This window comes from Saccopteryx leptura, chromosome 5, assembly GCF_036850995.1.
Source record: "Saccopteryx leptura isolate mSacLep1 chromosome 5, mSacLep1_pri_phased_curated, whole genome shotgun sequence".
NCBI lineage: Eukaryota > Metazoa > Chordata > Mammalia > Chiroptera > Emballonuridae > Saccopteryx > Saccopteryx leptura.
In genome coordinates, this window is record NC_089507.1 from 210,695,607 (window position 1) to 210,955,735 (window position 260,129).

Below are 260,129 nucleotides of genomic sequence, written 5' to 3' on the forward strand. Positions count from 1 at the left end.
GAGGGACTCCCGAGAAAGAGACAAAACTGCTAGGGTGGGGGAGGGGCAGGCACACCCATCATCTGGCTTTGATGCACTCACACGGAAGTCAGGGGCAAGCCGTAGGGGGGCAGAACGGGGCAGAAGGGGAACATGGAGAGGTAGGAGGCAGAAGGACACACAGCATTTGCCCAGGCCGGGCACAGGGGAGGAGCTCAGTACATCGACAGCCCACAGTACCGTTAGGAGACCAGGAATTTTAATTTTTTTTAACTTTTCCATTGATTTTGAGAGAGAGAGAAAGGGAGAGAGAGCGGGGGAAAGGGGAGAGAAGCATCAACTTGTTGTTGCACTTAGTTGTTGCATGTAGTTGTGCACTCATTGGTTGCTCCTCGTATGCGCCCCGACCGGGGATCAAGCTCATGACCTCAGTGAGCCGGGATGACGTCCTGTATCCACTGAGCCATCCAGCCAGGGCCTTCATTTGTATTTTTAATCAAAAGAAAAATAAATTTCTAGCTAAAAGAAAATGTTTTAATACATAATATTAAATATACCAATATTGTCATAAAATATGATTTTTAATATTGTTTCTGGAGGAAGGGGCCCACAAAAGTCATAACGGAGAAAGACCAGGAAGTGGAGGGAAAGGGAGGTTAAAGGCAGGGAAAAGAGAGAAACAAGAACATCATCAGGACCAAGAGCCAGAGCCAGAGCCACCCAGAGGAAAAGAGGACGGGAGAGGGTGGGAGAGGGTGGGAGAGGGCGGGAGAGGCGGAGAGAAGTACAGAGCGAGCCAGCAGAGAGAAGGGGGGGACGCAGGACCTCTTCCGGGGGCCTCAGGAACCTGGTGGCCCCTGCCGGGGCAGCGCTGCTCAGAGCCTTGTCCCCACAGAGGCTGGGGCACGTCCTGGGCTGGCTTGCACGTGTCCCCGCGCCCCAGGGCACACTGGGCCCTGCCGGGAGCCGCCTGCTTGGCGTGTGCACTCCAAACCCACACAGGTCCGCGTGGACACACACAGTCCCACACTTGTCCACAGAACCCAGTTATACACATCGGTGCCCACAGCCCAGGAGCCCGCAGGTTCTCGCTGGGAGGACCTGGCTTTGTGTCCATACAAGACACACAAATCCATGCACACACAGCTGCCAAAAACTGCCCTATTCACTTCACACCCCATTAATACCCACGTACATACACATCCCAGAAAACCACAGGCTAGCACACTACCTGGACACATGTGTATATAGACACACAGAGCCATGGGCAAGCAGCCCCGCCACGGACCCACATGAACACAAAGGCACACACATCACAGGACACACACACACACACACACACCCATGAGCAAACAGAAGACCTTTGCCACAGACTCACATCCCTGTCCCTTGGGAGTTCCTACTCACACTCCCAAGTGACAAGCACACCCATAAGTTCACGGGCTTGTGAAAGTAATGCTGAACAGAATAACATCCCAACTCTGAAATTTGTTTTTAATTAAAGTGTTATTACGACCAGAGGTGACTCACGGATAGGCGTGCGATCTGATGTAAAATAAATCTCATCATATATAGACTGTCGCAAATGACCTTCCCAGGTTGTGTCCGTCTGTAGCAGGAGAGAGGGAGGAGAGGAAGTCTCCGGCTCTTTCTCCCGAGCGCCCAGGGCTTTGGGTGATCCTGCCCCTCCCACCCAGCCTAGCACCCCCGGGGAAATACACAGCACACACACAGCCACAACTGCACGCAGGCCTGACCACCCCACCAGGCCCCAGGGTGTCAGCCGCCACCATCCACCCAGGGCCCGAGAGTTCCGAACGGCCCATCCTGGGGAGTCCTGGGTTCTCGCTCGTGCACCTCGGACATAAGCAAGGCGCCTGACAAACCTGCTCACACCCCAGGCAGGCACAGGTGTGCACATGCGGTCACGTGCCCAAGCAGCTGTCTCCAATCTCATCATTGTCACGCCCAGGCCTGCAGCCCTCCGGGCACCAGTGCTGCCCGCACCCAGGCCCCTCGGACCACAGTCTGTCCTCACCTCCCGCCCCATCGCTCTCCAGCACACAGTAGATGCTCAATAAACCACTGGCTGAACTCTGAGGTCTGTTTGTGTTTAATCAGACAATATGCAAAGTATTTACAACCAATTCTGGATCCCCTCCCTCCCTCCCTCCCCAAGCCGGGGCCATGGAATGTGGGACCCCCCGGGCCCTGCCCAGAGCCGGGGTTCACCCTAGGCCTCTGCATAGTCATCTGAAATCTACAAAACACTGTTTGTTTGCTTTAAAAAAAAAAAAAGAACAGTATTAGGACACCTTCTACCAAGGGCCGTGGGCAATTGGAAGGGGACTTCAGAGCCGCTGTTGAAAGCGAGCCCAGAGTTGACCGGGACAGACAGGAGAGGACGTGAGTAATAAACGTGTATGAAAGGAAACGTTGAAATTTCCTGGGCAGGCACCACTCGGCCTCCTCCCCTGCTGGCTCAAGGGTCCCTGGCAGCAGGAATGTTATTGCTATGAGGGGCGCTGGGGGGGGGGAAATGTACAGTGTGTCTGGGGCACACAGCAAGGGGCATTTTTACATGTTAAATATGGACACACATGGAGGAACACACACGAGCACATACACATACATACAGACACACAGGCCCTTGGCAAGGTGCCCACAAACTGTCAGCCGCCCCTTTAAGAGGAGCACGCCCAGGCCCAGGGAGAAGCCACCACACACCCTCAGACCGAACAGCAGACCGCTAGGGCCAAAACTCCTGACGCCCGCCCCGGGCTGTGCTCACCACGGGACGTTAGCCCACGGCGTCTGGACAGGAGTGGAGCAATCGCAGAGGCTATGGCCGCCTATGCAGGCAGACGCTACAGCCCAGAGAAGCAGCAAGGTCCACCCACGGTCACACAGCCAGTCCTGGTGCAAGGTGGCGGACATCCTCACCCTCTTTTACCCCAGCCTAGGCACCCCCTCCCCTACTCATGAGTTCAGGGGTGCTGACCTGGGGAAGAGAACAGGGGCCAACCGTTGAAATGACACAGGACAAGCTGAACAGATGACTTGGGACTCCTTCCTAAGGCCAGGGCCAGATTTTCCCAACCACTTGGATCTATTTCTGCTTGATTGCCTCCAGAGCTTGGGAGTTCACTCCCTTTCATGTGTGGTTAGCCCTGAAGGTCAAAATCCACTCATTCTGATTGCAACTTCTTTCCTACACCTGCCCCTTCACCCCTCGTTCCTAGCTCCACCCCACTTTCCCCTCCACTCTCTCTAACTCATCCTCAGGCCCCTCGCCCCCTGGGCTGCCAGTCGGTCCATGCTGCCACCAAGGACACTCTTGTTGGTTCCTGAGGAAGACAGAGGGAGCACCGGGTTCTGATCCCACCTCAACCCTGAACTGCTCTGTGGCCTTGGTAAGTCACAACCTCTCTCCAGACTCAGTTTCCCCATGGTAACAAGGGAAAGGGAATTGATGATCTCTAAGGGTCCCTTGGGTCTAAGAAGGGCGGGGTTTGATGGGGTGCCATCCCATCCACCATCATCAAGTCAGTCTCGGGCACAGGCTGCCCTGCCTGGGAGCCACAGCAGACAGGGCTGGCCCCCGTGGCCTCCACCAACAGGTGTTTCAGAAATGGATGGCAGGCTGACAGCCCAGGACCTGTCGCTTTTCTTTGGAAAGGCTCTTTGGCCTGCTCTGCAGATAAGACCCGGGTGGTGTGGAAGTAGGAGGGAGCCAATGTGTCAAGTAGGGCAAGGGTGGGAAAAGGGAGCCATCAGCCCCAGCCCTTCTTCCCTGGTCCTCCTGCTGCGACGCACAGGGCTCCAGGAGGGCTTCAAGGAGGAGGCGTGAGGCTGGAGCAGGAGCCAGGACGCAGTCACTGTGCCAGCCTTGGAACCTGCCCTCCGGGCAGTCCCAGGCCCCGAGCCCTTCCGTGCCACAAAAGACGGAGAGGCCTCATCACTGGCAACTCAGCCCTACAGAGAGGATCAACGGCAGGCGGGCGGGCGGGCGAGCAGAGGGAGGCGAGACCCACATCGGGGGCCACCTAGCCCCAGATCCAAGCCGAGAGGCCAGCCTGGCCCTGCAGCCTGCCCCCTATAGGTTCTCGCCCGGCTGGTACTGGGGCTCCGTGGACGTGAAATAGTCCTCCAGGAAGGCCTGCAGGTACTCGAAGGTGGGCCGCTCCTCCGGCTCCTTCCGCCAGCACTGGCACATGAGCTCGTGCAGGGACTCGGGACACTCGGGTGGGCAGGGCATGCGGTAGCCCCGCTCCACCTGGTCCAGCACCTCACGGTTTACCATCCCTGTGGGCAGAGGGAGGAGGGAGGAGGCTGGGAGAAGCTGATGGGACAGCAGAGGGGGCCTCCCGCCAGGACAGGGCATGTGTAACTGTGGGTCAGTCCCTCCCAAGACTGGAAACTGTGACCAGAGACAGAGCCTCAGATCATACGTTCCAACTTCTTTGTTATACAGATAGGGAAACTGAGGCCTGGGAGGAGGCCTGGCTTGTCCAAGGTCACCAGGGCAGAGGGGTTCAGGGACCAAAGATGGGCCTGGTGCAGAGCTCTCTTACCAGGGTAGGGCACCCGTCCCTTTGTCGTGAGTTCCGTCAACAGGATCCCAAAGGACCACACGTCTGACTTGATGGTGAACCGGCCATAGAGGGCGGCCTCTGGAGCTGTCCACTTGATGGGGAACTTGGCACCTACAGGAGCAAGAAAGGTCAGACGGGTGCCCATCTGTCAGAGGGAGCACCGGGTTCTGATGCCCAAGGCACACGGTACCCGCCAACACCGGCTCCCCACCTTGCCGGGCTGTGTACTCATTGTCCTCGATGAGCCGAGCCAGGCCGAAGTCGGCCACTTTGCACACCAGGTTCTCCCCGACCAGGATGTTGGCCGCCCGGAGGTCCCGGTGGACGTAGTTCATCCGCTCCACATACGCCATGCCAGAGGCGATCTGCAGGCAAAACCCAGGAGCCTGGCTGAGGAACCGCCCCATACACACCCTTCCCAGGTCACAGGGCACGTGCCCGGGGCTGGGGTCATCCCCGGGATGGGGAGCCGACCAAACACACTGCCCTTCCCAGTTCTCCGGGCAAGTGAACACAGGTGACACTAAATGCTGTCGGCACAAAAAGCAGGAGCAGCGCTCCGCAGCAGGAGGGAATGGAGCACAAAGGTCAAAGGGAAGGCACAAGACAAGATGCAGCCCGGGGGAGTGGGGTGACCACGAAAAAGAGGCCTCAGCTACCCCGGAGACACAGATGAGTGCGAGGTCCTGTCTGCTGTCCCAAGTCCCTTTTCTGAGCCTTGGTTTTCTCATCCATCAAATGGAATAATAGCCAGCCCTACCACCCCTGATTGTGATAAAGCATTAAGTGAAAAAATGGCTGTTGAGCAAACAAGTACTAATACATGTTTGTTGAGTGAATGAATGACCTTCACAGAGAAGAAAACTAAGGCCTGAAGTCCCATAGCAAGTCAGTGACTCCTGTTGCCCAGGGAAGGACTCTTGCCTCTGCCCAGAACCACCACTCACAGCACTGTAAGTGGTCCCTGTAATATATGGGGCGAGATCAGTGAGAGTGTGAAGGCAATCAAAGCAAGCTTCCTGGAGGGGACACTCACGAGGCCAGAACCGGCTGAGCCTGGTGGGTCTGAGTGCTCAAAGCCAAGGATGTAAGAGGGGCTGACTCACCTGAGCAGCCATGTCCACCAGCTGAGGCAGCCGCAGGTACTTGCCCGTCTCCCCCTTGAGAAAGTCCAGCAAACTCCCTGGGCAGAGAGAAAGCAGAGCTAGCCCCCCGCCCCAACCTCCCTGAGCCAGGAAGCAGTGATTCCCGGGTCCTATCCAAATGGGCGGGCTGGCCTCGCTCAAACCAGCACCGCAGCCTTTAGGTAAACCCATCTCTGAACAGAGTCTCACTCGGCATTTGTCAGTCAAAGGCAAGCAAGATGGGAAACAACCAAATGTTCACCTCCAGGTGAACAGAAACTACAGTCCATCCATCGATGGAATACTACGCAGCAATCAAAAAGGAACAGGCTACTGATAACACAGGGAAGAACCTCCAGTGTAAAAGATTATATACCTGAAGCTCTAGAATGAACCTAGGACGACAGAAAGCAAGTCAGTGGTTGTCTGAGTTTGGGGCTGGAAGGTACTATCTGGAGCTAGAGATCTTCTACATCCCGACTGTGAACACTCATGAACCAGTGAAAATGGGCGTATTTCCTAACATGTAAATTATGCCTCCAAAAAGTAAAACTTTAAAAAGTAATTCATTAATTTTAAAATTAAGTCAAGGTCAATCAAGCCAGGGACTCGATATAGCTCAGCTTGGATGGCAGTGGTGGTGGTGGTGGCGGGGGGGTTTCTCTTTCTTCCCCCAAATGGCAAGTGGCTTTGTAAAACGGGAGGAGACAAGATGCATTGTGGGAAATAGTTAAAAACAAAATGAAACGAGAAAGACAACCTTGGTTTTAACTTTCCATGTCCACAAGATGTTGGCTCTGTCCCGCTCCACCTTTAAAGAGGTTCCCTCTTGGTGTGGTGGGACAGTACACCACTCTTGGTGTACTGTCTTTGGTCCCTGGGCCTCACCCTTGCTCATGTACTCTGTGACGATGTAGATGGGCTCCTCGGACACCACTGCGTACAGCTGCACCAACTTCTCGTGCCTCAGTTTCTTCATGACCTGGGCCTCCTGCAGGAAGGCCTCCGGAGACATCGTGCCTGGCTTCAGGGTTTTGATGGCCACCCTGGTGGTGCCGTTCCAGGTCCCTGTGCGGAGAGGGATACAGGTGTGGCCTCAGTGGAAGCCCTCCATTCCCATCCCACAGGGGCCCCGGATCTGCCCGAGTACCCATTTCAGCCCTGGCCGGTCTGAGCCTCAGTGTTCCCATCTGTAAAATGGGCACAAAGACAGGATGCTCCTCCTGGGACTATATATATAACAAGGATTAAATGAGTCTCTGGTATATGCTCAAGAAATACTAGCTGTTGTTAGGGCTGTGATTATTAGGAACAAAAAGCCGGGCATTGGCCTGGGTTGGTGCCTCAGGCACTAGCAAATACATGGGGCCGGAACTGGGGCTTCTCTGATGAGTGGCCCTTCCCTCCCAATCTCTGGGCCTCCATCTGAGGGTGGGGGCTCCAGTCCTCCCAGCACAGCCCACCTGGGGACATGTAGCTGACCCTTCACAAGTCGACCTGGAGCGTCAGGGGAGCAGTGCACACTCCCCCATTGGTTACTGCACACCTGGGCCAGGTCTGAGTCTCCCGGCTCCAGCATGGAGGACACCGTGGGCTTACCCCAGGTTTGCACACATGCTGGGGAGCTGGCTTCTCATCCCCACCCCCTCCCCCTGACTCAGAGCTAGAGCCTCTCCTCTCCTGACAAGGCCTGAACTCCAGCCTCCAGGCCTTCGTCCCTGCGGTGCCACCCCCCCCCCGCCCCCGCCCCCGCCGGGGCCCTCTCTGCTCTCCAACACCCCCTCCTCTGAAGGGAGAGAAGAGGAGACAGCAATGCCCGGTGAATACCACGCTCAGAGGAAAACCTTGGAGAGAGGACACTGTGACCCCTCCGCTGAAGCCACAGGCTCGGGACGGTCATGCCGACCTCCCCCCATCCGCCACGCCTCCTCTGTGTCAGCAGAAACCATCTGTGGATCGATGGGGGTCTGGGTTTTGTCAGGGACGCGTGGTGTTTGCTTTGCAGTTTCCCCAGAGTTAGACGGGAGACTGTTCACGGGCCCAGAACATGCCGGACCTGCACTTCAAGCACTCTCTCTGCAAGCTGTGACCTCCCTTCCCAGGGCTGAGCTAAGGGGGGGGAGGGGGGGACTGGGCCAGCGCTCTCGCACAGCCTCGTGGTGGGTCCTCTTATCACCAGCCCAGGGAGGGGACTCAGCCGGTTCGCACCAGGCAGACTGATAGCTAATTTTTACTGAGTTTGGTGAACCGGTTGTTAAAGTGGCACTTGTCATCAGGGTTCTCTCTAAGGCGGGCGCCTGGGCAGCCGCCCAATGTGAAATCACACATTTACATTCCTTGCTCTTTTTTAACGTTCATCTGCGCAACACCATGTTCTAAGCGCCCGTGGTCGTGTTCATTCCGTCCGTAGGTGAAAAAAAATTGCAAGTGAGGACGCCAATCAAGAAGCAAGATGGAAATATCTTAAATTATAGTTTTATTGGTTTTTTTGGTCAGGTATTATTTAATATTTTTTAATTAATGTTTTAAAACTCTTTCTTCTTATCATCTAGTTTTGTGCACCTCTTTTATTGTTCTCGCTTAATTATTAACTGCATGAAATACTGAACTACCTTTCGGTATATCTTTTCTTTATACTTCAAACGGTCGTTAGGACCGAGAACCGGTTATTAAATTATTTGAATCCCACCACTGCCCCAACCCCATTTTACAGCTGGGGAGACGGAGGCTCAGAGTGAAACCACCTGGCCCAGACCACCCGACGGGGTGGAGAGAGGCGATGCCCACCCCCTCCGCAGCATGTGAGGGGGCTAGACCACCCCCCTCGGTGCCAGCCACCGCTGAGGGAACACTGTACTTAAAATAGGGCGCTCTGCTCAACAGAGGCGAGTGAGACTCTGGGAGGTAAAGGGAAGGGGGTGAAGGGGGTGTTGAGCTGCCAGACGGGATGACATCAGCCTGGTTCTCAGGAGAGGACAGCCAAGTTCCCCCAAGGGGACCGTGTCCTCCTCTGAGGACGTGGGGGCAAGGACTCACCCATCCACACCTCTCCAAAGCAGCCCTGGCCCAGCTTCACCTCCAGCCGCAGGGACTCCCGCGGGATCTCCCAGGCGTCCTTGGCCAGGCCCTGAGTCTGTGGCTTGGACGTGGGGCACACGGTGGTGAGTCGGTGGCACAGGCCGTCCGCGTGTTCTTAAGACAGAGAGTCGGGGAAATGGAGTTCAGGCCTGGCGTCTACCCTGGGACCTCCCTGTCCCACTGTGGGTGTGTACAGTGGGGTTGCACATCGTCTGAACACCGGCTTTGGGAGCACACAGGACACCTTTGAGGCCAAGCACCCACACCTGTGCGTGCACACCCTCACCCCGCACAGGCTCACGCTGCCGCATGCCTCTGCCCACTGGGTCAGCCATCCACGCGTTCATCAGAGTTTAAGGGGTGGCCAGCTAGGTGGCGGGTGCCAGGGACCCAGCAGAGGACGAGTCCAGTGGAACCCTGGCCTCTAGACGCTCAAAGTCCAAGGGGAGCTCAGTTTCCCTTAATCAGCTCCCAGGACCACATGTGTGAGGGCGGAGAGCTGTGCGTGCAACAGCAGGTAGGCTGGATGGAGTCCTGGAAAGCTTCCCAGAGGAAGTGGTACTTGGGCTTGAATCTGCAGGAGGGTGAGCAGTCAACTAGGGAACAGCACTCCAAGCAGAAGGCACAGCGCCTCGGGCCTGTGTAGTGGCCCTCGGGAAGGCACAGCTGCTGGCTGAACAAGCGGAAAGGAGGCTGGGAAGGGCGGCCCCGGGGTCAGAGACCACACTGGGGCCCTGACCCTGAGATTGCAAAACAGCCCCCGGAGGGTTCTGACCAGGGGAGCAGGGGTTAGAATGGGCAGTAGCGGTGGCCGAGGGGACCGAGAGGCAGGGCAGATCCCAGAGGGAGTCAAGAGGCCTGAGTGACAGAGAAGGGTGTGTGGGGCAGGACGTAGCAGGCACGCTCAGAGGAGGCCACACCGGCACACAGCGGCCAGCGCTGCACGCCACAAGCACACAGGCAGCGCCCGAGACCTGCACCCGGGCTCTCTCTCGCAGGCCGCGACTCTCGGGTCCTCCCAAGCAGCCTCCACGTCCAGATGCAGCGGCCACACTGCTGCACACGTGGGCCGCACATGTGAGCACCAGGAGCGCGCTCGCTCCCTTTCTCTCCCCATCTCTCCCCCCTCTCCCCTCTCCTCCTCTCTTCCCCTCCCCCCTCCCCTTCTCCCTCTCTCCCCCTCTGCCACATTCGATCTGGCCGCCCCCCCTCCTCTCCCAGTAACCAGTTCAGACCGGTGCTAGGGCTGCAGAGACAGCCACACCAGTCCGCGCCCCCTCCCTCCCCTGCCCACTCTTCCAGGCAGCCCCCTCCTCGCCAGCCAGCTGCAAAGGAAAAGAAAAAGGAGGGAGAAGCAGTGGGGGGAGGGGGGAGAGGGAGGAAGGGAGAGGGAGAAGGGGAGAGGGAGGAGGAAGAAGGGAGAAGGAGGCGGACAGGAACTGCACATTCTTAGCATAACAGAAGCCCCAGCCCTTGCTGACCCCAAAGCCCCCTCCTCAGGGTCTGCAGCTGAGTCTGAGCGCCCAGCCCAGGCCCAGGGGCCGGACCCCACCCCACCCCCAGCTGCCCAGCCCCCGGGGCCCCAGCTCGGGGGCCCACTCACTGGAGTAGTAGGCGACCAGCTGCTGCAGGCTGCTGAACTGGGTGCGGGAGGTAATGTAGAAGCCGCCGCTGTCCAGCTTGCGGATCTTGTAGTGCTTCACGTTGAGGCCCTTGGTGTTGTCAAAGTCGGACACTGAGAGGCAGTAGGCACCTACAGGGGGGGACGGAGAGCAGCCGTGACCACCACGCCTGCCAGCCCCGCAGGACACAGCACTAAACGCAGTCCTGCGCCTGTCCAACCCAGGAGGGGAGGGGGAGGCCAGGTCAGCAGCCCCCGGCCCAGGCCAGTGCCGGTCTGGACCAGCCTGTCTGTACACCCAGCTCTGGGGCAGCCACTGAGACAGGGTCCAGTCAGCAAAGGGGCACCTGGCTGGGCCGCATCGCCATGCACCGTGGCCCTGGCAAGACCCCTGATGCCGAGTGAGCGTCCCAGCTCTGTGACCTGAACAAGCCGCTTGCTCTCTCTGGGCCTCGGTTTCCACCTCTGCATTCCCAGGACTGGGGAAGAGTCAACAAGACTACATAGAAGAGGGCCTAGCACACAGTAGGTGCTCAGTGAATGTTTGCTGGGAGTGTAGGAATGGCCCTGAGTGGCTGTGTGTCCCCACACGAACTGCTTCCCCTCTCTGGGTCTGTCCTCAAAGGCACTGTCCCCACCATGTCCTGAAGACACCAGGTTCAGACACACAGGCCCTGAGCACACAGAGGCCTGAGCCTGCAGCCAGCGCCCGACCACATGTGCGCACACACAGGCGTGCCCGGGCCCAGTGGCTGCGTGCTCACAAAGGTACACACTCCCCAGGTCCCCAGGCACGAAGACCAACCCACAGCCATGCACTTGCCCGCAGCAACACAAAGACAACTCCATCCCCACGTGCACACGCATGCCCGACCCCACACATGGGGTACACGGCTACAGGACCGCTCGTAAATGCACACGTGTGACATGGATGGTCTGCTTTCCCATCTCCCGCTGAGCCCCGGGCCCACAGGAAGTGGCCCAGCTTCGTTGCCATGGTGATGGGGCTCCTGCAACCCACGTGCAGAGGGGGCGGAGAGAGAGAGGGCAGAGGGCAGTGACGGGGAGATCCACACACATTCTCTCTCTCTCTGGCGGGGGGGCGGGGACAAGAGAACAGGGGCCAGGACTGTTGGGGGAAGGGCAAAGCCAGGCCCCAGCCCCCGGCCCCACCCCAGAGGCGCCCGAAGGAGGGGAAGAGGAGGGTCCTATTGTGTCGGCACCCGCCCTGGGAACGAGCCTTTTGCTGTGTGAACCTCAGTCCTCCTGAGAACCTGTGCCCATTCCTCATCTGAGGACACTGAGGCCAGGCAGGAAGAGTGTCCTCTTTTGCTGTACCTCTGGCCCCGCAAGGTAACTCCCTCCACTACACCTCCCTGCCTTTGATCCCCTTATTTCCTCCGCCTGGAGGGGCTCACCACCTCTCTCCATGCACCGAACTCCTACGCATTCGGCAACGCCCCGCTCAAACAACCCACGAGGAGACTTGGTCCCCACCACCCAGCAGGAGTGCCTGTACCTTTCGTGGTCTCGCTTTCCCGCACGAGGAAGGTCCCCCTCGGGTTCTCCGCATTGAGCAGCAACCGCTCCGACTCCCGTCTGGTGATCTTGCCAAAGTACCACCTGGGGCAGGAGGCAGGGGGATGGCACCGGTGGTCCAGGGTTCCGCCCACCCACAGTGCCTCTGCCTGGGATGTGGCTGAGGCCCTGGGCAGCCAGACCTCCCGCCGCGGCCCCGGAGAGCAGCTCTGAACTGGCAGCGACGGTGAGCAAGCAGGAGGTCGGAGTCTATACTCACTCCTCAGCCTGGATGGAGTCGGAGGGCGCCACGTAGTTGCTGGGGATGTAGCCCGTCTGTCCCGTGCTGAGCGAGTGGGCCAGCCACCAGTCTCCCTCTCTGAGCGGGGGGAGAGGGAGGGAACGAAGGAGGAGGGGTCATCAGCAGCGGGTCCCGATGCCGGGGACCCTCAGGGGGCTGTGCGGCCCAGGAGGCCGCGGGGCCAGGCCACTCACAGCCGGCCAGGCCAAGGCGGCCTGGGACTCTTCCTCTCCCTGGCCCAGCTGCCTCCTGGCCACGGCTGACTCAGACGGGCTTTGTCCGGGACGGTGGCAGGATGGACCCTGGTCAGTCCGAGGCCTGAACTCACAGGGACAGAGTCCTGGGATGGGAAGTCATCTTGCTTCCCTTCCGCCAGACCAAGTCATCTCAAGATGCCTGGAGCTGCCTTGGGAGTGAGGTAGGGAGCTCCTTGCCTCTGGGGAGCAATCAAGGTACAACAGGAAAGAAGGGTCCTGCCCGAGATGGATGTCAATTCAGACCTTCAAAGCCTCCGCAAGCCCTGAGATTTGGAAGCTGAATCCTAAGAGCTGGTGAGACCTGGGTGGAGGCAAGGGGTGGCCCTTTGGGGCTTGGTGACAATCCGGGTGCCAACCCTGCAAAGCAGAGCAATGCTTGCCTTTGTCACAAATCACAGGTCACACCGAAAGGGCTCCTCCGCTAAAAGCTACAGGCCTCCTCGTGCAGCCTGCCTGTCCACAGGGGAAACTGAGACCAGAGAGGGCGGGGGCTTGCCCAAAATCACACAGCGAGTCACGTCAGAGGCGGCTGAGGTGGCGGAGCCCAATGCCCAGGACACTTCTACGTTAACTGCCCCATGAGGAGGAAGGGGAGATGGGGACCCGGACAAGAAGAGCGCCCCGCTCGGTCGAGTCCCCTGGATGGGACCCCCTGGGTCTGGGCGGGAGGGGGAGGGGGCAGAGTACCTGTGCAGCCATCTGAATGTGAACCAGGTCTGGCTGGAGCGGGGGTCCAGAGACAGAGGAGAGAGGAGAAAGCGAGAGCCCAACAGGAAAGAAGAGGCAGAGGGGGTGGTGAGAGGGGGAGGCAGAAAGAGCGCGGGGGGGGAGCAGGACAGCCAGGCAGTGCCGGGGACAGGGGACGGGGGACGGGGGACGGGGCGGGGGGCAGCCCAGAGGCCTCACAGCCAAAGCAACCCAGGGGACGGGGGACGGGGGACGGGGTGGGGGGCAGCCCCAGAGGCCTCACAGCCAAAGCAACCCAGGGGGACAGGGAGCGGGTGCATGAGGAATGTGGGGGGCAATGAGAAGGGCTGCCTGGGAAATGGGGTCCAGCTCTCTCCCTTCCCTACTGTGTAGATGGGAAGACAGCCCAGAGAAGCAAAGGCCTCTGCTCAAGGTCACACAGCCAGGCCCGGGCTCCCGACTGTCAGGTTAGAAGGAATTCTCCCCAACATGGTGCACTGGGACCCGCCAGCCCACTGAGCTCCTCAACCCAAGAACGCCTCTGGACTTCACCGTGACCCTGAGGAGACACGCGGCAAGCAGGGTGCGCTGCCTCCCCCCCCACCCCCTGTCCCCGGGGTCCAGAGCAAGGCCCTTGCCGACAGTCACACAGTCTGGATTTGAACTTGAACTCCTGGCTCCTGGTTCTTCTGAGCTTCCCCTGACTGACATTCTCCCGCCCGTTCTGAAGATGGAGAAGTTGAGACCAGGAGAGCACAGGGCTAGGGGAGCTCTCCAAGGGCCTGCGAGAGCAGAGGAGAGCACCCAGATGGGGGCCTGGCCGCGGGGGGGGGGGGGGGGGGGGGGGGGCAGGAGGCGGGGGGGCTGACCCAGAGCGGGCAGGGGGGCTGACCCAGAGCGGGCAGGGGGAGCGGGCAGGGGGGCTGACCCAGAGCGGGCAGGGTCCCTTCCAGACGGACGGCGGGAGGCAGCGTGACTCGGCTGCGCGGGCTGACCGGCTATGCCATCGCTGCGCATGGCCAGGCAGGGACAGTCCCTGTGGGAGTTTCCGCAGGACAGGGAGGGCCCAGCTCAAGGACAGAAGCCCTTGGACGCCCAGGACCTGCACCCACGTCCTGTTGTGCACCCGCCCGGGTGTCTACTCCCCACCTGTCTATTCCCTTGGTCCCTCCAGGCCGCCCGGAGAGGGAGAAAGGCAGGCCGCAGCCCCCAGACTAGAAAACCGTAGCTCAGAAATGTTGAGGGACCAGCACCCAGGCTGGAGTAACCCAGCACGTTCTCTGCAGAGTTGGGGAAACGCAGGCGCAGAGTGGGGCTGAGACGGGCCCCGAGCTTCAAAGCCAGGACTCGTCACTGGGAACAGCTGAGATCTCCCAGTCCAAAGCCTTCGTTCATCTCACCAATGGGGAAAATAAGGCACAGAGAGGGGCAGTGATTTGCCCAAAGCCATCCAGCAAATCAGTGGCAGAACAAGAGTGAGAGGCACTCAGGGCCCCTGAGTGCCCGCAGCCTGACCCAGCAAAGCCTGCAGGGCACCTGCCGCCGCCCCAGGCCCTCAGAGGCCCAGAGACCCTCCGGGCAGCAGGGGCAGGTGGGGGGGGGGGCAGGGCTGAGGGTCGGGAGCTGGGCCGGGGTCTAGGTCAGAGGCAACAAAACGAGGCAGATAGACAAAAACAGAGTCTGCAAACTGACCAGCCTCTAGGGGCCCCCAGGCCCCAACTCAGAGTGGAAGGCGGTGGAACACGTGTCCAGAGGCTAGCCACGTAGGACCCCGAAAGCCTCTGGCCCCTGAAATCAGCCCACACGTGAGTCTGGGCTCCCAGTCCAGCACGTAGGACCCCGGAAGCCTCTGGCCCCTGAAATCAGCCCACACGTGAGTCTGGGCTCCCAGTCCAGCACGTAGGACGCCGGAAGCCTCTGGCCCCCGAAATCAGCCCACACGTGAGTCTGGGCTCCCAGTCCAGCACGTAGGACCCCGGAAGCCTCTGGCCCCTGAAATCAGCCCACACGTGAGTCTGGGCTCCCAGTCCAGCACGTAGGACCCCGGAAGCCTCTGGCCCCTGAAATCAGCCCACACGTGAGTCTGGGCTCCCAGCCAGTTTGGGAGTTGAAGTCACCAGGGTAGGGAGGGTGCTGCACTGCAATCCCCCCAAGGGAGCCAAGGGGTCCTGGCTCCGTCCCGAGAGGTGGCAGAGCTGGTAGAGCCAGCCCCCCTGGGCACCACCCCCGCTCACCGCCCGCAGGCTGTGGGACCTTGGCTCCGCCTCAGTTTCCTCATCTGTGGGATGGGGATACGCATGCCTCCCTCCAAGGATGTAAAATACCAACACAGAGCCTTGCACACAGTAGGTGCTCAATGTGGGTCAACTGTTAATATTGTGATTTGGCTACAATTGAGTCTGTATCTCAGTGGGGGCCCTCTCCCCACCCTTCAAAACAGTTGTTTTTGTTTTTGTTTTTTCCCAAAACCAATGAAGTTCAGTCCATCTCCAATAGGATTTGCTGCGTGACCTTGGGCAAGTTACCCTACCCTCTCTGGGTCTTACTTTCCTCATCTATAAAGAGGAAATAGTCCTTTTTATTTCCTGTTTCATAGAATCTCTCTTGCAACAGTTTATAAATCAGTCAGTATCAAGTTGGCTTCAGCTTCAGTAAGTTAATTACTGTATTGTCTGAGCCTCCGCTATAAAATGGAGCTATTGAGCCCCCAGCCTCCCAAGTCTGTGGTCTAAGAGACTCAACACGCTGCTGTCGGCTGCCAAGGGCCTGGGGCCACTCCCACCAGAGGCGCCCCCCAGCTTCCCAGACCAGTCCAGTCCGCAGGGGCACCCTCGGAAGTAGCCGTGGGTCCATCTATCACAGGGGTCCCCAAACTACGGCCCGTGGGCCACATGCGGCCCCCTGAGGCCATTTATCCGGCCCCCGCTGCACTTCCTGAAGGGGCACCTCTTTCATTGGTGGTCAATGAAAGGAGCACATTGACCATCTCATTAGCCAAAAGCAGGCCCATAGTTCCCATTGAAATACTGGTCAGTTTCTTGATTTAAATTTACTTGTTTTTTATTTTAAATATTGTATTTGTTCCCGTTTTGTTTTTTTTACTTTAAAATAAGATATGTGCAGTGTGCATAGGGATTTGTTCATAGTTTTTTTTATAGCCTGACCAGGCGGTGGCGCAGTGGGTAAAGCGTCGGACTGGAATGCGGAAGACCCAGGTTCGAGACCCCCGAGGTCACCAGCTTGAGAGCGGGCTCATCTGGTTTGAGCAAAAAGCTCACCAGCTTGAGCCCAAGGTCGCTGGCTCAAGCAAGGGGTGACTCGGTCTGCTGAAGGCCCGCGGTCAAGGCACATATGAGAAAGCAATCAATGAACAATTAAGGTGTTGCAACGCGCAATGAAAAACTAATGATTGATGCTTCTCATCTCTCCGTTCCTGCCTATCAATCCCTCTCTCTGACTCTCTCTCTCTGTTGCTGTAAAAGAAGAAAGGGAATAAGACATTCCCTGCCTGACCCCTCACCTTCCCACCCGTGGCCGGAGGAGGATGCACTGAGCCAGAAATCCCAGAGCCGTGAATTAACATCCCAACTGCTGTCCACCGGCTGTGTGACCTCGGCCTACTGACCTCCCTGCCTGGGCCTCGGGACCCTCGTCATGGACCCGAGTCTCTGCGCTGGCTGAGCCGGTACCCGGGTCGGGATTGTGGCAGCTTTGGAACCTGGGAAGTCATGCTGCTTGGGTGTTCATATACTGGCCAGGGAAGCACTCTGCGTAATGCAGGCAGGCCTGGACAGCTCGGCAGGGTCCCGAGCCCCGAGACCTGGGCACATGGCACACGGCACGTGGGGGAGGGTAGGGGGAGCCCAGGGCAGGCCGAGGAACGGGCGCAGGGAGGGGCCCCTGGCCCCACGGCGGGGAGTCGTACCCGGGGCAAGGTTAGCACCCACTGGAGAGCTCCCCCAAAGAGGCTGCTGGCGTCCGGATGGAGGGAGGGGCAGTTCAGGGAGCGACAGTCAGACTCAGAGGAGCCCCGACTCCCGGAGACTCAGTCACCAGGCCCTGGGCTGGGGGCAGTCAGACCTCGGACCCCAGTGGGCTTCCAGGGCCACAGAACACCCAGGGTTCTAGGACTCAGGGCCGTGTGGCATGAAGATCTGGGAGACCCCGACTCAGCCAGCCCTGGCCAAACCCCAGCGGCAAACGGGCTCTCCTTAAGCTCTGCCCCCCTGGCCCCCGACACCCAGCCCAGCCACAGGTGAGACTCAGCGGTCCCTCACTCACACAGGAGGTGGCGGGGGTTAGGGCAGGGGGATCATACAGGAGTGGGCCCGAGGCAATAATGAAGTGAGGACATGTAGGGTGGTCCCTCGGTAGGATATGAGGCCTGGACACCTCAAATGTGGGTGGTCCACCTTCCAGTAAGCCCCTCGGTCCCTTTATCTCTCCTCCTCCTCTAACCAGCCCGAACTCCGCCGACGCCAGGCTTCTCAGGACAAGGGGCAGCTGGCTGAACACTGTGACGTGAGGGAGGGCTCTAGACTCACCCCCACCCTCCGGTCAGGGCCCCTCACGGCCACTGAGGGCTGGGGCTCCACCACTACCCGCCCTCCCGGCAGCCTCAGGGAACCCTGGGAGGCGGAAAGAAGGAAGGGAGGGGAGGGGAGGGGAGGGGAGGGGAAGGGAGGGGAGGGGAGGGGAGGGGAGGGGAGGGGAAGGGACAGATAAGAGGAGTGAGGGCTGCTCTCGGACTCTGGGTAAGAGGCAGGATCGGATTCCAGAGCCCTTCCTCCCACCACACCTTGGCTCAAGCTGTGACCCCAGCCTGAGACGCCCTTCCCAGGGTTGCTGGTTGAGATCCCCCCAGAACTTCGAAGCCTCCGTCCTGACCCGCTGTTAGGCGGATAAAATGTATTATGCTCACTTTCTTTTAAAGATGACACTGCCCACGTGAGGCCATCGCCCAGGTGATATTAATGTGTGTTGGGGATCATTGTAGCCTGGGGCTTGGTTTTGGGATTAAGCCTTTCCCACCCTTTTTGATGTGGGGTGGTACAATCCAATCATGCCTCAGAGAAGTGACTTTGTATTAGAGACTTCCCTATTTTGTATATTGGATTAAGAGTTTGGATTTCTACACTATAAAATGGGGATGGAGCGGGAGCTTGCGCTCTTGGTTCCTGAGGTTAGCATGAGAGAGCAGAGAGAGTAGAGCCAGCAGCGGAAGGAGGCCACGTGGAGGAGGCCAGGAGAAGCAGCCAAGATGGTGGAGTGCTGAGTGAAAGGCCAGTTTGTGCAGTTTGACGCTGGAGAAGGAAGGAGATGGGGAACTGAGGAGAATAAGGCTGGTGAGCTAGAAACCTTTGATTCTAGGAAACTCGGATAAGTCAGTGGCTTTGTGAGCACTGAATGTGAGGGGGTTTTGGAGCCCAGTGTGTGTTTTTACTTGCCCGCCGGGTGCAAGCTAGAATTAAAGATGACAGCCCACCAGTCTTTGGCTCCATTGTTTCTTTACCGACTGTCCGAATCCAATGTGGACCTGCATGAGCTGGGCTGCTCTGATGGTGGCCCTGGCCTTGGTTACTGGCTTTACACCCGCCCACCCCTGCAAGGCCTGGCTCCTCTGAGCCTCCCGTGAGCCACTCCAACAAGGGCCATGGGTCACTCCCACCCCTCCCAGCTCTGCCACCGCGAGCTGTGTGACCTTGAGCAAGTCATTTCACCTCCCTGGGCCTCAGTTTCCTCATCTGTAAAATGGAGCAGAGAGGAGCCTCCACTTCCGAGGGCTGTGGTGATACAGCAACAAAACAAGGCAGCTCGAAGCGCTCCGCACGACACCTGGCTCACACCCAGAGCCCAGAGAACGGGGCTGTTTTGTTATTGCTCATCCATCTTGCCCACCAGCAGATGAGGGGCAGCCCCAGCGTGCCAAGCAGGAGGTGACGGGGGACCCAGAAATGGGGCAGGACCGAGAGCAGCCCCAGGGTGCTCCCAGCCTGGGAGAGGCAGATGCAAACAGCTGGAACCGTGAGAGAACTGGAGGGGCACTAGGACTCAGACACACAAGGGGACGGAAAGTTGGGAAAGCCGCCTCCCCCAGGGAGAGCCGCTGCCCAAGTTCCGATCCTGGCTTTGCTAGTTGGTAGCTGTGTGACCTTGGGCAAGGGCCTTCGCATCTCTGAGCGTCAGTTTCCTCATCTGCAAGATGGAGACATCCCCTCCCCCATCACTACAGCCCTGGCAGGACTGCCACTGAGCACATTCGAGGACACAGATTCAAAGTGGCCGACCTGGCACCCGCTCCCCTCTCGCCTTGCAGAGCAGGCGGTCTCAGCTGGATCTTGAGGGATGAAGAGGAGTCCGCCAGGCAGAGGTGTGCCAAAGGGCAATGCAGCAGCGGGAACAGCATGCACAAGGGCAGGGAGGCGCGAGCAAGCAGGACATGCTCGGAGAGGGCGGGGATGTCCAACCTCCTCAGCCAGGCCTCTGAGGACACTCACGGGTCAACCCTGCTCTCCCCTCTAGAACCTTTCCACGGCTCCAAAGGCTCCCAGCCCCCCAGCCTGCACCCTCCCACAGCTGCCCCTCCGCGAGGGACCGCCTCCCACCACCTCCACGTGCCACACTCCACTGTTCTTCCTCCCAAGACCTGCCTGCACCTCCTGGTCCCTGCGGTCACCACCTGAGGGAGGCACCCAGCAGGGGCCCAAACGCCTGGGCTGACCCTGGCCCCGCCCACGGCAGGACAAGGCCTCCTCCACCCAGGGGCCCGTGGGCCCAGCACTGGACCATGCCCGCATCCGGGCGGGCTGACGGGTCAGAATAAGGAGCGGGTGAATGAGGAGGGTGGACGGGAAGGGAGACGGGGAGCGGCCGGGGTGGCAGGGGAACCCTCCCCGCTCTCAGTCTGAGGCTAAGGTCAGGACCTGCGCAGACAGGCTAGGAGTGAGGACACAGGCTGGGGAGGGGGAGGGGGGCAGCCCAGGGAGCCAGAGACCACAGGCAGGGACACGGCCACATGCAGACAGCAGCCCCCCCCCCCCAGCAAAGCACCCCGCCCTGCCCGCCCACGGAGTATGTACACACCTGACATCCACCTTCCTCCTAAGGGCCAGCGAGAGAGAAGCAGAGAGAGGGAGAAGCTGAGAGAGGGCTGGAGGAAGCAAGCATGGGCCAGGAACGGGGGGTCCCCAGGCTGCAGGGAGAGGGGACAGCCAGCGCTGCCAAGGGCAGCAATGCAGCAGGTGCGGGCTCGGCCCTGCCCCGTCGGCACTCCTGCGTGAGCAAATACCACCCAGACCCCCCCCCAGGCCCTCCACCGGCCCCCACGCCTGGGCCTACGCCCCCGGGCGGCACAGCGCCCCCAGGGACAGGCGTGCACCTCACTCCCACTGCGCTGTGGGCAGGGACGGAGGAGGAGGGCACAGGAGGAGGACAGAAGGATGCCCACCCATGGCTGGAGCCCCCCGCCCTCGCTGGTTCTTCCCCACTGCTCTCCTCTCCTCCACAGCGGCCCCCGCATCCGGCAGGGACCCCACCCCCAGGCTGGAGTGCCCGGAGGTGAACCAGGGCGCTCTGTCCTCCACACCCTACCCTGCTCTCTCACCCGCATGCCCAGTCCTGACCCTCTCACACTGGGTGCCCAATATGGGTTCCCAGCCCTGTGGATGCAGTCTCCTCCCCTACAGCTGGCCGCTCTGGCTTCACCGGCTGCCCAGGCCCGCCAGCCCCCGGTCACGATGGAGGCCCCTCTGTGGGCACAGCCTCACAGAGCTCTCTATCATCTTGGGTCCTGGGCCCAGGTCCACCCTAACCACACGGCCCTCTGCAGAGTCTAGAGTCTGGGTGTTGACCAGGCACTGACCGCAGGGCTCCGTCCCAGGGGCCCCCCAGAGCCCCGACCACCACCAGTCACCGCCTGATCACAGCCAAGGCTCCGGGACGGTGCCCGGCCCTCAGCCGGCCTTGGTGTGCAACTTGGCCTACTGCCCACCATGCTGTCCTCCAGGTCGGGGGGCTCACAAGTGGCTCTGGCCCAAGACCGGGCCCAAGGGATGGGGTCTCCAGGGACGACAGGGAAGGGGGCACTCACGTGTTGTTGACAATCTGGAGCCGTTCCCCTTTCTTGAAGGACAGGTCAGTCTCTGTTCGTGACTCGTAGTCATAGAGGGCCACAAAGGTGGTCACTCCACCTGCAGAGAGCGGTGGGGTGTATCAGGATGGCAGAAGGGTGGACGAAAGGGCCCTGCACCCTGGCGTTGGGGACCTGGTCTCCTACATGCCATCGGAGCCCCGCCCAGAGGCACGGCCATACTCAGAGGGTGCAGGCCTCCAGGCCTGCCCAACTGTGTCCATGTGTGTTGGCACCCCCATGAGGGCGTGTAGAAAACACGTGCCTCTCTTGATGTCAGAGTGTCCCACGGGCTCTGGGTGACGCTGGGCGCTGGCTCATCTGTGTCTTTCGCATTGAACCAGAAGCCCCTGCTAACAGGCATCTTTGTTTTGACCCAGATCCTGACACACAGCCTCTTCCTAAGCATCCCTTGCCTGGGCTGCTTTACCCCGACGTGCCAGCAGAGGGCGCAGGGGCGCATCTCAGTATCAGGCGGGCCTCTGAAGTGGAGCTGAGTCCTCCTCCCACCCCTCCTGCCACACACCAGACACCTGTCCTGACCCATTTCTGAACCACAGCAAAGAGCAAAGACTCGGACCTGGTGCCCATGCTGCCCTGAGCAGCCCCGTGGCTCTCTGGGCCTCAGTTTCCCCCTACGGTCCTGTCTCTCCCTACCCCTTGATATTCTGTATCTGATGAACTTTGTGCACTTCCCCGCCCATAACCTCCAAGAAACTCCCAAGAGGCCCCAAACCAAGTAACCCACAGACTGTTCCCCTTTAGTGAGCAAAAGCAGCAGCGACCCAGAGAGGGGGTGTTGCTGCTGCCCCAGGCCCACACAGCCCTCCCGGCATGGCAGCCTGGGCCCAGCCAGGAAGGGCAAAGGCATTCTGGAACATCCGCTCCCGGGCCCACTGACCGGCCAGCGGTCCCGCCCTCTGCGGGGAGGTGACTGTGTCCGAGGAGTTGAAACCTCCGAACAGCTTGGGCTCGGCGGCAGCAGGGGAGAAGGCGGTACTGGGGCCACGGTGGCCATCCACAGAGGCCGGCTTGCTGGGGGTCTGTGAAGAGGGGAAGGCGCCCCCACCGCCACCGCCATGGGCATTCTCGGCAGGCTCCAGGCTGCGGCGCCGCTGGCTGGCATCCTTAGGCTTGCTCTTGTTGCTGCCCATGGTCCTGGCTGGAGAAGAGAGAGGAGCCCGGGGTGAAAAGGGGACTCTGGGGGCAGGCAGGGCTGCCGGGGCCCCCTAGACGGCCTCTACCCCAACCCATTCTACAGATGGAGGATCTGAGTCCCGAAGAGGGGGCTGGCCTCTTTGGGTAAGTTAGCCTTTCAGAGTCTCAGTTTCTTCATCTATAAAATGGAAACAATGATGTCACCCATGAAGGGCTTCCCTGGTGCAGGACCAACCACAGAAGAAACCTCATAATCAGAAGCCCCAAGCTCTCCCACATCCCCCTGAGTCACTATCTCTGCCCCTTCTGGGCAGGAACAGTATCCGAGTCATGTCTATGTCCCAGGCACCTTAGCACATAGGACAAGGGCTCATTGGGGGTTTGTTGAATGAATACATGATTGACTGAAATCGTCTAATACTAGAGGGGGAAAGTGCTAACTGTTGCAACCAGGTCAGGAATACAGCAGACAGCTGAAAGAAGAGATGGCTAGGAGCTCACTCTAGCCACAGGGCCTTTGCACATGCCCTCTGCCTGAGTGCTCTTCTCTGATCACTTCACCAGGATAACTCATGCCTCCCTCAGTTCTTAGTTCATAAATCACCTCCTTGGAAAGTGTTCCCCCAAATCTTTTCACTGGATTAAGTCCCTGTGACTTTTGTGCCTCTCCTTGATAAACACATGGCCCTGCTTTCATTTAATTTTTATTTGTGCGATTATATGATTATTGTCATGGGCTTTAGTCTATCTGGTTCACTGGTGTGCCTCCAGTACCTAGCACAGAGTGAGGCATACAGCAGGTGCTCAATAAACAGCTGAGTGAAGGAGATTTCTGAGGGGAAAATCTGGCACGTCTAGAGACTGGGAAACACTGGAAAATCCCCAGAGATGCCCACTGCCCTCCCACTTCCCCATCCTGGCTGGCCCCGGCTCCCACCAAGCCCAGCCAGGGTCTCCCCACCCCTTATGGCCGCCCCTCCCTGCTCCCTCATCATGACGACCCTGATGGGTCAGCACCTCACCTGGTGGAAGGCAGGCGCTGTCCCAGGGGACCTGGGAAGCAGCCTGGGGTCTCAGCAAACACCAGGTGTGGAGTCAGGGGTCGTGGGCTAGAGGCCCTGCTCCACCTCTTCCCGCTGTGTGACCCTAGGCGAGTCGCTTCCCCTCTCTGGGCTTCAGCGTCCTCATCTGCAAAGCAGGGATGAAGCAAACTCTCAGGGCTGTTGGGAGGGTGTGATTAGAAAGAGAAAGCACCATGACTGTGACCTGTGGGTCATGATTTATCAGCCTCTGACTCTGGCAGGCCCGAAGCTAAGAGCTTCCCAGACCTGAAATTTCCTTCCGCCCTCCCAAAGCGTTTTATGAGCGAGAGCCAGGCTGGGCAGGGCGACGCTGGGTAGGACACAGCGGTTAAGGGTGGGCTCGGAAGCCAGGCTCCCCCAGCTCAGATCCTGGCTCTGCCCCTAATCATCTGTGTGACCTCAGACAAGCGGCTTAACTTCCCTCCGCGCCCTGTTTCTTCATCTGGAAATGACTGGGTCATTGTGATAACTGAATGTGGCCAGGCAGAGTGCTGGGGACACAGCAGGTCACCCTGCCACGTCGGCGTTCACTGGGTGGGTCTAGTGTGACTCTGGACACACCGGCCAGGTGGGTTCCCACTGTTCTCCAGCGGGCTGCTGCTGGCCCTGGAATCAGTCCAGAATGTCCTCTGGGAACCCGTGGACGGGGACACGTCCCCTTGACTGGGTGGGGCTGCAGGCAAGACTGCCAGCCCTGAGCGCTGAGCCCGGCTCTGTGACCCCGCGCCCTGTGTGAACCTCAGTCCGTCTCTGCATCCTCTGGGCCTCGGATTGCCCAGCTGCACAGTGAGGATATGGCCTGCATGCTCCCTGGGGTCCATCCAGCTCAGAGAATATGGGGCTCGGGAGGCCCTGGGGAGACCTATTCAAAAGCCCAAAGATCACCAGCTCCCCTCCAGGGACCAATGGGCCTGGGGACAGGAACGGCCAATTTCTATGGCAACCTAATCCACTGAGGTCATAGTGCCCATCAGCACTCATATATAGTTGGTGTCCCGTGGGACCTACTGACCTGGTTACCCACACAACCAGGCTTAATGGAGGCTGAGCCCCCTGTTAGAGCATTCACAGCACCAACTGTGCAGCAGGCCCTCTGTCACTCACTACCGGGGGATGACAGAGAAGAACTGGCCTGGTCCTGCATCCGAGGGCACATGACCTAACAGAGGACTTGTTTGTGCGACTTCAAGAGGAAGTAAAAATACAGTTTTTAAATGAAGAACTTTTTAGGAGCCCAAACTTTCTTTACAATGAACTAAATGATGAGGAGTGAGCCTCCTGTCACTGGAGGTAACCAAGAAAGGAAGACAGGCTAATGTGCTGTGGAATGAGAATAAGAGCCAGAGATGGACACTAAGGCCCTTCAGCACCAATAGGACACATGTGCCCTCTTAAGAAGGGGTGAGGGAGCCCTGGCCGGTTGGCTCAGTGGTAGAGAGTCGGCCTGGCGTGCAGGAGTCCCGGGTTCGATTGCCGGCCAGGGCACACAGGAGAAGCGCCCATCTGCTTCTCCACCCCTCCCCCTCTCCTTCTCTCTGTCTCTCTCTTCCCCTCCCACAGCCAAGGCTCCATTGGAGCAAAGTTGGCCCGGGCGCTGATGGATGGCTCTGTGGCCTCTGCCTCAGGCGCTAGAATGGCTCTGGATGCAATAGAGCGACGCCCCAGATGGCCAGAGCATCGCCCCCTGGTGGGCATGCCGGGTGGATCTAGGTCAGGCGCATGTGGGAGTCTGTCTGACTGCCTGCCCGTTTCCAGCTTCAGAAAAATGCAAAAAAAAAGAAGGGGTGAGGGAAAAACGCCCCTGGCCCCTAAGCTCTTACACTATCCAAGAAGGCCACTCCCCACTGGAGCACTCAGAAAAAGCACGAGGCCTTTCAAAACTGGGCTAAGGTGGCCTGGGGCCCCTGACTGCAATGTTTGCCGGTTTGTGGGATTTGGTTTTTTATGGGGGATTTTGGTCCTTGTGGTTAATTCTAATTATACAAGTAACATGTGTTTGTGGAGAGGCAGGCAGGTCGAGGTTAAGTGCCAGAATCCTGTAGCAGACTACCCGTGTTTGAATCCCAGGCCTACCACCCTGGCGTGGGGACCCTGTGTCTCAGTTTCCTCCTCTGTCAATTAAGAATAACAACAGTACCATGTCCTAGGGCTGCTCCTAGAATCAGCGAGGAGAGTGCGTGGAACACGGCATCGCGTGGATGCAAGACTGTAAACTGGAATCCCTGTAGTGCCCGGACCATAGCTCCCTGTGAGCAGGACCAGGGTGGGTCCATCTCCATAGCCCGGGGACCAGCCTGGCACCTACAAGGTGCTCTGGAGTGGAATCCCTGTAGTGCCCCGGGACCATAGCTCCCTATGAGCAGGACCAGGGTGGGTCCATCTCCATAGCCCAGGGACAGGCCTGGCACCTACAAGGTGCTCTGGAGTGGAATCCCTGTAGTACCCCGGACCATAGCTCCCTGTGAGCAGGACCAGGGTGGGTCCATCTCCATAGCCCAGGGACCAGCCTGGCACCTACAAGGTGCTCTGGAGTGGAATCCCTGTAGTGCCCGGGACCATAGTTCCCTGTGAGCAGGACCAGGGTGGGTCCATCTCCATAGCCCCGGGGACCAGCCTGGCACCTACAAGGTGCTCTGGAGTGGAATCCCTGTAGTGCCCCGGGACCATAGCGCCCTGTGAGCAGGACCAGGGTGGGTCCATCTCCATAGCCCGGGGACCAGCCTGGCACCTACAAGGTGCTCTGGAGTGGAATCCCTGTAGTGCCCCGGACCATAGCTCCCTGTGAGCAGGACCAGGGTGGGTCCATCTCCATAGCCCCGGGGACCAGCCTGGCACCTACAAGGTGCTCTGGAGTGGAATCCCTGTAGTGCCCGGACCATAGCGCCCTGTGAGCAGGACCAGGGTGGGTCCATCTCCATAGCCCCGGGGACGGGCCTGGCACCTACAAGGTGCTCTGGAAATATCTGCAGAATGGACAAAAGACTTAGGAGCACAGACCTATGACTTGTATCCTGCTTTTGTTCCTGCAATGTCATGTGGGAGAGACCAAGTATCCGCTGCGATACTCACACCCTCCCAGGTCCTGGGCCTTGTACTGAGCCCTGTTCTAGGCACCTGGCAAATGCTGATTCATGACAGGGGTCCCCAAACTTTTTACACAGGGGGCCAGTTCACTGTCCCTCAGACCGTTGGAGGGCCGCCACCTACAGTGCTCCTCTCACTGACCACCAATGAAAGAGATGCCCCTTCCGGAAGTGCAGTGGGGACCAGATAAATGGCCTCAGGGGGCCACATGCAGCCCGCGGGCCATAGTTTGGGGACACCTAAAGGTAGCTACTAATAATACTAATAATACTAGCATCAATAATACTGTACCTGTTTTATTGATGAGGAAACTGAGGCACAGAGAGGTTGAGGAACTTGCCTGAGATCACACAGCAAGGGTGAGAATGCAAAGAAGTGGGGGGTAAGGAATCACAATGGGCAGACAGGGATTGGGGGTTGCTCCTGGGGTCCACCACAGGCATTCATGGAACCCATGTCCTGCCCTCCAGACCTCTCTTTCATGGAACAGCCAGATGCCCTTGGCAGACGGGGCCACGAGCAGGTAAGGCAGTCCAGCCGCACTCCCACAGAAAGTTGGACATCTCAGGCTTCTGACGAAGGACAGGCACATTTCAGGCGGGATCTAGTCCCTGCAGGGCTGCCACCACGCTGTGTGACCTCCCAGGCCTCAGTCACCTTTTCCTGAGACAGGACCCTGTCTCCGGGCCCAAACACCAAGTCACCATGAGTCGCCCGTTTGAGAATGGCCAACCCCCCACATCTCTCCCGCCACGTGCACACTCCAAGGCAGAAATAGCTTCTGGGGGCCCCAGGGGAAGTGGCCGGGCCCCCCACACTGGTCTGCCTGAGGTTCCCAGAGGAAGGCGGCCCCTTCCCACCCGGGAGCCACTCCTGACCGCAGGCTCCAGACAGAGGGCCCGAGCTATCACTACCCATGGGGTGCGAGCGTGTGGCCCTATGGCACGCCCTTGCAGGGCCCCCAACACGACACGCTCAGCGGGTCCCGACCTGACCTGGCATCTCTCCCATGGGGTGCGAGCGTGTGGCCCTATGGCACGCCCCCGCAGGGCCCCCAACACGACATGCTCAGCGGGTCCCGACCTGACCTGGCATCTCTCTCTCTAAGGCTGCCCCGACCCCTGTCGCTGTCAGGGCTGGTTTCCCAGCCTCCACCCACCCCACCTGCGGCCCCTCGGGCCAGGCCGTCACGCTGGGCTGGGTGCAGCAGGGCTGGGCCTCCTCCCAGCAGGGGCGACTCTGTAAGCCACACAGACAGCTCCGCAGAGCTGGCGCTGTCACCTCACCCGCAGCCCCGACGGGGCACCGCCCTGACTCTCACCTCCTGCCTTTTCCTTAGGCTGTGGCCCCTGCCAGTGCACGGATGCTCACAACATCCAGAAGAGTCCAGAAAATACTGTTGTTCGGTCATGACATATCCACTCCTTCCTTCCCGACTCTAAGAACATCACCTCCACCTCTTCTAACCGTAGAAGGGAGGCCCAGGAGCTTAGGAGTTGAGAATAAGGATTCCAGTCAGACCTGGGTTCAAATCCCGACTTCCACTAATTATTAGCTAAATCTTCTTGGACAAGCCGCATCACCTCTCGGTTTCCTTATCTCTGGTGGCGCCGCGGATAACGCGTCAACCTGGAACGCTGGGGTCGCGGGTTGGAAACTCCAGGCTTGCTCAGTCAAGGCACATATGAGAAGCAACTACTGTGCATTGATACACCCTGCTCCTCCTCTCCCTCTTTTTTCTAAATCAATATATAGAATCTTTAAAATAAAAGGGAGATAACAAGAAACCTAACATCTGCCCTGGCCAGGTAGCTCAATGTGCCAGGCAGCAGGTTCAATCCCCGGTCAGTGCACGTACAAGAAGAAACTGATGAATAACAACTAAATGAAACGACTAAGTGGAATGAGTGGATGCTTCTCTCTCTCTCTCTCTCTCTCTCTCTCTCTCTCTCTCTCTCTCTCTTTCTCTCAAGTCAATGGGAAAATTTTTTTTCAAAAACCTACAATCTGAGAATTAAGCGAGAGGGTCCACGTGCAGGGCAGAGAGTAAGTGCTCTGTACACGGCACACAGCGCTCTTTCCACCATCACAGGCAGTAAGAGGAGCAACGCAAGAGGAAGCAGGAGGTACGTGGAAGGGCCTTGAACGCCGAGCCCAGAGCTGCGCGCTCTGAGCCGGCAGTTCTCAATTATCCTGACAGTACAGTGACGTAGGGTCGGTAACTGCACCCCTCTGCCGATGGGACTAACGTTTGCAGAAGCCAGAACTCTGCCTGAAGCCACACAGCAAGGGAGTGCATCGAAGCTGGAATGCTACAGGTTCAGGAGAGTGTTGTCAGAATGCACCTTGGAACTTGAGTATGGCATCAGTGTCATGACCCCATGGTCACTGGCTTGAGTAAGGGGTCACTGGCTCAGCTGGAGCCTCCCAGTCAAGGCACATATGAGAAGCAATCAATGAATAACTAAAGTGCCGCAACTATGAGTTGATGCTTCTCATCTTCCTTTCTGTCTCTCTAAAAAAAAAAATGTAAAAAGAAAATATTTGCAAACCACGTATCTGATAAGGAACTTGTCTCCAGAAAATATAAAGAACTCTCACAACTCAACAGCAAAAGACAAATGACCCAATTAAAAAATGAGTGACGGATTTGAATAGACGTTTCTTCAGAGAAGATACTACCAATGGCTAATAACCGCACAAAAAGACGCTCAATGTCATTTGCTTTTAGGGAAATACCAATAAAAACCACAATGAGATGCCGCACACAACGAGAAGACTGCACACCCACTAGGACGGCTACAACTAAGACAGAGAACAACAAGTTGTTGTCAGGGATGTGGAGAAACTGGAAACTTCACACGTTGCTGGTGGAAGGAAAAACGGTATATTCGTTTTAGAAAAGAGTCTGGCATTTCCTCAAAAGGTTAGACACAGAGGCCCCAGCCGGTGGCTCAATGGTAGAACATCAGCCCAGCGTGTGGAAGTCCTGGATTTGATTCCCAGTCAGGGCACACAGGAGAAGAGACCATCTGCTTCTCTACCTCTCTCCTACCCCCTATCTCTCTCTCTTCTCCTCCCACAGCCATGGCTTGAATGGTTCAAGCAAGTTGGTCCCAGGCACTGAGGATGGCTCCATGGCCTCACCTCAGGCACTAAAATAGCTAGGTTGCCAAGCAACAGAACAGTGACCCCCAGATGGGTAGAGCATAGCCTGGTAGGGGGCTTGCCAGGTGGATCCCAGTCAGGGAGTATGTGGGATTCTGTCTTACTGCCTCTCTGCCTCTCATTTAATAATAATTTTTAAAAAATTGTTAGACACAGAGTTATTATGTGAGCCAAACTTCTGCTCCTGAGTATATACCCAAGGGAAAAAAAAATAACATAGCCACATAAAAACTTGTCCACAAATGTTCATAGCACCATTATTCCTAATAACCAAAGAGTAGAAGCAACCTGTATGAATGGATACATAAAATGTGGTATGTCCATATAATAAAATATTACTTGGCAAGAAAAAGGAATGGACTCATCCATAATACACGCCACAACACGAACTACGCTTGAAAGTATGTATCACGCTAAGTGAAAGAAACCAGACGGGGGGGGAAAAAAACCACATCTGGTATGATTTCATTTCTATAAAATGTCCAGAACAGGCAAATCTATAGAAACAGAAAGAAGAATGTTGCCTGGGGCCAGGGAAGAAGCTGTGAGGGGAAGTGGAGAGTGACTAATGGGTACCCAGTTTATTTTGGGGGTAATGATCTAAAATTGATTGTGGTGAGGACTGCAAAGCTCTGTGGAATATACTAAAAACCATTAAAGTGCACACTTTGAATGGGTGAGTTGGATGGTATGTGAATTATTGCTCAGTAAAGCCGTGATGTTAAAAAAAAAAAAACATCTTGGTGGTCAGCACACGATGCAGTGTGCAGGTGATGTGTTACGGAGTTGTACATTTGAAAATCTATACGGTTTTATTAACCAATGTCACCCCAATAAATTCAATTAAAATTTTTTTAACAAATAAAAATTAAAAAATAAATTTTATGGGGAAAAAATACCTTACACCAGAGGCCACTGTTTATGTATTAGATTGGCAAAAGATCTCAAAATTCTATAGCGACCTGTGGTGGCCAGAGGCGAACCAGGCGGGATAATAATCTGGCAATATAGATCAAAGTTACAAGTGCACAGACCTGATGACCCTGCAAGTTGGGATTGATCCTAAAGGTATTCCCACACATGAACGCTAAGCATGTGACTGGCGATATTCATCGCAGAACTGTCTATAATAAGCAAAGACTGGAAACAACCAAAGTATTCCTCGTTAATTAAATAAAGCAGAGTCTCCATTCCCACAGTGAATACTATGTAACCGTGAAAGAGAAAGAAGCCACAGAAAATGATCTCCAGCCCTGGCCAGTTGGCTCAGCGGTAGAGCGTCGGCCTGGCGTGCGGGGGACCCGGGTTCGATTCCAGGCCAGGGCACATAGGAGAAGCGCCCATTTGCTTCTCCACCCGCCCTCCTTCCTCTCTGTCTCTCTCTTCCCCTCCCGCAGCCAAGGCTCCATTGGAGCAAAGATGGCCCGGGCGCTGGGGATGGCTCCTTGGCCTCTGCCCCAGGCGCTAGAGTGGCTCTGGTCGCGGCAGAGCGACCCCCCGGAGGGGCAGAGCATCGCCCCCTGGTGGGCAGAGCGTCGCCCCTGGTGGGCGTGCCAGGTGGATCCCAGTCGGGCGCATGCGGGAGTCTGTCTGACTGTCTCTCCCCGTTTCCAGCTTCAGAAAAATACAAAAAAAAAAAAAGAAAAGAAAGAAAACGATCTCCAAGGTTCAATGTCAAAGATACACAGGTGTAGAACAGGGTATACCATGTGCTACCATTTTTAAATATTTTTCTGACATATATGCTTATGCACATGCCTGGACTTCCCTAGAAGGACACACCACGAGAAATGCTTCTCAGTGCAAGGCAGACCTGCTTTTCCCCGTCTTCTTTTGTACCCTTTGGATTCTTTTTTTGACTATGTTTGTATTAATGATTTTTCTTTCCTTCTTAAGAAAAAATATAAGCTTACCTGGTTTCAAATCCTGGCTCGCTCTCTCATAGCTGGGCAATTACTTCACTCCTCTGAGCCTCTGAGTGCTGCAAAGGGAGGGATAACAATAATATCTACCTTACAAGGTTGTTGCAGAAGATTAAACAAGGCATCGCAAGTACCGGGCTCCCCACCACGTGTGGCTCCTAGGAAGTGTATGTAGTTGGTTACTCATATGGTACTATGTACACCGAGCTGGATTGTAATAGGTGCCACCGGAGAGCCTCAGACCAAGTGTTCAGGGCCCAGCGATCCCCTCTGACTGGGAGAAACCAGGAAAGGCTTCCTGGAAGAGGCAGCATTTGAAAAGGACTTCAAGGACAAGGAGTTCCACACAGAGAGACCCCTGGGGATGGTGCGCCTGGAGAAGGGCCCGGAAGCAGGACCACCCTGGGTGTTCACTCAGTCACTGTGCATGACTGGCTCCTTCCACAAAGCTCAGCTGGCCGCCTCTATGTACTGGCCCTGGAGGGGGAAGGCCAACAAAAGATGAAGTGGCTGGATCAGCCGAGGAAGGAATTACAGACAGGGACTGACGGGGACAATGGGGACCAAGGGCCTGACCCAGGTCCGAGTGCCCACAGAGCAGACCAGAAACAGGAGGCTCAGAGAAGGAGAAGTGCTGCCTGATGTCACTCAGCAGGGTCTCCACTTCCGAGAAGAGCCTGTCTCAGCTCTGCCCTGTGCCCGTCCACAGGCCCAGAGAAGAGAAGGCCCACAGGGCCCTCCTGACGTGCACTCGGCGGAAGGTTCAGCTGCCGTCTGAACTGGGGGCCCATGCACAGGATTGGCAATTGGTTCTCAGATGATGGCAATGCCTAGCTGATGGGTAGAAAGAGACTCCTGTGTGCCAGGCACTGTGCTAAGAAGTGTGTGACACCCATGAGCCCAGGCAAACCCGCTGCAGCCCTGTGTGGACAGCCCCACTTTGCAGGTGAGGAAACTGAGGCACAGAGAGGTCAAGCTGCTTGCTTAAAGTCACACAGCTCATACGAGACAGCATCAGCAGGCAGGCGGATTGTCTGGGCTAGCCTGGCGCCCCGGGGCCCATCCCCCCAGGGAGCCACCAGCAGGGCCTGTATCATGATGGCACCCCCTCTCAGAAGGGCCCAAGATGGGAGCTGTTCTCGGCCAGTCCAGGAATGTCTCCTGATAACAAGGGCCCAACGGGGGTAGGAAGAGTGGGTGGCGGAGGCTGTGGCAGGAATGTGTGGGTGTGGAGGAGGGAGGGGCGGAGTGGGGGGAGACAGACACCGCCCGCTGGCAGCCAACGTCCTGCCTCTGGAGAGAGGGGAGCGAAAAGGCCCCACTGGCACCTGCCCGAGCCAGGTGGAGGGAGCATGGTGGCTGCGGGGCCCCTACTGTGGCCCGTGGGAAAGTCAACCAGAACCTCCTTCAGTACCATGGAGACCCCCCCCTAGTAACCTCCAGGCGGTTGCAGAGGCCAGTGAGCTTCCCCGGGCCAAGCAAGCCCTGAGCACACCGGCCGGCCTTGGTAAACAGGCCCTCGCTGCGGCCGCTAATGTTATCGTTTCCATCATCACTGCTCAGCTCTCCAGTTCTCGCCAGGACCCTGCGACAAGGGGACAATCAGCCCCGCCTTTCAGAGGAGAGGCAGAAAGAGGCTCAGGGAAGTCAGTCCAGGTGCCCAGGTCACCATCCAAGACAGCAAAGGGCCAGCTGGGCATCCTCCCTGCCTGGCCCCAGGCCACAGGTCCCAGCCAGCTGCCGCGGGGTGTCCTTATACCAGGGATTGCACCGGGCCCCCTGGCCAGCCCGTTTAAATGGGAGCCGGGGCAGGGACAGTGGCTGGCCCAAGGCCACACAGCCCAAGAAGGACCACTTATGGAGTGAACGTGTAACCTCCCTAAACTTCGAAGGCTGGGTGCCCCACTGATGCCCCTCCTTCCTCAGCACAGCCCAGCCCTGTGGGGCAGGTGCCGCCAGCACCTGTGCACAGAGGAGGCTAGGGCTGGAGCGGCATGGGAGGGGCACTGCCCAACGGGCCCCGTTCACAGATGGCGGCTGCGTCCCTGTCTTGCCTCCCCTGTGACCTCCCGTCCTAGAAGGGAAGTTCCCCACAGACAGGAATCTTCACCTGATTTCCTTTTGTTCCTTCAGACTCTCAAAAGAGTTATCTGCTCAACTGGGGTGTTTTTCCTATAGGTGGCTTTTTAATATACAAAGGACTCCTGCCTCAAAGTGAGGGGATATGAGTAATGACAATAATAATAATAATGATAATAATAGCTAATATTATTCTTTTACTAGCTAATGTTAACCCTGGAGCAAGCTTTGGCCATGCTCATTCCACATTGAGGACGTGGGGGCTCCAGAAAGCGGCCCCTGTCAGGAAGCAGAGAGCTAGCAGCCAATCCAGATCCATGATGCCAAAGCCCATCCCCTTTCCATTGCACCTGCAAGGAAGCATGGGAAGGGCAGCCCAGGAGGTGGGCACAGCATGTGCAAAGGCCCTGAGGTGGGAAAGTCGGATGTGCAGGGAGGTATCAACTGAGAGATCTGGACTGAGTAGGTCCCAGTCTAACTGGGTCACAGCTGATCTGTGGCACAGGCATAAGGTCTGCCAGAGGACTGTGCAGCCCCAGGTCATGCAGCGAGGTGGAGGCTGGCCCTTGAATGAAGGTGTGGGCACTGAGACTAAAGATAAGATTCTTGGAGCACCAGGCCCAAGATTGCTGAGCCAAAATGGAAGTGGATGAAGAGATGCTGGTCCCAAACCCAGAGATCAAACAGGTCTCAGGGACCCAGCCAGGCACCCCCTGGCCAGACCAGATGAGGGCTGCCCACCACAGGGCTGAGTGGAAGGCCTCCATTAGAATCATTGTGGAACCCTGAGCAAGTCACACCTCCTCTCGGGCCTCAGCACGCACACCTGGACAGAGGCCCAGGCATGCCAAGGACTCCTTCACAGACCCCAGTATCAGGGGGTGAACCCAGGGAACACTGAAGTGACGAGTTTTGTTCTCTCGCAGCCTCTCCAAGGTCATCTCCCCCGCGGCCTCCCAGCTGCCGCACCCCCACTGGCTGCTGGCTGGAGGGCCTTCGGGGGCGGTCACCAGTGGCCCCTGCCCCCAGTGCCCGTTACTTGCTGCCAGCAGCTCTGGCTGCTCCTCTGCTCCGAGAACACACAGCGCCCCTCCTCCCACCCACGCACATACAGGGACACTGGTAGGCAGGCCCCTCCACACGGTCAGCCTGAGCGCACACCCTCCCTCCACACTCAGGGCCCACGGTGGCCTGCCCTGGCTGGGTGAACTTGGGAAGGTCCCTTTATTCATCCAAATGTAATGGCATTTCTGGCAGAGTGTGGAGGGAGAGGGCATCTCTGAGCCTGAGGTTGGGGACAGCAGTCAGCAAGATGTGCCAAAACTCTTAAAGCTCCACCTGCCGCTCACAAGGCGGAGGCCAAGGCCAAGGATGGAGGGGGGCTTGCTGCATGCTCTCCCCTCCTTTTCCTCTGATCCTCCTTTCAACTCATAATTACCCTGGAGCCTCTAGATCAGGGGTCCCCAAACATTTTACACAGGGGGCCAGTTCACTGTCCCTCAGACCGTTGGAGGGCCACCACATACAGTGCTCCTCTCACTGACCACCAGCGAAAGAGGTGCCCCTTCCGGAAGTGCGGCGGGGGCCGGATAAATGGCCTCAGGGGGCCGCATGCGGGCCCGCAGTGCCGTAGTTTGGGGACGCCTGCTCTAGATCTTTACACAGGTTAATCCCTCCCCTGAACCTTTGCTACTCACTTCCCCTGCCCCTGTGCCCCCCACAAAGTCCATGTACCTACTGTTTGACCTTGCCTGTCCCCCCAAACTGAGAAAGATATCCTTCTTTTTCTGGGCTCACATAGTCCCATCACATGGAGACTAAGAGCTGGACTACCAAGGTCCAAATTCCAGTTCTGGCCCTTTCTAACTGTGTGACCTAGAGAAAGTTACTCCACCTCTCTGTGCCTCCATTTCCTCACCTACAAACAGGGGTAAAGCTTGACCTGTGGTGGCGCAGTGGATAGATAGAGCATCGACCTGGAATGCTGAGGGTCACAGTTTCGAAGCCCCGGGCTTGCCCACTTAAGACACATATGAGAAACAACTACTATGAATTGATGCTTCCCACTCCCACCCACCCCCCCATCTAAAATCAGTAAATAAAATCTTTAATAAATAAATATAATAGGGATAAAAACAATAACCTAGCTCCAAGGATTGTTTTGAGGATTCAATGCATTCATATTCATGAAATACTGATTACAGAGCCCAGACCCTAACAAATGTTCCGTAACTGTTTGCCACTGATCCGTAATAGTAGCAACTGTTACTTGTTGAGCACCTACTGCGCGCCAGACCCTGCGCTCAGCGTCTTGCCTGGACTCTCCCCCAGCAGCCTGGGGGGAGGGGCCGGTGTTAACCTCACTGAACGGTAGAGAGGGGAGGGCATCAGCTTCACCTCCAAACACATCTGGGGGAGGAGGGGATTTCTGCTGACGTTAAAGAATTATTGCTCGTTTCTTAAAAGAAATGATGGATTATGGTTCTGAGGCATTTTTTTTTCTTCTTTTTATATACTAGATCCTCAGAATTTATTCTTTTGTTTATTTGGTTTATTTGTTTTGTGGGCTACTTTCTTAACACGAGTCCTTATCTTTTTTTTTTTTTTTTTTTTTTTTTTTTTACAGAGGCAGAGATAGACAGGGAAAGACAGACAGGAACGGAGAGAGATGAGAAGCATCAATCATCAGTTTCTCGTTGCGCGTTGCGACTTCTTAGTTGTTCATTGATTGCTTTCTCACATGTGCCTTGACCGTGGGTCCTTCAGCAGACCGAGTAACCCCCTGCAGGAGCCAGTGACCTTGGGTCCAAGCTGGTGAGCTCTTTGCTCAAGCCAGATGAGCCCGCGCTCAAGCTGGCGACCTCGGGGTCTCGAACCTGGGTCCTTCCGCATCCCAGTCCGACGCTCCATCCACTGCGCCACCACCTGGTCAGGCACGAGTCCTTATCTTTGAGAGATACATACTGAAATATTTGTGCATGAAATAGGACACGTGGGATTTGCTTTAAAATGACAGAGGAAGGGGGACGGGACAGAACAGGTGTGGAGGGGGGCAGGGCAGGCGGGGGTTCAGTGATGGCTTTGTGGTGGTTCATTATACTAATATGCTTCCATAATAAAGAGTTTTAAGAAGAAGATGAAATGAAATAACATAGAAACAATGTTTGTTCCCTTCTCCATCCTACTGACTGCCCCCAGCCTGGGCAAACCACCAGCGCCCCCTCCCCTCGCTGGACGAAGGCAGGAATCCACCTGTCTGCGCCCTCACCACCACAGTCTGTTCCCCACACAGCAGACAGACGCACCGGAAGCACCCCTCCATGGCCCCCGGAGTTAGAAGCCAACATTAGAATGGTTGAGAGGCCCTCCCTAATTGGATCTTTCTGCTCTGTTCTCCCTCCATTCTCTCATTCTCTCCCTCGCTCATTCTGTTCCCCTGGCCTCCTTGCTGTTCCTCCTATACTCCAGCACCCCCCTGCCTTAGGGTCTTGAAACTGGCTGTTCCCTCTACCTGTATTCCCTTCCCCCGGAGGAGCAACAAGACCCCGCCTCCCCTCCGTGGATGGGGGCTCCTGGGAGAGGTCTTTCTTCCAGGGCACCCTATGTAATTACAGTCCCTGCTCCACGCCCCAGGCAGCGTACCACCCCCTTCCTTCCCGGCTTTACGTTTGACCCATGGCACTTGTCACCCTCTTACAGACCATGTGCATACACGTTCCTTATGGGTTGTGTTTCTGTCTCCTCACCTAGAATGTCAGACCTGCAAGAACAGGGATTTTCATGTGATTGGTTCTCTGTTGTAGCTTCAGCTCCTAGCACGTTGTCTGGCACGTAGCAGTTCTCAGTAAACATTTGTGGAAAGGTAGGAAGGAGGGATAAATGAATGGGTCCTACCAGGGGCCCCACAAGATGAAGAGGCCCAGGCCTCAGCCCCGGGTCTGTCCAGCACGACCACAGCCTACGCCCCGACCACTGTGTGTCCTGCCTGCCACTGCCCGGGCCGTCCAGGTGGCAGAGCCGGGCCACCCTGACATCCACAGGGCAGAGCGCCAGCCCTAGACAACCCCAGGCCCCGAGCCCTGCCGGGCAGGCGCTTGGACACGGACCAGGTACCAGGGGATGTTTGCTGAATGAGCAAGGAGTGAGTGACGAGTGCGCCAGAGGCCGTCTGTGGGCCCAGGCAGCCAGAACGTGTCTGGTCCCGCGGGCATGCTGGAGACACGCTAGGGGCTGGCGGGCCTCAAACCAGCTCTGCCAGTGCGGCTGGGGCGGGGCAGGGCTCTGCAGGCTCGAGCGGGCACCGGCAGAGAGACGGAGGGGTGCTCCCGGGGGAACCCGCAGCCTGGGGAGGGCGAAGGCTGAGCAAGTGGGCAGTGGAGCGCCCAGCAATCCCAGTCCTGCAGGGACGGGACTGTTCAAGCCCCTGAACGCTCTTGGGCTTCTTCCTGGGCAGGAAGGGGACCGCTTTCCAGCCCGCAGGCCCTGACCTGCACGGTGCTCGGACCCCTTCCCGCCAGGACCCAGCCACAGTCTGGACGCCTTGGAGGGAAGGGCGAGGGCCGGAAGTGGGGGGCGCTGGGCAGGACAAAGCACCAGGAGGTCTGCTGTGCACCCCGCTCTGGGCCCAGTCACCGCACAGCCCCGAGCCCACGCTGTGCCCTTTTGGACTCAGTTTCCCCATGTGGGAAGCGGTGTTGGGCAGGGCTCCCGGGACCTTCAATCCCAAGGGGTTGAGTTATCCAGCAGACGTCGCTCAGCATCCAGCCCTAACCCGAAGCCCGGGTCTCGGGGTGGACGTGGCCACACTCCCCGCACAAACAGTAACACCTGCTGATCACTGCGCGCTGCTGCGCGCCTGGCATCGGCTCGGTGCTTCACACGCACTGTTTCACCCGGTCCTCCCCGCAGCCCTGTGAGGGAGGGGCCGCCACTCGGTTTTCTCATCCGGGACATGGGTAGCATCCTGCCAGTTGCATCTAAGATGTACCGTTGTTTAATTTTTTTTTTTTAAGACTTTATTTACTCATTTTAGAGAGAGAGAGAAGGAGAGGAGCAGGAAGCATCAACTCCATCTATGCCTTGACCAGGCAAGCCCAGGGTTTCGAACCGGCGACCTCAGCGTTCCAGGTCAATGTTCTATCCGCTGTGCCACCACAAGTCAGGCCTACGATGTACCGTTGTTTAAAACAACGGGACCGGAGGACTTGGTCAAGGCCTTGGGACAAAACGGAGAAGCTGCTGGCCTCTGCGCCTGCAGACGGATTCGGGCGCAGGGGAGCGGACGTGGACGTGAAGCCCGCAGGGGCCGGCGGCAGCCCCTCAGCCTCAGCCCCGCATTCCCCGCAGCCCAAGAGAAGGGTGAGTCCCCTCACCCGCCCTGTGACCCAGTCCCGGGCCCTGTCAGTCTCATCCAAACCCATCCTGAACCCACGCCCTTCCCTCCCACCGTGGCCACCGCTAGTCCCGGCCCAGCCTCCTCCTCCAGGCTGGCCAACTGGGGGCAGAGTCTTTCTGAAATGTCAATGCGAACAGTCACTCCTGCTTAACACGCGCCTCACAGCCACTCCGCTCCAAGACGAGGAACAAAGTCCCCTCTCTCGGGGGCCGCCCCGGCCTCACAGCGGACCCGGCCAGCCTCACCCCTCCACTCGTTCTGCTCCCACGCCCGCGGCTTCCCCTCCTCCCGAGAGGCCAGGGCCCTGCACTTCCTCCCCCTCCAGCACACTTCCCTAGGCACCTGCCCGCCTCGCTCCCTCACTTCCTTCAGGTGCGCCACTAAAATGCCGCCCCGCCTCCGCAGCGGCCTTTCCTGACCACCTGTTTAAACGGCAACACGCCCAGACAGCACCGCTCTCAAAGCCCCATTTGAAAACTTACCCACTCACAGAAGGCCCCTCGGACCTCCCTCCGCCCAAGTGAGAACCTCCAACTTCTCCCTCCTGGTGCGGACCGCAGCTGGGACAGCGTACCTCACTGTGTGGGTATGTGTGTGACGAGGGCAGGGGCCACTTCTGTCGCACTCACGGCTGGAGACTTTGTAGTGGGTGTAATGCTCAAAACAGTTCCCAGTGGGGGTGCGAAGGCACCGTCTGGTCAGAACGGACACTGGCCAAAAGCACAGGGCCTGGCATGGAGTGGGGGCTTGGTATGAACAGATGAACAAACAAATGGATGGAGGGGTGGAGGGGTGGAGGGGTGGACGGGTGGAGGGGTGGAGGGGTGGAGGGATGGAGGGGTGGAGGGGTGGAGGGGTGGAGGGGTGGAGGGGTGGAGGGGTGGAGGGGTGGAGGGATGGAGGGATAGATGGATGGATGGATGGATGGATGGATGGGTAGATGGATGGATGGATGGATGGATGGATGGATGGATGGATGGATGGATGGACGGGTATATAGATGGACGGATGGATGGATGGACAAACAGACAGACGGACGGACAGATAAATGAACAGGGCAGCACACAGCAGGCCTGAGACTTGCCAGAGATGCCCAGGGTCCTGAGAAGGTGGCCAGAGAAAGAGGCGGCTTCCCAAGTTCACCAGCCAGACTCTGACCTAAGCAGCTGCAGCCGCTCCTCCTGCACAACCAACTCTCATTTCCCACCGGCTCAGTCTGAGGAAGCTCCTTCCCGGGGGAACTGGGTGAAGAGGAGGGGCAGGCAGCCCTCTAGTCCCCAAAGAGGGGGGAGCTCCTGGGCTCCATCTGTCCCACCACAAAGCAGCTTTGTCCTCAGCGCTGAGGGCCCTGGGCAGACCGGAAGCCGCCCTCAGTCGCCCCGCAAGTCCCAGAAGCCCCAGTAAGAGGGACCGACAGCTCCAAAGCCTGATTATAGAAGCTGGCACGGTGCTGGGCACTGCTGTCTAAAATCTCATTAATCCTCCCCAGGAGTCCTAGGAGGGAGGCGCTGGGTGGCCCCCACTTCTGCAGATGGGGAAACTGAAGCTCAGAAGGGCAAAGTTACTCGGCCAAGAGCTCCCAGCCAGCAAAGAACAAAGCTAGAACTTCAAGTTCAGGCCCATCTGGCCCCACAGCCTCGGCTGCTGCTCTCAACTCCTACAGTCTGGGCTACGGACCCTCTGGGTTCAAGACGCGCAAGTGGGCAGCCATGCCTACCTAGCCCTTCACCCGAACAGGGAGACCCTTGCCCTGGTGAGGTTACCTAACAAGGAAGGCCGACTGGGCCCTGAACCTAGAGCCCTTGCCCCAAGCCCAGCCCAGCCCATGTCCCAGGCACCTTTGGAATCTGCCAGCCAGGCCCCAACAAGTCCCCATCAGTTCCTGCCAGCCAGAGAAAGGATATGCAAGCAAGCAGGCCAGGGGGAAGAGGCGCCCCCGCCCCACACCCCCGTTCCCCTTCCAGTCCCAGACTTGCCATGGGCCTGGCTGACTGGCACCCACCCTCCCTCCAAGCCCATCTGCTCTCAGTGCAGACACCAGGGCCACTGCACCAAAGCCGCACTGGGCCCAGCGGGGCGACCACCCTGAGCCGGACACTGCCCACGGTGCTGGATAAATCAGTCCCACCCCTGGGCTCTCCTCACGGCCCCAGGACAGCAGGTAGACTCCCTGGGCAGGCATGCGAGGCCCTCCACTGATTGGCACTCACCAACAGTCACCTCTCAGGTCAAATCTCTGTGTTCCTCTGGGCTCCAACAAGAGGAACTGCTCCTGCCCTATCTTCAGGCCCTTGTTCAAGCTCTACCTCCCTGTCAAGAGAATCATCCCATCCTTCCAGGTAAGTCACATGTACCGCTTCCTCCAGGAAGTCTTCCCAGACCAGTCCCTACCTTCTGCCCCAAGTGGGGATTCTTGATCCCCATCTGGAACCCCAGCCTCTGTGGGCTGCCTTCAGTTGACAACAGTAATTGAGCACCTGCGCCCAGTCTGATCCTTCTCTTTGTCTTCTCTTCCCGCCTTCAGTAGGAGACCTCAGCAGGAGGCCTGCCCTGCTCCCAGCAGCCCCAGGCCAAAGGCTGAGCACCCTGGCAGGGGCCTGAGACTCTCCCTGATCAACCTCGTCATCTTCTAACAACAGAACCTGCTGCACCCCACCTCCGCGGGCTCTGCCTGCACACACCAGACGGCTCCCACTCCAGATCTTTGCCCCTGCTGCCCGTTCTCCCTGGCAAGCCCTCGTGCTTCCTTCCTCCTGAGCTCCCGGTCACCCTTCAAGCCTTAGGCCAGAGATCACCTCCCCCGGGGAAGCACTTCTGTCACTGTAATGGACTGCCACAGTTCCTCTGGCATCTACGCCACGGCAGGGCAACAATCAGGGTCTGTGTCTGGCTCCCCCAGCATGCAGGCTGCTCCTAGAGTGTATGTACATTTAGGGGCCCCAGAACCCAGCACAAGGACCAGTCATCACCAGCAGGTAATCGAGAATCCGGCTGCCAACCCCCTGCCCAGAGAACCAAGAGGCAGAGGCCAGGAGTGACTGCCCATGGCAGTAAGGAGCCCTGTTCTATCCGCGCTGCCCACAGACATAAGGTATGGGCGGAGTGGGGGGGGGGGGCCTCTCTGCAAATGGCCAACTGGTAACCAAACCCACGTTGTTTCTAAAACTAGGGCACAGGAGAGAAACGGGAACAGCAGAATTGTCCCCAAATAGAACTGTGGCTCAGCTGGTTCCAGGGCCTTCGGGAACACCTGGCAGGGTGGGGGTGGGGAAGGCAGGTGACCGCTCCCAAGGATGGAAAGGAAATCTGAAGTTTGGAGGGCAGGGAGGTCAGCCTCGCCATTGGCACTAATACCCTGACCACCGCCCTCGGGGCCAGTCCAAATCCCGGAAGGTGGAGGGGCCTCTCCCTCTTCTCCCCACCTGACTCCAGGGTGCTCCCTAAACCGTACACCTCCGAGCCTTTGCTCACGGGGGTCTTCTGCCAGGAATGCTGCCATCCTTGTACCCCTGACCACTGACTCGGCCCTTTCTAGGAGCCAGGCACGGGCAGGTATTGAGCAAAATGAGACTCTCAAATGCTCCAAACATTCCTATGAGGAAAAAACTGCAGCACCCACCTCAGAGATGAGGAAACTGAGGCTCAAAAAGAAGCTACTTGCGCAAGGTACACAGAGAAGAGGCAGGTGGACCAGATGTGTTGGGTCCTGGGTACCAGCAGCCACAGGGCACCCAGAAGGCCTGGTGGGACCTGGTTCAGCCTCCTAACCAGGCCCAGCCTTGGCGAATTGGCATAACTTGGGGAACAAAGTATACAGGTCATGGTCCCGCCCACCCAGGCATAACAAGAGCCCATAGGTCCACCCGACCGCCACCCTAGGGTGGCTACTGAGCGAGGAGCCACATTGGTACAATGTGATGAAACTGTTTCCATCATAATATGCACAGACCCATTACACAGATGAGAAAACTGAGTCCTGGAAGGGGGCAGTATCCCGATCCAGCAAGTAGGATATACCCCCAGGAACCTCTGGCTGTGACATCCTACTGTGGCCTGGTGGACGTTATCACCTTTCTCTGAGTCTCAGTTTTCCTATCTGGAGAATGGGCTTGTCTTTGAGTTCCTCTTCAGGTTGATACAAATTACCATAAAATAACATCTAACAGTTATTGAGAGCTTACTATGTGCTGGTATTGCCAAGAAGGTCTTGCTCAATACCGTACCTTTATCACCTGATTCTTAAAGCAAGGCCCTGGCCGGTTGGCTCAGCGGTAGAGCGTCGGCCTAGCGTGTGGAGGACCTGGGTTCGATTCCCGGCCAGGGCACACAGGAGAAGCGCCCATTTGCTTCTCCACCCCTCCGCCGCACTTTCCTCTCTGTCTCTCTCTTCCCCTCCCGCAGCCGGGGCTCCATTGGAGCGAGGATGGCCCGGGCGCTGGGGATGGCTCTGTGGCCTCTGCCTCAGGCGCTAGAGTGGCTCTGGTCGCAACATGGCGACGCCCAGGATGGGCAGAGCATCGCCCCCTGGTGGGCAGAGCGTCGCCCCTGGTGGGCGTGCCGGGTGGATCCCGGTCGGGCGCATGCGGGAGTCTGTCTGACTGTCTCTCCCTGTTTCCAGCTTAAATTAAAAAAAAATAAAATAAAATAAAATAAAAAATAAAAAAGTAATTCTTAAAGCAAGCCCAGGATGCGGAGACTGCCAGCAGGCCCATTCTCCAGATAGGGAAACTGAGGCACAGAATGGTGAACTGACTCACAAAGCCACACGGCTAGTAAGTGACAGCAGTTAGAAGTAAGGAGAAGACCCTGGGGTGACTTGGGGCAAGTTCCTTTGCTTCTCTGAGCCTCAGTTTCCTCTTTGGTGAAATGGAGGCAGAAGTGCTATCTCGCAGGGATGCAGTGAGGCCCAGACCGGCGTGTTCTCCGGGCCCTGAGCGAGAGCTCAACCACGCGCTAAGGAATGACTGACTAGAGAAGGAATCCGGCTGGTCCGCGTGGCTCGCTCACTGCTCCTTCAGGATCGGGGCTGCATCTGATTCTGCACTCGGAAGCGGTGGGAATGTGGGTACAATCTGTCTCTTGAATTCCTACAAGGAACCCTCCTGGTCCTGCCAGCCTCCCAGGCTGTGTGACCTCAGGAAAGTCAGTTCACCTCTCGGAACTTCCAGAGCCTCCTCCTTTTAACAGTAAGTCAAGGCTTCGTGGGACTCTGAGAGATCCTGCCTGGGGAGCCAGAGGGCTCACGGGGCTGGGGTGGTAGTTTAGTGCCATCTGCCCAAGCACAGAGAGCGCCTGGCATGACCCTGACTTGGGGCCTCAGTTTCCTCATCTGCCAAATGAAGATGATGATGACGGTTCTGGGTCCCTCCCAGCCCTGCTTGGGGATACCCAGAGGTGACTGTGGGAAGTGCTCGGTAAACTGTCAGTGTGGCACCCTTCAGTGTGACGATGCTCACCGTATTCCCATGGAAGCAGAACGAATCCTACGGCTTGCCACCTGAGGCAGAACATGCCAGAGCCAGGAGGGAGGGCGGAGAAGGAGCCGCGGGGTGCCGAGGGGGGCAGTGTGGAGTCAGGCTGGGCAGGGAGGGGGGTCACTAAGAGCCTTCTGGCGGCAGCGGCGGCTGAGCCACTAGACGGGCACTGAGAGGAAGAGCTGTGGGACCCCGGAGCCAAAGGCATGGAGGCTGGACCTCCCGGGGCAAGTGGGAAGACGGCCGGTGGTTCAGAAAGGGGCCCCTGACGGGGAGAGGTGGGGGTGTAGGGCAGAGGGCAGAGCCCTGGCCCAGACCAACAGCACCTTCAGGAGCCCTTGCCATGGAGCCTGGGCCCACCCTGGCCTCTCTCTGAGCCTCGATGGAGCCTGGGCCCACCCTGGCCCCTCTCTGAGCCTCGACGGAGCCTGGGCCCGCCCTGGCCTCTCTCTGAGCCTCGACGGAGCCTGGGCCCGCCCTGGCCCCTCTCTGAGCCTCGACGGTGCCTGGGCCCGCCCTGGCCCCTCTCTGAGCCTCGACGGAGCCTGGGCCCGCCCTGGCCCCTCTCTGAGCCTCGACGGAGCCTGGGCCCACCCTGGCCTCTCTCTGAGCCTCGACGGTGCCTGGGCCCGCCCTGGCCCCTCTCTGAGCCTCGACGGTGCCTGGGCCCGCCCTGGCCCCTCTCTGAGCCTCGACGGAGCCTGGGCCCGCCCTGGCCCCTCTCTGAGCCTCGACGGAGCCTGGGCCCGCCCTGGCCCCTCTCTGAGCCTCGACGGAGCCTGGGCCCGCCCTGGCCCCTCTCTGAGCCTCGACGGAGCCTGGGCCCGCCCTGGCCCCTCTCTGAGCCTCGACGGAGCCTGGGCCCGCCCTGGCCCCTCTCTCAGCCTCGACGGAGCCTGGGCCCGCCCTGGCCCCTCTCTGAGCCTCGACGGAGCCTGGGCCCGCCCTGGCCTCTCTCTGAGCCTCGACGGAGCCTGGGCCCGCCCTGGCCCCTCTCTGAGCCTCGACCCTCTCTCAGCCTCGACGGAGCCTGGGCCCGCCCTGGCCCCTCTCTGAGCCTCGACGGAGCCTGGGCCCGCCCTGGCCCCTCTCTGAGCCTCGACCCTCTCTCAGCCTCGACGGTGCCTGGGCCCGCCCTGGCCCCTCTCTCAGCCTCGACGGTGCCTGGGCCCGCCCTGGCCCCTCTCTCAGCCTCGACGGTGCCTGGGCCCGCCCTGGCCCCTCTCTCAGCCTCGACGGTGCCTGGGCCCGCCCTGGCCCCTCTCTCAGCCTCGACGGTGCCTGGGCCCGCCCTGGCCCCTCTCTGAGCCTCGACGGAGCCTGGGCCCGCCCTGGCCCCTCTCTGAGCCTCGATGGTGCCTGGGCCCACCCTGGCCTCTCTCTGAGCCTCGACGGTGCCTGGGCCCGCCCTGGCCCCTCTCTGAGCCTCGACGGTGCCTGGGCCCGCCCTGGCCCCTCTCTCAGCCTCGACGGAGCCTGGGCCCGCCCTGGCCTCTCTCTCAGCCTCGATGGTGCCTGGGCCCACCCTGGCCTCTCTCTGAGCCTCGACTGCCTCCCACGCCATGTGGACAAAGACACAAAGTACCCAATGCTCAATCAGTGGCCACTTTCAGAGACAAGGATGCATTCGGGGGAGAGGGGAGGGGAGGTACTGAATGCCAGGGATGAGGGCACCAGGAGGCCTTGACAAGTCACAGGTGGGCAAAGGTTGAAGCAGAAGCTGGGCTCAGAGAGGCCAGAGGAAGCTGGTGGCTGCCAATCGATCCAGCCACCAACCTTGTCTGTCTCTAGTTAACCTTCAGCCCTGCCCCACAGGACAAGCCCACCATAGACAGAGGTGTCCACGCTTAGTCCTTTGGATCAACTGGCCTGCACAGGCCCAGGATTCCCACCTTGCTAGGGAATTGCCTTCATAATCACAAGCACTCAGAACTATTAAGCACTTAGTGCGTACAGGCCGGCCCTGTATCAGAGCAGACACACCTTAGCGCATCTGATCCTCACAGCACCTCTGGTACTGGTACCGTCATCCCCATTTCACAGACGGGAAAACAAAGGCTCAGAGCAATCATTTTCCCACAATCATACACAGCCAATAAGTGGCAGGGCCAGAAATTGAGCCCAGATCCCACCGGCTCCAAAGGCCTTGCTATTTCCACCCCCTTTCCACCATACCATCCACTGAGCACCCTGATAAGCCAATCCTGAGACCTAAGGGCTCCCTGCAAGATCAGTGTACCCCAGATCCAAGGGGAGACCCATCAGCCAGAGCTGGAAGCCCAGACAATCAGGACACCTGTCCCCAGCAACACAGCCACCCTTACCTGGGGACAGATTTCAGCCACGCTGGTGCACACTCAGTGGGCATCAGATGCCACAAATCACCCAGAAGCCGCAAGTCTGGGCCCACACTTCGCTGTGCTGGGTGAGCATGGCCCCAGCCCTTGGCCTCTCTGAGCCACCGTTTCCTCTTCTGTGTAATCGGAACAAAAGTTCTGCCCACCCCATGATGGGGCACGGGATAGAACGGGTCACCCTGCTATGACTTGGCTGGGGAGAGCACGATGTGAAGAATAAAAAGTCAAGGCCACAGATTTGGACAATGCAGCCCAGGAGAGAATCAGCCCTTGACAGGGAAGCCAAGTTTCCCGACACCACCGGACCTCAACTTCCATCCTCCGGCACTGGGAGCTTGCGCGGTCAAAGGACCCATTCCCACAGTTTCTCAACAGCCCCGGAATGGGCATCAAAGGAGAGGACTCGGCTGGGCCTACCCCCGGAGAACGCCCCAGCTAGCATCGCCACTGCGGAGTCCCCGCAAGGGAAGAGCCTCCCTGAGCAGAGGAGGAACTGAGGACCGGAGCAGGAAGGGACTTGGCCACGATCACCCAGTTCTCCTTCCCTCTGGCTTCTCACTCTACTCTGGAATTTCTCTGGGTAGTTCCAGGGAGAGGGGAGGGGCTAGGGCCCAAGTTGGAGGAAAGGCACTAGCTCCCCACGGCAAGGAAGGAAAAGATGGCAGACTGGCCTCCAGTGCTGGGATCCTCCCCAGTCACTGACCCCTTGACTCAGCCCCACCCAGGCTGCGCTGTGGAAAGGCGCGGGCAGGCTGGATGGGGAGAGCCCTGAATCAAAAGACAAGAGATGTGCATTTTTCTCCTAGCCTGGATCGTACGTCCTGGGCCTTTCTGGCCTCGTTTCCACAAACTGTGAAGAGAAGGTCAGAACAAATCAGGGATAACAAATTCATGGCACACATAAGATGCTTCCTAATTCTCTGCCCATGGCAGACATTACTAATCTATCACAGCACTCTCTCCTACAAAGCCAAGACTGGGCCTCAGAATGCTTCTCAATATAGCAGGGGTCCCCAAACTACGGGCCTGCAGGCCACATGCGGCCCCCTGAGGCCATTTATCCGGCCCCCGCCGTACTTCCAGAAGGGGCACCTCTTTCACTGGTGGTCAGTGAGAGGAACACATTGACCATCTCATTAGCCAAAAGCAGGCCCATAGTTCCCATTGAAATACTGGTCAGTGTGTTGATTTAAATTTACTTGTTCTTTATTTTAAATATTGTATTTGTCCCGTTTTGTTTTTTTTTACTTTAAAATAAGATATGTGCAGTGTGCATAGGGATTTGTTCATAGTTTTTTTTTATAGTCTGGCCCTCCAATGGTCTGAGGGACAGTGAACTGGCCCCCTGTGTAAAAAGTCTGGGGACCCCTGCAATACAGCATAGCAATCCGAGTCTGGAGAATTTGAGCCCTGGGTCATCCCAAGACTGGATAATATCTGAGCTCCCGTGAGGGAGAGGATGAGAGAAAGAAAGACATAACATTTTATGAGTGAGTATCCAGGAGAATCAAGTCGCTGGGAGAGGTTACCTGATTTAATCTTCACAAGGGAGGGGTGCAGAGGCTGTTTCAGCGAGGCTACGTGACTTGCCTTTGGACATACAGCTGGAACAGGGCCGTGAACACAGGGAAGGCACCTACTACACCACCCTACCCCCAGAACAGTGCTGCAGACCCAGCCATCGGCCACCAGGTGAGCCACTGAGGTACAGCCTCACTCCATTCTCCCCATGGCCCTGCTAGGTGCAAGCCTCGTACCCATTTTACAGGTTCAGAAACTGAGTCCCAGCAAGGGGGTGTCAGCTGCCAGAGGAAAGGGGAGTTGAGTGTGTCTGGTTCTTCCCCACCCCTACGTATCAAGTTAATGCACTAACTACTTTGTTTCAGTCCTCTTGGGACATCGTGGGATCCATGATTCATATTATCCCACTTCACAGATGAGGAAACTGAGGCACCCCAGAGGAAGTGCCTCCCCCAGGGGCCCAAGTGGAAACCAGAACAGTTTACCATGGAGATAAGGAGGTGGGGGCCGCGGAAGGGAAGCAGAGGGCTATGGGGACCCAGCAGGAGATAGCAGCATCAGGGACCACAAAGCAGGCAGGAAATGAGGCTCTAGTCAAAAGGCCCAGAGCAGGGGGGTGGAGCCCTTTGAAGTGGCTCTACAGGGACACGGAGGCGGAGGCGCTGGCAGTGCCCAGCACTGGACTAGTTGCCCAGAGCCCTACAGCCTTGGTTCAGCCCTGTCACTTGGCAACTGGAAGGCCCTACTCAAGTGGCTTCTCCTCTCTGGGTCTTCACATTTACAAGGATAATGGACCAACCTCACTCACGTAAGGCAGGATTTCAAGAAGCTGGGATGAGCTAGACCCAGCTTCTCAGTTCAGCCTCCTAACAAAGACAGGGCAAGGCAGAGCTAATGTCGCCCAGCACGGGGTGGCGCAGGGTGCCAAAGTTCCGCCTAGACCAGCACCTTCAGACTCCGTGAGATCATCCACACAAAGCCTTCATCACACAGCCCTCGCTGAACAGCTCGGTTGGTTAAACCATCATCCCCATGCCAAAGGTTAGGGGTTCGATCCCTGGTCACGGCACATGCAGAAACAGATTATAACTCTCTCTCTCCCTTCCTCTCTCTCTAAAATCAACCAATAAATTGGAGGTGGAGGGGGGGAAGCCTTCCCTACACAGCTGGCGAGGTGAGACCCACTGGGCCAACCAACCCACACAATGTACTGCCACACAAGGCAGGTCCCCTTCCCTAAGTGCCTACAGGTGCCAGCCTCTAGGCATACAACCCTCCTTTATACCTCACCTGTTAGAGATATTTATTATCCCTATTTTCAAGACAAGGAAACTAAGTCTCAGGCAGATACAGTGAATGACCCAAAGACACACAAGTGAAAATGGTCAAAACTTGAACCCAGACCTACCTGACTCCTGAGCCCTTTCCATACCTTTGGTCTCCAGCTGACCCCTCCCTACTCCCACCTCACTCCCAGCCTCCAGGCCCCTGCACTGCACTTCTCCAACTCCTGGCTTTCAACCTCTCCTGCCTTCCTGCTGGTGAACTCCTATTCCACTTTCAAAGCCCAGCCTCAAATGTCTCTTCCTCCTTTTGACACCTGATCTAGACCCCCCACAGAATACTTGGGAGTCCAGCCCACAGATCTAGTTCTTGGCCAGCTCTGTACCCCTGGCCTCCAGCATAGAGCTGTTCACACAGGGGACACCAATCAACGCCCTGTGTGAAATGAAGGCCAAACTCCTCCTCAAGGCCCACGTGGCCCCACATAGGCCAGCCTTGCTGCTAACAACTTGTTTCACTTCTCGCCCAATCCACCTAAGTCCCTCTGCTCCAGACCCACAGGCTTCCCCAGTGTTTCTCCACAACAACACATAGTCCTCTACCCCAGGGCCTTTGCACATGCAGTTCCCTCTGCCTCAGGGCCTTTGCACTTGTAGCTGCTCCTGCCTGGCCCTTCCCCTAGCTCCATGCCTGGCCAAATCTTCTGCACTTCCTTCAAGATTCCTCTGTATCCCACACCTCTTTCTCTGAGCCCTTATCACATCTGTGATTATATATTAATTTATTTGGCAACTTGTTTGCTACTTGCTTCACACTCTAAGACCCAAATTTCTGGCATATCAGGGATCTGTTCACAATTCCTCAGCAAGGACCCACCCCAGCGAACTCTTCCCTACGAGCCCAGGAGCCCTGGGAAGTATGTGAGCAGAAGGGAAGAAAGAGCACCCTGTCCCCTTCTTTGTTCCCCTCAGCACCACTTCCTGGAAGCCTCTGATGCCTCCAGGTGCCTCCCTACAGCTCCCACTGCAAACCCCATCACCATACTGCTCAGCCTGAGCTCAAAGCTCCTAGCACACAGTAGGTGGTCAGTGGTCACGGATGCTGTATCTAGGTGGGTTTGGGAAAACAGAGTTAAGTGAGGACCAGGGGAATTGCAAGGGGTGGGGGTCTATGTTCTATCAGCAGGCCACTGAGCTATCTCTTCCCTGGCTCCCAAGGCTTGAGAGAGCCAGACAATGCCCCACCCCCTAGGTCAAAATCAAGGAAGAAGCAAAAGCAAGAACTGGCTGTGAGCTAGGGACAATTCAGGCTCCAAGGAAGAGGGCCTTCCTGGGGGAGGTTGGCCTTAATCTCAGCCTTAAAGAGCAAGAGCAGATTGGCAGCTCCTAGGGGAGAAAACATCCCTGGTGGGACACCTTCAGGAGCCAAGACCCAGGAGCCACACAGGAGGACCTGGACGGGCAGTCAGCTGAGAGAGGTGACACACTATATATAAATCATTTCCCTGGGTGGAAAGACCACATCACCGAGGCACACCACATCACCAGATCACCAAAAAGGCCTCGTGGCTTCCACGCAAGCACTCATCAGTATAGTCCTGCCGACAATGCAGCGCGCCTGGTGCTGTACTGGGAAACCCCTACTCCGCCAACACTGGACGGGTGCAAGGGCAGCCTGACTGGGGGTTTCTGAGGTCCAAGTTCTAATCCCAGCTTTTACTGCATGACCTTGCCCAAGTCACTTCCCCTTTCTGCACCTCAGTTTCTCCATCAGCAAAATGAGGATAAACAAGAGTCCCTCACTCCAGGGAGGCGCTCACTAGATGTTAGCGGCTATCATTCTCATTGGCCCATTTCAAAACTGAGCCCAGAGGGAGCAGTGAACTGCCTAAGGTCACACAGCTGCTGGGTGGCAGGAACTGTTTCTTTCTCAGGGAGTTAATATGTGGCTTTTCCAGCACCAACCCATCTTCTTCTGGAGATGAGCCCCACCAGGGCCAGCAACCTCTCCCCGCACCGGTTTAGACAATTCATCCAGTTAAGTGTTCAGTTATTAAGCACCTACTACATGCCAAGCTGCTACAGGCAGAAACATATAGATTCTTCCCCTGCGCATTCTCATTCCACGTATGGGGACCCAGAGGACAGTCCTTGGCCCAGGTCACCCAGTGAGATGAGAAGCCTAGGTGTCTTGGCTCCCAAGCCAGGAGGCTGAGAAGAGAGTCAGCAACAGGACCAGCCTGGCCCATTCTTGAAACCAAGTCTGGTCTCCACTCACTGTGGCTGGGCCTGGACTTGCACCCGGACACCCAGGGACCACTGTTCCAATTGTAGAGCGTCCCTGAGGCTCAGAAAGCCTCACCCAGGGCCACACATGCTCTGCCCACACTCAGGTTGGTCTGAAGGTGAGCGCCTTTTGTTCACCCCCATCCTTCCCCCAGCCAGGCCCACCTGCCACTAATAAAATGTCCCCCTCCCCCAGCTCAGAGAGGGAAAGCAGTTGTCTGAGGACACACAGCAGTGACACCTACCCCCCAACCCCAACCCACACAGACAGATGGACCCAGCCTGTAGGTGAAAACCCAAAACTTTTGCCAACTTCTGGGCAGGTAACGCGGCTGGGCCTACCTACCCAGAAGTGAGCCTGGGGTCTGTGAGCAGAAGGGACCAAGCAGTCTGGCCCAGTCCCTTCCATGCAAGTGGCACCAGGCCCTACCCAAAGCCCCAGGAGAGCAGAGGTTCTGGTGCCCAGCCGGGTGTCCCCAGCCCGGTGCCCCCAGGCCTGCCTGTCCCCTCTCCACCACCCCTCCCGGGCAGGGGGCACCAGGCCGGGCTGCCGCGGCCAGAGGTGGCGCCGACTGGCTCAGATTTCGGATTTGGCCTAGACCCGGCCTGAGAGATTGGGCCGGTTCGCTGCTCTCAGGGGGCTCGTAGATGGAGGGTGAACCGGAGGAGGTCCCGCCGGACAGCCGCCCCCACACACACACCGAGCCCCCTCCCCCCACAGCATCACAACAAAAGGCCGCGCTGGGCAAACCCGGTGTGCCCGCCCAGCGCCCCGGGATCTTGGCTCGGCCCGCCGGGGGGTTGGAGGGGTGGACAGAAGCCCCAGCGGCCCGGCGATCCGTCGCCCGGTGGTCCCCAAGCGGAGGCTCCCCAACGCCGGCCGGGACGGGGCCCGCGGCGGGGCGGAGGGACACTCACCTGGACCAGCGGGCAGTGGACGCACCAGCACACGGGCGCACCGGAGGGCGGACCGCCGGACGGCCAGAGAGTCGGGCAGACGGCTGCCAGGCCGCTCCGGCTCCCAGGCCGGAATGGATTCCGGGCCGGAGAGACAGATCGAGAGAGAAAGGGAGGAGGAGGAGGAGGAGGCGGCGGCCCGGGGTTGGGAGGGAAGAGGAGGGAGGGAGTGCGCGAGCAGGGAGGAGGGGCCCGGCACGCCGCTGGGAGGAGGAGGAAGGAGGAAGCGCGCGGGGACAGATTCCCGCCGGTGACTCGGGGAGACCCAGGCGTGGGGCAGGGGGCGGTTTGGGGACCCAGGCACCGCAGGAGCCCCGCCCCTCACCGCGCCCGGTAAGAGCGCCCCACTCTGGGGGACCCCCAAGCGTCCTCGTGCCAAAATGCTCTCCCAAACTCCCCCAGCCTGCCCACCCTATTTACTCCAAATCCACCTATCCTGCGATTATTAGTAATAGTACAAATAATATCAGCACTAATGAAGCGCTCGCTCCTTTCTAGGCGCCATGCTAAATGGCTCTGGTGGACTTTAGGATCTGTTTCTAACAACCACCTGGGCTGGGGGGTAATTATCTCCATTTTACAGATGAGGAAACTGAGGCACAGAGGAGGGCCAAGACTTGCAAGAATCCTGGCCTTGGACTCTGGCCTTGACCTTAGTTTCCCAAAGTGGGGACTGGGGCCTGAGGGACAGTGTGGGGTACAGAAACATTTCTTTTAAGAGAAATGAGCTCATTTTAATGTACTTAAAAAAAAAAAAAGTAACTAAAGCCCTAGCTGGGTAGCTCAAAGCCTTGTCCAAAGTTGCGGGTTCGATCCCCGGTCAGGGCACATAAAAGAATCAACCAACGAATGCATAAATAAGTGGAACAACAAATCAGTATTTATCTCTCTCTCACACAAATTAATAAATAAGCATTTAAAAATAAAGTAACTAAGGCCTGACCAGGCAGTGGCGCAGTGGATACAGCGTCCGACTGGGATGAAGAGGACCCAGGTTCGAGACCCCGAGGTCGCCAGCTTGAGCGCCGGCTCATCTGGTTTGAGCAAAAAGCCCACCAGCTTGAACCCAAGGTCGCTGGCTCCAGCAAAGGGTTATTCGGTCTGCTGAAGGCCCGCGGTCAAGGCACATATGAGAAAGCAATCAATGAACAACTAAGGTGTCGCAAAGTTCAATGAAAAACTAATGATTGATGCTTCTCATCTCTCCGTTCCTGTCTGTCTGTCCCTGTCTATCCCTCTCTCTGACTCTCTCTCTCTGTCTCTGTAAAAAAATTAAAATTAAAAAAAATTAAAAAATAAAAAAAAATAAAGTAACTAAGGCAACCCAACAAAGTCATCAGTTCTGGTTATTATCACTGAGGAAGGGGCTAGAGCAGGTATTTAGTGACAATTACACTTTTAAGCAAAAAAGAGGCAAAATCCACCCGGCACCCAGATGCAGAGAAAGTAGATGTTGGGGAATGCTGCTTCAGCCAGAAAGCCTCCCACCACCATCTGACCCCCCTTACTCCCAACCCCTCCTGGCCCAGGCCGCCCTGTTAGGGGTAAGCACCCCACCTGTCCTGGAATCATGGCACCTGGGGAGGCTGGCCTGGATCCAGCTATAAAGACCACCACCTGTCTCCACTTTGCTTCCCTGAAAGTTCTCCCATTTCTCTGATGGGAAACTTAAGGCCCAGCCAGATGGAGTGGCACCGGGCCTGGACACCCCCTGGGACGAGCTGGGAGGAGAACCCTAGTACAGTATATGGTAGGCAAAGGCCTCAGGGTATAAAAAATAGCATCGAGGAGACCAGGAAGGAGCAAGGCCTTGAGCCAGACTGATCTGGGTTCAAGTCTAGGCTAGCTGCCCACCTGCTGCACCTTGTACAAGTCACAGGAGTGAACACGGTCACAGAGGAATCCTGGGAAGTTTAAAATTGACAAGTATGAAGATGTTTGAGGTTGTACTCAGCGAGTGTTAGCTGTTCTGCTTGGTAAACCAAGGCCTGAGCGGGGCGGGGCTGCTGGGAGTCACATAGCCAATCAGCTGCAGAGCCAGCCCCAGAGGCCCTTCTGGGCTGGTGAAGTGGCTGCACTTGTTTGCAAGCCTGGCTTAAAGATTAGCCTCAGCTTCGGAGGATCCTGGGCGGGCCCCTGCCTGGAGAAGCAGGTTTCTCAACCCTCGCTCACTCCTCAGACATGTCTGAAGGTCTTTACTGGCCACACTGGGCTCGGAATGGGATATTCATCTAGTCCTGTGCTGGGGCTGGCTCTTACCACTTGCAAACGCAAATTGTGTTCATCTTTTTCCAACTCCAACTTCCATGATTGGTAGCTTGATATTAGCCACTGTGGGAATATTTACACCTTGGAAAGTGGCAAACACTGCAAATCAAGGTGGGTTTTTTTTTTCCTTCTGGAGAACTGGTTCTTAAATATTCACCAGTACATCACTAGATTTATCCCAAGGAGTTCAACTAAAAGTCCTGGGCTCCTAGAGAAGGGATGGCAAAGGGCTTAAAAGCAGAGACTTTGAACCCACAGACCTGAGTTCAAGTCCCAGCTCTACCACTTCTTGGATATGTGACCTCGAGCCTGCCATCTCTCTGAGCCTCAGTTTGCCAGCCTGCAAAATGGGCTACACAGGGTGCTTCCCTCAGAAGACTCCCGTGGGGATGCAGTGAGGTGCTGGCAGTTCAGTGTGCGTGAGCCCTATCGTTCCCACCCCTCACTCTCTTGGAGCAGCGGGGCCATCTTTAGGAGTCTTGGCTCTCAAAGCACAGACGCAACCTTCTATCTAGAACCACCGCTGGCTCCGAGGACTTGTCTCAGCTCTCGAAAGGCCCTGCAGGAGGATGTGGCCAGCACAATGGTTTTATTATCGAGCCTTGGAAATATCTACTCTTTACAAGTCCCTCTGGGCCTTTGCCCTGTCAGGAATGCTCACCCCATATCTCTAGCTTCCCAACCCCATCCAACAAGGTCCTAAGTTAAACGCCGCAGCCTCCAGGACCTGCTCCCTGAAAAACCCCTGATGGAGGCACACCCCGTCCATTCAAGGTGTCCTCATCTATTCGGGGTGTGTCTGTCCTCACCCTGAAGGCAGGGACTATGTCCTGGTCCATGCCCAGCACAGAGCAGACACTGCCCAGTTGACTAGGGAAAATACACTGGCTAGGGATCCACATACAAGAGTTCAAAGTCCAATTCTTTCATTCATTAACTGTGTGACTCCACCCTCTCTAAGCCTCAGTTTACTTATCAAGAAAGTGGGACAAACTCACCAACTCCCAGATGCAAGAATTGGTGATCTGGCATGATGGATAAGTGACCGTTTCTGCATTCTTTTGCTTAAAACATTGTTAGTTAAATTAGCAACTCATTGCTTAATATGCACAAATCACTCATCATCATTAATGGACAGCAAACATTTATTGACCACTAACAGTAGACACAGCCCTGGGCCAGGCCTGGAACACCAAGAAGGATAATTTCCTAACCCAAAGCACTCCGCAGAGGGCAGATATTAATGTCAACATCCTTGAAACGGTGAATGCCTGCTGTGCACAGTCGTCTGTCTCTAGAAACCTCTTCCCTCCTTCCCTGACCTGGGTCAGAGCAGTCCCGAGGGCAAGATGGGGTGTGGAGTGAGGCCTGGCCCCGTACAACTGGCAGCAGACCCTTTGGCAAGAGCCTTTCCGGCCCTGGCCAAGTGGTTCAGTGGATAAAATGTCAACCCAGCATGCCAGACTTCGCAGGTTCAACCCCTGATCAGGGCACGTCTGAGAAACAATCAATGAGCGCGCAACTAAAATGGAACAACTAAGTGAAACGGATTGATTCTCTCTCTCTCTCTCTCTCTCTCTCTCTCTGTCTTCCTTGCCCCCTTCTCTCTCCCTTTCTCTTTTTCTGTCTCAAATCAAAGGAAAAAATTAATAAAATAAAAAAAAGACCTTTTCCATGACATGGGTTCAGGAATGCTGCCCACACCTCACCCAGGGCCCTGGTGGCTCTGGCTTGATGGTGGCATTCTGGCTGTGCCCACCTCAAACCCTTGGAGCAGTGACCAGGAGGCCTGACCCATCACAGGCACTCAGTGGCATATTCCAGATCGGCCCTGTCATTCCCCAGATGATTTCCTGTGAGCCCAGAGCCACCCGGCTCCAGGCTAAAGGACAGGGTAGAAGAATATGCAGGCTGTCTAGCTTGAGACTATGGACTGCGCTCGCCACCTCCGTGGCACCGCACTTTACAGTTTACACAGAGCTGTCTGGTTCATCGGTCCATTAGCCTATCGCTCAGGCCTCCCCGACGGGCCCCAGTCCCCGTCCCAACTCCGTCAGGCCTGTCTCCGGGCTGTCGCTCCATCCCAGCAGCTCCTTCCGTCCCTGGGCCTTTGCACTTGCTGGTCCCCCTGCCCAGAACTTGCCCCACTCCACCCGCAGACGTGGACTAAGCCTTCCTCTCCCTTCTTCTGGACCTTCGGTATCTACTCAGCATCGACTGTGTGTGAGGATCTGTGCTAGGTGCAGGGATACAGCAGTGAACCAACCCAGTCTGGTCTCCATCCGGAGCTGCTCACAGCCTGGAGCCACCGGGAAGCATGACCAGCATCCCAGGCAGTGATGGGACAAGCATAGGTGAAGCCCAAGTGACGACATGCAGACGACCGCGCTAACCACGGAGCACAGCCACACATAATCGAAATCCTCACGGCCCCATCAATGGGAAGCTGGAGGCCCCGACACTTCTCCAGATTCTGGAGATGACACAGGGATGTCACATGCAGAAAAGACCTGCCTAAGGGAAGTCAGCCATTCATCACTCCCCTCAGGCCATAGGCCAGGCCCAGAGAGGGACAGACACTCTCCCAAGGTCACCAAGAGAGTCACTGGTAGGCAGAGCGCCGCCCCCTCCAGCCCAAGCCTCCTTCTGCCGGTTCTCAGAATGTCTGTGAGCGGAGATAAAAGCCGCCAGGGCCCTTGATCTCCCTGGCTGGGCAGGAGGGCAGAGGGCAGGGCGGAAATCTGCAGCGGGACTGTGACCCTCGCCGGTCAGAGGGGTTAGGAGCCTGCTGGGACAGCCTGCAACGGGAGAGCTTCAAAGAACAATTGTAAAAATAGCTCATAGCCACGCTGTGGGGCGTTTCCTGGACAGTGCCCCCTGTTCTGGGGGCTCTGTGTGGAGCATCTCATCTGTTCTTCACAGCACTCGATGTCTGAGCCATTGTTATCCCCATTGCACAGACGGGGAAACTGAGGCGAGGCGAGGTGACACGCCACACGGAGGGAGGGCGGACCTCCGAGTCAAACCCAGGCAGAATTCCAGCCCTCCTGAGTCTGAAACCCTGAGTCAGGCTCTGCGGTGCGGTTGCTCTGCCCAACCCTTCCATAAGCCTCGGCTCTCACGTATTTCGTGTCCAAGAGGGAGAGGCGGGACCCACCGAGCCCCAGCCAGTCACTGATCCCCGCCACCCCAGCCTTGACTTCCTCCTCAGGGGGTGTCTCCGTCTCCCACACTTCCAGGCCTGTTGGAAAGAGATGGACATTACATTGTTTTGTGGGAGTATTTCAAAAAGTAGATATTAAAGAAGAAAGGATGCTAACCCTATACTCTGCCCTCAAGAAGGGGAGTTGAACTCCCCACTAGTTAGGCATGGACTGCTCACAGTGACTTCCTTCCTTCCCAGAAGGACAGTGTGTAAAGGAGGGGGTGACTTCGCCAAGTGGAGAGACCTGACCAACACTGCCTCAGCCAGGCGACCAAGGTCAGCGTCAACAGGGGGGAGACACGGTGATCATATGTCCCCTTCGTATGATATAAAGAGAATAGCACTTCACCTCTGTGGTCTTCCTCCCAGGACCCCTTTCCCCAGTGTCATCACGAGAGAAAAACCAACAAATTCCAATAGAGAGACGTTCTGCAAAATAGCTGACAGCTCTTGACAGAGTGGTCAAGGTCGTCAAAAACAAGGCGGGTCTGAGAAACTGTCGCAGCCACGAGGAGCCTAAGGAGACATGATGACTAAATGAAACGTGGCGTCCTGGACAGGATCCTGGCACAGAAGAAGGACATTAGGGAAACACTAAGGACTCTCATTAAAGTATGGAGGTTAGTTAATAATATATTAACTAATCATATATCAACTTGGTTCATTAGTTATAATACAAGATGCTAATAATAGGTGGTGGGGTAGATGCTATGTTGTGTTCTATAACAAAAGACAGAATTTTAGGACAGGCAGGAAGCCACGAGAGCCATCTTCTGAAGCTGGGAAAACTGAGGACCGGAGAATGAAATTGACTTTCCCAAGGTCACACTGCAAGTCTATGGCAGCCGGGACTAGAATGAATGTTCCTCAATGTCACAGGAACTTATTAAATGCCTACTGGACACAAGGCATCGACCCAGGTCACTATCATGGTGAAGAAGAGGTTCAAAGCTTTGTCCAAGGGTCAGTGCTGTCTCTGGGCCAGTTGTCCAAGGACACAGACCCTGTCCTGCCCGTTGGGGGCTTTCAAGCCAGAAGGGAAAACAGATGCTGAAACACCCTGAGCAGGAGGGACAGAGGAGCCATGAGCTTCCATATCCAGAAGACCCAGCCCCACCATCTGCCGCCCATAACTTGTTCAGCCTCACTGTGCTGCTGGGTGAAACGGAGGGGGTGACAGAACTGACTGTTGGGGACACTGAGAGGACCCAGTATGGTGTCGAGGCTGAGACGCAGCCAGAGCCTGGTTCACAGCCAGCGCTCAATAGACAGTATTCTTTTTTTTGTATTTGAAAGTGCAGTGTGAGGGCTGGGGGAGCTCAGAGAGGGAGCGGGAAGTTTTCTCTGGTAGGGGTTTCTCGGGGAGCTTCCCAGACGAGGGACACTTAGGTTGGGTCTTGGTGGCTGGAAAGAAGTTTGCCAAGCAGGCAGGATGTGGACGCTGCAACCCCAGCCTCCAGAGGAGACGTGTCAGGCCACTCTTCCTGGGCTTTCCCATGCAAAGGGACTTCCCGTTCCCTGCCCTTGATGCCTCCTTTCTGGGTACCCTGGTCTTTGGGGTTCATCGTCCCCTAAGTCAAGGGCCAAGGCGGCAGGGGGTGGGCAAGGGTGGGGGCAGGTGGCAGAGCCCAATAACTCCAGGACTCTTCTGGAAATGAAACCAAGCCCTGCCACCCACTCACCGTCTGGTTGAGTGTCACTTAGACAACTTCCTCCTTCTGTTCCTGTTCAGGAATTACCCATGCAGGGCTCTGTGGTGGCTGTGGTCTGTCCCCAAGGCTGGGACTGGAGCTTCCATTGGTCTACCCTGGGCACTCAAAGACTCCCAGACCCACTGCCTGGTCAGTCTTCTGATGGTCCCATTCCCAGCCTCCGACATTCCCTTTCTCTTTTCCTGCCTCCGCACATCTGCCCATGTGGCACCCCCCGCCGTCTCCTCTCTGCTTTTCCAAACTCACTCGCCCTTCTCAGCCCATCTGAGCCCAGCTTAGACCCCTCCCTGCCCATCTGAGCCCAGCTTAGAGCCCTCCCTGCCCATCTGAGCCCAGCTTAGAGCCCTCCCTGCCCATCTGAGCCCAGCTTAGAGCCCTCCCTGCCCATCTGAGCCCAGCTTAGACCCCTCCCTGCCCATCTGAGCCCAGCTTAGACCCCTCCCTGCCCATCTGAGCCCAGCTTAGACCCCTCCCTGCCCATCTGAGCCCAGCTTAGACCCCTCCCAGCCCATCTGAGCCCAGCTTAGACCCCTCCCTGCCCAGGCCTCTTTATCCATTCACGCCTCTTGCATGGCAGGCCCTGTGCCAGGCTTGGAGACAGATGCAGCCGTGACCAAGACTGGCACAGCCCCTGTCCTTTGGAGCTTGGGCCTGTAACCCCTGTGTCCCGTGCATCCTGCATGCTTTGTCTACGGCCCCGCTGGGGGATCGGAAGCCAGGACTCCATCCAGTCTGGGGCAGCCTCTATACCAGCGGTTCTCAACCTGTGGGTCGCAACCCCGGCGGGGGTCGAACGACCAAAACACAGGGATCGCCTTAAGCCATCGGAAAATACGTATTTATTATACAATACATTTTTAAATAAAATATGTATTTCCGATGGCTTTAGGCGACCCCTGTGTTTTGGTCGTTCGACCCCCGCCAGGGTCGCGACCCACAGGTTGAGAACCGCTGCTCTATACGGTGGGGCCTTGGGCAAGTCCCTTCCCGCTCTGGCCAGTGCAGTTTCCACAACCTTCCAAGGACCGGGCAGAAGGGATGATGAGGAGTGCCTCTATCCCATCCTGCCAACCCCAATAGAAAGTTTCCCTCTAAAAGGAACTGGTTACATGCGTGCACGGGGCCCTAATCATCAGAACTTCTGGGTAGAAACAAATATAGGAGTCCAGGAAGGGGACTCACCAGGTGGCCCATCACCTTGGTTAAGAGCAGCTGCGGAGACCTGGCTTTGAATCCTGCCTCCACAGCTCTGTGGCCTCGGGCAAGTCCCCTGACCCCTCTCACCCTGGTCCTCTCATCTGTAAACTAGGGATGACTGCACATTCCTCACATGACTGTTTAGCGATTAGCACGATACACACATGCTGGACATTCAGTAAATGGGTGTTATTGTTGTCATTATTTCTGGTGTAGCCGACGTAAGATTCCATTGGAAAGCGGACAACTATGGCAGCTTTAAAATTAACAATGTAGATCTATACGTGGAGCCATTAAAAGAATTCATGCTATATTAGGTGATTAAGATATCATAGTATTACCAATATAACCCCATTCTGCTAAAAAAAAAAAAAGTGGACATAGGTACCATATTTTTCACTCCACAAGGCACACTTTGTTCCCCCCAAAGTGGAGGGGAAAATACGGTATTTTATTATATATTTTAACACACCATTTGGTTCAGAATATTGTTGTTGTTTTTTTCTTTTTTCTTTTTTGTATTTTTCCAAAGTGAGAATGGGGGGGGGGGGGGAGGCAGTCAGACAGACTCCCATATGCGCCTGTCCAGGATCCACCTGATATGTCCACCAGGGGGTGATGCTCTGCCCATCTGGGGCTCTGCTCCGTAGTGGCCGGAGCCATTCTAGCGCCTGAGGTGGAGGCCATGGAGCCATCCTCGGTGCCCAGGCCAACTTCTCTCCAATGGAGCCTTGGCTGCGGGAAGGGAAGAGAGAGATAGAGAGAAAGGAGAGGGGGAAGGATGGAGAAGCAGATGGGCGCCTCTCCTGTGTGCCCTGGCCAGGAACTGAACCCAGGACTTCCATACGCCGGGCCGACGCTCTACCACTGAGCTAACTGGCCAGGGCTTTTTTTTTTTTTTTCTTATTTTCCTCCTTAAAACCCTAGGTGTGTCTTATGGTCAAGTGCATCTTATGGAGTGAAAAATATGGTAAATAAAAGGGATAAACCTGTGCTGTCCCTAGCAGTTGTCCCAGGGACAGAGACAGAGATCACAGATGACCTTAATCATTTTTTTTTCTTTTGCGCTTATCTGTATTTGTTAAGATTTCTACCATGAGCTCATGTGACTGGGGCAATAGAAAGCAATATAGATTATTTGCGATTCTCATCACAGTGGGTGTTTGTTCCCCGACTGCTCTGGCTGCCCAATACCAGGCCTGGTCACAGGGCTCCCCAGCTGGTGCCTCCTGGGGGCCAAAGTCCTCCAGGACGAGTTGGTCATGCAGCTGACCTCTCCCCACCCACTCTGGGCCGCTCCTCGAGGCACATTGCCTGGGGGCCTACCTGTCATTTTGCTTCTGGTTCCCTCTGAGGAGGAAGAGAGACTCCCAAGCGAAGTCCCCAGTTCTGTCCCATGACGCTGAGCTTCCTGAGATGCTGTGCTTCCTTCCCCTTCCCCCGCGGCCTTGGTCCACCCTCTTTACATCCACAACCACGCCCCCCCCCCAGGCAGGTGATGAGGAGGGGGCACTCATGGGCCCTGGGCAGGGGTTGGGGGCTGAGGACACAGCTCAGTGCCGGACCAGGAGGAGCCCACAGTCTCATGGCTTCAACTAGACCTCATCTAAGGTAGGCTCTCCAAAAGCAGAGCCCGAGATGAGTCCTCATTCGGGAAGGGATCCCACACCTCAGTGAGGGAACACAGGAGGAAACAGGAAGAGATGGCGAAGGAGAGAGGCTAACAGAAGGAGTGTCATCCAGGCCACTGCTGTAGGCAACCTGACAGGCTCCCTATTCCTCGGAGACCTCGAATAAGGCTCAATACACCTCCCGGAAATATCCATCCTAAAGACGGAGGCTGGAGCCCGGGTCCCCCACTTCTGTCCTTGGACATCAGGCTGCCCCCCAGGGTTGTTAACTCCCTCATCCTTCTAACCAAACCTGCTTCCTGACTCCAGAAAAGCCAGAGGGAAAAGGCCTGAGAAGGGACCACCCACCCAGCTTCACCGCCACCCCTAGCCCTGGCCTCTCTCCAGAGCTGCGGCCCACTTGTCCCTCATCCTCCAGATCTTTCCCTGAAACAGCCCCCAGCATCTACCCTGCGACCCAGTATATTCCACTTCTCCTAAGCAGAACACAACTCTGTTCCCTGACACGGCTGCCTCCCAGGTCCCCGGCTTAGAAATACCTGCTCCATCCTCTCAGGCAGCGGTGGGCAACCCCAGCCTCCCCTCCGCCCCCACACCCAAGACCCGTGGCCTCCACCTGCCCAACCACCCCTTCCTGTTGTCCCCTGCCCCACACGCAGGTGGGGCCTGGCTCATCCAGACACCATCCTGGCCTCCTCATGATCTCCTGGCCTCTGGTTTTCCAGCCCTGATTCATCCTATAACAGCCCTCATGTTCCTCTTTCCAGAACACATCCCGGATCTTTCAGTGGCTCCACTGTGGCCTCAGGCCAAAGCTCATGCTGAGGAGGCCACACGGGGCTCCACCAGCCTCTCCTGTCCCCATCCTCCCCTAGAGCTGAGCTGCTGCTCCTCCCCCCCAAGCTACGCTGGGGGTCTCACCTCCAGGCCTTTGCTCCTGCGTCTCCTCCACGTGGGATGTCCTCCCTGCCTCTCCTCCCTAGTGAATCCTATTCATTCTTTGCTCCCTTCCTTCACCCTCCAGCCTCAAAGCCTCCAGGACCCCACCTGCACTCCAGAAGGATTGCTCACTGTAACCCATCCATTCCCGCCACCGGCCAGGGGCTCCAGTGGATAGTCTGGGCCTGGCTCATTCTTGTGCCCCAGCAGTACCCAGACCAGGGTTTGACACTGAACAGGCCCCACACTTGTTGGGACAGGAATCTCAGGCCTGAATTCCCCAGGTTCCCTGAAACAGCTCCAAGCCCCTCCCAGCTCCTGCCCAAGGCTAGCACATGAGCTCAGGCTGCCAGCCCAGGAACTGAGCCAGCCATCCTGCCCCAGGTCACGCCCTGGGTCTGGCCTCACCTCCTCCCCGTGCCCCTGCCAGCTCAGGCAGGCGCTCAGGGGCGTGGGGATGCCCAGAGGAGCCAGGAAGGAGCCTAAAGGAGCCCCGCCTCCATGTGGCCCCGGGGCCTCCGCCTCTCCCACCCAGATGGTTGGATCTGGGGCAGGCCCAGAGTGGGCAGGGAAGCTCCTCCCCACAACCTGAGCTTGAACCAGGCCTCTCGCAGCTTATGATCTATGCTTGACTTCCCACCACAGTGACCTCCCAATAATGAAACATATTTAGTCATCCAAGTGCTCAATTTGCTCCCTGGGTCTTGACCCGGCTCCCCTGCAGCCTTCTCATTCCTGGAGGTGCTGGCATCCGTGTTTCCAGGGCCTTGGGGCAGGGCTATTTGATGCCACTCACCTCGGCAAACACTTGCAGATCACTCTAGGTGTCAACAAGAGAGAACATGCCTGAGAAGTGAACAGCAGGGGAAGGGCCAGTCTGGGCAGCGTGGGCCAGGGCAGGGGGGAGGAGTCATCCATCACCAGCCAGACCCCTCTACCTGCAGGGCACTGGAAACTCAAGGCCCAGAGAGGGTGAGAAACTTCCCCAAGGTACAGAGCCCAGGTCTGGAGGTCTGGTTGAGGCCTTGGGGGTTGATAAAACATTCACTGTCGGGGGAGGGCACGCTGGTTGATAAAATACGCACAGCCCCGGCCACAGTGAAGCTCACAGGCTGGTGTGACAGGCGGTAGGTAAATCAGGGAACACAGCTATTGTTGCAGAAATACAGGTTGTGCTACCTGCTAGGACAGGAGACAGGATGGAGCAGGGAGCAAAGACAGGAGGTCAGGGAGGGCTTCTCAGAGGAGGTGTGTTTTAGCTGACGCTTGAAGGATGGAAGAGTGGCTCTCGGAAGATGGGGAGAGCGTTCAGGCAAAGGTGCCGAGGTGAGAACTGGCTTGCATTGGTCTGGGTGGCACAATGGTGGGGGGATCATGGGAGAAGAAGCTAGAGCCCATGAGAGGACCTGGAGCCGCCAGGGCAGTGGCGAGGGACCTGACCTTTGTTTAAAGGCACTGGGAGGCTCCTGTGGATGTTAGGCAAGGAGGGGTGACGCGATCCAATGTATGGTTTTGAAAGATCCCACTGGCAGCTGAATGGGGGAGGATTAAGAGGGCAGGTGGAGGCAGGGAGGCCAGCAAGGAAGCCGGGAAGCCCTCGGAGGGGTGAACGTGGCTCAGCCCCAGCAGGGGGGTTGGTGAGCCGTGCATGACGCAAGTGCGCTGGGAGGAAGCGCCTCACAGTCCTCGCCTGGATCAGCAGCGTGGGTGGACGGAGAGGGTGGAATCAACATCGATCCGCAGGCTTCTGGTGCGAGCGGATGGAGTTGTCATTTACTGAGATGGGGAAGCCTGAGGAGGAGCATGCTGGGGGCGGGGGAGTCAAGAGTTCAGTTTTGGCCAAATTATGTTGAAGAAATTTATTACGTATCTATGGAGATGCTGGGAAAAAAAAAACTAGTACTATTCATCCAACACTTACTGAACACACTCAGGCACGAAGTGCCTTCTGTATATTAACTCATTTAGTGCCTTCATCAACGTCTTGGAAAAGGAACTATTATTATGCCCATTTCACAGTTAAGAAAACTGAGGCTCATAGTAGGACGTTGTGTACGGGATGAAGAGAAAGCCATGTAGAGCCCCAAGGAGCCCTCACATCTAAAAGTCTACAGGAAGAGGCCTCCGAAGGGGTTTCTTCTAGGTCAGCCTGACGTTGACGTTGCCGGGGGAGAAGACAGCGATGACAGGGTCTGGGGGACTGAGCCAGGGCAGCTGTAGCTGACCCCAGGCAGTGTGGGTGCAGGGGAGGCGGGCATGGGAGTTGGATCACAGGAGGTCCTGGAGGGAATGGGAGAAGAGGAGGTGGAGAGAGCAAGGAGGCCACACGCTGCCCAGGAGCTAAGCCCGGCTGATAAGGGCGGAGAGGCGGGGCAGCTAACAGGGGCTCAGGATCCTGGGGCACCGCCCCGCCCTCTCGGGTCAGGGACTCTAACTCCAGCAGCTTGCTGGAGAGATAGACGCTTCAGAATAATAATTTCCTTTTGTTTGTTTTTTTCTTGTTTGACAAAGACAGAGTCAGAGAGAAGGACAGATAGGGACATAGACAAGAAGGGAGAGAGATGAGAAGCATCAGTTCTTCGTTGCAGCATCTTGGTTGTTCATTGATTGCTCTCATATGTGCCTTGACCAGGGGGGCTACAGCAGAGCGAGTGACCCTTTGCTCAAGCCAGCGACCATGGAGTCATGTCTATGATCCCACACTCAAGCCAGCAACCCCATGCTTAAGCCAGATGAGCCCACGCTCAAGCCAGCCACCTCGGGGTCTCGAACCTGGGTCCTCCGCATCCCAGTCCAACACTGTATCCACTGAGCCACTGCCTGGTCAAGCATTATAATTTCCTTTTTAATGTCGTTCAGCCAACAGCGTGCCTAAGCCCTTTGTTAGCACTGAGAGCCCTCTTGCCTGCAGCAATTCTCCAGTGGACTATGGGCGAGGCACAGGGTCAGGGGAGGGAAGGCTGACTCACTTTCACCTCTCTCAGCTTGAACTGAGGCTTGATCAATGCTGAGAGGGCGGTGGGGCACCCTGATGCTCCCTGAGGACCGTGGGCCTGTCGGAGATGAGCAGGGCCAGGGCCTCAAATGTCTGGGCCCTGAGTGGGCAAAGGAGTTGCCCAAGGTCTCATTGCATTAGGCCATCCCCTTCTTTGATCAGTGCCACAGGATGCTAAGCCTCTGACACTGTCACCTCCTCCAGGAAGCCTTCGGGGACTCTTCTCCAGGCTGAGTTAGAGCCCTGCCTGCATCCCAAAGTCCCTTAGGCATAATCGTCACCAGGCTTGCCAGTCTCTTATAATTGTCTTTGTGTCTACCTGGCCCTACGGGCTGAAGGAAGGGGCCACATCTGATCCACCTTGGTGTCCCCAGTGCCCAGCTCAAAGTCTGGACAGAGCGTGGACATAGGTGTGTTTGTTGATCCAACTTCAACGGAAATAAACAGCTTGGTGCCTGGTGCAGGGCCACAGGCCTTGATGCTTCTCTGGCTTGGAAGACAGAGTACCACACTTCAGACTCGGCATTTCCGCCAGGCAGCCTGACAGATGCAGGGAGCCCCTACATGGTTGAAAACCAGCAGGACACCATTTTTCCTGCCCTCATTTTCCAGAGGAGGAAGCTGAAGCTCGGGGCGGTGAAGGCACAGTCCAGGGGCTCACAATCAGCGGGGATGAATCACCCTCACACGGGCCTTGATCCTGCCACAGCTCGCCTTCCACGAAGGCTAAAGCCTGGGTTTCCGCGTCTGCAAAACCCGGGCTGGACCGGGCAGCCTCTGGAAGCTCAGCTATGGTCCCTTTCTGTGAAGTCATAGGCCCCAGGCCCCGCAGTGGGGGGAGGAGAGATCACTCAAGAGGCTGTTTATCATCTTGTTGACCCCCCCCCCTTAAGCTCTTGGAGCAAAACATTCCCAGAAGCAGGGTGATTCACAGCGCCCTTTGCCAGTTCCAGAGAAAAGGCGGACCGTGAGATACATTCTGCGACTTTTAAAGGGGAGACCAAGAAAATTTAAGACGAAGTTTCCCTTTAGTGGACAGAGGCTGAGGGAGCTGGGACACACATATTTTTTCCTTCCAGAGAGCCAAGCATTTGGGGGAAGGAAAAGATCATGGTTGGAGCCAAATGCTTCCAAAACACTGGGTGGTACCCCTCTAAGAGCATCAGAGAGAACAGTGCTTTTTCAACATAACGGGCTGAGCCTGACAGCCACCCTGCACGTTGCTGACCGATAGGATGCGAGATAAAACCAAACGAGACGGGCCGTTTTCCTTGTTTCTGATATTAACCCACGTCAGAACTCCAACTGGGGGAGTGTGTGTGTGGGGGGGGGAGGTTATGAGCACCTCATGCGAGCTCCTCTCAAATAAAGCACAGGGAAGCTCGCTGAATGTTGGAGGGGTCGGACATCTTGTCAGCCAAAAAGGCATGGGAAAAGGTTAACAGGTGAGTCTGGAGGGGTCCCCGGCAGGTAGCACGGTTTCATTACCAAGAGGCTGAACAGTGAACTTCCAGGATTCACAGGAAACCCACCTAGAATGATACGAAGATCTACAACGATAGATAGAAAACTCAGTCTCTCATTTTGAAGTCGCAAGGTATCCACGCTCTGAGTTTGGGCTCCGGTAATATGAATGTTGTATCAAACTCTTTTAAAAAATTGTACTTTTAGCTCCCAATCCCCAGCTAGGCAGAAGTAGGAGTGAGCTTGACCTCTCTGCCCAAGCGAGAAGGTGTGATGTAATAAGAAAGCTCAAGAGATCTGCGTTCTTGTTCGATTCTGACTTGAGACCGAAGGGGCATTGAGCACGTCTCCAGCCCTCTTAGGACTTGGTTTCCCCGTCTGTAAAAATCGTAGGGAAGAGAACGTGTTGAGGCAGAAGAAGGGGCCCTAGAGGCATGGGCTTTGGAGGTCACACACTGCCTGGGTTCTACTCTCTTTTTTCTACCTGTGTGTCCTGAAGCAAGTTGATTAACCTTTCTGAGTTTTCTCATCTCTAAAGCAGCGACCATAATATCTAACTCGTGGGGTTTGCTGGCAGGTTAAATGACATGATGTGTATGAAGCACATAGCTTACTTACCTGGCCCACAGGAATGTTTCTTTTTTTAATTTTTTTTTATTTATTTATTCATTTTTAGAGAGGAGAGAGAGACAGAGAGGGAGAGAGAGGAGAGAGAGACAGAGAGAGAGAAGGGGGGAGGAGCTGGAAGCATCAACTCCCATATGTGCCTTGACCAGGCAAGCCCAGGGTTTTGAACCGGTGACCTCAGCATTTCCAGGTCGATGCTTTATCCACTACACCACCACAGGTCAGGCTGAATATTTCTTGTTAAGGTGAAATTTACACATAATGAAGTGCTCAGATCTTAAACACTCAGTTTTGATGACTGCACATCAAGAGACAGAACACTGCAATTACCCAGGAAGCTTTCTCATGGCCCTTCCTCGTCAATCCTCCCAGGAACCCCGGTCTGATTTCTATCACCCCAGGTTGTCTATGTTAGAATTCGCTATGAATAGAACTAGACTGTATGCATTGTATCTATTTGTGGGGACGTTTGGCTTCTTTTCCTGAAAATAATAGTCTTGAGATTCATTCATGTTATAGGGTGTATGAGTAGATCATTGCTTTACGGTGTGTAGTATTTCACTGTATGAACGCACACTAGTGTAGCCATTCTGTTGATCAGAGTCTGGGCTACTTCCAGTTTTTGCCCACTGCAATGAAAGCTGCTACGAACACTGTAGAATTTAGTACAAGACTTTCATGGATACATATTTTCATGTCGCTTGGGTAAAGACCCAGGAGTGGAATGCTGGATCACAGGGTAGATCCGTGTTGAACTTTATAAAGAAACTCCCAAATGGACTTCTAAAGCTGGCCGGACCGTTTCACACTTCCCCCAGCAACCCTTGAGCGTTCCAGTCACTCCATACACTCCCCAACATTTGCTGTGGTCAGTCTTTTTGATTTCCGTCACTCTGGATTGCGCTGTGGTTTCAGTCTGCGTTTCCCTGATGACTAATGAGCCCCTTTCATGAGTTTGTTTCAAATTTTGTCTTAAAGGCAGTTCCTCTCCCCTTAGCGGCCACGCAGCTTCCAGCCCCCACGCTGTGAAGGACTGCTGAATAAATGAGAAAGGGAAAAACTGATGGCAAAATCTACTAGAAATCTGAAGAGCTCTCCAACTACAAAAGCAAGCGTGAGCTCAGCCTTGGAACCCTTCCCTGAACTCTGGTTTCCCAGGACTGTGGGGCTAAGGACGTGCTCATCTTACGAGGAAGCCAAGACCGTGGCTGGCTTGGGTTAGAATGTTTTCTTTCTTCCTTTTGAAAGAAAGGCAGAGAGATGAGAAGCATCAGCTCAATAGTTGCAGCACCTTAGTTGTTCACTGATCGCTTCTCATATGCGCTTTGACGCAGGTGGGGGTGGAGGAGGCAGTGACCTCATGCTCAAGCCAGCGACCTTGGACTTCAACCGGCGACCTCTGGACTCAAGCCAGTGACCATGGGATCATATCGATGATCCCAGGCTCAAGCCGGTGACCCTGCACTCAAGGTGGATGAGCCTGTGACTCAATCCTGTGACCTCCAGGTCTCAAACCAGGGACACCTCAGCGTTCTGGGTCAATGCCCTATTCACTGCACCACCACAGTCAGGTCAGAATGGTTGGTTGTTATTATTTTTTTTTTTTAATTTTTCCATTGACTTGATGGAGGGGGTAAAGGAGAGGGAGAGAAAGAGAAGCATCAACTTGCTGTTTCACTTACTTGTTCCATTTAGATGTGCACTCACTGGCTGCTTCTCATATGTGCCTTGATCAGGGATGGAACCCATGATCTTTGGCGCACTGGAGTGACACTCTATCCACTGAGCAAACCAGCCAGGGGGCCCAGAATGTCTTAATGATCATTTTGTTCTGGATTGAGAATAACTGTTTTCATTGCTCCCATTTATAAACTACCTACTATTTGCTCTAGGCACCATACATACACACAGCGTGTCTAGTTTTTACAATAGCCCTGCAAGGTTGTTCTATGATCTCCATTTGGTAGACTTCAAAATTCAGAGATGTGAATTCCTTTGCCTAACACCACACAGCTACATCTCCATGGAATCAAGTTCAAAATCTCTTTTACCATACTGCCTTCTAAACACACACACACACACACACACACACACACACACACACACGATATTCAGCCATAGAAAGAAACAAAATTCTGATTTGATACATGCTACATGGAGGAGCCTCAGAGACATCCTGCTAAGTAAAAGACGCCAGACATAAAAGGTCACATATTGTGTGTGATTCCATTTATTCAAAATATCCAGAATGGGTAAATCTATACCTATAAAGAGATAGTAGATTGGTGGTCGTCAGGAGCTCAGGGCAGAGGGGGATGGGGAGAGACTGCTGAATGGAGTTTCCTTTCGGGGTGACAAAATTCATTTGAAACTAGATAGGGTTGGTGATTTTGGAACATTGTGAATGTACTAAATGCTACCAAATTGTACACTTTAAAATAGTTCGTTTTATGTTTATTCACCTGAATAAGATTTTTTTTTATGAATTTTAGCGAGAGAGGAAGGGAAAGAGACAGGTAACATCGAGCTGCTCCTGATGTGCCCTGACCAGGGCCCGAACCAGCAACCTCTATGCTTCCGGACGACGCTCTAACCAACCTAGCTCTCTGGCCAAGGCATCACGTTTTTTTCTAAAAAGCCTCACCCTATCATTTAACCATTAGCAAGACAGTCCTTTGGGCAGTGATGCCTCCAGAACCTGGGCCCAATCTACCCCACTCCCCAAGAGCCCTCGTTGAGAATTCAGAGCAGGAAGGGGGGGAAACATCAGGATGACTCAGAGAGTGGGCGATGGAACCCGGCTGCCCAGGCCCGTTCCAGCCACCTCCACGTCCTCATCCGGGGAACAGGGCACGGAACGTCTGGGGGCACGGAACGTTTCTTCACTAAGCTGTACTCAGGGCAGGCCACCTTCTCCTAATATCATCCACGCTACAAATACTCGCTGAGCACCTGCTACGTGCCAGGCCTTCTCCTAGGCCTTGGGGGTTCGTCTATAAGGAGGAACAATAAAATCCCTTTCTTCTTAGAGTTCACATTCCCATCGAGGCAGAAGACAACAGAGAAAGTAAAAGACACAGCACATTAGGTGACGGTACGTGCTCAGAAGAAAAATTAATAATAAGGGGTGAGGGATAAGAAGTTTGGGGGCAAGGTTACAATTATAAATTGGGTTTGAGAAGGCATCCCTGTATAATAAGCTGAAGGAAGTAAGCTGTATTCACTTCCTATTGCTGCTGTCACAAGTTACACACACTTCGTGGCGTAAGACAACACAAATGCAGTACAGGACAGTTTGGGGGATCAGGAGTTCCAAAGGTGTCTTGCGGGGCTAAAATCGGGGGGTTGGCAGAGCTGCATCTCTTCTGGGGGCTCCAGGGAAGATCCACCCCCTTGTCCTGTCTTAGCTTCTAGAAGCTGCCCGCATCCCTTGGCTCGTGGCCCCACAGTACTGCAACTTATGCTCTCATCATCCATCTTCTGACTTTCCCGCCTTCCTCTTTTCCTTATATAAGGACCCTTGTGATTTTATTAGGCTCACCAGGATAATCCAGAATAATCTCCCCATCTTGAGAACCTTCATTTAATCATACTTGCAAAGTCCTTTCTCCATGTTAAAGTGACACACAGTCACCAGTCCCGAGGATAAGGATGAAGACATCTTTTGGGGCCGTTCATCTACCACTTGAGACACAGTATCTAGAGAAAGTGCGAACAGCCAGTTCAAAGGCCCTGGCGTGTCTGGGAAGATGGTCGCCAGCAAGGATGCAGCAGAGTGGGCAAGGGGGGTGTGGTCTCTCACAAGGTCAGAAAGGTGACGGTGGAGTGGCCCTGGGAGGCCCTTGTGGGTCCCAGTGAGGACCCTGGCCTTTACCTCGGTGAGACGGGAGCGGGTGGGGGCTGTGATCTCACAGGATTTAACACGACTGCTTTGGCTGTTATGCTGAGGACAGTCTAGCCGTGAGGAGGCTGCTGCAGTATCGGGGTGAGGTGATGGTGGCTGGACCGTGGTGACGGAGGGAAGTGATGACACAGGTCTCACTCTGGACTTTGAAGGTCCAAGTCGCAAGGAGCTATATGAGGGTCAGAAGTGGAGCGTCACAGGAAGAAGGGAGTCAAGGATGACTTCAAGGTTTCCGTCCTGAGCAACTGGAAGAATTAAAATGCTCTTTAAGATGAGGAAGAACACAAAAAGATCAGATCTGGGACAGCTGGTAGGAGATCAGGGACTGGCTTTGAGATGTACACTGTATCCAAATGGAGATGCTGAGTAGGAAGACAGATACAAGCCTGGCTGAGATCCTCAAGTGCCAGGGTCCAGCCCCGGGGGGGATCCAGGGGTCCCACAGGAGGAGACGGCGTCGGCGAAATCGAGTGAGAGAGCCGAATTCTTTTCTTTCTCTTTATTCTCTAGTTTAGCATTTACTGCCAGGCATCTCTACCAAATGCTAGTACAGCTCCTTTTTTATACACACACACCAAGTTACAATTACATGGTATTAATCATTGCTTCTGTTTCACTATGTTTACATGTTTCCAGATAACAGTTAATTTATATCTGTAAACTACAAATCAGGTGGCAAATCATTCAAAGTACAATTAAAAAATAACTTGAATAGCGACAACATCGGTAAAAGCTTTTAAAGGATTAGTACTAACTAATAACTCAACTTTACTGTTGTTGTGAGTCAAGGGGCAGAGAGAGATTAACAGACAAAATCATTAAGGACTAGCAAATGACCACCGCTTGCTCAGGCAAATGGCCTTGAATTTATGCAGTGTCCTGGCTTTTCTCACAAGATAACAAAAGGCTTGCCCATTGAGAAACTGACTTAACATTAAGAGTAACTTTTACTTAAAGATATATAGAGTGCACTCGCAAGATAGCTTAGTAGCAACATAATTTCAGAAGACATTAATTGCTATTGCTTCTATGGATGCCCCCCGCTATACCTCTCATTATCAGAAGAAAGAATTTTTGGGAAAGTTTATAAATCTCATGAGTGTCTTACTGAGAAAGCCCAGCAACTGCCTTCAGTCATAAAACAATTCTCTTAGCAAAACATTCTTTTCTTGCTGACTGCATTCCCATCTCAGGCCATGCAACGGGCCATTCCATAACACCTTACCTAAGATTCTATTGTCTAGTCAAACTTTATTTATTTACTATATTCATACACTAGCTAAGTTCTAGCTATATTCTTTCTAACATGATTAATAAGAAGAAATTCTCCTACAAACTTAACCCTTTATGAGGGATATCATAGCCAGCCTCTTATGTTTATGAGCCCAGTTCAAGGGGCTTACAGGCTTTTCTGTGGAACTTACACCTTCTGTCTCATTTCCAAAGAAATTACTACAAATCTACAGGGAAAGTACGGTACTATTATCCCTGTGCCACAAATAATAGCACACACCCAGAAAAAGGGGGGAATATAAGGCCAGATTAATTCAAAAGATTAAAGGGGGAAGTATCGTGCCTTTCCTTGCGGTGACTTTGTCAACCCGCAGCTGTTGGTCTTTACTGCGGTGACTCTATCTTCTTTTGCTGTGACTTTGTCAACCAGCAGTTGTGGATCTTCTTCTGCTGTGACCTAGTTAGCCAGCATTAGTGGATCGGCTCCCGACACTCAAGGGAGTGCGTGCGGAGATGAGAGGACCACGGCCTGAGACCTGGGCCCCTCCTGTGAGGACAGCCCCGTGGTGGGGAGGCCAGCCAGGGAAGGGCAGCCAAGAGGGCCGAACGTTACAAACTGCCCACAATCAGTATGGAATGAGGGGTGGGTGGGGCAGGGGGGGACACCCCTGCCTTCCTAGGCCTGTTCGCTGGCAAACAGCCTCTATGGGAGGTGACTTAAGGGAGTCGGGCCTACTGGGTGGGAGACCACGCCGGGCCCACTGCAGCAGTGCGGAGACCCTGACAGCATCGAGCCTGTTGACACTCCCTGAGTATTTCTGACATACCAGGAAAGGGCCGTGGATGTGGGCCCAAGTCTGAATTCCAGCCCTCTCAAGCAGTCAGGACTTCGGTCCCTCGGCCACGGAGACCGTGGACGCTCACCCCCTATGCGCCGCCTCCTCCTCCTGACGTTGGGGAAAGTGTCTGGCAAGCCGGAACCCAGCCGGGCCAACCACAGTCACTGTAGAATCAAGGCTTTTTCTTGGAAGTCGACTCAGGGCACGTGGCTGGACCTGTGAGACCCACCCCATGCCACGTGAGGCCTTCCACTTGCTTCTTCTGAAGCCACTCTGAGGACAAGCGGCTTCTCCCTCGGGCACCAGGACTGGGGAGTGAGCGGGGCCTGGTCCCAATGGGAAGTCTAACGCACGCACAGACATCACAGTGTTTCCACTGACCAAGGGCCACACGAAGCAGTTGACTTGGCCCTTCCTGAAACGCTGTCCCAGAATGGCTGCAGAGCCGTTCTGTCCAGAGCCGCCCCCAGCCCTGGCCGCCCTCAGCCCCAGGGGCCGGCCGACTCCTCCCGGGGTGAGCCCTCCCTCCACCCCCAGGGCAGGGCCAGGCTCCCCCGCCCCTCAGCAGCAGACGACACACAGGAGGTTCAGCATGCAGGACAGTTTATTGATGCTGGCTTCTCCAAAAACTTTTCCACACCGGTCAGGGGATGAAAGAATTGGGGGAGGGGGATGAAGGACGTGGGATATTCGTGGGACATTGCATTAGCGACCATGGCGTCTTGACCTACACAAAACAGGTGAGGCCTGGCTCCATTGCACAAGTGGGGGAGACAAAGGTGACTGGTTAGCAGGAGGTGTGCAGGGCACAGGTCATGGGAGAGGGCGGAGCTTGTCGGCTTTAGACAATGGCTCTGAAACGTAGTGTAAATCCACAGGCGAGTGACTGACAGCTGGACACCATGATTAAGGAAGAAAACATAACTGTAATCTGACCCGACTTCTGAACAGACAGAGTTCTAAGAGCCTCTGCTCACAGGGTGTCTCAGTCCCCTTGGCTCTAAACCATCGAAGGAAGCAGAAGGAAGAGGAAGTTGTGGTTTGCCCAGCTGGGACCTGGGACTGTGACAACTGTCCAGATCTCTGAGCCCGGGAAAGGGTGAGGGAACAGGACGCGGAGTCCCCGGAGGGCTGCCCCCAAGACCCTCGCCCCTCCCACCTGGCTCCACAGGTCTCGTCTTCTAACGCTTCTTCTTGGCCTCTTTCTTGGGCCTCTTGTTCGCGGAAGGAGCAGCAGCTTTGGGCTTCCTGGTCACCTCCCCACTTCTGGGTTCCGATGGTTCTGCCTCCTGCGTGGTGACAAAACGAAGAGCCCTGCTTAGGCGAACCAAGCCTGACACCGGCACAATGAGCTCATGCTGAAGGGACTGCGAACTGAAGCACGCCACAGAAACACGAGGGTGGGGCCGTCAGGCCTGGGACCCAGCATGCGCACGCACGCGGGACAGTCCCTACAACAGGGCAGTTCTCAGGCCCCGAGGGAGGACGCAGCCCTCGGACCCTCACAGGCCTGGGTGGACTCTAGGCCCCTCCACATTCCAACCAAGTGACCTCTCAGGCCACTCGTTTCCCTTTGCTGTGTCTTGCTTTACCCGCCTGTGAAATGGAAACAGCAACGCACACCCTGGAGGCCTACCATGAGGAGGCAAAAATGCCCGGGAAGCACTCGGTAAAGGTAGCTGCACCCAGTGCCTGGCTGGCGCCCTGGGCAGGGTCTGGGCAGAATGTGGGTGCAGAGCCAGCTGCAGGGCAGCCTCACTCTGGCTTGCTCCCCTGCTGGCTCTGCACCCCTGCTCCTCCCGCCCAGCGTGCAGAAGGCCAGGGCTGGGGCGTGAAGAGCACCGGCCGGCGGGGGCAGCCACCGCCTGGTTCCCTGGGACCTGGCAGCGGGGCACCACGAGCAGGGCAGAGGGCAGCCTCCGGGCAGGGCCCCGGGCTCTCCTGAGGACCAGAGGGGCTCTGGTTTTCATCTGTTGTGTACATTGTGACTTCTTCCCTATAAGACTTGGTTTAAACAAAGGTTCTGCGGCTTTAAACAAGTTCAAAAGTTCAGAGCCAACCCCGGCCTTCCCGGGGCTGATATAAACAGTGGGCCCTGGGGAAGGGCCTCGGCCTGCTCCGGCCACTCATGCTCATGTTGGAAGAATCTGGAGAGGACTCGGTCCCGTCGAGTGTCCCCTCCTCCCCGGGTGACAGATCGGAGCGCCCCAGCCAGGCACGACGTCAGCAAGGCCCACCTAACCCAGAGACCACCAGCCGCGGCGCCCTGGCCTCATCCGCCCGCAAGTGGACTTCACGGGACCAGCAGAACTGGGCTGTCTTTTCTTATAAGATCTTATTTACTGATTTTGCAGAGGGGGTAGAGGGTGGGATGAGAAGTAGTTGCTTCACTCTAGCTGTTCACTGGCTGCTTCTCGTTGTGTGCCCGGGGTTTCGAACTGGCGACCTCAGTATTCCAGGTCGACACCCTATCCACTTTGCCACCACAGGCCAGGCGTTGGCCTACAGAGTTCTGGGTGTTTTTTTTTTAATTTAAGCCAATTGGGAGATTTCCCATTCAAATCTGAATTCACAGCTTTCTTGAAAACTTGAACTATCGGTGACACCAGCCCTAACCCTGTCCTGGGAGAGACGGGCTGGCAGCAGTGCCCACAGCATCCACGGCCCTGGTGCCCCCGACACTGTGGTGAGAAAATGTTTCTCGGTACTTGTGTTCTTCCATCAAATAACAAAAAAACAAAAAGAAGACGAAGAATATTTGGAGGGGACACATTTTTTCTGGAAGAGAAAAATATTTTCCCGTTTAACTGGCCAACTCCCAGCTTCCAGCCTGCTTTAAGCTCTGTCCGCCCAGCTCACCCAGCGGCCCCCGGCCCAGGCCTCCGCCCCACAGCAGGGGCAGGACCTCGGCCGGCCGGGGAGGCCAGTCCTGGCCCGCAGGCTGGTCCAGAGGTCTGTCAGCTCCCTCTCGTCACCAGTACTGTCTCCTCTCCGCCCGCCAGCTGAGACGCCAGATGGAAGGGCCCAGCCTCCACCCAGGCACCCACGAGTGAGCTTTCCAAGACAACGAGGAGTCCGGTCTCTCCTCTGGCCAAGTCCCCGATAGCAGCCCTGGACTCCCCCAGCCTGTCTGTCCCCCTGTGCTGACACTGTTTATGTAACTAGGCAAAAACGAAGCGCCCACTAGAAAAGCAAACAAACAAGACAACCTCAGAGAAGCCGGTGTGTTAAGTACACAGGCTGCAGAGCGCAGCGGAAAGGCTACTGTCTAAGGCAACCCTGAGGGGAGCGACGCCTTTGGGGACCTGGGCGCTGGGAACCAAACCCAGAGAGCGCCTGACAGTCCTGGAAACCAGTGTGTCCCTGCGTGCCCTGGGCAAACAGGCCCTGAACAGGCCACTGGTTCCTGCACAGGAACTTGCCAGGCCTGTCAGGGTCTCCGGGTGGAACCCACTCGGAGCTCAGAGCTGAGTCTCCCTCCGCCCCACGGTCTGGTCAGTCACCTGGCCCTGTTGGTTCACCCTCCTCTACCCCTCGACTCAGCCCTCTCTTTAGCCTCGAAGTCCCGACTTCACTCCCCGTCTGCTAACCAGCCTCCCTGCTCTCCACGCCATTCCCTGCATACCTGCCAAAGCAGTTTTTCCACAGTGCAGACGCCTCGTCTTAAGCCTTCGTCTCAAGCCTTCCAGTGGCTTCCCATCACCCACACCCCGTGTCCCACACCTGGGACGGCACCTACGGGGCCACTTCCCCAGCCTCGTCTGTGCTCTTCTCCACCCCCCACACTGGGTCAGGTCTCAGGGCTCCCGCTAGCCACCCCGAATGAGAGGAACACCCCCCCTTCCTTGGCCTCCCAGGAAAGCCCTCCTTGTGGTTTGGCCCAGCCCAAGACCATACTCCTACTCACTGCCAGCCCGCCTTCCCTGCTCCTCTGCTCGCGGCCAAGCGTGTCTCCTCCTCCACCCTACCCCCGGGCTCCCGGGAACCTTACAATGCCACTATTAGTTCATCACGGTTACAGGTTCTCCTGCTGAGCTCCCCTGCGAGCCTGGGAGCAGCTTCGGTGGTTGCTGAATGAATGAATGAATGAATGAAGTGAAGAACAGGCAAGATCTCCCATAATCATGGGAACGTCACTCTTGCTTATCATCAAGAAAATATAACTTAAGACAAGGCCGCACTTCTTCCTTGGGGACAGAAGACAGGCAGATTTTAAACCCAATATACATACCATGAAGCATATACGCCTAGACATAGCAGCCAGTAATAATAATAACAGCAGCAGCCGCCGCCACAGCAGCTGCTCATTATTTACAATACGCCAGGCCCTGTGTTCCATGGCCTGGACATATTTTAGCCTCACGAAGTGCCCGAATGAGCCCCACTGTACAGATGAAAGAAGAGACACTCAGAGACTTGGCTATGGTCTCAGCTGGTGAGTGGCAGAGCCAGGATTTGAACCTAAGCCCTTCATGGTTATATACAGCAAAGCCTCTCCCAGGTTTCCAAGGGACCTCGGGGCTATGGAGATGGAGAATCTGAGAACTGAAATCTACTTTGGCTCTGTGTGGTAGCTCCTGGAACCACAGGTGACCACAGAAGGACAAGGACAGCTTGTCTCCATTCTATCTGTCAGTGGGTCACTCAGAGCCCCCTGTCTGTGACTAAAGCCCCTGCAGGAGTCAGGAAGGCTGTGTTAGTGCCCCTCGAGTCATGCTTTATTTTTCACAGATGAAAGCAGTCCTCCGTGGGTGTGTGTACATATCAGTCATCGAGTCATCTGAGCGTGTTAGTGTCCCCGCACCCCGACCTCCCACTCTCTTCCCCATCTCAGTTTCTGGCACTGTCTCCCACGGCTACCCAAGCCCGACAGCTCCGAGTCACTCCTGAGTTCTCGCCGTTCCCTGGTGCCCCACAGCCGACCTGCCCCGGGGCCTGTCCAATCCGCTTCCCAGCGGGCTCTCACTCCCACACGGTCCCCTGGGCACAAACCGCGGTGCCAGGTCAGAGCCCACAGTCTCCCGCTGCCTCTCGTGCTATGAGCCTCCCACAGGTTTTCCTCGCCACCTGCCACACTGCTTTCAGAACCCAAAACTGTTGTCTTAGGAGGCCATGTCTGTTTTCTGCTTTACAGGTGTTGCTGGTTCTCTCTCAATACAGGGCAAACTCCAAGAGAGCTGAAGCGTGGCTTCCGGGGGTGCCGCCCCAGCCTCGACCCTGTCTCGGGGCACACCCCCTCATGCAGCCACTTGTCCCTCTGGGCTCCTGCGCAGCCAGCACCCCGCAGGCACTGTTCCCTTTCCCGCTCGGCACGGGCACTCGGCACCCGCCAGCCATCTATCCACACCCAGGTGTACAGGGTCAGCGCTGGGCACTAGGGCAGTGAAGACGAGCACGCACACTTAGTGATGTGCACCGCGTGGGTGCCTCACAAACGTCAGCCAGTGAGCCTCCCCTCACCCCGACCAGCCGGCCACTGTCAGCTCCCTTTCCCAGGTGAGGAAACAAGGCTCACCGAGACTCAGAGACTGGCCCAATGGGGCACAGCTGCCTTCCCCCCAAGTTGTAGGGAAGCCAAGGCAGCTGTTACACACACGATTAGGCTACTGGGGTCCCAGCCACACAGAGCTGGAGCTCCAAAGCCTTGGCTGGCAAGAATGACTCTGAACAAACGGAAGACTTCCGGTTTCTCTTCAACAGCATGTCGCTGGCACAAGCCGGGCGGAGTGCAGACGCTGACAGTTACAGCCCCACTTGTACATCCGGGAACACTTCTCCTCTGAAGCAAGGTTTAAGTTTCCTCGACAATCTCACTGTCAGGAGTAAAGGGAAACCTCTCCTGCCAGGAGTCCCTGGGCCTGCAGGGACATCCTCTGTGGACTCGGTGCTCATCAATAATGAAGCGGCTCCACAACAGCTATGGGGCCAGAAAATTGCTGCCATTCATCAGGGCCCGATGACCAAGTCTGTGCCACAAAGCATCACAGCCCTTCCAGCGGGAACACATGCGGGATTTCATCATTCCCACCATACAGCACAGTGGCTTCGGCCCTATAAGTCAGGACCACGCGTCATTCCGCACAGCCTGAGCCCATGCGTTCCTCCACGGTGGTCCAGGGAGAGGAGACCACTGTGCTGGCTCAGGTGCCCTTGCCCACCTCGTCTCACTTTGTCCTCCAGAACCCTGTGGGCTGGGCGTGAACGCCCCAGTCACAGTTCCGGGCACAGGCACAGGGAGGGGACGGTGGGCCAGCACCCAGGCCCGGGGGGCTCGTGTGGAAGGTCCTGCTGCCCGCTGTGCACTCCTGCCCGGGGCCTGGGCAGGGTGGGGCCAAGAAGACCTTGCAGAGGTGGAACTGGCACTGGCCACGAGAGGGAGCTGGGAAGGCCATCCATGTGGGCACAACAGGGCAAAAGCAGACCCCGTGTCCAGGATGCGCCCGGCAGCGAGGAGGGCTGTGATTAGTGAGGAGAGTCTCGGGAGCTCACTCCAGACACAATTCAGCAGGACACAGGCCCTTCCCACCAGCTGTCTGTGGCTCCCTGTGTGTCCAGCCGTCTCCCACAAGCTGGTACACACCTCGGGACCATGTTTACACCTTCACCCTGCCTACCACACAGCAATGTCTGAGACGGCTCATTAAGTAAAAAAAATCCCAGCCACCCAATTCAACTGCAAACTCCTCCCATGCTTCAAAATAATACAGGGCAGAACTGCACGGTTGGTTGTGCAAGCCTGTCTCCTGGGATATTGGGAATGGGTATACATTTGCCCAGGTTAATTACTTACTAGGGCAGCCTTTACTGGTAATTGGGGACCTAGTTTAAAATCAAGGCCCTCTATGCAGAATTTTCCAGCAGGGTCCTAAACTTCCAGTCCACTCCCCACTGCGCCGGGGAAGGTGCTATCCAAACACTGGTCCCAGGTGCAAACACCGCGGGGCTTTCTGGTGACTGTGAAACCCATCACACCTGCCATCCATTCTGGTGGGTTCCCCTCCACCGGGTCACAACGCTGGGTCTGCCCAGCACCTCCTTTCCATTGGGCCCTGCCCTTTCCTCAACCATGTGGCTCTGGAAGGACTCTCAGTCGCGGTGGCCACAGGAGTTCCCAGTGAAAGCTGGCCTGGCAGAAATGGTCCCCATTGCCCCTTCCCACCTGTGGGGCGAGGTGCGAGTATGTGAAGCAGACACATTCGGTGACTTTGGAAAGTGGGCATGGGCAGAGGAATGGCTCGTCCTGCTTGCAAATGATGAGCCTTAGGATGCAGACCGGGCTGATGTGGCACCTTGCTGACACGTGGCAAGGTCCTGAGAACAAGCCAACACTAGCAGGACAGCCTCCAGCAACGGACAGACAGAACCCTGAAGGCCTTTGGAGCTTCTGGGGCAAGCTGCACCGTGACATTCCCAGTTCTAGGAGCCAATACAGTTTCTTTCTGGGGAAACTGCTGGAACTACGCTTCTGACCTTTCAACAGAGAGTCCCCATCAATACAAGAGACCATGGTGATCAGAGACAGCAGAGCGCAAGGGAAGGTACCTGGTGGCTGGGGAGATGTGACCTAAACGTATGAAGAGATGAGAACAGTCAGCATTTAAACTACTAGGGGAGTTTATGATTAACTGCCAGATAAACTATTACTATCTGCTGCATGAGTCGCTGAACTCCAAGTCAACACCCGCTCCCTGAGGGCTGAGCGGCTGGGCATTCTGCACAGCACCCAGTCCAGAGGAGGCCTGGCAGCCGCTCGGGCAGGCCCTCGGGGAGGGGGAAGCGACCCCGACCGGTGCCGCCCTGTACCCACTCCCGGAACTCGGGGACCGCGCTCCTGCCTCTTCAGACTATGGCACTCCACTCAGACTCTCCCCAGAAAATATGCCTGAACGTGAAAACCTCACACTTTTGTACATGATTTCAGGGCGCTCGCGGGCTTCTAAAGCCTGTCTAGGGAGCCCCCCTAGGGACTCCTGAGCTCCCTGAGAAGAACTCCGTGCTACTGACCCAGGCTCTGAAGGCCTGAGCACAGCACCGTTGTCACACCGAGTGGCTTCTCTGCAATCCCCATTGTCCTCCTCACCCAGTCTCTGTGGGGACGGGTTCTCCCTGTGCTCTCCTTGAGCTACTGGCCGCTTCTCAGGGAGACCACTGCCTCCTGGTCCTCTGCCTTGCCTGGTCTGCAGAGAAAGCGAGAAAAATGGAGCCCCCACTGTTGTCTGCACAGCACTCCTGCTCCTTTGAGAGCTGACTTCCTCCAACCAGAGAGGTCACTCCACAGGACCCTCGCCTCCCCCACACTGGCCAAAGCTGTCCCTTGCTGGGTCCTTCCCTGGGGATGTCAAAACGGGGACCAAGCAATAAGGCGGCCTCCAGATGCTGCCGCTGAGGGACAGTGGCTCTGGGAGCTGTCGGTGCCCACGTCTCTTCTGGACCACAGCGACTATGCACAGGGAGGCAGGGCCCGGGTCAGAGAAGGCAAAGGCAGGACACAGGCAGGGGAGAGGCAGAGCAGATGCAGAGGGTGAGCAGTGGGGTTCCCCGGGTCCCACCCCTTCCAGAGGCCCAGCACCCCCATCTTTTCAGCAAACCTACACTGCCCGGAAGTTATTTCAGAAGTTCGGGCAATGCCTTAATTCAGGCCCCTCCTGAATTGTAATTTTCCTTGAAAAGCTCAGCCATTCATTCTCAGGGTTTCAAGGAATAATGCTATGTTGATAAAATAATTCCCAGGTCTCTATTACCAACTCCTCACTGGCTCTCCCTCGGCCACTGGGATGTCTCGCTGTTATTTCACACCTAACCCACGTAGAGCTGAGCACCTCCTGTCCTCCCCAAGCTGGTCTGTGCTTCTGGAAACGGTCTGAGGAATCACCTGGGCACTAAGAAAACACTGGCCCAGGGCTTCAGAGAACTGAATCAGGATCTCAATGGGAGCAGCCCAGGCTCAAGCAAATGTTTGTTTTCTCGGGTCTTGGTTTAATGAGGTGTCAGTGAGGAAAAAGAGAAGTCCTCATTTGACTCAGGATTCTAGGGACTTTGGTTTTGATTTTACCAACTGGTTCTTGCTCCTACTAGGGGGTAGGGTGGGAAACATTTGTATGTGTTCCTTTTTTCTTCCCTGATTACCCCCAAAAGAGCTTTCAAATAATCTCCTAAGCACTGAAGTACTGAAGTCATAAACTAGTTGCAAAAAATCAGCTTACTGGAACAACAGGAAAGACATTCTTTTGCTTTTCAAAGGCTTTCCCATCATCTGGAGCCAAAAATATTATCTTCTGACCCAAAAAGCCACTAACAAACCTTGTTTCTTTCTATAGGCCCCGCAGGAGAGATGATCTTGCCCTAGGCGACAAGGCCAGAAGAGCGGGACTGTTCTCTGGGCCCTCCCACCCCACGGGGCCTCTCCCACCTCCAGCCACCCTCCACTCCCAGGTGCCTCCCTGCTGTCCTTGGGCTGCCTGGTGTCCCACAAGCTGTCCCCATTCCCACAGGCTGCCTCCCTTCCTCAGAGCTCTTGAGCCTCAAGTGAAAACCCCCATCATTTCCCTCCCCATCCAAATTCCAAATCCCAGCTGGCCGCTAGGCTCAGCCTGGAAGTAGGCTCTCGGCACTCACCTCCCTTTGCCAGGCTGTGTGCGCACAGGAAGTACTGAGTCTCCTCCGTTCCTGCAGGAGCTGGAGGAGGGAGAGGGCTGCAGGCGTCCCGAGAGCACGCAGAGGAGAGCTGGCACTAGAACCCTGCATGTTTGGGGGGCCCTTCGCTGGTGTAACGCACCAATAAAAAGTTAACTGAACGGAATTCTATTTTCTCCTACTGGTCCACTGAAAAACTGGGGGGGAGGCTAAAACAGTACGCTTCAGTTATGAAGACCATTCACTTGTGTGAGCCTTACTCCCTGAAACTGCAAGATAAATTAAAATAAAAGCTTATGGACTATATTTCTATATTTTAAAAGATGAGGTTGTCCCAAATTAACCTCTAAATGGCAGGCTAGGAGGGGAAGGGGAGGGGGAGGGGAGGAGGAGTGGAGGCAGACAGTGGACCTTCTGTCAACTCCCTGCCTCAAAAGACCTCAAGTCACTGTGCCCCTCAGCACCCCGGGGTCAGCTTGCTGGGCTGGCTCAGGCCTCTGGGAGAGCCTCAAAGGGTTAAGACACAAGGGGGATGAGCAGCAACTCTCCAAAAGGCCACACACCTCTGACTCTACATCTCTGCCTGTCAAACAAGAACACGCGTCACCTCCCTCCCTGGGGACTCAGCGGGCTTCATCGGTGGCCAATGACAATAAGAACGTTTGTTATTTGTAATGCCCAACAGCATATCGTGTCTGAGGACAGAACCCCAGAGCACAGGGATTATGTTTTTAGAATGTGATACAACTGTGGGTGGAAATACTCCACTCATGACCAGGATGAGAAATAGGGATGGACAGAACAACCCAGACACCGCTGGCTTGTCCCGGTCCACCAAGGTTGTCCCCGCCCTCAGTGGCTGCTCCTCCCTGCCTGGTCCCCAAGTACAGGAGCTCCTCAAGGCTCTCCTGGGCCCCCTTCTCATCTCGCCCCAGTTCCCTCCTTATGAGACCACACCCCCTCCCACAGCTTCGGTGACATCTGGTCAGCTCCCAAATGTTGATCAACACTCAGCCCAGGTTATTCTGACACTGACCTACCTGTCCATCTTTTGTTTGTTTGTTTTTTTACAGAGACAGAGAGAGAGTCAGAGAGAGGGATAGATATGGACAGACAGACAGGAACGAAGAGAGATGAGAAGCATCAATCATTAGTTTTTCCTTGCGACACCTTAGTTGTTCATTGATTGCTTTCTCACATGTACCTTGACCGTGGTCCTTCAGCAGACCGAGTAACCCCCTTGCTCGAGCCAGCGACCTTGGGTCCAAGCTGGTGAGCTGTGCTCAAACCAGATGAGCCCGCGCTCAAGCTGGCGACCTCGGGGGTCTCAAACCTGGGTCCTCCGTATCCATGTCCGACGCTCTATCCACTGCGCCACCGCCTGGTCAGGCCCTACCTGTCCATCTTGAAGGCACCTGTTTAAAACTGAACTCAGGCCTGACCTGTGGTGGCGCAGTGGATGGAGCGTCGACCTGGAAATGCTGAGGTCGCCTGTTCAAAGCCCTGGGCTTGCCTGGTCAGGGCGCATGTGGGAGTTGGTGCTTCCAGCTCCTCCCCCGCTTCTCTCTCTCTCTCTCTCTCTCTCTCCCTCTCCTCTCTAAAAGAAATGAATGGATAAATTTAAAAAAAATAAAATAAAAAATAAAAAATAAAACTGAACTCAGCACACTCCTTCCATCTTGAAGGCACCTGTTTAAAACAACTCAGCACACTCCTTCTACACCTGCACCCGGGTCTACTCTTTCGCCAGGTCCCCACTGCATCAAGTAAACCCTCACCTATCTCCCAGCGACACCAGCACGACCTCTGAGACACAGTCACCTCCCAGATATACGGGCCGCTGGAATACGGTGCATGTGGTTCAGTGAGACTGTGTTTAATAGTATGCTACCTGTGCGGATCAGAGAGGGGATATAAGTATAGCTATCACACACATATGCATTTGTGTATGTTTTCAAAAAGAAACAAGGGAAGGATAAATCAAAATAATAAAAATGGTTACCCATAGGAAAGGATGGGGGAGAGGGAACAGGGGGAGGATACTGAGTTTAAAGGAAACTTCTGTGACTACATCTTCTTATACAGTTTTGATTTTGGGAAATGTCATATATAAATGTTTTCTATAATTTTTAAAATCAAAAGAGAAATAAAAAACCTAAAATAAAACAAAATAAGCCTGACCTATGGTGGTGCTGTGGATAAAGCGTCAACCTGGAAACACTGAGGTTGCCGGTTCAAAACCCTGGCTTGCCTGGTCAAGGCACATATGGGAGTTGATGCTTCCTGCTCCTCCCTCTTCTCTCTCTCTCTCTCTCTATCTCCCCCCTCCTCTCTAAAATAAATAAATTAATTAAAAAAACAAACAAATAAAAAAAAAATAAAGCTAATGAACCTAACTGCATGTCACGCTGGGAGTATTCCTACATGAAGACAAGAATTACTAAACATATACAGTACTCTGATAGACAACTCTACTGGACATATCTGGGGGCCCAAAAAGAACCACAAAGAAATCTTAAATTTTATTCTGAGTCTTACTGTGAGTAGTGAAAAACGACATAGTCATTTTAAAACTGCAAGTACATCGCAGGTGTGCAGAAGAGGGTCAACATTACAGAACAAGTGCTGCCCTTGGAAAAGGCGGCCTGTAGGGTGGCCCTGGGCCGGTGTCTGGGGACTCGGGAGCTTCCTACCGTTCCCAGAACTGATCACAGCCGCTCCCTGTGTCTAAACATCTGGGGCCTCGGGAGCTTCCTACCATTCCCAGAACTGATCACAGCCGCTCCCTGTGTCTAAACTGTCTGTGCAAACAATGAAGTGTGGGCTTGCCTTCTGGAAGTCCGGAATTCTGGTCTGTGGGGAGCAGAGGGGACATATGTGACCTGTCCCCAGTAAAAACCCTGGGCAGTGAGTCTCTAATAGCCTGTCTGGTCAATATTTCTCCCTGACAATATTTCACACAACTTGACAGAGCTCTCACTGAGACCATCTGAGCATTTAAAAAAAAGAAGAAAACCTAAAATTAATTAAAACATATTAAATATATAAACATATATGTTCAAAGATACATGAAAACCAGCCTTACCAGGCAGTGGCACAGTGAATAAAGCGTCAGCCTGGAACACAGAGGACCCGGGTGAGAAACATGGAGGTCGCTGGCTTGAGCGCGGGCTCACCAGTTTGAGCACAGGGTTGCTGGCTTGAGCATGGGATCATACACATGACTCCATGGTCACTGGCTTAAGCCCAAGGTCGCTGGCTTGAGCCCAAGGTCACTGACTTGGGCAAGGGGTCACTCGCTCTGCTGCAGCCCCCAGGTCAAGGCATGTGTGAGAAAGCAATCAATGAACAACTAAAGTGCCGCAATAATGAAGAATTGATGCTTCTCATCTCTCTCCTTCCTGTCTGTCCATCCCTATCTGTCCCTCTCTCTGTCTCTCTCTCTGTCTCTCTCACTAAAAAACAACAACATGAAAACCAAACCTTCGCTGGTTAAAATGGGAGGCTGCTTAAGCCCAAACTCACTAGTCTAAAAATTACTAGAGAAAGAACCAAGCATTAATTCTGCCTGTCAGTATGACCAGCATTTCAGAGTGACCACACAGTGAGAAAAAGGTCTTCACTGAAGAATTCCAGCTAATAAAGGGAGAAGGAAACAACGGACCCAAGCAATGGTCATCAGTAGATGCTATAACGACGTGGCTGAAAGACTGAAGGGGATTTTGTGACAGAGGGATCAGCTAACACCATCTGAACCCACTGATCAATCCTAGAATCTCTAACCGTGTAACAACTAGACAGCACCTGCCTGTTGATGCCGTATGACAGGAAGTACGCAGCCCTGGCTGCGAGATGTTCTCTCCAAATCACCTGATACACAGGGAATCAAGCCTCTAGATCAACTTTCCTATCGATAGGAAGCACAGGGAACAGAGAAACACGGCAGATGACACCACAGAGAAGCAGCCAGCCAAATCCTGGGTGTGGACATTGTAGAGGACGGTGACCTTTCGCCAACAAGCGGTGTCACGAGGAAAGTGCGGGTGCTGGCAGTGGCGGATGGAGTGTGCATCTCCGCTCTCCGGGGGAGGAGAAACAGCCCAGCCCCTAGGTCCGCCCCCTTGTCCCACACCCTCAGTGTCCTATGCTTCTCAAGAAACATGTATTTGTTTCACATCTGCCCCTCCCCCAAGGACTAGAAGCTCATTGAGGGCAGGTGCCACATCTTTCAGCGCCGTGTGACATGTAGTAGGTACTAAATAAAAACCTGCCTAATGCACGTGTGGACAAATAAAGAGTTAATCACACGGCTCAATGCCACCAGGCAGGAATCTGGGGACACACTGTATCAAGGAAACCCAACACAGTCCCTGCTGGTCCCTATTGCTGGATCTCTGTTTTTAGTAATCAGACCCGAGCCTGGGGAGCTGAGGCTCACAGGGAAGGACTCACCGCCTCGCGGGACTTGGGGACAGGTATGATGATGGCCAACACGCAGATGAGCTGGAAGATGGCCCCCAGGAAGAGTCCGTACCGGAGCAGGTTCTCCAGGAACGTGGGCTCCGGCACCTCGGGCGGTGAGAAGTCCAGGTCGGACGCCATGGCCTCGGCTGCCCGCTGGCGGAGGTCTCCTCGGACTCACCGCTCTCCAGCGCCCACTTCTAAACGTAAAGCGTAAGTGTCATGTTTCTACAACTAACTTCCAAACGGTCCCGCTGTACGCACGCACACACACACACACACACACACACACACACACACAGAGGCAAGAATATATAAAGCAACTGTGGTGAAATCTTCACAATTCTTGAATCTAACTGGAGGATATATGGATAGTTATTGAACCATTCTTTTAAATTTTTTGGTTGGTTTGAAATTTTTCCAATTATAAGTTAGAAAAATAAGTAAATGCAAACACTTAAACAAAAATCTCAAATTGACATATATTTACTGAAGGCCTGCTACGTTTCAGGTTTCACTTACGTGTTCATTTATCCGTCCAGTCATTCATTTAACAAATACTTAATCGACAAGCACTGAAGAGGGTGCAAAACATCCTGTTCTCTTGAGGCCTACATCTCAGGACAGAGGCAGGAGAGAACGCATGATATGAAACGCCAGCTAGTTACTACTGCTTTGAAAAACACTTAAGAAAGGTGTTATTTTATTTTGTATAGAGTGACAGTAAGTGCTCTCTGAAGGAGAGGGGGAAGCAAGCGACAGAGACAGGAAGTGTGAGAGTGAGCCCTCAGAACAGCTCAGGGAACACAGGGCAGGCAGAGAACAAAGCAGGGGCAGAGACATGAGTCCAAAATGGCCAGAGGCAGGGGCTCAGGAGGGAAGGAGGGAGGGAAGAAGGAGAGAAGGAAGGAGGAGGGAGGGAAGGAGGAGGGAGGAAAGAAGGAAGGGAAGGAGGAAGGAGGGAAGGAGGGAGGGAAAGAGGGAGGGAAGGAGGGAGGGAAGGAGGGAGGGAAGGAAAAGGGAGGAAGGAGGAGGGAGGGAGGAAGGAGGGAGGCAGGGAAAGAGGGAGGAGGGAGGGAGGGAGGAAGGAGAGAAGGAGGGAAGGAGAAAGGAAGGAGGGAAGGAAGAAGGAGGGAAGGTCAGAGAGGAGGGGGAGCTGACCTTGCAGGACCCTCCTGCTTCTGATTTAATTGAGTGAAACGTAAAGCCACAGGAGTTCTGAGCAGAGAAGTAACATGACTTGACTACACTAACGGGGGCGGGAGGGGTCAGAGCAGACACAGAGACCAGTGAGGAGACTATATCCAATAACTCAAATAAGAGATGCTGGGAACACAGGTGACGGGCAGCGGTGGCAGGTCTGGCGTCAGCCCACCTCTGGAGCCTCTCCTTTCACCAGGGCCCCCGTCTCATGATACCGCAGTGGAGCTGAAAGAACTGCCTGTAATCCTCCAAGAGCACTGGCTCTTCCACAGTCCTGGACCTCCACCAAAGCGCCCTACGCTGCCAGGGACGCCCTCTCCCACTCAGTGACTGCTTAGTGATGCCCTCAGTCCACCACCGCGCCTGAGCTCAAGTGCCACCTCCCCAGTATGTCTCTTATTGCCCCCCCCACCCAGGTATGGCTGAACTGCTCCCCTCTACCACGGCACCCACAAGTGGTTCCCTTCTGCCACCTCAACAAAAAAGAGGCAAAATTACTTTGGAACGGGGCCCACCTAACTCCAAAGCCTTTTGTGTTTTCAGAGATCTGTGCCACAATGCAATTTTTTGCTAAATCTGAGCTGTCTAATATGATGGCCAAGAGTCACATGTGGCTACTGAGAGATGACACACATGTAATCCAAGCTGAGAAGGGCTGTTAAATACACATTCCATTCAGAAGACAGTATGAACATGGGAATGTACAATATCTCATTAATAACACATTCTGATTACACGTTGAAATTATATACTGAGTTAAATTAATTACATTATTGGCCCTGGCCGGTTGGCTCAGCGGTAGAGCGTCGGCCTAGCGTGCGGAGGACCCGGGTTCGATTCCCGGCCAGGGCACACAGGAGAAGCGCCCATTTGCTTCTCCACCCCTCCGCCGCGCCTTCCTCTCTGTCTCTCTCTTCCCCTCCCGCAGCCAAGGCTCCATTGGAGCAAAGATGGCCCGGGCGCTGGGGATGGCTGTGGCCTCTGCCCCAGGCGCTAGAGTGGCTCTGGTCGCACATGGCGACGCCCAGGATGGGCAGAGCATCGCCCCCTGGTGGGCAGAGCGTCACCCCATGGTGGGCGTGCCGGGTGGATCCCGGTTGGGCGCATGCGGGAGTCTGTCTGACTGTCTCTCCCTGTTTCCAGCTTCAGAAAAATGCAAAAAAAAAAAAAAAAAATTAATTACATTATTAATTTCACCTGATCTTGAGGGGAAAAAAAGAACCAGATTGAAGGATTCACTTTCTGATTTCAAAACTTATTACAAAGTTGCAATAATCAAAACAGTGTGGAAGGGGCCCAGGGCCGTCAGCCCCATCTACGACACTGTGGATGAGCCTAGGGTATTTCTTCCAAGAAGCAGTAAACTGATCTCATTTGCACAAGGGCCACTTAACTATGTCTTGCCTGAATAGTCAGGTTTTTTATTCTTCCCTCGAAGATCTCTGTTGTGGGTGTTGATAGTCCTATTTTCTGCTGCTTTAATATATAGTGTTTCCTTTATTCCTCCTACCTCAATGCCCCACTCATATCTCAGGCTGGGACCTACTCCTAATTTAGAGCTCTCTTTCTCCCTTCTGCCAACTTCTAGTATGAATCTACCTTTGCCACCCAGCTTAGTGTATCCCAAGGTTCTCTTTACCAAGCCACAGTCGCAGAGCTCCAGGGAAAAGCAACCTGGTCTCATCTCTCCAGGCAGAGGAGAACAGAAGCTCCATCTCCACACATGCTGCAGATGGCTTTTCCAATCTACCTGAATCATTACCAGCTAGAAGCAGCGGTCATTGGGACTTGGACATGAGTAGCAAAGTATAGAATTGTGACAACAATTCCAGTGCCATGCGGACTTTTCCTGGATGTGGACTTTTCCTGGACTCCTCCTCTTTGGGACAGCTCCTAACAGACTGAACTGGGGTTGGGTTGCATTTATCAGGGACTTGGCATGGTGTTGGGGCCAACTTGGACTTGGTGAACTTGTTAAGGACACTACTCTTTTATGGATTCTTGCTGTACTGGCCAAGAGTTTGCTTAAAGGCTTTAATCACTGTAAAAAAAAAAAAATAGAAGACTGAATAAAGAAGATGTGGCACATATACACCATGGTATACTATTCAGCCATAAGAAATGATGACATCGGATCACTTACAACAAAATGGTGGGATCTTGATAACATTATATAGAGTAAAATAAGTAAATCAGAAAAAAACAAGAACTGCAGGATTCCACACATTGGTGGGACATAAAAACGAGACTAAGAGACATGGACAAGAGTGTGGTGGTTACAGGGGGCAGGGGGAGGGAAGGAGGGAGAGGGGGAGGGGGAGGGGCACAAAGAAAACTAGATAGAGGGTGACGGAAGACAATCTGAATTTGGGTGATGGGTATGCAACATAATTGAATGACAAGATAACCTGGACATGTTTTCTTTGAATATATGTACCCTGATTTATTGATGTCACCCCATTAAAACTAATAAAAATTTATTTATTTAAAAAAAACAAAAAAGAACTCTTCAAACACATGCTAGATTGTGATTTATATGAAATACATATTTGGTCATTCAGAGGACCAAATATATTTCTTATATATATTTGTTTTTTGTCCACAATTCCTGGCTCTTTCTGAATCATATCCTTTTACAATAAACCAATAATCTAGAAATTTAAAAAAAAAACAAAGAACAAAACCAGTGTGGTACTGGCGTAAGGATCCAGGCCAATGGCCTAGAACAGCAAGCCCAGAAATACATAAGCCAGTTCATTTCCAAGCAAGGTCACAAGGCTATTCAATGGGGAAGAGCAGTCTTTTCAACAAATGGTGCTGGGAAAACTGGATATCCATATGCAAAAGACTGATGCTGGACTTCTACCTCACCTCATATACAAAAATTAACTCAAAATGGGTCAAAGATCTTAAAGCGGAAAATACAAAACTTATGGAAGAAAACATGGGGGAACTCTTTGTGACATTGGGTTGGGAAATGATTTCTTGGATGTGACACAAAAAGCACAGGCAAGCCCTGGCCGGTTGGCTCAGCGGTAGAGCGTCGGCCTGGCGTGCGGGGGACCCGGGTTCGATTCCCGGCCAGGGCACACAGGAGAAGCGCCCATTTGCTTCTCCATCCCCCTCCCCCTCCTTCCTCTCTGTCTCTCTCTTCCCCTCCCGCAGCCAAAGGTCCATTGGAGCAAAGATGGCCCGGGCGCTGGGGATGGCTCCTTGGCCTCTGCCCCAGGCGCTAGAGTGGCTCTGGTCGAGGCAGAGCGATGCCCCGGAGGGGCAGAACATCGCCCCCTGGTGGGCAGAGCGTTGCCCCTGGTGGGCGTGCCGGGTGGATCCCGGTCGGGCGCATGCGGGAGTCTGTCTGACTGTCTCTCCCCATTTCCAGCTTCAGAAAAATACAAAAAAAAAAAAAAAGCACAGGCAAGAAAAGAGAAAAATAAAGTGAACTTCATAAGAAACACTTTTGTGCATGAGAGGACACTATCAAGAGAATGAAAAGACAAACTGGAAAAGTCTGGCAGTGTCTGAAAAAGTTAAATGCAGAATTACCACGTGATCTACAATTCCGCTCCTAGGTATGTACCCAAGAGAAGTGAAAGCAGGGACTCGGACAGATACCTTCATATCAATGTTCACAGCTGCACTATTCGTAACAGCCAAAAGATGGAAACAGTCAAGAGTCTAGCAACAGATGAATGGATATACAAAATGTGGTAAAATCATACAAAGGAATATTCAGCTATAAAAAGGAACAAAATCCTGATATATGGGTGGACCCTGAAAACATGCTAAGCGTAATAAATCAGACATGAAAGGTCAATATCATTCATTCTGCTTACATGAAGTACCTAAAGGAGGCAAATTCATAGAGATAGAAACTAGAACACAGGTTACCAGGTTAAAGGATGGGAGTGGGGAATTAATGTGTAATGGACACAGAATTTCAGTGTGGCATGATAAAAAAACGTTCTGGAAACAGATGGTGAGGTGGTGGCTATACAACATTCTGAATGCCACTGAATTGTACACTTAAAAATAGTTATAATAGTAAATTTTATGTTATGTATCCTTTATCACAAAAAAAAATAATTTTATGGCCCTGGCCGGTTGGCTCAGCGGTAGAGCGTCGGCGTGGCGTGCGGGGGACCCGGGTTCGATTCCCGGCCAGGGCACACAGGAGAAGCGCCCATTTGCTTCTCCACCCTCCCCCTCCTTCCTCTCTGTCTCTCTCTTCCCCTCCCGCAGCCAAGGCTCCATTGGAGCAAAGATGGCCCGGGCGCTGGGGATGGCTCCTTGGCCTCTGCCCCAGGCGCTAGAGTGGCTCTGGTCGCGGCAGAGCGACGCCCTGGAGGAGCAGAGCATCGCCCCCTGGTGGGCAGAGCGTCTGCCCCTGGTGGGCATGCCAGGTGGATCCCGGTCGGGCGCATGCGGGAGTCTGTCTGACTGTCTTTCCCCGTTTCCAGCTTCAGAAAAATACACACACAAAAAAATAATAATAATTTTATGTTTTACTTTTTAAATGTGGCACTAGAAAATGAAAGTCGCACCCGTGGCTGGCACTGTATTTCGATGGCAGAGCTCTCGCTAGAGACCATCCTAAGACCGTCCTCCACTCTGGCTCCTTTGCAACACTTTCCCAGCATGAAGGAGGAGTGACTAACGATAACAAAAATGACCTTCCAACTAAACAGATTGGGACTTACGCAAACGTATATTGTTTCTTTTTCAACCTGGTCACTTAGGAGGGTCCTGTGCCCCTGCCAACAAGGTGGCTACATCTTCACACAACTTTAGAAACAGCCTTCAAAGCCTGAGGCTCCCCTCCCCCACACACCCCTTTTTTTTTTTTAGTTTCAAAGTCCTCAGAGCTGGCAGACCATCACCCTCCCAGGAAGGATTTGACTTCTGGAAATAACCCAACATCATCTGGATCCAAGCGTGGTGAATCAGGTGGGGCCCGCCAGCTCAGGAATACCATTTTTGGTCAAATACAAGGTATGATGCTAAGACACCAGGCAGACTTCTGGGGGTGGCTCAGAAACTGGCCCTGCAGTGAATTCCGAGGCAGCTGAGAGAACAGCGTCCCTGGAGGGAACCCCAGCCCCAACAGGGCTCCATATCCTACGCCACGTGTGGAACAAGGCGGAAGAAAGCGCTCTCATTTCTTCAGTTGCACCTTATAAATACACATTTTAAAAAATGACTTCAGGGGCTCTCTCTCTCTCTCTCTCTCTCTCTCCCTCCCTCGCCTTCCCCTTCCCCTTCCCCTTCCCCAGGCACATTCTCCTCCCCTCTCTCTCCTAAGCTCCAAAGGCCCTTCTCTTGCCTCTGTAACTTGTTTTCCGAGCTCACATCTCTGGCTCACTTTTTCTACGTCTGTGACTTTCTAAATAAACTTTTTTTGGGGGAAAAAAATGCCTTTCAGCCCCAAACTTTATGCTTAAGGCTGTAACAAGCCTGCTTGGTTTATTGATATTTAGATTTATTAGTGTTACCAGCAACAACACTACTGGGAATATTTGTAGTACAATAAAAACTTGGGGCCTGGAGTCAGGAATAAGGGGCACAAACCCTGCCTCCTCCAGCAACTGGCTCCACTTTGGGCTGATCTCTTGACCTCCTGGAGACTGGATGTTCTCATGAGCCAAACAACAATAATATCTATTCAAAGCTAGAATGCATTTTTTTTTATATAATGGCAATTAGGCAATACATAACAAGAGTCATAAAAGTGATTATATCCTTTGGCTGAACAACTCACTTCCTAGAATTTACAGTAAGGAAACAATTCAAGAGAAGAAAAGGCTTCAGGTATAAAAAAAGTTCATGGCAGTGCTATTCATAATACTGAAAAACAGGAAGCTAGTAAAGTGTCCAACAATAGAAAAAAACAGTTAACCCAATTATGGCACTCCGGTGGCTTATTGCCCTTCACTAAAATGGCAAGTATAAATCTTGAGCAGCAGGTCAAGGGAAAGTCTTTGCAAAGTAACCTTCATTGAAAAGAAAACAATTATATAAACACTGTGATTGCAACTATGTGTAAACTGTAATTTCTTTGGCTAAAGATCAAAAGAGGCCATAGGAAAATGTAAATAGTTGCTGTTCAAGTGAAGAAAGGTCCCAGTTTTAAATTCTGGAATAATACTGAAACAATGAATATAATTTAAAAGAAAAAGGCATGCCCCTATGAACTTCCTTCACAAGACTTTCACAGGGTCTAATGAAGCGCTGTCCAATAGCGCTTTCTGCAAGGATGACAATGTTCTCTACTTGTGCCAATATGGTCGCCACCAGCAACATGTGGCTTCGGAGCACATAAATTTGGCTACTGAGAAACTAAATTTTAATTTTATTTAACTTTAATGAATTTAAAGATCAATAGTTCATGTGGCTAGAGGACCACCATATTGGACAGTGCAGGTATAACCAGAGGGTGGTTGTAAAAAAGTTCTGGAAAACATAAAACGCTCTATACACATTGTCATGCTTTAGAATTCCTAATTTTCTCTGCAGCCCTGCACTTTACTTCCCAACCTGCCGGCCAGCATTTCTGGGTTTTCCTTTCATGATTACAGAAGTCACAAGAGTCCTACTCATCCTTCAGCTCCCAACTAGGAGGCGTTACCTCGGGCTCCCTGAGACAGGCTTCGACGTTCCCCGCCCCCGCCCCACCCCCCCAGCACCGTCACCGCAGCAGCAGTGAACAAATCCTTCTCCAGAAGCTCACACTCATCTCGTTCACTTCACAACCACTGTGGGAGGCAGGCATCACTAACCAGGATGAGGAAACCATCCTGGCTACACTGCCCAGCCAGGGATTACTTGCCTGAGAAGAGGGAGAGGCAGGATTCAGACTGGCCGGCTCTTCCAGACCCGGGAGCACTTACTAGGTCAATGGTTTTCAAACTGCAGGCTGTGGCCCATTAGTGAGCCATGGAAACCATTTCCAAAGCTGTAACCACCACATTTTAACGTTGTTAGCCAGCACTCTCAATAAACAACAATAGAAAATATCACATCAGTAAGGGTGAGTATTGGGTCCTGAAGCTCTTTTTCAGTCATACCCATCTGCATCCAAATATAAATGTTCTGGGTCAAAATCGAAAACGTAGTTCTCGTTTGTGAAATACCACACTGAGTATAATGTTTTTTACTTGCTCCACTATATGCTCCTGGACAGCAGGCGCTTATTCCAGGGCCTGCCTCAAATATTTGGTAAATGATGAAGCCTATGCCTGTTTTCCACCTTTAAAGCAAGAGCAGATGCCTCAATTTACTGCCTCATTTAACAATGAGGAGGAGCCAACAGGATTGCTTAGGCTCTGCCAGTGAGTCAGGGAAGAGCGGAATATCCTGCGGTGCTCAGACTTGCTTAAAAGCAAAGTAGAAATCTCACACCCCTACGAGAATTTAATAAAAAGTGTATACCCACTTATTACCAAACAAGGCAAATAATTTCATAAGGTTACTAGACCCCCTGAGGTCATCCCTGAATGCCAGACACTAGTAGTCAGAGGCATTTATTCATTGGACAAATATTTATTGAATACCTACTATATGTAAACATTGTTCTAGTTCCTGCCACGGAGTTCTTCATCCAATCAGTGGCATTCACACATATACACATACAATGTAATGTCAGGGGTGGGTATTACGAGAAAATACAAGAAGGGGGGAAGAAGTGCTACTTGATATGGGGACTGAGGTGATATTTCAACAAAAAGCAAGAAAGCAAAGGAACATGTCATGAAAATATTGTTAGGGTCCCCCAGGATGAAGGAACAGTAAGGGATAATAAGGTCTGGAGGCAGGAATGAACTGTATGATCACGAACAGTAGAGGAAGCAAGCTGTGTAGGGTCAATAGGCCATTGTAAGGACTTTGGCTTTTCCGCTCAGTGAAAGAGAAGCCACTGGAAGTTTTTTTTAGCGATGATGATAATGATGATGGTGGCATGCTCTGACCCATCTTTAAATGATCCCTCTGGCTATTGTGTTGAGCACAGGCAATAGAGGACAGGGAGACCAGTTAGGAGGCTACTGTAATAGTCAAACAGTCACACTGGCACCAGGGTGATAGCAGTGGAGGTGGTAAGTTCTCAGGTTATATATATATATATTTTTTTAATTTTATTTACTGATTTTACAGAGAGGGGAGGTGGGAGCGAGAAGTATCAACTCATAGTTGCTTCATTTTAGTTGTTCATTGCTTGCTTGTTGCTTTTTTTTTTTTTAAGATTCACTTATTCATTTGAGAGAGAGGAGAGAGAGAGAGAGAGAGAGAGAGAGAGAGAGAGAGAGAGAAGGGGGAGGAGCAGGAAGCATCAACTCCCATATGTGCCTTGACCATGCAAGCCCAGGGTTTCAAACCAGCAACCTCAGCGTTACAGGTCGACGCTTTATCCACAGTACCACCACAGGTCAGGCTATATATATATTTTTTTTTTTTTTTTTTTTAAAGAGAGAGCCAACAGTACTGCTGAGATAAAATCTGAAAGGAAGTTAAAAATAATGTCTGAAGGTGAAACTATTTTGTATGATACTGTAATGGTGAATACAGGACATTAAGCATTTGTCAAAATCCATAGAACTCTGCAGCACAAAGAGTAAACTTTAATATGTGCAAATATTTTTTAAAAGTCACTTAGCAGGTCAGGGTATCTCAAGATGGAATGCAGACTGTGATGTTCTCAATCTCACAACGTCACTGAAGGGGTAGGGAGAATCAGGTACTGACCTTGGAAACTTTGGAAATAAGTAGTCTGTAAGACTAAAGGCAAAAGGAACTATACCAACCAGTGTGCTGTACTCTAGTTGATTAAGTCATTCCCATGGGTTATGGTTTAACAAATCTGAAGCCACTATATATGTATACTGGAATTGAACAAATAAGTAAATGAATGGGAGATGGAAAAGCTAGATTTGTTGCAACTGGAGTGCAAGGTTCCAGATAGGCCAGAGACTAGAATGACCCACATGGAATGAATAAGAGTTGCAGATATCAGTATGAACTCATGCTTAGCTTAACAGATACAGGTGGCTACATATAAAAATACTTATAGACGTCACACAGGTGTGTGTGTGTGTGTGTGTGAGTGTGTGTGTGTGTGTGTGTGTGTGTAGAGAGAGAGAGAGAGAGAGAGAGAGTGAGAGGTTAGATACACACATATATTTCTTGCCTTGTCCACTGAGAGGGCCTAGAACAGGCATGGCCAACATACGGCCCGCATAATGAGTTTATGCGGCCCGCGATTAAATTTTTAATATTGTCCGCTACTTTAAAATCTCAGCTACTCAGAAGCAGAAGTGTCGTTGATTATTGGAAATAGAAATATTGAAGAAGATAGTGATACTCGGAAAAGAATTCCATGTGTGACTAATCTAGGGTTAACTTCCAATAATTGGTTGAATGGATTCGTGATACTTATTTTTTTTAAAAATTCCATTATAAAGATTTACAGCTTTTGTACTCGACTGTACTGGATATGAACTGTTTGACAGTTTTTGCAGCGATGTGAAACTCTCATTCCTTTTAGGCGGAGTTTGCCAATGCGCACCTAAGGTCAAACAATTCGTTATTTTTGTGATCAAGTGTGCTGAATCAAGTGGCACTGTAGCATAGACAATAGCTGCAGTAGATAACTGAAAACGGGTCCAGGCTGTTTGTAAAACAAAATAATTGTTTTATTTGCGATATAAGCCCTTCAAGCTCATTCTATTAATTAAATATTGTTTTGATTGATTGTGATACAGTTTGGATATTTATATGGTATGTAATTATTTATTTATTTATTTTACAGAGACAGAGAGAGAGAGTCAGAGAGAGGGATAGACAAATAGGAACGGAGAGATGAGAAGCATCAATCATTAGTTTTTCCTTGCGACCCCTTAGTTGTTCATTGATTGCTTTCTCATATGTGCATTGACCGCAGACCTTCAGCAGACCGAGTAAGCCCTTGCTCGAGCCAGCGACCTTGGGTCCAAGCTTGTGAACTTTTGCTCAAACCAGATGAGCCCGCACTCAAACTGGCGACCTCGGGGTCTCAAACTTGGGTCCTCAGCATTCCAATCTGACACTCTATCCACTGCGCCACCACCTGGTCAGGCTGTAATTATATATATATATATTTTTTTTTTTTTTTAAGATTATTTATTTATTTATTTATTTACAGAGACAGAGAGAGAGTCAGTGAGAGGGATAGACAGGACAGACAGACAGGAACGGAGATGAGAAGTATCAATCATTAGTTTTTCGTTGCGCATTGCGACACTTTAGTTGTTCATTGAATGCTTTCTCATATGTGCCTTGACCGTGGGGCTACAGCAGATTGAGTAACCCCTTGCTCGAGCCAGCGACCTTGGGTCCAAGGTGGTGAGTTTTTGCTCTAACCAGATGAGCCTGTGCACAAGTTGGCAACCTCGGGTCTTGAACCCGGGTCCTCCGCATCCCAGTCCAATGCTCTATCCACTGCACCACCGCCTGGTCAGGCTGTAATTATATTTTTATTAAAATAATATTGTATATTAAAATTTTTTTTCACTCACATGTATTTATAAACAAATTACATAACAAAATTTTGTTTACTTAAACGAATAGTTTCTGTAGTTAACATTTTTTAATTTTAATATTTCGTCTGGCCCGTGAAAAAAGTTTTCTTTCTAATCTGGCCCGGGGGCAAAAACTGTTGGCCACGCCTGGCCTTAGAAGCATGAGTATCCCAAAAGCAATGAGAACACGCAGCACCCAGATCTTGGTGTCTAACACCATTCTCCAATGAAAAGAATCACGACTCCTTGGAGAAATGTTTAATTCTAGGGCTGAGGCAGAAAATATACAAGATAAGCTTGGAGCAGAAAGTAAGAAAGTGGTCAACAGAACAAAACATTGATTGGGGTATGTCAAAGGGATACAGGAGCCAAGTGAAAAGGACCAACTACAGAAGAGCTTGACTGTCTCAAGCTAGTGATCAGATTAGCATCAACAGTGGAAACATGTTTGCTGGTATGTGCCCTTGATGTGATATGATGAGTACAGCACCTTACCTGTGGTCTTCCTCCCCATAACTCAGAATGCCAATCTAATCATGAGAAAACCACCAGACAAATCCCAAATGAGTCATTTTATAAAATATCTGACTACTCATTAAGCAAAATGGTCAAGTTTACCTAGAACAAGTAAAGTCTGAGAAACTAGCATAGCCCAGCGGTGCCTAATAAGACATGACCACTAAACAATATGGCATCCTGGATGGGATCCTAGAACAGAAAAAGTACAAAACCCTGAGCCAATCTGAATAAAGCACATACTCTAGTTAATAATAACTTCCCAACATTGGTTCGTTAATTGTAAAAAATAGACTATACTAATGTAAGGTGTTAATAATAGAGGAAATTGGGTGCAGGGCATATGGGAACTCGGTGGAATATGTTCTCAATAATTATGTAAATCTAAACTGGTTCTAAAATAGGTTTATTGAAAAAGTCAGCACTTCAAAGTAAATACCCCCTGAGACATTTATAGCTCTCCAGACTTAGCAAATAGAAATAAAACCTTCTCTAAGACGGAAAAACCCAGATTTCAGGTGTATTGGTAGGGGATTCTTGGCTTCTAATGAAGTTGTTTTAAAATTCTGTTCTAAGAATTCAAGTGAAATCAACTAGGGGATAGAAGATCAGCGTCAAGGGTTAGTCCCTGTCTTAGAGCAAGGGGCTGTGTATACCCAGACTCATGCCATTTCAATAAATTCCCGAGAACTGCTCAAAACTGGGTTAAACTTTTGCCGTATGAACTGCTAAGCCACCTACCAGAGCAGAGTCAGAACCAGTAAGTAGCCTATGGGCTCAAACTGGTGTGCAGAGATGTCCTGCAAAATGTAATTCCTAAATCCGAAGTTGTTACCACCACCTTAAAAGTGTGAGGTTTCGCATATTCGCTTCCCACTTGTTTTGAAAAGAATTCCCCCAACAAACACGCGCTGTACACGTTTATCAACTGCTTTGCGGTCACCATTTCATTTAATCCTCAAGTGAAGGGGACGTGCCGTTTCAGAGAAAACTGAGAACCAGACAGGAAACCAGAGATTGCCCGCGGCTGCACAGCACCGCGGGGCACACTCGGGCGTCGATCCCCCGGGCTCTGGCTCTTCCTAACGCTCCACTCGTCGGAGGACAGGCCAGGCCCTGCCCCTGGGGAGCGCTGGGGTCCGGCCCGGCTCTGAACTAAAGCGCCGCTGGGCACCAGACGAGGCCTTCCGCCTCCCAGGAACTCCAACTCCCCTCGGCAAGTAACTTCCTAACGAGCAAGTTACTCTAGCTGCGCGCAGACAGGCTCAGGCCAGCGGACCAGACCCGCCGGGGACCGCGAACGGCAGCCCCTCAGGCCAAATTCCCCGCCGTTCCCGCCGTTCCCGCAGCCTCCGCGGCTCCGCCCCGCCCCGAAGCCCCGGCCGGGCCACCAGTACTGCCGCACTCACCTCCCGCGCCGCTGCGCGCCGCTCCCCCGGAAGTGCTTCTCCGCGACCGCGGATACCGGAAGTGACGCTCCTGAGCAACCACTGGGCTCAGTTCCGCCTGCGTTGCTAAGGCTGGCCGTGTTTTAGACTTTTGTCCTTACTCTGTGGGAATGAGCCATTTGGAGAGGCCTGGGGAAGCGGGATCGAGACCCCCTTGCTTCTCCAAGTCTATCAATCTATTTCAGCAAACGTGTATAGATGTTTATAGAAAAAGCCTTTATTCTATGCCAGTCCCTGAGCTAGGAGCCTACAATGCAGTGAGGAGAAAAACACTCTTATCATTCTAACAGAAGCAATTATTAGAATATGTTCACATCATTTACCACGCACCAGCTCTGTGTCTTGTGCTAGTTCTCATAGAACTGACATTCTGGTGGAGGGTGATAGACTAAAATAACTAAATGAACAAGTAATCATATAATGCAATAAGTATTTGAAAGGCAAACAACAGAATTCAGTGACTGAGTATGGGTTGGCAAGTAGAGAGGAAAAGGAAATCTATATAGAGTGTGGAAACCAGCCTCCAAGATGGACCCCCATGATTCATGACTCCTGGTATCCTTGCTCTGTGACATCACCTCCCACATCGAATGGGACAGACCAGTATAACCAATAGGATATTGTGGAAGTCATGGAGCGTGAGTTCCAAGATTAAGACACAAAAGATATTGCTCTCCTTCTTTGTTCTCTCAACCACCCCTGGGGAATCCATGATATGAGAACTATCAAGCAACCCAAGAAAGAGACTCCCATGGGTAGTGAATGAAGCTTCCTGCAAACAACCAACTCCAACCTGCCAGCCTTTAGTGTGTGCCACCTTGGCAGAGGATCCTCCAGCCCCAGGCAAGCCTTCAGACGAGTGAAGCCCTGGCCAAAATCAGAAATATAATCTCATAAGAGACTATACACTTTTGAGCCAGAAACACTCAGCAAAGTTACTCTTAAATTCCTGACCCACAGAAATTGTGAAATTATAATAAATGCTACTATTTTAAGATCCTATATTTCAGAGTAGTTTGTTGTGCAGCATAGATAACTAATAGGTAGAAGATCAAGGAAGAGGAGTTGGACACTGGACATTCAAAAAAGAATGAGACCTAATCTTACCCTCAAAGAGCTGGCTCACTCTTGAAAGATACAGATGAAAATCATTATAATTTATTCAACAGCCTCTAATCCCATACTATGTGAGGTGGTATAGAGGGTCCAAAGATGTATCATTCATTCAGTCATTCAACAAGTATTTATGGAGTTTCTACTCTGGGAAGACAAGGGTGAGTAAGCGGGTCCCTACCCTCACTGTGCTTACAGACTAGGGGTTAATGTCTGACTGCTCTGTTAATCAATCACACAAAGAAATGTATGCTAATGAACCATGAGATATATTGGGAAGAAAGAATTGGAAACCATGAGAACATATAACATGGAAGATACAGTCAAGAGAGGGTGATCAGGGAAGGCCTCTCTGTGGAGGTACATTTCTTAGGAAGTTAAGAAATGAAGAGAAAGAGGATGGTGGGAAGAGGGGTGAAAAGGCTATGGGAAAGGCTTGGAGCATAAGAAGCAGGGAAAAGCTCAGGCCTGAAAGGTACAGATATTTTGGACAGACTTGGTACTTTCCCTGAAGGGTCTGGCTCACTCTGGTGTGTGGATGAGAAAGGTCATAGGAGGTAGATATGTTTTATGCATTAAACTGTGTCTCCCGACAAGGATAGGTTGAAGTCCCAACCCCAGTATCTCAGAATGTGATCATATGGAGATAGGGTCTTTACAAAGATAATCTATTTAAAATGAGGTCAGTGGGGTGGGTCCTAATCTGATATGAATGGTGTCCTTATTAAAGAAGGGAATTTGGTCACAGATGCACACATAGGAAGAATGCCATATCAAGATGAAGACAGAGACCAGGGTGATGTTTCTACAAACCAACAAATGCCAAAGATTGCCAGCAAACCACAAATGAGGGGGGAGGCATGGAACAGATTGTCCCTCACAGCCTTCAGAAGATGCTGTCAGACACCTTGATTTCAGGCCCCTGGCCTCCAGAACTGTGAGAAACTAAATATCTTTTGTGTGATCTGGAGTTTTCAACCACTGGGGTAAGACACCTGGTTTGTGTTACTGCAGCCCCAGTTCACTAATAGAGATGTGCAGGGGCTTTGAAAACTGTTATTCTCTGCATCCAAATGTAAAAGTTCCCAGTGTGGCTGCTGCAGGCACAGCTACCTTCTCATTCTCTGGAAGCTTCTGACGGGTTTGAATCCAGACTCGAACACTTTTAGTTTTGAGGCCTGGGTTTGAATCCAGACTCTAACACTTATTAGTTTTGTAATCTAAGACCCACCACTCAACTTCTCTATGCCTTAGTTTCTTTTCTTTTTTTTTTTAGATTTTATTAATGCATTTTAGAGAAAAGAGAGAGAGAGAGAGAGAGAAAGGGGGAGGAGCAGGAAGCATCAACTCCCATATGTGCCTGGATCAGGAAGGCCCAGGGTTTCAAACCAGCAACCTCAGTGTTCCAGGGCAACGCTTGATCCACTGAGCCACCACAGGTCAGGCTCTGCCTGTTTCCTTAGCTGTGAAATGCCCACTCTCTGGGAGCTGAGTCCTGCTTATCTCTGTGCCCTGCGTGCCTCCATTAGCACCACGGCCGGATGGAGAGCTCTGTGGCAGGCTTGTTCCTGTCCATGCTATCTACGAAGCACACTGCTTGCTCTATGAAAAAGTTGAAAAAAGCACGAGCTCTGCTCTGAAAAACATTCTAAACTGGATGAACACCTGACGGAGTGAACTGTTAATGACAGCTGCCATTTACTGAATATTTACTAGGTGCCAAGTCCTTTGCATATGTTAATAGTGCCCTCGCAGCCATCCTCTAGGGTAGGTATTATTATTCCCATTCAGAGGGCCCGAGAGAGTGTAAGTAACTTCCCTGAGGCTTCACAGAGACTGTGTGTGTGACCATTGCACTATCCAGCCAACCTGTGCAAGCCAGAAGGGTGCTCCAGGCATGCGTGCTCTAGGAAGAGGGAAAGCTCAGCGAAGACCGAGGTATCTGGGAAGGCTTCACGAGGGAGGTAGCCTGATGTGGTTTCCAGGCGTTGGGTTGGATTTGGATATGAAAAAGGAAAAGGAAAGCAAAAAGATTTGTGTTTCCATCTTTGAGCCTTTGCCTTCGTCAGACTCTTTGCCTGGAGTGCTCTTCTCTCCTGGGTCTTTACAAGAAATGCTGTTTTTAACCCTTGGGACTCAGCCCAAATACCACCTTTTTGGAAAGGGCTTCTTTGATCCCCTTTTCTAGATGATTCTTTCTAAAGATGGCTCCATCCCACCCGTTCTTCTACCCTGTGCCCGCTTTGACCAACAGCATAGCGTGGATGAGACACTGTGTCACCTCCAGGCATGGCACTTCACTGGCCTGGAGGTCAGCCACCGTGTAAGAACTGCAGTTAGCCTGCGATCACGGAGCTGTGAGAAGCCCAGGCCGCATGGGAGGCTTAAACTCCCTCAAGAGGAAGATACCACCCAATTAAAAGGCATCATCATTATTCATCTGGAAAAGTGCCTTCACAGGACAAGTGAACTAATCCTTGCCCAATGTGGTTCTCTTGTGCTGTGTGTAATTGAATATTTACTGTGGACTTAACCCAGGGAGCCACCTGTGTTGTCGATGAGAGTCAAGTTTAAGGGAGCATCTTATAAACTTGGAGGGCCTGACTGGTGGTGGCGCAGTGGATAGAGCATTGACCTGGGACACTAAGGTCCCAGGTTCAAAACCCCAAGGTCGCCAGCTTGAGCGCGGGCTCATCGATATGATTCCAAAGTTGCTGGCTTGAGCAAAGGGTCACTGGCTCAGCTTGAGGCTCCCCCAACCCCGCTCAAGGCACATATGAGAAGCAGTCAATGAACGACTAAAACAAAATGATGCGACTAACTGTGAGTTAATGCCGAGCCCTCATTGTGTTCAGGGCCCTGTGATGGATACCTGACCTGCATTCTCTCACTTGATCCTGCCAGCAACTCCCAGAGAGTGGGCATTTCACAGCTAAGGAAACAGGCAGAGCCTGACCTGTGGTGGCTCAGTGGATCAAGCGTTGCCCTGGAACACTGAGGTTGCTGGTTTGAAACCCTGGGCCTGCCTGATCCAGGCACATATGGGAGTTGATGCTTCCTGGTCCTCCCCCTTTCTCTCTCTCTCTCTCCTTTCTCTAAAATGCATTAATAAAATCTAAAAAAAAAAAAAAGAAAAGAAAAGAAACTAAGGCATAGAGAAGTTGAGTGGTGGGTCTTAGATTACAAAACTAATAAGTGTTAGAGTCTGGATTCAAACCCAGGCCTCCAAGCCCATTGTCTTAACTATACACAATTCTAGCCCATTCACTCAATCAACAAGTATTTATTGAGCACCTACTGTATACTCAGTACTTGCTAAGTACTTGTTAGGGATGCAGTAGTGAGGTAGTAAGGCAAACACGGTCTCTGCCCTAACAAAGATTATCATCTAGCGGGGGAAAGACAGATTTAAAATATTTCCACAAACAATTATAAAATTACATATCAGCCACAATGTTAGCAGAATTTAAATGAACACGATAAGAAGACACTAGTAGGGCCAGAAATTAAATCAGGTCTCCCAACCGTCCTTTCTTTTCTGTAATTCCGAAGTCAGTCAACTCCTCCTTCTTTTTTAGATGTTGCAGCTAAGCAATGTCTATGGATGCCAGCATGGCTTTGGGAATTGCCACATACCCCTCCCTTCTCTGAATCACAGCTTCCGCAGCTGTAAAATGGGAATGAAAATAGCAAAAGACTGGAAACAACCCAAATATCATCAACAGGAACTGCTTAAATAAATAATGGTAAATCTACACCATGGAATATGCAGCTATGAAAATGTACAAGGCAACTCGAAATGCTGGAGAAGGGTTGCTAAGACATATTGGGTGAGAGAACAAGGTACAGAGTGTTGGGTATGGAATGGTGCCAATTGCATAAATAAAAGAGGAGAAATGAGATAAAGGAACATGCTTATATATGCGTCAGCTATCTCAGCCAAGATGTGCAAGAAGCAGGTAATGGGATACCCCCACCCCACCCCCAGAGGGTCCTAAACACTGAGGGTTATAGGGAGACTTACTCTTTCTGCAATTTTTTTAAAGATTTTATTTATTGATTTTTAGAGAGAGGAGAGAGAGAGGAAGGCACGGGGGGAGAAGCAGGAAGCACCAATTCATTGCTTCTCACATGTGCCTTGACCAGGCAAGCCCAGGGTTTTGAACTGGCAAATTCAGCATTCCAGATTGACGCTTTATCCACTGAACCACCACAGGCCAGGTGGGAGATTTATTCTGAATGGGTGCCATTTTGTACCTTTTGAATGCTGCACCCTGTGCGTGTACCTCCTCAAAAAATAAGTCGATCGATTCAAGGAAATTTTAATACTACATTTGATAAGGATAAAACTGCAGTAAAACAAACCTGCTCACGTCCAGGTCAGGTTTGGCAGCCCTTCCCTTGGAAAATCTAAAACACGTAGAACACATGTTGGTCTTAATGAGACAAGGGAGGAATAAGGGCCAGAGAAGAAAAGAGAAGAAAGGAAGAAGAAAAGAGGAGACAAAGAGACCAAGCACACACAGATAGAATGACCAGCAGAGAGAAAACCCCCATCACTTTAGTGCCACTGGAAAACCCCCAAGGCAGTTAGTTGTGCTACCTGCTTCTTTCCAGCCAGCTGCCAGGTTGCCATGGTAATGCAGTAGCCTGTGATAAGCTTATTTATGATCCTGAAAACATTAAAAAAGGGGGAAAAAAACCCAGCAAGCTGCTGATAGGCAGCAATGAGCAGAGAAGGTGCTAGTGAGTACGACAGGAGACATTGGGGTGCCCTTCCTGGAGCTTGAGGTGTCCCCTTGAAAACCAGTGGGATCAGCCTAGAGCAGGGGGCTGCGAACCTGAGCAGGTATCTAATCACCTCGTTAAAACACAGGCAGCTGCGCTCATCCCCAGAGATTTGATTCAATAGATCTAGGGTAGGGCGTTTCTTCCGAGTTCTCAAGGATTGTGAAGACTGCCTTTGGGAGTCATATTTGAAGACACCAGGGAAATGATCTCTAAAGTCCTCTCCAAATCTGAATTCTGTGAAGTGTGGGCTTCAGCTCCCGCTCTGAGCACATTCATCCCCTCCGTCAGCTCCTGGTCAATTTACGCTACGTAACTACAACTTATTTAACTGAGCAACTACAACGTTCTGACAGAGGGTCAAACATGAGTTGTAAGATAACCCAGGTCAACTGGTAGGCCAAGGGCTCAGAGGACAGTTTCCAAGGCAAAGGTCAGTGCCTCCTAGAAGCAATTGTATGAGAAGATTGACTGGCATTCCGGTTATCTTCGCCAGAACTCTCTTGTGAGGCCAATTAATTGGGTGTGATGACCAACAGGTGCCACTGGGCCAGAGAAAGGCAGCTGCCAGTCAAGACTGGCAGAACTGGCTGAGAAGGATTTGAAAAGGACAGAAGCCAAATCTTCAGGCACTATAATTTACTGCAGCAGGATCCTGATTGTCCACAGAAATGGACACAGGCAGACACATCCGAACACCCAACCCTATCCAATATGCGTTGCATGCTGAGTGAGAAATCTCAGAGCTGGAAGAGATCTCAGAATGCAACATTAATAACAAGTCCCCCAAATTCAGGATTTCTTGTACATTTAACAAATATGTGTCGAGCACTAGTGATGTGTCAGACAGGTGGGGTGGCGAATAAGAGTGGCCCCTGCTCTTATGGAGCCTGCATTTAAGTAAAAGAAGACAGATGTCACTCAAAGAATTATACAGTTTAAATGTACTGTGGTTATGCAAGTAAATGGTCTCATTCATAGGAAATAATGCTTAAGTATTTAGGGGTAAAGGGGCAAGTAGTTCAGAAAAAAATAACGATCCTATATAATATATTGTGTTATATTACCTATATATGGATGCTTATATAATCTGCATTATATGTACATCTATATATAGAAAGAGAATGTGACAAAATGTTAACAATTGTTGAATCTGGGCAAAGAGTATGTGGGAGTTCTTTGTATTATTCTTGCAACTTTTCTGAAAGCTTAAGGTTATTTCAAAAATTACAAATTAAAAAAGAATCGCATAAATATATAAAATATTATGCCAGTGAGGAGTGCTATTTAAGTATGTGTGTGAATGGTATAAGGAACTTTTTTTTTTAAGTGAGGGGCAGGGAGGCAGAGAAAGACTCCCACATGCACCCCAACCGGGATCCACCCAGCAAATCACCTACCAAACGCCTATCTGGGGCCACTGCTCCTTTGCTCGGCAACCAAGCTTTAGTGCCTGAGGCGAGGCCATGTGGCCCAGGGCCAACTTGCTCAAACCAATCAAGCCATGGCTACAGGAGGGAAAGACGGGGGGGGGGGGGAGAAGGGGGAGTGGGAAGGGTGGAGAAGCAGATGGTTACTTCGCCTGTGTGCCCTGACCAGGAACTGAACCCAGGACATTCACACGCCAGGCTGATGCTCTACCACTGAGCCAACTGGCCAGGGCTGGTATAAGGATCTAAAAATGGAATGGTACATCTTAGATAGGGAAGCCAAGGAGGGCTTCCTGGAAGCGGCAAGTTGGAGCTAAGGCTGATCATAAGTGGACCAGAAGAGGAGAGATCCCTTCTAGGCAGAGGACATAGCTCCAGCAAAAAACTCTGTACTGGCAAGGAGCAGAGCACACTGGAGGAACTGCAATAAAGCAATCGGGGCGGCTGGAACTGAGAGCCCCCACATCCTCTCCTTCCCTGCATGACGGTGAGGAGCTGGGTAGGAGGCAGGGTTTGTGGGAAGGGCTGCTCTTCCGGCCCAGGATGGGGTACATTCTGTTTCTCCCCTACCCTTTCTGGTTCACAATCTTGTACGTCTTCTTCTGGCCCCCCTCCAACCTCAGTGCTGAAGATTGCACTCGGATGCAACTCCCCAGGCTCCGGCCCAGAATCCCAGCAACATATGGCAGCGTGATCTGACAGCCCCCTCCCCTTTAGCTCCATTTCAGCCCCGAATCCCTGGTTGCCATTCATCAATCCCTTTACCTGTCATTAAAAAACAGACACATACGTTGGGCTGTCATTTAAACTTATTTCTACAATTTGCTTCCTGGGCCTCAGGCAACCGGCTCCATCTGTGGATGGCTCTGCGCAGTTTCCATCTGTTCTCCATCCACCACTGGTCTCCTGCGAGCTCACGGGGAGCCGCCTTCAGAGTTCCTCCGGGGGTTCAGCCACGTACCACCCGGGGTGATTTGGAAGCACGAACCTGCATAATGGACGCGGGCCATCTCCCCAGCATCCTTCATCCAGGTTATCGGAGCATTCTGCAGACACGGGGTAACAGCAAAGCAGATCCTGGTAGCACCGTCGAAAACTCCAGAGGATGAGCACTGTTTCATTAGCTGTTTATTGAATCAGAGAATTCAGAACTTAAAGGGAACTGGGCGATCTTGTAGTCTAACACCTTCGTGTCGCAGATTGGCTCAGAAAGGTGAAATAACTTGTCCGAGGTCACGGAACAAGTTCGTAGAGGAACTGGACCTAGGAACCAGCTTTCCTAATGCTCGGTGGAAGGGCAGAGTCTAGTTAATAAACCGATTAATAATCAAACACAGGGTCCCTCCCCCCCAGGAAACTAACTTCCTGAACAGCAGTCACCTATCTATGAAGTCCTTATCTATGAAGTAAGCAGTCTGGAGAGCCTTGGTGGGAAACGGACCCCATGAATCCGTCGGCTGCATTTAGGGGCTGCTCATTGTGTTATTTTTATTCATTTGGTTTCATTTTACACCCGGTTCCTAGTTCACAGTTATGACTAAAGGACCTTGGGTGAGGAAGAGGGAAGTCGAGAAGAAGGTTCTTTTCTTTCGTACTCTGCCAACCTTTCCAGACTTTTTTTCTTTTCTATATAACATTTCCTTACCAGGGCCCTGACAAGCATCTCAAAGCTCGGCCTTTGCAACCCTTTGTATGCCTTCACACTGTAATTATCTTGGGAGAAATTTAAATTCCTTATCGTGGACTTGTGACAATACCAGCTGGAGATAAGCAAGCCGGCTTCCGTTCTGAGGTCCTGTCAAGCTGCCCTCAATAGGTTGACTTAATAGGAATTATTGTTAGAGTTCTTTTCAAGTGTGATAATGGCATTGTGACTATGTTACAGAAAGAGCCCATATCTTTTTGAGATACATACTGAAATGTTTATGGATGAAATGATATGATGTGTAGGATCTGCTTCAAAAAGACTCAGTGGGGAAAAGTAAAAAAAAAAAGTGTGTGTGTACGTGTGTGTGTGTGTGTGTGTGTGTGTGTGTGTGTAACTCATGTTCTCCACCGTGTTTTTGTTTTCTTGTGGGTTTTTTTTTTTTTTTTTTTTGGTGGGCCATTCTGTTTATTGGTGTCTCACCAAGACAGGCAAGCCACAAGAAAAGTCAAGGGGTCAGGGCAAGGGGTCAAGGAGAAGAGAAAAAGAAATCCTCCCGCACCTCTCGGTGGTGGGGGCAGAATCTCTCTTCCAGTGAACATTAGCAAGCACCACCTTTTCTTTACGAGGTCTCTTGCTGCATCTTTCTCAGCTCCACTTCCCCCACCCCCAACCTAGGAATCTGTTGATTTGGTATCCAGGGATGGGATTTGCCTCCTGGAGTCTCAGCAGAGACAAGAGGATGGGGATTGAAGCGAAAGGGGCTTGAGTTCAAAATTCCAGCTCCACTCCGCTGGACACAGTGACCCAAGAGCAAACCATTGTCTTAGCCCTAGTTCTCCCAGCTGCAGAGTGGCGATGGGAAATGAACAAACAAACAGGCCGCTTCTCCAATGTGTTCATCCTGCCCACGCTTTTTCTCATTCCGCCTCCACCTGCCCTGAAAACGCGGACTCTCTCCAAGGTTTCACCCGTACCCCTTTGCTCTTCAAAGGCTCCTCCCACTGCTTCACCCACCTTGCCTGTGCCTTGGCCCAGACTCGATCCAACTGTTTGTAACTTACCTCCTCCTAGAGGTCCCAGGACTCCTAAAAACCCATGTAAACCAGAACTCATTGTTCTTCCTCCCAACCTGTTCCCCACCAGCATATCTGATCACTCCTAATGGCGCCATCTGGAAACGTCAGCTTGATCTCCACACCTCCCCCTCCTCTACATCCCTCATCCCATCTACCCCAGATCCATGGTTCCATACTCCAGAGTCCTCTCAAATCCGCCCTCAAGATGCCCTTGCTACTCCCTTGGTGGACCTTGGCTCAGGCCCCAGGACCATAGGCCTGGACAGCTGTACAAGCTTTGTAACTGGCCACTTCACTTTCCAGTACCCTCTCCAGGTCTCTGGGAAAACTTTCCTTCCAGACTGACCGGTCGGTGGTGGCACAGTGGAGAGAGCGTCAACCTGGGATGCTGAGGTTGCTGGCTTGAGCATGGGATCATGATCCCAGGGTCGCTGGCTTGAAGCCCAAGATCACTGGCTTGAGCAAGGGGTCACTGGCTTGGCTGGAGCCCCCCAGTCAAGGCACATATGAGAAGCAATCAATGAACAACTAAAATGATGCAACTACAAGTTGATGCTTCTCATCTCTCTCCCTTCCTGTCTGTGTCTTTGTCTCTATCTGTCTCCGTCTCTCTCCCTCTCTCTCACAAAAAAACAAACAAAATAACTCTCCTTCCAAAACTGTCACTCTTGGGCTTGAAAGCCTCCTGAGTGTTCTCGCTACTGAGAAGAGAAAGACTCAAATTCTTTAGCACAGCAGTTGACACCCTGCACAACTTGGCCTTAATGTATTTATCGTTCCTGAATCATCGTCTACATTTCTTGCCAATGATGCCCTAGGTCTGGGTTTCTCAGACTGTGGTCTCTCACCCACATCAGAATTGCCTGGAGTCTTGGTTAAAAATGCAGAACCCTGCACTACATCAAACCAAAAAGGGTTTGCACAGCAAAGGAAACTATCAACAAAATAAAAAGACAACTTACTGAAAGGCAGAAGATATCCACCCAAGATACATTCCATAAGGGGTTAATATTCAAAATCTATAAAGAACTCATACAACTCAACACCAGCAAAACAAACAATCCAATTAAAAAAATGGGTCAAGGACCTAAAAAGACCTAAAAGACACAGCAAATAGAGCGCCAGCCTGGAATGCTGAGGTTGCCGATTCGATACTCTGGGCTTACCTGGTCACAACACATACGAGAATCAACGGAGGAACAGCTAGAGTGAAGCAACTACTTCTTATCCTCCACCACCTCTCTCAATAAATAAAATCCTAGGGAAAAAAAAAAAAGAACAAAACAAACAGAATCATAGATGCAAAGAACAAACTGACGGTTCCCAGAGGGAGGGTGGTAGAGGGATGGGTGGAAAGGGGAAAGGGATTCAGCAGTAGAAATCGGCAGGTACAAAACCGTCCTGGGATGTGAGGTTCACCATGGGCAGCGCAGTCAACGATACTGTAATAACTATGTGCGGGGCCAGGTGGGTACAAGGCTCATCGAGGGGATCGCTCTGAAAATAATATCACTGTCTAACCACTATGCTTTATACCTGAAACTAATATAAAATCATATTGAAAGTCATCTGTGATTGAAAAATAAAATTTTCAAAAGCAGATTGCTAAATTGAATTTTAAAAATGCAGAACCTTGGGCCCTACCCTAGACAACTGAATGTGGGGGTCTAGGCCCACGGTACACAAAAGCCTGAGACCCTCCGTCTGGCCACACCAAGCACCTTACCGTTCACTGATTATGCCTCCAGGCCTCTGCTCGTGCTGTATTAATGTCCCCTGTCTTCGGGGCCCAGCTTAAAACGTCACTTCCTCTGCAAAGCCTCTCTGGCTCCTTAGAGCGAGTTCCCAACCCACTCTGCCCCTACAGCGACAGGCACGCACCTTTACTATAGGGCGTGTGGATGACACTGTGTGTCATCATCCGTTTGCCTGCATGCCTCCCGAGCTAGACTGACATCTCCACCAAAGCAGGTCCACAGACTGCCTGGAGTCCCCAACACAGTAAATGGCACACAGCGGGCCCTTGATAAATATCAACGAAATTTGAACTGTATCTTCCTAGCTCTTGGCTTCTGGGTACTAAATATAATGCTTGGCACTCGTTGGGTAATATTACATTGGCATCTGATGGGTGAATTATTAAAGGATGGATGGAAGTGAGGATGAATGATGAACTATGCAAATACGTTGATGCACTTTCATCGGTTGATATTTTGTCATGTGTGTGCATGCCTGAGACCATCTCTAACCTGAAGGATGTGTGAATAGGGTCAGAGGTGAGCCTGACACCTTGGGGACCAGGTTCGCTGGTGAAATCACCAAAGTTCTGATGGTCATTGGAAATGTCACTACTGCCATGAGGAGTGCACGTGAAAAGTACAGAGCCGTCTTGTAACACAGCTTCCCTGCCATCAGCCGTGGGAACTCCTCGCTTATTACGTGTAACACTCCACCTTGCAGGGTCCATGGACACCCCACTGAATGTGCTCAAAGGGAAATCTGGAATCTATTATGAGGAACTAGCAGAAATCGGCCTTAAGGCTCTGAAGCTAGGCAGGGCGGTAGGGCTTGTCCAGAGGCTCACAAGGGCCACTTCTGCCCCTGGCCTCCCCGTCCATGTACTGTCTGCGTGAGATTGGACAAGTTACCCAATGGCTCCAACACTCAGCTTCTTTCCCCACAAGATAGTATCACTCTGTGCCCCTCAGCTTTCCAGCGATTGAATGAGATCACGTATGTTATGTGACCAGCACAGAGGAATCATCCAGAAATGTTACTGCTTTGCTGCTGTGATCAGGACAACTAGAATCCTGTAAGCGACGGGTGGTGCTGAGTGGGGCTGACCCAGGGCCTGGTGTGACAGGAGTTAGGCAGCAAGCCAGGCTTAAGTCTCAGCCATGGATTAGGGATGTATTCTGGGGTTCAGAAAAGAGTTCGAGCTCCGAGGGTGGAACTGAGCATGGAGGCTGATCTTTCTTCTGCTCTGTGATCTGGGTGTTTCAGGACCAAATGATGCAGGGTGCGGGACAGCTAGAAGGCTGTGGCTAGCCTGGGAGCCCGGACCCTGGAGGGAAACCCCATTTGCTCTGCCTCCAGTTTGGAATGAGGGCTCTTTGGCCCCCAAGCTGGACCGCAGCCTTAACTGCCATGTAGCTGCAGAGGGGAAGTGAAGCCGAACCTGGCCCCTGACACTGGGCGCCCAATTTAGAAAGGAAACTGGAAACTGGAGTCCCAGGCGGTCCTTGGGTTTTTCCCTGTAAGACATTCAAATAATGGGACCTTCCTGTCCCCGTGTCTGCAAGTCCTGCTGTCTTGAAGATGCTCCAACTCAGACTCCAAGTGGGAAGGGGCCTCCCAGCAGATGTCCGCTCCTCACTGGGCCATGTTCTTGCGCTATGAGCGGTCCTAGAGGAAGGCTCCGCACACAGAGTTTTCTCCTGGGGATCCTGGGGCAGAGGCTGACAGTGGGGGTCACACAGCCTCCCCTAACTGGAAACAAAGCTGAGAACCCAGGGTAGAAACTGGGCAGAGAAAGATGGAGGGTTAAGGTGGTGGGGGTGGGGGTGGCCTCAGAGATGTAACTGACCTGGACCCCTCAGCGCTCCCGGGATTTCACCGCGAACAAAGCCGAGCACGTGGGGCCTCTGGCGTTCGTAGAGCAGCCCGACATCCCCAATGTCTGGGGAACAGCGACACCTGCCGGCTCCCTGCCGCCACGGCCCTCCTCCCCAATCAAAACCACAGGGCGTTCAGAGACCCATCTTAGGGACTTAGTACCTTTTTAGAACAGCGATTTTCAACTCATTTCATCTCAGGGCACACATAAACTAATTGCTAAAATTCTGCGACAGACCAAAAATTATATTGCGGTTTTTGCCGATCTGACATATATGTATGTATGTGTGTGTATGTATATATATATATATATATATATATTTTTTTTTTTTTTTTTTTTTTTTTTTTTTTTTGATTCATTCACACCAGATAGCTATTGTTGTTGTGCTGGCTGTTGTCTTTTTTTTTTTTTTTTTTTTTTTTTTTCATCTAAGGGAAAAGAGGACAGTGCCCCTGGCTAAATGGTCAAGCATGGCATGTTTTAAAAATTCTTGTGGCACTCCAGTTGAGAATCGCTGCTTTAGAAGCCTAGAACGAAGAGGGTTCGGCCTCTGATTCAGTCAGTCTGGGAGCCTGAGAGTCTACATTTCTAACGGGCTGCCAGGTGATACTGATACTGCTCGTCTAGGGACTACATCTTGATTAGGAAGCTTTATAGATGCTAGTTACATCTCACTAAAGCTGGGGTTGGGGGAGAGCAGGTGTGGAGGGCTCAGAGATAGATCAGAACTGGCCTCAGATATCCCAAGGGTCTCAGGAAAGGAGACCCTGGTTCTCACCATATAGAATTAGTCAACCACAGGCCAGGCCAGGCGAGAGGAGCAGGGTGGGGAGGCTTCGTGCAGAGATGGGTTCCAAAAGGATCTGTACCAGGGGAGGCTGCCTGAAGCCCCCCTGAGCACCGCCCTCCCGTGCCAGCATGCCTGGCACTGGCACCCCGTCTCCCCACCCAGAAGAACACAACCTGGTGATGAGTGACTTGGAGCAGCCCCCAAGGATGCCCAAGCAAGGTGACTGTAGCAAATCTGGGAGTAAAGTTTCCAATCAACATCTTGAGAGTCGCTTAATTGATTCGCTAAGTACAATCAACTTCACCTCTTAGAAAGAGCTCTGCTAATGACCTTTCCAGGTGGCAGACTTTTCCAGAAAGAAATGAGCTTCTGAACACCAGCCAATCACAAACCCTGGTGCTTGGGTCGGATGTGAAGTAGGAGAAAGGACTCATCACCGTCATTGGCGGCGTGTTCTATAGAAGAGGACCAGGAGGCTCAGGGACGTCAATGACTCTGCCGAGGCCACCCAGTCAGGGCCACCACTTGAACCCTAATCCCTCACTCTACAGAGCACTCATGAGTACTCATGTGACATCTGCTGCAGCTGACACCATAAAAATAGGTCTGGAAGGCAGGGGTCAAGAGAATCTGGGAGTCTGGAGTCCAGGCCTCCCCTCCCTGCCCAGCGGCCTCAGGCTGGGACGCTGCCATCATCCAGGGAGAGTGATGAAAGCAGCTTTTACAAAGCAGGGTCTGAGGCCCTCAGACAGGCCCCCTTTGTCGCCTTCTTCTGCCCTCCCCACCCCCATGCCTGCCTTGAGCATCATCCCCTTTGAATGGCTGGCTCCAGTGCTGGAAATTTGCAACACAAGTGCCCAGCTTGTCTCTCCCGGTGGAGCCCCACTGCCCTAGCCTTTTGGGGGCCTTTTAAAGCCTGCCTTTCTCTGGGGCACTTTCTTTCTGCAACTCAAGCCCCGGGCCCCTGAATGCAGGCACAATCGCTAATTAAGGCTGGGTGAAAACCCCGTCCTGGGCAGGGAGGCGGGGCGTTCCCAGCACCTCTCTGAGGATAAGGGCGTAGGGCAGGAACTGGAGGGGGCTGGGCTCTTGCTCCCTAAGCTCCTTCTGGCTTCTTCTCTCCGTCCTCTTCCTCGATGGCTTTGAGAATTTACTGTAAATAAGGCTTGTCACCCAAGATGGCTCTCAGCTCTCGTTGCCACCACTCCGCCTGGCTTCCAGAGCTCAGCTCTGACCTCTAACCGTTAGAACCAGAGGAACAGACTCCACTTACCAAGTGTATAGCAGATGCTTTACATGCATATTCCTGATCCTCAGGACAACCTGGGGAGGCAGGTATCACCCCCCCCCCCATCATACAGATGAGGTGACGGGAGGCTCAGAGAGATTAAACCCCTTGCCAGACTCAAACAGCTTGCAAATGGCTGGGGCGAGTTTCAGATCCAAACCCAGGGGCCACCTAAATTCGTGCCTTTTGTCTTAGGCTTTTCCCTGCTCCTGTCTGACACTCCCCCGGCTTCACTGTAACTTTACCCTCCTTTCCATCCTTATGGCCCTGGGGACAAAGGACCTTTTTCTCTGACTCTAAGGGTCCCCACGAGACTTGCAGCCAGAGGCACAGCAGGTAACAGCAACTCGATTCCAGCTTACCCCCTGAAGCTGTCTCCAAGGTTCCCTTTTTCCTCTGACTTTCTAGAACACCAGGGCTGCCACCCCCACCCCAGCCCGCCCCGGGCTCTCTCCTGTTGCTTTTTCTACCCTAAGCCTTTTCTTTGTTGCACTGTCCCCAATTAGAATAAACTCACTCTCAAAATCACCTGGACTCCTGTTGTGAAATCTTTCCTGCACGGAGTCAAAAATCCACACACTGCTGGCCGGCTTGAGGCAGCCCCGCTCTAGGTCCTGTCTCCAGGTCCAGTCCTTGTCCAGTAGTAAGGCCTTCTAGAGAGATTCAGCTAAGCCAGCCAGCTCTGTGCGAGCCTCATTAGGTGCTTAATAGGGGTTTGTGGGATGAGGAAATAAATGCTTATTTAAGAGCTGATGGGAGCTCTCTCCAGCACTAATTATGGGAATGTAAATGGTATTATCACATTGGAAAATAGTTTGGCGGTTTCTTTAAAAGTTAAATCTTCATTAACCATATGACTCAACAATTCCTACCCAAAAGCAAAAAAACAAACAAACAAGCATATGTCCACACAAAGTACACACCTGTTGATAGCAGCATTATTCATAATAGCTCCAAACTGGAATCAACCTTAATGTCCAGCAAGGTGAATGGGTAAAAATAATCTGGTATACCCATACAATGGAATATTATTCAGCCATAAAAAGGGACCGGCTATCTATAGATGGGTCAACATAAATGAATCCCCAAAACAATAGGCTGAGTGAAAGAAGCCTAACGCCAAAGAACACATACTACCTGATTCCATTTCTGTGAACTCCCTAGCAAAGAAAAAACTACAGAGACAAAAAGCAGGTCCGTGGTTACCTGCGGCTGGGGACAGGATTGGGAATTGACAGCAAATGGGCTGAAGGAAATTTTGGGGTGATGGAGGTGTTCTAAAACAAGATTGTGGTAATGGGGCACAACTGTTTAAACTTACGAAAACTCACTGAACCATAGACTTCAAACAGTGACTTTTATGGTAGATAAATTACAGTTCAATATAACGCTTAAAGTTCCTTTTTTTTAAAAAAAAGGTAGAAGAGGCCCTGGCCGGTTGGCTCAGTGGTAGAGTGTCGGCCTGGCGTGCAGGAGTCCCGGGTTCGATTCCTGGCCAAGGCACACAGGAGAAACGTCCATCTGCTTCTCCACCCCTCCCCCTCTCCTTCCTCTCTGTCTCTCTCTTCCCCTCCCACAGCCAGGGCTCCATTGGAGCAAAGTTGGCCCGGGCTCTGAGGATGGCTCTGTGGCCTCTGCCTCAGGCGCTAGAATGGCTCTGGTTGCAACAGAGCGACGCCCCAGAGGGGCAGAGCATCGCCCCCTGGTGGGCATGCCGGGTGGATCCCGGTCGGGCGCATGCGGGAGTCTGTCTGACTGCCTCTCATTTCCAACTTCAGAAAAATACAAAAAAAAAAAAAGATAGAAGAACTAGTGGACCACGGAAGGGCTATAGGAGATCATCAGATGGGTGTGGGGCACTGAGTTGGAATCTGAAACTTTTATCTGAGTCCTGGCTCAGCCACTGCCCAGCTGTATGATGGGGGGTAAGTGGGTAACCTCTCTGTGCCTCTGTCTCCTCGTTTATAACAACGGTAATAGCAATGGTGTGAGCTAGTTTGTGAGACTGACTCTGTGCCAGGACTGTACTATGTGCACTGTTACACTTAATCCTCACCCAACAGCCCATTTCACAGATGAGGAAACTGAGATCAGGCATGAAGTTTTTAGTGTAAGGCCTGGCACAGAGCTTCAACTGGGGTTGAATCCTGATCCCCAACTTGCCCTCTGGCCTGGTGTCCATTCTGGCTTTCCAGCTGTATATGGCCCCTGCCTTGCATTTGCTGAGATAACCCCACACCTCCCGACTCCATCAGAGCCCATTGGCCAGGGGCTCCCAAGGATTCTATCTACCACCTGCCGCTGTGACCCTGTCCGCCCGCTCAATCCCTGTGGATCTGGCCTGACCACTTTGTGTCCGGGTAACATGCCACTCAGTCCCTGCTTCTATGGGGAACATCCCGTGTTCACTCTGTGCAGGCTAAAGAAGCAGGATCATAAAGTATTATTGCTGGGGCGTTCCTGGTTCTAACTGTGACCCAGAGAGGTGTCTCAAGTGCAGGCAAAGAGAGTCTCGACTCCTCCCTCTTCAACCGAGCAGCCCAGGTCATTTCTCAACTGTTTTGTATACTGAACTTCCATAGACGTTTTCCAAAGAAAGGGATATGCCACTATTTGAAATGTTTGAAAGCTGGTGTGTTCTCGGCCAACTCTCGATCCTCCAGGTATAGAAACTGAGGCCTGGAGGGTAGAAATAACTTGCTCGGGGTCACAGAGCTTTGCTAGACAGACCCAGGAGGGGCAGCAGGTCTCTGGACTTGAAGCTTAGAGCTCTCTCTATCCCTCCACAGCAGCCCAAAGGGGAAGTAGTGTCTCTGCCTCGTACACTTTCCTGCCATTTTTTTTTTTTTTTTTTTTGAGGATCCTGTATCTCTAGGCTAGAAAAATCTGGAGGCGTGACAACTCTCCCAGGGTTTTCTATCTCTTTCCTCTTACTTCACACATCTCTGAGTCATCTACCAATTTGGCTGCCTTGACACCTGTCGACCGATGCTCCCCGGCGCTGGCTGCCTACACCAGCCTGGGACCACAGCAGGTGTAAATCAAGCAGAGGAAAATCTTGATAATTGGATGACAAGGGAGATGGCAGAATAAACTTTCCTGCTAAGGAGAGAAAAATACTTATCTTATAATCCTGACTCCCCTAAAGTGAAATAAAGTTACACATGGACAGAACAAAATCACACGAACTTTTTAAAAGGCACGTTGATCTCAGAGAGTAAATGAACCCTTGGTGTTTCCACAGTTAGGAGGACTCCAGTTATTAGAGTTAGCGGTATTATATACAGTACTCTCTGTTCTTCTTGGAATAATATGACAACTTTGCACTCTGTCCACTCCCTCACAGATAAAGGGATAGTCCAAGACAAGTCTCGATTTTTTTTTTTTTTAAGGGGCAAACCTCTTTCCTCTTTTAGGGCTTGTCACTGTGATGCTAAAAATGGCCCTTTGGTTGACTTGTGAGTAATTGACTCTCTGACGCTGACAACACTTAGGAAAATGAAGGTATAAATAATGGCAGTGCCACGCAGCCACCAAAACAAACGCCGAGCCCGAGGTCCGCGGAGCCGGAGCAGCGGCTCGGCTCGTCGCAGAGGGGAGACCTCGCCTCGTTGCAGGTGAGAAGGGGGTGGTCCTCGGGGCTGGTCTGGGCGGGGGGGGGCAAGAAAGCCGACCTTCTCACCAACTGAGAAACACCCGGTCAAAGAGGCCCACGGCCATCCTCTTTGCGTGTGGACTGGTGAGTACATTGAGGCCCCCAAGGAGGGGCTATAGAACAGGGGTCCCCAAACTTTTTACACCAGGGGCCAGTTCACTGTCCCTCAGACTGTTGGCGGGCTGGACTCTTAAAAAAAAAAACTATGAACAAATCCCTATGCACACTGCACATATCTTATTTTAAAGTAAAAAAAAAGGGGGGGAGGAACAAATACAATATTTAAAATAAAGAACAAGTAAATTTAAATCAACAAACTGACCAGTATTTCAATGAGAACTATGCTCCTCTCACTGACCACCAATGAAAGAGGTGCCCCTTCCAGAAGAGCGGCCGGGGCCAGATAAATGGCCTCAGGGGGCCACATGTGGCCCGCGGGCCGTAGTTTGGGGACCCCTGCTCTAGAACGTGCTTTTGATGGTTGGCGCCACGTTGAGGTTGTCTGGGACGTGTGGCGCCACAACCCAAGGAGAAGTGGCAGGCAGGCAGGCAGACATCCTGCAGGTGTCTGTTGGAGACAGGTGAGGTGTCAGTGCCCCCCCCCCCCAGGTGTGTGGAGGCAGGCTCCTGGGGCAAGATGTGAGCTGGCTCGGTTCTCCTGACAGCAACGGATGCTGCCATGGATCGAGAAGGAGCCAAGTGGCTGTGCAAATCAATACGGCACATCGATCGCTCACAACCGATTCAACATAATTGCCTGGAAATTGATAACATTTCGCTTTCTTGCTCAATTGCCGCTGCGCTCATTCCTGTGGGTTTTAGACACAATGACCTGCCCTTGGAGTGCTCCATTACCCCTACGCTTGTTTCCTGGTCCTCGCTTTCATGGTCTGGAAGTATTTGTGTCTTTCATCATAAGCTGCCTCAAGCTCTTTCTGGAAGGAGGAGGTAGGGTGTCGCTCTCTTGAGTGACAATTCAAGACAATTGCTCTGCTGAGACTTGGAATGCTGTTGGTGAAATAGTTTATAAACTGGACCGGGGTCCTTTAATTACAGAATATTTCAGAAAGGTAAAAGGTTTTTCTCCCTAGGTGTTCACAGTCGGCCTCGCTAGTTTGGGCACCTGAGATTTGACCTCTGTCATTAGCTGAAGGTACGTCTGCAGAATTCTCGTGGCCTTCTTGGCCTGAAGGCTGGGGAAAGGTGCAACTGATGTGGACCAAGTGCCCATTTACCCTGAGCCCAGATGACCTCACGTATATCCGATCACTGAATTAGTTTGTAAGCCCTGTGGAAAGCTAACTGATCCTCATAATGACAGATCATAAACCCTAAACTGCTTTGGAGCGTCAAAGAGTGGTCAATGTTGTTAGATTTCTGCTGCACTTAAAAAAAATCAGTGAATTCCAGCTCCTTAGACTAGGCATGTGGAATGTATCTGTTAACAGCTATTTTATCCTTGCTGACGCAACCGCTATTCTACTCCTGGGTAAGCAGGATAATCTTTATTGTTTCCCATCTTTGTCTAATGGGATTTCCCAGCCCCACGGATTGGGTTCTCGCGGCCCAAAGATTGTGGCCATCCCCGGGGCACTTGGTTTTATAGCGAATGCTGTGCGTCTCCTCGTTTTGAATGAGCAAGCCCTTAATAGATTTACTATGACTTTCCTCCCAAGGCCTGCCCTCTCACCAGGTCGTTTTCAACTCCCTAAAACACTGGGCCTGTGCAGGGATGTGGCAACCAAGCAGGTGTTCCTCTTGATCCCTCTTTTTTCTTCCCCAGAGATCCAGCGACAAAAAGCAAAAGCTTTCGGGTTTCCTCAGACCCGCTTCCCACTTGCAGGTGTTGAATTCTGAAGCGCCCCTTGAATGGGGCGCGCTGTGAATAGGGTATTGTATCCGAGAGGCTGCCGCCCGGAGCAGGAGGAAGTCGGCTGGCCTGGGAATGGCGAGGCCCATTCTGAGGTGCGCACTCCGAAACTAATTGGATGGAGGACCATGGAAAAAAAGGCCCTTCTCCACTCTGGGCTCATTTCCTCAGCTATAAAATGAAAATCGTGATACCTGTTCCCAAGGGCGAGTGTGAGGATGGGCCGTGTGGGCCAGGAGGGCACAGGGGCTGGGAATCACTTGGGTTAGCCCCCAGAGAAGGAAGCAGGTGGTAGGGAGGCCAAGGGAGGACCTAGGCCAAGAGCAGGGTTTTGGCTTTATTCTGGAGGGCGTGGGGGGCCAAGGGCTTCTGAGCAAGCGAGTGGGGTGATTAAGAACATAGATGTGCTCAGGTCTTTTAAAGATCAGCAGCACAGAAGATGAGCAAGTCCAGGCTGCCGCTGGGAGACAGAAAAGGCAGTGGTTGTATCCAGGGGCCCTCCCTGCCTCCGAAGATCTCCCTGCTTAGGAAACGCCGGCACTGGACTAGGTCAGGAAAGGGGAAGCCACGTGGGATACGGTGTGATGAGGCGGACAGAAGACCGAAGATCCTCGGTTTGGGCATCAAAGGCCAAAGTTAGATGCAAAACACCTCTAAAGGGTCTGTCATGTGCATGAAGGTGCAGGAGCTCTGGGTGCCATGGCAGGTGGATGTCAAAGGGATAGCCCTCGGGGCAGATACCATTTTCTCATTTTTTCTCTAGCCCAGTGCCTACCACAAGTTTAACAAGTATTTTCAGGGTAAGAGGACTTGGACTCGACACACTAAGAAGAACTTTCTAACAAGAAGAGCTGCCTGGAACTAGGGCAGGCTGGTTTAGAGGTAGTGAGCTCCCTGTCCTTCACTGGCAACTAGTGTTTGAGCAGGAACCCAGGGATTGTCTGGGGGTGGGGCGGAGGGAAGGTAGACATCAAGGAGGGGCTGATGACCGAGGCCTGGATGGTGGCTCCCTCCAGCGCTGGAGGTGTGGGGGTCCTGCCTACACTGAGCTACCCTATGTGTGCTCCCGGGGTCTCTAGACATCCCTGGTCAGGAGCCAGTGTCTGGGGGTGGGGGTGGGGTAGGGGGATGCCCTGAGAGGGCAAGGGAGCCCAGGAAGGAAGGTGGATTCTGCCAGTGCTGACCCTGCTTGCTGAAATCCCTTCTCAGTTGGACCAGGGAGGACATGGAGCCATGTGGGGTGATCATGGGATAGGAGGGGGTCCTGCCCTCTCTGGGGCTGATGGGGCTTCTGAATGGGTCTGTATCCCCACGGAGTGGGTATCCTGATGAAGGGGGGTGCCATGGGAGATGGGAAGACCCAATTCCTAGGTGGCCAAGTGGCACCAGGGCGGGTCTGGGTGACCGCAGAGGCAGCCCCCGCAAAGGAGGGCTCTTTTCCTGTTGACTGTTCTTCCTCTAATTGCAGAGCACCATGTCAACAGGCCCTGATTAAGGGTAATTACATGATCTATGAGACAATTCTGAAGCAGGAGCTCCCCAGGCTCCCTGGTTCCCTTTCAGGACTCAAACTCTTTGGTGAAATCTAAGCGTCTGGAACAAGATGTATAACCATCCCTTCCCTCCAACGCCACACAGAACCAAAACTGCTCAGGCTTCCTATGACTGCCCGAGCAGGTCTAATATCAGATCATCACGGCAGAAGTTTGTGGAGAATTCCCCATGGGCCAAACTACAGGGGCCTCATTGCACCCAGTACTCACCAGGATCCTCCGACGCAGCAGATAGAGTGCGTGGCCCCGTTTTATGGATAGGGACACGGAGGCCTAGGAAGGAGAAGCCGCTTGTCCTGGGATGCACAGCTAGTGATGGCAGGGCCTGAATATGGACTCGGGAGTGTCTGACTCAGAGCCGGAGCTGTTAGCCCCACACTCAGTACGGTCAGTGCCCCACGGGGGTGGGGGTGACTTAAGAGAGACGAAGGGAAGGTGCTTGCCCCTCCCCTACCCGTTGCTGAAGCCTGACTTCCATGTGTAGTGCCTTCTAGGAAGAGGCGGTTTCACCATTATCTTTCATATTCCGTTCGACCTCATGAGGTCAGCAGGGTAGCTTTATCGTGCCCACTTGACAGATGGAGAAAATGAGGTCAGAGCTTGTGACTGGTAGAGGCAGCACTTGAAGCCAGGTCTGTCTGAATTCCAGATTCTGGGTTCTTTTTCCTACCCCACACTTCCAAAGGACAAGGACCCAGGCTGGCAAGGAGCCAAGTCCAGGGCTGGGCCCAGCCTGCAAAGGGCACCCCTGTGGCTCCGGCTACATCTGACCTCCCCCTCCCCCCCATCGCCTTCCAGGCTCCACCACAGGGTGAAGGATGCTGCTCTGGGTGTTCTTTCTCATGGCCCTAACCCTCAGCAGTGGCTGCCACGGCTCCTTGCTCACCCCAACCCTCAGGTAAGCAGTCCTGCCAACAGGCCTGGCTTTCTGCCGCCCCAAAACCTTCCCCGCGGGAGGAGGGGTGCTTGGAGGATGCAGAATCAAGCCATCAGTTGGAGATACTGAGCTCCAACGGGGTTGTCCTGCCCAGGTTCCAACTCTCTCTGGGGATGTGTAGGGCAAAGGGCAACACCAGGACCTTACAGAGACCTGCAAAGTGCAGCCACCTCTGTCCCCTCGCCTGGGCCGGCCCTACCACCCCTTGGTCTTTGACTCTGCCTCCATAGGATGCCACGGTATGCGGACGCCATCTTCACCAACAGCTACCGGAAGGTGCTGGGCCAGCTGTCTGCCCGCAAGCTGCTCCAGGACATTGTGAGCCGGCAGCAGCGGTAAGCAGACGGTCTAGGCATGTCTTCCCACCCTGCAAATGCGTCAGAGACTGGAGACGCCAAGTTTGGACTTTTCCTCTGCACAGCGTCTGTCCTTGCTGGACTTACCATAGCAGAAGGACCCCGATGTCCAATCTCAGCTTACCTCTAGCGAGGAAATGATCCTTGAACACCTATTATGTGCTTCTCCCTATGCGAGGCTCCAACAGGAACAATACTGGGGGTTGCTAGCAGTGGATCACGACTCGGCCAGAAATAAAGGCTCTGCATTGGGATGTTTGCGTGCACTTGGCACAGTGCTGGGCACAGTTGGCCCTTGGTAGTGTTAGCCATTCTTCTTTATTTCTTTTTTTTTTTTTTTTTTTTTTTTCTGAAGCTGGAAACGGGGAGAGACAGTCAGACAGACTCCCGCATGCGCCCGACCGGGATCCACCCGGCACGCCCACCAGGGGCGATGCTCTGCCCACCAGGGGGCGATGCTCTGCCCCTCCGGGGCATCGCTCTGCCGAGTCCAGAGCCACTCTAGCGCCTGGGGCAGAGGCCAAGGAGCCATCCCCAGCGCCCGGGCCATCTTTGCTCCAATGGAGCCTTGGCTGCAGGAGAGGAAGAGAGAGACAGAGAGGAAGGGGGGGTGGAGAAGCAAATGGGCGCTTCTCCTATGTGCCCTGGCCAGGAATCGAACCCGGGTCCCCCGCACGCCAGGCCGACGCTCTACCACTGAGCCAACCGGCCAGGGCCTCTTCTTTATTTCTTATTTGCTCTTTCTAACAACCCTGTAAAGTAGGACTCTTACCTCCATCGTCCACAACCCTAATAGCTTCTAAAGGATACACATCAAAGCATGGCCGAGCTAGGACCCAAACAGCCTAACTTCACAGCATGTATATTTCTCAGCTTTTATTTTAAGAAAAATTCCAAACTTACAGAGAAATTTCACCAAAGGTACAAAGGACTTCCACATACACTTCCCTATATTCAACTATTCCTCCTATTTTTATTATATTTGTTTCCTCTCTATCTATACCTAGATATAGGTGTATACATACACATGCAAACACATGTATACATTTATTAATTATTATTATTATTATTATTTTGTTGAACTATTTGAGAGTAAACTGCAGTCATCTTGACCCTCATCCTTAAATACTACTGCAGGTGTCTCTCCCAATATCTAAGGAAAGGACATTTCCTTACTTAATCACAAGATAATTATCACTTAGAGCCCCTATTCAAACTTCAGCAGTTGTCCCAAAACGTCCTTTGTAACAATTATTTCTTTCCCTGATTCAGGATGCATCCAGGATCACGGGTTGCATTTAGTTGTCGTGTCTCTTTAGTTTCTATTACTCTGGAACATTCCTCCATCTTGTACGCCACTGACATTTTTGTTAGGTAAAAGCCAATTGTTTATGGAACATCCCTCATTGTTGTCTGATGCTTCCTCGTGGTTAGATACAGGCTACGCAACAGAAGCGAGGTCGTGTCCCTCTTACTGCATTGTGTCAGGAGGCACACGAGGTCTGTTTGTCCCACTGGCGGTGATAGTAAAATCCCTTGGTTAACATGGTGTCTGCCAGGGTTCTCCTCTGTAAAGTTAATATTTTCCCCTTTGAAATTAAATAAGAATCCGTGGGGAGATATTTTGCACATGTGGGGGCCTATACTCTTCGCGGCATATATACATACATTCCTAAATGTTGCTGCATCTAATTCAGTTTGGCGGAAGCCTCTGTAGCAGGTATCAGAACAGGCACGAGGACCCAGCCTGCCCTGCTCACTTTGCCCTGGCCTTTCTCGGGCCTCTCCGTGTCCCACCCTGAGAGCAACCTCGGCTGTTTCTCTTCCTCTAATTGAACAGAGAGAGAAACCAGGAGCAAGGAACCAAGGTACGGGTTGGCCGTCAGGCGGACCGCGTGTGGGAAGGCCGAAAGCAGATGGCACTGGACAGCATCCTAGCAGCCCTGCTGCAGAAGCACGGGTAGGAACACATGCACGTGTGTGTCTGTGCACGTGTGCGTGCACGCACGTATGTATATGTATGTCCAGGGAGCTCAGAGGCTTCCTTCTTTAAGGGTCATCAGGAAAAGGAAAGAATCTGCTCTCCAAAGGCGTGGGGCTCTGACACCCCTCCCTCCACACACCAAGAACTGGACGGAGGGGGAAAATGGGTGATAGAGACTGGGTCCTACTCACCTCTGTATCTCCAATGTGTAGCAAGAAGCCAGGCTCTGCGTCTGTGTCCAAAAGCATTACTTGATGGTTCTGGGATAGGACCCAGGTGTCCGGGAGGTTCTGTTGGGCGTGATCTGAGAGGCGTGCCCTGGGTCCCTGGCCAAGTTCACAAAGCTATAAAGCCAAAGGAAGACCAGCCACTCCCAACACCCTCAGGTAGGCCAGTGGGTGCTATACTCACGCGAGGGAGAGATGAGAATGACAGTCATTCCCCATCTCACTGGCCCTCACACTCCCATGGGAGTGTGGTCAAGGGAGATCAGGAACGAGTTTTCCCATTTTACAGAAGAGGAAAACTGAGGCTAAGAATGGGCAGCAGCTGGCTCCCAGTCAGCAGCTAGCAGGCCCAACCCAGACCTGCTCTGCTTCTCTGGAGTTCCTTCCCATGAAGACCACCTAATGGACGAAGTTTCCCAAGAACGGCACTACAGTTTGGAGGATATTTTTGAGGCCAATTTTCAACTGTGCGCACGAACAGGTCCTGGCATGACTCCGCCGGGCACTTCTGCACCTATTAAGCAAATCCGGTTCCCAACAGAGCTCCCCATGTGCTCGCTCAGCTCCTTCCCAACCCAATTAGACACCAAGAGCTCAGAGATCTCACCAACTACACTCCTGTGGAGATACCAGCAACAGCAGGCTGACGGGCAGGCCGCGGGAGGGGCGGACACCAGGCTGGGAGGCGGGAGGCAGCCCTGGGCCCCAGGTCTGGTTCTGCAGCCAATTCGCTGTTACGCAGCAAGCTGGCTCCCTAGTTTCCTCCCCCGTGAAAGGAGAGGGCTAGCACCGGCCACCTCTACGGTCCCTGATGCCTCTAAGAATAATGCCTACCCTGTGCCTCTCACGCTGAGATTAGGTCATCACTCACCTGCTTTATGGCTGCCACCAGGCCCCAGGGGGGTGGAGTGGCCTCAAGGAGAGCCAGGTCCTAAGAATGCAGGCTTTGTTCCTGCAGGTTAAAAGCCAGAGGCTTCACAGAGCTCGAAGCCACAGAGCAGCAGGAAGGGGTCTGGAGGCGGCTATGGCCATTGTTCCTGCTCCAGCTCAGCTGCTGCAAATACCAGGATGTCCCGGGTGGGCCTGAGAAAACATAAAATGAGAGCGAGTTCCTGCACCTTGGTCATGCAGAGTAGGATGATTTGGCAGGCGGCACACTTCTGCACCTGCCGCAATTGATGTCTGCCTATCAGCCTTGTACTGAGGTCCAGTTGGTCTGTCCTCCGGGCCCTTAAAAATCGTCCTTAAAAATCATCCAGTGATTTTTATGTGCCAGGGTCTGGGCTGAGAGTCCAGCAGCAAATAGGACAGCAGTGGTCCCTGCTTTCATGGCATTCATAATGCACCGAGGCAGACAAAACTTAAACAGGTACTTGGATAGTGGATTATTTAATGCGCGATAAATGGTAAGGGACGCGAGGGGTTTGGCAAATGTGTGTGCTGGGAGGAATAATCTAATCTAACCCTCTCTGGGGATTAGAGGTGACTTCAAGGAGAACTGACCAGCCTGGGGATCTCAGAGGGAGTGAGTTAGCAAAACTGGGGCTAAGAATGAGGTTATTTTTTTTTTTAATTTATGTTATAATTTAAATTTTTCAACAACGGCTGACATGCAATATTACAGAAATTTTATATAACTTACAAAGTGATCACCCCAATAAGTCCAGTACCCGTCCGACACCATCCAGAGTTATTACGATATCATCGACCGTATTTTCTGTGCTGAACATTGCATTTCCATGACTTTTAATAACTGACCGTGTGTACTTTTTAATCCCCTCACCTTTTCCACCCGCCCCCCAAACCTTCTCCTCTGTGGCAAACATCACTTTGTCCCTCCGTATCCGTGAATTTGTTTCTGTTTTGTTTGTCCGTTTATTTTGTTTTCTAGATTCCAAATATAAGTGAAATCCTATGGCATTTGTCTTTCTCTGTCTGGCTTATTTCACTTAGCATAGAACCTCTAGGACCGTCCATGTTGTTGCAAATGATAAGATTTCATTCTGATTTACGGCTGAGTAATATCCCATTGTGTATATGTACCGCATCTTCTTCTTCTTTTTTTTTTTTTTTAGTTGAGTTCATTGGGGTGACACTGGTTAACATAATCTTACAGGTTTAGGTGCCCAAGTCTACAGCACATCTCTGTACAATGTATTGTGTGCCCACCCCACCCCCCAAGTCAAGTCCTCGCCCATCACCATTTATTCCCCCCCCACCCCCCCGCCATACCCTTCTCCTTCTTCAACCACATCTTCTTGATCCAGTGGTCTATTGACGGGCACTTAGGTTGTGTCCATATCTTGGCTATTATAAATAATGCTTCCATGAACACAGGGGTGTATATATCTTTTTTAAATTAGAGTTTTGCATTTCTTTGGGTTAAGACCCAGAAGTGGGACTGCTGAGTCATGGGGTAGTTCTGCTTTTAATATTTTTGAGGAACCTTTGTACCGTTTTTGCACCAATTTACAATCCCACCAACAGTGCACGATTGTTCTCTTTTCAAGAATGAGGTTCTTCAGAGACCCAGACGGTCAGTCTGGACACTGGAGCCTCCATCACCCTAGTTCCAAACGTCCCTGCCCTAACTCGCCCTTTCTTCAGTTCCCCCCGGATTGAGCTGTTTCTCTCTTTCTGCAACAGGAATTCCCACGGATGAAGATCCTGCCTATGTTTCATGCTGCCTGCAGCCAAAGACAACTGCATCCAATTAATCCGATTTAATTTTTGACCTACTTTTTCCTCTCTCACTACAATAAAATTCCCCTATCCTGGTCTGCAGTTCAATTTTCTTTTTATCTTCAGCCTAATTTCTTATGTGTTTTACATAGTTACATTTCCCAAAGCGGTATTATACAGTATAATAAAAATTAAAAAATAGCTAACATTTACCAGGCACTCAGAGCACCAGCTGGGCAGCTTTCTGCCTAGAATCTTGTATGCTCCTCACACAGCCCAGCGGGAGGTACTGGCATCCTTCTCATTTCACAGACAAGGAGCCGAGGTACAGAAAGGCTAACTGGATTGCCACGGTCATGGCCAACAAGGAGGGAGCTGGGATTCAAATCGAGGCAGTCCAGCCAGAACCAGCCGCTTAACCACACTCTTCTATTCCAGGCCAAACTCCTCCTTCATCCATTGCTGACTTGTTCATCTATGAGCAATATCATTTAATCATCCAGCAAATATTTATAGAGTACCCACTATATACCAGGTACCATTTTAGTCACCGGGAATATAGTCATGAGCAAACAAATACCCTGACCTCATTGAACTTATATTTAAATTAGGGGAAGAACAACAAAATCAAGTAATTATAGAACATGTCAGATGGTGGCAAATACAAAGAATAAAAATTTAAGAAGATGGGCAGTGCTGGAGGACATTATTTTATCTATAACAGGCATCCCCAAACTACGGCCCTCGGGACACATGCGGCCCCCTGAGGCTATTTATCCACCCCCCACCCGCCGCACTTCCGGAAGGAGCACTTCTTTCATTGGTGGTCAGTGAGAGGAGCACTGTATGTGGCGGCCCTCCAATGGTCTGAGGGACAGTGAACTGGCCCCCTGTGTAAAAAGTTTGGGGACCCTTGATCTATAATGTGTAAGTGTGCTGTGTAGTGGTCAGAGAAGTCCCCACTGGAGTCAAGTCCTGAAGGAAGCAGGGCATTGGCTTTGTGAATATCTGGGTAAAGAACATTCAGGTAGCTCAGTTGGTCAGAGCATCATTCTGATACGTCAAGGTTGTGGGTTCAATCCCTGATCAGGGCACACACAAGAATCAACCAATGAATGCATAAATACGTGCAACAACAAACTGATGATTCTCTCTCTCTCTGTCTTCAAACCTCTCTCTCTAAAATCAATCGATCAGTAAAATTAAAACAATAAAGTCAAGTCACTCTGAGATAGAGTCAAATTCTAGATAACATCTTTAGGGCAGAACTCATTTGCTGATGGATTGGGTGTGGGGGTTGGAGCAGAGTCAAGAATGACTCCAAAGTTTTGGGCCAGAGAAACTGGGAGGATGGAGTTTCCATATAGGAGCTTTGGGGGTGGGCGAGGAATAAATTAGGAGATGAGTTAGACATGTGAAGTCTGAGATGCTATGAAAGGTCCAAGTAAGAGCCCTGGCCAGTTGGCTCAGTGGTAGAGCACTGGTCCAATATGTAGATGTCTTGAATTTGATTCCCAGTTAGGGCACACAGGAGAAGCGCCCATCTGCTTCTCCACCCTTCCCCCTCTCCTTTCTCTCTATCTCTCTCTTCCCCTCCCACAGCCAAGGCTCCATTGGAGCAAAGTTGGCCTGGGCACTAAGCACAGCTCCATGGCTTCCACCTTAGGCGCTAGAATGGCTCTGGTTACAGGGGAGCAACTCCCCAGATGGGCAGAGCATTGCCCCCTAGTGGGCATGCCAGGTGGATCCCGGTCGGGCGCATGCAGGAGTCTGTCTCTCTGCCCTCTGCCTCCCCACATCTCACTTCAGAAAAAAAAAAAAAAAAAGTCCAAGTGAGGGTGTCGAGTAGGCACCTGGATTTCCTGGAGTCAGGACAGAGGGCTGGGCAGCCAGGTTGGCTTGGCAGCTGTCACCATCTAGATGGTTTTTTAAGTCAGGAAAGTGAGTCAGATCACCACGCTAGAAGTACAGGAAGGGTAGAGAAGAGGTCCAAGGACTGACCCTGGGGCGCCCCCACATTTACAGTTTGGAAGAATAATGAGGAACCAACAAAGACGACTGAGAAGGAGCAGGCAGTGAGTGTTGAGAAAACTACAAGGGAGAGGAAGTCCAGAAGCCGGCTGAAAAACAAAGGTTTTCAAGAAGAAGGGAGTGATCTGTACCAAGGGCTGTGGATGCCTCAAGCCCATTGACAACTGACCACGGAAGTGACCGTGGAAGCCACTGTTGACCTTGGCAAGGTGGAGTGGTGGAGACAAAAAAGTCTGACAAGAATGGGTTCAAGAGCAAATGGTAGGAGAGGCATCAGAGCTTGTCAGTATAGGCCTGGCTGTCCAACATGGTGGCCACTAGCCACAGGTGGCTACTGAACACTTGCAATGGGGCTAGTATGACCTGAGATGAGCATTAAGAATAAAATTGTGGATTTAAAAGACAATATAAAAAAAGGATACAAAATATCTCAACAAAAAATTTTTTTTGTATTGATTACATGTTAAAATAACATTTTTTGATATATTGGGTTAAACAATATATTAAAAATAACTTCACCTGTTTGTTCTTTTTTACTTTTTTATATTGCAGTTGCTAGAAATTTTTAAATCGTCCATGTGCCTTGCATTACATTTCTATTGAATGGTTCTGGTAGAGAGAATTCTTCTGATTTCTGCCATAAAAGGAAGCAGAGAACTAAAGCTACTGACCAGAGGTACCCATGTCAGCAATTACTCAACTTTTTTCTATTCATGAACCATTTCACCTGGGCCAGATATTTCCACACATCACCAGCCCTACCCAGGCCTCTTATTAGGATCTGCAAATTTTCTAGGGGGATCAAAATGCTCTGTATTTTGATTTGGATAATGGTTATTACACCAGCGTTATTAGATGTAAAAACCCATTGAGCAGCACACTTAAGATGTGTCCATTTTACTACAAGTAAATTAAATCTCTCTTTAAAAGGTGAAAAGTCTGGGCCCTGGCCGGTTGGCTCAGTGGTAGAGCGTCAGCCTGGCGTGTAGGAGTCCCAGGTTCAATTCCCAGCCAGGGCACACAGGAGAAGCACCCATCTGCTTCTCCACCCCTCCCCCTCTCCTTCCTCTCTGTCTCTCTCTTCCTCTCCCGCAGCCAAGGCTCCACTGGAGCAAAGTTTGCCAGGGCGCTGAGGATGGCTCTGTGGCCTCTGCCTCAGGCGCTAGAATGGCTCTGGATGCAACAGAGCGACACCCCAAGATGGGCAGAGCATCGCCCCCTGGTGGGCATGCTGGGTAGATCCCGGTCGGGTGCATGCAGGAGTCTGTCTGACTGCCTCTGTTTCCAGCTTCAAAAAAATACAAAAAAAAAAAAAAAAAAAGGTGAAAAGTCTGGATGATTGGATGTCTATTTTGATTAAAAGTAGAAGAATCCCAGCATTTTAGAGTTGGTGGGGACTCGGATATGAGCAATGCCACCCCCACCGTTCTGCAGCTCGGAACACATAGTCCCATGGGCCCGTCTCCCAGCACCAGAACAGAAGCCACGTCGGTTCTTCTCTGGGTTTAGACCACCTGCTCTCCCTGGGAGCCCCGTTTACCTTCCAAGAAAGGATGTGTGTGAATCGTGGGAAAGACTCGGCAGGGGGCCGCTGTGGCAGCGGGCAGAGGAGACAATACGAACAAACAACAGAGAAACAAAAGCCCCTCCAGAGAAGGAGGCTGACCACTGAGGGCGGGCAGTCCACTACAACAAGAGAGGCAGCCAGCCAGCAACCTGCCAGGGAACAAAGGAGGGGACTGCTGAACAGGGGACGCGGCAGGCCCCCAGACCCACCTGCTCAACCCTCTCCTCCGCCTGTCCCCACAAAAGCAAACACCGAAGGCCCTCTCCACCTTCAGTTTTTCAGATGAAATAATGACCACAGGGACCCACTGCTACTTGTGGTTTTCAAGGTGAATGCAATTATTAAGGCAGAAACCAGAATGGCTACCACTCTGGGAGCTTTATCACCATTAACAACGACACTAATGGAGTCTTAAAGGACTTAACCTCTCCCCCTACAGAGGTGCTGGGAGCTTCCCGTCTAGGAGAGGGGCAGGGGTCCCACTTAAGACCAAATGCCATTTTTTTCCCCTAAAGAAATACTTTAAATCAGTGGGGGCCTCGTCGCTTGTAATGATAACCCCTGTGTTTGTGTTCAAGTTCACAGAGAGGTTTCCCATGCATTGCTTAGATTTGCTCCCTACCCCAGCCCTGGGGAGAAAGGCAGAGCAGGACGTCCCCTCCCACGGAGGTGACAGGCCCCGTAACAGCCAGGTCCTCCTGCTCCGAAGGAGCAAACCCAGGAAGCGATTCCTTGCTCTTTGTTGTTTTAAGAGCTGGGGCAATCAATTGAATCATAAGAACAAACAAGCCAACAAACATGGACCTTGTACAGACTGTTACCTGGGGTGCTGCTAACAACACGGGGAAGTCACAGTATCTACACTAACCCGAGCAAACAGGCAGTGCTAAGTGCCAAGCACTGTGGTATGTGTTTTGGGTGTGAGTTCATTTAATTCTTAGAAAGCTCTGAGGTATTATTCCCATTTTTATTGATTGAAAACTGAGGCCCAGAGAGGTTTTAAAAAAAACCACACAACTAGTCTGACCTATGGTGGTGCAGTGGATAAAGCGTCGACCTGGAATACTGAGGTTGCTGGTTCAAAACCCTGGGCTTGCCTGGTCAAAGCACATATGGGAGTTGATGCTTCATGCTCCTTCCCATTTCTCTCTCTCTCTCTCTCCTCTCTAAAATGAATAAGTTAAAAAAAAATTTTTTTTTTAAATACCTAAGGACACAGAGAATTAGGGAATTCAGAGCAGGTCAGTTGGACTTTATATAAACTGCTGTGCTTAGTACTCCTTAGAGATGGCCCAGCACTGCTGTGGTGTTGAAGAAAAACCAGAGATGCACAACATGGTTAAAACAGATTTTATTCAGGACCGTTGCAATAGGAGAAAAGAGACCTCAGTATAGAACGTGGCTCAACTTCAAATACTGCATAGCAAGTGGGAACTTGCAGCCAAGAAGTGGGGTGGGGATCGGAGGATGGAAACTTACTTAAGAGGAAATGTCAGGGGTCAGTGGGATTCCGGCTAAACCGAACTAACAGGATTCTTGGAGGCAGATCCGGATGACTGGATGTCACCTGGGGAATGCTGGAGGATGAGGAACCCATCAGATATCAAGGTGATCAGATATGGGCGGGGGTGGGGGGGTGGGGTGGGGTGGGGCTTTCTGGTTAAACTGACTCAGCAGGGCACTCACTAAAACTAGATTTTACAAGGAAGGGCACAGATGGGCCTCCGAGGAGGTTTGGGCCCCTGACTGAAGTTTGGTCAAGCGAAGACTCTTTGTCCATGGTGAGAATTTGAACCCGGGGGACTTCATTCGCTAGAGTTGAGTCTGCTGTCACCACCAGCCTTCCCACGCTCTCCCCTGCAGTCTTGCTCCAGAGTCAAGAGCTCAGAGCCCGCGAGCTTTACCCGGTGGAGGGCCCAGAAAGAGAGATTAATGGGGAGTTTCTGCCTCTGCTAAATCCCAGCACAAAATTCAAGTTGCCCTCCCGTTTGCTGGCAGTCCTCCGAGACGGTCTCCTCCCTTCGCCCCTCCCTGAGAAGCCCCGTTTGTTCGGGCCTCTGAGCATGCTCTCCTTGCTAAGGACATTCTAGTTGCCACTAGCTGCTTGCTGCCAACTCGAGTCCAAAACCCCGAACCTAGATTTTTATATGAACTTTCTCAATTTGTAAATGTTAGCTACTAATTGTTTTTTATAAAAACAAAAAAAAAAACCCACCGTGGATCAAATAAAACATACGTGAGGGCTACCAGCTTGCAACCTCGGAGGTGAGGCCTCCCTTCCTTCTTAGAGACACCGGGACTGCCCACAGCGCCCCCTGGCAGAATCCCGTTCAGAACTAGCCCCAAGCTCTCTGTCTCTCTCTCTCTCTCCCTCTCTCTCTCCTCTCTAAAAATGAATAAAATTAAAAAAAAAAAAAAAGAATATAAAAGAACTAGCCCCAAGTCCCCCGATCTCCAGTCAAAATCCCAGTTCCCTCACTGTAGTCAAGTCCAGCTTGGAAGGCAATCTGAATAAAATAATCTCTGTCCCAAATTCAACAGTTAGGATTAGCTGTATTTCAAACACTACCTAAATGTATTACTTGTGTTTCAATTAATAGAATTAGAAGCAAGGAGCCAAAGTACAAACAACTTTGGTCCAATTAGGAAAGATGTCAAGTGTAGATGCAAGCACCTCCTTCAGTCAGAGGGTATTCTCTCTCTCTTACTGAAGGGAAAAGGGAGGCTTAGAGAAGTTAAGCCACTTGCCTGAAGTCCCTCGCCCAACCAAGTGGTAACAGCAGGTTTGTCTGACACTGAAGTCTATACACTTAACCACACTATTCAAAATTACTTCCCTAACTGGGATTATATAACCCTTATGTAATGGTGGTCTTGGGCACAACTTCAGAATGGGGCATTCCGGAAGTGAGTGTGATCCTCTAAGAGCCAAAGATAACTCGCGTGGTCAGCCCTCTTCTAAGCTAGCCCTCTCCCACTGCACGCTGACACCAGCTTACAAGGCGGAAGCGGAGCCTTCCAATACCAACAGGGCTCCTATGCCGACAGCTGGTGCCCAGGGCTGGAGAAGAAAGGACGGTGGCTCTTCCAGGTGAGAAGGACCAATGTCAGAGGGCCTGAAGAAACACTGTGGCCATCCTCGTGTCCGGACGGCCCCAGGAGTCCCCTCAGTCCAAAAGTGCTAAAATGAACTCAGGCCTTTGTTCCCATTATTCCCTTTATTCCCAAATAGACTTGTTACAGACGTCAGCTTTTCAAACGCGACACCGGGTAGGTCGGGACGTTCACGGCATCCCGCTGGCATCGTGCCAGAGAGACAGAGGCTCCAGGCTCTCGGGTCCCTGCTCTGGGTGGGCGACAGAACAACAGGCAAACGTATAACCACAATTTTGACTTTTTTCTTTTTAAATAAAGTTTGGGGTTTTTTTTCCATTCCTCTTTTCAAACTGAATTGTTCTTGTCTCCTCCTCTTGACATTCATTTCAGGTTTCAGGGTTTCCTGTCTTCCTCCGGAACTAATGTGCTGTTCTGAAAGATGGAGACAGTACAAAATTACTAAAGGTTTCAACTCACTGTTACAGCTCCTAACTGGTGACAACGGAGAGACCAAGGTACTCTCCCACTATAAGATACCATTAATAAAGGAACCATCATTTTTCCATTAATCCTATTTATTTATGCCTAGTATCTCACAAAAGAGTGTAACACAGCTAGTTCAAACTAGAGCTGATGACAACAGAAACAGAAACAATGAAACAAACCTGATAATTAATGAGAGTGGTATGTAAAAATTTAAGATGGGAGTCATTCCAGGCACACCTCCCACATGCAAGGCCAAAACAGGCGGTCGCTTTGATTAGGTGAACAGGGAGGACGGTTTAAAGAGAGCTCATCTTCAATTTCCCAGAGTCCCGGTCTGCAGCCGAGACGGTGCACTGACCCTCAGACAGAAACCTGCCGTGCTCACGCTCTTGCCAACGGTCAGAACCGATGTCTAAACCTAAGAAAAGATGACTCTCCAAACCGGGACTCAGCTCACAGAAAAATTCTAAGAGGGTAAAAACAATCGATCTCTTTATTCCTTCTCTCCCCAAGGCTGCCTCTGCCTAAGTACTGGGACAACACAAGGACAGAAATGACAATCTAGACAGACCCTGGGCACCAGGGAGGTGACAGCGCGAGCGAGTGGGTGGTGGCTCTGGCAAGCAGAGGCAGGTGCTGGCACCATGCTGTCCCGAGCAGGCAGCTCTGCCCAGGGGTGAGGGCCCATGTGATGACACAATTTGCAGAATGGCTGGCTTTGTTCCAATTCATCAACAGTTGCCGGGAGCACGCACGGGCACAGAATTAATCCTGAGGGCTGCAGTAAGTGCCCCTAATTCCCTACCAACACCTGCAGGGCCCGGGAACTTAAAGTGCGTGTGCTCCAAAACGTTTGCATGGAGAGTGTGAGTGTGTAACAGGAGCAGCTGGAAGGGCCGTGGCCCACGAGCCCCTGTCCTGCTAAGAGGCTATGCCTGACCCACCAGTGTCTGTCCTCAGATCAAAACCACCTCGCCACCAGGGACCTCCCTGTAAAACCCTATGTCCCAAGCTCAGAAAGTCCTAAACATCCAAATAATTAAGTGACTTTCCTCTCTTTCAAGCAGTTATGATTTGGAGGTAGCAGCATGAAGGTCGACTATCTAAACATAAAGAAAAACAAAATCAATCCGGAGTTAAAGAATTAAAGAGCTCAGTATTTAGCAGAAAGGAGCGGATCTGAAAGCAAATCTCAGAGCAAGTCTCGTTTAGGACGAAACCAAATGGAAATGGCCAGGGAACGAGGGTGGGGAGGAACTGACTAAAAATGGACACGGGGCACTTTTTGGAGTGTGGAAATAGCCTGTGTCTTGATTGAGGTGGTGTTCACACTACTGCATAAGTTCGTCAAGATTCACAGAACTGTACACCCAAAAGGGTGAGTTTTCCTGTCTGTCGTCTAAACCTGAAAAAAACGAACCAAACCGAATGTAGTCTCTTCCTGTGCGAAGGAAAAGACGTTCTAGTCTAGGCTCACATGTCAGGGAAAGCGCTCTACATTGCATGTTTTGGTTGATTTTTCTTACTTTCAGAGGATTAAAAATTAGATAGCTTCGCTGCCCTGGCAGGAAGCCACTTCTGTGGCACAGGGTGGGCGGAACATGACGAGAAAATTCCAGTACTTCCCTCCTCTTTGTCGGTCCCGTACGGGGTCCAGCCCACTGCCTGCCTTCATAAATAGTCTTACAGGAACACAGCCGTGCTCTGCGTCTCCATGGTCTGTGGGTGTTCTCTCATCACAGCGCAGGGCTGAGAGGTTCTCACAGAGACGACAGGGCCTGCGGAGCCTAAAGCACTATCTGGCTCTTTCCAGAAAACTTCTGCCGATTCCTGGTCTAGAGGAGCCGGTCAGGAAAGCATCAGACACTCTCTCCTTCCCTCCCTGCCATCCCTGGCCTGGAGAATGGGTGATACCGCCCCTGACATTTCCGTCACAGAGAGCAGCCCTGACCCACATCCTATGCGCTAGGAACCTGGGTTCTGATGCCAGCCTTGCTCTATGGCCGTCAGTCCATAATTCAGTCTCACCAAACCAAACTGTTTGGTTCAACCCAAAATTAGTGTTACAGAAAGACCTAGAGACAGTGCCAAGGTGTGCCAGGTTTTCTCATCAGACCATCACGTAATGAACTTAAGACATTCTGAATGGGGTTCCCTTTAAAGAAGTCCAAGGCTGGACCTGTCTTATCCTCAGCTCAGTTCTCCTGAAAATTTGTCTAAAAAGGACCTCAGGGGACACATGGGAGGACGAAGTCATACAGTCAAAGCCAGGTCAAGGCTGCTCTCCTATAAAGTTACCCAGCAGCTGAGCTAACTGCGGGGACTTCGCTTTTGCCCTCAGAACTCAGCTTTGGCCTGGGGGTGGGGCGGGGACAAGCAGGTTGCACACGTAAGTGACTGACATGCACGAGGCAGGCAAGATGGGAGGGGGGCCCTGCTTCTGGGACAAGACCGCCCTTCATCGTTACCGTAATGTCCTATATTTTGCCAATCTACTGCTCTGCTCTGCAGCGATCCTGCCAAAGGAAAGAGGGATTGAGAATCAAGAAAGGACAGTGAGAAAAGAAATAAGCTGAGAAAAGAAACGGCAAAAACCCAACCGGAGCTTCCGTTAGGTCCCTGACCTTCCCCGTGGCCGAGTTCACTCCAGGACTCACCCGGATGCAGCCAGGAACGGGCTTTACCTTCCTGTTCGGGGCTGGGGCCCAAGGTCTCTCTCCCCGGAAAATGGACAGTTTTAGGAGTCCAGATTAGGAACTCACGCTAAGCAGGATCCAAATCAAATGTTTCTACACTTATCTCCCCTGGATTTTGTTTGTCTTATGTGGGCAACTTCCAGAAGAGAGCACTCGGCAGAGCGCGGCCTCCGGCTCCCTGGGGCCTGGACCGGCTGCTGAAGGGGCAGGGCTCTGCTAGGAAACCAGCGGAGGCCCTGGCTCTTTCTCAGACGCAATGCATAGCTGCCACGCTGGGGCTGCTGGAGGGGCAGCAACATGGACCAGCTGCCACTGCTGGCGCTAGGGGGGCTCTGGTGGAGTCCGCATCACCACGGGCAAGTCCAGGGGCCCACGGGGCCGGCTCTCCGCCGTGAGGCACTCAGAAGGCTCACCACAGAGACTCGGGCCAGGATGAGACAGTGGCTGCCCCCGCCCGCTAAAGGTCTCTGAGAAAGCCCCTCCCTGACCTGACCAAGTTAAATCGGCAGCCATGCTGAAGGGCACACGACTGAATTACATTCTTCCAGAAGTCCCAGAGAGGAGACAGCAGGGCACGTCTGCAAATCTAGCTTCCAAAGGTGAAAGCAAGTCTGACCTTTCTTACTGCCCTTTACGTGACTGCAATCACCCAAGTTCTAATAAAGTCAAATCAATAAGGAACACCTCTGTGACATTTAAATTTGCCTCTAACCCAGGTTCCGAAGTCAAGCTGCGATCAGATGGAGATCTGATCATTGTGTGAACCTAAGAGTGTCTGGTTCCTGGGGACACGGTGTGGGCTGAGCTGAGTGGCAGCTCCGGGCAGGGGGAGCACAGACCTCATGCCAGGAGGCGGGGCTCCGGGAGCCCGCTGGCGGCTGGAGGAGCAGGCGCAGGGCGGCGGGCAGGGTCCCTGCAGCAGCAGGGCACATTCTTATGCAGCCCCACATTAAAACAATCATTTTCTTCTCTTATTCTAATGTGCCAGGGCATAAATGGCTGTGGTTTTAAAATATTTCAAGTTGCCCACCGAAGCTGTTTTCTGACTGAACAAGGCTACCGTATCGGGCTGGATGAACATGTCCCACTTGCCCCTAAAGGGTAGACTGTTCTGCCACATGCCCCTGTTAAGAATCAGGGCAGCGGAGCTAACAGAAAGATCTCCACGTCTACCCTGGGAGCACAGCCGCTCCAGCTTCACCTTTTGATGGCCTGCCGGGCCAGCATCCGGTTGCCAGCCAGGAACGTCACGCCGCCCAGGACGGCCAGGTACTTCAGGGTCTGGAACATGTTCAGCTGAGTCCAGTAGACGTACATGAGCCCCAGCATGGCTGCAAGAACAGGGCGACGACAGCCAATTAGATGGAACAGGGACAGACAGTGGGGCAGAGGACAGTGAGGGCAGGTGTGGCCAGATCCTACAAAGGCCTGTATTTCTAGACCAGCTTGTCTTATTCCTTCCGTCTGACACCAGAATGTAGATCACTCGGTGTACCTGCCTCTCAGGCTCGACTAGCAACAAACCCAGAGGGCAACACCAGCTCCTTTACCAATCTTCTTCTGCGTTCTGGCTCGTGTCTACTTTCTTTCTTTTTTGTAATTAATTTATTATGTTAACATGGATTCAAGTGTCCTAATCAATACAACACCTCACACCCCAACAACGTGCCCCCATCAGACCTCCTCTGCCCCCACACCAAAACCCTCCCCGCTTCCCTCTGGGATTTGCTGTCCTGTTATCTGTATCTACGTGTCACACATATATCATATAATTTCACCAATCCCTGCTTTTCTTTAATGTAGGGTTTTTTTGTTTGTTATTTTAAACATTACTTTCATGTTACATTTAGAAGTCATTTTTCAAATTTGGCATAAAAGTATACAGGATTATAGAAATAAATAATTTCCTTTTTATTAAAAAAAAAATTCAAAGATAACCTGCACTGTGACTAGGAGGAGAGCAAGGAGAACCGAGGAAGGAGGGTTAGTGAAAAGGGCTCAGGCCTAAACATGGACAGCCCAGGGCTCGGGTCCAGGCTCTGTCCTCCCAGCCACTTCATTTCTCTGGGCCTGAATTCTCTCTCCTGTCAAACACGGATCATAACCCCTGCCCTGGTCACCCCCACCAGGGCTGTACTGAGACTCAAACGAGGGACTGTGCACACAAAGCACTCTGGCAAGCACAGTCATGGCTCTAAACACGTCTGTGTTCAGGTTTTGTTCTCAGCCTGACCCAGGAGGGCTAACACTCAACCCCAGGAACTGGGCGGGAGAGAAAGGTCATCCTGTCGGCTCTGCCTGGGAGGGTGACGATGAACTACAGCAGGGGTTCTGAACCGTTTATGAGGTGACGGACCACTGTGAGAATCTGATCAGTTATACTCTCTCTTTCCCCAGAAAAGAACAGGCACATATGTGCCTAGAATTTCAAGGGGTTTATCTGTGGGCCCATACAGAACCTGCACACTACGGACACAAGAGGGTGACTCCTGAAAGAGTCAAAGAAATGGGCAGAGAGTACTTAAGTCTTCTTAGTGAAATGGAAGGCCCCACCGATCCAATGGGGTTGCAAGTCACTGAAACGCTTAGCTGAAGTGTGAACTGTGCGGTTATGTTTAGTTCTTAAGAGAACAATGCAGGGCAGCGTGTCTGATTGAGGAAGAAACTGTTTTCTATTTCTGTCCAGACACCGCCGCCAGCAAATGTAAAGATCGATTCGGTGGAGAAAGATGACCTTTGGAAACTGCATTAATACTCCTCATCCAGGAAGACGGCTCAACGTAAAGATACGATAAGTGAGCAATCTCTGGAAATGAATAGGGCTATGAGATGAGGGTAAGTGGCCTGCCAACAGCAGCCTCGCCCAGCGAAACCCACCATAATGACAGCTGTTTGCAGCTGATGGCCCAAACAGGGTCATCATCCTATCAACTGTCCTGAAAGGCCAGGAGGAAGAGGAAAATGTTCTACTATTAAGTCATTATAGTTAATAGGTTGTGGGTCTACTTAGCGGGGCATTTTCGTGGGCAGGCTAAATGTCAGAGGAGGTTAAGTGGAATTAGCAGGCGGAGTGCTTACCAGCATGTCCCAGGTGAAAGATAATTGTGCTAGGAGCAAAAGTGAAGTTGGAGACATTGGCACCAATCCGGATCCACTAAACATTAGGGAGAAATAAATTAAAAAGAGATTAGAACTTGAAAGAGGCAACACATGGCATGCCGGTGCTCTGAACAGCCCTCGGGGCTTAGAAGTTCATGCATACTTGATAAACATGTGGTTTTTCCAAGTGACAACTAACCCATTACACGTCCTCAGGAAAAATTGTTCCCTTTTTTCTTTAGAAAGGCATTCCAATAATTCCAACACCTGCTCTCAAATGTGCTTGGGTAACTCAAATCTGAACATCATTTTTAATGACAGCAAACCTTTCTATTTTAAAACAAGTGACCCAACAAAGCTGAAAGGTCAGAAGCTGCATTTGTGATGAAGTAACTAGCAGCCCTGCTAGTTTCTGTGGGTATTGGCAAGAGAAACCCGCTGGTAGGACTGGCAGCTGGTAGGACCTGCTGTGGGTTCCATGCCTTTTGAAACTCTGATCGCTCAAATATGACAACAGCTGCCCATACCCTGGGGTCTGGTTTCCGAAAGTGTGTGGTGTGCCTTTCAGGTTTAGACCGACCGGGCAAGCCCTGGGTTTCAAACTGGTGACCTCAGCATTCCAGGTTGACGCTTTATCTACTGCGCCACCACAGGTCAAGCCCCAATATTTCTTTTATTAAAATCAATGAATGAATTAGAAACACAGGCAATTTTCCCAAAGTAAGATCTAATGAGTTTCCCATACAGTTCTCAAAATCCTCTGAACTTGGATGATATGCATCTATGTTTATAATTTTTAAAAAGAGAAAGAAAAAATCAATTGACAAAAACATTTCTAACAGTCCTTTAAAGTGTAAGAGATAAAAATTTCCTTTTTTATATTCCTTAAGAAGTCCTCTCCTTAGAGGTGACCAACACTAATAGATAATGCCTTTTCAAAGTAATTACCCAAAGATAATCATACTAAACTTTCCATCCCACCCCTTGACTTCTTCACTCGGTAAGACAGCTTGGCAATCTTGTTATGTCAGCATATATCCTATCTATCCACTCCTTTAATAAGCTGTGTATTATCCCATTGTATGGGTTTATCATAATTTATTTCACACTCTTTTATGAGAACTTCAGGTTTTACACTTACAGTTTTAGGCTCTAATCAGTGCTGAAATGCACAGCCTCATATTCGATTCTTACACAGCTATGGGCATTGGGTCTTGTTTCCTAACACCTTCCCTCATCTGGACATTCCTGCAGAGAGCATCCCAGTTCATACACTTTTATCATTCTTAATGGCCATTAGGTACTTTCTCATGCCCCTCGTTAATGGATGGTTTATCTGGCTGCTCCCTCCTTGTGGGAAACTGTAGTTATTCCGACACTTTCTGACCGTTGGTGCAGGTCCCAGCTGCTGGGCCCCTCTGAGCTATGCTGCAGCCAGAGCACAAAGCCTCCTTTGGAACGGCAACATCTGCTGAGTCTGGCGCCAGACGCATGCTGCCCATGCTAATTACAGCCACTCACCAGGGCGAAGAGCAGGAGCAAGGGCGAGAGGATCAGGGCCGTGAACGTATTGGACACCACTGTGGGGGGCCTTTTCTCAGGTTCGCGGAACAGGTGCTGCCAAAAGAAGACACACCAGAATATTTAAGAACATGCCCTTCCAGAGGGGGCTGCCATGTTTACTAGGGACCAAAATGCCAATGACAGTCAATATGAGGAGCTGTCTCCCAGAGGCTAAAACCCCCTGTAATGATGACCACTTGGCATTTTGCCTCTTGTCACTGCTGGCTTCTAATCCCAGAGGTCTCCTTTCAAAGACTCACTGCCATTTAGAGGCTGGGGAAATGCAATCTATCAAGTGGCATTTGCCTAGTACCAAAATGGATAGCCGGGCACATGGACGGCTTGAGTGACAGATCCAAGACAGGACTCTGGTTTCAGTGCTTCTGGGCTGCCAGGGTGGCACGGCCCAGCACAGCTGCTCCCCCACTTAGTCAGCCAACTGCTGTTAACCTCACTGTCTTAACGGAGTCCCACTCCTCGACCCTTTCGATCCCTGTTCTTTTTTAAACCCTGAATTAAGAGTAAGAAGTCTGCTCGGAACACTTTAACATTAACTTATACGTAAGTTTCCATGTTATTACAGTAAGATCCTTTCTCACTGATGTAAATAATTCACTGAGTGAACCTACCTCAGTTTTCTTAACCAGCACTCAAACTATTTAACTAACAGTTACTGTGTTTGTTTTGGACAGTGCTTTATAGAAACTTTTCAGAGCTTGTCTTGCCTTATCTATTCATGGTCTATTCTGATCCTGCAGCAGTTCCGTGGGCTGGGCAGGGCAGGCCCAGTGACTCCCAGAAGAGAGGAAGAACTTGCCTCAGGGAGGGAAGCCCTGTGGTCCCAGCTGGGTTTCCCCCGTCAGCCCAGTCCTAACTTACACAGGAGCAGAGAGAGAGGGCCAGACCCAGCTCTGTGGGAGTTGTTAAGCAGGGACCTCAGGGCTGTGCCTCCTGGATGTTTAAGAAAACAGACCAAGGTTCTGAGATTGTCTCCAACTATTTGAGCCTGTTTTTTTAGCTCTAGAACTGGATTGAAGTTTGCTCTGCCTAATTCACAGGGTGGTGAGAACAAAACTATAAAGCATTATGTCAACAGGGTAAAAAAGGGACCAGAGCCACCCTCCAGGGGCCTGTTGCCCTCTCATTGTGCCCATTTCATGTTTCTTGTCTGGGTGTATCCAAGAAGCCCCTTGAAATATACCTGAATTTCCTGTTTGGGGGTGAAAAGGTTCTTGGACAGGACAGTCGATGGAGCATCCTCCTCAGGGAATTTGATGACCACATCAGCCTAAAAAAATAAGAGCAGCTGCTAAAGGTACAGGGGCAGAGAAGACCGTGCGGCTCATCAGCACAACAGTACCACCTCCCTCACATCAAGGACCATAACTGAAAGAGCTCCAGGCAGTCAAATCACCTCCCATGTATTAGTGGACAAATTGAGGCAGTAGAAGTTTCAAGAACAAAATACGTGTGTGTTGAAAACGCTTTTCAGAGCCAGCGTTCCAATTTTCTACTGGCCTGGTGAGCCCCGCAGAGCTGCTTAATACAAAATCTCAGTCGGTACTCGAGCTGTTAAAGCTGCAATCAGAAAACGCTCGGTGTCCCTGGGAAGTGTTATTTAGTCACAGAAAAAGAGATGAAAATGCACTCTCACACAAAAAGCAGCCCGAAGTCCAGGAGAGGAAAAGGACCTTTGAAAACAACACAAGAAACACAGCTGCCCCTTTGTCCTGCAAAAGGCACCAACCACCCCTCAAGGAGGGCAATTTGGCCTCTGCTACCGCTCCACCTCTGCGCCTGCTGCTGTTGACCAGACCCAGCAGGCGCTCCTGGAAAACAGACCCACTCACACCGCCGTGAAAGCTCCCTGGGAGCACGCCAAAGCCCCCACGCCGCTCTGATAAACCCCTGCAAGTCTCCAACCCCAGCTCAAAGCCACATCTTTCAAGTTTTCTCTCATCACACCAGTCAAAAGTGAGACACACAGGTGAAAGCACCACGTAACCTATAACATAATATGCAAATGTTGATTAGTTTATTCACATTTTGCGTATCTTACAATTCGCTGTCCCACGTCATCCTGATTTGTCACTGGAGCTCAAATCTTACCCCCATGAAACTATACTGTATTGCACAGGCCAAGACCTTTATCTCTTACATTTGTGTATCCCCCACAATGCTTCGATGAAGTATGGAAAACTTCCAGTATAACTGCTATAGAAATTTGCTAGAACCCACAAAGACAAATATGCACTTCATTCATTCAACCAAGCGCCTACTATGTGCCAGGCGATGTACATGCCCCCCCCCCCCCCGACTACTAATAGCGACAGCACACAGCTCCTCACTTCACAATGCGTATTCGTTGCCCCATGGGTGACACAGGCAAGGCTCAGGTAAAGGACCCAGGCGCCTGACAAGGAAGAGTTGTCTGTGTCTGACTGGGGCACAGCCACTCCTGCCTGGGTCGGGGGGCAGTTAGGTACATACCACATTCCAAAGGATTGGGTTCTTCAACGTGGCATCTCCGATGATCAGGTAGAGAGTGTAGGTGCCGGACGCAGAGTCGAATTCGATCTTTCTCTCGGAAGTATCCAGTTCAAACTTGTACACATTCTTGCTGTCTGGCTCGGCCACAAACACTACCTCCTGGCCAGTCTTCTGATTATGGAGTCGGACAAATGTCTGGATGGAACAATAATATTGTAATTTATCTGGTAATTTCAGAGCTCCCTCTGGGCCCAATGTGAATCAGTGAGGCTGCGGACAGCTGGCTCTTTCATCGCAGTGGGAGCTCGGGGCTCCACCGAACCAGAGAGCACAAGGACCAGCCATCCCGCCCTGGGTCCGAGTTCTGGGAGCAGAGAGAACTTCTGCTTGTATGAGAAACTTAACGTAGGGATGCAGCCAATTCTTGACTACTTGGAGGCTGAACGCCCAGTTTGTGGATGATTTAAGCGCTTCGCTGTTGCTGCAATTTCTTCTTCCTGCCAGCCTTTGGCCACTTCGCTGCCCAATTAACTTCTCCACCAGAGGGTAAGAAGAAGGAAAATGAGGTGGAACTGTAAGAGGCCCGTTTTCAATCTCCTAGTGCCTGCAGCCACAGACCGAGAAGACAGGCTTGGGGATTGATAGCAAGGCGAGCTCTAGTCAAGCTGAGCAGCCTGGTGTCCTCGAGCATGCCCCAGCTCTGCAGACAGATGCGGATCTGCTGCTTATTAGCCGAGCGGGTTAACCTTTCTGGGCCTTGGTAAGATACAATGATTAACTTCAACACGTGGTGTATCTGTGTGAATATTCCTGATAACGCATGCGAAGCTTTTAGCCAAGGAGCTGGGATACATCAGCTAGCCCACAAACAGTAGCCGCTACTATCAATAAGATGGTGCCAGTCTAATCGTCTTATCCCTCCAGTGGCATAAGAAACTAAGGTTTCAGCATATTAAAACTGAAGCAAAATTTAACATCTGCTTCAGAGCTTTTCCTTGAAGAGTTTCAAAATAAAGAACTCAACAAGGCAGGTCGATTGGTTCCATTTTACAGATCGTAAGGCAAGATTAAATGAGTTACATGGTCACACAGCTAGTGTTGTATCACAGAAAAAACACAAATTTCATTTCTTACTTGCCATCCAGGCAACAAAGAACCATCAAAGTATTTAGGGAAAGGGGCCCAGATGCAAAGCATCCTGACTATGGAGTCTTGGCCAAGAAGGAATTTAGGACCCCAGATGCCTGGTCTCCTTCCTATCATAGGAGTGCAGGTGGTCGCCAGGCTCAGCTGCAAAATGCCATCACTATGTAGGTCTCTAAGCCATGGTTTCCAAAACAGAATCTTGGATGAGACAAGTATTCAGTTAAAGTTACACTCCCTCACTTACTCTCCCTGCCCTAACCCAAAGCTCACCACTTTAGTCTCAGAATTTCCTTTCTTCATATTGTTTCTTCCCTTGTTTGGTTGGTAAATGTCATTCTGAGAATGACATGTGAAATGCAAAGAAGTTGAAGTACTTCAAGATTGGTATTTTAGCCATGGCCCTGACCATGTGCACCGACTGAGCTCTCTGGTGCTTGGGGGCAGGAGAGAGAGACAAGCAGAGAAGAGCCGGGACAGTGGTCCTGTGGGCAGCCGCCCAGGGGCCTGGGCCCAAGTGCAGCCACTGCAGCTACAAGCAGAAAGCACCTGGCCAGAGAGTGGCACAGTGGACAGAGCGTCGGCCTGGGATGCAGAGGACCCAGGTTTGAAACTCCAAGGCCACCAACTTGAGCATGGGCTCATCCGGCTTAAGCGTGGGATCATAGACATGACTCCACAATTGCTAGCTTGAGCCCAAAGGTTGTTGGCTTGAAGCCCAAGGTTGCTGGCTCGAGCCCAAGGTCACTGGCTTGAGCAAAGGGGTCACTCGCTCTGCTATAGCCTCCTTAGTCAAGGTACATATGGGAAAGCAATCAATGAACAACTAAGGTCCCACAATGAAGAACTGATGCTTCTCATCTCTCTCCCTTCCTGTCTGTCTGTCCCTCTCTCTGTCTCTCTCACTAAAAAAAAAAGAAGAAGAAAGCAAAAGGTTCCAAGTAAACTCACCCTCATCAGGGGTCAGTTCTGAAGCTGCTCCTTTGCCTGGACACAGTCTGCTGGCTCTTGCTAAAGTATCACCACAAAGCACCTTAAGCAAGGCCACTCGGTCCACGTTCTTGCCTGTCTTTCAGCACTGTTTACCTGAATTTCCCTCTATAATACACTGGGGGTGGGGCTGAGAGCCAGTACTGCCAATCAAGGGGGGTGACAGGGGAGAGGGAAGAGGTGCCTGAGAGGACAGGAGGCCAGCCACCTCAGGTACTCTGGGGAAAAGGCCTGGTTTGAAAATCTGTCAAAGAATATTACTACAATACTTTATAAAAACGGAGCCTATTGCTTTCATAACATGAAGTAGGCGCAAGTGAAAAAGAACAAGTCTTCAGGTTCCCACGCACAGAAAATCTGCTTTGGCCGGAAAAGAACACGCTTTGGGCCCAGTGCCCGCATTTTCCTTTTGGCAAAATTATTCTAATAAATGGTTTTTCTGTTGGAAAGAAATAAGCCTCAATTAAGTGTTAATCTGCCTTAAATATAGCTTCTCAACATCAGCTAATCTTTTAAAAAGAAGAGTGTATTCCAAGTTCAGGATCGCCAGCAGGAGAGAGGTGCAGAGGCCTGTGGGGGCACCTGTCGGACCATCGGGGCCAGGGTGAGTGAAGACCTGACACAGGAACTCGGAATTTGCTCTCTTCAGTTACATACGCGTCAACAGCTCCAGTGTGCTGTCATGTTTCAAGCCAAGAGAATCTCTGGATTTTCCCTGACCTGGTGAGGGGTGAGCTCGACACCAGTGTTCACGTCCACCAGCTGGAAAAACAACGCAAAGTTCTGGTGGCTGTCTGCGATGAACGTGCCCTTGGCCTTGGCCGGGTAGGTCACCCTGAAAGAGACATGAACACAGTAAACTTTCAGCAAGGACCTGCACACAGCTAAGAACAGGGTAAAGAACTCAAACTTCACTTCCCTGCCTAAACCCCCCACTGTGCATTAACACCTTTCCGTTATGCGCGGGCAGGAGCGCAGGAGCGGGGGACTATTTGCAGCGAGAGGGCAAATTGGACTGATGAAGCCAGGATGAAGGAAAGCACAGAACAAATTTCTATCAGGTCCAGGGAAAAGGCTCCCGTGGAGATGCTCGGGCTCTCACTTCGAGGACCTAAGGATGTCATCTCAACCAAGTCACGAACCAGTGGGGCTCGTGGGTCCCCTGCAGGCTCCCAGGCGGGCTGAGAGCTGGGCTGGCGGAATCATGAGGAGAAATGATCACAGGATCAATGGCAGCAGCACGTGTGAGCAAGGCTGGGAGGTGAGGGTGTAGGAGATGCAAAGAAAAGGGTACTTAAAGCTTTCTTTCTTTTAAATGCTGTATTTTTTTCCTGGCCACAGTTGCAATGTATTTTGCTGTCTGAAATTGGATTTTAAAAAGTCATTTTCTCAAAAGGCAGTCTTGATGAGAAACCTTTTCTTTTCACAGCTATTTCCTGGAATTTTCGGTTAGAATGGCCAGAGGACAGAACAAGCCAAAGATGATTCTAGAGGTTATACCTGGTTATATTTGTACTTGGGCTTTATACTTACTTATGAGTAATACCAACTCTTCATCTATACAGAACATTAAACTTTGCAAAGCACTTTCACAGCCGTTATTCCAGGGATTCTCAACAGTGCTTTCCTCTTCAATGTCACTATGAAAATATCCAAGCCAGAGGCAAAGGGCCCAGCCCCTTCACAGGACTTAAAAGGAGTGAATGGTTCACTTCTAGGCTCTAGCTAATACCCTCCCCGCCACACACACCATCTTCAAAATGGCCCGAGGGTTCACCGACTGCTCTTAGCTTCTATACCCACAAGAGTTGAGTGAAGTTGTGGGTATGACCAAACCTAGAGGTAGAGATGGTCCCCCCAAAATAAGGATCTGGGAGAGGGCTGACAAATGGGCTTCACACAGGGTTCTGGCCCAACTCCGATGAATTGCTAATGGTTACTTAGAAGGTTGTGGTAAAAAAAGATTCTGAGTTCAGCAGGAACAAACGGTATGACTGATCGCTGATGCCTTCTGTGCCCTTGGAAAGGGGACTCGTAGCTCTAATGTTTGGTATCTGCCATCTCAATTCTAAGCACCTATGAGGCTGCTGCTAACTTTTTTCAGACACACTGTGGGCCAAAAAAAGTTGCATGAGGCCACTGAAGGCAACTTCAAGATTGTGAAGATAAAGAGAACACACCAGAATATAAACTAATACAACAAGAAAGTTAAAAAAAAATTGTCACCTTAAGTAAATAATGAGTTCACTGACCCAGACTTACATTCTTAAGTGAGCTCATTAACTTATGGACTGTTTGCTGAGGGACTGACCAATGGAGGGATATAGACATCCCCCCCGGCACCCCGAACTGCTTGGATGCCAAGCAGCACCCCGCTGGTGTGCCCGTGGAGCTACAGCCTCTCCAACTGGGAGTGCAAGTTGGATCACTGCTGAAAGAGAAATGACATCCAGAAGCGCTCAGCTGCCCCAGGGGAGGCAGTCCGCCTACCGTGTGGTTTTGGGTGCGATGCTCTGGTCTTTATCCACAGTGGAGAGATCAACATTTGTGATGCCAACTTCAGTGGAGATCTTGACTCTGAGCTAGAAGTGAAACACAGAAGAAATCTGCCAAGTCAGCTGGCGGATGTGCCAGGGATTAACATGCACACCCAAATTTTTCTCTTAAAGGTGAGTATAGGCATGAAAAGCTCCTAGGACAGAAAGTCTACCATGATTTTAGTAAAAGTGACCCAGTTAGCCCTGGCCAGATGGCTCGATTGGTTAGAGCAGTGGTAGTCAACCTGGTCCCTACCGCTCACTAGTGGGCGTTCCAGCTTTCATGGTGGGTGGTAGCAGAGCAACCAAAGTATAAATAAAAAGATAGATTTAACTATAGTAAGTTGTTTTATAAAGATTTATTCTGCCAAACTTAGCTAAAATCCAACATAAAGTACTTGGTAAGTAATTATTATTATATGCTTTAACTTGGTGTAACTCTGCTTTATAAATTTTATAAAGTAAAGTTACTTCCCTACTTTATAAATCACCATTACTGTGGAACTGGGTGGTTAGAAAATTTTACTACTAACAGAGATACAAAAGTGGGCGGTAGGTATAAAAAGGTTGACTACCCCTGGGTTAGAGCATCATCATGAGGCACAGAGGTTGCCAGTTCGATCCCGTCAGGGCACAAACAGGAACAGATTGATGTTCCTGTCCCTGTCTCCCTCCCTCCCTCCCTCCCTCCCTCCCTCCCTCTCTCTCTCTTTCTCAAAATAAATAAATAATTAATTAATTAAATAAATAAAATCTAAGTTTGAATGTACAAATTATGCAAACAAACCCAAGGCACTTTTTGCGCAAATAACTATAAGACTTCCAAGTATCTGATAAGCTTGAATGCGATACTTAAGGCAATCTTTGCCAAATCCGCTGGTTCATAGTCTAGGTCAGGATCAAGGAACAGATAGAGGGCTGGGCAAATGATTGAAGGACAGCTTCCATATTTTCCTAAAACGTACTATCAAGGTGTGACAGCCTCAAATCAAGGGCACAGAAGAAAAATTAAAAAGAGATAAAGATAGCTATCAAGTAATTCCTTTTAACAGCCTTCTCTTCAGCCACCATAATAACTATTTTGTGACAACAGTCTCAATTATCAAGTTAAATAGCAGTGTTCTGTTTTGCCTTTACATTAAAGAAAGAAGGAAGGAAGGAGGAAGGGAGGGAGGGAGAGGAGGAGGGAAGGAGAGAGGAAAGGAGGGAGAGAGGGAGAGAAGAAGGGAGGGAGGGAGGAGGGGGGGAGGGAAGGAAGGAAGGAAAGGAGGGAGGGAGGGAGGAAGGGATGCTGAATGTAAAAGATATACTGCCTAAAGCTGTAAGGATATCATCTCCTGCTTTCTGAACACACAGCTCCGTATTGGTAGAATTATATCTGGTATCACAGCTTGACACTGAAGCTAAGCGCCTGGGTGAATTATGGAGTGGGGGAGAAGAGTGGGCCTTCAAGTCGAATAAACTCCGAGGAGCAAGCCAGGAGCCTCCACTCTGGTTCTTTGGGCTCTGCTGAGCAAACAGCTTCATAACTCACCTGGACTCAGAAAGAGCAGGCTCTGCTATGTAAAGCTCAGCCCAGAGAGGCACTGACCACTTCAGCTGAAGAAAAACGGGAGTGGAAGGTTCAAACAAGAGGCAGCCGAAGAGCTTAGATCAGGCTACTGCCTTTTAGCAAGACACCCACTGAGACTACTTTCCCTCCAGCCCCTAGAGCAGTGGTCCCCAACTTTTTTGGGCCACGGAACAGTTTAATGTCAGAAAATATTTTCGCGGACCGGCCTTTAGGGTGGGACGGATAAATGTATCACGTGACTGAGACAAGCGTCAAGAGTGAGTCTTAGACGGATGTAACAGAGGGAATCTGGTCATTTTAAAAAAATAAAACATCATGAAGACTTAAATATAAATAAAACGGAAATAATGTAAGTTATTTATTCTTTCTCTGCAGACTGGTACCAATGGCCCACGGACCGGTACCGGTCCGTAGCCCGGGGGTTGGGGACCACAGCCCTAGAGCATCTGGGTCACCCAGGTGCAGGGGATACAGAGACGGCAAGATGCACTTCCTGTCCTAAAGGGAAGCATATATGCACAGCTAAATTATAAGAGACCAGGCTGCTGCTTTGACAAAGGGATGTACAAAGTGCTACAAAAAGCACAGGTCAAGGACTATGACCCAGGCTGGCCTTGGGCATCTCTGGCTGGGGAGTAGCAAATGTGTAGCAGGAGGCCTTAGCCAGTCCTCGAATTTGGGGAGAGGCAGGAATTTAGCAATACCCCATGCTAAATCTGTCTTCATTAGTTACTCTGCAATCTTCAACTTTAACTAAATAATTTCTCTTCACTTCTGTGATTCATTCTCTTAAAGATACCCTCATTTTATTTGTAAATGTGGTCTTGAAATCATCATCCCACCCAAATGTCCATAAACAGGAGACAAATTAAATAAATAATGGTACATGCACACTACGAGTCACTACGGAGCACTTCAAAAGAACAAGGCTTGTGTCTACAGACACCTCCTTTTGACTACAGAGCCATCTATTGGCAGAATTAGATCTAGCACCACTGCCTGTCATGGAATCTGAGCAGCTGGGTGAATTCCTGGGGAGTGTGGGGGGCCATCAAGTAGAATAGACCCCCCAAGGGGAAAGCTGGGAGCCATCTACTTTGTGACAAAACCAAAGAACATAACTGCTTATAGAATGACCCCCTTTGTGTAAATTTAAAAGTCTATGCAGACATTCACTGATACATGCATCCTCCTTTTTCTTAAAGTGAACAATGAACTGGTAATAATGGATTCCCTCCGAGGAAAAGGACTGCACTGAAGGTTTGAGAGAAGGCTCTTATATTTCATTATATATCATTTGGTACTTTGAATTTATTTATGCTACTTGCATATTTTATTCCCATTTTATTTTTTAAGTAGGGATTATCTGAGCAATGAGACTGTGTGCCATACATCTTCTTCTTTATAAACATTTCTGTGTTAAAAAGTACCATCCAATATATATGGTTTTTAAAATAATGACTCTCCCTTTCAGCAGAGAGAGATACAAAAACCGATGTTTAAAGACTTGTGCAGGGCTCCCCAATATAGTGATAAGAAAGCCATTGACTTTCAGGCCTTTCTTAGCATCCTGACTGTAAACCTGCAACAATCACAGGCCCACTACGGCCTGCTAACCAAGATTCAATTGTGTGTTTGTTTTAAAAACATCATAAGCATTCCCAGGGAATACGAACACGCGGAATGACAAAAGAGTACATCGCAGTGAACCCAAGTCATTTTGGGCTTGCTCTCAGCCCTAATTCTAAAAGGCCCCCTAAGTTGCATTTTCTTTATTGCACAGAAACACCATAGGACTATTCTTAAATAGGGAACAATGTAAAACAAGTCTTTCTGCTCCTAAAATCTTACTACAAATGGGTCTCTGGAAACATTGAAAAGAAAAGCATTTTTATGCTCCTCTTTTAAAGCAAAGTGAGAAATAAAAATCATCGTAATTGTTTGCAAAGCCCTGCCGTAAAGGGTTCAGAGTAGGGCCCCTGCTGGCTGGCTGCTTCTTCCTTTAAAGGAACACTGCAAGATTAGTGTTTATAAGAGGAAAGGGCTTGTTTGGCACTCTAAACGCAACTCGGCCTGTTTTACAGGGAATCGTGCTAAGTCCTTGTTTGCCTGTGCTGCGTCCACATACACCTCCGAAAATGTTTTAACTCCAGGAAATGCAGTCTTTCTGCTGAGTAATACCCACCCACCCCCACCCACCCCTGCCGTTTAGCTCATTACTGTCAAAAATGATGGTACATTAGGGGCAATTAATGCTGAAGACAGGTCTAAAGCCCATGCTTCCCCTGACAGCAAGTCCAATGTCAATGAGTGTTATTACTGGCCTCCCACACCAAACCACTGTTAATGCACTCTGACCAATGTCAAGCAGCCCTCAGGAGAGCAAACAGGGCCTGCCGACCCACTCTAAGGCTCTAAGTGTGACTATTACTGAAATTACTAAGTAAAATTGCATATGTGACAGAGGTCAGAGCATGCACACACACAAACAGGCACATTAAAGCTCTAATGAAATGAAGAGGGAGAGGGGACATTTTGTAACGTTTACTCCATCACTGTGAAGTAAAAGGACAGCAATGGCCTCAGTAAGGGCTTATTTCATTGCAGGAATAACAGCTATTACCCATTTCTGCTATTTTGTACTTAGATAATTTTTCCAATAACCACAAAAACACTTGGACAAACACCAGATTTGATGTTCGTACAAATATCCAAGCTGTTACAGTAATCAAGACAGCACAGTATTGGTATAAGGATGAAAACAGAGACTAACGAAACAGAATTGCAAGTCTAGAAACTAACTTTTACATTTATGATAAACTGATTTTTGACAAGGATACCAAGGCAAATCAGTGGGGAAAGAATAGTCTTTTCATCAACTGATGCTGGGACAACTAGCTATCCACATGTAAAAGAAGAAAGACCCCCTACCTCACACCATATATAAAAATTAACTCAAGCCTGACCAGGTGGTGGCACAGCAGATAGAATGTCAAACTAGGATGCAAAGAACACAGGTTCAAAACCTTGAGGTCGCGGGCCTGAGCATGAGATCATAGACACGACCTCATAATCGCTGGCTTGAGCCCAAAGGTCGCTGGCTTGAACAAAAGGTCGCTCACTCAGCTGGAGCCCCCCCACCCCAAGGCACATCTCTCTCTCTCTCCAGCCTGTCGGTCCCAGTGTGTCTCCCTCTCTCTTGCTTTAAAAAAAAATAAAAAGTAGGCAAATGCATAATTCATCATAAACATTTATCCAAAGAAGGTTAAAACGAAAGCCACAGGGCCTGAAGGGGTAAGCTCCAATTAGCCAAGAAAGCCACTAATGTGAAATCCTCGTTCCGACAAAGCATCAGATAAATGAGGCGTAGCTTTCCAGCCCTAAAACCACTTGAGTCTTCAACACAACTAGAGTCAGCTAAACATCTGAAGCACATTTCATTATGAGAAATTACCAATTTTCTTTTGTGCTTTACCCAGAAAGCTCACTACAATGCTATCCGTCACTTGATGTTTTTCCATTGCCTAATTAGCATCAAGTACTGTTCTAAACCCATCAAGCCCACCACACAAAACATGTTAAGAATACTTATGCCTCAGTGGAATTATGGGTGATTTTTATTTTTTCTGCTTCCCTAATTTTATGTAAAATAGTACTGCTAAGTTATAGTAACAAATGAATAATTTATAAATAAAAGAAACCTCGCCATCACAAAGTTCTTGGCTAAGTCTGTCAAACAGCGTATTTTAAACCCATCCCTCTTTTACCACAGTCACATTAACTCGGTGGTAAAGTGAAGTCAATAAACCAGACAACGCCACGTGCCTTTTTGGTCATTTCTTTGGATATATTAACATGGCAACAGAGATGACAAGAAAAGCACTTATTGCCTGACTGGTGGTGACGCAACAGATAGAGGATCGACCTGGGATGTAATTCTGTGGTCGGGGGCTTGAGCCCAAGGTCGCAAGCCTAAAGCCCAGGGTTGCTGGCTTGAGCGAGGGGTCACTGGCTAGGCTAGAGCCCCCCTGTCAAGGCACGTAAGAGAAGCCATCAATGAACAACTTATGTGCTGCAACTACAAGTGGATGTTTCTCATCTCTTTCCCTTCCTGTCTCACTTAAAAAAAAAAAGAAAAGAAAAGAAAAGCACTTACCTCCACACTATTTGCAATAAAACGGTTGTCACCTTCAACTTTGACAGAAAAGTCATAATAACCACTGGACAACTTGGCATTCATAAAGTTTAGTTCGAAAACATCCCTGTTTAGAAGGACAGTGGGGTTAGCAAACAGTCACATGGGAAAGCCATGAACGTAATGCATGGGCTGCAAAGGGAGGCGCTCCTTGAGACGGTCCAGGGCTACCCCACTTCTTCAACTTTGATTATAATGTGGGGAGAACTTCAACACAATTTAAAAAGAGCAACTCTTTCAAGTCTCAAAAGTCTTCTTTTCCTTATTTCCCCTCTCTGCTCCTAAAACCCGCCTCCCTGAGGTAGCTTTCTATAATTAAATGCCAAACAGGTGAGTACAGTATGGTTCCCATTATGTAAAAAGACTATACAGCAAAATCCCCAATGTCTTTAACCATTCCACTGCTCATTCCTAAAAATAATGTTGCTTTTTTATTTCATATTTTACCTATATATCGTTATGACTGACTAATAAATGCATTTTCTAACACTCAAAGTTCTGGATCTCGTTAACTTACTAATTTAACATTTAACAGTTTCACATAAAACTGACCTTTAATTTTTTAAAAATTTATATAATAATATGCAGTCATTAAAAATAAGATTGTATGCCCTGGCCGGTTGGCTCAGTGGTAGAGCGTTGGCCTGGTGTGCAGGAGTCCCAGGTTCGATTCTCGGCCAGGGCACACAGGAGAAGCACCCATCTGCTTCTCCACCCCTCCCCCTCTCCTTCCTCTCTGTCTCTCTCTTCCCCTCCCGCAGCCAAGACTCCATTGGAGCAAAGTTGGCCCGGGTGCTGAGGATGGCTCTATGGCCTCTGCCTCAGGCGCTAGAATGGCTCTGGTTGCAACAGAGCAACGCCCCGGAAAGGGCAGAGCATCGCCCCCTGGTGGGCGTGCTGGGTGGATCCCGGTTTGGGCGCATGCGGGAGTCTGTCTGACTGCCTCCCCATTTCCAACTTCAGAAAAATACAAAAAATAAATAAATAAATAAAATAAGATTGTAAAAAAGATTTAATCCTATGGGGAAAATGGTCCTCACATATCGTTATAGATAAAGCCTAGTCTTAATTCAATTTTAGAAATATATTTTGTGCATAGAAAAAAAACAAAAAAAAGGATAGCAAAATGTTAATGGCAGTTATCTCTAACTGCTATAGTAAATTATGGTTAATTTATATATTTTTTTTGTGCTTTTCCATGTTTTTTCCTATAATAAACATTTATTACTCATACATCAAACAAAAACAATAAATATTGAATCTAAAACCGGCTACTTATGTAACAGTGACAAAACAGAGACAACTATAGGATTTGATACCAGTAGGTATTAACCCTTTGATTAGTACGAACGTTTATGTACGTCCTCGTGCCTCCTGACCATCCAGAGAATGATCAGGTTTATTTTAAAAATGTGTAAGACAACATTAAAAAAAGGCAAATGTATGTTCTTGTTTCCACAAACTGATTATCAAACAAACATGATTTTAAGTTAATAAAACTGGAACTGGAACTAATTTCATTTTTTTAAAAAAACCTCACTCCTGGGGGTCAGCAAGCAAAAAAAATAACCTCACTACTCAAAGGGTTAAATGATCTTTGGCAATATCCACATTAATCTGGATTACAATGGCTGCAAGCTAACTTTCCAAAACAAGTTTACTGGCACCTGATAAAAATATGCTCAGGCCTGACCAGGCAGTGGCACAGTGGATTGAGCATTGGCCTGGGACACTGAGGACCCAGGTTTGAAAGACCAAGGTCTCCAGCTTGAGTGTGGGGTCGCTGAGTTGAGTGTGGGACCATAAACATGACCCACAGTTGCTGGCTTGAGCCCACGGTCTCTGGTTTGAGCAAGGGGTCACTGGCTCAGCTGGAGCACCCCAGTCAAGGCACATATGAGAAGCAATCAATGAACTACTAAGGTGCCCCAACAAAGAATTGATGCTTCTCATCTTTCCCCCTTTCTGTTTGTCTCTCACTTAAAAAAAATGCTCAGGACTTACCCGATAGGGGTGAAGGAGGTCTTCTGGAGAACAGTGGCTCTGGACGACACGGATTTAGCATGTTCTAGTTTAACAGAGGCCTGAGGCAGAGGCTGGGACAGAACATTGGTGACCCGCAACTGGAAATAAGTTTAAAAATTATCTGTAGCAACCAAGGCTGAGGGAGTACAGAATGTTGTCATGGTGTGCTTTATCCAAAGGGAGGACGCTTTGTAGGAGAAAAGCCTCATTTTAGGACATCTCCACTGACCCTTGGTCTACTGTCTATCAGAGATCAAATACAGGAAAACACAATTAGACTGGGAACAGGATCAATTATAAAATGTTAGAGGTGGGGAGGATCTTAAATATGATCTTGTCCAATGATCTCATTTTTCAGGGAAGAAAACTAGAGCCTGGCCCTAGACGAAGAGAATGACTGGCCCCTGATCACAGTATGTTCCTTTCTTTCTGTTCCCTCTTCTATCCACTCAACTAAAGTATCTTAAAATGTATGTATTCACACGGGAAACATTTCAGGAAGGTATGGGCAATGAGAAAATTGAATATGGATAACATTAAAAACGATCATTTGTTGAAAGTCAACTATTTGACTTTCAGATATGAGGCTAGGTTCTTTATCTTCCCATCAACAGTCAGAAACAGAGACCATAACCTCTATCTTACAGATGAAGAAACTGAGGCCACGAGAGGAAAAGAGACTGCCAAAGACCACATTGTCAGCTAAGTGGTTGGTCTAGAACAGCGATTTTCAACCTTTTCCACCTCATGGCACACATGAACTAATTACTAAAAATCTGTGGCACACCAAAAAGTTTATTTTTTGCTTATCTGACAAAAAAGACAAAATAGGTATAATTTTGATTTATTCACACCAGACAGCTATCATTGTTAGCTACTATCATTTTTTAATTTGACAATCTAAGGAAAAAAAGGTCAGTGTTCCTGATTAAACAGTCAGGTACTGCATGTTTTTAAATTCTTGCAGTTGGCCCTGGCTGGGTAGCTCAGTTGGTTACAGCGCTGTCCTGATAGCCAAGGTTGCAGGTTCGATCCCTGGTCAGGGCACATACAAGAATCAATGAATGATTGTATAAATAAGTGAAACAACAAATCAATGTTTTTCTTTTTTTTTCCTCTCTCTCTCTAAACTCCATAAAAAAAATTTAAAAATTCTTGTAGCATACCAGTTGAAAATTGCTGACCTAGGACTCAAACCCCAGCCAAGCTTCAAAGCCAGTCCTCTTTCTCCTTCACTCTCTGAGCATGCCCTGCCTTGTGGTGATTTATGTTAATTAGGTGATTTCTTACCCCAGTCTAGCTGAAGGGGTGTAGGTTGTAAGGAGAGGGAGGAGAGGCAGTTTTGAAGTGCTGAGCATCTCCCCAGGGGACTATCTGCAGGAGCCACCAAAGTAGAACTGATGGGGCGGACGGGACTGTCCGATGTGGAACCCCAAGGTTCAGACATAGAATGCTTCAATTCTTCTCAAGATCTTATGTTACCAGTGATTTCAACAGCAACAAAAGCCTCACTTGAGATGAAATCTCTAAGCGAATTCAAGAAGGGTGCACAGAGCCTGTTCTGGGAGTTAACTCGAAAGAGAAGTCTGTGCTCACTGCTGAGTGAGGAGGAGGCTAGGCGGCAAGGAGGCAGACATCCACAGTCACCCCAGAGGGAGACCTGCTATGTACTTTAACAACGCTAAGTACCAAAACTGCTCAGGAATTTAAAAAGCTGCCTTAAAATAAATAATGTATTTAGAAAGTTTTGGTACTAAAAAATGCATTAGAAGCAAGACTTCTCTAGTCATTTCAAGTTATGAACTCACAAATGCCATTTTCTTGCACTCAATTTAGTGAAAGCGTTATTATTTAAACTTCTCTAGAAGAAAAGCACATCTTTTGATAGAGTGGAGAGTTTCGGGGACTAGCTAACCCAGCAGTCATGTCCGAATACCAGGCTAAGGGAATGAGCCTTGCTCTCCGTTCATGGGTGTCCTCATGGGTGACAACCGGCTGTGCGGCAGTCGCCCTACACTGGACACGACAGCAGGGCAGCACGTTTTGCGCGTGGAGGCCATACCCGCAGGACTGCCTGTTCCTGAGTGTCAGAAGGAGAGCCCTCGGACACAACCACAACGGGCACGTGGTGGCGATTCTGGGCGAGCGCAGCGGCAGCGGAGGCCACGCTGAAGGCTTCCGAGAGTGACTCAAAGTTCTTCTTGCTAAAGATCGTGTTCATTAGCTGGATGACCTGGTCCTGAAAGAGAGGGAAATGCAGGGAAATGCAGCTGAGATCTTCCTCCAGCAGGAAGCTGTGAGAGCCAGCCCTCCCTCCCCACCTGGCTCAAGCCATTCCCTATCTAAGTGCTCACCGGAAAGTCTTCTAGCCATCAATCTGGATTGGTAAGCCAGGGGTGGGAGAGCAGGGTGGGGTGGGGGGCACACGAATATTCTGCATTTAAGTTCAAAACTTGGATTTGGTTGTTTGTTTTTTTCCAGCTTCTAGCAAAACTGATATGAATGCATTTATTTATCAACCATTTATTGAATGCTTACTAGACAAATGCAAGGTACTTTCCAGGTAACTACTGAGATATGGAAGTATAAAATACATGTAACAGTAACCTGTAAGCGCCAGGCACTGGGACAGGTAGTTTGTGTACATTAACTCACAATCTTAGCAAAAACCCTGAAAAAACTGATACTATCTATGTTTTTCAAATGAGGAAACTGAGCCTAAAGGAGGTTAAGTAACTCCTACAAGTTATAACAGAGAGAGAAAAAAAAAAAGGCAGCAAGACCAAAACTGACATGTAGGTCGGTTTGTCTCCAAAGTCCTTCCCACAATGTGCTCTCCTGATTCCACCCCCCTCCCAGCTGAGCAGCCCCCCTCCCAGCCCACCTCTGAGCAGAACACTGGCACTAAGTCTACTTACAAGATCAAGCCTTACAGCCAAAATATACATTAGAAAGAAACTAAAATAACTCTCCATTTAAAACTAATGGGCTGCTTAGGAAAAATTGAAAGCAATTTTTTAAAAAAGTGGAATCTAAAAGGCATTATTAAAATTCTGGAGGTTGTTTACTCAGGAGGAAACATTTTCCATTTCAATCAGTTTTGTTTTTAAAATCTACCATCTAACAAAAAAGCTCCCTTGTTCCCGACAAGTGTTATTCACAGTCGACATGAAATAATTTTCTTTAATTGTGCCTATTACATTTTTCTATCACTAAGTTGTTGACAGGTTAAAATGGGTGACTGTTCACCCGAACAGTTATGTCAAAAGCAGTGACAGCAAAATTACTCCATTCAAATACCTGCTAACGAGAAGCTTAGGAATAAAACAAGAAAAAGAGTCAGCTGTATACAAAGAATATTGCCAATTCATCTAACGTACTGTGTATGAATGAGTCCCTAAATGATCGGTGCCTTACGACCCATTTTTGCACTTTAACCTAAAACAGAAATTAAAAGACACTAGGCTATCTCTAAGACTTCCTACACTGGGGATGAAGTGTAGGATTCATTATAAATTATTAGGTCATATCCTCTGTAGAAAATATGAAATTAATTCAAATTACCCAAGACAGATTATTATTTACTGTTGACTTAAAGAAACTCAACACAGAACTCCTAATACACAAAAGAAATGAAAGTTCTAACTTGAAATCCAAATCTTTCCTCCTAAAACACAGTAGCTTGTATTTTAAGTCCTTTATGTCAAGGGTGGTAACCTTTCCACAAAAAAGGAGTACAAAAAGGGTCCTACTCCAAGATTTTCCATACACATTCCAACTGAAGGTTCCTTCAGTTTCCAAGCTCCTCTTGAAACAGGAGAAAAGAATTAACCTCTGGTGGATGTCTGGCAGACGCACAAGCCTCTTAGTGAACCATGTCAATCAACAAAGATGAGCTAAGATTCAGCCACTGCTAACTGAGGCGAGAGGGAGAACAGGATTGGCATGGGCCACAAATGTGGACAGCATTCATGAGATAAGCAGGATTTATCAGGAAAAGGGGAGGGGAGGCAAGGCCTCCTGGTCACACCCCCTTATGACATATCCACCCCGTTTACAGCAAGTGTGAATAAAAGTCTGTTAACGTGTCTACCCGCTGACAACCAGTTTCTCAAGGACAGTCACTATTACATCTTTCTAGTTCTCATTCTCAATACCTAACCCAACACACAGACGGACTCTATCCAAGGCTAACTGAACAGCCCTCTCTGAAAACAGCTATCCTGAGCAGATCAAGTCAACAACCCCTTTGGGGTTCACTCCCAAGAACTGTTAGCTAGGCACCTCCTTGATGGATGGCTCGGTCCCCACATGGTCCATGAGCTTGTAGGTGGCGGCCACAAATAATGCTGTTGTTTCCAGTCCTTCTTCAAACTGAAGATACACACCTCCCAGTTCATCCAAGCGGGCAACGAGGTCCTGTCATAACAAAATGCAAGCACGTTGGAAGTCAAGTGACAACAAAAATGAGACACACACACACACACTGCTGTCACCCCAGCACAGATAGATTTTGAGAAATCTCACTCTAAATCTGGAGACCATCTCAGCCACTTAGTATTTCTGAAAAAAAGGTGCTTAGGTGATGAGTAGACTATGTCGTTCAGGCATCTGAGGTGAACAGTGTCTTCTGCAGCAATGTGAGTGTGCCCTCCCTTACCCAACGGAGTCAAGTCCAAGCCCAGGGATCATGGCACTGAAGGCACCAGCCGCCCTGGGCAGCAGTGCACCCAGGAAGCATCATGGCACAGACGGATTCCCTGGCCATCCATCTGGACACAAACTACTGAGCATTTCTCCTTCTTATTAAATGCTCTAAGGATGAAGAGAGACAACATTCTACTCTCCTGGGCAACATGACGGGGCAGCTCATGTGCCTGTGGAGCAGGCAGTGATGACACTGTCAGGGCTGCCTGTCACTACTGGCTATGCCCTGCATGAGAGCAGTCTGAGCAGCAGGAGGTCCTGGGCACTGGAAAGGACAGAGCAGCAATAAAACCACCGAGACCCCTTGCTGAGCACATATTATCCACTGGGCACTTTAGAATCTCTTGTTCCTACAACCACCATTAAAGGAAATTGAGGCTCAGATATTGCCTGAGATTACCAAGTAATAAGAGGTAGAAAAACTTTTTGAATTTCAGGCTTTTCAGGCTCTAAAAAAAATCTGTGGACTATAAAACTGTACCTACAAAAGGCCTGACAAGCACTCCCTGGGACACTGCTGTGACACAGGGACACGAGCGTGCCATGAATGCGTGAAGAGACGTAACTGGCTGTAACAGACCACGCACGTCCATCAGCAAGGCTCTTCCAGAGAGTTTCGAAGACGGGAGCTGGGAAATTCCTTTGGCAAAGTAAATTCACACCTCAATCTCCTCCACAACGCTCCTCAGGTCAGCCTGCTGGGACAGGTGGGAAGCCGTCTGCAGAGCCTGGACTGTTCTGGAAGGCAAACAGCACAACTCGAATGAGTGGCCCGGCTCCTCAGCGCCTCACCCCCTCCTGTACTGGGACACCCCCACAGACAGCCCACTCCTATTCTTTAGAAGTATAAGACAATCTCAGCCTTTAGGGAGCTTATTTACAATCTCGGGAAAGGTGAGACAGAGGTCAGTACATTATAAAGTTCAGTACAGCTAGAAAGGAGGCAGTCCATGCAGCAGGACCCACAAGGACTGCGGGCACCGAGAAGAGAGAGAGCACAGGTTCAGCGCCCTCTGGAAACCTGTTTTGTTCCTACTGGCACCGCATACAGAACACTGAGACGAGATTAGGTATAAAACAGAGAGACTCTTAGGCGGAACAGGATTCAATTTGACCAAGGTCTTTTGGGCAGAAGATGGCTGTCTGTGAAGTTTTTACTTTTCTTACTCTAAGACCAAAAAAATATCATAGAACCTACATCTGCAGATTACAGGGTAAAACTTGGAGCAACTTTTCTGAAACCATAGTAATGCAACATGAGCAGCAAGTGTTCGGTTAACACGTGTTCAATGGCCAGTGTTTATGCTTTCGGCGTCCTGCTGGGTGACCCGAAAGTCACTCATCCTTCAGGCATGAAGTAAAGGTAAAAGAAATAAAAGATTCGGTTCCAAAACTGAAGTCAGCCTGGCCTGTGGTGGCACAGTGGATCAAGCGTTGCCCTGGAACACTGAGGTCATCTGTTTGAAACCCTGGGCTTGCCTATTCAAGGCACATATGGGAGTTGATGCTTCCTGCTCTTCCCCCCTTCTCTCTCCCTTCTCTGTCTCTCTCTCCCCTCTCTAAAATGAATAAATAAAAATCTTAAAAAAACACACAAAAAACCCAAAACTGAAGTCTAGTTTCTTTCTTTTCCTAGTATTAATTTCTGGTCATAAAAGTATATATTTATAAAATATTCAAACAATACATTATTAAAGAAGTTTAGATTTCTGTAAACCCTACCAATAAAGATAACTATTTTCCAAGTTATTTAACTTAATAATATATATTTTTTTGGGGGGAGGGTTGTATTTTTCTGAAGTTAGAAGCGTGGAGGCAGTCAGACAGACTCCCACATGTGCCTGACCAGGATCCACCCGGCATGCCCACCAGGGGGTGATGCTCTGCCCATTTGGGGTGTTGCTCCATTGTGGCTGGAGCCATTCTAGTGCCTGAGGCAGAGGTCATGGAGCCATCCTCAGCACCGGGGCCAACATTGCTCCAGTGGAGCCTTGGCTGTGGGAGGAGAAGAGAGAGAGAGAGTGAAAGGAGAGGAGGAAGGGTGGAGAAGCAGATGGGTGCTTCTCCTGTGTGTCCTGGCTGGGAATCGAACCTGGGCCTATGCTCTACTGCTGAGCCAACCAGCCAGGGCCAACTTAATAATATATTGTATACACCTTTCCATGAGTACATATAAATGTACTTCATTCTTATTAACAATGACATAGCATTTCATTGCTTAGATATATCATAGTTATGTCCAACTTGTCAACTTAATGTCCAATTGAGAAACATTAAATGTTTTACAAGATCATATAATGCTATAACCAATAACCCTCACTCATATATATAGAGAGAGATATTTAACAAATTGATTGAAGTTCACATAACTAAATCAGCCATTTGATAGTGAACAGTTCCATGGCATTTAGTATATTTCACAATGTTGTACAATCACTTCTGTCTAGTTCCAAAACATTCCCATTAATCTAAAATAAAAATTAAGGAGTTTCTTCCCATTCTGCCACCCCAGGCCCACCCTCAAGCCCCTGGCAACCACCATTCTGCATTCTGTCTCTATGGATTTACCTACTCTGGATATTTCCTGGTTCCCAAGAAAGGAGACGGGCCCTTGGTGTAAAAGCACCATTTACTAAGTCAATGTGTTGGGGAGCATGGAGTGAGAATTTGTCTGCTTTCATTAAGATCACAACAATTTAGATTCTCTCCATGGAAAACTAGTTCTATTAAGATGACAAGTTGGAAAACAGAGGAGTCACAATTCACGGAGAGGGAAGTTCTGGAGTGTTGAACAGCTCCTACGGGATGCCTGTTGCTATACTGCACTGGAGAAAATGAAGTCTGGATTTTCAAACAAGATAAAAAAACCCACATCAAAAAAAACAACCCCCACATCTGCCCATGATAACTGCTGAGCCTGGAAAAGACTGCAAGGATACCCTAGAAAGAACTTTTCAATTAAAATACCATTTTTCTCTTTTTTTGGAACAAGTGAGCATCATGTTGGTAACAACCTCAGAAGTTCGTAGAATGAAATTAAACCACTAAGCATTTGAAAAGTTTTGTCACTAGCTGTAATTACTTATTCCCCAGGCAGCAATTTCTTTCCTTCCCGAGTACTGTATTCAAACACCAAGAAGGCAGATCCAGTCCCAGCAGATGATTCAAAGAAATTGTGTTATGGGAGACCACAATGGCATCTTTTCAGATGATTCATTCAAACCTACAAATCATTTTTTCCCATTCTAGACAAGCTTATGAACATTCATTTCCTAGAATACACTCACTTACATGTAGAAAGCTCATTTAGAAGCATTCTAATTTATGCTAGATTTCATTAAATAAGGCAAATTAGTATAATATCATATAAGGTATCCTACTAGTTGGGTTGTCACAATACCCATATGAGACAGACACCATTCTCTGCTTTAGATATGAAGACACTGAGGTTTGGGGTGGCGATTGTGTGTGTGTGTGTGTGTGTGTGTGTGTGTGTGTGTGTGTGTGTTGAATATGCTCTATTTGAATAGAGTTCTATCGGAGCCCAAGTGTGTGCTCCTTAGACCTGCAATCTTTCTATAAGAGAATCAAAATACAAAAGCACAGCATCAACCTTCATTAACTCTTTGTTGGGCACCAATCACATGCCAGGCTCTACGCACCACAAATAAAAATGCTTACAATCTAATACAGAAATAACTGCAATACAACCACAGAAGTGATCAGCTCCCTAGGAGAGTGCTCTAGGAGAGAAGGAACTCCATTTGTTGCATGCCCACTAAGAACCAGGCACTGCACTAGGCTCTTCATGTGTTATTATCTCACTGTATCCTGACCTTTGTTCTACCATGTAAGGATTACTGGTTGGTCTTATTTTACATATGAGGCACAGAGAGGTTAGTAACAAGCCCAATATCACACAGCAGAAAAGGAACATAATTAGTGTTCAAACCCAAGTATAATTGACTCCAAAATGAATGTATTTTCTCTGTACTTTTTCCTTTTAGACTTTAATTTTATTTGGGGGGGGGGGGGGAGAGAAGAAAGGGGGAGGATCAGGAAGCATCAACTCTCATATGTGCCTTGACCAGACAAGCTCAGGGTTTTGAATCGGTGACCTCAGCATTCCAGGTCGACACTTTATCCACTGTGCCACCACAGGTCAGGCTTTGTACTTTTTCCTGTTCCAGCGTTTAAGGAGACAGATTCTCCTTTTTGCCCAGAGGGAAATGGAAAGATTTTTCTATAAAAGGCGGCATCACTGATGGTCGTGACTGGGGAGGCATTCCATAAGAAATTATGAGATCAAAATAAAGTAACCTGAAACAATAGGACAAGGGCCAAGCACTGGACAAAATGTGTACCAAGCCCTGGCCAGGTATTCAGTGAGCATCGTCCCAGTACACCAAGGTTGTGGGTCTGATCCCCAGTCAGGGCTCATACAAGAATCATCCAATGAACTCATAAACAACAAATTGAAGTTTTTCTCTCTCAAACCAATAAATTTAAAAAAAAAAATATATATATATATATGTATGTATGTATATGTACAAAACATCAGCCCTGGAAAGAGTATCAATCAGCCCCAAAGTCACCGATTACTGGCCATGTGAATATAAATTGGGTGTGAGAGAGACGAAGAGAACATCAAATGACTGAACCCTGCCTTCAACAGAGCTTCAAATTTAGAAATATTCTGGTTCTTAGCAAAAACCAAAAATAAACAAAAACCACATACACAAAGCAAACAAACAACACCTTGGGAAACAATTCAACTACTCTGCAATGGGGAGTTAGTGTCACAGCCTCTTGCTGGACAATCAGCAAGAGTCCAGGGCTCCATTCTCCTTCAGGGGCTGCCAGTAAATGGGGGGCACAGAGAAAACGAGAAACACATGTACTGTTTTAAATGACGAGCTTCAGTGTTTTAAAAATCTACACACGCTATCACTTTAAAGTTTAGTAAATGTGTTAAGTCAGTGACATTAAATTGATAATAACCAGGAAAGTTGCTCAGAGTGCTTTTCCTGTAAGGTGCTCCTGCTTCACCTCCGCCTTCTGCAGAGCCGCAGAATCTGACTCCTAGAATATTCTCCCCCCGAGCACCCCTCTCCCACCGGGTACGATCTCTCACTGCTTCAAGGGACCCCGTAAGCCCTCCTTCAGTGCAGAGCCTCCACTGCTGACGGCTCACTGTGCCTGGCCGAGCCTCAGCAAGAACAGAACAGCCTCGTGGCTCACTGGCCTCAGTTTCCCTCAGTCATCACCAACCCTTGCTTCAGTCTCCAACCTCAAAGGGCAACTTTGTCTCTCTGCGGCCGTGTGTTCTTGCTCTGACTCAGTGTGTGCCTTCTGCTTGAGCAGCTTGGAGAAGACCTTGTCTCATGAGCTGCATGAGGACAGGGACCCTACCTGTCCCGGGGCAACTGTATGTCTGGTAGAGCCTAGCAGAGCACCTGGCACATAACAGGTGCCTAGAAAATATTTGCTGAACCGGTGGATGAGCCCGCTCAGGAGTACCCGACCCAAGCGGAGCCTGAGACGCCCTGGAGGTGATGACTCACGCTAGCACGGTCTCTTCCTTGCTGAGGCGCACGGTAAGGGCGCTGAGTGCTTCCTGGGAAGCCAAGGGGAGGCCAAAGCCGCTCAGGGCCGCAACCGCGTGGTAGATCTGGGTCACGGATGAGTCTTCACTGACAGCTGCCAGGAGCAGGTCTTTGGTCTCATTTGAAATAGAGATCTAGGAAAGGATTGGCAGACACAGAGTTGGAGAACAGGTGCTGGCAGTCAGGGGCCGGCATGCCAAAGCTGGCATGCGGAGCAACTGCCCAAGTCACCCCAGCGCCTGGTACATGATCATTCGCCCTCAACTCCTCAGACACTAAATTAAACGTTTTTAAAACCTTAACGTAATGCTTGAAAGGATTCTGCAAGTTGCTTGTCTACTTACCTGGTTATCCTATGTTCAATAAAATGGGTTTCCAGAAAACTGGTGTGGGGCATCCTTTACTTTGAATATCTTTAAATGTTAAAGGGAGATGGAGAAAAAAATCAAGGCTTTCCAAAAGAGAGGCAAGTATAGGGAAAAGGTATTTAAAATTCATGAAAAGTAAAAACTCAGGGGAAATTAAACTACTTTTCCTTTAAAAAATAAAAATAAAAATAGAATTCCATTCTCATTAATGGATCTTCATTGTTTAAAATAAAAAAAAAATCTGAGCCCTGGCCGATGGCCAGTTTGTTAGAATAACAACCTAATATACCAAGGTTGTGGGCTGGAACTCTGGTCAGGGCACAAATAAGAATCAACCAATGAATGAATAAATGAGTGGAACACCAAATCAATGTTTCTTTCTCTCTCAAACAAAATCCCCCAAACACATATTGACAATTTAAGTAAATACAAATGTAGGAAGCTGGACTCACCTCACACCCCGAGAGAACCCGGCTGGATTGGGCGGCATAGAACAGGGAGTCCACATTGCTGGGGTCGAGGTTTGCTTTAATGAAGGTGCACGCTTTCTAAAAAGGAGGGAAAATATCAGTGATAAGTGGTGACATAAATGGTGACTGGAAGAGAATCTATTTTGTTGTTGTTGTTTTTTGTTTTGTTTTTTTACAGAGACAGAGAGTCAGAAAGAGGGATAGACAGGAACAGACAGACAGGAATGGAGAGAGATGAGAAGCATCAATCATTAGTTTTTCATTGCGACACCTTAGTTGTTCATTGATTGCTTTCTCATATGTGCGTTGACCGCACGCCTTCAGCAGACCGAATAACCCCTTGCTGGAGCCAGCGACCTTGGGTTCAAGCTGGTGGGCTTTTGCTCAAACCAGATGAGCTCACGCTCAAGCCGGTGACCTCGGGGTCTCGAACCTGGGTCCTCTGCATCCCAGTCCAACGCTCTATCCACTGTGCCACCGCCTGGTCAGGCAAGAATCTATTTTTTTTTTTAATGACAAAATTCTAAGCAATCTATATGCTAGCTTAAAGTATGAGCTACACAAGATTTCCTTTTTTAAGATTTCATAGAACACTGCATTACTCGAAATTGCTGACTTCAGAGACGGAGTGACAAACCTGAAGGAAGTCTGGTCCCTGTAAATCCTAGAGAGGAAGGAAAGAAGCCACTCCCCGAACTGCCTGCTCTGGTTATGACCTTTGCTGGGTGTTTGAGATGCTCTTCCTTTTAATGAACAAGGACCCCGTGGTAGAGTGTATCATCCCCATTTAACAGAAAAAGAAGCTGAGGCTTCGAGTTGGTAAGCAATCCAGTGAAGGTGACAAAGCTGGTAAGTGGCCAAGTGGCTCCTTTGATTTCAGCTGTACTAGGGTCTCCACTTAGATGTCTACAAAGCTAAGTCAGGTTGAATGCATCCAAAATGAGCTTGAAACCTACTATTTCTTCACCTGGACTTCCCAGCTCATGGATGGGCATCACCATGCACCCAATTCCCCACAGCAGAGACCTGGGACTCAGCCTGGACTCTTCCCTTACCCCCAAGCCTACAGCGTCTATCTCCTCGTGTTCCTCAAACCCAATCCCCGCCCTCCGCTTCTCTCACTGCCTTCGTTCAGGCCCTTGCATTTCTCATCTCCTAACTGGTCTCAAGCCGTGCAACCTACTCACATGCTGCTTCAAGAGTGAGCTTCACAAAATACATGTCACCACCTAAATTTGCTATTAAAACCCTTGATTGGTTCCTTATAATTACCCTCAGAACAAGACAGAAGACTTCTGACGCAGCGGGAGATGCACTCATGACCGACCCGTACTCTGCGTGCCAGCTTCCTCACACCCCCACCTCCAACCTCAAACTCCACTCGCTCCTCAGAGACACCGCGCTCTCGCCATTTACCATTTACGTGTCTGACCCCGCCACGCCCCCCGCCAGGAGCACCTAGCTCTTGTCCTTCTCATCTGCCAAACCCAGCCTTATCTTCATCTCTGCTCAGATGTCACCTCTTCCACTGATTCCAGAGAGTCTTCACCGACAGGCCAGCTGTTCCCCCACCGAAGCGCCCCCCCAAGCACTCACCATACTGTACCAACACCCTCCCAGCCACTCGTCACCTGAGGGCAGAAACTTGCTGAACCCGCATCGCAGTGCCTGGCACACAGGAGGCACATAAAACCCCAGCGATCTATAGTATGTCCAACTCCAGGAAACATCATTTAATTGTGATATCGTTAAGTATTATGGTTGAGGTAACATAAATTCAGCTATTCAAAATGCAAAGGTAATAAAAGTAGTTAAAAGTGGGTGCTTCCAGGGAGCAGGACCAGGAGTGAGGCAAGGGGAGCCATGCAAAGGATTTTGCTCTTTGCTGACAGCTGTAATCTGACATCTTATGGTGTGCACGTGCTACTTCAACCAAAAAGCTTTAAAAAAAGAAAAACTTAATGAATAGACTTTACTGAGTCTCAAAGCAAATGAACTGAAACCAGAAGTTTGAAAGGAACCACACAGGGAAAGGAAAGAGACAAAACATTTCACACTGCACAAATTAGGGACCTACAATAGAAAAGCTAATGAAGTCCTTTCAGTAGAATTGTGGGTTAGCTTAAATCCTGTGCTTTGCTGCCATCTGGTGTTCATCAATAAAACTGAGGCCCCAAACAATGATGAACACCTAAAATGTGTCAAGTACTGTTCAAATGCTTTATGTGCATTTCTTTTTTTTTTAATCAAACAAGTTTATTTATGTAAACTATTAAAAGACACATAAATGGCCTGACCAGGCGGTGGTGCAGTGGATAGAGTGTCAGACTGGGACGCAAAGGACCCAGGTTCGAGACCTGGAGGTCGCAAGCTTGAGCTCGGGCTCATCTGGTTTGAGCAAGGCTCACCAGCTTGGACCCAAGGTCACTGGCTCGAGCAAGGGGTTACTCGGTCTGCTGTAGCCCCCTGGTCAAGGCACATATGAGAAAGCAATCAATGAACAACTAAGGTGTCGCAACGAAAAACTAATGATTGATGCTTCTCATCTCTCTCCGTTCCTGTCTGTCTGTCCCTGTCTATCCTCTCTCTGAGCTACTCTGTCTCTGTAAAAAAAAAAAAATTAAAAAATAAGACACGTAAATGTGTTTCTTAAAATGAAATCATGTGTATAGTTATATTCATAGGAGAAATCATGTGTATAGTTATATTCATAGGATAAGTACACTAATCAAAAGCTATACAACATTAACAGTAAATCCAAACGCGAACGATATTCCTCTGTTGTCCATGTTTCATCGAGCATCAAAAACCTCCAATCTTTTAGTCCTTTTCTTGTACATTATTCTGTGTCCACATTCTTTGCATCTGATTGGACCCCTGGATTTTATTTCATTTTCTCTGTGACAGTCTCCACAGATATATATCATTGGCTGCTCCTTTAGGAGTCGGACGTCCTCCTGGGTGTCCATTGTTAGTCCCCACGAAACAGAGAAACTCCTCGCTGGCACTCTGTGCATTTCTTATTTAATAAAAGGACCTATCCACTAGGTCTTATTACCTTAAGTTTATGGGGGGGGGGGGGAGACTGAGGCCTAAGAGGCAAAGTAACTTGTCCAAGGTCACTCAGCTCTTATTAGAGGAGCTAAAATTCTATCTAACTCAGGCAGCTTGGCTCCAGAGTCTGAGCTATACAACCTCTACCTCCCAAGGGACCACTAAAAATGATCTGTTCTGGAACAAAGTCCCAGCTGACCCATGAGGGCCATATAATATGAGCAAAAAATAAGCTTTTGTCATAAGCCACTGAAATTTGGGTCGTTTCTATGCTAAAACAAGAAAGGAGAGGCAGAACTCAAAAGATGCCATCGTTAGGTTTCCATCCACTGGTCATTCATTTAAACACGGATTTAGAAACTGCTCTGAAGGGATTTTGCAGGTGGATTAAAGCCCCAAGTTAGGTGACCTTAAAATTCAGAGATTATCCAGGCAGGCCTGACCTACACAGGTAAACCCTTTAATAACAGAAAGTTCTTCGGGCTGGTGGCAGCAGAGAAGTTAAATTTTTGAAGAGTAAGAAGGACTCAACATGCTATTACTGATTTAGATGGGGAGGGGTCATGTAAGAAGAAATGTGGGTGACACTGAGAAGCAGAGAGCAGTCCTTAGCTGAAAGCCAGCAGGAACATGGGAACCTCAGACCTATAACCGCAAGGCAGTGGATTCTGCCGACAACCTGGAGGAACTTGAAGCAGATTCTTCCCCATTCCCTCCATGTCAGAGCCCAGTCTGTCCAACACCTGCATTTTGACTCTGAAACATAAGCAGAGAGCCTAGCCAAGCCTGCCTGGACTTCTGACCCACAGAACTATCAACTCAGAAATGAGTCTTGTGTTAAATTGCTAAGTACATGGTATTTGCTATGCAGCCATAGAAAATTAATACACAGCTTATATATGAGAAACCTGGCCCCAATTTCTCGCCCGAGCTATCCTTGCTACTATAGTGAGTGAAATGTAATACTTAAGACTGTTCCTAAATCCAGGAAAGGTTTTAATCATGATGCATTTTCATCATCAAAGGTTCATATCAAAACGTGATGCAGGGACACTAACTATTTAATAAGTCGGATGCACCCCCATCTTGAAATCCTTTATTGTTTATAGCCACAGATAAGGGCAGGTGACAAGTAAATGCGGTATTGTACGGTCCCACTCAGAGCTGCATTCAAAGTTTCCAGAGCATCTATGACTTGCTCTTCATTATACTCTGTTAAAACTCCTGACAAGTTCCTAAACATATTAGATTTCAAAAATCTGGCAGATTGATAGATCTATTTTGTATATTATATTAATCTTGGTTATCCTCAAATGAGCAAAAGGTAGTTATGAAGTACACAAAAGGAACAACGTAAAGGGACGAAGCCACCCAGAAAAAGGAGCCTTACCTTTACATCTAGGACCTGGGCATCAAGGCTGCTGAGTCCGACAATGGAGTAGAAAGCGGATTCTAAACTAGCGAAAGGGCGGTCCAGCGAAGCCTTCAGTCTCTCCACATCATGCTTGGTGAGGTAGTGAATGGGCGTCAGAGCCTGCGCACTGGCTATGATTGTCAGGGCCAACAGGAAGACAGCGCTTGAACCTTGGGGGAAAATGACTATTAAACACACTCAATACTACTCCAAAGTTCTATACAGAGTTCCCATGATGATGCCCACCAAATCATGTAAGGAAGGCTAAGGGAACTGGGAGGTTTAAATTGGAGAGAAGTCTTGGGGAATTGGTGGGCACTGTCATCGACTATCTGAAGGCCAGTCCTGCGGGCAGCCTCCCTGTGTCTAAAGTACAGGACTCATCACACCATTCCCATTTCAAGTACATTAGCAACTCCTGGGCCTCTCAGGACAGACCCAACCCTGAATCCTTGCTCTTCCCTCCATGCGGGTTTCTGGCCTCCTCTAAGGAGTCATGTTCTTCTCTACCGGTTCCTTTTCATGCTTTTCCCCACTTAAACTTTGCTTAATTTCTACTTTCAGATTCCAGTTCAAGTGTCTCTTCCTTAAGAAGCCCCTCAATAGCCCTCCCTTGGATTAGATCCCAAGCCAGTACTATAAAATAATAAGGAACATGGCCCCTGGAGCTAAGGTGAAATCCTTACTGTCATTTTTTTTTTTTTTTTTTTTGGTATCTTTCTGAAGTTGGAAATAGGGAGGCAGATTCCTGCATGCGCCCACCCGGGATCCACCCGGCATGCCCACCAGGGGGCGTTGCTCTGTTGCAACCAGAGCCACTCTAGCGCCTGGGGCAGAGGCCATAGAGCTATCCTCAGCCCCCGGGCCAACTTTGCTCCAGTGGAGCCTCGGCTGCAGGAGGGGAAGAGAGAGAGAGAGAGAGAGAGAGGAAGGAGAGGGGGAGGGGTGGAGAAGCAGATGGGCGCTTCTCCTGTGTGCCCTGGCCGGGAATCAAACCCAGGACTCCTGCACGCCAGGCCGACGCTCTGTCATTTCTGAGCAATGTGCCTGCCTGCCAACAATGACAATGTGGCAAGCCTGTGCTTCAGTTTCCTCAAGTGTAAAAAGGGATTAGGAATAGTACCTACTCCTCAGGTTTAAAAGTGTTACATCAGTTAATATAGAGGGTCGGGAGGAGAGGTCAGTCTGGCTAAAATTCATAATTCAAGGTAGTATTGATAATGAATAGAAAGATGTGTGAGAATGAGAAGTCAAGATACTAGTGCTAACTCCCCAGTGCCTTTTGAACATGTTATGCTCTTAATATCTTAAGATCGTGAATGACTAGGACCTAAAATGACTAGCATTTTCCCAGCTAGCCTGTAAATTCCCCTAACAAAGCATCTGTGTCAGAATCCTAACCTTCCCCCTCCCATTAATGATAACAATTAACTTTCCTAGCTAAAATCTGCACACTTAACATGGGCTGGTTATGCCCATACTAAACTAAGTACCTTGCATGTATAGAATTATTAAATCTTCAACATCCAAGTGAGTACAGCTTACAAACCAAGAAATTGAGATTCAGAAGTAGTTACCTGCCCTAAGACCGAAAACTAGTTGAGAATCAAACTGAAGGCAGTTTGAATCCAAAGTCTGTTTTTAACACCTCCATTACCCTCAACTTCTTAAATAATGGGCCAGTAAACCACTGACATTCATTGGTACCTTGGGCAAGATACTTCCCTTCTTGGGATTCTCTCTTCCCTCCCGTCTGTCAAGTGGAAATAACAATAGTACACATTTCCCAAGTTGTGGTGGTGAGTCGATCCTGCTTTTTTACCGGAGTGCAGTTAGTGATGCGTATTGTTCTAAGCTATGCACGGAGATTCTCTCACTTATCACAGCAATTTACGAGGAGACAATGCGACCGGTCCATTTTACAGATAGAAACTGAGGTGCACAGGGGTTAAGTAACTTGCGGTGGGATGGGGGGTGTGTCACATAATGAATACGTGGCGGGCTGCAATTTTGCACCCGGAAAATCAAATTTCAGAACTTATGTCCTAAGCACCCAGAGAGATGATATATATATATATATAATTTCTCCCTTTTCAACTTAAAGGAAAACTGTGGTCCAACGGATGATTTGATCAAAAGCTCACTCCTAGTCCGCCTGGCCCAGGAGCGCGCGCGAGTCCAATGAATGAGTGAAGCCGGATCTAGGGTAACCACGCCGCGGTTCCCCCGGCTGGACCTCGGGGGTTTCCGTAGCAGAGCACCACACCCACACCCACCCCTCCGCAGGTCCCGGCAGTCCCGCCCGCTCAACAGCCCTCTGTCGGCCCCTCGACCCCCGAGTGAGCTGGAGCCCCTGCCCCTGTCCCGCAGAGGAAGGGGACTCCGCCTGGCCGGCTGCCGAGTGCTGAGCACTAGCCTCCCGCAGGCGCCGGCCCACTCGCCAAGGCGTACCGTCCGCGGGGACCCGCCGTCGAACCCTGCGCAGCACCTCACCCGGCAGCGCCATTCCTCCGAGCAGGTCCCAGAAGGGCCCGAAACGCAGGCTGACTTCCGCCCGAGAAAGTGGCTGCGGGAGCGTGCCGGAGGGGACGCCGGGGACACGCGGCAGGCTCCGCGTGCTCAGATGGGCTCTAGGCACAAGTCAGCCCCCGCCGTCCCCCTGGGCCGGGCCGCTTCCTGGAGCCACGGCTTGAATTCCGGTCCTCGCGCGCAAAGAACCCCAAGGTCCTCGCGTGCAAGCCCGCTTCCCCCGGCACCGGGGCCCACTTGGAACCGGCCACCTCGCAACGGTTCTGTTCCGGGCGCTACCGCGACTCTATTGGGCAAGGCTTCAGGGCGGGCCCGATACGCGGCTCCTTCTGATTGGTCGTTATCACTGTCACTTAGTCGTGTGTGTAGCCCGGCCAATTTAAAGAAATGGGAAGGGTCAAGGGGGTAAGTGCTGTTATTCGATAGTTGTTGTTGTTTTTCCTCCCTTTGGAGAATGATGGCAATTTCCTCCAAAGATTGTTCCGGTTGGTAATAACTGACGTATATGTGGCATTTATTGTAACTTGCAAACCATTTGTGTTGACTCAGCAACTCCTAATAATAACTCTTCGAGGAGCATGTTAGCCAGTTTAGAAGATTGGAAAGTAGCAGGCTCAAAGATGGAAGCGACTTATGTAAGAATTAAATAATAACTAATTCCGTTTATTGAGGGTTAGCAGGATAGCCCGAGAGTGTAGTAAGCGCTTTCCTGTACACTATTTCATTTACATCACCATTTGAGAAGTGGATACTGTTACTCCATTTTATAGAGAAGGAAACTGAAAGATTTGAACCCAGGCAGTTTGATTCCATAATCTGTGCTTTTAACTCTTTTGAATATGAGAAGTATGCACAATAGGTTACTCTTATTATCATTACTAGTGTCCTAGATATTATCTCAAATAGAGTCAGTTCTTGCTATGTCTGGTTCTGTGCCTTTCAATATCTTAGATACTAGCTATATGTAAATACTTAAATTTGAATTTAAAATAAAAATAAAAATCCACTTTCTCAGTTGTACTAGACACATTTTAAGTGCCCAACAGCCACCTGCTGATACATGGACTACAGAATTATAGGACATTTCCACTATCACAGAAAGTACTATTGGGCAGTGCTGATCTAGAATATGTAAAGAACTCTTTCAATTCAATAATAAGACAACACCCTGACTTGTGGTGGCGCAGTGAATAAAGCATAGACCTAGAATGCTGAGGTCGAAGTTCGAAATTCTGGGCTTGCCCAGTCAAGGCACATATGGGAGTTGGTGCTTTCTGCTCCTCCCCACTTCTCTCTCTCTCTCTCTCTCTCTCTCTCTCTCTCTCAATCTCTCTCCTCCTATCTAAAATAAATAAATAAATTTAAAGTCTAGCTCCCTGGCCAGTTGGCCCAGTGGTAGAGCATCAGCCTGGCATGTGAATATCACAGATTCGATTCCTGGTCAGGACACTTAGGAGAAGGGCCCATCTGCTTCTCCACCCCTCCCTTTCTTTCTCTCTCTCTCTCTCTTCCCCTCCTGCAGCCATGGCTCAATTGGAGTGAGTTGGCCCTGACTGAGGATGGCTCCATGGCCTCTGCCTCAGGCACTACCAAGTCTAGATCTCTAGTCTCTTCCCCATCAAATCTGTCACATGCAGCCAGAGAAACCTGCCCAAAACACATACTGATCATTCGTCTCCATCTTTCATTAAAGTCCACACTGATAACCTGACTTGTGGTGGCACAGTGGATAAAGTGTTGACTTGGAATGCTGAGGTCACTGGTTCGAAACCCCAGGCTTGCCCAGTCAAGGCACATATGAGAAGCAACTACTATGAGTTGATGCTTCCTACTCCTCACTCCCCTCTAAAATCAATTAAATTTAAAAAAAAATCCACACTGATAATATCCAAGCTTTTAATGGAGCCATATGAGGGGTGACCTACTTGGACCTGTCTTCCATTTTCACCTATGGTGAGTCCTTCCCTCATTCAAGAAACAATGGGCTCTCACCTGACCAGGCGGTGGTGCAGTGGATAGAGTGTCGGACTGGGATGCGGAGGACCCAGGTTCGAAACCCCAATGTTGCTGGCTTGAGCAAGGGGTCATTTGCTCTGCTGTAGCCCCCTGGTCAAGGCATACATGAGAAAGCAATCAATGAACAACTAAGGAGTCGCAATGAAGAATTGATGCTTCTCATCTCTCTCCCTTCCTGTTTGTCCCTCTCTGTCTCTCTCTGTCTCTATCACAAAAAAAAAGGGGGGGCTAACTTTTAAGACCCACCATGCTAAGTACGTACTGAGTACCAACTACAAGCCACTAATCTAAACTTTGGAATATAGTGAACATGAAAGGAAGACCCCTGTTCTCATGCAACAAATTAGGAGGAACATTTTAGTAGAGCCAGTGAATAAACAAAGACAATTTCAGATAGTGATAAGGTGTTATGAAGAACAATGAGGTGGAGGGTGACGTCAGCTATCTTAGATACAGGGCTCAGGGATGGCCTAAGAAGGCAACATTTAGTTGAGCTCGAACTATGAGGAGCCAGACAAGCAAAGATCTGGTGTAGAGAGTTTGGGGCCTGGCTCAGGCCATTGCTCAGCTTGGAAGGACTTTACTGGGACGGTTTTCCAGGGTTGAGAGCTGGAAAGAGAACCCCTTACTGCATTTCTTAGTCCAGGTCAAGCCTCATTTAGCGATCAAGAAGACGTGGGGGGGGGGGGGTGACCCCCTACTATCAAGAAGTCGTGTGGAGGTGTTCCATAATACCCTTGCTTCACCAACACTTCATTAAAACGGACCATTCACTGGGTGCAGGAGACACCGACTCCAACAAGGCCCCCCAGCTGTCAAGGGACCACTTTTTTTCTGTTCCCTCCGCCATCTCCTAACTCAAACTATGTTTGGTGCCAAGGAGAGGTGACACACCAGGCCCATGGGTTGGCGGGACAGAGGAGCTTTCTCCCTACGATGAACGAAACCACGTCGCAATAGACAGCCCAACCCTACCCAAGCGAAAGAGCCACCTCGACAAGGGTGGCACCGCCAGCTTCAGGGCAGGGTATGGACTACAACTCCCAGCAGACTGTGCGCGCGGAGTGTCGATCCCTCCGCTCCAACTTTGTCCCGCCGGCTGTGCCCACCGTTGCCCGCCTAGGGCCAAGTCCAGGCTTCTTTCAGGACCCGAGGTCCGTCTTCTTATCCCGTTTACGAGGAGGGTCCGCTGGGAGCCCTGGAGGAGAGACGGACTTTTTTGAGGGGGAACGCGGATGCAGATCCTCGAAGAAGCGTCGTTCTGAAGCTGCGATTTTCGCGCGCTTTTGGCGCAGGGGGTTGTGGGTAAGCGCGCCCAGGAGGGAGAAGGGAGCGGGGGCTCCTGGTCGCGACGCCCGCGGGGCCCGAGACGATGTTCGAGGACGACCCCCACGCCGAGGGGGCGGCGGTGGTCGCCGCGGCCGGGGAGGCGCTGCAGGCCTTGTGCCAGGAGCTGAACCTGGACGAGGGGAGCGCGGCCGAAGCCCTGGACGACTTCACCGCCATCCGGGGCAACTACAGCCTAGAGGTGAGCGGCGGCAGGTGGGGCGGGCGCGCCGACCCTCGCCAGGCCCCACCCCGGCTCCGCCCCGCCCTCCCGGGGGGCGGGGGAGTGTCCCCACCGAGGAGGGTCGCCGCCCCGCCGGGTCCGCCGGGTGCCGAGCTGGGAGGGCGAGTCTCGCTCAGTCTGTCCTCTTTATTTTCGAGGCGGGAAACTGAAGTTTGGTACAAGAGCGGCTTGTGCAAGGTCAGAAGCCACTCACGGGTCCCCTAGACTCCGGACCAGACTGCACTCCACCCGCCAGACGCCACGGCACTGCTCTTAATTTCGGTTTTTTTCTTTAAATGCTATAACGACGATAGGAAGCTAAAATGAGTTGTGTGCCCAGACTCCACTGCCCAGCGCTTTAAATACGTCATCTGGCTTCTTGCTGCCAGCTTGCACACGGTCTGTGACCCCCATTCCGCCCGCGACAAGATGAGCCCCCAGAAGAGGCTGTGAAGTTAGTTGCGTAAGGTCATGTGGTTGGTGCCGGGTCCGACCCGGGAGTCAGCCCTTGAACCCGCCGCGGGTCCCCTCCGGCGGGGCCGTGGGCGCCGCTCGCTTTGAGCACGGCGCCTGCGCAGTAGGGAAGTCCGAGCCGCTGTTCTCACCCAGCGCTGTCCCAGCCCCAGGGTGCTCTCTCCGGGGGGGTCCGCGGAGAGTCTTGATGCCTCAACCCTGGCTGTCGTTTCATACAGGATAGAAAACAAAATAAATGCAGGCCGTCCTGTGTAGGTGTCTCCCAACCATTCTTGCACGTGGACCTCACCACAGCCCTGTGTACGTGCAGAGCCTCGAGGTTACACTGCTTTCCAGGTCCTGTCGAGGCCCAGAGGGCTGTCCTACCTTGGGTCATTCTGCTAACGGCGATGGGAACCCAGATGAGTGCAAGCCCCCGTGTGGAGCTGGAGTTATGTCACACTGGATTTCAGCAGTTACTCCAGTGGCCCTCGATTCAAAGGCTTTTCTGGTCCAAGGAGGCTGGACTGACGCACCACCCAGTGAAACAATTGCTTGCTGGATTTAAATGCGTAGAGTTGGAAATTTGGAGCTGAGTGTCTGTGTCTGTACATAAGGGAAAAGCGCCCAAGTGAGACTGGTTTGTCTCTGGTGCAGCACTGGGTAGACAGGTAGAGGGTCTGCATCCCGAGGTGGCTTGACGGAAAGCTAAGGAAAGAATCAGAAAGTAAGGGATGTGATGAATTACAGCCTTTCAGTGAAAAACTGATTTTTAAAAGCCTAGAAAAACATTTCTGGCATCCCAGGTCCTCATTGGGTCTCAGTGAGTAAGCATTTACTGAGTGCCAGCTCTAGTGGAGGCATTCCACCAGGCCGCCTCTTTGAGAGGCGTGAGCATGCCAAGCTTGTCCCACTTAGGTGCTTTCTGCACACCATTCCCTGTACCCGAAAACTCTCCCGTCACCCCCATTCCAGGGAGAATCAAAGAGCTAGGTGTCCAGTTAGGCAGGGTTGGTCAAGACAATCTTAAATGTTGGACGTAGAATGCATAGACAGGTGAATTAAGATTTTGTGAGTGTTTTTTTCTATCCAAAATATTTTATTTTCTTCTGTCTTTATTTTGATGCAAGGCATTTTCATATATCTGCTGCTTCCTAAGAACCCATCTCCCCAGCCCCTGCCCCTCTAATCTACTTGACAAGCTCCTGCTTACATTTTCTCATCCCCCTTTTCATGTTGGTGATTTACCATTTAACAGTTTTAAGTCTCTCCATCCTTTTCTGACCTCCAGTCAAAATCATATGCTCTACACCAGGGGTCTCAAACTCAACTCAGCATGTGGGCCGCAGAGCAAGATCACAGCCATTCTGCAGGCCGCACTAGGTCTACAAAAGGCAACTGTTACGCAACACTTTTCTCACTGCAGTTGAAAACAAAAAAAAATCAGTACAACAAGCACAATCGTACATGCAGTTTACTCAGTGTCACAAAACGACCAGAAACTGTAGTTTGCATCACAACTGCTGTTAACTAAGCTAATATCTAGCTAGGATGCTAGAGAAATGAAAAATACAAGTAGGCCCCTAGGCTTACTTAATTTTATCCAAAATATTTTGAACTTCGTGGATTAGTCTGCGGGCCGCACAAAATTGTTCGGCGGGCCGCATGCGGCCCACGGGCCGTGAGTTTGAGACCCCTGCTCTACACTATATTCTCCCACAGCACATTATCTTCATTTCTTCTAACATACATCTCACCAATTAATAAAGGCTTCTAAAAATATTCAACCTTAAGCTTACCTACCTCTTTTACTGTCTGAGCAAATAAAGCTTCTCCCTACTTTAAGGTAGGAATACTGGATTTTAGCTTTATTGGTGGCTACTCATTTCTGCCCACCCTTTCTGGATTAGTGTAAGAAATCTGTCAGTCTTTTTATCCTTCTGGAGTTTGGTCTTTAAAGAGGATCTACAGAACAGTGAATAGCAACAGTAGTGTGTTATGCTATGAGATTTGTGTCCAACTTTTAATCCTTAAATTTCGTGTATACTTCAACAAGGAAGTCATGAAGTGATTCTAGCTTGCAGATACTGCAGGTCTATCTCAGAAAATTAAGTGTTGAATTTTCAAATGTCACCTTTTTTGTAACATTGTGAATTGAGATGTCTGCTAAGATAGGGAGCCATACTTACTATTTTAAAGATTGGGGTGAATCCTCAAATTTTTATGTCACAAAAATGACAGTCTCCCTGATGTTGTGCAAGATAGGTATTAATTATTTGTGTGCAATTCCTTTGTGACCTTCCTACTTGGTTCTTTCCTTTCTCTGCCAAATTGATTAAAAATGGTAAGAAGAAATTCAGCATCATCAAGGCCATGACTGGTGTTTTAAAATTGAGACAGCTAATGCTGTCGAGACTGGTGTTTTAAAATCGAGACACCTAATGTTTCGGGAGAACTTTTTCAGTAATATTATATTTGGGGTGTAGATGAGAAATCTAGCTTTGGATTAATACTGATTTAGTCTGTTACACATGACTAAAAGTAAGAAGTTTTATACCTATTCTGCAGCTAAGTTTTGTGACCTTAGGCAAATACTTCACCTCTCTGCCCTGTTATAAACAGAATTAATATTAGACCAGATAATTCTAAGATCTTTTCTGGTTCTAGAATTCAAGCATTTTAACATAATATACTCATTTTGCTATTTGTCTTTTCCTTACCAGGGAGAAGTTATACACTGGTTGGCATGTTCGTTGTATGTTGCATGCCGCAAAAGCATTATTCCCACAGTTGGGAAGGGTATCATGGAAGGAAATTGTGTTTCACTTACCAGAATACTGCGTTCAGCTAAATTAAGGTAAAACACTTTGATTTTTCAAACATTGTTTAATGAGACCTAAATTTAATTTTAGGATTAATTTCTCTTTATTTTAAAATATTTAACTTCATTCCATTCTAAGTTTGTTATTCTATAGATATTCTTTCCCACATCTTCCACTACCTTTCTTCCTCAAATTCTGACTTCAAGCTAAGGCCTTTTGCACTAAATCTTTTTTTTCTATAATTTTTTTTAAAATTTGAAAATAATTTCAAGCACAAAGAATAGCCATATACCCTTTGTCCAGATTCCCCTATCTTTAGTACTTTACCCCATTTGCTTTATCATTTGATCTCTTTTTATTAAATGTTTTTTCCTCAGCCATTTCTTTTTAAAAAAAAATATTTTATTTATTGATTTTATAGAAAAAGGAGAGAGAGGTGGGGGAAGCAAGAAATATCAACTCATAGTTGTTTCACTTTAGTATGTGACCTCAGCATTCCAGGTCAGTGCTCCATCCTCTGCGCCACCACAGGCCAGGCAAAATATTTTAAATTATTTATTGATTTTAATGAGAGACAGAAACATTGATCTGTTCCTGTATGTGTCCAGACCAGGGATCAAACCAGCAACCTCTGTGCTTCAGAACCATACTCTAACCAACTGAGCTATCTGGCTAGGGCTCCTGGGCCATTGCAAATTAAGTTGTGTACATTATAGTCCTTGACAGTTTGCAACTCTTGCAAAGTTAACATTGATACAATAAATTTATCTAATTTGTCATCTTTGTTCTAATATTTAAAATTTTGTTAATTTTCTTTTATAATGAAGCATTTTCTTTTTTATTTATTGATTTTAGTGAGAGAGGAGGGGAGGGAGAGAAAGAGACAGAAACTGAACAAAAAAGAATGACTTAAAATTTAGAGCAGTACAAGCTTATAATAAAAAATTTCAAATAATGAAGAGTTCTGGAGATGGATGGTGGTGACAGTTGCACAATGTGAATATAACCCCGGTAACCTTCATTTTCCTTTCTATCTCTATGAATTTGACTATTCTAGATACCTTATATAAATGGAATCAAACACTATTTGCCTTTTTGCGACTGGCTTATTTTACTTAGCACAGTGTTTTTAAAGAAGGACCCACCCAGCATATGAAAAATTAACATATTGTCTTTAAGAAAACGGCTGATTCGAAAGCTAGGGCAGACCTATGTATTTTTTTTTTCTTTTTTAAAAATTAAATTTAACCAGGTTAACACTGGTTAATAACATAAATTTTAGGTGTACAACTTTATAATACAGTATCTGTATTCTATTGCGTGCTCACCACCTGCAGCCTACTCTCTTTCCATCCCCCACACTGTGACCCCCTTGACCTTCTTCCTCCTCCCCCCACCTCCCTTCTCCTCTGGTGACCACCATTCTGTTTTGGCTTTTTGTATTATATCCCGCACATGAGTGAAATCATATACAGTTCTTGTCCTTTTCTGTCTTATTTCACTTAGCATAATGCTCTGAAACCTATTGTTTTCTGATGACTCTGGAATAGCTTATTCCAGAAAGTAAGGAAATGCTTAAAAAAATGTTGGTGACATGTCCAAGGGTCATAGAAGCTGACTTGAAAAGGTCTAGTAGTAGCCAAATCTGGGATAATTTGAACACCAAAATGAATAGGGACAGTACTGGATTATAATTCATTGAATAAATTTCATACTGATGATAAATAGAGGAGAAGGGAAAGCTCTTTCTTATATTAGAATGCCAATTAATAAATGTAGAAGAAATGATAGAGTTGGGGGGGATCACCATTTTGCAATCTCACAGTAATGATTGAGGGAGAAATCCTTAATGGATGCTAAAACTAGGAAATAGAAGTGTAGTAAGCCTGACCAGGCAGTGGCACAGTGGATACAGTGTCGGCCTGGGGTGTTGAGCACCCAGGTTTGAAACCCCAAAGTCACTGGCTTGAGCAGTGGGATCACAGACATGACCCCATGGTTGCTGGATTGAAGCCCAAAGGTCACTGGCTCGAGCAAGGGGTCACTGGCTCAGCTGGAGCCGCCCAGTCAAGACACATGTGAGAAAGCAGTCAATGAACAACTAAGGTGCCACAACGATGAGTTGATGCTTCTCATCTCTCCCTCTTCCTGTTTCTCTCTCTCTCTCACTAAAAAAATAAAATTGAGTAAATAAATTCAGACTGTTTCATAAAGATTCTTGGGCATAAATAGAATGTTTCCTTTTCATCCATTATATGGATTCATTTTAAAGTTGCTTTTTTTCTTTTTCTTTAGTTTAATACAGTTTTTTAGTAAAATGAAGAAGTGGATGGACATGTCAAACCTGCCACAAGGATTTCGTGAGCGTATAGAAAGACTAGAAAGAAATTTTGAGGTGTCTACTGTAATTTTCAAAAAATTTGAGCCAATTTTTTTAGATATATTTCAAAATCCATATGAAGAGCCACCAAAGTTAGCACGAAGCAGGAAGCAGAGGTGAGACCCTTAATCCTTATATCACTCACATAAAAATCATGATAAAAAGTTACTAAGGGTATTTGCATTTTTAAAAGTCTACTCTTTTTCATAGGTATCCATCTGTAAAAACTTAGGTTTCTATTAAAATCCACTTATAATTATCTATATGTGGAGTAGTACTTTCACTTGTTTTCTTATGTTCTTATCATTTTATGCAGATTAGAAAAGCTTACTTAAGTTTCATTAATCAGAGGTTGTCTATCAGTTGAATGAAATTTTATATGTAATTTGACTTGAGTATTTGCTATTTATATTGCTATTTCAATTTAAATGACAGTGGTGGAGTGATATTTAACAAATTAGTCATATAAAAAGTACATTTTTTTCTTTTTTTAGGAGGAGTCCTTGCAGTGTTAAGGATCTCTTTAATTTCTGTTGGACGCTCTTTGTTTATACAAAGGGTAAGGTGATACTTTTCAGTGGTTTTACATTTTTACTGTGGGAACTTAGTGCTATTTGGTATGAGAGGTTTCTGGCTTTTGTGTTTCTCTTTTTCTTACAAAGGTAATTTTCATATGATTGGAGATGATTTAGTAAACTCTTATCATTTACTTCTGTGCTGCTTGGACCTGATTTTTGCCAATGCCATCATATGCTCAAATAGACGAGACTTGCTAAATCCATCATTTAAAGGTAAGATCTTGTTTATTTTTTAAAATGGATTATCAGTTTTTAGAAAAAGAGTTTTACAAGTTGACTGTATGTTTTTCCCCTGTTGCTCTTCATACCCTGTCAAACCAGGTTTACCGTCTGATTTCCACACCGCTGACTTCAGGGCCCCGGAAGAGCCTCCGTGCATCATTGCTGAGCTGTGTGACCTGCACGATGGGCTTCTGGTAGAGGCTAAAGGAATAAAGGAGCACTACTTTAAGCCATATATTTCAAAACTTTTTGACAGGAAGGTACTATATTTATTATTACATGACTGACATTTTTACTGATTACCAGCAGCAGCAGTCTCAAAGGGAAAGACAGTGTTGTTGTTGTTGTTTTTTTGTTTTTTTAATATTTTATTTATTGATTTTTTAGAGAGAGAGGAGTGAGAGAGAGAGAGAGAGAGAGAGAGAGAGAGAGAGAGAGAAGGGGGAGGAGCAGGAAGCTTCGACTCCCATATGTGCCTTGACCGGGCAAGCCCAAGGTTTTGAACTGGCGACCTCAGTGTTCCAGGTCGATGCTTTATCCCACTGCGCCACCACAGGTCAGGCCGGGAAAGACAATGTTTTAAGGACTCATTCGAGATTTCCAGGTTTCAGTCTCCGCCATGATGCAGAATTGGCCTGTGGTCTTCTGTGATGTGGGAAACTGAGCTGTTGAATGTGGCCAACTATATGTCCTATGAAGTAAAAATACACTGTCAGAGGCAACTGTAGGAGGTTCTGATAAAGAATTGTGAGAAACAGAAGGTCACAGTAAGCTCATTTACGGCCACAACTTGAATAATCTCTTACTGTTTACTAGAAGTAGGATAGTGTATAACAACTATAGTTTTAATTCCTTATATATAGAGCAGAAAATCTATTTTTTGTATTTTTCCGAAAGTTAGAACCAGGGAGGAAGTCATACAGACTCCTGCATGGACCCAACCGGGATCCACCCGGCACGCCCACCAGGGGGCGATGCTCTGCCCATGTGGGGCATTGCTCCACTGCAATTGGAGCCATTCTAGTGCCTGGGCCAACTTGCTCTATTGGAGCCCTGGCTACAGGAGGGGAAGAGGGAGACAGAGAAGAAGCAGAGGGGAAGGAGTAGAGAACCAGATGGGTGCTTCTCCTGTGTGCCCTGACCAAGAATCGAACCTGGGGCCCTGGCCGGTTGGCTCAGCGGTAGAGCGTCGGCCTAGCGTGCGGAGGACCCGGGTTCGATTCCCGGCCGGGGCACACAGGAGAAGCGCCCATTTGCTTCTCCACCCTCCGCCGCGCTTTCCTCTCTGTCTCTCTCTTCCCCTCCCGCAGCCAAGGCTCCATTGGAGCAAAGATGGCCCGGGCGCTGGGGATGGCTCTGTGGCCTCGGCCTCGGGCGCTGGAGTGGCTCTGGTCGCAACATGGCGACGCCCAGGATGGGCAGGGCATCGCCCCCTGGTGGGCAGAGCGTCGCCCCCTGGTGGGCGTGCCGGGTGGATCCCGGTCGGGCGCATGCGGGAGTCTGTCTGACTGTCTCTCCCTGTTTCCAGCTTCAGAAAAAAAAATAATAATAAAAAAAAATAAAAATAAAAAAAGAATCGAACCTGGGCCTTTCCACATGCCGGGCCGACGCTCTACCACTGAGCAAACTGGCCAGGGCTAGAGCAGAAAATCTTGGACAGTTTTATAGACACTTGCAGGCTGTCTGCATGCGTTCTAGGGGATTTTTTTCCTCAAGAATTAACTATTTCTATATTTATGAAGTGGCTTGTTCCTTTGGAACTCAATTTCTTATTTCCCTGATATTTAGCCATTAAAGCCACCTAGAGCTTGAGGGGTTTTGTGGGATTTTTTGGTAAAATTAAGAAGGTTTGAATCAGGCCTGACCTGTGGTGGCGCAGTGGATAAAGCGTCGACCTGGAAATGCTGAGGTCGCAGGTTCGAAACCCTGGGCTTGCCTGGGCTTGTCTGGTCAAGGCACATATAGGAGTTGATGCTTCCAGCTCCTCCCCACCTTCTCTCTCTGTCTCTCTCTCCTCTCTCTCTCCTTCTCTGTCTCCCTCTCTCCCCTTCTCTCTCCTCTCTAAAATGAATAAATAAAATTAAAAAAGAAAATTAAAAAAAAAAAAAAGAAGGTTTGAATTAGGTCATCACTGTGGTTCCTCTCTGCTATTACAACATTTTTCTTTAAACATAAAGTGTTTCCTAACTGGGTTTTTTGTCTCTTATACAAACTTTTGAATTTGGTTTTATATTTCCTAAAATATATATATTTTTTGTCTCTCTGTGTGCATATATGTATGTATGTGTATATGTCATGGTTCCTTATATCTGTGTTAAACATCTTCAGTAAACTTTTACAGGAACTCAGGTTATGGCTGTTGCAGAAATAGCACAATAGTGGCCCCTGGGTACAATGACTGTACATCTTGGTTTGCTTGGCTTATCTGGCTTTGGGCTGTTGTCATAGTGTAATTATTACAGCAGCTCCTTTCACTACAGATGTATCCTAATTTGGACAGTGGTCCTCCTGCCATGGGCCACAGATGTTTTCCCTGGACAGTGTAGGGGTGTTCTTTATTTCATTTTTATTTTGTTCAATTTTTAATTTACATATAAAGACCTTCTACATGAAAACTTTAAAAAATCAGAAGCTGTGGAAATACATGATTGGAATTTCATCATGACTTTATATGGGTAACTGTTTTCAAGTTAAATGATAGTCACCTCCTTGAAGATGGGAAGTATGCTTTCTGCTCTCATCATTTATGCATATTGACCCCTAAGGGCTTTTGACTTTGCAACTCCAGATGTGTAGTAATCTTACGTAATGTGGGTACACAGAATACTAATAACAGTATAGTTTTCCTCTCATCAGTGATAGTACTCGTATTCTCTTTGAATCCTTTGCTTGGGTAACACATTTAATATATATTAGTTTTCTTTCTCCATAGACAAATATTGAAAATTGGACAGCTTTCATCAAAATTCCTTGGGAAATTTGCTAAAAACGGTGCCTCAGCTAAGGCCTTGAGGTCCATCAGTCTATATTTTATCTGTTTGTTTCTTTCTTTATTAAATGAGAGACAGGGAGGTATGGACAGACTCCCACATGTACCCTGACACGGCAAGCCCTCTACAGGGTGGTGCTCTGCCCCTCTGGGACCGCTACTCCAGTGGTCCCCAACCTTTTCTGGGCCACGGACCGGTTTATGTCAGAAAATATTTTCACAGACCAGCCTTTAGGGTGGGACGGATAAATGTATCACGTGACCGAGACAAGCGTCAAGAGTGAGTCCTAGACGGATGTAACAGAGGGAATCTGGTCATTTAAAAAAAAAAAAAAAAAAAAACATCGTTCAGACTTAAATATAAATAAAACAGAAATAATGTAAATTATTTATTCTTTCTCTGCAGACTGGTACCAAATGGCCCACAGAATGGTACCGGTCCGCGGCCGGGGGGTTGGGGACCACTGCGCTACTTACTCTATTGCTTGGCAAGCAAGCTATTTCAGTGCCTGAGGCAAGGCCATGGAGTCATCCTCAGCACCGAGGACCAGATTGCTTGAATCCCTTGAGCCCTGGCTACTAGAGGGGAAGAGAGGGAGAAAGAAGGGGGAGGGATGGAGAAACGGTCACTTCTCCTGTATGCCCTGACTGGGAATCAAACCCAGGACTTCTGCACATTGGGCCAACGCTCTGCTGCTGAGCCAACGAACCAGGGCCAGTCTACATTTTAAACAAGTTCCTGTGATTTGTGTATCACTAAAATTTGGAAACCACTGCTGTAGACTTGAAAGTATTTTCAAAACTTGACTTTAAATGTTTAATATTTTATTTGCTTGCTGATTTAGTTTTACTGGTCTGAAAGAAATAACTTAGTAATTTTTTTGTGTGTTTGTATGATTTACAACTACCAATGTGAAAATTTAAATAAATGTTACGTTTTTATGTGTGTGTTAATATGCTTAATTATATGATGTCACATTATGACTTTTTCCAGATTTTAAAAGGAGAATGCCTCCTGGACCTTTCCAGTTTTACAGATAATAGGTAAGTATCTAACATTGTTGGTATCTGGTATATTTTAGGCTGTCAATAATAATTTGTTTCAATTTGTTAAGTGAAACATATTTAAGTTCCTACTGCTTTAGTGACATTGAGTGGGCATTGTCATTAAGCCTTGCTGTCTTTAGGTAGATTTATTTTAAGAAACCATTGGCACTTAAGACAGCTACTCTCCAGAAAAAGTCACAGACCCAATGACTTCTGTATTTGAGTTTTTATCCCTTTATTAATCATATGTTGGCAAATTTAGAATGTACTTATATTTTCAAAGTCTCTATTGTTTTCTCAATGATCAAATCTTATTTAAGTTCATCTAATTTTCAGATTAAATATATATTTCACTCACCTTTCTTTTTTTTCTTTTTTTCTTTTTTTCTTTTTTTGTATTTTTCTGAAGCTGGAAACGGGGAGAGACAGTCAGACAGACTCCCGCATGCGCCCGACCGGGATCCACCCGGCACGCCCACCAGGGGTGACACTCTGCCCACCAGGGGGCGATGCTCTGCCCCTCCAGGGCGTCGCTCTGCTGCGACCAGAGCCACTCTGGCGCCTGGGGCAGAGGCCAAGGAGCCATCCCCAGCGCCCAGGCCATCCTTGTTCCAATGGAGCCTTGGCTGCGGGAGGGGAAGAGAGAGACAGAGAGGAAGGAGGTGGGGGGTGGAGAAGCAAATGGGCGCTTCTCTTATGTGCCCTGGCCGGGAATCGAACCCAGGTCCCCCGCATGCCAGGCCGACGCTCTACCGCTGAGCCAACCGGCCAGGGCCTCACTCACCTTTCAAAGTATAGTAATTTATTGTTGTGTGTGTGAACATGAAGAGTGTTCATCAGATAGGAACCTATGATATTGTTAAATGAGCACACTTCATAAAAACTAGAGCGTCATCCACTAGCCTGACCTGCAGTGGCGCAGTGCATAAAGCATCGCCATGGAATGCTGAGGTTGCTGGTTCAAAACCCTGGGCTTGCCTGGTCAAGGCACATATGGGAGTTGATGCTTCCTGCTGCTCCCTTTCCTCTCTCTCTTTCTCTCTAGTCTCTCTCTCTAAAAATGAATAAAATCTAAAAAAAAAACAAAACTAGAAAGTCATTCACTTTTCCAGGCTATGGGATCTAAATCTATCTCTAAGTCAAAATAAATCCATTGTGTTTTATTTTATTACTTAGTTTTATTCTTGCAGCTTAAAGTAATTCTCTTTACAGCAAAGCAGTGAACAAGGAGTATGAAGAATATGTTTTAACTGTTGGTGATTTTGACGAGAGGATCTTTTTGGGAGCAGATGCAGAAGAAGAAATTGGAACTCCTCGGAAGTTCGCTGGTGACACCCCATTAGGGAAATTGACGGCACAGGCTAATGTGGAGTATAACCTTCAACACTTTGAAAAAGTAATATAACCTAGACGGGACTGTGTTCAATGGTCCTTTTCTCTCTTGTGTGTGATTCTACTAACAGCAGAAGCATCTTTCAAGTTAAATCTTGAGTTTCTTCTACTAATTCATATTTCCCATGAAAGCCTTAAAAGGTAATTTAAAAAGTCATGGCATTTAGTATGTTTACCACATTTCTTGTTATTTTTTCATATTTGGGATATGTTTTCCCAGGATGCCTGGGTTTTTCAGTAGAGTATGTGTCTTCTGACATACAGGATTTATGCTTGCTTTTTTTTTTTTTTTTTTTTTTTTTTTTTTTTTTTTTTTTTTTACAGAGACAGAGAGAGGGATAGATAGGGACTGACAGACAGGAACGGAGAGAGATGAGAAGCATCAATCATCAGTTTTTTGTTGCGACACCTTAGTTGTTCATTGATTGCTTTCTCATATGTGCCTTGACCATGGGCCTTCAGCAGACCGAGTGACCTCTTGCTCGAACCAGCGACCTTGGGTCCACGCTGGTGAGCATTTTTGTTTTGTTTTGTTTTGTTTTTTTGTATTTTTCTGAAGTTGAAAACGGGGAGGCAGTCAGACAGATTCCCGTATGCACCCGACCGGGATCCATCCGGCATGCCCACCAGGGGGCGATGCTCTGCCCATCTGGGGCATTGCTCTGTTGCAACGAGAGCCATTCTAGTGCCTGAGGCACTAGAGCCACCCCCAATGCCTGGGCCAACTTTGCTCCAATGGAGCCCTGGCTGCGAGAGGAGAAGAGAGAGACAGAGAGGAAGGAGAGGGGGAGGGGTGGAGAAGCAGATGGGCACCTCTCCTGTGTGCCCTGGCTGGGAATCGAACCCGGGACTTCTGCACACCAGGCTGATGCTCTACCACTGAGCCAACCGGCCAGGGCCCACGCTGGTGAGCTTTGCTCAAACCAGATGAGCTTACGCTCAAACGGGCAACCTCGGGGTCTCGAACCTGGGTCTTCCGCATCCCAGTTCGATGCTCTTATCCACTGTGCCACCGCCTGGTCAGGCTATGCTTTCTTTCTGATCTTTTTTTAAATCACTTTACCCACTGTTTTAAAATTTAGTTTGCTTTCCTACCTGTGACAAACTCTGTGCTTTTCCTGAATTCCTTTTTTAAGGTTTTATTTATTGATTTTACCAAAACAAACAAAAAATAATAGTAGTTACCAACCCTTTTTACTCCAAAGTGACTTTTTAAAAAATCAGACACTTATACTTGTACATAAGGGTTTCTGGTACCAAGAATTCACCAGTCACATGAAATCTTACTATGCAGTGTGACCCGTATGATGCATCTGTACTATGTGACCTATACTTTCATAGTTCAAGAAAGGGCATTCACACCAGGTGGCTATTGTTGTGTTGGCTGTTGCCATTTATTTTTATTTGACAATCTTAAGGTAAAAGAGGTCAGTGCCTCTGACTAAATAAGTATTGCATCTTTTAAAAATTCTTCTAGCATATATCAGTTGAAAATCACTGGTCTACAATATAGAAAATCTAAGTTTTACTCCAAGCTCTGTTGTTAATGTTGTCAGCTTAAACAGGAGTTTTTTTAACTTCTCTGTGCCTGTTTCCTCATATGTAAAATGAAAATATATATGTTACTTTTCAAGTGAATGTTAGGAAGATAAAATGAGATTATGCTTTGAAAAAGTGTTACTAAAATGTAAGGATGTTGCCTAACCAGGCAGTGGTACAGTGGATAGAGTGTCGGCCTGGGATGCACAGGTCCCAGGTTCAAAGCCCTGAGGTCACCAGTTTGAGAGCAGGCTCATCAGCGAGAGCATGGGCTCACCAGCTTGAGCATGGGGTCACTGGCTTGAGCAAAGGGTCACTTGCTCTGCTGCAGCCCCCTGGTCAAGGCACATATGAGAAAGCAATAAATAAATAACTAAGGTGCCACAATGAAGAATTGATGTTTCTCTTTTCTCTCCCTTCCTGTCTGTCTGTCCATCCCTATCTGTCCCTCCCTCTCTCTCTCTCTGTCTCTCTTGCTAAAAAAAAAAAAAAAAGGCCTTGGCCGGTTTGCTCAGTGGTAGAGCGTCAGCCTGGCATGTGGAAGTCCTGGGTTCGATTCCTGGTCAGGGCACACAGGAGAAGTGCTCATCTGCTTCTCCACCCCTCCTCCTCTCCTTCCTCTCTGTCTCTCTCTTCCCCTCCCGCAGCCAAGGCTCCATTGGAGCAAAGTTGGCCTGGGCGCTGAGGATGGTTCCATGGCCTCTGCCTCAGGCACTAGAATGGGTCCAGTTGCAATGGAGCAACGCCCCAGATGGGCATGCTGGGTGGATCCCAGTCAGGGGCATGCGGTAGTCTGTCTGTCTGCCTCCCCACTTCTCACTTCATAGAAATATAAAACAAAAAAAAAAAAAGATGTTGTTAGCATGATATTTGTATAAATTTGGTGAGTAACTAGAAGAGGAGAGAAAAATAACCTATTAAATATGAATATGTTAAACACAGAATGAAGGGGAAGGTAACTATATATTTTTTTTACCTGTTTTAAATTTTATTTATTTATTTTTTTGGAAGGTAACTTTGTAAAGGAAAATTTTTCTTTTTTGACAGAAAACGTCATTTGCACCTTCTACCCCACTGACAGGACGGCGATATTTACGGGAAAAAGAAGCAGCCATTACTCCTGTTGCTTCCGCCACTCAGAGTGTGAGCCGGTTACAGAGTATTGTGACTGGACTGAAAAATGCACCAAGCGAACACCTCATAAATATTTTTGAGTAAGTTCAGTACTACTGTTTTTCTACATGTCTCCTTTAAGTTAGATTTTGTATTTCATTCTGTACTCAGTATACTCAGAATTCTTAAGATAGATATAGATATACATCTGGAAAGTTTTACTATGTCATTTCAATCAAAATATTTTGACCTAAAATCAGCTATAAGTACCTATTGGAAATTTTTTATAAATATTTATATTATTATAGACTTTCAAGATTAAACACTTCTGAAAGGTTATTTAGCTCTGACATTCCACTCTTGTAACTATCCCTAAATTATGCATTATTTTTCTTTCTACATTGACTTTAAAGAAGTTCAGCTTAGCCTGACCTGTGGTGGCGCAGTGGATAAAGCTTCACCTGGGAACGCTGAGGTTGCCGGTTCGGAGCCCTGGGCTTGCCTGGTCAAGGCACATCGGGAAGCAGCTACTACAAGTTGATGCTTCCTGCTTCTCCTCTCTCTCTCTTTTTCTCTCCCCTCTATTTAAAAATCAATAAATAAAATTAAAAAAAAAAAGTTCAATTTAAATGTCATCAAATGGAGGGCAGATTACATATTGATGATACAGCAGTAAAATAAAATTTTATGCAATTATTTTAAAAAAGAGGTGACTGTAAGAACCTGGAGATAAAACCCAGGAAAGTTTGGGGGTTCCTCTAAGACTGCAGCCCCCGGGAGTCTCCCACTTCTCACACTAGTCCTCACACAGCCTCCAGAAAGTCACTAATAGACATTTAAGTGTTTTACCAGTTTATGCTCCCCCTGCTTCTCCAGAAGTGTGGAACAATGGGGTAGCTTTCCTGATCAACAGAACACTAATAGTTGTGGTGCTTGATGCTTGCTCAGTGTTAGCTTTGCTACCTCTGAATCCAAAAAATGACCTTGCCCTTCAGGAGCAACTGAAGTCCTTCAAAGCTGCACTGCTTCCTCTTTATCTTATGTTTATAATTCCCTTACCTATCACTGGGACAGTGGCAGGAGATGAGTAAATTTTGTACAATCAATATTAAAACCCAATGGCATTTTTTACAAAATCGGGGGAAAAAATCCTAAAATTCATACGGAATTTCAAAGGATGTTTACTAGTCAAAATAATCTTGAGAAAGAACAAATCTGGAGGCTTTACACTGTCTCATTTCAAAGTATGTTATATAGCTAGAGTAATCAAAACCTGTGTGGTTTTGGTATAAAGACAGACATGTAGACCAACGCAACAGACTTGAGATTCCTCAAATGAGGTTTGTTTGTTTGTTTGTTTGTTTGTTTTTACAGAGACAGAGAGAGAGGGATAGATAGGGACAGACAGACAGGAACGGAGAGAGATGAGAAGCATCAATCAGTTTTTCGTTGTGACACCTTAGTTGTTCATTGATGGCTTTCTCATATGTGCCTTGACCATGGGGCTACAGCAGACCGAGTAACCCCTTGCTTGAGCCAGCGACCTTGGGTCCAAGCTGGTGAGCTTTGCTCAAACCAGATGAGCCCCCTGGCCGGTTTGCTCAGTGGTAGAGTGTCAGCCTGGCGAGCAGGCCCTGGTTTGATTCCCAGCCAGGGCACACAGGAGAAGCGCCCATCTGCTTCTCCACCCCTCCCTCTCTCCTTCCTTTCTGTCTCTCTCTTCTCCTCTCGCAGCCAGGGCTCCATTGGAGCAAAGTTGGCCCGGGCGCTGGGGGTGGCTCTATGGCCTGTGCCTCAGGCACTAGAATGGCTCTCGTTGCAACAGAGCAATGCCCCAGATGGGCAGAGCATCGCCCTCTGGTGGGCATGCCGGATGGATCCTGGTCGGGTGCATACGGGAATCTGTCTGACTGCCTCCCCGTTTTCAACTTCAGAAAAATACAAAAAAAAAAAAAACAACAACAGATGAGCCCATGCTCAAGCTGGCGACCTTGGAGTCTCGAAACTGGGTCCTTGGTATCCCAGTCTGACACTCTATCCACTGCGCCACCGCCTGGTCAGGTCCCAAATGAATTTTTATATAAGGTCTAATGATCTTTGACAAATGTATCAATACTACACTATGAGGAAAGTTGTCTCTTCAACAGTGGTGCTGGGAAAGCTGGATATCTACATGCAAAAGAATGAAGACAGACTTTTACACCATTTACAAAAGTTCACTCTGAATGGATTAAAGACCTAATCTGAGACCTAAATCTGTACATCTAGAATAAAACATGTACAGCTTCATGACATTAGAATGGACAGTGATGGCCCTGGCCAGTTGGCTCAGTGGTAGAGCGTCGGCCTGGCGTGTAGAGGTCCCGGGTTCGATTCCCGGCCAGGGCACACAGGAGAAGCGCCCATTTGCTTCTCCACCCCTCCCCCTCTCCTTCCTCTCTGTCTCTCTCTTCCCCTCCTGCAGCCGAGGCTCCACTGGAGCAGAGATGGCCCCGGGCGCTGGGGATGGCTCCTTGGCCTCTGCCCCAGGCGCTAGAGTGGCTCTGGTCGCGGCAGAGCAATGCCGCAGAGAGGCAGAGCATCGCCCTCTGGTGGGCAGAGCGTTGCCCCCTGGTGGGCGTGCCGGGTGGATCCCGGTTGGGTGCATGCAGGAGTCTGTCTGACTGTCTCTCCCGGTTTCTAGCTTCAGAAAAATACAAAAAAATAAAATAAAATAAAGTAAAATAAAAAAAGAATGGACAGTGATTTACTGGATATGACGCTAAGATTTTAGGTAACAAAAGCAAAAAATAGATCAGTTGGGACTAACTACATCAAACAAATATTTCTGTACAGCAAAGGAAATAATTCACAGGTTAAAAGGCAAAGCTGCTGTAATAGAAGAAAATAATTGCAGTCCATATTATCAGGTAAGAGGGTTAGACAGAGTATATAAACAATTCCTACAATTCAATAACAACGCAAAATCAGGTGGTCTTTTTAAAAATGGGCAGTCCTACCAGGCTGTGGCACAGTGGATAGAGCATCGGCCTGCGATGCTGAGGTCCCAGGTTTGAAACCCCGAGGTCCCTGGCTTGAGCACAGGCTTACTAGCTCGAGCACAACAGGGTCGCCAGCTTGACCTTGGGATCATGGACATGGCCCCACGGTTACTTGCTCAGCTGGAGCCCCTGGTCAAGGCACATATGAGAAAGTAATCAATGAACAACTAAGGTGCTACAACTATGAGTTGATGCTTCTCATCTCTCTCCCTTCCTGTCTGTCTCTGTCTCTCTGTCTCTCTCACTCACTAAAAAAAAAAAATAGGCAAAGACTTAAATAGACATTTCTTTAAAGATGATATACAAGTGGCTACAAGTTTATGGAAAAATTCTCAACATTACTAATCAGGGAAATGCAAATTAAAGCCAAAATGGAATGTCCCCTTACACTCATTAGAATAGCCACTGTCAAGAGAAAAAAAAGAAAAAGAAAAACAAATGCTGCTAGTGGGGTTATGAAAGTGGTATAGCTGATAAGGGAAACAGTATTGAGATTTCTCAAATAATTAAAAGTGCATTTTTATGACCTAAAGATCCCACTTCTGGATATATAGCGAAAAGAATTGAAAATAAGATCTCAAAGACACTTGGGTATCCAAATTCATTGCAGCATTATTTGTAATAGCTAAGATATGGAAGCAACCTAAATGTCCTATCTATGGGTGAATGGATAAATAAAATATAATGTGCACATACAATAGAATATTCAGTATTAAAAATAAAGAAATCCTGTCATGCTACAACATGGATGAAACTTGAAGGTAGGTAATATCTTCAAAGTATTATACTAAATAAAATAAGCTAATCACAAAAAGACAAATACTGAGTGATTCTACTTATATGCATTATCTAAAGTAATCAGACTGATATATAGTAATATGGCAGTGCCAGAGGTTGAAAGGGAATTATTGGATGGGTAGGCAGTTTCAGTTCTGCAAGATGCAAAAGTTCTAGAGACCTATTTTATTACCGGGTACATAGTTAACAGTACTGTAAAATATACCTAAAAATTAAGAGGGTAAATTTGTCATGTGGTTTGTTTTTTTTTTAACACAAAGAACCTAGTTGGAAGAAAACAACTCAAGAGGCAGAGTTAGAAGTGGACATGAGAAAGTATTTTTGCCGTGTGTGCTACCTACCTCTCTGCACATGGTACTGGTCTGCTTGAACATGGGATTGGGCATATTGAACCTTGCACTAGGTATGTGCTTGGGCAAATCTCTAACAGTCTGGGATTTGTTTGTCATTTCTGAATTAAGACCTGTATTCAGTATTTGAATGATAGAAAGGTATCAATAATTTAAAGGTAACAGGGTGAATTGCTTCTTGCCTGGTGTCTTCCTTTTTGGTGCTCTATTTTTTCTTATTCTTTTGGCTTAGATAAGAACTACATGTAATTTATTTTTCCAACAGAACATGTGAATGTATACCTGTGGATGTGTACATGTGTACACACTGCTGCATCGTCTTTCTTCATTTTCTCTTAAATCAGGTTTTTTTTAAAATCAGGTTTTTTGAAGTATACTTTATATATAATAGTTCTTTGCTTTCCACTATTTAGTTGTATGAGATTTGACAAGTACATAGTTGTGCAATCGGTGCCACCACAATCAAAACATGGACTAGTTCCGTTATCCCCCCACATTTATGCTCCTTGGGAGTCAGCCCCTGTGCCATCCGCAGCCCCTGACAGCCCCTGACGTGTTTTCTGTCCCTGTAGGGTTTGCCTTTTCTAGAATGTCATACAAATATAACTATGTTAAAGAGGATACTGATTCTTGTAATGTTGAAATTCCTAAACAGTATGCCAAGTTATTTTATTTAGAGGCTGTAGACTTGTTTGAAATATGTTGTTTACATATCCAGGTTTACAACTAAGAATAGAGCTTTGGTCACCATAAACCAAAGTAATTCTTAAAAGAAGAAATGTTAGTTGGCTAGGATTCTTTTTTCCCCTGATAATTGGGGTCCTGTTGTATTTTATAGATCTTGTGTACGTAATCCTATGGATAATATTATAAAAATCGTGAAAGAAATAGGAGAGACTTTCTGTCAACACTATACTCAATCAACAGATGAACAACCAGGATCTCACATAGGTAAGAAGACAAAACCAAATGTAATACAGCATTACAAATAGACAGATTGTTATCCCAAAAAGTAGAAATTCAAGTTTCTTCCTTGCCTATTATTTGTCAGAATTATGTTTGCATTTTTGTTCTTTCATCCTTAACAGCTACATTTCATTAGCACATTTTCCCTTTCCTGCCCCCATAGACTTTGCTGTAAACAGACTAAGGCTTGCAGAAATTTTGTATTATAAAATATTAGAGACTGTAATGGTCCAGGAAACACGAAGACTTCATGGAATGGACATGTCAGTAAGTAAATATACTCTGTCAGCCTCTTGCAATATCCAAAAATCTTAAGCTTGGAAGCAGTGTTGAGAGGTTCTATGATGCATTGTGGGGGTCAGTGGTCAATGGCAGGCCTAGCCAAGATGGCCAGTTCGTTGGCCTTAGTTGTCTTTGGCGCATCTAGAGCTAGCCACCTCTAGGTAGGAGTGTGAAATACGTAAAATTCCCCTTTGGACACCATCAGTATCCTTTCCATTCAGGTCCTGTTTTTTGTCCTTCATAGACAGCTAATAATGAACCCCCTCTCCCCAACTGTGATGCCCGCTGATGATCGAGGTATTTGCCCATAACTCCCAGGGATTTTAAAGGAATAATTTTTTTGTTCTGGGTTTTCTTTGAACATTTGATTAAATTTGACCACTCTCTTCAATAGCTATGTAAAGGAATTTTTTTACAAAGTCAAACCGGTTACTATCAGTTTCATCCTTCTCCCTCTTGTTAACTCTCAGAATCTTCTGACCTTCGATTCCAATAGGAACAGGTTAATGTATCGGGGAGCAGAATAATCATTGCGATAAAGTTTCTCTTTGTTTTACCTTGGAAATTTCTCATCTTTTTTCTGTGTTGGTTCCGTTTTCCTAGATTCCATATCTTTCATGATTTATGCTAATAATTGATAGAGCATATGCTCCTATAGCTTGATGAGAAAGAAGTAAATTTTTAACTTTTTATTTTGAAATAATTACAGATTCATAGAAGGTTGCAAAAGTAATGGTGACCTTTTACATAGTACAGTATCAAACCAGAAAATTGACATTGGAACTTGTATGTCTCTCTCTCTTTACCATTATATCACATGTGTAGAATATAACCACCACCGAATCAAGATGCAGAAATGTCTGTCACTAAAAAACTGTCCCTAATGTCACCGCTTTATGGTCCTACTTACTCCCTTCAGCCACTAATTTATTTTTTACTTCTGTACTTTTATAACACACTGTGGTTCAGTTCTTTTAAATTTGTTGAGGTTTATTTTATGACATAGGACATGTTTTATTTTAGCAAATTCTGGGTACTTGAAAATTGTGTATTTTGTTGTTGGGGGGATTATTTTGAAATGTCCATTCTATCCTGTCAATTAATGGTGTTGAGTTCTTTATATCCTTGCGATTTTCTATGTAGTTCTGCCAATTGTTGAGAGAATGGAATTGAAGTCTCCAAATATAAATGTGGATTTATCTATTTCTCCTTTCAGTTCTCTTAAAATTTTTTAATTCAGGTGTTTTGAAGCTTTGCTATTTGATGCATACAAATCAAGGGTTGTTATGTCTTCTTGGTAAATTGATCCTCTTATTGTGATAAAATGTCCCTCTAAACCTGGTAATTTTCTTTGTTCTGTAGTCCATCTGATGTTTATATATAGCCACTCCTAGCCTGACCTGTGGTAGCGCAGTGGATAAAGTGTTGACCTGGAAATGCTGAGGTCGCCGGTTCGAAACCCTGGGCTTGCCTGGTCAAGGCACATATGGAAGTTGATGCTTCCAGCTCCTCCCCCCTTCTCTCTCTCTGTCTCTCTCTCCCTCTCTGTCTCTCTCTCTCCCTCTCTAAAAATGAGTAAATTAAAAATAAATAAATAAAAATTTATAGCCACTCCTGCTCTCTTGATGAATGTTTCCATGGTATACCTTTTTCCATCCTTTTGTTTTCAAGCTACTTCTATTACTATCTTTGAAGTGAATTTTTTGTAGGTAGCATAGAATTTAATCATGTTTTTATTTACTCTGTCAGGCCTGACTAGGCAGTGGCACAGTGGATAGAGCATCGGACTGGGATACAGAAGGACCCAGGTTCGAGACCCCAAGGTCGCCAGCTTGAGCGCAGGCTCATCTGGTTTGAGCAAAAGCCCACCAGCTTGAACCCAAGGCCGCTGGCTTGAGCAAGGGGTTACTCGGTCTGCTGAAGGCCCGCGGTCAAGGCACATATGAGAAAGCAATCAATGAACAACTAAGGTGTTGCAGCGCGCAATGAAAAACTAATGATTGATGCTTCTCATCTCTCGCCGTTCCTGTCTCTCTGTCCCTGTCTATCCCTCTCTCTGACTGACTGTCTCTGTAAAAAATAAAGAAAAAAAATAAAATCTTAAAAAATTTATTTACTCTGTCAGTCTCTTCTAATCAGTAAATTTACACCACTTAACATTTAATTATTGATATGTTAGGTCTGACCAGGCGGTGGCGCAGTGGATAGAGCGTCAGACTGGGATGCCGAGGACCCAGGTTTAAGACCCCAAGGTCGCCAGCTTGAGCGTGAGCTCATATGGTTTGAGCGAGGCTCACCAGCTTGGACCCAAGGTTGCTGGTTCGAGCAAGGGGTTACTCGGTCTGCTATAGCCCCACGGTCAAGGCACAATAGGGGAAAGCAATCAATGAACAATGAAGTTGCCACAATGAAAAACTAATGATTGATGCTTCTCATCTCCTTTCCAGTCTGTCCCTATCTATCCCTCTCTCTGACTCTCTGTCTCTGTAAAAACAAAACAAAACAAAACGCTGTTAGGACATACATATACCATTTTAGTTTTTATTTTCTATTCTCTGTTTTCATTTCCCTATCTTTCCTACATTCCTGTGGATGACTTGAACATTTTTTAGACTATTGCTTTGTATCAATATTTTTTAGTGGTTCCGCAAGATACTGCATTATACATATATAACTTCATAGTCCAGTTAAGTTCCTTTTTTAAAACTGCATGTTTTTTAGACTCATACTCAAGTCCTCTTCCATCACCATTTATCTCCACGTTACTTCTACTGTGGCCCCACTTCCCTCTTGCAATCACCGTACTACTGTCTGTGTCTGTGAGGGCTGTTTTTGCTCTAGAGTCTTCTTTATAGAATGACAAAGGCTGAAATGCTGGAAATGTTAAAGTCTGCTCTTTCTCTTCTCCGAGGTTCTTTTAGAGCAAGACATATTTCATCGTTCCTTGATGGCCTGTTGTTTGGAAATTGTGCTCTTTGCCTATAGTTCACCTCGTACTTTTCCCTGGATTATTGAAGTTCTGAATTTGCGGCCATTTTATTTTTATAAGGTGAGATGAAACAGTTCTGTTGTGTACCTCACGTAAGAATTCTGTTTATCTTAGTGCTGAAGTAACAAGCTTTAATGAAATTTGGAGAATATTTCTGGAGATATTCTAAAAATAGATATTTCTTTTGAGTGGAATCGATGGCAAAAGGGAGAGGATGAAAGGTGTATGTAAATTAAGTTATCTTAAGCTTTGGTTCTTTTTCTATCACTGACTGGCAAATATAACCAGGAAAGAAGTTGTTAACTCTGAATTTTTTGTATTTATAAGTGAAAATCTTAACCCCGGACTTCCTGTCAAGATAGCAGTGTAGTTAAATGCGGTACTCACATCTTCCCACAACCACATGAAATTGCAACTGAAGTGTAGAACAACCATCATCCAGAACCATGGAAATAGCTGAAAAGAAGTCCTCTACCCGAGGATATAAAAAATAAGATGCATCAAGATTGGTAGGAAGAAGGGCAGAGATGCAGAATAGGCTGGTCCCCCACCCATGTGTGGCGTGTGGCGTTTATATATACTTGGGAGGCATATCTGACTGCAGAGTTCCCCCTGAAGAGCAAGGGGTCCCAGCCGTACACCAGGTGCCCTAGCCCAGGGTCCTAGTGCTGGGAAGAGAAGTTCCTATAACTTTTGTTGTGAAAACTAGTGGGACTCTGACTAAGTGAGACAGATGGCTGCTGGAGTCCTGGTCATTCCTCTTAAAGGGCCCACATATGGACGTACTTTGACTCACCCTCTGAAATCCAGCATTGGGGTGTTAGCATGAAAGACCCCATAGACATATGAGGAGGAACTGAATGGTCTGGCCTTAGGATGAGAGCTGGAAGGGCAGCCTTCTTCCAGACAGAAGTGCTGGCAGAAGCTATTACTTCTTTGTTGCGCCTCCTCCCACAGAGCTGGCAGACGGGTTCCGTATCTGAGTCCTCACTAACCTGGTTCATTCACCCCGCCCCGTCGATTCCCTGAGACCCCACGCCACACAACTTTAGGGTTCACCCAAGCTGTTTCCATCGGCTTTTCCATACAAATGGCCTCTCTCTCTTTCTTCTCTCTCTTCCTTCCTCTTTCTAAAATAAAAAAAAATCTTATTATAAATAATCATTTTAATGCTTTTGTGTATATAGGCTTTGTTCTTGATATTTACTTTTATTAAAATGGAATTATATATAAACAAAGTTCCTTTTAACTATATTATCTATTCTGGTTTTTTTGAGCTCTTAGGAAGAATAATGTTAATTCAAAATAGCCATAAATTCAAATTCAAAATAGCAGTAAATGCAAAATCACAATGGACTGGGACCCAGTGCCCAATTTCTACCACTGTTAGGCTGTTAACCGGTTTTCACCTGTCATTGTCTTAGTTTCCCATGTATAAAAAGACATTAAAAACAGAAATGTGGCCCTGGCCGGTTGGCTCAGCGGTAGAGCGTCGGCCTAGCGTGCGGAGGACCCGGGTTCGATTCCCGGCCAGGGCACACAGGAGAAGCGCCCATTTGCTTCTCCACCCCTCCGCCGCGCGCTTTCCTCTCTGTCTCTCTCTTCCCCTCCCACAGCCAAGGCTCCATTGGAGCAAAGATGGCCCGGGCGCTGGGCATGGCTCTGTGGCCTCTGCCTCAGGCGCTAGAGTGGCTCTGGTCGCAACATGGTGACCCCCAGGATGGGCAGAGCATCGCCCCCTGGTGGGCAGAGCGTCGCCCCTGGTGGGCGTGCCAGGTGGATCCCGGTCGGGCGCATGCGGAAGTCTGTCTGACTGTCTCTCCCTGTTTCCAGCTTCAGAAAAATGAAAAAATAAAAAAAAAAAACAAAAAAAAAAAACCAGAAATGTATATGAAAGTATTTTGAAGCTCTTAAAAAACTCCTTCAAAGATCTCCTTGGTTCTTGGTCATTAATAAACCAGAGTAAGTCATATATGCAAGCCCACCCAGTCTAGAACTGATTGCTTGAGACTACATTATCTTTTCAATTTTCTTGTCTCCAGGTTATTGAGGTGGTGATCCGCTCAGAGGAGGGACTTTCCAGGGACATGGTTAAACACCTGAACAGCATCGAAGAACAGATTTTGGAGAGTTTAGCATGGAACCATGATTCTGCACTGTGGGAGGCTCTCCAGGCTTCTGCAGACAAAGTTCCTACTTGTGAAGAAGTGAGTCAGGGCAAGGCCAGTAATCCTGTCATTTTATAAATTAACAGCTTTATTGAGGTATAATTCTCATTCCTTGCATTCACCAATTTAAACTGTACAAGTCAGTAGCTTTTAGTATAATCATAGATATGTACAGTCATTATGACAGTCAGTTTTGGAACATATTTGTCACCTCAACAAGAAACCATGCCCTTTAGCTATCACTTCCCTGTCCCGTCCCCCCCCCCCCTTCTCTCTAGCCCTAAACCACCAGTAATTTACTTTCTGTCTCTATTCATTTGCCTATTCTGGGCATTTCTTTTTTGTTGGTGTTACAAGTTTTCATCAGTAGGCTTATCTGTATGTATAGCAAAGGGCTTTTGTTTTCAACAGGTTATATTTCCAAGTAACTTTGAAACAGGAAGTGGAGGAAATGTACAGGGACATCTTCCCATGATGCCAATGTCTCCTCTGATGCATCCAAGGGTCAAAGAAGTTCGGACAGACAGTGGAAGTCTTCGAAGGGGTAAGTTCAACATTGGCAAAACAATGAAAAATAACAAAGATCATTTTTTCAGAGATAATTTCAACTGTTAATATATTATTTCTTCATCAGGATTTGAAAGGGGGCTTAATGCTTAAATCAGCCTTGTAGTGTGGCTCATTCCATACTTTTTTATGTTAAAGTAAAGATTTCCTATCTGGCCTGACCAGGCAGTGGCATAGTGGATAGAGTGTCAGACTGGGATGCGGAGGACCCAGGTTTGAGACTCCGAGGTCGCCAGCTTGAGCGCGGGCTCATCTGGTTTGAACAAAGCTCACCAGCTTGGACCCAAGGTCACTGGCTCAGGCAGGGGGTTACTCAGTCTGCTGAAGGCCCACGGTCAAGGCACATATGAGAAAGCAATCAATGAACAACTAAGGAGTCACACAAAAAACTAAATGATTGACACTTCTCATCTCTCTCTCTGACTCTCTGTAAAGGGAAAAAGAAAAAAAAAAAAAGATTTTCTGATTTTTAATATAATCTTTTTATAATTATGATGTCAATTATTCTGAAAATAGTATTTTGGCCTTTTAATAAACACAACTTTCCCTAAATGCTAGTGGAAAACTATTTAAATAAGCTAAATACTTACTTTTCAAATACAACAAAAGTTATAGTCTCTCTCTGTTTATGCATGTGTCTATAGAAAGATAAATATTTAAAACACAGCAGGGAACTCTTTGGAATGCTGAGGTTCATCTAAGAAATTACTTATATAGTTTTAAAATACCATATTTCCCCATGTATAAGACACTCCCATGTAAAAGACACACCTTAATTTTGGGGCCCAAAATTTGAAAAATAAATGTATTACATAAAGTCTTTTTTTTTATATACAGAGACAGAGAGTCAGAGAGAGAGATAGGGACAGACAGACAGGAATGGAGAGATAAGAAGCATCAGTCATTAGTTTTTCGTTGCTCATTGTGACACCTTAGTTGTTCATTGATTGCTTTCTCATATGTGCCTTGACCAGGGGGCTACAGCAGACCGAGTAACCCCTTGCTCAAGCCAGCGACCTTGGGTCCAAACTGGTGAGCTTTGCTCAAACCAGATGAGCCCGTGCTCAAGCTGGCAACCTCAGTGTCTCGAACCTGGGTCCTCAGCATCCCAGTCCAACACTATCCACTGTGTCACCGCCTGGTCAGGCTACATAAAGTTATTGAACTTAAGTTTTATTCATCATAAAATGCATACAACTCCTTATCACTATCAAAACTCCCATCCATTAGCTTGTCCTCATCTGTATCTGATGACAAATCACTGTCTTCATATATTGCTTCGTCTTCAGTTCCATCTATAGCATTTGAAATGCCACACTTCTACAACCACTGTGTAAGACACACCCAGTTTTTAGACCCCCATTTTTTGGGGGAAATGTGCATCTTATACATGGGGAAATATGGTAATTCCTTTACACCTTAAAATAGGAAGATTTTAGTGCATTTTTCCTTATTTTCTCTTGCAATATAGAAAATTAATGTGTGTATTTTCTGTATGATGTAACTTGATTTTTTTAAAAATCAATTAAAATCTTTTGATCACAGAAAAGCACCAAACAAACCTCAGATGAACAAGTATTCAGCTTACATTGTAAAGTAGCTCTAGATCCATTTTTTTAAGTAAGAGGCAGGAAGATAGTGAGACAGACTCCCACGTATAGCCTAACTGGATTCACCGAGCTACCCCTGTCTAGGGCCAGTGCTCAAATAAACCAGCTATGCCCAGCGCCAGGGGCCAATGCTCGAACCAGTCCAGCCATTGGCTGCAAGAGGAGAAAAGGAAGAGAAGGGGGAAAGGGAAGGGGAGAGAAGCAGTTGGATGCTTCTTGTGTGTGTCCTAATCAGGGATCGAACGCAGGTCATCCGCAAGCTGGGCTGGTGCTCTTATCCACTGAGCCAACTGGCCAGGACCTAGATCCACTTTTGAGCTGTAGTTTTTTACGTGAGTGCATGCATGCACACACCCTCTTTGCTTTACAGGTAGTGCAAGATTATAAAAATGTGTAAGATGTACATATAAAACAATCTTCATGAACAGTGGGAATAATAAGGGTTGTTTTGTTTTTGTTTTTTTAAGATTTTATTCATTTTTAGAGAGGATAGGGAGAGAGAGAGAGAGAAGGGAGAAGGAGCAGGAAGCATCAACTCCCATATGTGCCTTGACCAGGGAAACCCAGGGTTTCAAACCAGCGACCTCAGTGTCCAGGTCGACACTTGATCCACTGCGCCACCACAGGTCAGGCGATTAGGGTTGTTTCATAACCTTTAAAAATCTTGACAAAACTTTAAAAATTCTCTAACAGTTGTTTGCTTAGAGAAATAAATAGTAAAAACATTTACTTAGTACAGTATAATTTAAAAGTTAGAAACATTGAGAATAAAAGTATTTTATTTGCTTTTTTAAAAAGCTTACAGAAAATAGTTTAAACAGTGCTTATTGCGTTCTCATATAACTTACAGTACTAAGTGGAGCATCTGTTCTGTGCCTTGGTGAACTGCCATGTTCCTTTCTAAGCTTGGATCAGCTTTAAACATTTTTTTCTTCTTGACAGTTTTTATAAGAATTTATTTTAAGCTAAAACTGAAGACAATGTGAGGAAGCAAGATCTCAAATACCCCCAGTTTTCAACATACTATTCTTTGTGCTTTCAACGCTGTGAAATTCTCTGAGAGCTTTTCTAATGTATTTTTTGCTGTCATCACTTTCTGTTGCACATCATCCTTTTTTCGTCTGTATAAAGTACTTTTAGATACATGTCTAATCTCTTTAACAGCGGCAGTGACAACTTTCCTAGAGTTAGTTTTTCTTTAACTTCATTGACATACTGTTTTGTTTTTGTTTTTTTGGTTTTTTTATATTTTTCTGAAGCTGGAAACAGGGAGAGACAGTCAGACTCCCGCATGCGCCTGACCGGGATCCACCCGACACGCCCACCAGGGGCGCCGCTCTGCCCACCAGGGGGCGATGCTCTGCCCCTCCGGGGCGTCGCTCTGCCGCGACCAGAGCCACTCTAGCGCCTGGGGCAGAGGCCAAGGAGCCATCCCCAGCGCCCGGGCCATCTTTGCTCCAATGGAGCCTTGGCTGTGGGAGGGGAAGAGAGACACAGAGAGGAAGGAGGGGGGGTGGAGAAGCAAATGGGCACTTCTATGTGCCCTGGCCAGGAATCAAACCTGGGTCCCCTGCACACCAGGCCAACACTCTACCGCTGAGCCAACCGGCCAGGGCTGACATACTGTTTTAATTTCACTTTCAGCATTATTACTTTATCTCTCTGTTGCACTTTCAATTTTTTTTTTTTTTGACAATTCTTTCATTCATTTGTTTTGTAAAAGTTGTATGAGTTTACCACTGGGAGACAAGGAGGCAACATAACTATATGCTTCATTGTCTGAATGAATTGAATAACAGATGTGCCCTGACCCATCACTGACAGACTTTGAAAGAAGTGACTGGGCACTGATTGTGATGCACAGCTGTTATTTATGTAATGATTTATGGACTGCAATTTGTATTTTATGCAATTACATTTAATATACCAAGATAACTGAAATTTGAACTGTTTTGCTAGGGCTGTTGTTGATTAATTTATTAATTAATTTTGTTTGTTTTCTTTTGTTTTTTGTATTTTTCTGAAATGAGAAGCTGAGAGGCAGAGAGACAGACTCCCGCATGCACTGGACTGGGATCCACCCGGCATGCCCACCAGGAGGCAGTGCTCTGCCCATCTGGCCCATTGTCTGCCGCAATCAGAGCCATTCTAGCGCCTCAGGTGGAGGCCATGGAGCCATCCTCAGTGCCCAGGCCAACTTTGCTCCAGTAGAGCTTTAGCTGCAGATAGGGAAGAGAGAGACAGAGAGAAAGGAGAGGGGAAAGGGTGGAAAAGCAGATGGGTGCTTCTCCTGTGTGCCCTGGCCAGGAATCAAACCCATGACTTCCACAAGCAGGGCTGACGCTCTACCACTGACCCAACCGACCTGGGCTAATTTATTTTTTAGTGAGGGAGACAGAGGGACAGAAACCAGAGAGAGGGACAGAAAGACAGGAAGAAAGATAGAAGCATCACTTCTTCATTGTGGCACCTTAGTTATTCATTGGTTACTTTCTCGTATGTACCTTGACTGGAGGGCTCCAGCAGAGCGAGTGTCCCCTTGCTCAAGCCATCAAGCCCGCTATCTTTGAGCTCAAACCTGTGGTCATGGGGTCATGTCTGTGATCCCATGCTCAAGCCAGCAACCTTGGGGTTTCAAACCTGGGTCCTCTGCATCCCAGGTCAACGCTCTATCCACTGCGCCACCACTTGGTCAGGTGCTGTTGTTAATTTTAACTATGATAACTGAAATCTCTGCATATTAGGACTGTATATAACATGAATTTCCATGTGTGTACCATTGATGTAATTTATATGTATATTATATATACTCTGTGTTTGTGTGTCCACCTAGCTAGAGATGTGAGAATTTTAGATTATGAAAAATTATCACCAAAATTTGATTCTTTCCAGGCAGTAGAATTTAGCATTAGTATTACTTCATTATAGTTTTTAGTATTGTTTGATTTTTTGCAGTGAATTTTTTTATTGAGATATAATTCACATACCTTACAATTAACTCTTTTAAAGTATACAATTCACTGATTTTTAAAATACTAACCAGACTAGACAACTATCACCACTATCTTAATTCCATAATATTTTCATCACCCCATAAAGAAACCCCATACCTAACATTAATCACTCCAGTTCTTTCTCTCTCAAGCCCCTAGAACTACTAATCAAATTTTTGTCTCTATGGATTTGCCTATTCTGGACATCTCATATAAAAAGAGTTATTGTTTTAAGTTACATCTGTGTTGTAACATGTACTACCACTTTATTTTTGTGGCTGGATAATTTTTTTTTTTATTATTATTTTTCAGAGAGAGAGAGGGATAGACAGGGACAAACAGACAGGAATGGTGAGAGATGAGAAGCATCAATCATTAGTTTTTTGTTGTGCACTGCAACACCTTAGTTATTCATTGATTGCTTTCTCATATGTGCCTTGACCGCGGGCTTTCAGCAGACCAAGTAACCCCTTGCTCAAGCCAGCGGCCTTGGGTTCAAGCTGGTGGGCTTTTGCTCAAACAAGATGAGCCCGCGCTCAATCTGGTGACCTCGGGGTCTCAAACCTGGGTCCTCTGCATCCCAGTCCAATGCTCTATCCACTGCGCCACCGCCTGGTCAGCTGGATATTTTATTGTATGTATAGTGTTGTTTATTAATTATGTGATGGACATTTCAATTATTTCCACTTGTTGGCTGTTATGAATAATGCTGCTGTGAACATTCAGAGTATGCTATTTTTATAACTAGAGGGAAAAGTTATTTTCTTATAAGGGTTTATGCAAGAGAATTAAATAATAGGAAACAATAATTTGAGTCTCAACTCAGGGAGATAAAGCTTCTACTTTGCTCTTAACATTTTTTACTCCTTTAATATAGGCAGAGGTTGAAGAAACCAGGAAGATGACCAGTCCTTTTCACATTTTGTTGTAAGGACTTATTTCAGGCCTATCTTTCCCATTAGACTTAATATGAAATACAGTGGACAGATACTCAAAATTTTATTTTCTTTTTTTGACAGAGAGTCAGAGAAAGGGATAAGTAGGGACGGACAGACAGGAAAGGAGAGAGATAAGATGCATCACTTCTTTGTTGCGACACTTTAAGTGTTTCTTGATTTCTTTTTCATATGTGCCTTGACTGGGGGCTCCAGCGGAGTGAGTGACTCCTTGCTCAAGTCAGTGACCTTGGGCTTAAGCCAGCAACCTTGGGCTTCAAGCCAGTGACCAAGGGGTCATGTCTATGATCCCACGCTCAAGCCGGCTACCCTGCGCTCAAACTGATGAGCCTGTTTGAGCTCAAACCAGATGAGCCCATGCTCAAGCTGGCAACCTCGGGGTTTCAAACCTGGATCCTTTGTGTCCTACTCTGACACTCTATCCACTGTGCCACCGCCTGGCCAGGCTCAAAATTTCTTATTAAATTTTTGTTCAGTGGCCACTGTAGCTTTTCCAGTACTGTGCTAGTGAAAGATGATTTCAAAAGGTTACAGCTAATTTCATAGCTATAATGTAAGTCTTTTCTTGAAATGTTAGCTTCAAACATTCCTAGTCAGATTTAAGGGCTGGCTTGGATTTCTTAGCAAAAGATATCCTTGTAGAGTTCTGTTAAGGGGTAACAGAATTACTATAGAAGTTTCTCCTTGTTAACTGAGGGCACGGGTCAGAGCTGCTTTCATAACCCCCAGAATTATGGCGAGGTATTTATTAAACCATGACTATTTCCCCACTCACCTCAGTAGTACAGAGACCTGTCATATCATTGCCAGAGGTCATTTTTATACCTTTTAAGTGTATTTTAAAAGTAGATTACATGGTTCTTTGATTATCTAGTAAAAGTAAAAATAAATAAAAACATATTCTATACCTGTAAAGAAGTAGTAGATTAGGGGAAATGAAGAAGAAATGTGGAAAAAGATGTAGGGTTGTGCAGGAGGGAAGGGGGTGTGGGGGGAAGGTAGTGAAGAATAGAAGGGGATCGGTGGTGATGGAGGGAGACGACTTGGATGGTGAACACACAATACAATTTACAGTGTACAGGCCCTGGCCGGTTGGCTCAGTGGTAGAGCATCGGCCTGGCGTGCGGAGGTCCCGGGTTCGATTCCCGGCCAGGGCACACAGGAGAAGCGCCCATCTGCTTCTCCACCCTTTCCTCTCTCCTTCCTCTCTGTGTCTCTCTTCCCCTCCCACAGCGAGGCTCCATTGGAGCAAAGATGGCCCGGGCGCTGGGGATGGCTCCTTGGCCTCTGCCCCAGGCGCTGGAGTGGCTCTGGTCGCGAAGGAGCGACGCCCCGGAGGGGCAGAGCATCGCCCCCTGGTGGGCAGAGCATTGCCCCTTGGTGGGCATGCCGGGTGGATCCCGGTCGGGCGCATGCGGGAGTCTGTCTGACTGTCTCTCCCCGTTTCCAGCTTCAGAAAAAAAAAAAAAAAATTTACAGTGTACAGATAACATATTATAGAACTGTACTCCTGGAACCTATTTTTATTAACTAATGCCACCCCAATAAATTCAATTTTAAATATATGTAGGTTTCTAAGAGGCTGGAACGACTTTTGCACCTACTAGAGAAGGAAAGGAGAGCAGCTCCTACAAGATAACACTGGAAGAGAGACATAACTTATATCCTAACTTTCTTTTTAATCAACATACTGCTGCCAACCCTCAGATTAGGGCAAAGTTAAGCAGAATCTTACTCCTTTACACATTATCATCTTATAAAATAAGATTCTGTATATACTAAATCAGTGGTCCCCAACCTTTTTTGGGCCACGGACCGGTTTAATATCAAAATATTTTCACTGACCGGCCTTTAGAGTGGGACAGATATATGTATCACGTGACCGAGACAAGCGTCAAGAGTGAGTCTTAGACGGATGTAACAGAGGGAATCTGGTCATTTTTTAAAAATAAAATGTCGTTAAGACTTAAATACAAATAAAACGGTATTTATTTTTTCTCTGCAGACCAGTACCAAATGGCCCACGGACCGGGACCGGTCTGCGGCCCAGGGGTTGGGGACCACTGTACTAAATCACAAAGCCACAGCACTGCCGTAAACTGCTAGAAGTGGGGTATGGGAGGTGAAGGCAAAACTGTGAACCAAATAACTGATTTTCCTCCTTCTTAAGTATTACTTACTAGATAAGACTGGGAGACAGAAGCTAATTGGACTACTACTTAAATTCAATGGCGGTCTCATTCTACTGCTCAGCTTCCACCTTACCCTTAACATTTTGCTCCATTAATATAGGCAGAAGTTCAAGAAACCAGGAAGGTGAGCTATCATTTTCACGTTTTATTGCGAGGACTTATTTCAGGCCTCTCTCTCACCTTAGACTTGATGTGAGGACAGAGGCCATATTATTCACTGCTGGATTCCTAGTGCCTAGGATGGTAACTCAGTATCTTGTTGAATGAATACATGAACCTCATTCAGTATTGTGGAATATATATCAAACTGTTTTATATTTATTTTTCTCTTTATTAGATATGCAGCCATTGTCTCCAATTTCTGTCCATGAACGCTACAGTTCTCCTGCCGCAGGGAGTGCTAAGAGAAGACTTTTTGGGGAGGACCCCCCAAAGGAATTGCTTATGGACAGGATCATAACAGAAGGGAAAAAATTGAAAATTGCTCCTTCTTCAAGCATTACTGCCGAAAATATATCAATTTCACCCGGACAGAGTCTGTTAACAATGGCTACAGCCATAGTAGCGGGGGCAACAGGACATAAAGTTACAATCCCATTTCATGGTAACATTTTAATATATTTATTTTACATTTTTTCAGAGTTGGATAAAAATGTCTTAAGAAATGTCTTACTGGGTTGAATCACATTGCCTTACTAACCCACTAATTTTTCTTGAACCTAAGAACTATTTTTTTTTTTTAATTTTTTAGAGCAGTTTTAGGTTTGTTGCAAAATTGAGTGGAAGGCAGAGATTTCCCATATACCCTCTGCCCTCCCACAAGCACACACACACAGGCTTCCTCACCATCAGCACTGCTGCAACAGAACGGTACATCTGTTACAACTGATCATTTACACTGACACATTATCACCCCAGGTCCAAAATTTATATTGGAATTCACTCTTGACGTTGAATAGTCTGGATTTTGACATATGTCTGATAACAATATCCACCATTATAGCTCCACCTTTTGTTTTGAACCTATACCTTTTTTTTTTTTTTAATTTTCACATTTTATAAGTTTACTACCATTCTTTTTAGGACTTTTTTTTTTCTTTTACCGAGAGAGACGGGAAGATAGAAAGATGAGAAGCATCAACTCATAATTGCAGCAACTTAGTTGTTCATTGATTGCTTTTTTATATATGCCTTGACCGGGGGCTCCAACAGAGTGACCCCCTTGCTCAAGCCAGCAACCTTGGGCGTCAAGCCAGTGACCATGGGTCATGTCTAGAATGCCATGCTCAAACTGGTGACCTCGGGGTTTCAAACCTGGGCCCTCAGCATCCCAGGCTGACTCTCTATCCACTGCGCCTGGTCAGGCAGGATTATATTTTTATCTGAGCTCTACAAATGAGTATATTGAGTAAGAATTTTTTTTATTGTAAGGTCTCAAAAGCTCAGAAAAAAACAGCAGAAATAGAATATAATGTTATAACCTAGAATTATTATTTTTGTGGCTTTGTTCTCCTAACATATTCTAATGTTTATACACATAGATGGATAGATATAATTTTTTATTATTTTTTAATTCATTTTTAGAAAGGAGAGAGAACAAGAGAGGTAGAAAGAAAGAGAGAAGGTAGGAGGAGCAGGCAGCATCAACTCCCATATGTGCCTTGAACAGGCAAGCCCAGGGTTTTGAACTGGCAACCTCAGCGTTCCAGGTCAACACTTTATCCACTGCGCCACCACAGATCAGGCAGATGTAATTTTTTAAAAGATTTTTAAAAGTTTATCTTACAAGATTTTACTGAGAGAGGAGGGGGAAGATGAGAAGTAGTTGCTTCACTCTAGCTGTTCATTGGTTGCTTGTCATATGTGCCTTGACCAGGCAAGCCCAGGGTTTTGAACTGGCTACCTCAGTGTTCCAGGTCAGTGCTTTATCCACTACGTCACCCCAGGTAAGGCAGATAGATATAATTGACAGCTTTTCTGGAACACATGAAGATTCTTGCTAAAACAGAACTCTTCCTTGTACATTCAGGTATTGCAAATGATGCTGGGGAGATCACACTGATACCAATTTCCATGAACGCAACTCAGGAGACCACAGTCGAGAGTCCTGTACCACTTACTGCTCAGTCCTTAACTGGCATTTCTCCAAAACAAACCTATCTGACTAAAGCTCAAGAGGCACACCCAACTGGAATAAGCAGACCAAAGAGAACTGGATCCTTAGCACTGTTTTATAGAAAGGTTCGTGTTTTTATAGCATCTAAAAAGATCTCATTTAATCGATGCAAGAAAGATTAAGACAGTAACTTTAGCTTTCTTTTTTATGTGTGGTAAAATATAACATAAAATTTACAATTTTTTTTTTTTCTTAAGTTAGAAGCAGGGAGGCAGTCAGTCAGACTCTGCCTGCGGCCCAACTGGGATCCACCCGGCATGCCCACCAGGAGGTGATGCTCTGCCCATCTAGGCCGTTGCTCCGTTTTGGCTGGAGCCATTCTAGCACCTGAGGCGGAGGCCATGGAGCTGTCCTCAGTTCCCTGGGCCAACTTTGCTCCAGTGGAGCCTTGGCTGCAGGAGGGGAAGAGAGAGACAGAGAGGAAGGAGAGGGGGAGGGGTGAAGAAGCAAGTGGGCGCTTCTCCTGTTTGTCCTGGCTGGGAATCGAATAAAATTACAATTTTAACCATTTTTATTTATTTATTTATTTTTGTATTTATTTTTATTTTTATTTTTCTGAAGCTGGAAACGGGGAGAGACAGTCAGACAGACTCCCGCATGCGCCCGACCGGGATCCACCCGGCACGCCCACCAGGGGCGATGCTCTGCCCACCAGGGGGCGATGCTCTGCCCCTCCGGGGCATCGCTCTGCCGCGACCAGAGCCACCCCAGCGCCTGGGGTAGAGGCCAAGGAGCCATCCCCAGCGCCCGGGCCATCTTTGCTCCAATGGAGCCTCGGCTGCAGGAGGGGAAGAGAGAGACAGAGAGGAAGGGGAGGGGTGGAGAAGCAAATGGGCACTTCTCCTATGTGCCCTGGCTGGGAATCGAACCCGGGTCCCCCGCACGCCAGGCCGACGCTCTACCGCTGAGCCAACCTGTCAGGGCCAATTTTAACCATTTTTAAATGTCATTATAAGTATGTTCACATTGTTGTATAGCTTTTACCACCATCCACCTCCAGAACTTTTTTATCTTCTTGAACTGAAATTCTGTACCCACGAAACAGTAACTCCCCAATTCCTCTTTCTCTGCCCTGCACCAGTCCCTGGTAACCACCATTTTACTCTCTGTTGCTGAGTTTGACTAACTCTGGGTACCTCATATAAGTGGAATCATATATTATCTGTCCTTTTGTGCAGGCTTAATTCATTTAACATAAAGTCTTCAAGGTTCATCCATGCTGTACATGTGTCAGAATTCCCTTTTCAAGACTAAATAATATTCATTTTTATATTTTATTTCTCCATTCACCTGTGGTTGACATTGGAGTTGTTTCTACCTATTGACTGTTATGAACAATGCTGCTCTGAGCATTAGTGAGCAAGTACATCTATTCAAGTCTCTGCTCTCAGGGCTTCTGGGTGTATACCCAGGAGTGGAGTAGTAATTCTAAATTTAGTTTTGTTTTTTGGGGGGGGGGGGGTTATGTCTTTTTTTTTTTTTTTTTTTTTACAGGGACAGAGAGAGAGAGAGTCAGAGAGAGGGATAGATAGGGACAGACAGACAGGAATGAAGAGAGATGAAAAGCATCAATCATCAGTTTCTTGTTGTGACACCTTAGTTGTTCATTGATTGCTTTCTCATATGTGCCTTGACCACGGGCCTTCAGCAGACTGAGTGACCCCTTGCTTGAGCCAGCGACCTTGGATCCAAGCTGGTGAGCTTTTTGCTCAAACCAGATGAGCCCGCGCTCAAGCTGGCGAACTCGGGGTCTCAAACCCGGGTCTTCCGCATCCCAGTCCAACGCTCTATCCACTGCGCCACCGCCTGGTCAGGCTAAATTTAGTTTTTTGAGGAAATGCCATATTACTTTCCAAAGAAACTGCACCATTTTATATTTCTGCCATAGTACACAAGGATTCCAAGTTCCTGACATCCTTGCAAACACTTATTTCAGGGTTTTTTAAAAAATAACCATCCTGGCCCTGGCCAGTTAGCTAAGTGGATAGAGTGTCAGCCTGGCATGTGGACATCCTGGGTTCAATCCCTGGTCAGGGCACACATAAGAAGTGACCATCTGCTTCTCTTCTCCCCTCCCCTCCCTCTGTCCTTTCCTCTCTCCCTTTCACCTTTTCTCCCTCTCCCCCTTCTCTCTCTCTCTTCCCTCTCCCTCCTCCTCCTCTATCCTCCTCTCCCTTGTCTCTCTCTTCTCTCCCTCCTCTGGCACTGAGGATAGCTTGATTGGTCCAAGCATCAGCCTCAGGCACTGAGGATAGGTCACTTAATTCAAGTATCAGCCCAAGATGTGGGTTGCCAAGTGGATCCCGTTTGGGGCACATGTGGGGTCTATCTCCCTATCTCCCATCTTCTCAATTTAAAAATAAAAATGTGTGTGTGTGTGTGTGTGTGTGTGTGTGTGTGTGTGTGTGTGTGTGTGTATTGATTTTAGCAAGAGAGGAAAAGAGAGAGAGATAGGAACATGTCTATTCCAACATGTGCCCTGACCAGGGATCAAACTAGCAACCTCTGCACTTTAGAACGGTGCTCTAACCAACTGAACTGTCTAGCCAGGGCTAAAGAGAATTTTTTTTTTATTCTATATCCTTCTGTAATAGCAATGAATTAGTACTATAGAATAGAAATTTTATGTAATTTAAGGTATCAAATGCCTGGGTGCTTGTTAATCTTGACCTGAAAGTCCATGTTCATGGAAAGACATAAATTTAAGAAATTATTTTAGGAGGGGAAAGTTGTTTTTACTTGCTTTTTTGCATCAGTGTGCTACCTTCTATCTTAGGTCTATCATTTGGCAAGTGTACGCTTACGTGATTTATGTTTAAAACTGGATGTTTCAAACGAGTTACGAAGGAAGATATGGACATGTTTTGAATTCACTTTAGTTCACTGCCCTGACCTAATGAAAGACAGACATTTGGATCAACTCCTCCTTTGTGCCTTTTACATCATGGCAAAGGTAACGAATAAGTTGGGGGAAGTTCTTTGCCCCAGTTGCTTATATTTGAAGCATGTAGTGAATATTTGTTGTACTTGATCCTTAGTTTGCCTTCTGTGCTAGAAGCCAACAGTGCCCACCATAGTTGATTAAGTACTAAATTCCAGCTGCTATATCTGTTCTCTGGATTCTCCATTTAGTTTTAGTCAGCTTTCCCACTTTGTAAGTAAACATCAGTCGTAAAGAAGTTGGAAAGGTCTTAGAGTTCATTTGTAGTCAAGTAGCTCTCCCCACTATTAATGTGACAACATTTCTGCTTCCACCCTGTTGACACCTAACCTGGTACTTTAAAGTAATATGATTATTACATGGTAAGTGAATAACTGATGCCGAGAGCTGAAAGTAACTTGGCCAGTTACATAATATGTGGCAATCTAGGATCTCCTGATTAAAAATCTACTATAAAATGGTTTCTATAACATATTCCTTCCCAGTGATTTTCTGTGCCACTTCTGAAGAACATTTTCCTCCCTAGTTGCTACAGCATGTTTTAGGTTATAAAATAGCATATCTTGTTTTCTAAATTTCTGATACATCTGAAGTAATCATCTGTAACTGGTCTTGACCATGTTGGCCACACTTGCAATCTTAGCTGACATACGTAGTTAAGACCTAATTTTTAAGCTTTTTGAGACAGAGGACATGTTTTCAAATTCCTTTGTGGCTCCTGTCTCAACATGACTCTTTAAGATCTCTATACAAAGTAGGTATTAATAAGTGTGATTAACTAATCATTTGTGTTTTCTAGAGAACTATCAGAGTTCAGGTTTTGCCATTGCTAGCTCACCATTATAAAGAACATATTAAATGTTAATGCACAGTGAAACAGAATAAAAGAGTAATTGAAGTGAACTTTATTCATAACAATAGACCAGAAGATATTCTTTTATGGATCACTAATCCATTTTCTTCCTTTTGGCCACCACTGTGACTGTTCTCTCTAGGCATTAGAAACCATACGTCTCTCCTGACATGTTAAAACCCTAATCCTGTGGTAACCACTCGTTTCATTGTGAACCACCACAAGACATTTTCTGTCACTTAGTATGTAGTTAATTTACTATTAAATAAGTAATTAAAACTAATAAAAGTGGAGACTGTAAGGGATTCAGATCTGAGTTTTCTAGCTTTTTTTTTTTTTTAATAAAAGCATTTTCAGTAAAGTTATATACTGTGGCCATCTTGGTGCTTTTGATTAATGAAACTATTAGCTGAGTTCCCCCAGGCCACCAACCCTGAACTTTAAAGGTAGTAAAAATCATAGATGATACTGGTTTTTAGTCATGGACTAGCCTGGGGTCAATAGCTTTCTGCAAGACTGCTCTCCGTGCCAGCTTGTAATTGAAGTTTTTGTTCAGAGCCATTTTTCTTTTAGGAGCAATTGATAAGTGCAGTTTTTCTTTCCCTTAGGTAACAAAAGAAGAAAGAACTTTTCAAGAAATAATGAAAAGTTACAGGAATCAGCCTCAAGCTAATAGTCATGTGAGTTACATTATTTTTCTTCTTGGCCAAAAACAGATTTGTACTATTTCTCTGATGAGAAGTCATGTAAAAGATAAACTTCTTTTATAGTTTTATTGTATTTTAGATTTTTTGGTTTAGTGGATATCACTAAATTCAAGAGTTAGTTTAAGTAGAAGCCAAGAAATTGGCTGTTCCTGACTCATGCATCCATTTGCATCTAAATACTTCTCACATGGTCTCCTATTCCATTTGTTCATCTGTTGAGTGAGGACATTTTTCACTAGAAAATTTAATGAAGTGTGTGTGTGTGTGTGTATAATATTCTTTAATTGTATAAGATTCCCTTGATGATGTTTAAATCCAGTGAAATTTGAGGATTTATTAACTTAAATTCAGCTTCTTTTGCCATCTGCTTACAATCTTAATGTTTGTATATTTGAATAGATGCCAAGCATTTCTGATAATGTTATAATACCCACATGAGAATCTTATATAACTTTTCAGTCATGGAGATATAAAATGTTAGTGTACTTGTCTGGTACATAGTAAGCATAAATGACTATTACATCCATATTGTTGTTACTGCAGGTGAGCGCACAGGGTTAGATTACCTGAAGGCTGTGGCCTGGTTGCTCTGCTCTAAGGGAGCATACTGGCCTGTCCTCTGGCCCCTGTGATCTGCCATCTTTGGAAGAAAGATGGTGGCTCATATCTCAAGTTGGAGGACTGGTAGTGATACCCTCTTCTAAGAGAGCCCACTAGTAGTCTCATTTCTTTACTTAAGCCCCCAATACCCTGATAGTAGTAATTTAAAGAAATTAGAGGAGGCAAATACAGGTGTTATATACTATGACAGGTTAAGAGTTTCTGGGTCTTTTCAAAAAAATCAGGAACAGAGCCCAGAGAGGTCTAGATTGTCCCTAAAGATCATTAAGGTTAAGGTAAAGGTACTGTGTATGAAAATGGGCCAAGCCTGACCAGGTGGTGGCGCAGTGGATAGAGCGTCGGACTGGGATGTGGAAGGACCCAGGTTCAAGACCCCGAGGTCGCCAGCTTGAGCGCGGGCTCATCTGGCTTGAGCAAAGAGCTCACCAGCTTGGACCCAAGGTCGCTGGCTCCAGCAGGGGGTTACTCGGTCTGCTGAAGTGCGGTCAAGGCACATGTGAGAAAGCAATCAATGAACAACTAAGAAGTCGCAACGCGCAAAGAGAAACTGATGATTGATGCTTCTCATCTCTCTCCGTTCCTGTCTGTCTGTCCCTGTCTATCTCTGCCTCTGTAAAAAAAAAAAAAAAAGAAAGAAAATGGGCCAAGCCAGAGCTTCCTAAATGTCTTTGAAATACTAATACCCATAGAATGAGGGAGAATGGATCATGCCGGTCAGCTCTCTTGGAGGTAGGAAAGCGTAGGGGCAGGAAGGGAGCAAACTTTCATGGGTGACCATCTGAACAGAGATGGAAATGGGATGGGGCCAGAGAAGAAGCCCTGATGAGAGCCGGTGGTTCTCGGGTAAGGAGGTAAAAGAGTAGAGGAGTAAGTTCAGATCTTTAAAGTTATTTTTATTTGGCAAAACCTGGTCCTCGTTGGTTAGTTGCTATTTTTGTATTGCAATACTTAATTCTTCTGTTTCTATTTTAAACTCCTACAATGGAATATTTTAGATGTAGTCTCAGAATCTGCTTCAGTAGTCCCTCTTCTAAGATGTTTACTGTCATCTACATTTACCGCACTAATTGTCACCCATACAGACAAATACTTTTACGGTGGCTTGATAATTTTGTTGTTCTTATTTTGGTTTTGCTTAGCCTGCGCCTTTTTGTGGCTCAGCTGTCCTTTTCTCCCTCTGACCTATAGGTCTATAGAAGTGTACTGTTGAAAAGTATTCCAAGAGAAGCTGTGTCTTACGATAAAAAAATAAATGGAGATTTTGAAATGACAGATTGTGGTAAGTTGCCCAATTTAACATTCTAATATAACAGACCTCTGATTGTTACATTGTACATAATACAGTGGATGTCAGGTAACATGGAGTCAATGATGTCGGTGGGGTAGATAATGAGAGTGTGTTTTGGAAAGAAATAAATTATACTGATAAGTATGGGCCAGGTGCCTCCTCCAAAGAGATTGTGTATTAAAACCATTAATTTGTCTGTTAATTGTGTTTTAGAAGAGGTTTCTAGTCCACTTTTACTCATTAATAAAACACATAAAAGGCACTTAAATTTTTAAAATACGCCTGACCAGGCAGTGGCGCAGTGGATAGAACATTGGCCTGGGATGCTGAGGATCTAGGTTCGAAATCCCAAGGTTGCTGGCTTGAGCATGGGATCATAGACATGACCCCATGGTCGCTGGCATGAGGCCCAAGGTTGCTGACTTGAGTCCTAGGTCACTGGCTCGAGCAGAGGTCACTTGTTCTGCTGCAGACCCCGGTAGAGACACATGAGAAATCAATGAACAACTAAGGCACCACATGAAGAATTGATGCTTCTCATCTCTCTCCCTTCCTGTATCTGTCCCTTTCTCTCTCTCAAATCAATAAATAAAAATATTTTTTTAAAATTCTTTAATAATAATGACCTAGAATCTGATCCCATTTAATGATTCATAAGCCCAACTCCATTCTATTTACATAAATGTATTATTCCTGAGCCTTTATTTTATTTTATTTTATTTATTCATTTTTAGAGAGAGAGAGAAAGAGTGAGAGAGGAAAGAGATAACGAGAACAGGGGGAGGAGCAGGAAGCATCAAATCGCATATGTGCCTTGACCAGGCAAGCCCAGGGTTTTGAACCGGTGACCTCAGCATTCTAGGTTGACGGTTTATCCACTGCGCCACCACAGGTCAGATTATCAGGCTATTCCCGAGCCTTTTGAAGATAATGAGAAGTATATTAGACAGTAAACCTGCCCCCATCCCAAAAAATAAAAAACCTTCCTATTTTTGTTAACACATTTGTTCATCAGTCCTGGGTGGTTTTTATGTCCCTGTAAAACCAGGAATGGAAGGTTAGATGGGAAACAGTGTGTTCTATGTGAAACAAAGTAACTGCCAGAAATATCTGGCATTCAGGGACCAGTGAAGTTCAAGATAGTACAAGTAAGCAAATGGAAATATCCCATGGTTTCCGTGTGTGTGTGTGTGTGTGTGTGTGTGTGTGTGTGTGTGTGTGTCTCAGAAACAGAGAGAGACAGATAGGGACAGACTGGAAGGAAGGGAGAGAGATGAGAAGCATCAGTTCTTAGTTGCAGCACCTTAGTTGTTCATTGATTGCTTTCTCATATGTGCCTTGACTGGGGGGCTACAGCAGACCTAGTGACCCCTTGCTCAAACCAGATGAGCCCACACTCAAGCTGGCAACCTCGGGGTCTCGAACCTGGGTCCTCTGCATCCCAGTCCACCGCTCTATCCACTGCGCCACCGCCTGGTCAGGCCCATGGTTTCTTTTTGATATACTGTCTATTAATGAAGTTTGAGGTGAGTGAGGGTTAACTTACTCTCCCTACAAGAGATAAAATTGTTATGTATACATTTATTTGGATATTTATTAGCAGGCAAACAACAACCCATTCTAAGATCTTATCCAGTGTTGGTGGCACAGAACAAGGAGAGTATCCAATAATAATGCTTTCAGGAATTCTGGCACCAAAACAGTGAGAAAGTTACAGAGAAAGATATCATCAGGCAAGTTTATGTTCAGAAAAGACATGTTCCACTTCCTGGAGCTATTGCTAAATGCAGTGGCCACACAAAAGAGCACCACCTTGAAAAAGTAGTTCTGGTTCTATAAACAAATTCATCAGTAGGTATAATATGATTACTATTTTTAAAAATACACAGTTTACACATCCTGTACAGTTAGTTGAAAGTTCTATCTATCTGTCCAACTACCACCTCACACAAAAAATTCATTAGAGTCAAATGCTAATATTTTGTTATCTTGAGCATGGGCTTATCCGTGATGGGGTAGCGAAATTGACTTACCATGGTTGAAGTAGGAAACATAATCCTTCTCATTTCTCAACTGTTATCTCTAGATAGGAAATTTAGCCTAATCAAGGTCTCTCCCTGTCACCAAAGAAGACCTGAGTCCCTAGGACTTCTTCCTCCTCAGTTTTTGTCACGCTCCTGAGACAGAATTCACTTGGCACAAGGCACAAGCGAGCAAGCTGAACTAGTCCGAGCACCCTGCCTGTTGGAGTCTTAGGAGTTACATGCTCTTAGCTTCAAGGCTTTGTTTCCCTGTTATCAGGACTAACAGATAGGGTTTCAAGACTCCCCTTTGTAGTTTTCTTGTAAATTTTGGGAGACCTGGTTATCTTGTTTTGTGGGGTTTCAGGACTGCTGACTTCCTCATTAAGTGGGTGAGATAAGGTGAGATAAACCCCTGCTTTGTTCCCCACTCCACTTTTTCTGTAGTAATAACTGTCTATCCTGATAACTGTGTATCCTAACATTGCTACCCAGAGATAGCAATGCTCACAAAAATTAGGGGATATTTCAAAACGAATATGAAGCAATAAAAAAAAAAAGCATGTGGCCTGACCTGTGGTGGTGCAGTGGGATAAAGCGTCGACCTGGAACACTGAGGTCACTGGTTCGAAACCTTGGGCTTGCCTGGTCAAGGCACATATGGGAGTTGATGCTTCCTGCTCCTCCCCCTTCTCTCTCTCTCTGTCTCTCACTCCTCTCTCTCTAAAAAATCAATAAATAAAATATTTTTTAAAAAAAGAAGCATGTGGGTTTTTTTTGTTAATAACATCAGAAAAGCAAACGACAAGTCAAAGAAAGTTGTTTGATTATACAAATGAGATGCAAAACCAACTTTTATTTCATTGGTGAAAATGCACTATATAGCCTGACCAGGTGGTGGTGCAATGGATAGAGCAACCCAGGTTCGAAACCCTGAGGTCCCCAGCTTGAGCGCGGGCTCATCTGGATTGAGCAAGGCTCACCAGTTTGAGCCCAAGGTCACTGGCTTGAGCAAGGGGTCACTCGGTCTGCTGTACCCCCCAGTGAAGGCACATATGAGAAAGCAATCAATGAACAACTAAGGTGCTGCGACAGAGAATTGATGCTTCTCTTCCCTCTCCCTTCCTGTCTGTCCGTCCCTATCTGTCCCTCTCTTTGTCTCTATCTCTGTCTTTCTCACCAAAAACAAGAAAGAAAGAAAATGCATTTTACAAAAGGCTGAAAGTACTGGAGTATCTGCACATTCCCTGATCCCATAATTTTTATATGCAGTATATAAATCTAGGAAGAAAATATTAAGTGTGACCTGGAACACTGAGGTCACACACCAGTTCGAGACCCTGGGCTTGCCTGGTCAAAGCACAGATAGGAGTTGATGCTTTCTGCTCCTCCCCCTTCTCTTCTCTCTTCTTTCTCTCTCTCTCTCTCTCTCTCTCTCTCTAAAAATGAATAAATAAAATCTAAAAAAGGTAAAAATAAAACAGTAAAAATTCAGTGTGACTAGAATCCTAACCAACATAGCCCGGCAATATTCTAATTTAGATAGTCCTTTGGCAGGTGGAATAGTGAGAAATCCTTAGAAAGTCACTGCTCTCACATGATGGGAGAAGGTCGGAGCCTAGATATTTGCAATCTGACATTTTGCTGTTAGTACATAGAGGTACTAGGGAGGAGTTTTTTTTTGTTTGTTTGTTTTTTTATTCATTTTAGAGAGACAGAGAGAGAGGAGAGAGAGACAGGGGGGAGGAGCTGGAAGCATCAACTCCCATATGTGCCTTGACCAGGCAAGCCCAGGCGACCTCAGCATTTCCAGGTCAACGCTTTATCCACTGTGCCACCACAGGTCAGGCGGGAGGAGTTTTGACTGGAAGGAAAGAAGCAAGAATTGGCCTGACCTGTGGTGGCGCAGTGGATAAAGTGTCGACCTGGAATGCTGAGGTTGCTAGTTCAAAACCCTGGCTTTGCCTGGTCAAGGCACGTATGGGAGTTCATGCTTCCTGCTCTTCCCCCTTCTCTCTCTCTCTCTCTCTCTCTCTCTCTCCTCTCTAAAATGAATAAATAAAATTTTTAAAAAATAAAAAAAAGAAGCAAGAATTGGAACTCTTGGAATTCTAAGGAGTTGGAGATGAAGCATGAAGAACAGCAAGAGCCAAGTGTCACAGGCTGAGAATTGTGAAAAAGGACAAACTAAGACCGTTCTGTCATTAATTCCACAAGTTCTGGTATGTTCTGAGCCCCCTGGAAAAACCTTTGCTTTATCAGGGGCATTTAGTTAGTACCAGTAATACTTTAGCTATAATCTCAGAATTTTACCTCTTGCACAGAAGAGCCATAAAGCATTTTCTTCTGAAATAGACGTTCAGATAGCATTTCTATCTGAAGGCTTTATCAAACACAAATTGAGATATGACTTGCAGAGACAGAAGTCACTGGGTGTCTAAGGTCACTAACTATTGACAGGTAATCTGTTGGTACTGAGCTGCCAGACTCAGGAAATCAGGGATTAAATCCAAGACTACTCATGGGTTTACTCAGTTGAAGGTTACCCTCTCAGACACTGACACTTCTCGTCCAGTACCCACTCGCCACATGACCACAAAAAGTGACTGCAACATTATTTATAGAAAACTTTTTTTTTTTTTTTTTGAAAACTTTTAAGTTGAAAAGATTGGCTTCCACCCTGGCTGGATAGTTCAGTTGGTTAGAGCATCATCCCTAAGTGCAGAGGTTGCCAGTTCAGTTCCTGGTCAGGGCACATACAGGAACAGATTGATGTTCCTGTCTCTCTCTCCTTCTCTTTTCCCCTCTCTTTCTCTCTCCAAAATCAATAAAATAAACATTAAAAAAAAAAGAAGAATGACTCTCTTTCTTAATACCTGAATAGGAGCTGATGTGATGTGCAGTCCTTGCATGTTCTGCAGTGCTTCTGCGCTGTGATGATCTAGTGCTGGAGGCCGTGGGGAAGTGGCATGGCTGTCGCACACCAACTACCGGGAAGTGGGACTCTCAGCAGTAGCACTTGACAGCTCAGTTTCAGAGTCCCTGCAGCTCATTTCATCAGCCTCTTCTGGAGAAATGGGTCTGAGGAGGACCACCCCAGGAATGCAATGGGAGAAAATGCCCTGATTCTGGAATCACATTTATTAATTTTATTATATGGCAGTTCACTCCTGAGACACAGTTCTTCCCAGAGTAGAGGAACTGTCATAGCCTGCCCACCTCGTTCTGTTTCTCCAACCTCTGTGTCATACACAAGAACACCTGGGTTAAGGCAGTCAAGTTCCCTGTGTATGCAGTAAGAGAGTCACCAGGCCTACTGAGGCTTTAATTTCAGAGTGCTAGAGTCCTTAAAGAGGTTGAAAAGTAGGGATCTTTGTCCTGCAAAAAGGATAACTGACACTGTTTTCTGTTTTAAAATGAAAAGGTATGTAGCTGAATGAAATCATGTTAAGTTAGAATTCAGGGTGCCAGACTTTTGAATGTTTGGTTCCTTCAAACTTAGTATAGTCCCTTATCTTAGGAAAATATTGACAACTGGAATTGGAATGACAGAAATATGAAGACTATATAGTCTGCCTCCAGAAATTTCTAATCCAAGGAGGACATTAAATAATTTTAATTGATTCAAATAATGAGAATAACCTGCATTAGCTATTAACAAGCAGGTATACCTTGGAACAGTGTTCCCCAGGATGGTAATAAGTGTTATGGTGAAGAGGGACTGTGCAGAAAGAAATTGTGAAATACGGAATTAAAGTGAACATTTTTTTTCCCAAACTGCAAAACATCTCAAAGCCTTTAATAACTAACATGTAGTCTGAGTTTCCAAGAGGAGGCTATAATGTACAGTATTCCCTCAACTTAATTCAACCACATAGCTTTTTACCCCTATTAAGTTCCTTCAAAAATAGCAAGAGGCCTGACCTATGGTGGTGCAGTGGATAAAGCATCGACCTGGAACACTGAGGTCACCAGTTCGAAACCCTGGGCTTGCCTGGTCAAGGCACATATGGAAGTTGATGCTTCCTGCTCCTCCCCCTTCTCTCTTTTGCTCTCTATTCCTCTTTCCCTCTCTCTCTCTCCTCTCTGAAAAATTAATAAAGTCCTTTAAAAAAATAGCGAGAGCGGCCTGACCTGTGGTACAGTGGATGAAGTGTCGGCCTGGAACGCTGAGGTTGCCGGTTCAAAACTCTGGGTTTGCCTGGTCAAGGCACATATGGAAGTTGATGCTTCCTGCTTGTCCCCCTTCTCTCTCTCTCTCTCTCTCTCTCTCTCTCTTCTCTTTCTCTTCTCTCTCTTTCAAATGAATAAATAAAACCTTTAAAAAAAATAACAAGAAAAAAAAATAGCAAGAGTGGTCCTTTCCAATGGTTCAGTGGATAGAGCCTTGTCCTGGTGCACCAAGGTCATGGGTTCCATCATTGGTCAGGGCATATACAAGAAGCAACTAATGAGTGCATAACTAAATATAACAACTGAGTGGAATGACGATGCTTCTCTCTCTCTCTCTTCCTCTCCTCACTCTCCTCCCTCTTCCCCTCTTCTCCCCCCCCCCCCAATCAATGGGGAGAAAAGTTAGCAATAGCGAAGGGTAGGAGTAGGTAAAGGGGTGGAAATGGGGACAGAAAGAGACTTTGCTTGGGTGGAGGGTGCACTATATGGTGTGCAGATGGTGTTATATTGAGTTGTACACCCGAAACCTGTATGGTTTTGCAAACCAATGTCATCCCAATAAATAAATAAATCACAAGAATGAAAAAGACATTCAAATTGGGACTGAGATCCCTATGGAGATTTCCTGGGCTGCTTGGCCTTTGGACCATGTTTGAATTTTCTAGGTTTTCTAAGGTGAAACATGCTTTTATCCCATGTCCTCGGTGTTTGTAGGCCAGTGTATTAAGAATGAGAACTTTTTCCCATATGATAAATTCTTTTTAATTGCCAGTGGTTTTCTTTGCTCCTATAAGCTGATGATTCTTGTATGTATAAGTAGGCAGTGGTTGGTAATACTCTTCCTGAAAAAAGAGGAGAATAAAGTTTTGCCTGGTGTCATAAGCCAGGGTTTTTCAACTGCCGGTCCACAGTGGTCCGCCAGAAATTTCATGCTGGTCCACAAAGGAGTTCACCACTGTGATGTACAAAGATTATAAATCCAGTGATCTTAGTTGAATTCGCTTATGCTCAGGGTGATTTCTGCCTTAGTGGTCCCTGAAATAATTCTTTTTTTTTTTTTAGAGAGGAGAGAGAGAGGGAGAGAGAGGAGAGAGAAAAGGGGGGAGGAGCTGGAGGCATCAACTCCTATATGTGCCTTGACCAGGCAAGCCCAGGGTTTCGAACCTGCGACCTCAGCATTTCTAGGTCGACGCTTTATCCACTGCGCCACCACAGGTCAGGTCTGAAATAATTCTTATTTTCACCATTCCCCAAGTGTAAAAAGGTTGAAAACCACTGTCACAAACTATCCCAGAATTACAACAATATATAGGAAAGTACCTTAAGGCAAGTTGTTATTTTGCAACTAAAGGTACTAGCTATAAACTGAGCACTAATGTTCCTGTTGTGCATGGGGAAGTTAGGGTCTTGGAAAACCTGTCATCTGCCATGTATTTGCAAAAAAATAAACAAGCATTTCATCGTGCTTCTTGACCTATGAGGATATGCAGACATGCCTTTTAGAGTCTCAATTTTCTCAAAAGAACCAATCTGAATACGTGCAGGCCCTTTTGTCCCCCTACTCTCAGGGTTTCCCCTGCCACCCATACTTTAGAGCCTACTTTAGCTGAACCCCAACCCAGAACTGGTGCTCCTCTAAGGGCCGCCAGTGACAGTGAGCTCAGAAGGTGTGGTTGCTGAAGTGCTATCTAGAGAAAGCATGCTACCTTCGGTTTATATGTTTGTATTTCTGAGATTCCAGATTAATTCATACAAAACATTTGTAGGTTTCTGAACCTTTTCTAAAAACATTAATTGCTTTACATAAAGAGTTGTGTTTATTTGATGTTTTTTATATTGTAGAGAGAGATATAATTTAAATAATCAACTTACATATTAAAGTACATCTAGCACAACACTGACTTCTTTTAGCAGACTTGGAAGATGTTACAAGAACACCTGATTGTTCCAGTGCACCAGTGAGAGAGGAAAGAGGCGATCTGATCAAATTCTACAATACAGTATATGTAGGAAGAGTGAAGTCATTTGCGTTGAAATATGATTTGTCAAATCAGGACCATATGGTACGTAATATTTTACTGCTTTATTAATAATATCATGGTCACAGTTGGATTACTGTGAGTTTATTTTACTATATAAGTGTTTCAGGGTTAAAGCCTCACTAATTCATTATATAGGAGAAAATATACTAGTTTATAATTAATCAGAGAATAGCTAAAGCTCTGATACAGCAGAGACCGGAGGCACTCATGGAAATTTTATCCATACTGTGATTATGGCACTAGGAATGGTGTATACATATGGGCAAGGACTAGATGGGAACACAGAAATCCCCCCCAAAAAATTAATTATGGTCACTTTTCTCTTGTTTTTTATTTCTATTATTATATTTATGACGTGAATGTTTTTCTCAAAATGAGGAAAAGAAATAGGCTCAGGCGCTAAGAAGTTTGTATGCAGCTCCTAGATTTGGCAGTGCCTGCAGCAGGTTTGTCAAGTGGTATCACCAGTGTATGAACTGAGTTGATTCCAGTGAACCAGACTTGTCATAAGGAAGAGGGACATAATAGAAGCTTTCTTTCGAGGACTGTGCTGTCTTGTCTATTCTCAGAGGCCATGACTGCTCATCCTACTACTCCGTCAGTTCTAGCTCCGTCATACGCGATGCTGTGACTATCTTGGTGAGCAGCCAGCTGAAACTAGTTTTGTTAGCTTCCAGTCAAGATGTAAATGAAACCATAATTAAGGAGCCATCTTTGTTTATACTTGGAATGGAAACATTCTGCTGAATATTAAAGAAAAGTACAGAGCCTGCTCACCTGTTTCTAAATCTTTTGCATTTTAATATAAAGTCTTAACATTTCATTATCAGATTTATTCCTTGTTGGACTCTTCCTGCTGGCTCACAGAATTCTCTGCCACTCTTTTATGCTCTCTGCTACTCCTCTTGTTGGGGGTATGTGTGTGTCGAGAGGTTTTTACTGCCAGTGTTCCTCACCACTACTTTCTCAGTGTGGACGTGGGGTTTCCGCTCCCAGCTTACTGCTTACGGTGTCTTACTCAGAATTCTTCAGGATTTCCTGAGACATCCAGGAAAGCCAATTTTAGTTTCTTAGTAATTGTTGAAAAATTAGGTAATGGGCCATTTCTTTGCTTTTTTCAGCCACAAATGAGCTTTTACAATCTAACTGACTCCTAACTAGGAGTTGCCGATAAGAATAAAAATATGGTGGAATTTTTCAAAATGGTGGAATCCCAAAAAGGAAAGAAAACTTTTATCTTAACCCAGCTTACTTTGGGGTTACTGCAGGTGGAAGCGCCGCCACTTTCTCCTTTCCCGCACGTGAAGCAGCAGCCCGGCTCGCCGCGCCGCGTGTCCCAGCAGCACTCCATCTACGTGTCCCCGCACAAGACCGGGGCCAGCCTCACACCCAGGACGGCGCTGCTGTACAGGTTCAGCGGCAGCCCTTCCAAGGTAAGCGGCACGCAGACGGCTCCGGAACAGCTACGTGCATGTGGTGAAACTGGACTTCAGATTGCTAATTAGCAGTCTTTAATCTTGCTCTTTATTTTTTTTTTTTTTCTTTTTTTTTGCATAGTTACTACTAATAAATAGGAACTGTTACTATGGCAAGGTTCTCACTGGTGCACTGAACTGTGTACTCAGTTGAGGTAGTTCAAGCCATTACTGTGGACAGGGTGCTGGAGGAGTTCACTGCAAGATGCCAGTGTGTCTCCCTGATCCAGCATTACCCTGGGAAGGGACCAGTAAGGCGACACCAGGGAACATTAAGTTTAAAGAAAGCATTGAAAATGAAAGTTCATTTGGTAGATAGTAACAAGGCAGTAAAAAAGTCCGAAAAGAGGTCTCTTATTTACACAGCTTTGTACTTAATCTCTATGTTTATTCCTGTACAACAATAGAGATGTGACAGGGACACGATTGCTGTTTTTTGATATTTCAAGGGCTGTCAAGCAGATATGTTCAGTTTGTCTCCAGAAGCCAGAATCACTGCCACTTGGAAGAAATTACACTGGGACAGATTGTAACTCAGTCCAAATACAAGCGCAGCCCCTTAACTCATGATTTTACTCATTTATAAGTTTCCCTTAACTCATGATTTTCTCATTCAGTTTCAGTTTCAAAAACATCTATTTAGTTCCCACTATACTTAGCAAACAAAGCACACTGAGATAGGGTACCTCACAGATTTGCATTTCCTTTTCATATAAGTTGATTTCCCATAAGGATGTTTAGAAGAGATTCTTTCATGAAATCAGAAATGGGACCAATTAACTTCGAAGGCATTTATTTCTTTTTTGGGGTTTGTTTTTTTTCTGAAGCTGGAAATGGGGAGAGACAGTCAGACAGACTCCCGCATGCGCCTGACCGGGAGACCGGGATCCACCCGGCACGCCCACCAGGGGCGACACTCTGCCCACCAGGGGGCGATGCTCTGCCCCTCCGGGGCGTCGCTCTGCAGCGACCAGAGCCACTCTAGCACCTGGGGCAGAGGCCAAGGAGCCATCCCCAGCGCCCGGGCCATCTTCGCTCCAATGGAGCCTTGGCTGCGGGAGGGGAAGAGAGAGACAGAGAGGAAGGAGGGGGGGGTGGAGAAGCAAATAGGCGCTTCTCCTATGTGCCCTGGCCGGGAATCGAACCCGGGTCCCCCGCACGCCAGGCCGACGCTCTACCGCTGAGCCAACCGGCCAGGGCCAAAGACATTTATTTCAAACCCATAGGTCACAATCACCTGAGAAGCTTCTTGAACACAAATGCCTGTTTGATAGACCTACTGAATCACAGAACTCGGACAGTTAGCTTCCCTGCACAATTGTGATGCTCAGATTCTAGGAAACATTTCTCTAAGGCCTTCCTACTGAGAGTGTTGATCACAGACCAGCAACATCAGCATCACTTGGGAGCATTTTACACTCGCCCTGCTGAATCTGAATCTGCATTTTTAACAAGATCCCCAGATGCTCAGTAGATATATTACAGTTTCAAAGATATTAATCTAGCTCAGTGGTAGTCAACCTGGTGTCTAACGCCCACTAGTGGGCATTCCAGCTTTCATGGTGGGCGGTAGCAGAGCAACCAAAGTATAAATAAAAAGATAGATTTAACTATAGTAAGTTGTTTTATAAAGATTTATTCTGCCCTGGCCGGTTGGCTCAGCGGTAGAGCGTCGGCCTAGCGTGCGGAGGACCCGGGTTCGATTCCCGGCCAGGGCACACAGGAGAAGCGCCCATTTGCTTCTCCACCCCTCCGCAGCACTTTCCTCTCTGTCTCTCTCTTCCCCTCCCGCAGCCAAGGCTCCATTGGAGCAAAGATGGCCCGGGCGCTGGGGATGGCTCTGTGGCCTCTGCCCCAGGCGCTAGAGTGGCTCTGGTCGCAATATGGCGACGCCCAGGATGGGCAGAGCATCGCCCCCTGGTGGGCAGAGCGTCGCCCCATGGTGGGCGTGCCGGGTGGATCCCGGTCGGGCGCATGCAGGAGTCTGTCTGACTGTCTCTCCCCGTTTCCAGCTTCAGAAAAATGAAAAAAAAAAAAAAAAAAAGATTTATTCTGCCAAACTTAGCGAAAATCTAACATAAAGTACTTGGTAAGTAATTATTATTATATGCTTTAACTTGCTGTAACTCTGCTTTATAAATTTTATAAAGTAAAGTTACTTCCCTACTTTATAAATCACCGTGATTGTGGAACCGGTCGGCGGTTAGAAAATTTTACTACTAACAGAGATACAAAAGTGGGCGGTAGGTATAAAAAGGTTGACTACCCCTGCTCTAGGAGATGGGTCTCAAACTTTAGGGAGCATCAGAATCACCTGGAAGGCTGGGTAAAATGGATTTCTGGGTGCATGCCCAATGTGTGAGTCATTAGATGTAGAGTAAGGCTTGTAATTTATATTTCTACTAAGCTCCTAGATGCTTCTGCTGCATCTGCTCTGTGTCCACACTTTGAGACCTGTTATAAGGTAAATTCAGTTTCTAAAACCCCTGGAAAGATTAGTTCTAATTACCTTTATTCAGTTGGCTTTGATTCAAAAAATAATAATCTGTACCCCATTGTTTAGCTTTGGATACAGAATAGAGGGCAGGAAAAAGCAGTTAGCTTAGTTCATTGCTACTGTTTCCCCTTTTAACTCACGCGTGTCCTCTGTTTTTTTGCACAGAGTTTGAAAGATATCAACAACATGATAAGGCAAGGTGAACAGAGAACCAAGAAGCGAGCAATAGCCATTGATGGTGATGCAGAATCACCTGCCAAACGCCTCTGTCAAGAAAATGATGATGTTTTACTTAAAAGACTGCAGGATGTTGTTAGTGAAAGAGCAAATCATTAGTGCCTTTCCTGTTTCTATGATAAAAGCACTTTCAGGTGGTTCTTCAGGAAGTTGGGGTTCTAGCCTTCAAAACTTTCAGCCCTTAGATGGTAAATATCACTGAGTTATAAGAAAAATTACATGCTTTTTAAAAAACATTCATTTAAAATGTAGCTGACAGGTGTATTTTGAATGTTTTAAGTGCCTTTTAAATATATTAATTCTTCCATAATTTTTTAGTTTTTAAGATGAAATAAGGAGAAACCTCAAAAAATCTTTAGCTTCCTTTTTAAAATAATTAAATGTCTCCACCATCTGTGCTTTGTAATATGAGGGTCAATAATCTAATTTTCATAAGTGTGCTCCGAGATACTTGTGTCTCAATTTAATATTCAGCAGGAGTTGTTTCCCATAGCAGCTGGGCCAGAGGATGATGCACCGGCCTGTCTCTGACCCGCTGTGGTAGTTGCACATCTAGGTACCACTACCATTCTAGGTTGTCTGGATCCCTTCTCCTGCCCTTTCTTTCCTTGAATAGAAGCAGATTTGTACCTGAGCACAATCCTATGCCCTCTTAGCCTGGTGTCAAAACCTAATGAAAGCAAAACTTGCTCCTTTTTAAACTACTACCATTTTGTTTTCTGAACCATTAACTTAACTATACATGATTATATTCCATAATGTAATTCTCAAAACAGGAAGCTGCTTCTCAAGCCAGTAAACTAAAATACAGATAATTTTTATTTTTTTAATTTTTGAACAGAGACAGACAGAGGAACAGATAGGAACAGACAGAAAGGGAGAGAGATGAGAAGCATCAGTTCTTCCTTACAGCACCTTAGTTGTTTATTGATTGCTTTTTCATATGTACTTTGACCGGGGGCTACAGGAGAGCAAGTGACCCCTTGCTCAAGCCAGCGACCTTGGCCTCAAGCCAACGACCTTGGGCTTCAAACCAGCGACCCTGCACTCAAGCTGGTGAGCCTGCACTCAAGCGAGATGTGCTCGCACTCAAGCCAGTGACATCAAGGTTTCACACCTGGGTCCTCTGCATCCCTGTCCGATGCCCTATCCACTGCGCCACCCCTGGTCAGGCCAGATAAGAATTTTTAGAAACTAAATTTCCTATTTAGTGAGGTAGCACCGTGATAATGTGTGAAATACTATTTTTGAGTTCATCATAATGTTAGTCATTCTCAATGTCTAATTGATTCCCAAAGAATAATTGAACCTTTTTCTAAACCACATTAACATCCCCTCATACCTTATAATTATAAATTACATCAGTAAAACAGCTGGTTATTATTTCCCCTGTTTGTTCTCAGTATTATCAGTGTCTTGTGAGCTTCCCATTAGGATCTGATCACTGGGGCCCCATAAAGATGTTTTCTAGAACTAGGTAAGGGGGTGCAGCTTTTCAAAGAATCAACTGCTCGCCTGACCTGTGGTGGTGCAGTGGATAAAGCATTGACCTGGAATGCTGAGGTCACCAGTTCGAAACCCTGGGCTTGCCTGGTCAAGGCATATATGGGAGTTGATGCTTCCTGCTCCTCCCCCCTCTCTCTCTTTTTCTCTTCCTCTTTCTCTCTCTAAAAAATTAATAAATTTAAAAGAATCAACTGTTCAATATTCACTTTTTCTAGTGTATTTTCAGTATCTGGAAGGATATGGATAAGCCATTCTTAATTATTTTTGAGAAAATGCTATCAAATGTATATATTTTTTGACTGAAAATCTTATTTTTTAAAATGCAAAGTGTTTAACTTACCCTATGTCTAACCTTGGTTAATTTGGTTTTTTGGGGTTTTTTTGTATTTTTCTGAATCTGGAAACGGGGAAAGACAGTCAGACAGACTCCCGCATGCGCCAGACCGGGATCCACCTGGCACGCCCACCAGGGGGCGACGCTCTGCCCACCAGGGAGCGATGCTCTGCCCCTCCGGGGCGTCGCTCTGTTGCGACCAGAGCCACTGTAGTGCCTGGGGCAGAGGCCAAGGAGCCATCCCCAGCGCCCGGGCCATCTTTGCTCCAGTGGAGCCTCGGCTGCAGGAGGGGAAGAGAGAGACAGAGAGGAAGGAGAGGGTGAGGGGTGGAGAAGCAGATGGGCGCTTCTCCTGTGTGCCCTGGCTGGGAATCGAACCCGGGACTCCTGCACGCCAGGCCGACGCTCTACCACTGAGCCAACTGGCCAGGGCCTAACCTTGGTTAATTTGAATTAGTCTAACACTTGTCTATAAATCAGTAATTACTGTTGTCTGAAATTTTATTTTTAACTTGTAAACAGAAAAGTGATTTGGGTCACATTTTACTTTTCTGAAAATTATATCCTCCTTTTTTTGTGTAGTATCTACACATGTTATAAGCCAAATGACATCAAGTCTGCCTTGAACTCTTGTATATATTTTTATGTAGCTATAACTGTTGTATCATTTTCATCTTCATTATTAATGTACAGAATGTAAGTGAGCGTTTGTACATTGCATTAGAAACTCTGGACACGTTTTATCAGTTTTCAAGAGTTAATATTAGTGTATATAAACTTGTTAATAAAACATTGGAGTTCTGAGATTATTGAAAAAAATATATTTGTGTTCTTATCTGTGTGGCTAGAAGCAATTGTGCAACTATTTAGAATCTACCTCTCTTTAAATATCTGCTTTAGCCCTGACTGGGTAGGTCAGTTGGTTAGAGTGTCATCCCATATGCCAAGGTTGCAGGATTAATCCCCAGTTGGCAAACACAAGAATCAACCAATGAATGCATCAATAAGTGGAACAACAAACTGATGCTTCTCTTTATCTATCTCACCTGCTCAAAGAACAGCTTTTGGTGAGCCATCCAGAGGAGTGTGGACCTCAGTAAGTACGAAGGCCTAGGCTCAGGTCCCATCTGCCTGGGGCATGCTGACCCCAGAGCAGGACCGTGGGGTCTTCCCAGCAGCTGCTGAGAGCTTTTCTCGCCGAGTTTCCCTACACTCCTCAGGGTGTCAGCCACCTGAAACGCTTGGCTGATGAAAGGAAACAGGTTTGGGGGATTAGCCGAACACCAAGACTGGGTGAGTTGAACCAGTGTGTACACTGGGGGTCCACTATCCTGCTGCTTGGGCTTCAGGTCACGTGGGTCCAGTTAGGACCGCTTGTAATGTTGGTTGGAAGGAGATAAGGTGTTAGGAGGCCTATGAGCACTTGGAATGATGGAATTACGGATCCAAGTATTATTTATATGTCCCCACTTTGGGGTCTTTCCATGGTTTGTACTTTAGTGCCATCGGGTTGTTCTGTTTCAACTCCTGAAGGGAACCCATTGGGCCGAATTTTAGCAGATTGGTCTGTATACAGCTATAATTCAATGACTAAGAAGGAATTGGTTTTCTATTGTAACACTGCTTGGCCTATGTATACTTTAGACCAGTAGTTTTCAACCTCTTTACCTGGGGACCAGTGAAAATAGAACTATTTCAAGGACCACTAAGGCAGAAATCACTCTGCGCACAAATGAATTTGACTAAGATCATTGGGTCTAGCATCATACAACATCAGGGTAGGTAGCTCTTTCAAGGACCGGCACAAAGTTTGTGGTAGACCATCTGTGGACCAGCAGTTGAAAAACTGTTTTAGAATATGGAGGAAAACGGCCCCTAACTGGTTTCCTAAATCACTATATCATCATTCAGTTAGAATTGTTTTACCAATGATCAGGGAAATGGGACAAAATTCCTTATGTCCAAACATTTATGTCTTTACACAAAAAAGATTTGGCAAAGAAAGGGAAGAAATTAATGATGCATGGAAGGAAATCAGCTTAAAAACCCCTCCCTGATAGTAAAAACAGGAAGAGAATGAAAATGATGAAATGGGTCTTTAAATGAGCTGAACCCAAGGGTCCCAGGCTTAGCAGCTGGGAGATCCCCACCACCCCTCCTGCTAGATGCTCCTGATGTACATTCTCTCCTTAACATCTTGCGAACAGCAGGCGAAAGGCAGCTAGTTCTAGATAAGGCTTAATGAAGAAGCTCACCGTTTCCATCAAGAGAATCCTAACGGGACCCCCAACCCAGCCAGGGAAGTTGCCTGACAGAGCCCAGCTGGGACTCGAGTGGCAGGGATCTACCTTTCTAGACTACTATAAAAGGTGCACATTGGAAGGGCTTAAGAAAGGAGTGCCTACGCAAAAGAGTCTGTGATACAGGCCATTCAACAGAAACCAAACGAAAATCATTCTGAATTTTTAGAAAAGATCTATCAGGCTGATCAAAAGCCCACTGATGCTGATCCACTGGCACCAGAAAGGTCCGGATGGTAAACATGACTTTTATTGAGGAATAATGTGCTCCAGATACCAGAAGGGAACTCCAACATTCTGGGCATTGGGAATGAATCCCTCCCAGCTGGTGGACATAGCCTTTCAAGTTTACCATTACAGAGAAACAAGGAAATTAAATCAGGCCACCGTTTTCTTAGAAACAGTGCAAGGGCCCTGGCTGGTTGGCTCAGCGAAGAGTGTTGGCCTGGCGTGTGAAGTCCCAGGTTTGATTCCTGGCCAGGGCACACAGGAGAAGCACCCATCTGCTTCTCCACCTTTTCCCCTCTTCTTCCTCTCTGTCTCTCTCTTCCCCTCCTGCAGCCAAGGCTCCATTGGAGCTAAGTTGGCCTGGGCGCTGAGGATGGCTCCATGACCTCTGCCTAAGGCGCTAGAATGGCTCTGATTGCAGCGGAGCACACCCCAGATGGGCAGAGCATTGCCCCCTGGTGGGCATGCCGGGTGGATCCCGGTCAGGCGCATGCTGGAGTCTGTCTCTCTGCCTCCCCGCTTCTCACTTCAGAAAAAAAAAAGAGAGAGAGTGCAGGAAAACTGGAGAGGTGAGACCCAAAAGGAAGGAGGGAAGACCCAGTAAGTGCCAATCAATGTGCCTGTTGCAAGGAGGAGGGCCATTGGAGAAGTGCTGGAGACTCAGAGAAAAATAAAAAGGATAGAAACTCTCAAAAAGTTCAGCTGCGGTGCCAATTACTGGAGTGACTGTACAATTACAAAACAGATGTTTCTTCAACCTCTAGAATGCAAGCTTGAGGATCAAAAACTTACCCGTAGTTTTCTCCACATGCCAGACTGTCCCATTCCATCGCTGGGCCAGATCTACTTTGTTAGTTGCACACACAGATAAAGTCTTTCCCTGAGTAGCAGCAGCTGTGTTTAAAGAGTCCCACCAGAACATGCTCTCCGGCTCCAGAGGCTCCTGGCTTGCCCAGAGGGACCCAGAGGTGAACTCTTCTCAACCGAGATGTAGGAGCAGGTTGGTCAAGCCATTTGGACTCAGAATCACAGGTGGGTGGTTAATATCCAACCTGTAAAAAGGAACTTGAGAGAAGGGGCACAGATCCCACGGAAGATGAAAGGCAAGAAATTGGACTTGGGTGCCTGACAGGGCGGTGGTGCAGTGGATAGAGTGTCGGACTGGGATGTGGAAGACCCAGATGCGAGACTGAGGTTGCCAGCTTGAGCAAGGGCTCATCTGATTTGAGCAAAACCTCACCACCTTGAGCCCAAGGTCGCTGGCTCGAGCAAGGGATTACTCAGTCTGCTGCAGGCCCGTGGTCAAGGCACGTATGAGAAGGCAATCAATGAACAACTAAGGTGTTGCAGCAGTGACTGTTATGTCTGTCTGATCCATACAAAGTGCATCAGCAAAAAAACCAGCATATGATTGCATATCCTAATATTCCTTCAGCAATATGACCTATCCTACACTGTGAGACACTCCCAGTTCCAGTTTTCAATGGTTTTATTTATTCTAAGGAGAAAGAAAGTGAACATGGTGATCAAGTATATTTTGATAAGATGCATGAGAAAATGGTTGTAGAATCTGAAGGGTCTTCTTCTGATGCCAAGCAGTCATTAACCCTTCAGCAGTTTAGCCAACCTGAATTGAATGACTTAGTAAGAATGACATAAAATTGTCCTTGATTTTCTGAAGTATGAGGAGCATAACTGGATCATTTGTGTGGATCTTTTTTATCTTTTTTTTTTAGAGAAACTATGGCAGCTTGTGATTTTTTTTTTGAAGACTTTACTCAATTTTCAGAGAGGAAAGAGCGAGAGAGAAAGAAGGAGGAGGAGCAGGAAGCATCAACTCCTATATATACCTTGACCAGGCAAGCCCAGGGTTTTGAACCGGCGACCTCAGTTTTCCAGATCGACGCTTTATTCCACTGTGCCACCACAGGTCAGGCCATTTGTGTGGATTTTAAAATGGTAAATTTCCTGCTAGGACAACAGAGAAGTTTCATGAAATAGTCTTGCTTTCTATGTTTGTGGGACAGCTCGGGAGAAACACTGGTCACAGAAGGAGTGGCCAAAATGTGAAGCTCTGAAAGTAGGGATGCAAAATATTCTGAATGAACCTGTAGTTAATCGAGACAGGATCATTTTTCCCCCACTTCAACATCAAACTTGGCTTAATGAAGCAGTTTGTTCAGGTTTTGAATAGAGAAAGTGAATGCTTTCAACATATTATTTCTGCTTTTCCTGCCTTGTCTTTTGAGAAGATAAAAGCAGGTGTATTTGATGGACCTCAAATTCGAACCCTCATACATGACAAAGAATTTGCCAGGAAGATGAATAAGGAGGAGAAAGCAGCATGGCAGTCTTTTGTGGTAGTTACAAAGAACTTCCTTGGCAACAAAAAAGCAGAAAACTATGAACTTCTGGTTCAAAGGATGCTATTGGCTTTCTGCAACATTGGATGTAACATGAGCGTTAAGATTCACTTCCTGAACAGTCATCTTGATATGTTTCTTGAATATCTTGGAGCTGTTAGTGATGAGCAGACTACTGCTGGAGCATCAAATGAGATTGTCCTCAATAAGTATACAAATGAGCCTGACCAGGCGGTGGTGCAGTGGATAGAGCATTGGACTGAGATGCGGAGAACCCAGGTTCGAGACCCCGAGGTCGCCAGATTGAGCGCGGGCTCGTCTGGTTTGAGCAAAAAGCTCACCAGTTTGAACCCAGGGTTGCTGGCTCCAGCAGGGGGTTACTCGATCTGCTGAAGGCCCGTGGTCAGGGCACATGTGAGAGAGCAATCAATGAACAACTAAGGTGTTGCAACGCGCAATGAAAAACTAATGATTGATGCTTCTCGTCTCTCTCCGTTCCTGTCTGTCTGTCCCTGTCTATCCCTCTCTCTCTCTCTCTCTCTCTCTCTCTCTCTCTCTCTCTGAAAAATAAATAAGTAAGTAAGTATACAAATGCAAGTGCTACAAAAGCAAATTTTTGCCTGAATAGAATTTTAAAAAGTTTTATGTGGCCCTGGCCGGGAGGCTCAGCGGTAGAGCGTCGGCCTGGCGTGTGGGGGACCCGGGTTCGATTCCCGGCCAGGGCACATAGAGAAGCGCCCATTTGTTTCTCCACCCCCCCTCCTTCCTCTCTGTCTCTCTCTTCCCCTCCCGCAGCGAGGCTCCATTGGAGCAAAGATGGCCTGGGCGCTGGGGATGGCTCCTTGGCCTCTGCCCCAGGCACTAGAGTGGCTCTGGTCGCAGCAGAGCGACGCCCCGGAGGGGCAGAGCATCGCCCCCTGGTGGGCAGAGCATAGCCCCTGGTGGGCGTGCCGGGTGGATCCCGGTCTGGCGCATGCGGGAGTCTGTCTGACTGTCTCTCCCCGTTTCCAGCTTCAGAATAAAAAAAAGAAAAGAAAAAAAAAAGTTTTACGCAAATTTTATGATTAAAATAAGTGTTTTAATATGTTCTATTTTGAAATTGTAGAAAAATTCTGATGCAATCATATCTTTTAGTGTATTAGTGTATTTACTGCATTATATAAATTATATTTTTACGAAGATGATGCCCAAGAAGACATTCTACTTCATTATGTTAAACTAAATGTTGAACATTTTACAATAAGATGAAAACGTAAAATCTTGAATTGCAAAAAAAACTGTAGCTTACAGAGAAAAACTAATGTCAGATTTGAGATCAGCACACTCGAATTAGGTAAAAACAAGTGTTTTTGTGGATGCAACAAAAATTTTGTTCCCCAGTGTGACAAAGTGTATTCCAGCAGACCAGATATATTGGACCACAACTGACAGAAACTGCCTGAGAATTCAACACAGATGGCATTTTCATGGAGAATGATCAATGAAGAGCCAGGTACACAGCAGTCACCCATAGGCAAGATAATAGAAGCCCAGGCCCTTGTTGTAGGAACCCCAGCACAAAAGGCCGAACTAATTGCTCTCACCAGAGCCTTAGAATTATCCCAGAGAAAGCATTTTAACATCTACACTGACTCTAAATATGCTTCGTGGTAGTGCATGCCCATGGGGCAATGTGGAAAGAAAGAGGGCTCTTAACCTCGGGGAATAAGGTTAGCCAACATGCAGAGGAGATTAAAATTGCTAGAGGCAGTGAATCTACTGAACCACATTGCCTCAGTGCACTGCCCAGCACAGGACACCAGAGGGCTGTTACCACACAAGCCAGAGAAACCAATCTGCCAATAAGCAGCAAGACAAGCCGTCCTAGGGCCGCCACTTTAGCCCCGCCTCTAGATTAACAGGAGATCCTATGGGCGGTTGCTTCCTTTGAGGGATTGCTTCTTCCCCTAAAGGTTTGTTTGCATTAGCAGTGTTTTCCTCATTAGCTTTTCCCATGCTGTCTTTAAACTTCTGCTTTATGGGTTTTTTTTAAAAGATTTTATTTATTCATTTTAGAGAGGAGAGAGAGAAGGGAGAGAGAGCAGGGAGGAGCAGGAAGCATCAACTCCCATCTGTGCCTTGACTGGGCAAGCCCGGGGTTTTGAACCAGTGACCTCAGCGTTCCAGGTCAACACCTTATCCACTGTGCTACCACAGGTCAGGCAAACTTCTGCTTTTTTGCCATTATCATTCCAACATTTAGTTAGATTAACTATTATGTCTCTGCAGTTAATGAGAAATTGACAGTTAACCTAAGAAATCATCTGTAAATCTTTGGGGATCTTTGGAATAGGAGCCTAAATATGGTTTGGTTTGGTTTGGTTTGGTTTTGGGTTTGGTTTCTAACTGGGTTTTTGCATACTAAAGCTTAGAGCTGTGATGGCAAACCTATGACACGTGTGTCAGCACTGACACGAGTAGCCATTTTCGATGACACACAGCCACATGTGGCTGCATACCAAAGAAGTATGGGGCCACATGCCGAGAAGGACATTTCATCCTCGGCTCCTGCATGGCCAGGTGCAGGAGCCGAGGATAAAACATTTGCTGTAGTGTAGACACTCTGTGCTGGAGGTCTGTAGGCCAAAACAACAGAACTCTGGCACAGAATGTCTAGTTCTGGGACTTCCGGTTAGGCCCTTAGGGGATCTTTGACCTCACTTCCTGCTGGCAGAGCAGGGAGCAGCAGAATGCGGGGGGGGGGGGGGGGGGGGGGCGACACGCATCTCTGGGGGCCCTGTGATCGCCATTACCAGCAACCACATAACCACAGCAACCATCATCCAATCTACTGCTCTGGGGTGTCGTGGATTTCTAATTGACCATCATTACTGAGATAAGTGGGGGGGAGGCTGGGAGAGGCGAGGGCCTGTGCTATGGGTTCCGTTTCCTGCCATTAGAAATAGCGGCAGCCATCTTCATTTACATAAGATGAAACTTGCAGAATTTCAAGACGGCATCTGGGCTCAGGTATTTGTCAACTTGAGGTCAAAGCTTGAGAATCTGGAAAGGTGCCGCTTGGAGAATCAAGAGGAGTGACACTACGAACAGGAAATTTGGAGTGCCTGGACCTGATTACCAGACACTTTTAGCACCCTGAAAAATATAGCAATGGCTTTACTCATAATTTTTCCCTCTACATACTTTTGTGAGACCTTATTCTCAGCATTAAATAATATCAAAACCAACAAAAGAAACAGATTGACAGATGAAGTTAATAGTGCTTGGTTGGGCTTGAAGTGTACAAAATACCAACCTTCAATTGAAGATTTAGCCAATGAAATTCAGCAACAAAAAAGTCACTAATAGGCAGGTTAGTTAAAGAATTAACTCCCCCTCCCCCTCACTTATCTTAGTTCATGGGACCCCACACAAGTTAAATAATATCAAGACCAACAAAAGAAACCAACTGACAGATGAACAAAGAAGTCACAAAGCAGGTACGTTAAATAATTAGTTTTTGGTTTATTAAATACAGTCATATATTACAATTATACATTTTTGTTAAACTATAAATATCACAAAATTATGGTTTTTTTCTTGAAGTGACATACCACCCGAGTTATGCTCGGTGTTCTGGCGAATTTCGACACACCAAGTTCAAAAGATTGCCCATCACTGGCTTAGAGAGAGAAAGGGATGTGGACCCTCATAGTCCCTCCCTCCTGATCAGATACCTCTTACAGGGGACGTTGAAGGTACGGATAGAGTTTCTGCCGTGACCTTATGCCCATGGGAGAAGGCATCGCAAGTTCCTCAAGTCCCATCCTAGTTGCTCCCTGAAGCCCTGAAGTCGCATTCAGGCTCTGGGTTGCCCTGGCAGGCAAGGCTTGGTCTACATTTTCCCTTCTTCCTTCCTTCTCTCTCCTTTCTTTCTTCTCCGCCCCTCTTCACCACCTTGTACTTGAGAGCAAAATGTGCGGTCCCATCTGGGCCGCCATATGTTACTTAGGAATTTGGATTCTTGTCTCTGATTAAAAAGAATTTCGACCAGGGATACTGATAAAAAACAAAGGCAGATTTATTGAGGTTCTGCGGAGGATGAGAGCACTGAGGTAAGGTCCCAGGTTCTGCACCCTGAATGTGGGGCTTGGGCTTTTTATAGCTTTAGGGCATGAGAGTTGCTGGGGTTAACCAATCAGCAAGTAAGTGAATAGGCTTCTTTTTGGGAACATAGATATTAGGGTACAGTATACGAACACTGATGTCTGGTATATGTCAGCAAAGTAAAGCATTCTGGGATTGTGCAGCACTTAGTATGGGATGCGGGAAGGGACTTTCCCAACCAGGTATTGAGTTTTATCTCTGTGATTTGTGGCTTGGCTTTAGATTGGAAAAACAAAACAATTTTTTTAATTTTTAAATTAATTTTAACGAGAGAGGAAGGTAGAGAGCGAGAAGGAGACAGGAACGTAGATCTTCTCTGTGGTAAGGTACCAAAGAATTGAAAAAATTAATATTTTAGGAGGAACAGTCAGGCTTCTTGCCCCATCCTTTCTTTTGAGAATGGAGGTTGAAGGAAGTGGGAGTTTCCTGGCTTACAAGGACATACTATGTACTGAGATAAGAAATCCCCTTTTACTAAGTAAGAAATTATAAAATGCATTTTAATTTAAAAGGCATTTTATAATTTAGGCCAAGAATACAAAGAGATTTTGTAAATATGATTTTTATACTTGTGTATGATTTACACCAACCAGCATGCTTAGGAAGGGCTATTATATTTTTATTTATTAATTTTCGCGAGAGAGGAAGTTAGAGAGCGAGAAAGAGACGGGAACATAGATCTTTGTACTGGGTTTTGAATGAAAAGAGGAAGGAGACTTGGGCCTCCCCCTTCCCCACACCTGGAGGAAGAAGGTAAACTGCTAGCCAGGTACAGAAGAGGGAGGAAAGATTTGAATGGCCCTTTCCTCTCCCCTTTCTTTCTCCTTAATGGACGATTTACAAAAGCTTATCCTCTGACATCATGTAAGCGCCTCCCATCCTGAAATCCTGCAATTGATGTATGTACCTCTAGACAAAGGGATGGCAGATAGACACTAAAAGATTTGGGGATGTCTTTTGATATGTAAAACATTTTTTGCTATTGTGTTACCTTGTAAGTTTTAATATGTAGGAATGTTTTTTATAGATCCTATAGACAAATGTTACAAGCTTGTTAATGATTATTATTTTTATTATTATTATTTTTTGTATTTTTCTGAAGCTGGAAACAGGGAGAGACAGTCAGACAGACTCCCGCATGCGCCCAACCAGGATCCACCCGGCACGCCCACCAGGGGGCGATGCTTTGCCCACCAGGGGGCGATGCTCTGCCCATCCTGGGCGTGGCTATGTTGCGACCAGAGCCACTCTAGCCCCTGAGGCAGAGGCCACAGAGCCATCCCCAGCGCCCGGGCCATCTCTGCTCCAGTGGAGCCTTAGCTGCGGGAGGGGAAGAGAGAGACAGAGAGGAAAGAGAGGGGGAGGGGTGGAGAAGCAGATGGGCACTTCTCCTGTGTGCCCTGGCCAGGAATCGAACCCGGGACTTCTGCACGCCAGGCCAACGCTCTACCACTGAGCAAACCAGCCAGGGCCAATGATTGATTATTGTTCCCCTTTCCTTTTCCCTTCCCCCAACCTGTATGTGGTCAAGTCTATAGAATGAGCTGCAAGACTATTTGACGACAAGGCACGATTTGGGTCAGCTAAACCCCGTGTTAGTCATATGCAGCTGGATTAATCAATAAAACTCCTCAAAAATTCATTTAGATTTGGTGTCTCTACGTAAACCCGCAGAAGTAAGGTACGGTACTTTACAACAGCTCCTGTATGTACCCCAACTGAGGATCGAACCAGCAACCTCTGTGCTTCCAGATGCTGTTCCAACCAACTGAGCTATTCTGCCAGGGCTGAAAAACAAATTTAAAAGAAGTTAGTTCCTGGACCATTGTTTTATAGCTACCTATTGATAAATGCCGTCGTTATGGCAGGGCTTGACTTGATGGAGCCATTTTTGGGAATCTTTTATTCTACCTGATTCAGCATTAAGTACATTCATATTGCTCTGCTACCCATTTCCAGAACGTTTTCATCTCGCAAAACTGAAACTGTCTACTCCTTATACGACTCCCATTACCCCTTCTCTCTGCTCCTAGCTACAAGCACTGCATGTCTGTGTGTTTCGGAACTCTAGATACCTGTAAGTGGAATCATACAGTATTTGTCTTTTGTCACCGGTTTGTTTTACTGAGCATAACATGCTCAAGATTCATCCATGTTGTAACATGTCAGAATTTACTTCCTTTTGAGGATCCACTGCACCACTTCAACCGCAGGTGTTGTAAGGTACCAAAAACTACAGAATTAATATTAATATTGTAAGAGTCTTGAAGAACATTTTATTAATTTGGGTTAAGGTGTGCAGAGAAATTGTGAGGAATAGTCCCTGTACTGTGTGATTGGCATGACCAGGATGGCCCTTAGCATTGTATTATAAATGCAAAGGGGAGGAAAACATGGATTCTCAGACATTCCACCACACCTGTGGGGAAAGGGGTGAATGACTAGCCAGGTACAGGGAGAGAAAAGCCAAAATAAACCTTTTCTTATAGCAATGAGCCATTTGCGGGCATTTGTCCCCACAGAAACTACCTCTCCTATGTAAATGCGTGTGGTTAATGTTAGGTTCAAGGAAGTGTGCTGTGGCTGCCAGAGTCTAACTCTTAGAAAAAAAAAAAGGAACAGGGAAGTGCTGACAAGGTCCCTGTGAGGCCGAGAACAAACAGGTCAGCACAAAGTTGGGCGACTATGAGTCAGAGAGCCTTATCAGAAGTTTATGTTTGAAATTCTCCACTGAGCTATACCCGCCCCCCCCCCCCCGTTGCTATGCTGCGCGCGACCTCCCTAGCGAATAGCTAACTGCCACATCTGCTTCTGTAAATGCTTGCTCAGCCTAGATAGCCACCCTATAAAAAGGAACCATTTTAGAAACTCGGGGCTGCAGTGCTCCCTTGCATGGGTTGCCTGCAGTCCCTGTGCAGGTTTGCAATAAAACTTATAGGCCCTGGCCGGTTGGCTCAGTGGTAGAGTGTCGGCCTGGCGTGCAGAGGTCCCGGGTTCAATTCCAAGCCAGGGCACACAGGGGAAGCGCCCATCTGCTTCTCCACCCCTCCCCCTCTCCTTCCTCTCTGTCTCTCTCTTCCCCTCCCGCAGCCAAGGCTCCATTGGAGCAAAGATGGCCCGGGTGCTGGGGATGGCTCCTTGGCCTCTGCCCCAGGCGCTGGAGTGGCTCTGGTCACAACAGAGCAACGCCCGGGAGGGGCAGAACATCGCCCCCTGGTGGGCAGAGCTTCGCCCCTGGTGGGCGTGCTGGGTGGATCCCGGTCGGGCGCATGCGGGAGTCTGTCTGTCTCTCCCCGTTTCTAGCTTCAGGAAAAAAAAAAAAAAACTTATAAAATTCACTTTGGGTTTGCTGTGGTCTGTCTCCTGGAATATAACAGTTAACACGTGTGACTCTGGACAGAGAGATGGCAGATAAACACTAGATAATATAGGAATGCCTTTTAATATGTAAAGAGACATCTTTCTACCATTGTGTTGGCTTGTAAATTTTGTTTTCTCCAAAATGATGTATGGCTTGCAAATTGAACATGGTCCTATCATGTTAAAGGACATATGACTATAACCAATAGTGGTAAAGGGCTCCTAATTACAATTTTTGCTTCTGTACTTCCCACTTTACAATACTATAAAAACTAGGTAGAACAAAGGGTCAGTGCACTCTCCCTCAGATTTCTGTCGGAGTTGCCGCAGCATGGCCAAGCTAGACAATAAAGCTTTGATGTGTAATCGACGGACTTTGTTCGTGTCTCGGGTCCCTCCGGATTGGGTTTAACAACTTTTAAATCTGAGTAACAGTCCATTGGACCTCGGTTCGGCAACCGTGGTACTTGAGTTCTGTCTAGAAAAAAATTCAGAGCCAAGACTCAAAATATGAGAAAGTTCATTTAGAAAATCACAGTGGTGGAGGAAATGGGTTTTAGGTACTTCGGAGAGAAAACGATGCCTGGGTTGAGAGGGAGGGGGAGGGGAAAGGTGGACTTTGCTCTTTGGAGGGAAAGCACCCTGCATCCTCCAGCCTAAGGGCTTTAAAGGGCCGAGAGTTCAGGGGAGGGCCCTGGGGAGAATCGCAATTGAATATTCATCACATCTCCAGGGGTAGTAGCCTTTCAGGATCATGGTCTCCACTGATTGGTTGGTGCCAGGGGGTCCTTAATCAATGCAGCTGTTCCTGAGGTCAGTGGAGTCACTTGCCTGGTTTGGCTGCTTTTCTGGGTCTGGAGCTGCAACACAGCTGAGACCTGGCCCATCGTCCTTGCTCTGCTCATGTCTCTAACTGCCTACCACCCTTTCCCCTGGGAAGCATCCTCATTTGTTGTTTCTGTTCTGGAGCAGATCTTCCTATCCCCACCACACACAGAAGAAACTCTACTTGTTGAAAGGTTTCCATCTTCCAATGACAGTCCTTCTCCCCGTACTTAGTTCTTCTCTTCCAAAATGTCTGTTAAGTATCAAAATATAAGAGTCACTAAAGGGGCTTTAAAATGGTCCTGGAGGCCATGAAGGAAGTGGGTCTTGTGCATATCCTCACCGAATGGAACGTAAACTTTTGAACTGGGCAAAATCATAAATATTCCAGAACAAGAACATCTGCGACTTGTCACTGAAACAGATTTTTGCAATCACTTATATTTAGCTACTCTTAACTTTCTGCTGCCAGCACCAATTAAAATTCTTCATGAATGACTTATGCGAACTTCCCCTTTTTGCCTTTAAAAACCTCTGGCTGTTGTTCACCAGCCGGACACTGTTTGGGTTGCCACCTGAATCATTATGCTCTGGTTGCAGTTTCTTCTGATACCAAATAAGCACTGTTCTTTTTCTCAGTGTGATTGTTGCCTCCTGCCAGTTTAGGTTAACACCTCTCTTTCAGTTGCCTCCTGGAAACCCCAGGTTCTTCGCCTTTGCTGTACCTTCCATAAACTTCCCATCTTAGAAGCCTTAGCACCAGGGCATTGGTGGACCACTGCCCTGAAGACACAGCGCTACCCAACCAATTCCCCAAGGAGTACTCTCTCCTCCCCAGATTCCAGTGCCAGTTTCCTCCCTGATACTCAGAACACACTAGATAGTGGAGTTCACTTCCTTTCAGTCTGTTCAACTGTAAATGACACATCTCTTTCAAAGGGATAATGGAGGTTTTCAGTCTTGTAAAAAAAAAAAAAAAAAAAGTAAATTAGAGCATCTTAAACACGAATACATGTATTGGTCTGCTTTAACTCACTATATATGTAAATTATATATGCTTGTTATGCAAATGAAACTCCAAAGGCAAATCCTCCAGCCCCACCCAAGTTATTGAGGTTAAGTAGCCACCTTTATAGAAATTCTGAAACTATTTTCCTTGTTAATAACAGTGATTAACAAGTCCCAAGCACAGGAATGCCTTTAAACCTTCTCCTTAAGTGAGAGAGAGTAAGAGAGACAGGGACAGACAGGAAGGGAAAGAGATGAGAAGCTTCACCTCATAGTTGCAGCACCTTAGTTGTTCATTGATTGTTTTCTCATATTGTTACTGGAACAAGCTGGTTCAGGACAGATTGTTGCGATCAAAGAGACGAACCGAACCGGACTGGGTGTATAAGAGTGTCTTTGCGTCGGACTGGGACACAGAGGATCCAAGTTTTAAACCCTGAGATCACCGGCTTGAGCGTGAGCTCATGTGGTTTGAGCAAAAGCTCACCAGCTTGAACCCAAAGTCACCAGCTTTAGCAAGAGGTCACTCGGTCTGCTGTAGCCCCCCCCGGTCAAGGCACATATGAGAAAGCAATCAATGAACAACTAAGGTACCACAACGAAGAATTGATGCTTCTCATCTCTCTCCCTTTCTGTCTGTCCCTATCCGTCTCTCTCTCTCTGTCTTTCTCTATCACACAAAAAATAGAACAAAACAAAAATTTATTGATTGATTTTCGAGAGAAAGGAAGGGAGAGAACTATAGACAGAAACAGTGATCTCTTCCTGTATGTGCCCTGACTGGGAAATGAACCCACAACCTTTGAGCATTGGGACGACACTCCAAATCACCGAGCTCTTCAGCCAGAGTGAGGTTTATTTTTATCAGACAAGAAAATAAATACTTTCCTTTTTTGTTTTGTTTTTTTAAGAAAAATAATTTTAGCTTGGCTTTGGGTATATGGGAAAAAAGAATGTCTTAAGGAAGTTAGGTTCAGTAAAGGTTAAAGAGGAAGTAATAAGAGTAGAAGTGGCTTTGAGATCAAGCTGCACTGGCTAAAGAGGAAGCTGTGGAGAAATGTAAAAACCACAAGGCTCATGCTGGCAGAAATAAAATTGCCTAGCTTATCTGGGTGGGTGGAAGGTAGTTGGGGAAGGGTAGAGAAGAACTACTGGGAGTAGTCAAAGTCATCAATCAATGGGCCTTAAATTAATTGAATGTATAATCTTTTCTAGTCGTAAGAAGCAGAGGAGAGCTTAAGCACTCACATATCTCAATCTGATTTAAGCACAGGGACTGTCTCCAGTAAGTATAGTGTGTCCGTAAAGTCATGGTGCACTTTTGACTGGTCACAGGAAAGCAACAAAAGACGATAGAAATGTGAAATTTGCACCAAATAAAAGGAAAACCCTCTCAGTTTCTGTAGGATGATGTGGCAGCATGTGCGCATGCCCAGATGATGACGTAACACCGTGTATACAGGGGAGCAGCCCATGGCCATGCCAGTCGAGATGTGAATGGTACAGAGGAAAGTTCAGTGTGTTCTGTGGCTCGCTAAATTTGAATCCATGACCAAAGTGCAACGTGAATATCGGCGCATTTATAACGAAGCGCCACCACATAGCAATAACATTATTCGGTGGGATACGCAGTTGAAGGAAACCGGCAGTTTGGTGGAGAAACCCCGTTCTGGTAGGCCATCAGTCAGTGACGAGTCTGTAGAGCAGGGGTCCCCAAACTTTTTACGCAGGGGGCCAGTTCACTGTCCCTCAGACCGTTGGAGGGCCGGACTATAAGAAAAAACTATGAACAAATCCCTATGCACACTGCACATATCTTATTTTAAAGTAAAAAAACAAACAAAACGGGAACAAATACAATATTTATTTATTTTTTTTTTTTTTTTTTTTTTAATTTTTTTTTTTCTCATTTTAGAGAGGAGAGAGAGGGAGAGAGAGAGAGACAGAAGAGAGAGAGACAGGGGGGAGGAGCTGGAAGTATCAACTCCCACATGTGCCTTGACCAGGCAAGCCCAGGGTTTTGAACCGGCGACCTCAGCATTTCCAGGTCAACGCTTTATCCACTGCGCCACCACAGGTCAGGCACAAATACAATATTTAAAATGAAGAACAAGTAAATTTAAATCAACAAACTGACCAGTATTTCAATGGGAACTATGGGCCTGCTTTTGGCTAATGAGATGGTCAATGTGCTCCTCTCACTGACCACCAATGAAAGAGGTGCCCCTTCCGGAAGTGCGGCGGGGCCGGATAAATGGCCTCAGGGGGCCGCATGTGGCCCAGAGGGCCGTAGTTTGGGAACCCCTGCTGTAGAGGCTATATGGGATAGCTACCTAAGGAACCCTAAAAAATCTGTGCGTGAGCCCACATCGAACTGCACTGAATAGGTACGAAACTGGGAGAATTTTCCTTTTATTTGGTGCAGATTTCACATTTCTATCGTCTTTTGTTGCTTTCCTGTGACAGGTCAAAAGTGCACCATGACTTTACGGACACACTGTATTTGTTCCCAGGTTGCAGAGTGACTGGATGGAATAGGATCACCAGGACGGTAAGTGGAGCTAAATGAAGTGGCAAACTGTAGAGTCCCCAACTTTTGTAGTCAGCTTTAAATAATTCTGTCAATTACTGCCAATGGGGCCTTGAGCAAGGAACCAACTAGCACAAGATCTAGGGCCCCTAAAAAGCAGGGAATTAGAGGGAAAATAATAAATATGGCAGTAAATCACACTCTGTGTGTGTGTGTGTGCGTGTGTGACAGAGACAGAGGAACAGATAGGGACAGACAGACAGGAAGGGAGAGAGATAAGAAGCACCAGTTCATTGCGACACATTAGTTATTCATTGATTGCTTTCTCATATGGGCCTTGACTGGGGGGGCTACAGCAGACTGAGTAACCCCTTGCTCAAGCCAGCGACATTGGGCTCAAGCTGGTGAGACATGCTCAAACCAGATGAGCCCGCGCTCAAGCTGGCAACCTCGGGGTCTCGAACCTGGGTCCTCCATGTCCCAGTCTGGTGCTCTGTCCACTGTGCCATCACCTGGTTAGGCAAATTACACTCTTTAACAAACAAAAACAAATAGAAAAATTAAAATTCTCAAAAGCAACTGGTTTTGAGTAAATCCAGCAATTAAACATTTGTATTACCTTCTACTGCCCAGGAAACTTTTCTGTCAGGGAAGATTTTCCCAGAAGTCTTAAACACAGGTTTTCAAACCAGTTACTTCCAAGTTGAAATGTATTATTGACGTGTGTGTTATTTGTTGTTACTTTTCCCTCTTATTTTGGTTTCACAAGTTTGGACAACTGTCTGTTCTTTCCTCAAATTATCCTGGGTGTGAGCCTTCAGTGCAGATGGAGGACAGGTATACCTCTCTATATACTTTCTCTGCAAGTCTGTAGGACAAGGAAGCCATTAAAAATTTTTGGTTGACTAATTTAAAATAATTTTATATCAAAACGATCATTAGAAAACAATTGTTGGTGGCCCTGGCCAGTTGGCTCAGTGGTAGAGCGTCGACCCGGCATGTGGATGTCCCAGGTTCGATTCCTGGCCAGGGCACATGGAAGCGCTCATCTGCTTCTGGCCGGTTCGCTCAGTGGTAGAGCATTGGCCCAATATGTGGATATCCCAGGTTTGATTTCCAGCCAGGGCACAGGGAAGCAATCATCTACTCCTCCCCCTCTCTTTTCTCTCTGTCTCTCTGTTCTCCTCCAGCAGCCAATGCTCCATTGAGCAGAGTTAGCCCAGGCACTGAGGATGGCTCCACCGCCTCTGCCTCAGGTGCTAGAATGGCTCTGGTTGCAATGGAGCAATGGCCCAGATGGGCAGAGCATCGCCCCCTGGTGGGCATGCTGGGTGGATCCTGGTCGGGTGCATCCGGGGTCTGTCTCTCTACATCCCTGTTTCTCACTTCAGAAAAAAACAAAAAAAAAACAAAGCAAAACAAAAAAACAATTGTTGGCAAGTGATGAAAAGTTTTGGAACCAGGCTAGATTGCATGAGTTTGAATCTATATTTCATCACTTACTAGCTGTGTGACCTTTGGCAAATTACTTATTTTTCCTTACCTTACATCCTAAGGGTATTGTGATACTTAAATGAATAAATATTTGTAAAGCCTTTAGAATAGTACCTGGTAACACAATAAAACTCTTAAGTGTTTTCTAAGACTATTTTGCTCACCACTAGTGTAAGGCCAGTGGCCATCGTCATGGCCGTGCAGGTTTTCATTGGACTCAGGGAGACGGTAAAGAACTGTGGAGTGAGAATGTGGTGGCCAGTCGCAATTTGCAGTCTGCCGCCCTGAGGGCAAGCATCCTTAGCCTTTCATGGACTATCTACCTATGGCTCTGCCCCAATAAAAGCGAGCAAACCTAAAAAACACTTGTTATAAACTTGTTTGCCCAACAATCCACCTCTTTTGCTCACTTCATAATCCATACCACAGGCATTCCTGAGGGAGGAATGAGGTAAACTACATAAATAAACTACAGCAACAGCTCAAGTTATATTGCTATAACCACAACAACTACAAAGGCGCTCTTTACAATGTTTCCCTGAGCACCCTTCCAAAGGTGCAAACTGGAGGCCCATCTCTAGTCCCCTACTTAATGGTAGGTGAGAGGTCCTCAGAGCTGTATCCATGGAAACTTTAAAGTGTCCTTGTTGCGTATCTGCAACTGAATGGGAGCAGCTCTCTGGTGCAGGAGGTCCTCCACTGGAGCTGGGCACCCCCATCAGGGAGTGTCTCTTATACTGTCCAAAAGCAGCATGTCCATCCAACAGGGGAGCCAGTGCCCCCCTCTAGTTGCCTGTAGTCCAAGAGCCAGTCTATGCACAGTCAGCCCAACTGTCTGTGCAAATCACCAACGTAAAGCTCTATTATATGCAACTAGGTTCACATGGGGCCTCAGGCTTCCCCCCTCATCCCAGTGATCATGGCAGCTCTGGGCGATGCAAAGGCGATGCCCCAAGGAGGAGCACGTGGCAACGGAGGCCAACCTCTCCATCTCTGCTCCAGAGAGCATGATGCCATCCACCCCTACATCCCGCGATCGCAGCAGCCTTACCAGAGGCTTAGTAGGTACTCTTTGCTGCTGGGTTTTACCTTCTGGATGACCACTGGCGAAGCTCTGAGTGTGGACAGCAGCTTCAGCCTGAGTCTCCTCATCCTCAGAAGAGGAGCTGGAAACGCCTGCTCCCGCTGACTCGTAGCCACTCCGCCACTCCACCGGCACGGCTCCATCGTTGGCTCCTGCAGCTGCCCGTCCTCGGCCTGAAGTTGAACCCACAGTTGTTCCTCCAACAATTGCCACTGCCAACATTCAACTTCCAGGGCAAACTGCAACTCACGGACCTGTACATTGCTTCAGTTCCAGGCAGCGTTGGTGCTCAGCAGCTTTTTTTTTTTTTAAATTATTATTATTTATTTATTCATTTTTTTAGAGGGGGGAGAGAGAGAGAGAGAAGGGGGGAGGAGCAGGAAGCTTCAACTCCCATATGTGCCTTGACCAGGCAAGCCCAGGGTTTTGAACCAGCAACCTCAGCATTCCAGGTCGATGCTTTATCCACTGCGCCACCACAGGTCAGGCGCTCAGCAGCTTTTGAATCTAGTCGGCCTCCTTTTCTAGCACTCAACTAGTTCAAGCCCTCACTGGTTCTCAGCCTGCATCTGTAGCTCTTTCTTCAGTGACAGTTCCAGCTCATGACATTGCTGCTGCTCGGTTTGTCCTCAGGCAGCCTCTCGCAGGACTATAAAAAAAGCCAGCCTGCGGTCCCCAAAAGGACAGTCATGGGGAACTGTAACAACGACCAGTCCTCTATCCACCTCTCAAGAGTGGCTGCGGCTCCATACCAATCTGATCCAAATCCTGCTTGCTGAGCCAGATGTAAGGCCAGTGGCTGTCACCATGGCAATGCAGGTTCTCACTGCATTCAGGTAGAAGGTACAGGAACTGTGGAGCCAGAGGATGGTGGGCCATTCCATTTATTAGAGTCTTCCAACGAGCAATCAGGCAGGGAAAAACCACTTCCCTCTCTCTCAGGACTGACTAGCAAACAGGCTGGCAGGGACACCTTCTCCAACAAATAGCAAACAGTGGCCCCTCCCAATGGCCCTGGGCAATCTGCCGCCCATGGTGGCACAGGCTATAAACATATGTGCAGCCCCATGCTCATGCACCAATCAGGCAAAATACAAGTGAGCAAGCCTAACACACTTGTTTGCCCAACATAGTGGTTATCCTTTTACCAGTTAATTGTGTGGACCAGGACTTACAGGAAAAATTGGGTCCTGCCCACCAGTTGCTAAAGTGAAGGGGGGTGGGGATGCCTGCCATGTTCTCAAGCTGTTAGCACCAGGTAGTCAAAGTCCTTGAACGTAAGTTTTTTTTTTTTCTTCTTCTTTTCCCTTTTGTACCTCTCTGAAGCTGGAAAAGGGGAGAGACAGTCAGACAGACTCCCGCATGCGCCCAACCGGGATC

At 48.8% G+C, this 260,129-nt stretch overlaps 5 protein-coding genes and 1 pseudogene across 19 annotated transcripts; 2 read left to right on the forward strand and 4 right to left on the reverse strand.

The window, feature by feature from the left end:
• Positions 1-1,478: 1,478 nt before the first annotated feature.
• SRC (SRC proto-oncogene, non-receptor tyrosine kinase) lies at positions 1,479-53,158 on the reverse strand. Of its 5 annotated transcripts, XM_066387856.1 has the most exons (16): positions 40,261-40,352; positions 39,751-39,905; positions 31,694-31,761; positions 23,469-23,634; positions 22,190-22,450; positions 21,250-21,349; positions 20,244-20,261; positions 12,196-12,294; positions 11,917-12,020; positions 10,380-10,529; positions 8,735-8,890; positions 6,587-6,766; positions 5,681-5,757; positions 4,786-4,939; positions 4,554-4,685; positions 1,479-4,284 (listed from the first exon to the last, which is right to left on the reverse strand). In XM_066387856.1, exons 5-16 carry the CDS (start codon positions 22,440-22,442, stop codon positions 4,076-4,078), a joined length of 1,632 nt encoding a protein of 543 aa, XP_066243953.1. In that variant the 5' UTR covers positions 22,443-22,450; positions 23,469-23,634; positions 31,694-31,761; positions 39,751-39,905; positions 40,261-40,352; the 3' UTR covers positions 1,479-4,075. The 5 variants fall into 5 exon arrangements, with proteins under 5 accessions (XP_066243953.1, XP_066243952.1, XP_066243954.1 ...); XM_066387855.1 differs by lacking the exons at positions 39,751-39,905; positions 40,261-40,352 and adding an exon at positions 53,016-53,158; XM_066387857.1 differs by lacking the exons at positions 39,751-39,905; positions 40,261-40,352 and adding an exon at positions 39,659-39,678.
• Positions 53,159-71,324: 18,166 nt separating this feature from the next.
• MANBAL (mannosidase beta like) lies at positions 71,325-102,889 on the reverse strand. 6 transcript variants are annotated; one of them, XM_066387866.1, is made up of 4 exons: positions 102,834-102,889; positions 89,154-89,362; positions 76,228-76,357; positions 71,325-73,241 (listed from the first exon to the last, which is right to left on the reverse strand). In XM_066387866.1, the coding sequence occupies exons 2-3, from the start codon at positions 89,301-89,303 to the stop codon at positions 76,250-76,252; spliced, it is 258 nt and encodes an 85-aa protein (XP_066243963.1). In that variant the 5' UTR covers positions 89,304-89,362; positions 102,834-102,889; the 3' UTR covers positions 71,325-73,241; positions 76,228-76,249. The 6 variants fall into 6 exon arrangements, with proteins under 6 accessions (XP_066243963.1, XP_066243962.1, XP_066243960.1 ...); XM_066387865.1 differs by lacking the exon at positions 71,325-73,241 and adding an exon at positions 75,655-76,068; XM_066387863.1 differs by lacking the exon at positions 71,325-73,241 and adding an exon at positions 97,188-97,317 and having other exon boundaries at positions 75,655-76,357; positions 102,838-102,867.
• A 19,314-nt stretch (positions 102,890-122,203) lies between these two features.
• On the forward strand, positions 122,204-131,987 carry GHRH (growth hormone releasing hormone). Its single transcript, XM_066386143.1, has 5 exons — positions 122,204-122,242; positions 126,502-126,601; positions 126,871-126,975; positions 128,837-128,956; positions 131,854-131,987. The coding sequence occupies exons 2-5, from the start codon at positions 126,522-126,524 to the stop codon at positions 131,867-131,869; spliced, it is 321 nt and encodes a 106-aa protein (XP_066242240.1). The 5' UTR covers positions 122,204-122,242; positions 126,502-126,521; the 3' UTR covers positions 131,870-131,987.
• Positions 131,988-138,698: 6,711 nt separating this feature from the next.
• Positions 138,699-179,790, reverse strand: RPN2 (ribophorin II). 3 transcript variants are annotated; one of them, XM_066383845.1, is made up of 18 exons: positions 179,493-179,790; positions 176,976-177,169; positions 172,514-172,609; positions 171,652-171,827; positions 166,750-166,825; positions 165,665-165,799; positions 163,443-163,619; positions 161,360-161,478; positions 159,317-159,422; positions 153,541-153,632; positions 151,771-151,885; positions 148,918-149,112; positions 147,629-147,715; positions 146,386-146,481; positions 144,844-144,919; positions 142,967-143,096; positions 141,538-141,585; positions 138,699-139,015 (listed from the first exon to the last, which is right to left on the reverse strand). In XM_066383845.1, exons 1-18 carry the CDS (start codon positions 179,503-179,505, stop codon positions 139,003-139,005), a joined length of 1,944 nt encoding a protein of 647 aa, XP_066239942.1. In that variant the 5' UTR covers positions 179,506-179,790; the 3' UTR covers positions 138,699-139,002. The 3 variants fall into 3 exon arrangements, with proteins under 3 accessions (XP_066239942.1, XP_066239941.1, XP_066239943.1); XM_066383844.1 differs by having other exon boundaries at positions 179,451-179,790; XM_066383846.1 differs by lacking the exon at positions 141,538-141,585 and having other exon boundaries at positions 179,451-179,789.
• Positions 175,263-175,530, reverse strand: LOC136406224 (DNA-directed RNA polymerases I, II, and III subunit RPABC4 pseudogene; annotated as a pseudogene).
• A 2,966-nt stretch (positions 179,791-182,756) lies between the features above and the next one.
• On the forward strand, positions 182,757-240,210 carry RBL1 (RB transcriptional corepressor like 1). 4 transcript variants are annotated; one of them, XM_066383847.1, is made up of 22 exons: positions 182,757-183,072; positions 186,270-186,403; positions 188,664-188,864; positions 189,243-189,307; positions 189,411-189,539; positions 189,648-189,808; positions 193,532-193,581; positions 194,797-194,980; positions 197,563-197,729; positions 202,656-202,768; positions 202,947-203,050; positions 205,977-206,114; positions 208,097-208,261; positions 208,616-208,766; positions 216,878-217,144; positions 218,570-218,781; positions 221,493-221,669; positions 223,119-223,190; positions 225,027-225,117; positions 233,232-233,383; positions 234,631-234,795; positions 237,500-240,210. In XM_066383847.1, exons 1-22 carry the CDS (start codon positions 182,917-182,919, stop codon positions 237,668-237,670), a joined length of 3,225 nt encoding a protein of 1,074 aa, XP_066239944.1. In that variant the 5' UTR covers positions 182,757-182,916; the 3' UTR covers positions 237,671-240,210. The 4 variants fall into 4 exon arrangements, with proteins under 4 accessions (XP_066239944.1, XP_066239946.1, XP_066239947.1 ...); XM_066383849.1 differs by having other exon boundaries at positions 233,235-233,383; XM_066383850.1 differs by having other exon boundaries at positions 182,759-183,072; positions 208,634-208,766.
• Positions 240,211-260,129: the final 19,919 nt, after the last annotated feature.

What these genes read in the sequence shown, in the direction of transcription:
- RPN2 (XM_066383844.1), bottom strand. Translation starts at nt 179,505, where the DNA reads ATGGCGCTGCCGGGTGAGGTGCTGCGCAGGGTTCGACGGCGGGTCCCC. An exon ending in TTATTGCAAATAGTGTGGAG is followed by an intron (nt 153,633 to 159,316) that starts GTAAGTGCTTTT and finishes TTTCACTTCTAG; the next exon opens with CTCAGAGTCAAGATCTCCAC. An exon ending in TGCTCCTGCTCTTCGCCCTG is followed by an intron (nt 144,920 to 146,385) that starts GTGAGTGGCTGT and finishes CCTAATGTTTAG; the next exon opens with TGGATCCGGATTGGTGCCAA.
- RBL1 (XM_066383847.1), top strand. Translation starts at nt 182,917, where the DNA reads ATGTTCGAGGACGACCCCCACGCCGAGGGGGCGGCGGTGGTCGCCGCG. An exon ending in GGCCATTTTATTTTTATAAG is followed by an intron (nt 206,115 to 208,096) that starts GTGAGATGAAAC and finishes TCTTGTCTCCAG; the next exon opens with GTTATTGAGGTGGTGATCCG. An exon ending in TCAGCGGCAGCCCTTCCAAG is followed by an intron (nt 234,796 to 237,499) that starts GTAAGCGGCACG and finishes TTTTTTGCACAG; the next exon opens with AGTTTGAAAGATATCAACAA.
- MANBAL (XM_066387866.1), bottom strand. Translation starts at nt 89,303, where the DNA reads ATGGCGTCCGACCTGGACTTCTCACCGCCCGAGGTGCCGGAGCCCACG. An exon ending in TCCCCAAGTCCCGCGAGGCG is followed by an intron (nt 76,358 to 89,153) that starts GTGAGTCCTTCC and finishes GTCACCACGCAG; the next exon opens with GAGGCAGAACCATCGGAACC.
- SRC (XM_066387855.1), bottom strand. Translation starts at nt 22,442, where the DNA reads ATGGGCAGCAACAAGAGCAAGCCTAAGGATGCCAGCCAGCGGCGCCGC. An exon ending in CTTTGGAGAGGTGTGGATGG is followed by an intron (nt 6,767 to 8,734) that starts GTGAGTCCTTGC and finishes CTCTCCGCACAG; the next exon opens with GGACCTGGAACGGCACCACC. An exon ending in CACAGAGTACATGAGCAAGG is followed by an intron (nt 5,758 to 6,586) that starts GTGAGGCCCAGG and finishes CTCTCTGCCCAG; the next exon opens with GGAGTTTGCTGGACTTTCTC.
- GHRH (XM_066386143.1), top strand. Translation starts at nt 126,522, where the DNA reads ATGCTGCTCTGGGTGTTCTTTCTCATGGCCCTAACCCTCAGCAGTGGC. An exon ending in TTGCTCACCCCAACCCTCAG is followed by an intron (nt 126,602 to 126,870) that starts GTAAGCAGTCCT and finishes CTGCCTCCATAG; the next exon opens with GATGCCACGGTATGCGGACG. An exon ending in ATTGTGAGCCGGCAGCAGCG is followed by an intron (nt 126,976 to 128,836) that starts GTAAGCAGACGG and finishes CTAATTGAACAG; the next exon opens with AGAGAGAAACCAGGAGCAAG.